Source organism: Myotis nattereri (assembly GCF_964212035.1).
Source record: "Myotis nattereri genome assembly, chromosome: 16".
Classification (NCBI taxonomy): Eukaryota; Metazoa; Chordata; class Mammalia; order Chiroptera; family Vespertilionidae; genus Myotis; species Myotis nattereri.
The window spans coordinates 32,353,575-32,569,117 of record NC_138091.1 but is presented as its reverse complement, the minus strand read 5'-3'; the positions used below and the strand labels follow the sequence as shown (position 1 = coordinate 32,569,117).

Sequence of the window (215,543 nt, the reverse complement as noted above, 5' to 3'; positions counted from 1 at the left end):
TTCAGAGCAGCTGTGTAGGATGATTCTGCCTTTGTCAAAGAATCTTTTTAGTCATTATTTTGCATTGCTTTACTTTCTTTTTCAGTTCCTCACTTCTTAAACTTCCCTAATTCTTTTTCTTACTATTAAAACACTGAGCTATGAAAAGCATATTATCAAAGGTATTTCAATTTTTGAGATATTTTTCTCATAAGAATTGTTCCCTCTCTAAGCCATAGCTCTTTGGAGAAAATGTACAATGTCCTTTTATGGATAATTATGGTAATGAAGACGTTTATAAGTTTAAAAGGAATTGTGCTTGACAGTTCTTATCATATGACCCAGCAATTCCTCTCCCAGATATTTATCCACAAGAAGTGAAAATATGTCCACCCAACATACACATACCACAAAAAAACTTGTATGTAATGTTCACAATAGTTTTAATAGCTAATTCATTAATAGCTCAAACTTGGAAATAATCCAGATGTCCATCAATAGGTGAATGGATAAATAGGTTGTGGCGAATTCATTCAATGGAATACTACTTAGCAATAAAAAAAATGAACTGTTGCCCTAGCTGGTTTGGCTCAGTGGATAGAGCATTGGCCTGCGGACTGAAGGTCCCAGGTTTGATTCCGGTCAAGGGCACATGCCCAGGTTGCGGGCTCGGTTCCCAGTTGGGAGTATGCAGGAGGCAGCCAATCAATGATTATCCCTCTCCCTTCCCCTTCCTCTCTGAAATCAGTAAAAATATATTTTAAAAAAAGAACTATGAAAGAATAAATTTCTGTTTTTTTAAGTCCCCAGGTTGTGGGCTTTTGTGCTGGCAGCCACTGGGGGGTAGGGGGGTGAAGTCACCTCCCTGCACCCCACCTCCAAAAAAAAAATAATGAACTGTTGCTCAGTGAATAGAGCATTGACCTGCATGCCGAAGGATCACAGGTCCAATTCCCAGTCAAGGGCACTTACCAGGGTTGCACATTTGATCCCCAACCCCAGTCAGGATTCATGCAGAAGGCAACCAATTGATGTGTCTCTCCCATCAATATTTCTCTCCCTCCTTCCCTTCTACTCTCTCTAAAAATCAATGGAAAAAATATCCTTGGGTGAGGATTAACAAAATAAAAAATGAACTACTGATAAACACAACAATATGGATGAATCTCAAAAACATGCTGAGTAAACACCAAAAAAACTCCAAGCACAAGAGTTCATACTATATGATTCCTTTTATATGAAATTCTTGTACTGGCAATCACTATAGTGAAAAAAGGATATATATGTTATTACTTTCAATAATAAAGATAAATGTTAAAAAACTATAGTGAAAGAAAGCAGACTAGTGGTTACCTGGGACTGAGCTGGGGTAGAGGGTTCATGGCAAAAGATTAAGAGGGAACTTTGTGGGATTATAATTATTCTGTATTTTGACTAGGTGGTTATATAGGTGTATTCGTTTGTCAAAAATTATCAAAGTGTACATTTTAGTTAAGAGTATTATATGCAAAGTATACCTCAATAAAGGTGAAAATAATTGATTACCATTACTCCTTGTCCTTTTTGCTTTCATATCCATTCCTTCTTCCTTGTTCTGTTCTGTATTTGGGGGGACTGACCCTTTCAGATTGTATTCACCATGTTCCTTGACAGCTGACTTTCAGCTGAGATTTGCCCAGTGGGAGACACTGGCAGGGAATTGGAAGTGGGGAGGAAAAAAGAAAAACCAAGATATTTCTTCCTTGTCCCCTATGTCAGTCCTCATTCCTGCTGAATTTCCTTTGTAGCTTTGCTTGCCCTGATCATGTCCACTGGGATTCTAGTTCTTGCCCTTGGCACCAGACCCTGAGCTCTAAAAATATCTTCTTCCATTAGGTTTCTAGCTTCCTAATCTTGCCTGCTATGAACTAAATATTTTTGTTTTCCAAAATGTCATATGTTGAAATACTAACCCCCAAGGTGATGGCATTAGAAGGTGGGACCTTGCCCTAACCCGTTTGGCCTGCAGACTGAAGGGTACCAGGTTCGATTCTGGTCAAGGGCATGTACCTGGGTTGCGGGCACATCACCAATAGGGGGCGTGCAAGAGGCAGCTAAATCGATGTTTCTCATCAATGTTTCTAACTCTGTATCCCTCTCCCTCTCCCTTCCTCTCTGTAAAAAATCAATAAAAAAATATATTTAAAAAAAAAAAAAAAGGTGGGACCTTTGGGAAGTGATAAGGTCATGAAGGTGAAACCCTCATGAATGGCATTTAGTACCCTTTAAAAAAGTCCAAGATGCCGAGACCGGTTTGGCTCAGTGGATAGAGCCTCAGTGGATAGAGCGTTGGCCTGCAGACTGAGGGGTCCCGGGTTCGATTCCGGTCAGGGGCGTGTACCTGGGTTGCGGGCACATCCCCAGTGGGAGGTGTGCAGGAGGCGGCTGATCGATGTTTCTCTCCCATCGATGTTTCTAACTCTCTATCTCTCTCCCTTCCTCTCTGTAAAAAATCAATAAAATATATTTAAAAAAAAAAAAAGTCCAAGAGATACTCCTCTCCCCTTCTATCATGTGAGGACATAGTAAAAAGATGGCTGTCTGTGAATCAGACACTGAATCAGCCTTGTTTTTGGACCTCCAAGCCCCCAGAACTGTGAGAAATATTTCTGTTATTTATAAGCTACTCTATTTATGGTATTTTTGTTATAGCAGCCCAAACCAACTAAAATACTGACTCACCTTCCCTTTGGCTTTTTACTAGTAGCTCCTCTATCACTTGTGTAACCAGTTCCCTGTTTCCTTAACTGTATTTTGATTGATAGAGTAACAAATGATACTTTAAAGGACTATAAAATGGATTAATACATAAAAGAACTATAAATAGATTAAGCTGACATTAAAGTAAGTTTCGGTCTTCAAAGGTACTACTGGAACATTGGGTTTACTTGAAATCAGTAGTAAATTATTTCCTAGAATTGCAACGTTATGAATAGGTTGATAGGGGCCCAAGTGGAGGGAGAAAAGGATGAATAAGTGGAATGCAGGATTTTTAGGACAGCAGAAACTATTCTGTGTGATATTATAGTGGTGGATATCATTAGATATTCGTCAAAATCCATAGGCTGGCCGAAACTGGTTTGGCTCAGTGGATAGAGCATTGGCCTGCGGACTCAAGGGTCCCGGGTTCGGTTCCGGTCAAGGGCATGTACTTGGGTTGCGGGCACATCCCCGTGGGAGATGTGCAGGAGGCAGCTGATCGATATTTCTTTCTCATCAATGTTTCTAACTATCTCTCTCCCTTCCTCTCTGTAAAAAAATATATTTTTAAAAAAAAATCCATAGGCTGTATAACACAAGGAATGAACCCTAATGTAAACTATATACTTTAATTAATAGTAATATGTCAGTATTGGCTCATCAATTGTAACAAATGACCTAATATAAGATGTTAATAATTTGGGTGGAAGAGAGCATTATATGGAAACTCTGTCCTTTCCACTCTTTTTTTTTTTTAATTGACAACTGCTTTAAAAGTAAAGTTTATTGCCTGCCCAGTGTGGCTCAATTAGTTGAGCATAGTCCCTTGCACCAAGAGGTCATTGGTTCAATTCCCAGTTAGGGCACATGCCTGGGTTGCAGGCTCATGCAGGAGGCAGTTGATTGATGACTCTCTCTTTCATCATTGATGTTTCTATCTCTTTCTCCCTGTCCCTTCCTTTCTCTGGAATCAATAAAAACATTTAAAAATAAATAAATAAAATGCTTTATTCATTAATGGTAATAATCTTTTGTTTTTAGCTAGCCTACTTCTTAGAGGAATCAAGATTATTTTCTAACATATTCAGACATGCTTCTGAAGAAAAGGGCATGGAGAAGACATACTTCTGAGAAAGCGGGCAGAGGTGGATGGAAATTTCTGATGGAGATACTTTACAAATGGCTAACACGGTATATACTTCTATAATAAAAGGTTCTTCTATAATAAATTGACTCTGTTTTTTTAAATCCACTTCAATCTTTTGCTACTAGTTTTCACTTTAAAAAAACAAAAAGTGCTTTATGATGATAAAAAATAATCATTATCACCTAATTTTTAATTGCCTTTATATATTTAATTAGAATAAATACATGCAAAAATTGAGAATGACATGATCATTTTCTACTTTATTTAGCAGACACACATTCCCCACAGTGGAGCATTCATTTAAAAATCCAGCTAATTTTTTAAATGAAAATTAAGCAAGCCACTAAATATGAAAATTCCTCACAAAGGTGTCTTCTATGCCCAGAGTACTGAACACTCTATTCTTCATTGAGTGTGGTGCTGATGGAACTGAGCCACAATGACATTTGTGACTAGAAGGGAAGATGGAAATGATTCCATTAACCTAGTGCTGTAACATATGGTAATCATAGGAGGTAGAAGAGCTGTGTTGGACAAGGTTAAAAGTAAGCCATGCGGTAGACATTACCAATTACCACACGTGGTAAGCATGCTGACACAATACTATATCTTCTCCAGAAAGGAAATAATTTGGGCATATGAAGTGTTTTTCTGCCTTATGAAAGAGTGAGCTATAAATGACATTTCTGGCACCAATATTGCCATGTTTTTTCCAGTAATTCTGCTGCAAGTTGAGGACTATTAAGATTTGATGAACCTCCATAATCCTAAAGATCAGTACAATAAACTGCAGTTATTTGCACAAAGGCAGCAAAGCAAAATATCTATGCAAAGTAAGTTTAGATCCTTCACATATATTTATTTGCACAGGTAGGATCCCTAGGCCTGGCCTGAGATCAGGGCCGATCTGCCCTGGCTGCCAGCCACCACCACCAGTCGCCCTGTGTGTGTGTGGCAACCCGCAGGGCGATCAGGCTTCGGAGCCACCCGCCGCCACCACCACGCATCCCCGGTTCCTGGTTCCCCATTAGGCGATTGGAGCCTGCCAGCCGGGGAGAGGGACTGAAAGGTTGACCGGCAGGCCCCAATTGGGGCCTGTGGGATGGGGGCAGCTCCTGCATTGAGCAACTGCCTTCTGGTGGTCAGTGCATATCATAGCCGCCCAGTTGTTCCGCCGCCCGGTCAATTTGCAGATTATACTTTTATCTGTGTGTATATATATATAGATAGATAGATAGACTAGAGGCCTGATGGCACGAAATTCATGCAAGGCGCTTGGCCCTTGCAGCCCTGGCTTCGTCCAGTAGTCGTCCGGAAGGTCATTTGGCTGTCCGGTCTAATTAGCATATTATGCTTTTATTATTATAGATACCTGGAATAGCTCTGGAAGGTTACACAAGAAACTGATAATGGCCCTAGCCCAGCCGTGGGCAAACTACGGCCCACGGGCCGGATCTGGCCCGTTTGAAATGAATAAAACTAAAAAAAAAAAAAAAGACCGTACCCTTTTATGTAATGATGTTTACTTTGAATTTATATTAGTTCACACAAACACTCCATCCATGCTTTTGTTCCAGCCCTCCGGTCCAGTTTAAGAACCCATTGTGGCCCTCAAGTCAAAAAGTTTGCCCACCCCTGGTCTAGCCGGTTTGGCTCAGTGGATATAGCGTTGGCCTGTGGACTGACGGGTCCTGGGTTTGATTCCAGTCAAGGGCACATGCCTGGGTTGTGGGATCGGTCCCCAGTAGAGGGTGTGCAGGAGGCATTTGATAGATGATTCTCTCTCAGCATTGATGTTTCTATCTCTCTCCCCCTCTCCCTTCCTCTCTGAAATCAATAAAAAAGTTTATTTTTAAAATATATATATATATATATACGTATATGTATATATATATATACATATACGTATATATATATATATATATATACATATATATATTTAAAAAGAAAGAAAGGAAGAAAGAAACTGATGATAGTTGCCTTCTAAAAATAAACTGAGTGACTAAGGAACAGGAGGAAAAAAAAGACTTTTCATTACACTTAAAATCCTGTGCAAATATCACATATTAAAAAACAAATTTTTAAAAAGGCCAAAAATACATTTTCTCTTTAAGAACTGGTATGCCTCCTTATCATTAGACCAAGTGATTTATATAAATCAATTAAGTTTTTTTCTTTGCCTTGATTCACATTACACCTCAATACAAATTCTCTCTACTTTGTTACTTTGCTTTTACCTTTTATCTGTGTTAATTTTTTAATTTTGAAAATAGTTAGAACATAATCTCTTTAAGTTCTCAACCATTTCTGAGAGAATCCAACTTTTATATTCTCATAAAATAGGCTACACATAAAATTACTATCAGAATAATATGTTTAAAAAACTCACATCTTATTACACATGAGAGTCAAATGGATAGTTGAAGCACAATAAAGGCTTATGTCAATGGTGAATTAAATCTGAAAACAGATAAAAGAATATATTACAGTAAAAAATACATGAAATTTTGTCAACATATTTTAGGTCAAAATCAGTTCTGAGGGTACAAACTGTTCTGTAAATCTTAACAGTAATAGTAAATTTAGGTACTAATGTTAACTAAAAATACATATTATGAACAGCTAGTCTCTCTTCTGTAACTAATTTTCTTAAGCAATAGAACATTTCAAAATCATGTCTCAAAACTGAAATGTAATGTATTGAAATAGAAACCCTAGTATTGATTTTAAAAATTAATAAGGGAAAGGCATGAAAAAATAAAGATGCCAAAATTGACACGGCTTATTAATGTCTCAGCTGAAATCAGAATGCAGGTGTTCTGACACTGGTCCTATGTTCTTTCTACCCCTTTATACTCTACTAGAGGCCCGGAGCATGAAATTCGTGCATGGGTGTGGTCCCTAGGCCTGACAGGTGATCGAAGCGCGAGCATCTGGTTTGGAAGAGCAGGTCCCAGCTGACCTCTGGGCCCTGGGCAGCACCTGGGCCCCCGGGTCCCCATGCGCGTCCCCTCTGCCTGAGTCACGGTGCTCAAGTACCCATGCAGAGATGCGGTAAGTGCAGCCGTGCCACACAGAAGCTGGTGGGCAGCGTGCTCTCTCCTGACCAGCCTCACAGACTGGATCCTGCGTGAACCCATGGAAAGTCCGACCCGCCTCTGCAGTACCAGCGGCTGCAGCCCAGCTCACCAGGAAGAGGCTGCACAGGGGTGAGGTGGGCTCCTTACGGGCATCCGGCACCTGAGTGCCCACTGCCAGTGCCACATTGCCAACACCCGCCATGTTCCGCGCTGCCCCCTGGTGGTCAGCACACATCATAGCAAGCGGTTGAACTCCTCGTGTCCAAGTCAAACTCCCAGTCGAACAACCACCAGAGGGACAATTTGCATATTAGGCTTTTATTATATAGGATTTTATCCCTAGTAAATAGCTGTAAATATTTTAGTGAGAACTATTATCTAGAAAAATAAGATATAGTGACTAGAAAGAAATAAAAATAGGTGATCTAAGAATGAAAATAAATCTATTATGGTTAAAATTTAAACTAGTAGCAACAGCTTGAAAATATTGCAAAGACCAATCAACTGTCCCAAACTTGATAAGCAGTAAAAGTCAGTAAGAAGTTCAGAAATGAAAAGTGTAATTCATATAAATTTATAAACCATTTAAACTCTATTAGAGCCCTAACCGGTTTGGCTCAGCAGATAGAGCGTAGGCCTGCGGACTCAGGGGTCCCAGGTTCAAGGGCATGTACCTTGGTTGCGGGCACATCCCCAGTAGGGGGCGTGCAAGAGGCAGCTGATAGATGTTCCTCTCTCATCGATGTTTCTAACTCTCTATCCCTCTCCCCTCCTCTCTGTAAAAAATCAATAAAATATATTTTAAAAATAAAAAATAAAAAAATAAACTCTATTAGAAACAACACAAATGTCCATCAACAGATGAATGAATAAATAAAATGTGGTATATACATAGAATGAGTTACTCTTCAGCCATAACAAGGACTGAAATTCTTACACATGCTGTAAAATAGATGAATCTTGAAAACATTCGGCTAAATGAAATAAGCAGCGCTAAGGATGTCCGACTGCAGTTTAGGCCTGCTCCCCACTGGCAAGTGGACATCCCCTGAGGGCTCCCGGGCTGCCAGAGGAATGTCTGACTGCCAGCTTAGGCCCGATCCCCCGGGGAGCGGGCCTAAGCCAGCAAGTAGACATCCCCCGAGGGGTCCCAGACTGCAAGAGAGCACAGGCGGGGCTGAGGGACCCCACCAAGTGCACAAATTTTTGTGCACTGGGCCTCTAGTTAAGTAATAATACCCCATTCTCCTTCCAATTCCCAGTAATCTCTAATCCACTTCTGTTTCTATGAAAATGCCTATTGTATATATTTCATATAAGTGGAATCATACAGAGAAGCATTGAACAGACTGTCAAACGACAGCAGGAAGGCTGGGGAGGGTTGGGGGGTCGGGGGGAAGTAAGAGATCAACTGAAGGACTTGTATGCATGTATATAAGCATAACCAATGGACGCAAGACACTGGGAGGGGGGTGAGGGCATGTGCCAGGTGGTAGGGGAGGCTGGGGAAAGGTCAATTGGGAAAAAAAAAAAAAGGAAACATATATACTACTATTTGTAATACTTTAACCAATTAAAAAAAAAAAGAGGAGATAAACAAGTAGAACAAATTGATGTTTTCTCTTTCTCCTCTCTTGCTCTAAGATAAATTTTTTAAAAGTTCTTAAACAATAAAAAAGATGAAGAAGCCAGAACCGGTTTGGCTCAGTGGACAGAGTGTCGGCCTGCGGACTCAAGGGTCCCGGGTTCGATTCCGGTCAAGGGCATGTACCTTGGTTGCGGGCACATCCCCAGTGGGGAGTGTGCAGGAGGCGGCTGATCGGTGTTTCTCTCTCATCGATGTTTCTAACTTTCTATCCCTCTCCCTTCCTCTCTGTAGAAAATCAATAAAAAACATATTAAAAAAAAAAAAAGATGAAGAAAAATCTCTCTCTCCATGAACCATTCACCAAGGAAAGGCCTTATAAGAACACAATGAAAAAGCAAGGAGGGAAGGGAGCTCTCACCAGAACCAGACCATGTTGGCACACTGATTTTGAACTTGTAGCTTCTAATATTGTGAGAAAATTCTGTTGTTTTAATTCTATGCTATTTTATTATTGCAACCCAAGCAGACTAAAATTTAAGTGTATATTATATTTTTAACTGGAAAAATAAATATATTTTTAGCATAGCAACCAGAAGAGTTGCAAACAAATACACTGGGCTTTGTCTATATTCAGAGTCTTATAGGTCTTTAAAGTTCTTTTTTTTTTTTTAATATATTTTTATTGATTTCAGAGAGGAAGGGAGAGGGAGATAGAAATATCAACGATGAGAGAGAATCATTGATCTGCTGCCTCCTGCATGCCCCCTACTGGAAATCGAGCCTTGACCAGGAATCGAACCATGACCTCTTGGTTCATAGGTAGATGCTCAGCCACTGAGCCACACTGGCCAGGCACTAAAGTTCTTTGCAATGCTTTATAAAGTGAAATACTATTGTATATGATGCCTGGTAACACTGCTATTCACTACTCACAACCTCCCCAACCCTAGACTTGATGATTAGAGAAAAATGAATATAAAATGATTGGTAATTTTTTATAATGACTGCACTAATTATAATAAAAATATACGCTTTAAACCTAACAAATAAGAGTTACAATCAGTTGCCTACATTCATCATTTCAAATTAGTGTTATATAATTGGAATAACCATATGCATGATTTCCCTGGGAGAATCCTAGTTTATGTCCACTGCCCTCAAATAATTGTCAATAGCACCCAGTTTCACTCTCAAAAAGTCCTGGCAAACTATGGTTATTCTAAGTATATAGTCAATTACATAGTAATCATATATTTAATATTTTATAAATTTAGTGTTCAGTTTGGGACAGGAAATACCAACTGTCACTAAAATCTGGAAAATACAGTTGTCACAGTATATAATAATAAATTATTTAAATAATTTTATTCCATGTGGAATCAAAGTAAATTTTGTGAGTGAACTGAGAATAAAAAGAATCAGATGCTAAAACATTTTTAGATGATTTTTAAACCATTCGTTCCAAATTTTTAACTTTGAATAATTTTAAAGTAGTTAAAATTATTAACTATTAATAAGTTTAAAGTAGTTAAAATTATTCAAAGGAAAATGTAAATACACCTAGAATTCAAGAATATAGAAATAATTAACTGTGAGCTTACTGACTTGACTATTCTGAAAGATGTATGTTCCAGACAATTTCTAAATGGAATAACAGTTCCAAAGTCTTTCCTTTAACATTATAAAATAAATTAAAAATAAACAAATGGCTTAGACTTTAGGATTGAGGCAACTAAAATCAGATTGGTCATCTAAAATGTGTACCCTACCCATAAAACAATATAATGATATGTTGACTCAGCATGCTGGGTTTATAATAATAAAAAAAGGTTCATTTTAAGAATTATCAAAGCTATACTTAAAGAGGAGAGCACAAAAGGAATATTTACAAAAATTTTATTTCCCTAGGATTTTCTAGACAATTAGAAAAGAAAAGAACAAAAAAAAAATACAGCCTGACTGGCTACATGAGATCAGCTTTCCACATCTGCAAAATATAATACCTATATCATTCCTACTGATGGTTACTAAAAATGAAAACAAGGCACGCTGCTTCAGAAAAACTTTCAGAGAATCATATTCATTTAAGAATATTTATATTTCGTTTGATATATTCCTGATTCATTTATGCCACAGTGTGTGTTTATATGTTAAAGAAATATGTCTGATACATATATACACCCACATACACACATACTTTGAGACTAGTCTTTGGATTCCTGTTCTTCCCCTGATTCTCGTGATCGTTTCCGGGAATTCAATGAACCTTCTGTTTGCAATGAGCATGCAGTAGCAACAACAGCATCTCTAAATCCCTGAGTCTGTAAGATGAAAAAAATATAAGTATGCTTTAAGAACATCTAAAATAATGATTGGTCTTTTAAATATTTTAAGTAATTGATAAGAGTGCTACTTTATTCTTGGGATAGAAGTTATCAACCACTGTGATTGAAGAGGATAAACCTCACGGATAGATGTCCAAGCCAGGGTTGTACTAGAGTATTTTATATCTAAAGTATTTTATATTTATTTATTTATACATACACATACACACAGAAATAACATTGCATTAGAGAAATGTTCTCTAAAAGACAACCCTAAAAAACTTTGTGGTGACACTATTGAAGAGGTGAAAGAAAGCAGCATGTAAAAATTACTTAGGTGTTTTACAAACTTATTTTCACAATACTCTAAAATAGAGTTTTCCAATTAGAGTACTTTAAATGCACCCAGGCAATGCAAAGGCTAAGTGGATAACTCAGTTTCAGAATCTCTATTTCTGTTTTTGTCCTTAAAATATGATATGCCAAGAATATTTTTGGCTCAAAACTATTGATAAATATGCATAGTTCAATAAAAACTGTGTTTTATGATGTACAATTGCAGGAAAATTAGCATTTTAAAGTAGGACATATTTGGTGACTATGACAGATCTATAATATCTATAAACCCAAATTAGAAAGGTTGGTACTTTTTCTTTTATGAAAATTTTTAACAACTTTCACTTTAAAAATATTTAATATCCTGCCCACAGGTGTGGCTCAGTGCTTGAGCACTGACCTATGAACCAGGAGGAGGTCATGGTTCAATTCCCAGTCAGGCACATGCCCAAGTTGCAGGCTCAGTCCCCAGTGGGGGGACATGCAGGAGGCAGTGGATTGGTGATTCTCTTTCATCACTGATGTTTCTATCTCTTTCTCCCTCTCCCTTCCTCTCTGAAATCAATAAAAACATATTTTTTTTTAATATATTTTATTGATTTTTTACAGAGAGGAAGGAAGAGAGATAGAGAGTTAGAAACATCGATGAGCGAGAAACACCGATCAGCTGCCTCCTGCACATCTCCCACTGGGGATGTGCCCACAACCCAGGTACATGCCCCTGACCGGAATCGAACCCGGGACCCTTCAGTCCGCAGGCCGACGCTCCATCCACTGAGCCAAACCGGTTTCGGCAATAAAAACATATTTTAAAGTATAATAATACTGACTGTGATTTGAAACGGTACTGTAGATTCCTTCTGGCTTGGTGATTTGTACAATGTTGCCAACCTGCTTAGAGGAAAAAAAAAATACACAAACACATAATCTTAATTAGTTCAGGTGACTGATTTGATCATTTAAATTTATAATTTTTTAAAATATAATTTTATTATTTTGTTCTCTAAGGATACAGAAAGGAAAGAAATATCAGAAGTACTCCCTTCAAACAATAACTATATGTATGCATGTACTAGTAATAATTATTACAGATATTAACAATTACTTATATTGTTCATATAAACAAAATTTTAAAGCAATCTAAAAGACCACTGACTGATTCAAATAAACCAGCAACTTTCACCCTAATAGGATAGCTCAAGTGGTTAGCAGGGGTCCTCAAACTTTTTAAACAGGGGGCCAGTTCACTGTCGCTCAGACAGTTGGAGGGCCAGACTATAGTTTAAAAAAAAACTATGAACAAATTCCTATGCACACTGCACATATCTTATTTTGAAGTAAAAAAACAAAACGGGAACAAATACAATATTTGTATTTGCATGTGGCCTGCGGGTCGTAGTTTGAGGACCCCTGGGTTAGAGTATCATCCCAATATGCTAAGGTTGTGGGTTCTAGCCCCCCATCAGGGCACATACAAGCAGCAACCAAAATGAATGCATAAATAAGTGGAACAACAAATCAATGTTTCTCTGTCTCCCTCCCTCTCTCTGATAAAAAGGTAATAAATCAATAAATAAAAATGAAAAAAAAAACAACACAAACCAGCAATTTTCAAAGTGTGCTGCAAAAAAATTTTAAATATGTAATACTTGACCAGCTTTGCTGCGCTGACGTCTTTCCTTTATTGTCAAATAAGAAATCACAACAACTAACACAATAGCCTTCCAGTGTGAATAAATCAAAATTATACCTATTTTTTTAGTCAGACTGGCAAAAAATGTATTTTTTGGTGTGCCGCAGAATTTTAGTACTTCGTTTGTGTGTGCCATGACCTGAAAAAGGCTGAAAATCGCCCTAACCGGTTTGGCTCAGTGGATAGAGCGTCAGCCTGCGGACTCAAGGGTCCCAGGTTCGCTTCCAGTCAAGGGCATGTCCCTTGGTTGCAGGCACATCCCCGGTGGGGAGTGTGCAGGAGGCAGCTGATCGATGTTTCTAACTCTCTATTCCTCCCTGTAAAAAAATCAATGAAATATATTTTAAAAAATAAAAAATAAAATAAATAAATAAAAAAGGCTGAAAATCACTGAAATAAACTACTTTATACATGACAAGATACTATTGATGCTTAAGAAAACATAGTGGAAGAAACATTTAATGAAAAGGAAAATTTTAATATTACATTAAGTAAAAGTTATGCTGTATGATCCTGCATTTATGAGTATGTATACACACATATATAAAAAACTAGAAGACTACAATTAAAAGTTATTAAATAAAGGTTTGTTTAAGTTTTTCAAACTTTTTGCAATAATTTTTTTTTATGTGTATTACAGAAGTATTAAGACAATTTCTTGGGATATACATAAGAAACACACACTCATATTATACTAATACTAGAGGCCCAGTGCATGAATCCGGTGGGGTCCCTTGGCCTGGCCTGCAGGGATCAGATTGAAACTGGCTCTCCGACATTCCCATAAGGGTTCCCAGATTGCAAGAGGGCAGTTCTCGGGTGACGCACCCTGGAATCAGGCTCCCTCCTCTCTGGTTTCCAGTGCGTCACCCGAGAACCGCAGCTGCCAAGTCATCGCAGCTCGGCAGCTTCTGTGTTGAGCGTCTGACCCCTGGAGGTCAGTGTGTGTCATAGCTACTGGTCAGAGCGTCTGCCCCTGGTGGTCACTGTGTGTCATAGCTACTGGCCAGACAGTCGAATGGTCGCTTAAGCTTTTATATATATATAGATAAATAAGCTAGGAAGACACATTCTTTCGAAAGGATTATATCCAGAAAAATCACTGTCATGAAAGAACAAGATCTATTTAGGTAGGATTTTATTATGTACTGTACAAAGTAAGTAACATAAAATTGAAAGCTGAAAATAGTTGAAAAATAAAATTCTAAGCTCTTTGGGATGTTCAAATACTATAACAACAAATATAAGCAAAAACTTTTAAAATTAATTTAAAACTGATATAACTTATTCATAATAGCCAAAAGGTAGAAGTAATCCAAATGTTTCACAGATGAGTGGATTTAAAAAAGGTGGTATATACATATAATGGAATATTAATCAGTCTTAGAAACATATTGACACATACTAGAGTTAACGTTGAAGACCTTGTGCTAAATGAAATAAAGCTGGTCACAATAGGACAAATTTTGTATGATTCCACTTATTTGAGGTGCCTGGAGTAGGCAAATTCATAGAGACAGGAGTAGAATAGTGGTTGCCAGAGCCTGGTGGGAAGGGAGAATGGAGAATTAGTGTTTAATGGGTACAAAGTTTCAGTATAGGAAGATGAAAAAGTTCTGGAGATGGATGCTGGTGATGATTATACAATAATGTGAATATACTTCACGCCACTGAACTGTACACTTACTGGTTAAAATGTTAAGTTTTCAGTTATGTATACTTTACACACATTTTAAAAACTGATATAACTGCACTAACTTAGAGAAAAATCATAGACTCTCAGAGTTAAAAGGATCATTTATTTACATATAACAACGTTTACTTGTTTTCAAAAAATCTGTTACTCTCTTAATTTTGAAATTGCCCCTCTAATAAGGCACAATTCAAAAGAGAGGCAATCAGAGACCATGGTCCATTAGCTTAATGTTTTAAGTTTGTACTTTCAGGATGAAAACAGCAGAATCCAAAATGTCATTTATTCTATAATTGAAACTGTATGCATAAATAAAATAACTGCTAAGTAATATGTAATATAAGAATAGCTCTGAGAAGGAAGTGAAATTATAAATTTGTACAATGCTTTTAGAGTCGCTATTCCATATTAATGCAAAATATAACAGAAAAATACAAGCATGGTATATTTCAACCCACCTTATTAAAAAATTCTCTTTTTGGCCCTAACCGGTTTGGCTCAGCGAATAGAGCATCGGCCTGCGGACTCAAGGGTCCCGGGTTCAATTCCGGTCAAGGGCATGTACCTTGGTTGCGGGCACATCCCCAGTGGGGAGTGTGCAGGAGGCAGCTGATCGATGTTTCTCTCTCATCGATGTTTCTAACTCTCTATCCCTCTCCCTTCCTCTCTGTAAAAAATCAATAAAATAGGTTTTTTTTAAAAAATTCTCTTTTTGACTCAATATAACAAAAATTAGCTAACCTTCTGAAAAATGAGTATCTAATACCATATCCAAAAAAGTACCTAGTTCATCTGATTTTTCTGAGAAAATCATTAAGAAGGAAATAAGCTTTTTAAAATACATATGTTTTTAGAGAGGAAAGGAGAAGTATAGAGAAGTAGAAACATCAATGAGAGAAACATCATTGAGCGGCTGCCTCCTGCATGCCCCCCACTAGAGATCAAGCCCGAAACCTGGGCATATGCCCTGACCAAGAATGGAACTGGTAAATTCTTGGTTCATGGGTCGATGCTCAACCACTGAGCCACACCAGTCACACTAATAAGTAAATAAGCTTTTAAGAAGCATGTATGTGTTTATTAAAAATCCTGCCAAAACCGGTTTGGCTCAGTGGATAGAGCGTCGGCCTACGGACTGAAAGGTCCCAGGTTCGATTCCAGTCAAGGGCATGTACCTGGGTTGCGGGCACATCCCCAGTAGGAGATGTGCAGGAGGCAGCTGATTGATGTTTCTCTCTCATCTATGTTTCTAACTCTCTATCTCTCTCCCTTCCTCTCTGTAAAAAAATCAGTAAAATATATTTTAAAAATCCTAAAGTTGCCTGGCTGGTGTGGCTCAGAGGTTGAGCGTTGGCCTATGAACCAGGAGGTCACAATTCAATTCTCGGTCAGAGCACATGCCTCAGTTTCAGGTTCAATCCCTAGCGGGCATGCAGGAGGCAGCCAATCAATGATTCTCATCATTGATGTTTCTATCTTTCTCCCTCTCCCTTGCTCTCCGAAATCAATAAAAATATGTTTTAATCAATAAATAAAAATAAGTAATAAAAAAAGAATCCTAAAGTCAAATGGGCCTTAGTATTCAGGTTAAAAACCTTCCTCCAATTTCTAAGTAAAATATAAAATTTTATATTTTATGTCTGCATCTCAACAGATCTTTTAAACAACAAACTAAACCAAAGAATCATTTGGCTCATGGCCCCAGCTGAGATGAAGCTTAACATATGGCTGAACTACATAGTCTGGGTCAGGAAGAAACAAGACAGAAGCACAATTTGTGCTCTAAAGCACGTATGAAACACTATGTGGGGGTGTTGCTGTATTACTCCACTCTACCACCAGATCTTCTTGGCAAAGAGTGGTATAATTTTGAACAATCTCAGTTTCATATTATCATGAATATATAAATTGAAGGAAAACATGCACAATATGCAGGATAGAGACCAAAGTAATCTTTTTAGAATGATATCCCCATTATTAAAATGTTTCAGTATTTTTATTAGAATATAATTCCATTATTAGTCAAAAGATAAAAATCAGGTGTTCCTGGTGAAGGGTGGGGACTGAGTCATAAGATGGGATACTTAAATTCAATTCTCAATATATATTTGGCTACTCAAGGTTTTTTAGTTTTCTGCTCAAACTCGAAGTGTTCATTTTCATAACTGTTTTCCTCCAGTGTGAATTCTATCCTCTCAAGGTAAACTAAAATTTAAAGCACATACAAGATGTCATGCAACTTAATGACTTAAGGATAGCTGGTGTCAAACCATGAAGAACGAAACTATTGCCCTAGCTGGTTTGGTTTAGTGGATAGTGTTGGCCTGCAGACTGAAGGGTCCCATAGTCAATTCAGGTCAGAGGCACATGCCCGAGTTTTGGGCTCGATCCCCAGTAGGGGGTGTGCAGGAGGCAGCCAATCAATGATTCTCTCTCATCATTGATGTTTCTATCTCTCTCTCTCCCTCTCCCTTCCTCTCTGAAATCAATAAAAAAAAATTTTTTTTAAATAAAACAAGACTATTTTAATTCTATTAAGTAAGGTCAACTTCTTCTAGTTATAATAAAGTATGAACGTTACTTATTATATATCCACAGAGCCTGGAAAAAACAGTTTGAAGAAAAAGAATTTTACCTGAAAAGGTGGATAAGAGCTTCAGATTTGCTGGCAATTAACACAGTACTAGAATTACATTTTAGAAACAGTAGTTATAGAAGAATGGACTCTAGGATCGTCTGCTAAAAAATATAGATACTACTATCTATTTCACAGTTATCTGGAAAATAAAATGAAATTTTATACACACAGTGCTTAGCATAATAAAGGAGAGTTAATAAATATTCAATGAATTTACTAGTCAATCTTCTGGGCCTTGGTCTTCTCACTGTTAAAAATATAGATTCTTCAGAGTTATTGAAGGAATATATAAAATATTGTACATAAAGTGCCAGTCAAATACCTAGCATAAGAAAGCACTCACTAAAATGATAAAATGGGACTTGGGAAATTTTTATAGAAAAGATTTCCCCTAAATCTATCTATCTAATGTCAGTGCTCTACATTATTCTCTAATTTCTTGGAAAGGATTAGTAAGAAGCTGAAGTCATAAAATGGTTAACTCTTAAAAATTAAGTATGATTGCCCTGGCCGGTGTGCCTCAGTTGGTTGAGCATCACCCCATGCACCAAAAGGGATTTGGTTCTGAAGAGGGTATATGTCCAGGTCATAGGTTCAATCCCTGGTCAGTGTGCGTGGGAGGAAACCAATTGATGTTTCTCTCTCTCCCTCTTCCTTCCTCTCTGAAAATCAATACAAACATTTTTTTTAAAGTAAGCATGATTTTTTTTATCTCATGGGTACCTAATCAATGCTAACTTATAGTTAGATAACGGCAAACTTCTCCTTCTGATGAATGTATAAAAACATGAAACATCTTGCACTACTCCTATTATTTTTCTTCTCTCCCCCTCCCCCTGCCCTCTCTTTCTTTTTTGTTAATCCTCACCTGAGGATATTTTTCCATTGATTTTTACAGAGAGTGGAAGGGAAGGAGAGAGAGAGAAACATCGATGTGAGACAGATATACCAATTGGTTGGTTGCCTCCTGCATGTGCCCTGAGCATGGCTGAGGATCAAGCCTGCAACCAAGGTTCATGCCCTTGACTGGAATCAAACCCAGAACCCTTCAGTCCGTGGGCTGATGCTATATCCACTGAGCCAAACTGGCTAGGGCAATTTTTCTCATTTTTTTAGATGTGTTCTACTAGTGAGTATTTAATATAATAAAAGTGGAAGATTACTATTGTACACTAGCTCAAGGGAAATTCCTAACAGTATTAGTGGATGCACTTTGCAAAACACCCCAATCTGGGAAAGTATAAGCAGTATGTTCTAAAGACTCATCTGGAGAAATTGCCAAACCTTTACAATAGTGTTTGTTACTGAGAAAAAAATTCCTGTTGTGAATTCAGTTGGAGGATGGGAGTCAATTGTACAGCACTTTGTATAATTGTGGGGGAGAAGAGTCACCTGAGATCTGAAAGTGCCATCTTTAAAAGAGATACAAACTGCATGAATTAGTTGTAAAAGATGTATGTAAGGGTGATTGGTTCTACTATGAGCTCAGAGTCAGTAAAACCTAACTTGGTGAGGCAAGAACAAAGAAATGCAGCCCTGGCTGGTGTGGCTCAATTGATTGGAGCATCATTCGGTGAATACGGGAGATAACAGATCAATGTTCCTCTCTCACTTTGGTGCCTCTCTCTCTCTCTTTCTCTCCCTCCCTCATTCTTCTCTCTCTCTCTCTCTAAAATCAATAAAAACGCCCTAGCCGGTTTGGCTCAGTGAATAGAGTGTCAGCCTGTGGACTGAAGGGTCCTGGGTTCGATTCCAGTCAAGGACACATGCCCAGGTTGTGGGCTCAATCCCTAGTGGGGGCGTGCAGGAGGCAGCCAATCAACGATTCTCTCTCATCATTGATGTTTCTATCTCTCTCCCTCTCCCTTCCTCTCTGAAATCAATAAAAATATATTTAAAAAAATAAAATCAATAAAAACATTTTTTAAAAGAACAAAGAAATGTAAATAAAGAAATAGACAATACCACTGACCAGACCCAATATGTATTTAAGTAATCCTTTTTTCTATCTTTGCCCACAAGCTGTCTCAATTTTCCCCTTTCATTAGAGCATTTCAAAACCAAGTTCTCTAGGTTATGACAATTAATCTCAAAGCAGAGAGTCTAGCATAAATCTGACATTTCTAGAAGTGCAGAATAAAAGATTCTGCAGCTTTCAATTGCCTATTTTAAAGAAAATAAAAGCTGGTTTGTTCACTTGCTCAGCAGCTTTAAAAACAAATACAAAGGTTTCATGCTGTCATAGTTTTATTTTAAAGAACAATACCAGTGAAAGTCAGGTAAGTAATTAAATAACAAAAGCAAGGTAGGAAAATACAGAAGTAAACACAATTTTATACAAGAAATATATTAAGCAATAACTAAGAAAAGCCATCCTATTTTCCACATAAATTAGTCCCAAAGCTAACATTTTGTCCCAATTGTATTCTTTCAATCCCTTCCATGAACACAGAGTCCCTACCCCCTTATGCATGGCTAATGGTACTTGATTTCTAAGACCTTTAGAAGGTAGCATTCTTTGGCCCACTATTCATTTCAGGTGCAGCCCATCATTAAAAATCCCAAAGCATTTCTTATGTAGCTAAACGTGCAGATAAAAACATGTTTCTGTTTGCTCTAGGTGATTAAGGACAAGGTAACAAAAGCTTTAGTTCATGGGGTACTGTAGATTTCATCCATTGGACTAGCTCTAAGAGACTGGTGTTTAGTATAGTTAACCAATATTTAGAATAATTAACTTGTTTCTACACTGACCTTTGCTTTTGATCCCAATGAAAGATCAGCCGTATTGTAGCAGCATGTCCCCAGCTTTCCCCTGAGGGAAGAAGAACACAATAACTGTATACTACCTAGGTTATAAGTCTCTCAGAATGCATCTGACTAAATACATTTTTACTTTGCTTGATTTAACATAATGAGAGTATACTTGATTTCAAATAAAACTGGTATGTCGATAATATCCTGAGATTCATGGATGTTTACATACCTAATAAAATATTGCAGATCAATATCTTCTATTTACTTTTAGAAAATTTTATAGTTTGAATTAACATATTTGTCAATCTTCCATATATTAAGACCAATGTATTTCTAACCACCAGAAAAAAAGCAAAAACTCTGAGATACTATTCTTAAAGATTTTAGGATAAATAAACTTAAAGCATTATATTCTAACAAGACCATGATTGAGGTTAAAAACAAAATAAATCTATTCACTGTAGTGTAATTTGTATTTGAATGGATTCACCCTTACTCCTGCCTAAGACTGTGTGCTTTCTTTTTTTTTTTTTTAAATATATTTTATTGATTTTTTACAGAGAGGAAGGGAGAGGGATAGAGAGTTAGAAACATCGACGGGAGAGAAACATCGATCAGTTGCTTCCTGCACACCCCCTACTGGGGATGTGCCTGCAACCAAGGTACATGCCCTTGACTGGAATCGAACCTGGGACCCTTGAGTCCGCAGGCCGACGCTCTATCCACTGAGCCAAACCAGTCAGGGCAGACTGTGTGCTTTCTGAAGGCAAGAATCACCATATAAATATTATATGTTCAGTACCTGACACAACAGTTTCTATATAGTAGATGCTAAATTAATGTCTGTTAACTGAAAGGATGAGTCAAGATCTAAGGGCACAGTGCTCTGTGCTAAGATTTTTCAGTGAATAAGACACATACAGTCTCTGCTGTCATGAACTTTACCGTACTCAATAAGCATCAAATTAAAGAAGTAGAGAAAATGTGTTTAACTGAAAATGTTTATCGGATTATTACTCACCCAACGCAGGTATCAGCATGGCCTGATTTTTATCAATCTTTGTTGTCATCTGATTAGTTAAAATAACCTACAAAAACAAAATGTGAGAAAATTAGATGAGTCTCCCCTAAAACTTATCAAGTAAATAGTCTTGTGATTTTATTATTCTGAATATAATCTAATTTAAAGAAATACTATTTAGGTAATGAAAACCTTTCTGATAATATTTTTAAAACTTACCCATAAAAATAAATAGTTATCTGAAAACATGTCTACTGAACATAAAACTTTTTTTTAAACAAACAAGAACAAAGAAGTTCTTTGTTGTGAAAATGGAAGAATTTATCCTATCTAATACAATGGGGCCTTGACTTACAAGTTTAATTCGTTCTGAGACCGAGCTCGTTAAAGAGCTCGTTAACTCAAATTACTCTATCAACTCAACGCAAAAAAACCGCCGAGAGACAGCTGGTATCTCAAAAAACTCATTAGTCGGGACCCTCATAAGTCAAGGCCCCACTGTAATAGACAAACATGGTAATTGACCGTACCTTCGCTATGCCTCCCATTGGCTAATCAGCATGATATGCAAATTAACTGCCAACAAAGATGGCTGCTAATTTGCATACTGCAGGCAGATCGTGCTCTGCCGCCCTGCCTGGGGCTGGTGGCAGCTCGATCCCAAGCCGCTGGCTGCCCCAGTGTAAGATCCTGGCCTGCCGTGTGCGGGGTAGGGCGGGTGGGGCGGGCAGCAGCGTAATCCTCAGCTGCCGCCCGCCCCAGCGCAGGATCCAGGCCTGCCATCTGCGACCAGGGGAAAAGGGGCAGACACTGTGGGATTGGGTGTGCCAACTGCCACCAGGGGAGCAGGCCTAAGCCAGCAGGTGGTTATCTCCCGAGGGGTCCCAGACTGTGAGAGGGCACAGGTTGGGCTGAGGGACCCCCCCACCAGTGCACAAATTTTTGTACACCGGGCTTCTAGTATATATATATATATATAAAAGCATAATATGCAATTCAATCTGACGGCAGAACAACCGGTCGTTATGACTCACACTGACCACTAGGGGGCAGATGCTCAACGAAGGAGCTGCCCCTGGTGGTCAGTGCGCTCCCACAGCAGGAGCACTGCTCAGCCAGAAGTGGGGCTCACGGCTGTCGAGTGCAGTGGTGGTGGCCCGAGTCTCTCCCGCCTCCGTGGCAGTGCTAAGGAGCGGCAAGCCAATGGTAAGGAGTGAGCAGGGGGGTGGTTAGAAGCGAGGGGTTCCAGATTGCGAGAGGGCGCAGGCCGGGCTGAGAGAACTCCCCCCTAACTCCCGCACAAATTTCATGCATCAGGCCTCTAGTAAAGATATAATAGATAATATATAATGGCCTAAAGAGAGCATGAACAAAAACTTCATAAATGCGAGAATCAGGAAAATCCAAGCTTTTAAATTTAAGTTTTGTATAAGCCAATAGGAACAACCAGTCCAACAGCAGTAATAAACTTTTGAGTACCTAATACATGCCAGAAACCATGCTAAGTGCTTTACCTTCATTATCATATCTAATCTCCACAACTACTCTATGAATGAGGTATTATTATTATTCCAATTTAACTCATAATAAATCAAAAGCTTAGAAAGATTGAGTCTGTGCTCTTTAGCACTGTGGCCTCTCTGGAATATATTTATTCAAAAGAATATAAAGTTCTTAATAACTCAATGCTTCCATTTCTAGGGAAGAAATAAATATAGAATTATGATTTATGATTTTACAGAAATAAAAAAGAAACCAAGGCAAAGAATTATGAGAAGAGACCTAAAGTCAAAGAATGTACAGTAAAAGTAGAAGAACTGCAGGAAAATAAAACACAGTAATCAGATCAAATGACCCCAAATTGTGACAATGCTAGTCTACTAATAATAGATACAGATGGCCAAAACCGGTTTGGCTCAGTGGATAGAGCGTCGGCCTGCGGACTGAAAGGTCCCGGGTTCGATTCCGGTCAAGGGCATGTGCCTTGGTTGCGGGCACATCCCCAGTGGGAGATGTGCAGGAGGCAGCTGGTCGATGTTTCTCTCTCATCGATGTTTCTAACTCTCTATCTCTCTCTCTTCCTCTCTGTGAAGAATCAATAAAATATATTTAAAAAAAAAAATAGATACAGATGTACGTTAGTCACAGATGGCACTAAAGACTAAAAATATTGCTAATTCTTTTGGATTAAATAGTGGCCTATAGAAAAAAATCCCATGTTATGAAAGTAGTAGCTTTATAGTAGAGAAAATGAACGTGTTTGAGGATGATTTAGTACAGTAAAAATCAGATTATCTGGCATATTTTTATCCAAAATTCTCCAAAAATGGTTATTTTAAATATTCTTCCAATACAGGTCTTCCCTCTAGATATAAGATTGATACTACTGCAAGCTGAAACTGATACAGAACTTCTAAAAGGACTCTTGCCTGGCCAGCATGGCTCAGTGGTTGAGCATTGACAGATGAACCGAGAGGTCATGGTTCATTTCCTGGTCAGGGCACATGCCCGGGTTGCAGGCTTGATCCCCAGTGTGGGGCATGTAAGAGCAGCTGATCAATGATTCTTTCTCATCATTGATGTTTCTATCTCTCTCTCCCTCTCCCTTCCTCTCTGAAATCAATAAAAATATATTTAAAAAATTAAAAAATAAAAGGGCTCTCTCCACATCAGCATGGCAAAGACTTAAAAGACTCAAAATTGGTAAAGATGTGGAAAAACAAGAATTCCCATTCATTGCTGAAGACAACATACTTTGGAACACGTTTTCTGAGGATAATCCTATCTAATAAAAGACAAACAGGGTAACTGACCGTACCTTCGCTACACTTCCCATTGGCTAATCAGGGCGATATGCAAATTAACTGCCAAGAAAGATGGCGGTTAATTTGCATACGTAGGCGCAATGATGGGAGGTGAAAGGGGAAGGACGGAAGAACGGTGATCGGAAACCCAGGCGGCAGGCAAGAGCTGGGTGGCAGCCGCCTTTGCCCTGCCCCCTGGCCCTGGATCAGAGAACCGGGGCCACCTTTGCCCGCCCCCCAGCCAGTGATTGTGATCAGAAAGCTGGGCCGCAGGCAAGGCAGCACCCCAGGACCCAGGAGACACCTTACCTGCGGCCATGATCTTGATTGGAAAGCCAGGCCAGAGGCAAGGCAGCCCCCTGGAACCCAGGAGCCCGCGAGGTCTGCAGGTGAAGCAGCGATCAAGCTATGAGGGGGAGGGTGGGGGGCGGAAGGAGCTACTAGAGCAGCTCTGGCCAGAGACTGAAGACTCCCGCCGGAGCAAGGAGCAAAAACTGAAGGCTCCAGCCACAGCAAAGACTGTGTCCAGAGCGAAGATGGAAGGCGGTGGCCAGAGTGAAGGTTTGGGTCCCGGGTGCCAGAGGAAAACTGGTGCCGGCAGCCAGGGGAAGGGAAAGCCTGTTGCACAAATCTTTTCGTGCAACAGGCCTCTAGTCTGTATATAAAAGCCTAAGCGACCAGCCGACCAGCCAACTAGCTGACTGGCCGACCAACAAGTAGCTATGATGCACACTGATCACCAGGGGGCAGATGCTCAACGCAGGAGCTGTCGAGCTGCATTCACTTGGGAGCTGCGGTTCTCAGGTGATGCGCTGGAACCAGACAGGAAGGAGTCCGATTCCGGAGTGTGTCACCGAGAACCACCTTCTCACAATCTGAGACCCCTCGGGATGTCGGAGAGCCAGTTTTGGCCCGATCCCCACAGGCCAGGCCGAGGGACCCCTCCAGTGCACAAATCCGTGCACCAGGCCTCTAGTTTGATAATATATAACAAAATGTTTTAAACAGATATTCCTTTGGCTTAATACTTTCAGAAATAACTGGACGAATGGACAAAGAAGTATATGTAAAGTTGTTGATTGCAGTGTTTTAAATTATGAAAAACTGGAGTCAACTTTAAAGATAATCAATAGGGAAGTGGTTAAAAAAACTTCTACAATCATACAACAAAATACTATGTAGCTAAGGTAAGATAAACTTATATAGTAACTAGAGGCCCAATGCATGACTTTGTGCACCAGTGGGGTCCCTCAGCCTGGCCTGCGAGATTGGGCTGAAACCAGCTCTCCAACATCCCCCGAGGGGTCCCAGATTGCGAGAGGGCGCAGGCCAGGCTGAAGGACCCCACCGGTGAACAACTGGGGCCAGGCAGGAATGTGGGAGGTTGGCCAGCCGAGGAGGGACCACATGGGGGCTCCAGGGCCGTCTCGCTCAGTCCTGATCAGCCAGACCCCAACAGCAAGCTAACCTACCGGTTGGAGTGTCTTCCTCCCGGTGGTCAGTGCACGTCATAGTGACTGGTTGACCAGTCGACTGTCTGCCCCCTGGTGGTCAGTGGACTTCATAGTGAGCGGTTGAGCAGCCTTAGCATATCATTAGCATATTAAACTTTGATTGGTTGAAAGGACACTAGATGACTGGACACTTAGCATATTAGGCTTTTATTATATAGGATATATATGGAAAGATATTTGCAATATATTAAGTGAACAAAATATTGCTTTGCATAATAGCATGCATAATGTGATCTTACTTTAAAACATGTTTATGTATGCATAGAATAAGTTTGGAAAAATATGTACAGCAAACTCAACAATAATCATTTCTGAGTAATAGATAATATAACTATTTACATTTTGATGATTTATAATTTTTTTACAGCAAGCATATAACTTAAAGTTGTAAAATGTATTTATTATCAAAGGTCAGACATGCCTCTATACCTGCTAAGTAAAAAAGAATTTATAACGTAATAGAGTAAAGTATGCCCTTAGCCCCCAAAAAATCTTAGCTCTAGAAATAACCACTGTTAATGTTTTAGTCCTTTCAGTATTTTTCTTCATAGACATAAATGCTCATATATAATTTTTACTTTTCTCAAAAGTGGAATCCATTAAATATATTATTATACAACTTGAATTTTTCACTTAGTCATATATATGGATATCTTGTTTCATGTGAGTTTGCAAATGCTTATATTACTTAAATACTGCATAGTTTTTCATGTTATTTACATTACTTTTAAAATATTTTTTATAATTATTTTTAATATGTCCTTTTTTATTGACCTGAGAAAGGAAGGGAGAGGGAGAGAAACAGAAACATTGATGTGAGAGGGTCACTTTGATTGGCCGCCTCCTGCATGATCAAGCCCAAAACCCACGGATGTGCCCTGACTGGAAATTGAACCAGCTGCGACCACTCGGTGTATGGGACAACACTCAACCAACTGAACCACATCAGCCAGGGTTGCATTATTTTTTTAATCAGAAAAGATAGGATATTTTTGTTAAAAACAAACAAAAACCTAAGGAACTATGGCAACTCATTAGTCTTGAGTGCCCCCTAGTGGGGGTTCTTCATGGATATTAACAGAATGCATAAAATTATGTACAAATTAATGGGAAAAAATAATTCAAAGACGGGATACTATGCTTTTCAGTTTATGGCAAAAAAATCTAATAGCTCAAAAGAAAAGATGTAAGTTTTGAAATTATTTTATCAAGGAATTCTTTATTTACTTATGATGTATTACAGGCATGTGCTAAGGACTCTGGGTAAAGATAAGAAAATCAAGTTAAGCAGTCTGACCTCCCATCTCCCTCACATATAAGTGTGTATATTCGTGTCAGTGGTGGAATAGGGTTGCGGAATGGGAAGTGCTGGCAAACGCAATAAAAAAAAGTTTTTAACTCCTTTTTATCGCTTCACTTTTGAACTTACCTTTACCTTTCTCCTCACATTTCAAATCTAAGAGTTACCTCCACCTCCAAACATCTTGGCTCTTTACAATATGTCATTTTCCTATCCCTCTGAGTCTATGATTATACATTATGTAATAATCAAAGACTCAAATTAAAAGAAAAATGGGAATGTTGGAAGAGCTTACCTAAAACACATCAAGTATATTTAGACAAAGAAAACACTGCAATTACCAAAGTCCATTTTTAAAATATGGCATCTTAATTATGCTTATTCTTTTCCAGGAAAACCAATAAGCAACACTTATGACTGGAATTAATTTTTTATAATAACCAAGCCAAAACAAAACTACATTTAAAACTATGTGTACATTAATATGTCCTTTTTTATTGACCTGAGAAATTCTATTCTGCTACTTGTAGGCATTAATATTTGATACAATCTTCTTAACTATTATAGAATTCTCTTAACTAATTATACTTACAGCTAATCTGTGATTATTTGCAAGGCTGATCATTTGCTGGGCTAGGCCATTTAGTAATCGAGTTCGAAGGGATAAGTCATCAAAGTCATGACGAAAGGGAAAAGCAATACCATCCACTATCACTAATCGAACCTAAATACAGAAGAAATAATGATATTAGGTTTGGTATTAAAAATAAAATTGAAAATAAATAAATAAATAAAATTGATATTAAAAAATCACAGCCCATTGTATAAAAAAAGACCCTTAATGCCCTAGCTGGTTTGGCTCAGTGGATAGAGCGTCGGCCTGCGGACTCAAGGGCCCCAGGTTCGATTCCAGTCAAGGGCATGTACCTTGGTTGCAGGCACATACCCAGTACAGCGTGTGCAGGAGGCAGCTGATCGATGTTTCTCTCTCATAGATGTTTCTAACTCTCTATCCCTCTCCCTTCTTCTCTGTAAAAAATCAATAAAATATATTTTTAAAAAAATAGATATACAGGATTTAATAATTTTAAAAAATTAATTAATTAATTAAAAAAAAACCTTAAAATCCAGTTTTATTCCCAACTTTACAAAGGCTTTATTTTGGATATATCTATTCATCCAATGCTTTTTATTTATTTATTTATTTATTTATTTTAATCCTCACCCGAGGATATTTTTCCATTGATTTTAGAGAGAGTGGAAGAGAGAGGGAAAAACAAAGAGAAATATCGATGTGAGAGAAACACATTGATTGGTTGCCCCCTGAACGCGCCCTGACTAGGACTAGGGCCAGGGCCAGGGCCAGGGCTGGGGAGGAGCCTGCAACAGAGGTACATGCCTTTGACCAAAATCAAACCCAGGACCCTTCAATCCACAGGCCGACCAAACCAGCTAGGACATCCAATGCTTTTTTAAAAAATGTTTGTATTGATTTCAGAAAGGAAGGAAGAGAGAGAGAGAGAAACATCAATGATGAGAGAGAATCATCAATCGGCCACCTACTGCATGCCCCCTACTGAGGAACAAGCCCTCAACCTAACCATGTGCCCTGACTGGGAATCAAATTGTGACCTCCTGGTTCAGGTTGATGTTCAACCAGAGACACCAGCTGGGCCAATTCCTTTTTTTTTTAAATCCTCACCCAAGGATATTTTTATTGATTTTAGAGAGAGGAAGGGAGAGAAGAAAGAAAAAGAGACAGAGACAGAGAGAGAGAGAGAGAGAGAGGAAACATCAATTGGTTGCCTCCTGCAGGCGCCCTGACCAGGACTGAACCCAAAACCTACATATGTGCACTGACTAGGAATTGAACCAGGAACCTCTAAAGTGTATAGGATGCCACTCCAACCAACTGGGCCACCTGGCTAGGGAAATTCATCCAATGCTTTTGTATTAATTACCAGAAGTTAAAATGTACCCTGGTTTGATAATTTATCCACTTAAAAAAGTAATTCAACAAAAAGAAAAAGGAGCACTTACAATTTTCTTATCAGTTGCCATTACACATTGTCTTTTACAGGGGTATTTTATTGACAAAAAGCCCTTTTTAAGTCTTAGTTAAACAAATTTCTCAGTTAAATACATTAGTTTTTACCTTCAGGATTCCTTCATCTCTTCAAATATTAAATTATCACACCTTCTTCAAAAACTTAATGGTATACTTTTCCCCTTTAATTTTAAATATACTATAGGGCAACTAACCACTACAGAATCTATTATAATACAGAATTCAGCATGATGCAATTTGGTCTTAAATTATAATCCCCAAGGTTTACTTACAGATGATAAACATTTTCATGACAGTTTCAGTTTGAATATAATCCAAATAATGGCACCTACAGTGAAGTTAGAGTAAACAAATGAAAAAACTATAAGAGCCCTAACAGGTTTCTAACTCTCTATCCTTCTCCTTTCCTCTCTGTGGAAAATCAATAAAATATATATTTTTTAAAAACTATAAGATATTTTTTCTATCTAATAAGGATTAGGCTAAAGAAGAGGTTTTTGTGAAGTAATGTACAAGCCATTTTTATATCTTTTACTTAGAGTATTCATTTATTCATCCAGCAAATATTTATTGACATCTACTATATGCTAGTCACTGTTACAGACACTGCAGAACAAGTTCTCTTGCAGCTTATGTACTAGTGGAGTAAGAGACAATTAACATACAAACACATACTGAATAAAACAATTTCTGATAATGATAGGAGTTATGAAGACACTAAAACTGAATAAAATGACAAAGAACGAGTAGCTGTTAAGGTAGAGGGAGGCTAACTTAAATTAAATGTGAGGGAAAGCATCATTGAGAAGTCAGGCAACAGAACTGAGTCCTGGATAAGAACCTCTTAGAGGGAAAGACAATCTATGTATAAGGAGTCAGAAGGGCAAAGGATCTAATGCACAACCAAGTTTGGCATGTTTAAGGGTCAGGAAAAAATGTAGTGAGAGGGAATGATAGTAAATTATATCAGGAAGGTACAGTGGTGAGCTAAAGCCAAATCCTATGGGCTAGTAAGCCAAACTAAATTTTCAGAAATTTTGCAAATCAGTAATTAAATACAGCCATTAAAAATAAAACTATATAAATTTTATGAATAAATAAGTCATATAAGTATTTGGATAAAATAAAATACGGCCCTAACCGGTTTGGCTCAGTGGATAGAGCCTCGGCCTGCGGACTCAAGGGTCCCAGGTTCGATTCCGGTCAAGGGCATGTACCTTGGTTGCGGACACGTCCCCAGTGGGGAGTGTGCAGGAGGCAGCTGCAGCTGATCAATGTTTCTCTCTCATCGATGTTTCTGGCTCTCTATCCCTCTCCCTTCCTCTCTGTAAAAAATCAATAAAATATATTTAAAAAATAAATAAATAAAATAAAATACGAATAATAAATACTGAAAAATCACTCCTTCCTATTTTTTTATATTTTACTATTATCTATGCTCTTTAGATCATTTGCACCTATTTTATCTTTATAGTGGAAATACTACATAGTGATGTGCTACAATACAGCGTTTCTTCTCTACTCTACATTCAGTAAGCTTGAAATCAGCCACCATGGGAGGATTTTCTACATAGAAATCAGCAAATAAATCAGCTACAGATCAGAGCTTGATTTGTCTTGCTGATTGTCTAAACTTTTAATAAAGTAATGGGGAAAATGACAAAATCATATTGATCTTAAAAATATGTTGTGTCTGTACCCTACATTGTGAACTACACAAAAATTGAGGACATATTCTTCTATTAGAAAACTAATGAATTAACTAAGTATTAATTTGATTAGCTCAAATCAACAAAAAAATATTCCACAGGAAAACTCCATATAATTATAGGTTTTGACACCAGGATATTTGCAGGGAGCCCTAAATACCAGGCATCCAAGGACTTTTCTGCTCATGCCAGAGGAGCTGGTAACCTCCAATGGACAAAAAGAATGGAAATTTGTTTTTCCTCTCCACAGTCCAGATTTTACTGAAAGTGGCTAAATTACAGAGATGTGGACCTTCTGCTAAGTGGTAACTATTCACACTGACAGCTTTCCCAAGTTTAGGATGGAAGTTCTTAGAGATGGTTTGGTGAATTTCCTTGATTTCTCAAAAGGGAGAGTATACTGAAGGTAGAAAGCCAATGAATTACAGAATGAGTAGGATAAAACAGGGCTTGTCATTAAACTCATAAAAGCTGAAAGTAAAACATTACCAAGTGGGGCCCTGGTCAGTGTGGCTCAGTTGGTTGGGCACCATCTGGTGCACCAAAAAGTTGCTGGTTCGGTTCCTGGTCGGGGAATATGCCCGCCTGGGTTGCAGGCTCGATCTCCAGTAGGGAGCGTGCAGGAGGCAGCAGATCAATGTTTTCCTCTCACATCTATCTTTCTTTCTCCCTCTCCCTTTCCTTCCCTCCCTCTCTCTAAAAATCAATTTAAAAGTCTTTTAAAAATACATATAACAGTTAATATTGCAATCCTAATACTTAGGATTTATCCCATTAACATACTCACAAATGTACCCCAAGAGATATGTGTAAGGTTATTAACATTGTTAATAATAGCACTAAAAGTCCACCAACGCCGAAGCCGGTTTGGCTCAGTGGATGGAGCATCGGCCTGCGGACTGAAGGGTCCCAGGTTCGATTCCGGTCAAGGGCATGTACCTGGGTTGCGGGCACATCCCCAGTAGGAGATGTACAGGAGGCAGCTGATCAATGTTTCTCTCTCATCGATGTTTCTGACTATCTCTCTCCCTTCCTCTCTGTAAAAAATCAATAAAATATATTAAAAAAAAAAAAAAAAAAAGTCCACCAACAAAGAATTGGTTTAATAAATTAAGGTACCTACCCCACCCCCCAACCATTTTAATTGTGTTAAAATACACATGACAGAAAAATTTACCATCTTAATCATTTTATGTGTACAGTTTAGTGATATTAAATATATTTATAATGTTTTGCATCTCTAGAACTCTTTTCATCTTCTAAAACTAAAACTCTATACCCACTAAACAATAATTCCCATTCTTCTCTTCTCCCTGGGCCCTGGCAACCACCGTTTTACTTTCTGTCTCTATGACTTTGACTACTCCTAATACCTCATAAAAGCATATATAGCTTATTACACTTAGCATAGAGTCCTCAAGATTCATCCATGTTGTAGCATGTGTCAGATTTTCTTTCCTTTTTAAGGCTGAATATATTCCATTGTATGTATGTATGTATGTAGCACATATTGCTTATCTAGTCATCCATCAATGGACACTTGTGTTACTTCCATGTTCTAGCTACTGTAAATAATCCTGCTGTGAACATAAATGTATGATGTATAAATGTCTCTTCAAGACCCTGCTTTCAATTCTTTTGGCTATATACCCAGAAGTGGAATTGCTGTATTATATGGTAGTTCTATTTTCAATTTTTTGAGGAACTCACATACTGTTTTCTACTACAATTATACCATTTTACTTTCCCACCAACAGCAAAAAAGTACCTTCTTAAAATGAAATATGCAGCTGAAAAAAGAATAAGGCCTACCTGTGTGTAATGATACAGAAAGATATGCAAACACTAAGCCAAAATGGAAGGTGCAGAACAATAATACAGAATAATCCCATGAACAAATGTTAAAAATGGGGAACTAGATATTATAAAATGTATAAAAAATTTTGAGAAGACACACAAGAAACTATTAATAGTGGTCAACTTTGGGGAGAGGTACTAGAAGCGATAGCAGAAGGGCAATGTTATTTTTCATTTTATACCACTCTATACAGTTTGTTTGATAGGAGCTATTCTACCATTACTAGAGGTGGAACCTCTTTTTATATTATTTCAATTTCTTACTTTAGGCATAATATTAATATATACATGCTAAATAAATGTAAACATAAATAAATTATAGGGCAAGGAATAAATAAATTTTCTGAATTGGCTTAACCAGACACTTCCTAAGAAATATTAGTTACATTGGTAAATTACATTTCAGTAGCTTGAGCCATACCTTTGAATGTTCTGAAAGGAATTCTGAAAGTAGATAAACTTGTGCCAGTAGCTCTGTGTAGTCATGACAACGAAAATAATAAATATGGGAAAGAATGTTTTCAAGAGTGAAATTCTCCAAAGCCTTTGGGTGCGCTGAAATAAACAACAAAACAATCTTAAAATAATTAGTTACCTGTTTTGATATATTGGTGACTAAAGAAAAACAATACCTTTGAATAACAAAATTCTTCACTGTGAACAAAACTCTCGACTTTATTTGAAAGATGACAAAATTTTAGCAAAATCACTATAAACTATCATTTCATAATTCCTGTCCTCTTCTTTCATCCTTTCCACTGTTTCCTTACATACTAGGCCAGCGATGGTGAACCTTTTGAGCTCGGTGTGTCAGCATTTTGAAAAACCCTAACTTAACTCTGGTGCCATGTCACATATAGAAATTTTTTGATATTTGCTGCCATAGTAAAACAAAGATTTATATTTTTTATATTTATTTTATATATTCATATATTTAAATGCCATTTAACAAAGAAAAATCAACCAAAAAAATGAGTTCGCGTGTCACCTCTGACACGCGTGTCATAGGTTTGCCATCACTGTACTAGGCTATCTAGAAACTGTTTCTACACATATACAACTAGTTTTTAATACCTGTCTTTTCATATTTCTAGTTATTGGCTTCCACTCAATAGAAGTAACATACTGGAATTTCTCTCTCTTGTTTTTTTTTTTTTCATAGGATTACAAACTAACAGTTAAAAGGAAAAATGTTCAAAAGAAGTATTTTCGCCGAAACCGGTTTGGCTCAGTGGATAGAGCGTCGGCCTGTGGACTGAAGGGTCCCAGGTTCGATTCCGGTCAAGGGCATGTACCTGGGTTGCGGGCACATCCCCAGTGGGAGATGTGCAGGAGGCAGCTGATTGATGTTTCTCTCTCATCGATGTTTCTAACTTTCTATCTCTCTCCCTTCCTCTCTGTGAAAAATCAATTAAAAAAAAAAAAAAGAAGTATTTTCCCCGCTTAAATGATATAGTGTAACTTGGTAATTTAAATAGAACCAATGATATAAAATGAAATTCCCTACTTAGATTGGATTTAAAAAATAAGCAGTTTGGAAACCAGAAACACCAATCAGAAAGCATATATGCACCCCTATGTTCATAGCAGCACAATTTACAGCTAAGATATGGAAACAGCCTAAGTGCCCATCAGCAGATGAGTGGATTAGAAAACTGTGGTACATCTACACAATGGAATACTATGCTGCGGTAAAAAAAAAAAAAAAAGGAACTCTTGCCTTTTGCAACAGCGTGGATGGAACTGGAGAGCATTATGCTAAGTGAAATAAGCCAGTCAATGAAGGAAAAATACCACATGATCTCACTCATTCATGGATAATAGAGACCATTATAAACTTTTGAACAATAATAGATACAGAGGCAGAGCTACCTCAAACAGATTGTCAAACTGCAGCGGGAAGGCCGGGGAGGGTTGGGGGGCAGGAGGTAGGGGGGTAAGAGATCAACTAAAGGACTTGGATGCATGCATATAAGCATAACCAGTGGACATAAGACATTGGGGGATAGGGGAGGCTAGGGGACTGTCTAGGGCGGGGGGATAAAATGGACACATATGTAATACCCTTTGTAATACTTTAAGCAATAAATTAAAAAAAAAAAAAAACCTAAAAAAAAAAAATTAAGCTGTCAGAAAGCAAAAAAAGAAAAAGAAAAAAAAGAAAACTGTGGTACAGAAGAAGAACCAAGATGGTAGCATAGGCAAACACCCGTACTTGCTGCTTCTCACAACCACATCAAAATTACAACTAAAAGACAGAACAATTATCATCCAGAACCTCAGGAAAGCTGGCTGAGTGGAAGTTCTACAACTAAAGAGGTAAAGAAGAGAGCGCATTGAGACTGGTAGGAGGTGTGGAGGCACTGAACGGGCTGGCATCCAGGTGCACTGCTTTTTTAATCGGGAGGGAGATACAAACTCCCGCTTGTTCTGAACTCCAGTTCCAGGAGAGACTCAGGGGGACCCAGACACATACAGGGAGAAACTGGACTGTCTGGCATCAGGAGAGGAATGTGAGGGAGGCTTTCTTTCAGACGGAGGTGCAGAGGTGTACGCAGTGGTCACTGTTCTTGACTGGGAGAATCTCCAGTGCAGGGCTGCCTGGCAGCCATTGCTGTTTGCTCTGTCCTGGTGATTCCCTGAGACCCGGCCCACCCAATTTACAACCCCACCCAAACTGTGTGCAGCAGCTTTTGCATATGAATGGCCTGTCCTTTCTCAGCCTAAAACCTGTCAAATAGGCAGCAGCTGGGTCAGGGAGTCCCAAAGCAATCAATCCAGCAGCAGCCTGCCTTGCTACATAGCTGGGTCTCATCTGGGCACTTCCAAACCCAATACAAAGAGGAGGAATCTGCAGATCTCTCTGTAGCTCCTGCTGGGTGACCCCAGGCAGTGGCTGACTTTGCACATCCTTGGAGATCCAAGAGCCAGTGTAACCAGTGGTTAGTGTGAGACCATACCAGATTACAACTCTTCACATCCATAAGTGACACACTCAACGGACAGACTCAGTGAGCACCAGAGCCCCACTGAAGCAAGTCCTGCCCCATAAGGGTGTCCCCTGCACAGAAGCACTTCCATTGTAGACACAGTTGGTCCTCACAGCCAATTGGCCTGGAAGTCAATTCCTCCCAGTGATACCAACAGCAATCAAGGCTTAACTACAACAAGATTGTGCACGCTGCCCACAAAGGGATGCATCAAGAGTGTCCACCTCAGGTGACTGGAGAGGCTGAGCCACCAGGCCCTATAGGACACCTACCACACAAGGCTACTCTATCAATTCAAGCAGACTAGCAGCTACCCAATACATAGAAACAAACACAGGGAAGCAGCCAAAATGCGGAAACAAAGAAAGATGTCACAAATGAAAGAAATGGATGAAAGCAAAATACTGGATATAGAGTTCAAAACCACAGTCATAAGGTTACTCAAGAATCTTCTAGGAAGAGCACGACGTGGTGGGGGCGGGTGGGGGGAGAGAACCGGACGGCCTTAGCAGCTCCGCCGTGGGCTGCGTCCCGGAGAATAATATAGAGATTCAACAGTAGACTAGAGGATCCAAAGAATCAAGTTAGCCCTACACGGTTTGGCTCAGTGGATAGAGCGTCGGACTGCGGACTGAAAGGTCCAGGTTCGATTCTGGTCAAGGGCATGTACCTTGGTTGTGGGCACATCCCCAGTAGGGAGTGTGCAAGAGGCAGCTGGTCGATGTTTCTTTCTCATCGATGTTTCTAACTCTCTATCCCTCTCCCTTCCTCTCTGTAAAAAATCAATAAAATATATATTTTTTTAAAAAGAATCAAGTCAAAGATTTGAAGTGTGAGGAAGCAAAAAACACCCAACCAGAAGAGCAAAAGGAAAAAAGAATCCAAAACTATGAAGATAGTGTAAGGAGCCTCTGGGACAATTTCAAATGTACCAACGTCCATATTATGGGGGTGCCAGAAAAAGAGAGAGAGCAAGATATTGAAAACCTATTTGAAGAAATAATGACAGAAAACTTCCCCTACCTGGTGAAAGAAATAGACTTACAAGTCCAGGAAGCACAGAGAACCCCAAACAAGAGGAATCCAAAGAGGACCACACCAAGACACATCATAATTAAAATGCCAAGGGCAAAAGACAAAGAGAGAATCTTAAAAGCATAAGAGAAAAACAGTTAGTTACCTACAAAGGAGTACCCATACGACTGTCAGCTGATTTCTCAACAGAAACTATGCAGGCCAGAAGGGAGGGGCAATATTCAAAGCGATGAATAGCAAGAACTTACAACAAAGATTACTCTACCCAGTAAAGCTGTCATTTAGAATTGAAGGTCAGATAAAGAGCTTCACAGATAAGGAAAAGCTAAAGGAGTTCATCGCCACCAAACCAGTATTAAAGGAAATGCTGAAAGGTATTCTTTAAGAAGAGGAAGAAGAAAAAGGTAAAGATAATAAATTATGAATAACAAAGTGACAACAAATACATATCTATCAACAAGTGAATCTAAAAATCAAATGAATAAAAAATCTGATGAACAGAACAAACTGGTGAATGTAATAGAATCAGGGGCAAGGAAAGGGAGCGACTGACAATTCTCGGTGGGGGAAAAGAGGATGTGGGGGGTGAAGGAAGAGATTGGACAAAGAGCGTATACCTATGGACGAGGACAGTGCGGGGACGAGGGCCTGGGGTGGGGTGGGAACCGGGTGGAGGGGAGCTATGGGGGGAAAAGAGGAACATCTGTAATAATTTGAAAAATAAAGATTTTTTTAAAAACCCCAAAAACTGTAGTACGTTTACACAATGGAATACTATGCTGCTATAAAAAAGAAGGGACTTTTACCACTTGCAACAGCATGGATGGAGCTGGAGAGCATTATGGTAAGCGAAATAAGCCAGTCGGAGAAAGATAAGTATCACATGATCTCACTCATATGTGGGATATAATGATCAACATAAACTGATGAACAAAAATAGATCCAGAGACAAGGTAGCACTAAACACACCACCCAACCTCAGAGAGAAGGCAGGGGAGGGGAGGGTTAGAGATTAACCGAAGGACTTGTATGCATGCATATTAGCATAACCAATGGACACAGACACTGGGGTGGTGGGGGCTTTCCCTTGGGAGTGGGAGTGGCTGGGGAGGAGGGTCAATCGTGGGGAAAAAAGGAGACATGTAATACTTTAAACAATAAAAAAAAGGAAAAGAAAAAATAAATAAGCAGTTTGGATTTGTACATATTTCAGAGAAAAACCACTTAAAAAGTGTTGCATTTTAAAATGTACTTACGTTTTAACATTGAAAAATAAACCCCAAGAAATTAAATTTCAGAAAACATTACCTATTACAAATACATTAAATTTTCACTTGATTTTTATTATTGTTGTTTTGTGTGATTTTTTTGTCTTCTTTTTCTTCTTCTTAAATTGATTTTTAGAGAGAGAAGAGAGAGGGGGAGTGAGAGAGAGAAAGACATCAATAGGCTGCCTCCTGCAAGTCCCCCACCAAGGATTGAGCCTGCAACCTGGGCATGTGCCCTGACAGGGAGGTGCATAAAAGAACACTCAACCAACTAGCCACTGCCGGGAGCCGGTCCATCCTTGCTGTTTCAAGGGACCTGGCATATATAGCATACTGTTCTTAATATGTTTGCTCCCCTTAGCGCTGTGTGTTTTAACCAAGGTCACCTCTCCGAGAAAGGTTGTTTCCCCAGGTAGGAATTTTTCCCTGAAGTTAGGGAGGGAATAAAACCCCTCAACTAAGTGCCAGGCGGGTAATTAATCACTTTAACTATGAACAATCATGCTTAAGCTACATAATCTTTACTCCCTGGAATGGAGATAAGAAACGCCCTAACCTTTGTAATAGAGATTGACAGGATTAAAATCAACTGGTATAAATACAGATGTAATAAGACAGCAAGACACAGAACTTAGGAGACAGAAAGAAGACAGCACCTACACAGAACCTACAGACAGAAGAACTTCGCTGGAGAGAACATGGCAAAAGATCCTGGACTGAACCTGACTACAGAAATTGGCAAGAGAACCTGACTAGAACCTGGTGACTGAACTTGGCTGGAGAACCTGGACAGAACCTGGCTGGAGAACCTAGCGAGGGAACATGGCTACAGAACCTGGCTGGAGAATCTGGAGAACCTGGCTGGAGAACCTAGCAAGAGAACATGGACACAGAACCTGGCTGGAGATCCTAGCCAGAACTTCGCTGGAGATCCAGACCAGAACTTGGCAGGAGACCCTGACAAGAGAACCCGGCTATGATGATCAACTGAACGCTGCCTCCGTGTCATTCCTTCTTCGCCGACTCCGTCCACACCTTTGGGGACCCCTGGACCCGCTGGGGTTGGACCCCGGCAAGCCACAACAGCCAGGGCCAAGTATACATTTTAAAAGTTCATTTTTAACCAAAAAAATGATACCTTAATCATATACCACTCATTAAAAACTTTATATCCCAGTTTTATACCAATAATATTTAGAATAAGATTTTAAGACACTATTACAGCCCTGGTGGGGTGACTCCATTGGTTGGAGTATCATCCCCTACACCAAAAAGTTAGACTCCGAATCAGGGAAGGTACCTAGGTGTCAGGTTCGATCCCCAGTTGGGGTGTATACAGGAGGCAGCTAATCAATGTTTCTCTCTCACATCAATGTTTCTCTCTCTTTCTCTTCATATCCTCAGATGATAATAAAACAAAACAAAACACTATTACAAATATACATTGTGTCTATGGCCATGCCACCCTGAATACACCCCTTCTTATCTGATGTCACAAATATTCATTGTGACATGGGTAGCTTTAAGGACTTTCAGCAGATATACTGGTCATTAGTTAAAGAGGACACCCAGCACTTCCATTAAAATAAAAATATACAGCCCGGCTGGCGTGGCTCAGTGGTTGAGCATCCATCTACGAACCAGGAGGTCATGGTTCGATTCCCAGTCAGGGCACATGCCAGGGTTGCAGGCTCGATTCCCAGTGTGGGGTGTGCAGGAGGCAGCTGATCAATGAATCTCTCTTATCATTGATGTTTCAAACTCTCTCTCCATCTCCCTTCATCTCTGAAATCAATAAAAATATATATATATTTTAAAATCCTGTTGATTACAAACATTTAAAGGAAATACAAGCATATATGAAAAGCATTGTTTTTTGAAACATCTAGAGAAAAAACTAAAGACTGTACATCCAAAGAATAAGATAAAACAAAGCAAATTTTTTAAAAAGTCAAACCAGAAACCATTTAATTTTATAAGAAACTGAAAGGACGTGAACTTGAATATAAATTACCTTTACATTTTTAAAAAAACTTCCTTTGCACATAATAAGTACAAAAAACTTCCAAACACTTTAGCAATACAGTTAACATAGTCATGAAGTCATTTACATACTACTCATAGCCCCATAGGTCAATCAGCTTAATGTTCCAAATACTTCCAAACATAGTTTTTGTTTTTGGAAAAAACAGTATGAAAGTCAAAACACTAAATGCACTGAATATAGTGAGTGCGTTGAGACAATACTTATAGTAAAGTTCCAACAAAATTAGTTTACCCCTGGCAGGTCAAAGTATGATTTGAAATCATACACTGAAATACATACACAAATTTTGCCTTAGAGCTCCTGCAGTGAGGGCCATAAAAGGGGAAGAACAGGCCAATTCAGATTGTGGCATTTCTAATTTTTAAGAAGGCTATGAGAATTTAACACCAGTACATTATCAAGTCATTAAGCTTCACTTTCCAAAATGGTCTCTTGCTAAGACTTCAGATGAGTACAAATGCAAATTTCTTTTACTATACAGAAAAAAGAGAATCACTTGCTAACTTACCCTCTTCCATACCTGTTCCTGCTATAAGCTGAAGGTGCTGAATGCAGGCAGTTGCAAGGTCTATCACTCTATCAACCATAAAACTTCCCTCTGTATCAATAAAAACTGCTTCGCCTTCCACTCCTCCAAAACATTCTGGTATCTGCACATCTACTGCCAACTGCATACTATAAAGAGAAAGAAGTCAAACAAATCATTATAATGATCTTCTAACATAGTGTTTTTCAAACTCCAGATCACGAAATGTTTTATAAATGCAAATATACATCCCAGACAAGAGAGATGGCTGCTTCGCCATGGCTCCAAATACAGGATGGGGCTAAAGTAGAATTACAATTGGGAGTACAAGAAAGTTTATTCTTGTATTATTATTTACTAGAGGCTGATGCATGAAATTCGTGTACTCAGGGCGGGGGAGAGGGGTCCCTCAACCCGGCCTGCACCTTCTTGCAGTCAGGAGCCCTGGGGGATGTCTGACTGACGACTTAGCGCTGCAGCAGAGGTGGGAGAGACTCCCACCACTGAGCTCACCAGCATTGAGCTTGGCTTCTGGCTGAGTGGCACTCCCCCTGTGGGAGCGCACTGACCACCAGGGGGCATTGAATGTCTGCCCCCTAGTGGTCAGTGCACATCTAGCGACCAGTCATTCTGCCGTTTGATCAATTTGCATATTAGCCTTTTATTATATACTAGGGGCCCGGTGCACGAAATTCGTGCACTGAGTGGGGGTGGGGGGGAGAGTGTCCCTCAGCCCAGCCTGCCCCCTCTCACATACTGGGAGCCCTCAGGCGTTGACCCCCATCACCCTCCGATCACCTGATCGGCCCCTTGCCCAGGCCTGACGCCTCCGCCAGAGGTGTCAGGCTTGGACAGGGGACCCCCATCTCCCTCTGATCGCTTGCTCCACCCCCCGCCCAAGCCTGACACCTCTGACCCAGGCTTCAGTCCTGGGCAAGGGGACCATCATATCCCCCCAATCCCCGGCTCCGCCCCCCGCCCAGGCCTGATGCCTCGGCCAGAGGAGTTGACCCTCATCACCCTCCGATCACCAATCACCGGATCAGCCCCTTGACCAGGCCTGAGGCCTCCGGCAGAGGTGTCAGGCCTGGGCAGGGGACCCCCAGCTCCCTGCGGTTGCAGGCTCCGCCCCTGCCCAGGCCTAACACCTCTGGCCTAGGTGTCCGGCCCAGGCAGCGGGGACCTGTAGTGGCAGCGGGGGGCGCCGCGATCATGGGCTTCGCTTTAGGCCCAGGCAAGGGACCCCTAGCTCCTGGGACTGCCAGCTTCGACCGTGCCCAGCTCCCATCGCTGGCTCCACCCCTACTTCCTGTTATCACTGGCCAGGGCAGCAAAGGCACCTGATTCTCTGATCATGGCTGGGGGGCAGGGCAAAGGCGGCCCCAGGGCCGCCTTTGCCCTGCCCCCCAGCTCTTAGCTCCCCCCTGGGTTTCAGATCACTGTCAGTGGCAGGGGGCTTCTTCCTGCTTTCCCTTTCGCCTCCCTGCATTGTGCCTACATATGCAAATTAGTTGCCATCTTGTTGGCAGTTAACTGCCAATCTTAGTTGGCAGTTAATTTGCATAAAGCCCTGATTAGCCAATGAAAATGGTATCGCCGTACGCCAATTACCATTTTTCTCTTTTATTAGTGTAGATATTATTTTCCATACAAACTATTGTAAACCTACTATTTTTATTATTAAAAGTTTTATCTTGTATTATTTATTATACTAGAGCTTATTGCACGAAAAGATTCGTGCAATAGGCCTTCCCTTCCCCTGGCTGCCAGCACAGGTTTTCCTCTGGCACCTGGGACCCAGGCCTTCGGTCCGGCTGGAGGCGCCTCCAAGCCTCTCATGGCTCCAGCAGCCGGAGCCGCCTTCAGTCCTCGCTCCGCCGCTTCACGCCTATGTATGCAAATTAACCACCATCGTTGTTGGTGGTTAATTTGCATATCTCGCTGATTAGCCAATGGGAGGCGTAGAGAAGGTAAGGTCAATTTCAATCTTTGTCTATTATTAGATAGGATTATTTTCCATAAAAACTACTGTGAGCCCCACCCTGTATATGTGAATCAATTGATTCTTGGATTAGGAAAAGGGTGTGCCCATAAAATCATGATTAAGGAATTTTAGTGGTTTTTTAGGCCTCTGGAAATGGAACCCTTTCTTACTATATATAAATCTACTTTTTTAAGTCTCAGATTTTTTTTTTAAGTAAGTTTTTATTGATTTTGAGAGAGAAGGACAGAGATAAAAACATTGATGAGAAAGGAACTTCATTGATCGGGTGCCTCCTGCATGCACCCCCACTGGGGATGGAGCCCACAACCTGGGCATATGTCCTGACCAGGAATCCAACTGGCAATTTCTTGGTTCCTAAGTCGATGCTCAACCACTGAGCCACAGCGACCAGGCTCCACTTTCAAATGTTTGATTTTCAAATATATTCTCTGGAATTAATTATGTAATAAAGTAGAAGACTGCTTTCTTATCCTAATGACAACATAACAGTGTTGTAAAAGAAACACTTTTTGTATCAAAAGAAACATATCAATTTATCAAAATGGAATGCTAAAGTAACACAAATATTAAGTTGGTTTTTGTTTGATGCATGTACGCAAACACAAAAATTTGTGAATACATACATTTCTTTTTCGGTCTGACTATAGACCCATAGCACAATACTCTATTACTTACATAAAATGTTAAGCCCACCCTTAAGAAGGGAACATTTTAGTTTACCATAACTGTGTTTTTCCAACACCTGGTGCACCACAAATTTCTGTTGTTTTGGTTAAGGGTACTCCACCCCCAAGAATATTATCGAGTGCTGAACAGAAGGTAATTATAAAGTTCTGGGTATGCTCCTGCTCAAGAAGATCCAATGCTGTACATTTCTTGCCTGACTCAGCATGTCTTGGTTTATCTGTGAGACACTCTCTTCTTATAATCTGCAGAGCTTCTAAGGCTTCCTCTTTAGATATCCCAACTTCTGAAAGTAGAGTAAGAAAAAACACACAGATTTTTGAGAGATTTGAAACAGTGTATTATGCTACTTGGTTTTCTTTATTAATTTTAATTTTTAGGTAGCAAGAGTGATGCCAAGAATAGAGAATCATAAAAATGTAACATTCTGCCCTGACTGGTTTGGTTCAGTGGATAGAGCGTCGGCCTGTGGACTGAAGGGTCCCGGGTTCAATTCCAGTCAAGGGCATGTACCTTGGTTGCGGGCACACCCCCAGTGGGGGTTGTGCAAGGAGGCAGCTGGTCGATGTTTCTCTCTCACCGATGTTTCTAACTCTCTATCTCTCTCCCTTCCTCTGTAAAAAATGAATAAAATATATTTTTATTCATTGAGCCTGCAACCCGGGCATGTGCCTTTGACTGGAATCGAACCCAGGATCTTTCCGTTCACAGGACGGTGCTCTCTCTATTCATTGAGCCAAAGCAGCTAGGGCCATTAAAAAATGTAACATTTGCCGGACTGGTTTGGCTCAGTGGATAGAGCATCGGCCTGCGGACTCAGGGGTCCCAGGTTCGATTCTGGTCAAGGGCATGTACTTTGGTTGCGGGCACGTTCCCACTGGGGGGCGTGCAGGAGGCAGCTGATTGATCTTTCTCCGTTGATGTTTCTGGCTCTCTATCCCTCTCCCTTCTTCTCTATAAAAAATCAATAAAATATATTTAAAAAATAAATAAATAAAATAAAATAAAAAATAAAAAATGTAACATTCCATGAACTATTTAACCTTTCAAGTTAATAAATGGATTGATGTTTTCTCAGTCCTCACATACTTAAAAAATTTATTACCTCAGAAACAGAATTGAGCCCTGGCTGATTTGGCTCAGTGGTGAGAACACTGGCCTAGGAACTGAAAGGATCCTGGGTTTGATTCCTGGTCAGGGCACACGCCCAGGTTGCAGGCTCCGTCCCCAGTGGGGGATGTGCAGGAGGCAGCCGATCCATGATTCTCTCTCATCATTGATGTTTCTATCTTTCTCTCCCTCTCCCTTCCTCTCTGAAATCAATTAAAAATATATATATTAAAATAAAATAACAGAATTGAAAAAACTTAAACCTCTAAAGCATTTCTAAGTATCTACAAAATTTCTCAGGACATAGAAATAAAATGTACTAGCAGTCAATCCTTTTATCTCATTTGGTCTTATGAAGCCATAATTATCTTACTCTCATAAGTATACAAATCATTTTTTCAGAAGAAAGTTAAAATGGCCTCCTTAATTGCCTAAAACAAAAATCAACTTTAACAGAAGTGCATGGCCCTAGCTGCTTTGGCTCAATGAATAGAGAGAGCACCGGCCTGTGAACAGAAAGGTCCTGGGTTCGATTCCAGTCAAAGGCACATGCCCGGGTTGCAGGCTCAGTCTCCAGTGGGGGACATGCAGGAGGCAGCCAATCAATGATTCTCTCTCATCACTGATTTTTTTTCTCTCTCTCTCTCCCTCTCCCTTCCTTTCTGAAATCAATAAAAATATATTATAAAAATAAAAGAAGTGCATGTGGCCCTGGCCGGTATGACTCAATTGCTTGAAGTGTCCTCCCGCACACTAAAAGGTGTTAGATTCAACCTCTGGTCCAAGTACGTACAAGAGGCAACTGATCAATATTTCTTTCACATCAATGTTTCTCTCTTTCTCTCCCTTCCTCTCTAAAATCAATTTTAAAAAAAAAAGAATTTGCTTTAAAAAAGATGCATGTTTTATTCATAATAAAAACTTTTCATGGGAACACTGGCATGAAAAATTCATGTATCATTCTATTTAATGAGTAACAATTTTATGCACAAATACCTTAAACAATATACTTACACTTTCCTTAACTACACAATTTCATTCCTGTCTGATAATATGGCCTAAGAAGATAAAACAGTAATTACAAAACAGGCGGCTGCCCTGGCCGATGTGGCTCAGACGGCCAGCCGTCATTCCCTGCAAGGAAGGTTAGTGCCTAACTTGTGGGCTCAATCCCTGGTAGAGGGTGTGCAGGAGACAGCAGATCGATGTTTCTCTCTCATCAATGTTTTTCTCTCCCTTCCTCTCTAAAATCAATAAAAACATATTTATAAAACAAACAAACAAACAAGCGGAGGGGAGAAATAATTGTGAGGACATCACTTAAGAGTTTGATATATCAGTGCTTGATTTGGTAAGGATATAAAATATACATTTGGTGCTAACGAAACACAACAATGATAAGGCAAGGAAAATCCTATCCAATTTAAGAGCTTGGACTCTGGAGTCAAATTACTTGGGTCTGTGAAGCCTGGCCGCACCACTATGTAGTCGCCGTGTTTGGGCAAGTTACCTTTTTGCATCTCAGATTTTTTTTCTTCTACAAAATGGGTATGAGACAATACATGTAAAAAGCTTGGTAGAAAACCAGGCCATCCAAAATGCTCAGTAATTGTTAGCTTTTTAAAAAAAAATACATTTTTATTGATTTGAGAGAGGAAAGGAGAGGCAGAGTCAGAAACATCAATGATGAGAGGGGATCATCGATCGGCCGCCTCCTGCATGCCCCACCCTGGGGATCAAGCCCTCAACCCAGGCATGTGCCCTAGACCGCAGTCGAACCCAGAACCCTTCAGCCCACAGGCTGATGCTCTATTCATTGAGCCAAACCAGCCAAGGCAATCATTAGCTTTTTATCGTTCATATTCTCTCCTTCCCTTTTTGTAAAACCAACTTGTTGAAAGAAAAAGAGCCCATCAAACTTTGGGGGACACCACGCGAGGTGTAAGATTTAAAACGAATAATTAACACTGGGTCTACATTTATTTAGTTAGTTAGTTAGTTATTCTTGAGTGACTAGTTGAAACCTCCTCATTTTATATTGTTGAGGGCAATGACTTAAAACTCGGCTCTATCTTGATATTATAGTTCTGGGCATACCATCGAGCCATGTGCTCAGCCAGTCTGACGCAGACAGCTTTGTTTTTGTTTGCCTCAGGATGCGGTGGTCCCCACCGAGCATTATCTATGTTCTGGAAGGTGAGGCTTAGGGTTTCCTCAGGGAGTTACAAAAAGAAGCACCGTCTTTCTACCCCGTTTCTCACTCTTAGTATCTCTAGCGTCCCATCACGAATCCTTCATTTTTCAAATTTAATCCCTGTCCCTGGGGTTTGGGAACAGCGGGAATTAAACGGCCTATATGAGCTCCAATCCTGGCTCTGCAACTTCCTAGCCCAGTCGTTACGAAAAGTGACTTAACCTCCCCAAGCATCGGTTCCTTCGTCTGCATATCGGGCATGGCCCATGCAAAGGAGGGCTCTTTGGGGTATAAACGACGTAATCCTCAGAGCACTGGGCAGGGACTGGCAGAGAAGGCAATAAGTAAATGTTGCCGAGACCACAGTTCTAACCGTCCGAACCAGGTTTAAGTATAATTAAGGAGGCTTTTCACGTTGTAAACGCAGCCGTGGGCGGCAGCCCAATGTGCGGAGACTGCGGGCGAGTGAACAGAGATGGAGGCGGCACAGATCGCGGCCAATGCACCACAGCTGAACGTCGGGAGTCGTTACCTTTGCTGAGCTCGGAGGGTTTCACCTCTAGGAGCTCCTCAGCAGTTTGGAAACCTGCAGACACCATTTTCACGCGCACCGCTGGGGACAGGGGGAAACTAACTAAATCCCGCTGCATTTCAAAGCCGGACGCCTACGCGCATAGGCGCTCAGACCCGCCGAATTCCAGACGCCGAATTCCGCACGCCCGCGCCCGGCCGCGCCGCGCCGCGTGACGTCAGGCGTAAAGCGGAAGGGGCGGGGCCCTCGGCCTGGCTGCGCGCGGCCTGGGGCTCTGCGACTCTGTGAAGGCATATACTCAATTTCCCCAAGAACGCACCTTTCTGTCGTGAATCTGTCAAAGCCCAATATGGTTTCCCCATTAAAAATACACCCTAACAGCCTTAATCGGTTTGGCTGAGTGGGTAGAGCCTCGGCCTGCGGACTGAAGGGTCCCGGGTTCAATTCTGGGCAAAGGCATGGACCTTCGTTGCCGGTTCGGTCCCCAGTAGGGGGTCATGTAGGAGGCAGCTGATGGATGTTTCTCTCTCATCCATGTTTTTAACTCTTTACCCCTCTCCCTCTCTAAAGAATCTGAATAAATATATATATATTTAAATACATCCTAATAGTAAAAAGATAGGTGGAGACCACAGGATGGAGAGCCAGGCCCAGTGGGCCCTACACACCACATTTCCTCCCTTGTGCCCACGGGTGAAATCTCAGGGTGGTTCTTCAGAATGATCACCCCAGTGGGAGTAACGGGCACACACACTGGGCGGTTACCGGTTGGGGATATGGAACGGACAGATAAGGATTAATCTGGGTCCCCGTTATAGGGTGCCAGCCTATAACGTTATAGGCTTTCTCACTTGCTGTCTCCCTCGCTCGTCCCCCTTGCCTTTTCCGCCCTCGCCATCGAGAGGGACTGTGGACTAGCCCGCCACCTGCCTTTCCCGCCTTCGCCATCGCGAGGGATTATGGGCCAGCCCGCCTCCTCCAGAGACCGCGCTGCGTCCAGTCCACCCCCCCTGCCCCCACAAGGCTTTCTGCGAGACCAGTTCGGAGCATGCTGAATTCCGAGTCCGTTAGTCCGTAACGTCCTGCTGGCTTAAGAAGTAGCTGGAAAAGTAAGCGGGTAATATCCCCAGAGTGGGCTGGCGTGGGCTCCCCTTTCTAAGATGCAGTCGTTGGGGTACGCAAGAGCTCCTGTTCGGGAGCAGAGCTGGTAAAAGACAAAGTCCGTGGCTTCCTGAGTCTGTCCTTGCCTAGGTGAGCGATGATTTCTTTCGGGCCAACCTATGTGGGCCACTTGAGCAAATCCTTCACGTTTCGAATGCTCACTACCGGTCCGCTGGAAAAAAAAAAACAAAAACAAAAAAAAAACCCCGAAAACACGGTAGCTCATAGCACCGTTTTTCTTGAAGCCAAAATTAAAGCCTCGTACCCTTTTTATGCTACCACGAGCTACTTGCAGATTGCGAGCCCCCCTTGGGGTGGGGGTGAATTCGAGAAGTGTTTGTCCCCTAGTTGGTAGGACAGAGAAGTCGGGCAGGACTGACAAAAATGTGGTTTGTTTGCCGGTCAGTACGTTGCTTAACCTCCAGTCTGACCCACAGCAGGGCACACCGTGGGCATTTCATACAGTTGTTCAGAGGGAGGATTTGTGCTTATGCTTGTAAAGCAACTGGGGTCTTGGGATGGTGTCAACATAGTTAAGGATAGTTCTTGAGTTAGTTTGGTCAAATTCAGTGGGATTGGCAGTGTTTAGAATTTTGTCTCATTGGCATTGGAGAGTTAAGAAACTAGTTAACTCTATCTGTAGCTATACAATTATGTGTTGCTTATATCTTATTCTGACCCTTGAGTTGCCTGCAATTATTGTTTGTACCATCATTCTTAAGTTTTTTAAAAAGCCTGTATAATCAGGCTTTCAAACTAGGATCCAAGTTTATGAGGCCAGGCCCCAGGAACTAACAGAACTATAGGATTTATACCTAAGGTGCATCTTCCTTCCTGTAGTATCAGGTTTTCTCAAATATTTTTCTTTAATATATTTTTATTGATTTCAGAGAGGAAGGGAGAGGGAAAGAGAGAGACATCAACGATGATAGAGAATCGTTGTTCGGCTGCCTCCTGCATGTCCCCTACTCGGGATCTAGCCCATAACCTGGGCATGTGCCTTTGACCGGAATCGAACCTGGGACCTTTCAGTCCACAGGCCGACGCTCTATCCCCTGAGCCAAACCAGCTAGGGTTTTTTTTTTGTTTTTTTTTTAGAGAGAGAGAGAAGAGTTGAGTAATTTAATTGGTAAACCATTTTCTATTGAATAAGTATTAATATATTGTAGAGTGAACTGCAAACATAAAAATACATTTTAAGATAAAGACTTTGAAGAAAGATCCTGTTTAAACTGGACACTTCAGTAGTCTCCCAACACCTCCTAGGTATATGGTTTTATTTTTCTTTGCAATGGGGGTTACTTGTTGAAAAAGTTTGAGAGGCACGATGATGGATATAAGCTTTGGAGTCATACAAATTTGGTTTTTATCACATCTCCGGAAATTACCAACTGTGAGACTTTCAGCAAGTTTACTCAGGTTTCTTACCTGCAAGTAGAAGGTTACTATTTCATGGGGTTGTTGGAAAGATTAAATGAATACATATTAAGTATTTGGCACAGAAAAGGTATATAATAAATCTTAGTTTCTCCGTTTAAAAATGTTCTAATATGTGTATTCAGTTGAATGAAACCTAGCTCATCAAAGTGCTAATGCTGTGAGACTTTTTTTAAAACTGCCTACAGCCCTAACCGGTTTGGCTCAGTGGATAGAGCATCAGCCTGCGGGCTCAAGGGTCCCAGGTTCCATTCCGGTCAAGGGCATGTACCTTGGTTGCGGGCACATCCCCAGTAGGGGGGTGTGCAGGAGGCAGCTGATTGATGTTTCTCTCTCATCAGTGTTTCTAATTCTCTATCCCTCTCCCTTCCTCTCTGTAAAAAATCAATAAAATATATTTTAAAAAATTAAAATTAAAAAGAAAATTAAAAAGTGCCTACAGCTCTAGCTGGTGTGGCTCAGTTGGAACCCTGTGTACCAAAAGGGTTCCTAGTTCAATTCCTGGTCAGGGCACCTGCCCAGGTTGCAGGCTCAGTCCTCCTTGGGGGGTGGAGGGTTTGTGTGCAGGAATCAGCTGGTCGATTTTTTTTCTCTCTCTAATCAGTATTTCTCTTTCTCTCTCCCTCTGAAAAATCAATAAAAACATTTTAAAAATAAAATAATCTCAGGGGGAAGGCAGGGGAGGGTGGGTGGGTGGGAAGTAATCAACCAAAGACCTTGTATGCATATATGCATAACCCATGGATCCAGACAGTGGGGTGGTGAGGGCCTGGGGTAAGGGTGGGGTGAGCTGGAGGGGGTTGATGGGGGGGGGGGAGGGGACATAGACAATACTTTCAACAATAAAGATTTTTTAAAAAAGAAAGAAAAAAATAAAAAGTGCCTACAATTGTAAAGTGCCAAAGAAAAGTTGTTTTACATATGTGATGTGATTTGATTTGAAAAAACTCTGGCCTTGGCCGGTGTGGCTCAGCTGGGCATAGTCTGGTGCACTGGAAGGTTGCTCGTTCGTTTCCTGGTCAGGACCCATGCCTGAGTTGAGGGCTTGATCTCCTGGGTTGGGGTGTGCAGGAGGCAGCTGATTCATGTTTCGCTCTCACATTCATCGATGCTTCTCTTTATCTTTCCCTCTCCCTTCGTGTCTCTCTCTCATAAAATTGATAACATATATTTTATAAAAAATTCTGAATCGCTGAAACCGGTTTGGCTCAGTGGATAGAGCGTCGGCCTGCGGACTGAAAGGTCCCAGGTTCGATTCCGGTCAAGGGCATGTACCTGGGTTGCGGGCATATCCCCAGTAGGAGATGTGCAGGAGGCAGCTGATCGATGTTTCTCTCTCATCGATGTTTCTAACTCTCTATCTCTCTCCCTTCCTCTCTGTAAAAAATTAATAAAATATATTTTAAAAACAAACAAACAAAAAAAAAACTCTGAATCTCTTTTTCCCCCTGCCTTCATCTCTCTCTCTCATAAAATTGATAAAATATATTTTTTTAAAAACTCTTTATCAAGCACAGCGGCATGGCTCAGTGGTTGAGCTTTAACCTATGATCCAGGAGGTCATGGTTCGATTCCTGGTCAGGGCACATATAGGATGCAACTGATGGATGTTTCTCTCTCCCTAAAATCAATAAACACATCCTCGGGTGAGGATAAAAAAAAATTTACAATGATAAGTGGAAAAAAAAAACATTAAAATTCTCCACTCAAACAAGGTATACAAGGATTTTTTGTTATTCTTTTTGTTATTGTTAAACAGTGAGAGTAAAATAACTTTTCTGGAATATAAAAATAAGAGCTGACCCCAGCTGGTGGGGCTCAGTGGTTGAGCATCAACCTATGAGCCAGGTCCTAGTCACAGTTCCATTCCTGATTAGGGCACATGCCTGATTTCAGGCTTGATCCCCAGTGAGGGGCATGTAGGAGTTATTAGCCCATCGATGATTCTCATTGTTAATGTTTTTATCTCTCTCTTCCTCTCTGAAATCAATAAAATATTTTTTTTAATATATATTTTATTGATTTTTTACAGAGAGGAAGGGAGAGAGATAGAGAGTTAGAAACATCGATGAGAGAGAAACATCGATCAGCTGCCTCTTGCACATCTCCTACTGGGGATGTGCCCGCAACCCAGGTACATGCCCTTGGCTGGAATCGAACCTGGGACCTCTCAGTCCGCAGGCCGACGCTCTGTCCATTGAGCCAAACCGGTTTCGGCAATAAAATATTTTTTTAAAAAATCTTTGGAAAATAGAGTGATTCTGGTGTGAATCTTCTAGAGACAAAGAACAGGTAAACTTGGAAACTCCAATTCTAATTTACAATGAAGCAGGAAGGAGAGGGTTGAGAAGGCTGATTTTATATATATCTATATCTATAGCTATAGCTATATCTACATCTACATCTGCCTCTATATATCTATATCTATATCTATATCTATATCTATATCTATATCTATATCTATATCTATATCTATACCATTGCCTAAGATAGGATATCCTCTTTTCGAGTTGTATTATGATTTTAAGAGGGCGCAGGAGTTTCTTGTAGGATGGATTCTCTGGTAGTCTTGTTCTGGATTTCATAGGCACTTGTGAAAAACCAAAAGGTTGACCCTTGCAGTGCTGAGATTGTAAAGGTTTAAGGATGTGTCAAAACACCACTTATTCTTGCTCCGGTGGGAGACACTCTTATCATGAAGGTGGATTTCCAACTGTGAGGGCCATGATCACACTCCCACTGGGGGGAGCTCTTTGACTGTTTCAAGTGTGTGAGTGTAGGAGGGGTTGTCGTGTGAGCTTTTCCCTAGTTTTCTCGGTTTAAAATTAGAATTAGTGTTTGTGCAACTGGTCTTTCAAGTAAGGGTGATCGTTTGCCACATATGTGAAAGAGCATGTTTTGTACATGTCCTTGGAACTTCGAACTGACTGCCTATTTTTAGCAATACTTGTTCTGGATTTTTAAATGTAGTTTTGCAAAATTTCATCTTTTCTTTCAAATTTCATCTTTTTAGACTTGCTTTTTCAGTTAAGTACAGAACACCTTGATAATCTGCACCAGGCACCACGGTGATGTCATTAGCTCCAAGCCCTTGAAGGAAAGAACAAATTCATATCGTTTATCTTTAAATCTGCCGAGTGTCTTTACCTTTGTTTTATTTGAACAGGACCACCGACTATACTAGGAAAAGGACTCGGTGAGATCATCAAAGGGGGTGTGGAATATGTAAATAAGCGCAGTGACTGCTGGTCATGCTTACAACAGACATATATTTCCTAAGATCTTGAAGTATCCAGATATACAAATTATTGCTGGATGGTAACTGTAGTTTGAAAACTCTACTGCAGAACTAAGAGGGTCAGTAGGATGCATGATAAAAGTGATCCTATCTTGAAAGTGATTTGAATCTGAGGAGTAAGTGCCAGGCAACACTGCCAACTCATACTTACCTGGCAGGGGAGATACCATGATCACGAAGGTGGTTTTCCCAGGGCGAGGCTTATCCATTGCACTCCGGATGTGCTGACCCCTGCGATTTCCCCAAATGTGGGAAACTCGACTGCATAATTTGTGGTAGTGGGGGACTGCGTTCGCGCTCTCCCCTGAATCAACAAGGTTCAGAAAAAAAGATCTTGAGGTTTGTCCTTTTGCCTTGAAGCATTTTATCATTGCAAAAAGTTGCTATAGAAATAAGATAGCTTTATAAGTAGTTATGGAGATCAGAAGTGAAGTTACAGGATTACCTTCCTTTTATATAAATCTTTGTTCTATTGTTTCCTTTTTTCTCTCTCTTAATCTTTGTTGAAAGTATTGCATAGAATAGATCCTCCTTTTTCCCCCATCAACCTCTTCCAGCCTGCTCCCTTTACCCCACCTCATCATCCCATTGTCTGTCCATGGGTTATGCATATATGCATACAAGTTCTTTGATCTCTTCCCACCTACCCTCCCCTGCCTTCCCTGTGAGGTTCAACAGTCTCTTTGTTGAAAGTATTACATATGTCCCCCTTTTTTCCCCCATTCACCCCCTCCAGCCCGCTACTGCCCCCTGCCCCAGGTCTACCTTTCTTATAGAGGAGAATTTGCCCCCTTACCTGTTCTGCTGTTTCAAGAGTCTTAAGTCCTGACCCACAACTCAATGAGATTGGTTGCTTAGAGTGTTGTCCTGATATGCTATGAACACATCAATAACTGGAACAGCACATTTATGTTTCTCATTGATGTTTCTCAACTCAAAAATTTTTAAAATAGGCTACATTTATATATTCTTTGTTTGTTGTCCCTTTCTCCACTTTCATAGCCAGCAATTTAGCAACTTCTCTAGGCTGTTATCATTCTGTCCTGTCCTTACATCTGTTTGTCTGGCCTGCCTGCTTCCCTCTTCCATTCTATTAGGACCCTGTGGTTACATTAGGTCCACCTGGATAATTCAAAGTACTCTTCCTTCTCAAATCTTTAATCGCATCTGCAAAATCTCTTTTGCCACAAAGTACGGCAATAATAGTGATTAGGACTTAGATATTTCTGGTGGGCTATTACTCAGCCTACCTCATCAACAAAACCCAAAGGCAGGTTTGTCTGGAGCGACAGAGTTATGACACTGAAAGGTGCTAGGACTATGTAAATAAGCGCAGTGTCTTGTTCACATTGTACATACGTTTGTGATTTTTGCAAATATTACAGTATCCAAAATGTTATTGTCTGGCTTTTACTGAGATTTGGAGAAGTCTTTATTTTGTAAGTGATGGTATAGGAATAGCATGAAGAGTGTGACTGTATGTGTTTAGTTTTGGAATCTCCAGCAACTCATACTTACCTGGCAGGGGAGATACCATGGTCATGAAGGTGGTTTTCCCGCGGTGAGGCTCACTCATTGTATTCCAGGTGTGCTGACCTCTGTGATTTCTTCAAATGTGAAAAATTCACCTGCATAATTTGTGGTAGCGTGGGGCTGCGTTTCTGCTTTCCCCTGTTTTCTATGTTCAACAGTAGTGTATTCTGGTGTGAGCAAGGGTTACTGCATGCATGTTGATTCACATATACCAAATTGTCTAGCAGAGTAGGGTGTAATTATTCTGTTGACCAGTCACTGCGTGACACTGGCCAGGCTGCATTTTTTTTTTAATTTTTTTTTTTTATTGGTTTTGAAAGAGAGAAAAAGGGAAGGAGGAAGAGAGAACATCTGTGGTTCCATTCATTGGTTAATTCTTGTTAAGTGCCCTAACTGGGGATTGAACCCACAACCTTAGTGTATGGGGACTATGCTCTAACCAACTAATTGGCAAGGCTCATGTACAAGTTTTTGTGTGGACAAACGTTTTCCTATTTCTTGGGTATGTGGCTAGCAGTGGAATTGCTGGGTCAGAGTAACTCTATGTTTAACTTTTTGAGAAACTGCCTGTTCTCCAAGTGGTTGCACCATTTTACATTCCTACCGTAGTATATAAGGGTTCCAGTTTTTTCACATCCTCCCACCATTTGTATTATCTGTCATTTTAATTCTAGCCATCCCACTGGGTGTGAAGTAGTATCTCGTGGTGGTTTTGATTTGCCTTTCCCTCATGAGTAATGTTGCTAACCATCTTTTCATGTGCTCATTGGCTATTTGTGTATTTTCTTTGAAGAAAAATCTACTTGGGTCTTTTGCCCATTTTTAAATATCAAATTGGGTTGTCATTTTATTGAGGTGTAATCATTCTTTATATATTCTAGATGCAAATTCCTTATTAGAGATATCTATATATACGACTTACAAATATTTTCTCTCATTCTGTGGGTTGTCAGTGTCCTTTGAAGAACAAACGTTTGTAATTTTGGTTAAGTCTTTTATCTAGGTTTTCCTTTGTCACTTGTGTTTTTGATGTCAGATATTAGAAACCATTTCCTGTGTTAACTGATTTGGCTCAGTGAATAGAGCACTGATCTGAAGACTGAAGCATCCCGGGTTTGATTCAGGTCAAGGGCATGTACCTTGGTTGCAGTTGGATCCTCAGTAGGGGGCGTGCAAGAGGCAGCTGATCAATGTTTCTCTCTCATTGATGCTTCTGACTATACCTCTCTTCCTCTCTGTAAAATCAATAAAAATATAGTACAAAAAGAAGCCATTTCCTAACCTAAAGTCATGAAAATGTATTACTGTATTTTATATATATATATATATATATATACACACATATATATATATATATATATTTCAGAGACGAGAGAGGGTGAGAGATAGAAACATCAATGATGAGAGAATCATTGATTGGCTGCCTCCTGCACGCTCCACAATGCGACCTGGGCATATGTCTGACTGGGAAACCTGTGACCTCCTGGTTCATAGGTTGACGCTCAACCACTGAGCCATGCTGGCCAGGCTATGCTGCTATTTCTAAACATCCAAAAACAGATATTTTGGGAAGTGGTGAATGCATGGGAATGGAGGGGAAAGAATATGCAAAATATGGTGATTACTATGGAGTTTAAATGGGAAAATTCCAGGTCATACAACTGTGACTGTGAAGAGATCACAAAATAGCTTTCTGGCCCTGGCTGGTGTTCCTCAGTGGAACACCACTGAGCATAGGCCCTTGCACCAAAGAAGGGTCAAGGGTTCAATTCCCGGTCAAGGGCATGTACGTGGATTGCAGGTTCAATCTCTGGCCCCTGTAGGGGCGCATGTGGGAGGCAACCAATCGATGTGTCTCTCCTACACCAATGTTTCTTTCTCTCTCCTGTTTCCCTCCCTCCCTCTCTTGTTCTCTTTCACTCCCTCTAAAAGAAATCAGTGGAAAATATCCTCCAGTAAGGATTAGCAACAAAAAATAGCTTCCTGAGTTTGCAGCTCATTCAATGACCCTTCCAAAGACTAGTTTATTGTAGCAGACGCTGGTATTTGGACTTGCTTTTGGTTATGGTCTATTGAAAGTCTAGTCCAGAAGATGCTCTGCCATTCCCACTCCCAGCAGTGTTTAGTTACAGTAAGTCTGAAATTCCTTTGGAGTCTACTGTTGGCTGTTTATATTAAAGGGATGGCAAGCCGTTTAGTGAACCAGCAGCCGAGATTGGGAGCATGCTGTTTGAATATTATTTATAGATCTCTGCTGGGGCTGAGACAAAGGTGTGAGATTAACATTCGAAGTGAGCTATAGAAAGGCCTAGTTGAATTCATACCAAAGTTGGCATCAGAAAAGTGGGTGCATATTTATTTATTTATTTATTTATCTACTGATTGATTGATTGATTTTTGAAGAAGGAAGCATGCCAGTTGAGAAAAACACTAGCCAAGGACTGGCCTTTGAAGGATTGCCCCAATTAGAGCAAGAGAGGAGAAGGAAGCCCTTGAAAGAAGCTGGGGAAAGAGCAGAGGTGAGCATGTAGTTGGGTGCTCCAAGAAAAGGCCACTGCTGATGGTGCTGAGGGCTTGCAGAGTATGTGCACTTTCATGATCGTCAGTCACTTGTGACCTTTGGAAAAACCCAGTAATTTTTCTGCATTTGGTAGAGCAGGGAGAAATGGAAAGCATAATATGTGAACTCTGAATTTCAGTCCAGATCTTGGATTCCAAAACTCTCTCTTTGCGATACACCCATTAGCAGGCGGCCACGGCATTCTCGACTGGATGCCCTGCTCCCCCCTTCTTAGGCGGAAGCAGGACGGGGCTGGCGTGGACAGTTGGTCTCCAGGGACCCGTGAAGCCGGCTCGCGACCACAACGGCTTCGTGTCCGTTTGCTCAAGGGACTCCACCCGGGGAGATCCGAAGACCTCCGGCTACAGCGAAAGTTGGGAGAGGGGAGACTTGGGTCGGGAAAATAGCCTGGTAGACGCCACTTAAATCGGGCGATTGGGAGAAGGAACCCATCTTCCAGTCCTTCGCGATAGTGCGCAGCTGCCGATCCCGCCCCTCGAGGTGCGCGTGACGTAACGCCGGGAGGCGGAGTATGTAGATTTCATATTTAGGGCTATTGGGAACCGTGTTCCCTTGGAAGATAGGCATTATGTTCCGCTGTTACCAATACTAAGATATAGTACGAAAATATGAGTTTATAGTCGCTATGTGTAGATGAAGGCCGATTAGAGTGGTTGCAGGAGTGACCCGAAGCGTTCAGTGGTGTACGCGGCAGCAGGAAGTGCCGGGGACAAACCCAACTCATACTTACCTGGCAGGGGAGATACCATGATCACGAAGGTGGTTTTCCCAGGGCGAGGCTTATCCATTGCACTCCGGATGTGCTGACCCCTGCGATTTCCCCAAATGTGGGAAACTCGACTGCATAATTTGTGGTAGTGGGGGACTGCGTTCGCGCTCTCCCCTGGTTTTGTGTGTGAACGATAGACGTGTATTGGGGGTTTTCCTTTAGTTTCTCTGTAGGCTGCAGCGAGTTCTTTTGTGACATTCTTTCCTATGGCTTATGACTTACAGCTTAAGTAGACAAGGTTAAGAAACAGCCTTGGCTGGTTTGGCTCAGTGGATAGAGCATCGGCCTGCGGACTCAAGGGTCCCAGGTTCGATTCCGGTCAAGGCCATGTACCTTGGTTGCGGGCAACATCCCCAGTAGGGGGTGTGCAGGAAGCAGCTGATCGAGGTTTCTGTCTCTCTCTCATCGATGTTTCTAACTCTCTAACCCTCTCCCTTCCTCTCAGTAAAAAAATCAATAAAATATATTAAAAAAAAAAAAGAAACAAAAGGTTAACTGTCCTTATTAACTGGTTCTGGTTAGTGGCTGGAAGACACCCTAAAGAGCAGTGTTAGTTGGAATACAACCTGAATTGGCAGGGTAGCAGTGATCTGAAAGATCTGTAGGTGTGCCAGTGTTATCCTTACCCAGGTGTGCAGGAGCTCTTCAAATAATTCTTGTGCTGAGGGGCTGTGTTGTTATTCTATATTGGCTTATTTGTGGTCTTTGACTTGGTCACTGTAGTTGGTTGGTTTATTCTGGGGCACAAGCAACTACAGTAATAATTACTGATAATGTCTTCATTCCTGGAGGGTAAATTAAAACAATGACAACTAAAAGATGGTAAAAATCAGTTTGAACCTATGTCTATCTGATTCTAAACCCCCTACCTTCACACTTTAAATACTATGCAAAATAGCCTTCGGATTTGGTCCCCTCATTCTGAAGAAAAATATAGTCTGATATTATTGAGAGTCTGTAAATCTGTAACCTGTATCTCACAATCAGTAACATCATTTTAATGTACTTTTTTCTAGTAATTTTCCTTAAGGATACATATTTTTACAAAATTGCAGTCATCGTATACGTATCATTTCATCTCCTTTTTTCCTGTTAACCTTATAAAAAAAATTTTCATGTTGTTTTTTATATTACTATTATCTTGGGTAAATAATCCACTTCTCTGTTACTTTGATGTCTAGAGTTTGAGAGTGATTTTAGTTTGTTTTTTGGGTTTTTTTGCAATTATAGGTAAATCTGTGATTGATACCCTTGTGTGTAGGACATTGTCTTCTCTAGAATTACTTCCTTTAGGCCAATTAAAAGAAATTTCTAAGTCAAACGGTGTGAACATATTTTGGCACTAGATGTATATAATTATGGTTACATTTTTTAATTTTATTATAACTAATAAAGTCATGTTACAGAATATTTATGAGGGGGGAAACAGTCCATAGTTCTTATTGACATTAACAAAATTATGTTAGTTTGCATTTTGGTATATTTCCTTTAAGTTTCTCAAACTTTGCCTTTTTAGAAACAGTTTAAATCAGAGTAATACCATTATAATCAATAGTATACATTCAATTTCATATGCTGCTCTTTTTTGCATACAATACTATACAATTTAGTCTTTCCTGGCATTCTTTTTCTTTATTTTTTTGAATATGTTGTTTTTTTGGGTTTTTTTGCTTTTTATTGATTTTTTACAGAGAGGAAGGGAGAGGGATAGAGAGTTAGAAACATCGATGAGAGAGAAACATCGATCAGCTGCCTCCTGCACATCTCCTCCTGGGGATGTGCCCGCAACCCAGGCACATGCCCTTGACCGGAATCGAACCCGGGACCCTTCAGTCCGCAGGCCGATGCTCTATCCACTGAGCCAAACCGGTTTCGGCTGAATATGTTTTTATTGATTTTAGAAAGAGAGGAGGGAGAGAGAGAAACATCTGCCTTGGTTGCCTCCTGCAGGCCCCTTCCTGGGGATCCAACCCGCAACCTGAGCATGTGCTCTGACACGAAATCCAACCAGCGACCTTTTAGTGCACAGAATGATGCCCAACCGGTTGAGCCACACTGGCCAGGGCTTCCCTCTCATTCTTAACTTGAAATTCTTTTTATAATTAAGTATGGACTATGAAATTAAAAAAAGAATCTAGACTTTGAAAGATTAAAGGAATCAGGGTAAGTAGTTTCTTAAAAATTTTAAAATATTTATATGTCACCTCTACTCACCCCAGTAATTTAAGGCACTTAAGATGCCTGACATCTATAATAATAAAAGCGTAATATGCTAATTAGACCAGACAGCCGAACAACCTTTCGGACACAGCCAGGACTGCTGGGGCAAAGACAAGCCGTTGTGGCTGCAACGGCCGAGCCACTTGCATGAATTTTGTGCATCGGGCCCCTAGTATTAAAATAATAGGGGAAACAACTAGAAGTCACCCTAAAAATCATTAATTATAATTTTTATTTTTTTATTCATTGATATGTGAGAGAAACATCAACTTGCTCCTCCATCCATGCGTGCACTCATTGCCTGCCCCTGTATGCATCTCAGCAAGGGATTGAACCCACAGCCCTGGCCCATTGGGATTTCACTCCAACCAACTGAGCTATCCAGCCGGGACCATTTTTTATTTTTTTTTATTTTTTATTTTTTTGATAATAAAATAACATGTATTTAATTTTGCTCATTTATAAATACAACTGCAGAAGCCATAATAAAGTAGCCAGATGTTTATCTCTATCTATGGAATCACATCAGGTATAAAAGACTCAAATATAGATGTATGCAAGTCAGTTACACTACTATATTGGTGACAAACAAAATATGCAGCATTTCCATTAGCGATGTGATTTTCTGAATTTGGAATGTCTCAGACTATGGTTTACAAGAAATTAAAGTGTAATTTCTATTGATTTATACAGTCTTTTAATATAAAAATGTCATGGGTAGTAAACCTGAGGGGGGAAAATCTTTTGTACATATAATGGAGTTAAACTTTATATTCAGATAATTTTAAACAAGTACTTCCCTGAAATGAATACCCTGGGAATGTTGAAACTTCTCCTGACTCAGGACAACTACTGTTTTTGTTTGTGGTGCCGGGGTCCCACCCCAGCAGGTCCAGGGGTCCCCAAAGGTGTGGACGGAGTCGGCGAAGAAGGAATGACACGGAGGCAGCGTTCAGTTGATCAGCAGCCTAGCCAGGATCTCTAGCCAAGTTCTGTTCAGGATCTCCAGCGAAGTTCTGGTTCGGATCTCCAGCCAGGTTCTGTGTCTATGTTCTCTTCCCAGGTTCTCCAGGTTCTCCAGCCAGGTTCTATAGCCATGTTCCCTCGCTAGGTTCTCCAGCCAGGTTCAGTCACCAGGTTCTAGTCAGGTTCTCTTGCCAATTTCTGTAGTCAGGTTCAGTCCAGGATCTTTTGCCATGTTCTCTCGCTAGGTTCTGTCTCTAGGTTCTGTGGCCAGTTTCTGTCCAGGATCTTTTGCCATGTTCTCTCCAGCGAAGTTCTTCTGTCTCTAGAGAACGTTCTGTGTAGGTTCTGTGCCTAGGTTCTGTCTCTCTTCTGTCTCCTAAGTTCTGTCTCGGGACCATTTTTTAATTAATTAATTTTTGTTATTGTTGTTAATTCTCACCCAAGGATATTTTTCCATTGATTTTTAGGGAGAGCGGGAGAGAGAGGGAAAGACAGAAAAACATGAATGTAAGAGAAATACATCCATGGATTGCCTCCTGCACGAGCCCCGACCAAGGCTGGGGTCGGGGAGGAGCCTGCAACCGAGGTATGTGCCCTTGACTGGAATCCAACCAAAATAGAGCAGACGTATCTGCTTCAAGTATCAGAGTGACATAAGTGACGAGAGGCGGGGATATGTAGATGAGCAGCGCGCTGACTGCTGGTACGAGTGTATTAACGGGACGAAATTTCCTCTGGGTACCCAAAAGAATGTATCTTAGTCTCTGTCATATAAATAACACTGCAATTTAGAACAGAAGGGCAAAAGGACTCTCAACATAATTTACCATGACTTTAAAGTGTGTTGAAGATGATGGTGACGTGCCAGGCAAAGTGAATAACTCATACTTACCTGGCAGGGGAGATACCATGATCACGAAGGTGGTTTTCCCAGGGCGAGGCTTATCCATTGCACTCCGGATGTGCTGACCCCTGCGATTTCCCCAAATGTGGGAAACTCGACTGCATAATTTGTGGTAGTGGGGGACTGCGTTCGCGCTCTCCCCTGATAACTTGGTTTTGTAAGGATAGAGTTTTGTATTTAAAGTACTCTTGAGAATAGCTTTTTTTTTGTTTTGGCCAAATTGGGTGCATGCAGACAGTTATGTGGCTCTCTAAAGGCTCCTCTTTTGTTCGTGGGTGTAACTTGTGGTATTTTGGTTCACTACTCTTAGGTTTTTGTTATAATAGGAACCTTTTCTTACTGATTTGAGAGAGGAAACCATGGATCCAGTTTGTTGGTTTCTGCATGTGTCGCAAAGGAAGATTTCCAACCGAGTTACCTTGCCAGGCCCCTAGTTAAGTTTTCACTCTAGTTGTGGAATAACGGTTATATAGAAGGGACACTATTGAGTCTAAAGTAGTGAAATGTATTTGTAGCTGAAACGCCCAGTGAAAACTGCCAGGTGTTGGTGAAGATCTAGAAAAAATTGGAATTCCTCTGCACTGCTGGTGGGAATACAAAAATGGAATGACCACATAGAATATGTATGGCAGTGCCTCTAAAAAATTAAATATGCAGTTTCCATATGATCCATCATGGATATAGACACAAAATAATTGAAAACGGATCTGAAGAGGTATTTGTACATCCCTGTTCCTAGCTAGCAGCATTATTCACAATAGCCAAAGATGGAATCACCACAACTGTCCATCAGTGGAGGCATAGATAAACAATATGGGGGTGTGTATGTGTGTCCATACACACATGTAATGGAATATTATTCAGCCTTAAAAAGGACATTCTGACATGCTACAACATGAATGAACTTTGAGGGTGTAGTGAAGTCATCCAGTCACAAAAGGACAAATGCTGTATGTTCCCATGTTTCCACTTATGTGAGGTACCAGGAAGAGTCAACTTTATAAAGACAGAAAGTAGAATGGTGGTTGCCCAGGGCTGGGAGGAGAAAATGGGGAGTTAGTGTTTCATGGGTATGGAATTCCAGTTTGGGAAAATGAAAAAAAGTGTTAGAGGTCGATGGTTGCACAACAGCGTTTATATACTCAATGCCAGTGAACTGAACACTGAAAAATGTTTAATATGGTACATTTTATGTTGTATATGTTTTATCTCAATAAAATAAGCAATAAAAGATTAAGCAGCAGTGTCACATGCAGGTGAACATTCCAGTATGACAGAGCCTGAAAATACAAATTGGGTTTGTCCAGTTGTAAGAAGATAGTGGGGACTTCTTTCAGCAACCCAATGTCAGGAGTATGGGGAAGAACAAACACCACATTAACAGGCCCTCAGTGCCGGTGGCAACCCAGCTGAATGGAGTGGAGGAGATAGTTACCGTAGACTGCCCTTTCAAGAAGACATATAGCCCTGACCGGTTTGGCTCAGTGGATGGAGCGTCGGCCTGCGGACTCGGGGGTCCCAGGTTCGATTCCGGTCAGGGGCATGTGCCTTGGTTGCGGGCACATCCCCAGTGGGGGTGTGTGCAGGAGGCAGCTGATCGATGTTTCTCTTTCATCGATGTTTCTAACTCTCTATCCCTATCCCTTCCTCTCTGTAGAGGATCAATAAAATATATTAAAAAAAAAAAAAGACATATGACATAACATGCTATTTTTAGTGTATTCGTTTGCTAGAGCTGCCATAAAAAACTACAGAATGGGGTGGTTGAAACTACAGAAATTAGCTTTCTTACAGCTCTGGAGTCTGGAAGTCCAATCAAGGTGCCAGCAGGTTGGGTTCTTCGGGGATTCTCTCCTTTGCTTGCAGATGGCTGCCCCCTTTCTGCCTTTTTCACATGGTGGTTCCTTTGCACTCGACCCTCAAGATGAAGTCTCTTCCTCTTCTTGTAAGGACACCAGCCATGTTGGATTATGACCCCATTCTAACAGCTTCATTTTTACTTAATCACCTCTTTAAAGACCGTATCTGCAAATACAGTCACACTCTGAGAACACCCAAAATATTAGCATTTTCCACATTTTCCAGTGGATAAATTAATAAGAGTTACTTCACAGTAACCTAAAGCCTCCTGGCTAGTGAAGACCTACCAAATGTGTCAGCCTTCACGGCTTCTCCTTTTCCTTCACCTCATATCACACCCTCTGTGTGTCTCCCTTGTGATGGCAGCAGTCCACTTTCAGATGTCTTACATAGCAACTGTCACACTGGAGACACATGATAGGTGTCGCACAAACACATGATTGCATGATGGTCAGGTGTGGCTACCACATGTAGAAAGTTAAAATTTCTCAGCATGGTTCATAGCATATACAGTAACCAGTAACCACACAGTTTACTTGGTGCCAGCCAGACACAGCTCTAAGCTCTTTTACACACATTAGCTCATTTAAACATCTTGGCAACCCTCAGACTATTATTATCTCCATTTAGAGAGGAAAACTTGAGGACTATCAAGGTTAAATAATTTTTTCAAGGGCACATAGTTAGGGAGCAACAGAGCTTCAGAGTCTGAACTGTGTACCCAACCCACTATACTGTCTAAATATTTACATAATGACTGCATTTGTGTACTAATTAATCTTTCAGAGTTAATACTCTCCTAGTTATCATGATACAACAAACACGTTTATGTGTGTGTGTGTGTGTGTGTGTGTGTGTGTGTGTTTATTGATTTCAGAGAGAGTAAGGAAGAGGGAGAGATGGAATCATCAATGATGAGAGAGAATCATTGATCTGCTGCCTCCTGCACCCTCTCCTCCCTACTGGGAATTGAGCTTGCTACTCAGGCAAGTGCCCTGACCGGAAATTGAACAATAGTTCATAGGTTGGTGCTCAACCCTGAGCACACCGGCCAGACACTAAGATGTTTACTTCTAATTTTGCTTCCTAGTAGTCACTACTATTTCAGTCCTGAGAATTAGTAACAAATATATTCAGTTCTTTAATTTCAACAGTAACATTGAGAATAAAGGTTAATCTTGTAGAATTTCAGTAATCGTTTCCCTAATCCTGTTCATTATAAATGAAAATGGAAAAAAGTTACAGAAATGTGTGTAAAATTTTTTAAAATTAAAAAAAATGCTGAAAGAATCCAAGTTGCTTGCTTGCATTTCCGATCCAGTTGGAATAAGCATGTTCCTTTCTTTTGAAACAGGATGTCTCGGGCAGTTCAGCTTCCAGTTCCCTGTCCCGTTCGGCTTGGTTCCTTAAAAGGTGACTCCTTGGAAGCTCAGCTTCATGAATATGTTAGAGAAGGGAGTTACCTAAAAGTGAAGAAGATTCTTAAGAAAGGTAGGCACTGTGTTGAAATGGCAGATGCAACTGGGTCCACATTTCTGATAGCATTGGAAGGAAAAACAGGTCATTCCTAAAAACTGAATTCTTGGGGAAATCAGAAGTTAAATCAGATGAGATGTTCCCTACCAATGCAGTCATATTGTTTAATAGAGGTCTTATGCTAGGGAACTATTGATCCTGGCTTTTTAGCTATCCTTCTCTGTATCATATTTTTAGTGGTTACTCTAGTGAGTATCATAATGTATCTTTAATTTTTCACAGTCTACTTAATATTGTACCACTTCACAGAATACAAATTTCAACCATACGGGCTCAGTTCTCCCCTTCCCCCGTCCTTTATTATAAAGATTCCATACGTGTTATATTTGTATGAATTTTGAACCCCATAATATAAGTTTATAATTTTCGATTTGAAAAATCATATATACTTTAAAGAAGTTAAGTGGTTTGATTATGGAGGTCTAGGGTTGATTTTCTTTATATTTTTCCTACGTGGGTTTCTTACCTTGAATATGCAAATTAATCTTTTACAAATTTGGGAACCTTTCTGTCATTATTTCTTCAGACACTCTTTCTGTTCCATTCTCTCCCCACCTTCTGGAAATCCACTTATATTTATGTCAGACTTTTGGGTATTGTCCCACAGTCCTCAAAGCTCTGTTAAGAATTTTCTTCTATTGTCAATTTGATGACTCTTCCTCTGTCGTATCTAATCTGCTCTTAACCTTACCCAGGTTCAGTAATTTGCTAGAGTGACTCACAGAATTCAAGGAGACATTTTACTTACCATTACTGGTTTATTATAAAGGATACAAAGCTCCATGTCCTATTCGGATACACCACCACCTCAGTGCTTCATGTGTTCACCAGTCTGGAAGCCCTCTGAGCCTCATTGCTTAGGGGCTTTTATGGAGGTTGCATTGCCTAAGCAGGGTTGATTAAATCACTGGCCATTGGTGATTCCACTCAATCTCCAGTCCCTCTTTCCTGCCAAAGGTGGGGGCGGGGTTTGAGGTGAGGGGCAGTGTGGAGCAGAAAGCTCTAACCCTCTAACCCTGGCATGGTCTTGGTTTTTCTGTTGACCAGCCCCTCTCCTGAAGCTGTCCAGTAACCCTCCTGTTTCTTTCAAGGCAAAGGAAACCTGATCTCCCCAAGCTGGTGTACTTCTGTAGCAGGCAGTTCACCCTGACCAATAGCAAGAGCAGCATTTCCTTAACCTGTAGTGAGATGGCCTGACCCCCTGGACCCAGGTGGTGCCTGGTGGGGTGGGTAGGATAATAGCATCTCGCTCTGGGTGGGAGTAAGTCGCCTGCAACATGTGATTGGCTGCTAGTAGAAAGCTCTATGCTAATAAGCCCTATGTTAATATTGTTGTTTTGAAGTGTTTCTGGTGAATTTACAAGTGAAAATGATGTTTTAAACTTTTCCATTTCCATTTTTATAAAATATTAAATAGCACAACAAAAACCCCACAAAATTCAAACAAGTATATCTAAAGACCTAATCAGCTTTATTAAGTGATCCATGAATTAAGCATCAGCCCATTCTCTGAGGGGTACAAAATAGAAAGTTTTTATAGGAAGTAGGGTGGGTCAAAGGAGTTATTAGTGAAAGAAAAGAAAGGTTAATTTTGGGTTGGGATGTACTTTCTTAGGAGAAAGAGAAAGGGAAGGTTTTTTAAAATTAAGTAGCTGGCCTCTTCTTTTTTTAAAAGAATGTTTTTTATTTGTTTCAGAGAGGAAGGGAGAGGGAGAAATAGAAACATCAGTGATGAGAGAGAACCGTGGATTGGTTGCCTCTCCCAGGCCCCCAGCTGGGGATGGAGCGGGAAACCCCAGTGGTGAACTCGTGGTTCGTAGGTCCACGTCCAACCGCTGAGCCACACTGGCCGGGATCGGGTTTTCCCTTTTTCTTTTTCTTTAAACAGACATACTGTCCTGCTTGTTTAAACACAATTTGCAATTCCTATGTACCTAATGATCACTTGATTTGGAAAACATTTATATGTCTGGCGCTTGGATCACAGGACAAAATAAAAAAATAGGAAGTGCTTTGCAAATGTCAGAGTTCTGCTTTGGGTCATCGCTTTTATCTTCCGCTTTTATGTTTTTCTTGTGAAAGGTCTCCGCTTCCACGCAGAGGTCTAAACTGAGGCTTGTCCCCCGACGCGCCCGCGCACTCGGGTGTAGTCAGCGTTTACGTGGTAAACGGCGCTGCGGGACCGCGGAGGAAGCGGGGCGGGTTGGTAATTACTGGCGTGTGATTGGCTGTTTAGCAATTGCATGTTAATTACAGTGAACTGTAATTAACTGTTTTCGGAAACGCTAGGATTTAAAACGCTTTGTCGAGCTTTCTGAATGAAAAGTTTTTGAGAGAATACATGGCAGTATATATATGGGTAAAATAGCACCACGTTAGAAAAACTCGCCATCACTGTAATATGTGTGGCTTTCGTTCACTGCGGAAACGCCCGCAGTGCTGGGTTAAGACTATACTTTCAGGGATCATTTCTATAGTTCGTTACTAGAGAAGTTTCTCTGATCGTGTAGAGCACCCGAAACCACGAGGAGGAGGCGCAGCGTTCTCTCCTGAGCGTGAAGCCGGCTCTTGGTGTTGCTTCCGCAACTGCCACTTGCCATTGATGATCGTTCTTGTCTTCCTTTGGGAGGGCAAGAGGGAGAGGACGCAGTCTGAGTGGTTTCTTTAAGGTACAAATAAAGCTTTAATTGGTCTTCAACGGGCGTTGAGCGTGTAGGTAGTTATGTAGGTTTGTTTAACTTCTGGGTCAGGCCCGGCTAGGAATCTAAGGTCTAGTTCCAAGACAAAGGGTGGTCTCTGGAAAAGCTATAGCTGATGACAAAAGACTGGCTCTGAGTAATAGATTCGGTATAGAAGAGGTAAACATGGTTGGAGATGAAGGAGTAGTTACTTATTTCAATAATCCCCAAATCCAAGCTTCCCTTTCTGCTAACACCTTTACAATTACTGGTCATGCAGAAGCCAAACCATTCACAGGAAAGGTTCCTGAAATATCATGTCAGCTTGGTGCTGACAGCTTAACAAGCTTTCAGAAGTTAGCAGAACAAGTCCCTGGGCGAGTGTTGGATAGCAAAGCCCCCAAACCAGAAGACATTGAAGAGGAAGATGATGATGATGTTCCACTTCTTGTAGAAAATTTTGATGAGGCATCAAACAATGAAGCTAACTAAAATCTTTTCTGGTTTTTGGAAGCTGGCATGGACTAGACTTAACAAATCACCTATGTGGCTCCAAAGTTTTACCGACGCAAAAAACATCAACTGTTACTAGTTCAGTAATACAAATATTTTGTATATTAACAATGCTGTTTGTTCAGCATTTCCATCATTTGATTTTGCACTTCCTCCTAGTATCTTTTCTTTTGGTCAGAATATTGGTGCACTTTGAGGGTGTTTTGATTTTTTGATTCTTGGGTTTTTTTTTGTTTTTGTTTTTTAATATATTTTATTGATTTTTTACAGAGAAGAGGGGAGAGAGATAGAGAGTTAGAAACATCGATGAGAGAGAAACATCGATCAGCTGCCTCCTGCACATCTCCTACTGGGGATATGCCCGCAACCCAGGTACATGCCCTTGACCGGAATCGAACCTGGGACCCTTGAGTCCGCAGGCCGACGCTCTATCCGCTGAGCCAAACCGGTTAGGGCGATTTTTTGCCCCTTAATATGAATTTTCCTAGTTTTATCTCAGAAAATGTCCTGTTCTTTACATTGATCCTGGTATTTGCTTTGCAGGAATTTACGTTGATGCAGTTAACTCCTTGGGCCAGACACCGCTTTTCCTGGCATCATTATTAGGCCTTACAAAACTAGTGGATATTCTGGTGGATTATGGATCAGATCCAAATCAGTAAGTAGATCATTTTCTATTATCTAGAAAATAAATAGTAGTGTATGCTTTTAAGATGAGTTAGGCATTTGGAAACTAATCTGACAAGATAGTAAAATAACTTTTACTAACTTATGTCAATGACATACAGTTGTATGTGTATGTTGACACATACCTTCAATGTTAATAAACGCAGTTTTACTTGGCCTTATGAAATAAGTGAAACTTATTAGTCATTCATTCATTTATTAACTAGTTAGTCATTAACAGCATGCTTTTCATATTTTACCCCAGGTTATAATTTGTAGGATTTATTTAAGCGGTTTTTACCAATTAATATACTTGGCATCACTTTATCAGGATGATTTTTGCCTGGTTCCTGTAGTTGTGGTTTAAAAGAATCTGCGATTAATAGTTGGCCTAAATTTTAATATGGAACAGCAACACAATGTAATGAATCAGCCTTACAGTGAACATCCCTTTTCTTTACTTAACACTTTTGATTTTCGCAGAGCCGTTCCAGACACTAAGCTCTCTAGATCTTTACAACTACCTCCTCGACAGAGATGAGACAGCATGTATTTTTACAGTTCACACTGGGTAGAAACAAACAGGTTTTGAATGCTTACGTGATTCCATCTGATTTTCATAGTTCTGCCAGAATGTGAACCAATCATAAAAGTCATATAGTAGTTTGCCCATATTACATAAAGAGGTTCTGTTCAAGGCATTTAACAAGCCATATTGATGTCAGAAAGTTTTACTTTTCTGCTGTTGTTCTCTTTTCTGTTATAAGATTGCTTACTTAGTGGGAGAAAACTTTGGAAAAAGAAAAAAAAACCCTCAAAAAACAATCAGTATGAGAATTCTGTAACCAAGAGATAATACAAAGAAAATTTTTGCTTTGTTTCCATCCAGAATTTCTCTAGACTAACATAAACCACTCTCCTGTCTCTAGTGTATTGTTTAATTTCAAAGGTCAGAAATAAAGGACTCACTCACCTGATGTTTGCAGAAAACAGCTCTCTAGGGAGGCCATCTGGGACTCCCTGCAGTTCCACAACCCAAAATGCAACATTTTCCAGGCATTTGCATTCACATCTGTTTTGTAGAGGTTTATTGCTCTTTTCTTCTTTTTTAAAATTGATCATTGATTTTAGAGAGAGAGGAAGGGGCGAGGGAGAGAAACATCGGTTTATTGTTCCACCTACTTATGCCTTCACTGGTTGATTCTTGTATGTGCCCTGACTGGGGAGATCGAACCTGCAACCTTTGCATATCAGGATGATGCTCTAACCAACTCAGCTATCCAGCCAGGGTACTGGATTCTTTAAAGATTAAATCATTCAACTCTAGTTTTCCAGCCCTGACCCGGTGGGTCAGTTGGTTGGAGCAGCATCCCAATGTGCCAGGATTGCAGATCCTATATCAGTCAGGACACACATACAAGAATCAACCAATGAATATGTAAATAAGTGGAACAACAAATCCATGGCGCTCCGCGCTCTCTCTCTCTCTCTCTCTCTCTCTCTCTCTCGCTCTCTCTCTTTCTCTCTTTAAATTAAATAAATAAAAAAAGAAGAAGAAAAACCTTTAATATTCCAGATTAGGGAACTGATACCCAGAAATTTTAAGTGAAAGGTTTATTTTGGTATAAAAAACATTATTCCTTTCTTTTTTAGCATTCATGAGAAATGAAAAATAATGTCCTCTCTCTTCCCTCATCCCTCCTTACTGTTTATGGGAAGAATGATTAGAAGATTGTAAAACATTATACAAATGTGTTTTTAGAGCAGAGAGAATATTACAGTTTTCAAAGTACAAGCAGTGTACTACACTGCTTGTCAAATCCAGCAGTAGAAGCTGGCTCAACATGAGCCATCCCAGTGGTTCCTAGATGCCTGGGGACAGGCCAGCATGTTGGTGTCACCTGGGGAACTTGTAAAAAATATACATTCCTGCCCAGCCAGTGTGGCTCTGTAGTTGAGTATCAACCTATGAACCAGGAGGTCATGGTTCGATTCCCGGTCAGGGCACATGCCCGGGTTGCGGGCTCGATCCCCAGTGGGGGGCGTGCAGGAGGCAGCCGATCAGTTTTGATGTCAATGTTTCTTTCTCCTGCTCCCTTCCTCTCTCTCTAAAATCAATAAAAACAAAAAAAAGTTATTTTAAAAAGTAGGTTTACATTTGTGAGTACGTGAAATAGTTTATTCTTATATTATTGTTCATTAATTGTTGTTTTATTTTCCATAGGAACAACTGCAAAGCTACTTTTGCCATATCCTGTATGTTCTCAAATGGAAATTTCTTCAACATATATATTAAGTGCAGAACAGTTTAAAAAAAACCAGTTTTTTAAAAAAAACAGTTTTTTAAAAAAATATACTTTGACTTTTCACAGAGAGGAAGGGAGAGGGACAGAGAGCTAGAAACATCCATGAGAGAAACATCGATCAGCTGCCTCCTGCACACCCCCCACTGGGGATGTGCCCACAACCAAGGCACATGCCCTTGACCGGAATCGAACCCGGGACCCCTCAGTCCACAGGCCAATGCTCTAGCCACTGAGCCAAACCGGTCAGGCCATATATAACACATTCTTATTCCTACCAGTATATGCACAGGAAATTTCTGGGAGGATACGCTTACATAGTAATTGCCTCTGAGCAAGAGATCTGTGGGGTCTGGAGTTGGAAGAATGTTCTTATTCTTCTTATCTCTTCTTCCTCCTTACTTGACTTCTCTTTCCCCACTTGTGTTTTTCTTTAAAAAAAAAAAAGTTTTTATTGATTTCAGAGAGGAAGGGAGAGATAGAAACATCAATGATGAGAAGAATCATCAACCGGCTGCCTCCTGCACGCCCCCTACTGGGGGTCAAGCCTGCAGCTCGGGCATGCGCCCTGACCGGGACTCGAACCACAACCTTCTGGTTCATGGGTCAGCTGTTTTTGTTTTCAGGTAAGGAGAGAAAGCTCTCCAGGTGATTCTGTCCTGCAGCCAAGTTAGGAATCACAGCTACAGGTCACATCTCACTATATCTTGGACACAATAAGGGCCAAGATAGTTTATTGGCTTTGGTTAAATTTTTCTGACTTCTAGATCCTTCTTGCCCAGATTGCTCATGCCAAGGCCTGTGGGCCTCTACCATAGGACTTGGGAGCTAGAGACATTCCCACACGAGAGAGACAGTCTCTGGTTAGGCTGTACTTCACCAGCCTGACCCCAGGACTCAGCAAACATGAATTGTTTTCAGGGCAGCCAGTGTCAGGGGTTAGAGGGGGAAAGAAGACCAATTTGGAACCACACCCGTACCGGGCTGTGGCCCTCAGTTCTGCCCTTTTGGTTCCTCGCTTATTCTTGGGAAGTGACAGTGCCTTGAAGGGTAGAGGTGAGGATGGAGAAAGGGTGTGGTGTAAAGCTCATTTTGGTACAGACCGGACACCTTCCAAATGGCATGACTGTAATCCTCATCGCCAAAGGTGTCCTCTGTAGAAAGGAAGCCTCCTGTCACCCACTGAATTCCCCCTGCTCTGTGGAAGGGAGGGGTGTTGCCATGGACACTCCTTGTATCCCCCTCCAGCCGCTGCTTTGATGGGAGCACCCCTGTGCACGCAGCAGCGTTTTCAGGCAATCAGTGGATCCTCAGCAAAGTGTTGGATGCAGGGGGTGACCTTCGACTCCACGACGAGAAGGGTCAAAGCCCACAGGCCTGGGCCCTGACAGCCGGGAAGGAGTGCAGCACTGTGGTAAGGCTGGGCCCCCTCTGCAGCCACCCTCAAGGCCGAGCATTGGGCTGGGAGCCAGGAGCCCAGGGCTAGAGGCTGGCCCTGGGACAGCGCCAGAAGGGGAGGGGGGAGGTGGACAGAGTGTTCTCCCCTCACTGCCCTTCCTCTGGTTCTCCAGCTCATTAGCTGTTGGACCTTGGACAAATCATTTCACGCTTCCTGCCTAGTTTATCTGTTGAAGGGGGAGGCACTTGGAGGAAATTATTGCCAACATCTCCCTGAAAACATTTCATACCTTTGGAAAATCACCAGTGGTTCTCAACCTTCTGGCCCTTTAAATACAGTTCCTCATGTTGTGACCCAACCATAAAATTATTTTCGTTGCTACTTCATAACTGTAATGTTGCTACTGTTATGAATCGTCATGTAAATATCTGATCTGCAGGATGGTCTTAGGTGCCCCCTATGAACGGGTCATTCGACCGCCAAAGGGGTCGAGACCCACAGCTTGAGAACCACTGACTTAGACCCTCTCTTACCTGTTGGGGGGCTCCCGGCTCTTAGACCATGCACCTCAGACCACCTCACAATTCCTCTGAAGGGCGGGAGCCCCTTGCTGTGCGGCACTGAGCCCCTCTGTGGTGTTGCAGATGGTGGAGTTCATGCATCGCTGCGCCTCGCACATGCAGGCCATCCTCCAGGACTTCTCCTGTGACCTCCTGAAGAAGGTTGACTCCACTGAGCGGCTCATCTGCAGCCTGCCCCGGTTCGGGGGCCTCATGCCGGGGTGAGTGCTGCCTCGGGCCGAGTGGGATATCCGGCCTCGCCCCAGCCCCTCACAAGCCCCCGGAGTGTGGGCCACATAAGTCCCTCCAGCCTCTGGCTCACCCCCAGGGATGAGCTCAGAAGGCGCTGTGGCCACTGGAGAAGGATGGCCATTCCCCGGCCAGGAATGTCCAGGGCAATGAGTTCTGGGCTCCAGCGAAGATGCCCTGTGCTCAGCAGAGAAGGAACTCTTCAGGTCTGGGCAGCTTAGCAGAAAGCCTTTCTCAGAACCTCTGGATGGAGTTGTTGTTTTGATATCTTGAACTATGGAAAGCATATTTCTTTTTTTTTTTTTTAAATATATTTTATTGATTTTTTACAGAGAGGAAGGGAGAGAGACAGAGAGCTAGAAACATCGATGAGAAAGAAACATCGATCAGCTGCCTCCTGCACATCTCCCACTGGGGATGTGCCCGCAACCCAGGTACATGCCCTTGACCGGAATCGAACCTGGGACCTTTCAGTCCGCAGGCCGATGCTCTATCCACTGAGCCAAACCGGTTTCGGCAGCATATTTCTTTATTACTAAGGTTGCAAATGACCACAGATACTTAATTTACAGTTCCTCAGGCTGTAACTTACAGTTCCTCAGGCTGTAACTTACAGTTCCTCAGGCTGTAAGTTACAGTTCCTCACGATGTAACTTACAGTTCCTCAGGCTGTAACTTACAGTTCCTCACGATGTAACTTACAGTTCCTCAGGCTGTAACTTACAGTTCCTCAGGCTGTAACTTACAGTTCCTCAGGCTGTAAATTACAGTTCCTCAGGCTGTAAATTACAGTTCCTCAGGATGTAACTTACAGTTCCTCAGGCTGTAAATTACAGTTCCTCAGGCTGTAAATTACAGTTCCTCAGGCTGTAAGTTACAGTTCCTCAGGCTGTAGTTTACAGTTCCTCAGGCTGTAACTTACAGTTCCTCAGGCTGTAACTTACAGTTCCTCAGGCTGTAATTTACAGTTCCTCAGGCTGTAACTTACAGTTCCTCAGGATGTAACTTACAGTTCCTCAGGATGTAACTTACAGTTCCTCAGGCTGTAAGTTACAGTTCCTCAGGCTGTAGTTTACAGTTCCTCAGGCTGTAACTTACAGTTCCTCAGGATGTAACTTACAGTTCCTCAGGCTGTAACTTACAGTTCCTCAGGCTGTAACTTACAGTTCCTCAGGCTGTAACTTAACAGTTCCTCAGGCTGTAACTTACAGTTCCTCAGGCTGTTTTGAGCTGGCGTGAGAGACTTGCTGCTAACTTGGGGTGGGCAGCTGCAGGAGACGGCCGCAGGCTCAGTTATTTTAAATTCTCGGGACTTTATTGCCTTAGGGTTTGTAGTCAGAGAACCCTTTTCATTTTGGTTTTCTCTGATGGCTGTCTTTGTCATCGGGGTGGCTAGCTTCCTCACACTCTGGAGGGCTCCCCCATCCTGTCCTTCTGTGCACTTGGAGTCCTGGTTCTCCTCTGATGACCAGGACGCTGCTGGCTTCTCGGGCGAGATGAGTCAGAGATGCCCTTGAGCAGTGATGCCGAACTGCTCCCCCGGCTGCTTCTCTTGCCGGTCTCGGTTCTTCACCCAGAATCCAGAATGACCTGTTAAAAATGGAAGTTGGGTTGTGCCCCTCAGTTTGTACAAAAAACCTTCTTAGGGTCTTTCCCATGACGGTCAGGATGAATGCCCACATTCCTCATCTGGCCTCTGTGCCCCCGCCTGTTCCAATGCTCACACTTCCTGGCCAGCCTGGAGGGTCTTGGCAGACCACCTAGGGCCCAGGCGTAGTCCCTGCTGCTGCTCTGTGACCCCAAGCTCCACCTTCCCCCTCTGTAACATGAGAAAGGTGGACAAGAGAAGCTTTATGATTCTTTCCAACTTTGACCATCCGTACTCGTTATTGCTGCATAATGAATCAACCCCACCCCCCAACTTAGCAGTTTCAAACAGTAGTGATCATTTGTATCTCCCATAGTTTCTGTTGGTCGGTGATCAGGGAATGGCTTAGCTGGGTGGTTGTAGTTTAGGGTTTCTCCAAAAGTTTCAGTAGAGATGTCTGCTGGGGCTGTCATGACTGGGGCTGCAGGATCCAGCTCCAAGGCAGCAGGATCCAGCTCCAAGACGGCACGGCACACTCACCTGGCTGGGTGTCAGGCTTCCTTATTGGTGCCTCATCCAGAGCAAGTGGCCTACGAGAGATCAGGGCAGGAGCGCTGGTGGATTTAGCCTTGGGAATCTCACCAGTCATTTCTGCAACATGCTATTGGGTTCCAGGCCAGCTCTGTCTGTCCTGGGAGGGGCTGCACAAGGGCCTGATTTCTAGGAGGTGAGACTCACAGGTGCCCTCTGAGAGGTGGCTCGTATCCCCTGCAGTTCCATGATCACAAGTTAAGTAGTAAAGTCAAAAGCCACCACGCATTCTGAAAACTTGGTTCATCGTTGTTCCTCTGGATCTGGGTGATTAATCCTTATTTATCTTCTCCTTTAAATATTTCTAGAAGCCCGAATGGCCCTTCTAAACGACCGCGTAAAACTGGAGTCATTTCTGCCCCAAACATCCACAGCTTTGGCTTTGGGAAGGTAAGAGGTTGCCTCTGACGGCCAGTGTTTGCAGGACTAACTGGAGAGTCACTTGGCCCTCCTTCTGGACCTATGTCTGGCGGCTTTGTCCAGCTCCTCTGTCTCATCGTCTCCAAAGTGGGTTTTCTTTTTCTTCTTTACCACTTTTGCAGGACAAGTGCCTTTTCCTGTTGCTTTCCTTATTGAAAAAAAAAAGGTGGAAACTCTACAGAGATTCCTTGAGCTAGATTTCAGGAGTTTAGAAAATGATCCTTTACATTCCCAGTAAAGGCACCAAACATGGTCTCCCGTAGAGAGGCTTCGCCGACCCCGTGAGCCTTATTTGTGGTTTGAGTGTTGTTGGCATGCCTTTAAGGAACTGACATTTTATTTTATTTTTTTATTTATTTTATTTTTAAGGAATTGCCATTTTAAACAGAAATGTTTTGAGTATCTTTTGGATCATTGGTTCTGCCCATGGGAGAAAGAGAGTTAGGAAAGGTTGCTGGGTGATTGGGTAATGTTTGCTGACACTCACCGCAGTCCTGAGTCTGTTAGTTGTGCCAAGGTAGCCTGGGGTGGATGTGGGGGGAGAGGAATGGTGACTGCACACAGGCCTGGTTCTGTGGGGGACCCTGCTCAACGCTTCAGGCAAGTGTCTGAGCTCTTTCCATGAGCCTCAGTTTCCCCACTAGTAGAAGGGGAAGGATATTCGAACTTTGCAGGGCAAAGCTGTGTTTTGCTTTTAGTTTTGTCTTTCAGCGAGGACACGGGTGACCTATTTAGGAACTCTTCCGATCATTGGAGAAAAGGAAATAATTCAAGCTGATGATGAGCCTGCCTTCTCCTTCTGCAGTGGCCCCTACATGGTCATGACCAAGTAAGCAGAGTGGCCGGTGGGAGTTGTGAGCGAGTCCCATGGGGAGCATGGGCTTTGTGCGACTTCCTGATGTGAGGAGGGTTCTAGCCTAACACTGAAGGACATAGGTCTGAATCAGGGGTTCTCAGCCTGGGCACCACTGACATACTCGTATTTGGCCGGATAGCCTTTGCTGATGGTGGCTGTCCTGTGCATTGTATGATATTCAGGAGCCACCCTGGTCTGTACTCTAGAGGCCAGTGGCAGCCCTCTTTGCCACCCCCTCGAGTTGTGATTGTAACAATCATTGTCTACAGACATTGCCAAATGGCCCTGGTTGAGAACAACTGCTCTGAAAGACGACTCACGGCCGTGTTTGAACCTCTCTGCTTTCTAGAGAGTTAGAGGCAGCGTAGAGGAACGGTCTGGCCCCTGATACAGGCCAGAGGGTATTGAGGTGCCCATAGAAGCCGGAACAGGTATTAACTACAGCCCTCACCAACCAAATGCAGCGAAGGTGGCAGTGACAGAGTTTGGCTGTGACAGAAGTCCCCGGGAGACTGGCCAAGGTCTCTTGGCCGCCTTCAACCTGGACACTTTCCTGCGTGGAAGAAACCCCTTTCTAAAAAGGCTCTCTGCCCCTGCAGACATGCTTCTTCCTGCCCAGGCCACTGGCCGTCATCAGGTCCCTTCCTCCTCTCTCTCTCCATTGCTGTGGCCTCTGCCCAGGTCATCACTGTCCCTCACCTAGACTGGCCTCCTAACTGGCTTCCCCTTCTCCAGACCACCCCTGCCTGCCATTTTCCACACGGCTGGTACCATTGTCTTTCTAAAATAAGGGAGTTACTCCCTCAAATCTCTCAACGACTTCCTGCCCCCTGTCCTAAGTTCCTCAAGGTGCTTTAGGACCTGGGAGTCTGCGGGGGGGGGGGGGGGGGGTGGTGGTGGTGGTGGTGGTGGTGGAGGAAAGACTGGACAGGGGCTTCGTAGGTTCTGTGTGAACTCTGCCTGGTCTCTGGCTGGGGAACTGCTCACTGGAGAACTGGCTACTCACCGCCTTCTGCTCCAACTCTCTCCTGCCCTTGCAGCCTGGTGTGGAAGGGGAGCAGGGTCACAGTGAAGGAGCTGCACCTCCCCACCCACCCGCACTGCAGCAAGCTGCGGCTGGCCGACTTGCTCATTGCTGAGCAGGAGCACAGCAGGTGAGCAGGAAGCCCAAGGGCGGCACAGGCCCAGGCTCTTTACAGACGCAGGTTCAGGGCTGTGCAGGACTCCCTGGGATGTGGAGACCACTCCCCTCAGCCTCAGCATTTCCTGACTGTTGGTTGATTTGACATCCAAGAGCTGCCAAGAAAAAAAAAAAAAAAAGGAATTAACGTAAAGCCCGAGGAGTGGTGGAGGTGGTGGTGAGGGGGTCGGTTCTGTCAGTTGACTGACTCCTTGTAACCGGTCTCTCTGATGGTCCAGCCTCCACGCCCACTGGCTCTCCTGCTGCAGCCCCCGAGGCCTGGCCCATTTTCAGCCCTGGACCCATCAGGACATGTGCTGTCCTGATTTCATAGAACTGGGTGTGCGTGAGATCCACCTGTCTGAGGAACTAACTGTGTGTCTGCTATTGAGGCCCACCTATGGGTCTAGCACCTTATGTGGCCCCAGGGTAAGTCCTTCGGCTCTTGCTGAGGCAGGAGCTCGATTTGTGGTTCGCACCAGGGCTGTGGAGGCCATGGAATGGACCTGGCTCGTCGAGCTCTTTCCAGGCAAGGTCAAACCCCTGCCGCAAGTGTGTCAAGGCTGGAAGGCTCAGGCACAGCATGGACTTGGGCATCTCCCTGATCTTGGTCTCCTCATCTCTAAAGGAGACAGGTCTTGCAGGTGGTTGTTAGGATGGAGATGATGTATGATAACTGCTCAGCAGCTCTTAGTGACATTGTCATTGGTGACTCTCAGTCCTAAGGAGCTGATCAGTGAGAGGCCACAGATTCCAACAGACAACCCCACCCACCCCATCCTGTTTTCTTAGAAAAACATTGTGTGGAAAATGGTATTTGTTTAGAATGTATTCAGGGGGCCCTGAAGAAAGGAAAGCGCCCTTTTTTGCATGTCCTTCTTCCCTCTGCCTCATCTGAAGCATCTTTTGCAGCAAATTGCGGCACCGCCACCTGCTGCAGCTGATGGCTGTGTGCCTGTCCCAGGACCTGGAGAAGACCCGCCTGGTTTACGAGCGCATCACCGTCGGCACACTGTTTAGTGTCCTCCATGAACGGGTGAGCGGCTGTCTCCATGGGCTTTTCCCTGGCTGCCCGCCCACTTCTCCCTGCTCTCTTCCCCTGCCTGAGCCGGAGAGCTCCCATTTGTGCAGCTGTGCACGCATGGAAGATAAATCTTAAAAAACCACAGCAGTAAGACATTTATTTCTTTGTAATTTGTTTTCATTCTGGAAGATAAATCTTAATTCCCTACTTCGTGTTGGCTCTGTGATGCACCATTTCAGGCTAAGTGCATTGGACCTACTGCGACTTTACTATTGTTAGTCCTCCTTCTGGGTCTAAGCGCTTAGCAGACCCAGGAGACACAGACACATTTCTAGCTAATTACTCAAATAGCCGCTGGTCTTACTTTCCTGTATTTCCACTTGTGCCCTGCAGGACCTTGGCTAGAGAGAAAGGCCTGTTTATATACAGGCCTTCATCAATCCCTTCTCACTGTTTTGATTTCCTGGGAGCAGGTGCATCTTCCCCGGCCCACAGATTTCCTGACAAGTATGCTTTGGGCTGAGATGTGGCTTCAGAGAGGTCCTAGAGCAGCCGTGGGCAAACTACGGCCCGCGGGCCGGATCCGGCCCGTTTGAAATGAATAAAACTAAAAAAAAAAAGACCGTACCCTTTTATGTAATGATGTTTACTTTGAATTTATATTAGTTCACACAAACACTCCATCCATGCTTTTGTTCCGGCCCTCCGGTCCAGTTTAAGAACCCATTGTGGCCCTCGAGTCAAAAAGTTTGCCCACCCCTGTCCTAGAGATTCATTTCCCCTCCTCCATGACTTTGCCCTAAAGACCCTGGGCAGGAATGAGCAGAGACCCTCCGGGAAGGGCCCTTCCCCAAAGCCATCCCTCCTGCCCGAGGACCTCCTGTCAGCGTCCTGGTTTCCCTTTCCTCTCCTTGGGTGCGGGCATTAACTGGAAATGCCACCTCTTCGGGAGAGACCTGGTATGACTTTAATCATCTGCATGCAGTGGTGGAAGAGATTTTCTGTGCTCTTAGGAGGAACATTCTCGGCATCTGACTGGAGTAGGGGCTGGATGGGTCCTTTAAGGTTCCAGGTTCTCCCAGCAGCACAGGTTTGGGCGCGGGCTGAGGGGCAGGGCAGGTTCATTGCAGTGGTGGGGAGCCCACCCTGGATGCCCTTGCCAGGCTTTGAGAACTTTCTCCTCGTTTTTCATGGAGTGAAGCAGCTGAGCTGAGGGAAAGGAGCCCAGGTTTGGTGCCAGGGGTCCTGGGTCAGTGGGTCCTCAGGCCAGTCACTGAGCCCCACCAAGCTTTAGGTTCTCCACCTGTAACATGGGAGCGCTGAGTAGTTGTGGCGACCAATTGAAAAGACTTTGGAAGCTAAAAAGCAAAGGGGGCCCAGTCCCTGTGTTCCTGCCAGCTTATCTCCTGCTTGCAGCGCGCCGAGTTCCCCCTGCTGCACATGGAGGAGATCGTGCACCTGCTGCTCCAGGTCTCCGAGGCCCTGCGATACCTGCATTCCTGGGGGTTTATCCACCGCGCCCTCAGCTCCTATGCCGTCCACATCGTCTCCACGGGGGAAGCGAGGCTGACCAACCTGGAGTACATGCTGGAAAGGTAGGTGAACCTGGATCATGACTTCCAATGCAGGCGGGGCTTCTCCTCATTGGTGGGCTGAACTGTCCATCAGTGGGGCAAGAGGTTTCCCACATGCTCTGTCTGCCAAGGTTAGAGGGGCTTTGGGACAGTTACTTGTGCTCAGGACATTCTCATTTTAATAACCATTTAACAAGCAGGAGCACCGATGAGCTAGCGTGTGTAAACGCTCTAACTGTCCACTAGAGAATTTTCAGTGGCTGAAGACAGCCAAGGTGTGTTTCTTACTCACAATGCAGTTTAGTGTGTGTGTGGGAGGGGGACACTCACGGTGTTCCGTGCTCCTCCAATCCGTGGCCCTGCCATCACCCAGGCCTCAGTCCCCCACCGTGTCTTCTGCAGCACTGGTCAATGAGCAAGAAAGAGCATGGAGGGCACACAGTGGGCTTTAGTGCAGCGGTCATCAACCTTTTGGACCTCATGGACCACTGGTGGTCTGCAGACCACCGGTTGGCAACCACTGCTTTAGTGGGTATGTCACTGCTTCCTGCTTGCAGTGGCCAGAGTCCAGTCACCTTCTCAGTTGAAGGGAGGCTGGGAAACGGGCCATAGGTGTGCATTCTGGAAGGAGAGGAAGGCGATGGGTGCTCAGCCTTACAGTCCTGGTCCAGAGGGGCACTAGGGTGTTCCCTGCCCTCAAGGGTCTCAGTGCAGTGAGGAAGGCAGTGACAGAAATAACACCCTCATTGTCCTGGCTGGTTTGACTCAGTGGATAGAGCATCGGCCCAAGGACTGAAGGGTCCCGGGTTTGATTCCGGTCAAGGGCATGTACCTCCCTGGCCCTGGTCGGCACATGCAGGGCAACCAATCGATGTCTCCTGTGTCTCTGTCACATTGATGTTTCCCTTTTCTCTGTCTCTCTTCCTCCCTGCCACTCTCTGTAAAAAAAATCAATGGAAAAGTGTCCTCAGCTGAGGATTAACGAGAAAAGAGAAGAAGATCCCTCGCTCCTGCGTGTGCAGGGGCCATGATGGGACAAGAGAGAGGCAGGGACGGTTAGGGGACTGGAGCAGTTTTCCACGTGGGAGCCGGTGGAGGCCGGAGCGCCATCTCCAGTTGAGCTGCTCAGCTTCAGATCTGGTCTAAGCTCAATCCCAGTGAAAACTTTTCCTTTTTTAAAACCATTACCTACACGATTAGGTCTAGGCACTTTGCAGGGTGTGGAAGCCTTCCAGGGTGGGGCTCTGCCCACATGGCCAACCTCATCGCTTCCCACTCCCTGCCTGGCCCTCGGAAGCCACTTTCAGCCTGCTATTTCACAGTGTTTATCTTTTTTTTTTTTTTTTAAAAATGTATTTCTTTATTGATTTAAGAGAGGAAGGGAGTGGGAGGAAGAGATAAAAACATCAATGATGAGAGATAATCATTGATTGGCTGCCTTCTGCACGGCCCCTACTGGGGATCAAGCCTGCAATCTGGGCATGTGCCCTTGGCTGGAATTGAACCTGGTACCTTTCAGTCCACAGGCGGACGCTCTATCCACTGAGCCAAACCAGCTAGGGCAGTGTTTATCTTTTTAAACTCACTCCAGACACAGTCTCCCACCACATCCCACGAGGCCTAGACTGAAGCCCTGTCCCCACAGCACTTGGCCTATTTCACTTCTCCGCAGCCAAGTGAGTCTGCCCCACCAGAGGGCAGGCTCTGAGAGGGCGGGACCATGGCCTGTTCATATTCAGCACCCAGCACGGGGCGGGGCCGCCACCCAGTAAGTACTTAGTACGTGTTTATTAAGGGAATGGATGAGTGTAGGTGAAGGGAAAACTGGAAATGGGCTAGGATAGGGCTGATCACTTTGGCTGTGTGTTCAGGAGCGGTGGAAGCGGAAGGGTTTGGACACATTTGCTATTGATGGCAGAGGCTTCTCAGGGGGGCTGTGACATGATCCAAGCTGTTTGCCGGTGATGGAGCGCCATCTGCTGTTGAGCTCTCCACGGAGACGCGAATCCCAGCGTGAAAGGCAGCTTTGGAGAGGCCCAGCCTGCCTGTCCTTGTGTAGATGAGGAGGCAGAGGCCCAGAGCGGTGAAGAGATGGTGTGTTGTCCAGCTGTGGCTGTAGGCGGGTGGGTCGGAGGGAGACTAACTAGAAGCCATAGGGCAGGGCCTGGTGGTGACCGAGGAGCCGAAATAGAAGGGAAATGTGAGAGGCACTGAGGAGCTGGGTCGAGGGAGGGTCTGGAAGGCAACTGGGTAGGAAGGTATGAGTCTCTTTTGGGCTAATTCAGTGGTTCTCAACCTGTGGGTTGCGACCCCTTTGGGGGGTCGAACAACCCTTTCACAGAGGTCACCTAAGGCCATCGGAAAACACATACATAATTACCTATTGCTTTTGTGATTAATCACTATGCTTTAATGATGTTCAATTTGTAACAATGAAATTGGGGGTCACCACAACATGAGGAACTGCATTAGGAAGGTTGAGAACCACTGGGCTAATTGATCTCAAAATGGAACTTCAGACAGAAATGTCGGTCAGCAAGTAGTTGCGTCCATAGCAGTGTACCCTTCTTTGACAGCTGATGACACCAGTTGACTCTACAAGAATCCAAAATAGCTTCTAGTCCCACACTTATTTTTTTTATTATTATTATTATTAGTTAAGGTATTACAAATGTGTCCTCATCCCCCCACACTTATTTTTGGAGACACTCTATTTGAGCAGGTCAGTTTGTTGAATGTCATTGTCAAGGGTACCCTCCATCTTGGTGTAAAAATGATAACAGCAGTTTCTCCTGTTCTTTGACTCCTTCCTAATGGACTCTTGAGAGCTGAACTTGACCTTGCCAGTGGTATCAAATAGCCGCAGCCAGATGTACTTTTAATGTCAGGGCTGAAGCCCAGAAAAATAACTGTCCTAGAATGACAGCCAGAAAAGAAACCCTCCCTCAACTAGCTTTAACAGAGAAGGAAGAGGGATTGTAAGAGAGGAAGGCGAGTGGAAGGAAGTAAAGGAGAAAGAATATAAATCCTGGTTGTAAGTGACTTGTCCCCTGCGAGAGCCTTAGACAAGCTTGAGAGGTCGGACCAGCTAGGTGACTGTTTCCTGCAGATAAAGAGCCACGTGTGCCATCCTCAGGATCGATCTCTGACCATAGGACACACCATTGCTTTTCCCGTGACTCTAATACAATATTGGCATGTGTACCCACGCTGTTCGCTCTATACAGGCCACATCTAACTTACTAGCGATGCCACTAAAAGTCAGTATCGGCATTTGTAACTTTGTGGCTTCCTGAACTCACTGCTATCTATCAAAAGCTCTGCTAGAAAGAATATTATTTAGGGAAGTTTGTCCCAAGCCTGAGAAACACATCCCATCCTCTATAATCTATTCTTTGCCAGACCAGCAAAGAACTGCTGGTCACTTGCTTTTAAAAAACTTAATTTTTAATTATCAACCAGCCGTCATCAAGTCTTTACCAAATGCCTACTGCAATATTAATATTAATTTCTAACTTCCATAGTGTTTTATGGCTCACAGAGTGTTTCCCCACATGATCTCATTTGATGCTCATGATAGCTGGGTGTAGAACTCAGCGCTGACCTCACTCTGAAGACTCTCGTTGGCTCAGAATACATTTAGGACGCTCTGTTTTAGTTTTTGAGAAGTCTGATTGGGAAGTTGAGTTTGCTGTTTTAAAATAAATTTTATTTATTGATTTTAGAAAGAGAGAGAGAAAAATGGATTTGTTGCTGCACTTATTTATGCTTTATTGGTTGATTCTTTTTTTATTTTTTATTTTTATTTTTTTATTTTATTGCTTAAAGTATTACAAAGGGTATTACATATGTGTTCATTTTTCCCCCCCGCCCTAGACAGTCCCCTAGCTTCCCCTATCCCCCAGTGTCTTATGTCCATTCTTTTTTTTTTTAATATGTTTTATTGATTTTCTACAGAGAGGAAGGGAGAGGGATAGAGGGTTAGAAACATCGATGAGAGAGAAACATCGATCAGCTGCCTCCTGCACACTCCCCACTGGGGATGTGCCCGCAACCAAGGTACATGCCCTTGACCAGAATCAAACCTGGGACCCTTGAGTCCGCAGGCCGACGCTCTATCCACTGAGCCAAACCGGTTCTGGCATACTGGTTGATTCTTGTGTGTGCCCTGATGGGGATTGAACTCGAAACCTTGGTATATGGGGACGATGCTCTAACCAACTGAGCTACCCGGGCCAGGGGGAAATGAGTTATTTAAGCAAATCTGTGAACCTTTAGTGCTGAACTGGGAGGGCTCATTCCCAAGAGAGCAGAGTTCAGAAAAGGAGCAACCAGAAGGAGCTGGAGGGGGCCCAGACGGCTTAGATAAAGCAGCTTGGGCTTCAGGAGGGTCTTGACAGAGTCTTACTCAAAAGTAAGTGCTGAGGCCCTGGTGTAAGTTGAGATACAGCGATATAAAAGACAGATAAGGTGCCTGCCTGCCCTCGCGGAGTTGACTCTGGTGGAGGGAAGACAGATAATAAACAATAAATAAATGAGTGAGAAATTAAGATAATAACTGCTCTGAAACCAATAAAGCAGGACTACTTTAAATTAGGTAGTCAGGAAGGCCTCTCTGAAGAGGTGATTTTCAAGCTAATACCTGGGTTACAAGAAGCAGCAGTCACTTTGGCGTCTGTGGGCAGAACATACTGGGCAGAAGAAGCCACCAGTGCAAAGACCAGAAGTGGTGATGTGCTTGGCATGTTGGAGAAACTGAAAGAGGGTTCCTGAGACATGAGGGGAGTAAGTGAGCAGGAGAGAGCAGCCAGGTGTGGTGGGAGGATGGGCAGGCCCACAGGGTAGGAATGGTGAAGAATTGCAGGTGTTGGATTAGCAGGCAGCTAGGTTAGCTCAGAGTCTAGCTGAGCTTCCAGAAGCGCAGGAGGTTGCTGGTCTTCAGAGGCTCATGTTTTTAAAAATGTACTGTGTGATGATTGCAATGATCCTTTAAGACATGAGCCCTTCCTTGTGTTTCCTTCTGCAGCCAGGACAGAGATGTACACAGGGACCTGACTCGAGTCCCCCTCCCGGCCCAGCTGTACAAGTGGGCTGCCCCAGAAGTTATTTTGCAGAAGGAAATCACAGTGAAGTCAGACATCTACAGCTTTTCTGTGATCATACAGGAGATTTTAACAGGTAGATCAAAGAGGACATTGACTTGACCAAAGTCCCTATTCTTAGGTTGGATTCTCTCTCTCTCCCCACCTCAAGAGTTACCTAGTTTGATGAAAATGCAGGATATGGAAAAAAGATTTCTTCAAGAAAACTTCTTTCTGCTTATGGAAGATATAAAATAACCTCAGAGTAATCTTCCTCTTTTAACCTGTTTGTTAAGACTCAGCAAAGCCTCTCTATCAGCTTGTCGGTGGTAATGCATTTAATCCAAGCGAAGTTTTTAAACTGAATATAGGAGCCCCTGAAGAATTTGAAAATGGGTGAGGAAGACTGAGCCCTGAGAAGTAAACTGTGAAGTTAAACACACCCAGGTTCCTTGTATATATAATCAGTGTCACTTAAAGACATGATCAGTACCTGCAGACAGAGGGAATCCTTTGGGAGAGGGACACACCCACACACACACCCATAAAACCCCAGTTAGCAGTGTTTACAGTCCCAGAGGCAAAATCACACCTTCCGTGAGAGGAATTGAATGCGTTGGTGACCCAGCCTGACTGCACGAAATAGTCCTGTGGTCCCCAGGTCTGCCAGTGGGAAACCCATGTGTACATGACTCTGTAACTACTTTTTCCTGCTTCTCCAGCAGGGATTCCCCTGGTAAATGGGGAAAGTGGTCTCTCATTTGTGATTGGACTCTCAGGTAGTTTTTCTACAGAAACTAATGTTTAAAGGGGGTGAGTGTCTTGACCAAGGACACCCCATTTCACCTGATTTCTTAATGTTACTCCTTCTGACTCTTTCCTTAACAGATAACATACCCTGGGATGGCTTAGATGGCTCAGTTATTAAAAGAGCCATAGTCGTGGGAAATTATTTGGAAGCTGACTTCAGGCTTCCCAAACCTTACTATGATATTGTTAAGTCAGGCATCCAGGTCAGACAGAAAGACCGAACTATGAACCTTCAAGATATCCAGTACATCCTGAAGAATGACCTGAAGGTAAGCCCTGAGGCTGTTAGGAGTGTGTTTCTGCTTGCTCATCTCAGGAGAGTAGGGAGTTAGAAACCAAGAAGAAGCTAGAGGCCGAGTGGTAAGAATTTTTGGAAATCCTCATTTTATTACACCTATTCTGTGTGCGGGCAGCAAGGAATTGATGGAGGGAAGCTGGGGAGGGTCCATACGTAGTTGGGCACAGCGTGAGATTCAGTGAATGGCAGCTGTTGTTACTTTTATAATAATAACAGTGGCCCTGGCCGGTTCTGCTCACTAGTTAGAGCATTGGCATGCAGACTAAAAGGTCTCAGATTCGATTCCTGGTCAAGGGCACGTACCTCAGTTGCAGGTTTAATCCCTGGCCATGGTAGGGGCACATGCAGGAGGCAACCAATTGATGTGTCTCTCACATCGATGTTTCTCTATGCCCCCCCCCCCTCCCTTCCACTCTCTAAAAGTCAATGAATTTTTAGAGGATTAAAAAAATAGAATAATAATAACAATGAATTAGCTAATTGGGAATATAGTCAGTCTACTCAACAGGAGTAAGAGAGAGTTTATTTGATACCTAGATCTGTTTCAGGAACACCAGTGACATTCAGATGATTGCAGATGTCCTTGATAATTTTTCCCTTGTCACAGGAATTGATTGGAGCCCAGAGAACTCAGCCAACTGAGAGCCCCAGGGTGCAGAGATATGAACACCATCCTGATGTCGGTGTCTACCTAGGACTGACTTCAGAACATCTGAAAGAGAACCCTGACTTGGAAATAAAAGAGCTGAAGGAAGCGGGTATGGCCTTACCCCGCAGGTTTGGCATGAATGTGTTCTGAGAGTCACAGGTTGCAACTAATCAATTCCTCCAAACTGTACATGTCACTCACACTGGGAAAAGATGGGTGCCTTAGGAGAGAAAAAATCAAGATCCTTGAAATTATTAAGTTAAAAAGTTTGAGCTCCATATACACCTTGGTTGGATCCAGAACTAAGCAGTAGCAACCAGTTAATTTCTAGCATGATTATCCTTAGGAATTTATCTAATTGCTTCACAAATAAAAATGATGATTTCTTAATTTAAAACTATTATCTGCTCCTTATAAAAAATGGAGATAGTACAAAGAATAAAATTACTTAGCATTTTAATTCTGCCACTTAGAAATAATTTGTTAATATTTTGGTGTTTCTTCTAATGTTTTGCTTTTAAGTTCATTTCTAAACCTTGAATTCAGAGCTGGAAAGCGCCTTGCAGTCATCCTTAATGCGCTCACATTCCAAATGAGAAAAATGAGAAAAGCAAGGGTCAGAGAGGTCGTGGCTCGCTCCAGATTCCAGAGCTGGAACCCAAGCCACGTGACCACTCTCTCTGACTCTTTCTGGACAGGGACAGAGGCCTCCAGAGTGGTTCTCCAAGCTCTCACTGTTTTGGCTCCTCTGTCCTGTTCTCTGCGAGCTGTACACCATCAACCAGGGGTGATGGCTGGTCAGTCTTGGCGTTACTTATTGAGGTCTTATTGTTCCCATGATACAGTGGAGTCTTAGGCAGTGTCTACTTTTATCAAATGCTCACCGAGAGCATAACTTTAACTGACATGAATATTTGAACTCTTATGTGTGTAAAGAAGTCTGTGAGTTTAGTCCTTAAGAGTCAGGGGCCTGTAATTTGCATGTCCTGACAGGTATGCATGTTTTTAGAAATATGTTTTTATTGATGAGAGAGAGAGAAAGAAACATCAATGGGAGCGAAACATCGATTGGCTACCTCCTGCACACCCCCTACTGGAGATCAAACCCAAAATCCAGGCATGTGCCCTGACATGGAATGGAACCATCAACCTCTTAGTGCATAAGATGATGCTCCATCAATCCACTGAGCCGCACCGGCCGGGCATGCATGTTTTCTTTTTAAACTGAATGATACATTCTGTAGGAATAGAAGGAATGCAACAAGGTTAGAATTTTATAATATACATTAGACTTTTATGTAAGAGGTGCTCCATTTTATTCCAAAGAAATTTCCTCCATTTCCCTGTCTTTGCTATATTCTTCAAAGCAATAAATAGTAATTACTACTTTTGTAGATAAGTTGCTCATTTGTGTTAAGCAGTAATTATAACTTTATATTTTAAGTCCTTATCATCTGCAGAAACTCCTTTCTTTTCACTGTACAGTCTCACAGTAAAATATATTGTACTCAAATTCAAAGAGCCAGAGGCCCAAGGATGTTTAAGTACTGATTTAGTAATAGTGTCTACTGGAACCAACCTTCTGTTTATTTACATGATTAAACTGCTGCAGTAATAGAAATGAAAGCTACGTTAATGAAAAAGGAACTCAGGAATGAGGTCATTAAATATAACTAAGTACATTTTAAATATAAATAACATGTATTTCCTGATTAGTACCAAGTAAATATCTAAACTATCTATCTTGAATTCTGATCTTAAAAGAAGGTCAGAGATAATTAGGAAGAAGTGCTTCAGATTATCAGGTTCATTTTGAAAACAATGAGTTCCTCTGAGAGTATCACCTTAGTCTTTTTATCAGAGATTTCTGCTGGCCCTTTTGTTGCTAATCCCTTTGTGTCTGCACCCTTATAATCTACTTTGCTTTTGTTTTTATCAAAGGATTCTTGTATAACTGTTTCAGGCCACATATGACTAACAAAGGGGCATTCAAGAGGGTATATATGTGGCTCTGGGAACTTTCTGGACTCAAGAGCAAAACTGGAATGACAATCCCAGGTGTGAGCTCCTGAACCACAACCACGGAGCCTAAGTGGAAGTGTCCAGTTATGCATGTTTTAAAAAAATATATATTTTTATTGATTTCCGATAGGGAGAGGGAGAGAGAGAGAAACATCAATGATGAAAGAGGAATCAATCATCAATCAGCTGCCCCTCCAGTGGGGATCAAGCTCTCAACCTGAGCATGTGCCCTGACTGGGAATTGAACCATGACCTCCTGGTTCATAGGATGATGCCCAACCACTGAACCACACCGGCCAGGCAGTTATGCATGTTTTGAGCACACTGCACCTTAAGCTTAGAACATTTCCCCCAGGGTTTGGTCCCTCCCAGATTTTCTACCTCAGCCCATGTCAAAATGGGAACTTTCTCTTAGTTAGAAACACCCTTTGCCCCGCTGTGAGTGTGTCTGGTAGTCTTCCACACCTGGGAAGGGAGTGGGAAAACAGAAAGCTGCTTTCTGCTTTCTCATGTCACTCGAGCACCACCAAGGTGCTTAGCTGCTGCATGTGATCACTCAACCGTTTGCATGTTACTGCTCGTTTCAACAGGCAGTCAGCTTCATTCACCAAGGAATCCCAGCGAGAAGGCCACACCAGATCCTCAGGTCCCAGATCCCATTCTGATGGCCAAGGAGGCTCAGAGGCAAGATGCTGCTCCTCCTGCTTGCTTTGTGGCCGGGGAGTCCAGGAGCCCCAGCTCAGGGCCGTCAAGCCTTTGCAGCTTCGAAATGAACGAAATCTACTCCCGCTGCCTGGACACGGAAGGTGACAAAGAGAAAGAGCCCCCAGGAGTTGGTTTATCTCTGGAGGGGGCCAGCCCAAACCAGGGAGGTGAGCTGGCGTCCCTGGAAGAGGAGCTGGAAAAGATGGAGAGAGAGGCATGCTGCTTTTGTGAAAAGAGTGAGAGCTCTTCGGAAGCGGACACAGAGGTCTCCTTTGAGGACTGGGACCAGCAAAATGGTTCACTTAGTTCCCCCAGCCCACCTAAGCCAGCCAGAGAAGCCAAGTGCAAGGTGAGCAAGTGGTCCAAGACCGACATGTACATCAGTAAGTGTATGCTAGATGTAAAGATCGCACAGGCAATGGCGAACCAGAATAATGAGAAAATCAAGCAGAAATTCAGCGAGTATGAGAGGAGGCTGAAGGAGCAGGAGGAGTGCCTGTCTCTGTGGGCTTCTTCAAGAATGTTTCCTAACCTCTCTCACTTGCCTGCGGCGGTGGGCCCCCCATCTTCCGTTTATATTCCTCCTGTCTTGCCGAGGGGCCAGAGGCCAGATGCGGGTGGCAACTGCCCGACCCTGGCAAGGTCTCCAAGAACAGTGAGAGACTTTCAAGGGGAACGTTTTGGCAAAAGGCCCAGGGGAAGAAGTGGCTGTGACTGGAAACCTTTTACTGCTTTCATTCAAGTCTCTGAAGAAAGCACCGGGGATTCGTCAGAAAAAAGCCACCAGGTAAAGCTAAGAAGTGGGAGGTAGGGCCTCTGAGCAGGACCTGGAGCCGGGTCCAACACTGCCCCTGGCCCATATGCCAGGGTGGACATGCACACCGCCAATTCATAGGGAGGTCCTCAGCTGTGGGGGCTCCTCTTAGCTTTGGGAAATAAGGCCTCCAGGATGGAATGCCAAGGTACTTACTCATCACCTTCCGTTCCAGACCCAACACAAAGCTCATGTCCTTTTCTGTTGAACCACATGAAATTGCTGTTTTATAGATCGAAATAATAAAGGATTGACCATTTTACATGATTCAACTTACTAATTATGGTATCTTGGGCAAGTATTAATCCCCATTCGAAATGGCTTAATCATTCAGTCCCTGCCCCAAAGCCTGCTGCCTTAATATAATAGAGGGGAGAGTTGTTGGATCTTTAATTTTAGTCTGTTTTTCTGCTCATTCTTCATTTGTGCCCTGTCTGGGTTGGGTTGCTGAGGGCCAAGATTTCTATGTAAAGAGATGTGAAGAGATGACGTACTACATGTGAAACACGCAAAGGGAAATTATCTTGGTAGATCTGGTTATTTCTACACATTTAGCAAGATTAGTTTTAAAAACAGAATGGAGAATAAAGAGGAGGATTCCTTCATCAAAACACTGACACATGTTTACTTCTTTTCCATCTGCTGACTCTTTGTGGCCCTGGAAAACAGAGCCCAGGCGAACAATTCCAGCCCGCCCAAGGAGCCAGAGACAGTTCGGAAGGAAACAGAAACCAAAATACTTGCAGGTGGGTTAACGTGCTATTGTCCTTTGTATCCCCAAGCCTTCAGACTCCCCTGTGACTCTGAGGTCACTTAATGATCTTCATACTCTAGCGACAAAGTCTGGGAGTGACGAAGGTTAGTGACACAGAAACAGATCTGGCAGGTTCCCTCTGTTCACTGAGCAAAAAGAGCAGTGTAATGGGAACTTGTAGGAGACAGCAAAGGTAAAGCACCTGGCAGGGGAATCAGACAGAGCTCATCCGCTGGCAAAAGCAAAGCACCTCGCCTTTCCAAAGCTGCCCTGATGCCTTTTCTTATAAGAAATGGCAGGCCTTCCCTTTGCCAGTGCTCCAGAAATCAAACTGTTCGGTTCAAAATGAGTGTGACTGACAGGAGGGCAGAAAGAGGGCGTCGAACACTCTCACTGTTACCCTGCAACCTCTGATTTCCAGCCGGATCAGTTAAATGAAGTCGAGTCAGCACAGATCACTGGAAGAAGAGCATATGTGTACCCTGGGTGTTTAAGAACTTAGGCAAAGCTAATTTATTTTGCATCAGGGGAATTATTATTTTTTTTAATCACATACTGTTTTTGTGATTAATCACTATGCTTTAATTATGTTCAATTTGTAACAATGAAAATACATCCTGCATATCAGATATTTACATTATGATTCGTAACAGTAGCAAAATTACAGTTATGAAGTAGCAACGAAAATAATTTTATGGTTGGGGAGGGGAATTATTAAAGGAGCATTAGATGGTTTTCAAGATAGACTAGTATGTCAATTTTAGTTTTCCTTTTCTGTGGTTAAATGACAGCATTTATCTACAGCTTTGAATTAGTACTGGAAGAAAGATCTTTTATTCTCTCCCTCAGTGGTGACTGAGATGAATGACAGGAGTCTGCTGCTCCTTTCATGTTGGTAAAAATGTACAGTACGGGAACATCAAAGAAAACCAGACATTTTAATTTAGTATATTTTATCTTTAGGAAGGGAAGAATTATTATTATTTGTTAATCCTCACCTGAGGATATTTTTCCATTGATTTTGAGAGAGAGTGGAAGGGAGGGGGAGAGACAGAAACATCGATGTGAGATAGACACATCTTTTGGTTGCCTCCTGCACACGCCCACAGCTGGGGCTCGAGCCTGCAACTAAGGTATGTGTCCTTGACCGGAATAAAACCCGAGACCCTTCAGTCCATGGGGTGATGCTCTAACCACTGAGCAAAATCAGCTGAGGCAAAGAAGGGAATTATTGAAAAACCACCTCCCTGACATCAGAAGGTTTAGCACTCATGTCATTGATAGAGGCAGATGGGGTTCCAGTATAGCCATTAGATAACAAAGCTAAACTAGGGTTGTGGCCTTCCCGGCTCAGCTCCACCCTCTTTCTCCAAAAGAACAAAAAACAGACCAAAGCTTAACATTTTGCTACCAGTCCACCTAGTCTTTTTTGTATACTTTTAAAAAACAAAAATTATATACATACATATATATTTTCTTTTTCTTTTTTTACATTTTATTGATTTTTTTACAGAGAGGAAGGAGAGGAATAGAGAGTTAGAAACATCGATGAGAGAGAAACATCGATCAGCTGCCTCCTGCACACCCTCTACTGGGGATGGGCCCACAACCCAGGTACATGCCCTTGACCGGAATTGAACCCAGGACCCTTCAGTCCGCAGGCCGACGCTCTATCCACTGAGCCACACCGGTTAGAGCACCAAATTGCTCTTTAAAGAAGCTGATCAGCTCTGACCTTTCCAATGCCAACAGTCTCTCTGCTTCCTGGTGCAGTGGGAGAAGAGGGCATTCTGGATAGCGGGATTCATATGCATGCAGAGATCACATACATTTTTTAGAGTTAGTGTAATGAACAATAAAAAAATACACTATCAGAGGATATTGAGAGGAAAAGAGACTCCCTTGTTTGCTTGGCCCAAAGTTTGTGAAAGTCAGCCAGCCAGTGGCAGGTCAGGGTCTAGAACTCAATGAAACTAGGCTTACGATCTCAGAATGTCTTTAAGATCCCTGGTGCCTTAAGTCTATCTTTACAAAGGTTATTGTGCTCTCACTGATATGTAGGTGGGGCTGTTACCAGAGAATTCTGATCGAAGGGCAGGAGCAGTTACTGAGCCATAACCGTGTTCTGTGGCACTGAGTGGAAGAGAAGGGTCTGCAACAGCCTAAGGACCAGGATTCTGTCTGGTGAAACTGTATTTTAATTGGTTTTTTCTACAATATCCAAGAGCACTTTTATCTTGAAATCTGAATTTGGAAATTAAAAAGAACCAGACCATCTGACCCAGTCCTTTCATTTCTTAGCCAGGGACAGCCTAGAGAGTCCAGTGCCCAAGCCAAAGTGGCACAGCTGAATAGTTCACTCTTCACCATGTCAGACCACCCAAAGGGACCACCAGTGGCAGCCACCCCTGTTCAGGGTCCTGCCAGGTAAGGAGTCTTGCTAGCTTAATGTTGAGGAGTCTGTCGCCCTCTGGTGGCAAGAAGGAGTCATTGCGGCCCCAGGAATGGTTCAGTCCTTTGGGTGTGCTGGTGGGCTAAGGTCGTTGGTGTCAAGAACTTGAGCAAACTGATGTGTTTGTGTCCACCCTGCTCCCCCCCCCCCTTCAAAAAACCTATACAATTTAGGATCAACATGGAATCCGTGTCTTCTGAAATATATAATACAAAGTCAAGAAATCATGAAGATGTTGGAAAGGTACACTTAAAATGGAAAAGTGAGTATAAAGTCATGGGTTCTGTTGGACAAAATGAAATTTAAAGTATATTTTAACCTGGTTGGTATCTCTTAAGTACACAGCCTATACTGCACTGTCCTCCCACATTCTTTTCTCCATAAGATTGTTCCATTTTATTTATTTATTTATTATTATTATTTTTTTAATATATTTTATTGATTTTTTACAGAGAGGAAGGGAGAGAGATAGAGAGTTAGAAACATCGATGAGAGAGAAACATCGATCAGCTGCCTCCTGCACATCTCCCACTGGGGATATGCCCGCAACCCAGGTACATGCCCTTGACCGGAATCGAACCTGGGACCTCTCAGTCCGCAGGCCGACGCTCTATCCACTGAGCCAAACCGGTTTCGGCGATTGTTCCATTTTAAAAGCAAAGCCTTTCTGATTACTAACTGCAGAAGAGAAGTGCTTTTTATTCACTTCTAGGCCACATAAGAAATGTTTCTATTATATTCGGATGTAAATTACATAAGTGTAGTAAACATATACAATATGGGTATTTGAGATGCACCATTATTAGCTTAGAAACCCTGCAGTGTCACTTTCACATATCCTGTGGGCATTATCCTTTTGTGTCAGTTTTATCTTGTAAGCTTAAAAGGATATGATGTCCATGCCTTTTAAAAAATATTTTTAGCCCTGACCAGTTTGGCTCAGTGGATAGAGCGTCGGCCTGCGGACTCAAGGTTCCCAGGTTCGATTCCGGTCAAGGGCATGTACCTTGGTTGTGGGCACATACTCAGTAGGGAGTGTGCAGGAGGCAGCTGGTCGATGTTTCTCTCTCATCGATGTTTCTAACTCTCTATCCCTCTCCCTTCTTCTCTGTAAACAGTCAATAAATACATTAAAAAAAATTTTTTTGAAAAATATTTTTATTGATATCAGAGAGGAAGGGAGAGGGAGAAAGAGATAGAAACATCAATGATGAGAGAGAGTCATTGATCAGCTGCCTCTTGCACCCCACCCCCACCCCCCCACCACTGGAGATTGAGCCCGAAACCCAGGCATGTGCCCTTGACCAGAATTGAACCTAGGACCCTTCGGTCTGCAGGCTGATGCTCTTACCAATGAGTCAAACCAGCTAGGCACGATGTTTATGCTTTTTTTTTTTTTTTTTAAACACTAATGCTAAGTACATTAGCAAAAGTATAGAACATTTGGAATGAAAACACACACATATATGCCCACCTCCAAAATATGAACTCATCATGGCCTAGAAAGCCTAGACAAACTCAAACAGAATCCTGTGGAATCTCTACAGACGGGGGGCTTTAGGTGTCACTTCCTTGTGACATCTTCAGAGCAAGAAGGTCCATCTGCCTAGAATTCAGTAACAAGGGCTGTAACTAACAGATTCTTTTGCCCTGTCTTCACTCTGTCATCAATTCTCTCCCCTCTTCAAGCAAAACAGGGTAAGCTACAGGTGATGGAATTCTAAAAAGGCATATTTTTGTGACAATACGAGCTATAAAAGTATTATATAGCTCTTTAAGAATCAAAAGCTTTTGTGTCCAATATCCATGGTGCTGTTTTAAATAACGACTTTCTTTTGTATCCAGTGGAGGTTAAAAAAATGGCGGAGAAAGCAGCTGCTGGGCAGCTGGCTGTACCTCCTTGGCATCCTCAGAGTAGCTCGACTTTAGAGAATGAGGCTGAGGCTGAGAACGAGCCTGATCCCTTGCTGCAGCCTCCCATTAGGGACCCTGAGAATGGGACTTGGCGGCGCGTTGTAGAGTATTCCAGGGAAAATGCGCCAGGAGGGAATGGCAGGCGTGACAAAACAGACAGTGGTGACCATGAGGACGACCAGCGTGGCAGACAGCCTGGAAGCTTCCCCAGTAAGTTCAGTTGGAGGAATTGGGGTGGGCGAACTCTATCACATAATCAGCTCTCAAAGCCAAGAGAACCTCCTGGAATGTTTCCTTTGCTTGGTCCTCTCCTTCCCAACTGCCTGGGAACCCTGCGTTCGAGGGGAAAGCAACATGCCCTTTTGATCCCACTGTTCCTCCCACAGGTAAAGAAATCGGGAGATTCTTGAGTTTTTCTACTGTTTTCTACCCATTTTTTCAAATCCAGTAAAATAATCCCCATGCACTGAACCTGGGGCTGGGTGTAACCTAGCAAGGAATTGAACCTTTCCTACCTGAGGGCAGTGGTGGACAGCCCTTCCTACTGTCCATTTCTTTGCATTGCACTTTAAGCTGGAAAATTCCACTGGCTCTCAGAGAGTCTATGCCAGAGGAACTTTTGGCTCTCATCACTTTATAGATTTCTTTTTTATTTATTTATTTATTTATTTAATTTTTTTTTAAATATATTTTATTGATTTTTCACAGAGAAGAAGGGAGAGAGATAGAGAGTTAGAAACATCGATGAGAGAGAAACATCGATCAGCTGCCTCCTGCACATCTCCTACTGGGGATGTGCACGCAACCCAAGTACATGCCCTTGACCGGAATCGAACCCGGGATCTCTCAGTCCACAGGCCGACGCTCTATCCACTGAGCCAAACCGGTCTCGGCTCTTTATAGATTTCTACGTTAAAACTGCAGGCTGTGTATTTCCACTTGGTAATTTGCTTGCAATCAAGGCATAGGATGTTATTTCACAGTTGTTTACAAGTCAAAGAAAGGAACATGTAAAATGATCATCTATTTTAGGAATAAAATCTATTGGCTTACGGGTTTTTTATTGTTTTGTTTTGGGTTTTTTGGTACTTTTTAGTGTTTGTCAAGCCCCAGTTTTGACTGGGTGGATGATTCAGGAATGCATGTTGGGGCCAGGCTATGCTAACAGACTCCACTCTCTAGACCAGAGGTAGGGAATGTCTGGTCCATGGGCCATATAAGGTTCATGAAATCATTTGGTCTGCCTCCTCCCAAGGCATTAGAGGGTGAGTTAATTAAATGTTTAACCAAATATAGCAGGTTAATTTTTTTAAAAAAATATATTTTATTGATTTTTTTTACAGAGAGGAAGGGAGAGAGATAGTCAGAAACATCGATGAGAGAGAAACATCGACCAGCCGCCTCCTGCACATCCCCCACCGGGGATGTGCCCGCAACCCAGGTACATGCCCTTGACCGGAATCGAACCTGGGACCTTTCAGTCCGCAGGCCGACGCTCTATCCACTGAGCCAAACCGGTTTTGGCAGCAGGTTAATTTTTAAGTTGATAATTTTGTATGCCCACGAATGATGTTATAAATATCCAAATGGCCCTTGGCAGAAACAAGGTTCCGCACCCCAGCTCTAGACTGAACCTGACCACGCCACATGGGATGTGGCCATGCTGAGCAGAATATGCATGCATCACTTCTCTCACGCTGCCCTTTGCCCTTTCGTGCCATCTGAATACCTCAGAATGACTGTGGCCTTGGTTGTGTCATAATCATTAGGTATCAGTCACCTGTCCCCCAGAAAAAGTGAGGAGCCCGAGCATAGTGAAGTCTTTCAAGCACGTTCTGAAGCGCCTGTGGTCATTGAGAAATCTTGCAACGTAAGTAATATGTTCCAGAGAGCCAGGTTGAATCCAAGGACCTAATAAAGTAGAAATGAGGTGTTGCTACGTATTATGACATGGAAATAGTATCTGTAGTAGTACTTTCTTGTTGGAGTATGTGCCCTCATGTCTCTGACGTGAATGAAGTCTTTACCTCCCTGCCCTTTACTTTTTGAGTCAGTTCAACTCAAAGCATTGTGTCTCTTGGAGCTTGGGGGGAACACAGACAAGCGTCGGGTTCAGCGCTGGCTCTAGAGCTTCCCATCTAGTTGGGTGGACAGGACCAACTTGGAAACACAGCGTGGGTTAGATACCAAAGCTGCTGGCCCAGCAGGTGACTGAGGCCAGATTGGAGAAGGACAAGCAAGAACAGGATTATGATGAGAGCACCTTCACCTGGATGTCCTCTAAGACCCAGATTCCGCTCTCAACTCAGTGGAAGGAATATGTTCATGCCTGACAACTGCGCCCCAGCAGGACCTGTGGGGTTCAGTCATTTCCTGGCATTTGCATTGAGGTTACAGCTTTGCTTCAGGGGTTTAATACATCCTTGAAGCCTGCAATTGGGCCACAGTCCAGCCAGACTAAGAAACCAAATTTTTTTAATCATTTTTGACATGGGGCCAGAATCACTTAAAGAATATAAATAGCAATTGAGAATGAAACATTATAAAAATACAATTGTGATAACATTTTAGGTCTCTCAGAGAACTTACTACAGTATTTTAACACTGCACATAAACCACTCACAGGATAATTTATCCCTTCTATCACATGGCGGCCAGAAGGACATGCTGTATTAAGCAGACTGGCTTGGCTAGAGAAGCAGGCCTGTCAGGGAAGTGGGGAAGGGATGGGGGGCCGGGCTTGCCTGAGAAGTTTCAATTCGATATGAGGGATAGGAGAGCAGCGACTAAGTGCCCAGGAAGAGGAAACATGTGGCAAAAGCATTGTCCAAGGAAATAAACCACAAAACCTCTGCAAAGGAATGATTGAAGGTGAGGAAAGGAGCCAGTTGCCTGCCATGTGAGGATCAGGGCCTGAACGTAGAGAAATGAGCAGAAAGGGAAGGGGTGGAGCAGAGATGCTGAAGAAATAACTGTTATGTTAAAATGTTTAATTTTGGGGCTTGGCCCGTGTGGCTCAGTGGTTGAACATTGACCCATGAACCAAGAAGTCCTGGTTCTAATCTCTAAAAATTAATGAAAAAAATATCCTTGGGAGAGGATTAACAAAAAATAATTTAAATTTTTTTTTTTTTTTTTGCTTTCACTATTGAGGTTGCATTGCTATTTTAAAAATCATGATCCTCCCCTTGCCTTTAAACTGTAACAACACCCGAGGGACTCCCCGGTTCCGAGCAGTCTCAGCCTTCTCATCTGGAGGATTATGCCAGCATATGGACTGCGGCTATGAGCGAGGATCAGGGCACTTAAATTCAGTCCTCAGCTTGAGGTGTCCAGGGCCTTTCTTCTTAGAATTTTGGAGCAGAAAGGTTGCCCAGCCCTTTTCCCCTTCATTGTGCAGGTGAGGACGCTGAGACTGAGGATGAGGATGGTCCTTCTGTTCACAGCTTGCGGTGGGGAAGGAGGGCAGAGGCAGGAGGGCAAGCAGGCAGGAAGGGCCAGCTCAGAGAGGGTCACCCTAACTGCCGGGTAATGTTAGATGCCCTGTTATTCACACTGCATCCCACTGTAGGACATTGCCTTTAAGTTGGTGTTCTTTACCATGAGCACCAACTTAAAAGCAATGTCCTACATTACCAATAGGATCAGTCCTGGCCATCAGTTGGTTCACCGGAGTCTTCGGAGGTCATAAGAAATGAATTTTTAACACCAGACAATGAGTATCCTTACTCCCCAACGGCTCAAGAAAACTTAGTTCGAGAGGTAAGAATTTACAGTTCAGAGTAAGGCACATTTCAGCTTTCTCCATCGCCTTATTCCTTTAAAAAAATTTTTTTTAAGTTGATTTCAGAGAGGAAGGGAGAGGGGGAGAGAGAGAGTAACATCAATGATGAGAGAAGATCATTGATTGGCTACCTCCTGCACGCCCCCTACTGGGGATTGAGCCCATAACCCAGGCATGTGCCCTTGACTGGGAATCGAACTGTGATCTCTGGGTTCATAGGTCGAGGCTCAACCACTAAGCCATGCCAGTGGGGTGCCTTATTCCTTTTAAATTATTTCTATTGGGGAAAAATAGATTACATATAAAAGTATATAATGTCAACTTAATCAGTATTTTCATGCACTTTGAAAAAAATCTGAAAAATAAGACTTTTGAGAATGGAAGGTCAAATGTATTTTCTCCCAAATGCATGGTCCCTGCATTTATTTATATAGCACCATGTACTTTTTTCAAAGCACTTTATCTTATCTAATTCACATATCCTTTCTGGGGACAGGAAAAGGATCTGCTATTATTTTTCTGTAAAGAAGAACTGGTGATCGGAGATGTGGGGAATTAGCCCTGGCCTACCGGGCTTGGTGGTGGGAGAGCCAGAATTAGAGCAAGGTCCCTCAGCGAATGTGAATCTGTCCAGCACACTGGGTTTTCTCGGGAATATAGCTTTAGCAAGAACCTATTTGTACAGAGTATTTTCTTTTATAAAATGAAACTCACTGGATTTACTTATACAATTTCTACCTCAGCTCCTCACTAATCTGCCACCCTTGTTAGATCTTTTACCAGTATGGAAGGTGGGGTAGAGGAAAGAGAAGATCGTCCATGTCAGTCACAGCATTTGACTGATAAGAATTCAGTGATGCATCAAAAAGCATTACTTCCACTTGTCTGCACTTCTGAAAACTCAGAGCAGTTTCCATTATTAATCCTTTCAACATTCTTGATTTTACTGTGAGCATACTGGGACAGTATGAAAATCTTTTTAAAAAAATATATTTTTATTGATTTCAGAGAGGAAGGGAGAGAGAGAGAGAGAGAAACATCGATTGAGGACAGAGAGGAGAACCAAGATGGCGGCATAGGTTAACGCCGGAGTTTGCTGCTTTGAACAACTACTTCAAAAGTGAAACTAAAAGACAGAAGGGACATCACCCAGAACCACAGGAACGCTGGCTGAGTGGAAGTCCTACAACTAGGAGGAAAGAGAAACGCATACGGACACTCAGAGGAGGCGCAGTGCTGAAGTCAAATTCTGAAGTGCGGAGTGCGCGGAGCGGGCTGGCGGCGGAGGGCGCGGTTGGCGTTTTCAATCGGGAGGGAGTCGCAGACTCTGAGCTCCAGATACAGGCGAGTCTTTAGGGACCCAGACTCAAACGGGAGAAGCGGGACTGTCTGGCTTCGGTCAGAGCGAGTGCAGCTTTCTCTCTGAGCTTTGCAGCGGGTGCTGGGACTCAGAGAGGCAGAGCCCCTGGGGACAGGACTGAGAGCTGCCATAACTGCTCTCTCCGGCCCACCCTATTGATCCTGTGCGACCCGCCCCGCCCAAGCCCTGTACAGAGGAATTTGCCGGATAGCCTCAGGCAAAGGCTAGATTAGCACCTCCCTAGAGGACAGAAGTTCTCTCACTGCAGACACAGCTGATTCTCATAGCCACTTGGCCTGGAGGTCAAACCCTCCCTGGAATTAGCTACAACAATCAAGATTTAACTATAAGACTGTGCACAAAGACCACTAGGGGGTGCACCAAGGAAGCATAACAAAATGCGGAGACAAAGAAACAGGACAAAATTGTCAATGGAAGATATAGAGTTCAGAACCACACTTTTAAGGTCTCTCAAGAACTGTTTAGAAGCCGCCGATAAACTTAATGAGATCTACAAGAAAACTAATGAGACCCTCGATGTTATATTGGGGAACCAACTAGAAATTAAGCATACACGGACTGAAATAACGAATATTATACAGACTCCCGACAGCAGACCAGAGGAGCGCAAGAATCAAGTCAATGATTTGAAATGCGAGGAAGCAAAAAACACCCAACCGGAAAAGCAAAATGAAAAAAGAATCCAAAAATGCGAGGATAGTGTAAGGAGCCTCTGGGACAGCTTCAAGCGTACCAACATCAGAATTATAGGGGTGCCAGAAGATGAGAGAGACCAAGATATTGAAAACCTATTTGAAGAAATAATGACAGAAAACTTCCCCCACCTCGTGAAAGAAATGGACTTACAGGTCCAAGAAGCGCAGAGAACCCCAAACAAAAGGAATCCAAAGAGGACCACACCAAGACACATCATAATTAAAATGCCAAGAGCAAAAGACAAAGAGAGAATCTTAAAAGCAGCAAGAAAAAGAAAGTCAGTTCCCTATAAGGGAATACCCATACGACTGGCAGCTGATTTCTCAACAGAAACTTTGCAGGCCAGAAGGGAGTGGCAAGAAATATTCAAAGTGATGAATACCAAGAACCTACAACCAAGATTACTTTATCCAGCAAAGCTATCATTCAGAATTGAAGGTCAGATAAAGAGCTTCACAGATAAGGAAAAGCTAAAGGAGTTCATCACCACCAAGCCAGGATTATATGAAATGCTGAAAGGTATCCTTTAAGAAGAGGAAGAGGAAGAAAAAGGTAAAGATACAAATTATGAACAACAAATATGCATCTATCAACAAGTGAAACTAAGAATCAAGTGAATAAATAATCCGATGAACAGAATGAACTGGTGATTATAATAGAATCAGGGACATAGAAAGGGAATGGACTGACTATTCTTGGGGGGGAAAGGTGTGTGGGAGATGCAGGAAGAGACTGGACAAAAATCGTGCACCTATGGATGAGGACAGTGGGTGGGGAGTGAGGGCGGAGGGTGGGGCAGGAACTGGGAGGAGGGGAGTTATGGGGGGGGGAAAAAAAAAAAGAAAGAAACATCAATGATGGCCGAACCGGTTTGGCTCAGTGGATAGAGCATCGGCCTGAGGACTGAAGGGTCCCGGGTTCGATTCCGGTCAAGGGCATGTATCTTGGTTGCGGGCACATCCCCACTGGGGGGTGTGCAGGAGGCAGCTGATTGATCTCTCTCATCAATGTTTCTGACTCTCTATCCCTCTCCCTTCTTCACTGTAAAAACTCAATAAAATATATTAAAAAAAAAAAAGAAACATCAGTGATGAAAGAGAATCATTGATTGGCTGCTTCCTGCATGCCCCCCACTGGGGATCGAGCCCACAACCCGGGCATGTGCCCTTGACCAGAATCGAACCCGGGACCCTTCAGTCCATAGGCTGATGCTCTATCCACTGAGCCAAACCAGCTGGGGCTGAAAATCTTTAATAAAAAGATAGAATACATATGTATATATACAGAGTATATACATATATAAAAAGTATAACATAGAAAAAGTACACCAATCTCAAGTGTTCAGCTCGTGAACTTTCACAAAGTGAATACATACATGTAACCAGCACCCAGATCAAGAAACAGAACATTATTGGTTCCGGAAAAGACCCACTTTGTGCCTCCTCCCCATCACTGCCTCCCTTCAAAGGAACCAGTGTTCTGCCTTCTTATCCCATGGAATAGCTTTGCAGTCTGGGCCATTTTTTCAGCTCTTTAGCTCTTCTGATAAAGCTCCCAGGAATCAGAACATCTTTGTTGGAAAGTTGGGGTGAGGAGTGTATAATGATGAAGGGAAAGTCACGTTACAATGGAAGGTGGGGGGAGGCCTTGTTGAGGAGGAACATAGTGTCTGCAAAGCAGGCTTATTCTTTTTCTATAAAATATGCAGGAATCTTACAAAGATTTTCCATGTTTAAGGACACCTGGAAATTCTCAACCTTTTGATGATATGTCTGCCTCCACTGAGCCTCCTTTCTTTCTTTTGTAGACCTCAGGTCCCATAGAAGAGGACTTCGAAGGAATGCAAGAGGCATTTGCTCAATGTCAAGTCTCTGGTAATAGCCATTAGGGCAGATTCCTTTGAGAATCACTTGCCTTCACTTTGTGTCGAAACACGGATGTTTGGAGTAGGAGCGGTCCTTAGAGATGACGTCTCCAGGCCTTTCATTTTACAGATTAGAAAACCTAGGCTCAGTGAATTCCCTTCATTAGAATGAATCTCTTGCCCCTCACCTGCCTCAAGCCATCCACATGTTACTATACCTCCCCTGGAGTCCTTATGGCATGTGTTGAAGTTGTTGTTTCTTTTTTCCCTCTAGTCTTTCACTAGATTTAAGGCTTCTTCATGGCACATACTAGGTGATCAGTTATCTTTGCTGAGCTGACCTGAAGGATTTGCCCAGCCCACAGAGCTAGTTATTGACACAACCAGAACTAGAACTTGGTTGCTATGTCTTTCTCCACTCTGAAAGGCAGCGTTTCACCGTCATTTTCCTTTGCTTGCTTTGCATCTTAGCAAAGAGTTAATAACAGCCAGTAGTGCAGAGTCAGCAGCATAACATCCTCCCCTTGGGAGGGCTTCGGTTCTATCTAGCTTAGCGACTGCTTCCTGTGACATGGCAAGTTAACCTTGGATCACAAGACAAGATATAAGTGAATCCCTGATTCTGATACAGACATTTGAAAATTGTATACTTTTGCTCTCTTAAGGTATGTCACCATATGTTTTAAAACCAGAGTTATCCACCTACCAAGCCATGTAGCTGTCCACAGTCATGTCTCAACACTCTGCCTCCAGCCAGGCAGGGCGGGCTTGGGCTGTGAACTCCTCTTCCTCCTGCTGCACACTCCAGCTTCCATCTCTAACCTGATCCAGGCTCTGATCAAAGCTGGAAGCATTTTAAGAAGCTGTAAGCTAACAGAATTCAGGGGTGGGGATGTCCAGAACGTGGGCCGTATAAAGCCCTGGAAATCATTTGGTCTGGCCTGCCAGGGCAACTGCAGGTGGACTAGAAATTCAATAAATCTAGGAGCTTTTTTCATAGCAACATAAATTTATATTACGTGAATGATGTTATAAATATCCAAATAGCCCTTGGCGGAAAAAAGGTTCCCCACCCTGTTTTAGATGAACAGTTATAGTCTCAGGATAATAAGTATTAAAAGTTCACAGGCCTAGGTCTTGGGCCACCCACTTCTTTTTGAGGAGCCTCTATCCATGATCACTTTCTGGGTGAGCCTGGCCGGCACACGGCCACTTCGCTTATGTTTGGAAGAGGGTCGAGTGGAATAGAGAAGTTTGGGGCAGACAGGTCAGAAAACCTGGGCTAGTTCCATCCAGACATCTGCAGTCCACGAAGAAGCCTCTGATGTCTACTGTTTCATTCTTTCGGCCTCTCTTCCCACTTTTCTGCTAGGGCTCTGATACATACGCTCTCCACACCAGGCGATGAAACAAGGGTCACAATTGGACACATGCTGGCTTCTAAGACCACTTCTGCCACTGATGCTCTTTCTGTATCACCTTGGGCAAGTCACTTCACCGAGGTTGCACTGTCCCTTTGTATAAAGTAAAGGAGATGGTCAGACTCAAATCTCTAAATTCCCCTCCTTCTCTGAATTGTGCTTATTAGGAATTCATTTATGCTTTCTAGTATTTGAAAGAGGGCCACAGGAAGAACCCCCGTGTGCCTTCACTGATAGGGTTTCAGAGCTCCTTGGTACCTGCTTACGATGGCGTTGTTCTCTGGGCCTCCCCATTGCCCACCAGACTACCTGGACCTAAGGGATGGGAGGGGGGTCATGAGCATTTGCCAGTAGGGCCGGCTGATCTGCCCCTTCTCTGTAAGCCACAGCAGTACAGTGGTGGGAAGGAAAATGGACACTGGCCCTGTCTGCCCAGAGGTCTGCACAGTATCTCTGAGCATCCAGGAGGACAGAAGACAGTTGAATTAGCTCCTTAGTACTCGAGACCCCAGCCCTACTCCTTAAGTGGTTTTTGATGGCCGAGAGGCACAGTTAGCACTCTGGGAAAGCTCAGTTAATGGTTTTTCCTATTTGGGCTCTTTAGTGAACAAACAGTTCTTGGTTTCAACGCCCCCTGGTGTCTGTTGACAGGAACCAGATCAATTTGCCTTCCTCAAAAGACAAAACAACATTTGTCTCCAAAAATAACTGTGAGGTTATGACTGGAAGGCCAGTAGATGGCTTGCTTGTGTTCTGAGTGTCAGAGTTCTCCCCTCTGAGCAAGAAAAACAAACTTTTGGAACAAAAACCCCTTCTGCGGCACTCAATCCAAACCCAATTAGGAAGCACTTCTGTTTATCAGAGTATTTCTCATCTGAACAAGACCAAGGGAAAGTGAAGGGAATGAAAAGAACAATCTGGGTTGGCAAAAATCAAGTAAAAAATACATTCGCTGTATTCTTTCAGGTGAAAGAAAGGTCCAAAGGAGACAAAGCTTTGGAAAGGATGCTGAGGTTTTGACCAGGTCTCAATTCCAACCTATACAAAGGTATGTGCTATTATTTTCTTCACAGTCTCAGACTCATAGAAGTAAAGTTAATTGGTGATAACACCCCGTATTTATATATTCTCATCTTCAAATGTACTAGCCCTGTGTTCTAAAAATTAGCTCTGGCGAATGAGCTTTGTTAGGACTTGTTCAGAATGTGAGTGGTCATGAAAGGCAGTCATTATCTGGATTCAGATCCTGGCTGCTTTTTGTCCGTTTGACCTTGGTCAGGTTTCTCAAGCCCTCTCTTCTATTTCCCTGTTTGTAAAACAGAAATAAGAATCTTTACTGAGAATGTTGACATAGGGACTAAAAGTAATAATATAACTCCTGGGCATTTATTCCAGAGAAATGAAGACTTAAGCTCACAAAAATACACACATGAAAATTATAGCTACTTTTTTTGTTGCCAAAAACTGGAAACCCAGATTTTATCTAACAAGGGGACGATTTAACAGGCTGTGATACATCCATACTATGGAATTCTCTTCAGCAATAAGAAAGAATGAACAGTGCCCTGGCTGGTGTGGCTCAGTTGGTTGGGTGTCATCCTGTGCACTGAAAGGTTGCCGGTTCAATTCCCAGTCAAGCCACATGCCTGGGCTGAGGACTCAATCCCCGGTAAGGGGGCATGTAGGCAGCAGCTGATCAATGTTCTGCTCTCACATCAATACTTCTCTCTCTTAAAAAAAAACAAAAAACATTTATTATTTTTAAATATTTTGTTTCTTGTATATGCCCTGACTGGGGATCAAACCTACAACCTGGGTGTAGCGGGACAGTGCTCTAGCTAACTGAGCTACGCGGCCAGGAAAAACAATGAACTATTGATACATGTGACAACTTGGATAAATCTCCAGAGAATTCTGCTGAGTGGAAAAATCAATCCCCAAAAGTTATTTAAATGATTTCACTTATATAACATTTTTGAAATGATAAAATTATAGAAATAAAGAACAAATGAATTGTTTCCAGGAGTTAGGGAGGAGGTAGGTAGTGGGAGGGAAGTAGGCATGGCTATAAAAGGGCAACATTGGTGGTGAAAATGCCTGTTTTGATTGTATCGGTGTCCATTTCTTGGTTGTGATATTGTTCTGTAGATTTGCAAGATGTTTCCATTGAGGGAAACTGGGTAAAGTGTATTTCTTAAAACTGCATGTGAATATAGTTATCTCAAAAGAAAGTTTAATTAAAAAATGAATAGATGTAAAGGGTCTAATACAATAATATTCACTTTACTTTTCCCCTCTCTGAGCCTTAGTTTCCTTATCTGTAATAATTGTAGCTAGTATTTCCTAAGCAGCCCCCATGTGCAGGTACTCTGTTTTGTCAAATTTAATTCATAGAACAACCCTCTGAGGTACACACTATTATCTCCATGTTGCCAGTAAGGAAAGCAAAGTTCAGAGAGTTTAAGTATTTTTTCTAAGGTTGAACAGTTGGTGAGTGGCTATTTCAGTCAAGAGAAGCTAGATTTATGCTACATAACAATCCCCAGGTTTTAGTGGCTTAAAACAATGCAAGTTTATCATTTGCTCATACTCGTTGTCCATCCTGGGATAGCCAGGAGTGTGCTGTGCTGTGTTCCCTTCTATCAGAGATGCAAGCTGAGAATAGGGTCCATCCTGTGCATCCTTAATTGATGAGGAGGCAAAGAGGGGACAGTGAATTGTGTAGTGTCCTTTTTTTTTTCATTAGTTAAGGTATTACAAATGTGTCCTCATCCCCCCCATTAACCCCCAACACCCCCCCCCCACCCCGCACACTCATGCTCCCATTCCCCTGTTGTCCATGTCCATTGGTTTGGCTTATATACATGTATACAAGTCCTTCGGTTGATCTCTTCCCCTTACCCCTGCCCTCCCCTACTTTCCTTCTGGGGATTGATCGCCTGATCGCCGTTTCTCAGTCTTTGGATCTGTCCCTTTTCATCAGTCTATGTTGTTCTCTATAATCCACAAATGAGTGAGATCATGTGGTATTTATCTTTCTCTGACTGGCTTATTTCACTTAGCATAATGCTCTCCAGTTCCATCCATGCTGTTGCAAATGGCAAGAGTTCCTTTTTTTTTTTTTTTTTACCACAGCATAGTATTCCATCGTGTAGATGTACCACAGTTTTCTAATTCACTCATCTGCTGATGGGCACTTAGGCTGTTTCCAAATCTTAGCTATGGTGAATTGTGCTGCTATGAACATAGCGGTGCATATATCCTTTCTGATTGGCGTTTCTGGTTTCTTGGGATATATTCCTAGTAGTGGGATCACTGGGTCAAATGGGAGTTCCATTTTTAGTTTTTTGAGGTAGCTCCATACTGTTCTCCACAGTGGCTGCACCAGTCTGCATTCCCACCAGCAGTGCAGAAGGGTTCCTTTTTCTCCACATCCTCTCAAACACTTGTTGTTTGTTGATTTGTTGATGATAGCCATTCTGACAGGTGTGAGATGATACTGCATTGTCATTTTGATTTGCATCTCTCGTATAATTAGTGACTTTGAGCATGTTTTCATATGTCTTTCGGCCTTCTGTATGTCCTCTTTTGAAAAGTGTCTATCTAGGTCTGTTGCCCATTTTTTTATTGGATTGTTTATCTTCCTTTTGTTAAGTTTCATGAGATTCCTGTAAATGTTGGAAATTAAACCCTTATCGGTGGTATCATTGGAAAATATGTTCTCCCATGTAGTGGGTCTTCTTGTTGTTTTGTTGATGGTTTCCTTTGCTGTGTAAAAGCTTTTTATTTTGATGTAGTCCCATTTGTTTATTTTCTCTTTAGTTTCCATTGCCCTAGGAGCATTATCAGAGAAGAAATTCCTTCGGCATATGTTTGCAATTTCGCTGCCTGTGGATTCCTCTAGTATTTTTACGGTTTCCCGTCTTACGTTTAAGTCTTTTATCCATTTTGAGTTTATTTTTGTGTATGGTGTGAGTTGGTGGTCTAGTTTCATCTTTTTGCATGTATCTGTCCAATTTTCCCAACACCATTTATTGAAGAGACTGTCTTGACTCCATTGTATGCTCTTGCCTCCTTTGTCGAATATTAATTGGGCATAGTGGTTTGGGTCGATTTCTGGGGTCATGTGTAGTGTCCTTTAAAGTTTCTTCCCAAGAGTTACACACATCATTTTCACTTATATTTCACTGGTTAAAACAGGTCATGTGGCCATTTATGCAAATTAGGAGGGCCAAAAGTGCTGGCCTACTGTGTGCTTGGAAGGAGAACAAATATTTTAGTGAACAGAATTAATAAAGACACAACTCAAAGTCTATGCTCTTTCCTTTGTACCATTGGCCCCACAGGATTGTTGCAAAGATGAAAAATGTGAAAACATGGAAGGATTTAGTTGGGTCCTGGCTTGTAGTTTGTGTTCAACAAGTATTGAAATTGAATCCTAAATACTGGTTCAAGTAGAAACAGGTCCAATTTGTCTTCAGTATTCTTTTCTGGCCACTCCTTGCCTGGAAGCTATCTCACATGGTCAGGCCCCATGACTGTGCCCCTTGCTCCAGCCTCCATCTCCAGCAAAGTTCCTGCACTCCATTGGTTTCCTCTGGAACTTGCTCACTGTCCTATAACATCAGCAGCTGATTTCAGATGGGCTGACCCTTAGAGAATATTTATTCAGTCTCTAAGAGGAAACCGAGGCACAGAGCAGGGCCCAGACTGGCCTGAGAACATGTGGCTAGTTGGTAGCAGAGCCAGGACCAGAGCCCACACTTCCCACTTCTGAGCCTAGTGCCCTTCTTGCTGCTTCTCACACTGGTTCCTTGTACCAGCTTAGTGTACTCAGCTGACAGGCCATTCATATAACTTCTCACTTTCTCTCTTACAGTCCTGAAGGTGAACAAGAGGAGACGTTAAAGGAGTCACCCAAGGAACTGAGAGAGAAAGACATGTATGGCCACCAAAGGGCTGCCTAAGGATACTATGTAAAGTTTTGGTTTTAGGGAAATAGTATTTCCTTGTTTGTAAGAATCTACATTCTTCTCATTTTTTTGTGAACCTGTTTCTTCTTTCACCAAGAAGATGTGATCTAAATTACTAGCATCTTGCAATCAAGGAAATACAGTGATAATAACAACTATGTGTTTCTACTTGAGGTATAAACCTATTTATATAAATGGATTAATTCTGGTTCCCACGCAAATATACTTTCATCTATTGACATAGTTTACTTTTAGTTGCTGAGATATATTTAAAGTTAGTATCTCTTTGTAAGATACTCTCCAATATCCTCTTTAAGATATATATAAGATATTCAAAGATATTCTCTAATTCTGGCCTGTTGCCAAATAAAGATTTTTGTCAGGAGCATCTTTATTTTTTTTAAATATACTTTGTTGATTTTTTACAGAGAGGAAGGGAGAGGGATAGAGAGTTAGAAACATCGATGAGAGAGAAACACCGATCAGCTGCCTCCTGCACACCCCCCACTGGGAATGTGCCCGCAACCAAGGTACATGCCCTTGACTGGAATCGAACCTGCGACCCTTGAGTCTGCAGGCCGATGCTCTATCCACTGAGCCAACCTAGTCAGGGCAAGAGCATCCTTAAATAGTTAACTACCACGTGTCCAAAATGGAAACCATCCCCACATGCCACAATATTTTGAATTTAACTGAAAAGATCAGTTTGCAATGAATACTATAAAAATAAGTATATTACAGTTTGGGTGTTCTTTAATATTTTCAGCTGAAAGTTCTCACGAAAAATGATTTTAAAGTTGGTCAGGGCTGCCACTTAGGGAAAACATTTTTTTTTATAGACACGCTTGGCGTGTGGGGAAGGTCTGCCATGTGCATCTACAGATGCTTATGGCGTACAATGGGTTAAAAAGTACCTCTCAGGAATATGTTGTTAGATTTTTCCAAACATCTCCCGATTATTGTGTGCTTTTAATTTTTTAGATCATTGACAGACATTCAAGACCTGTCTAGTATCTCCTATGAACAAGATGCTTCTTTTAAGGAAGTCTCATGCAAAACACCCAGAGTAAACCATGCGCCTCCTAGTGTTAGCACTCCACTCAGCCCAGGTAATCTCTTGAAGGGAGGAGAAGCTTTTGGGGGAGGGAGTGACAGCCCCGGCGCCATTGGCTCTGGAAGCCAGGCCTTGGGAGCAGATCTGGAAGGTGCTTTCTCGCAGCGCAGAGGTATTCTTTAGGGCCAGAGTTGAAGGGACAACCCCATGGGAGGCTGGGGAAGGGTGGTGCTGGTGGTCATTAAGCAGCTGTAGGAGGTGTTTTTACTGTAGTGGGAGAGACATGCGAATGCAGAGACTGCTCTGTACCCTGAGCACTATTGAATTTAGTACAAATACATTGCATTCTCTGGAGTTTGTAACTTCACACAGTCCCTTGTGCTTAAACATGTATAGTTCTGAGCCCTGCAGCTGTCTATAGCCAGCACCAACATCCTCCTGTCCTAGTTCTCCCTCTATTTTGGTGACTAAGTTTGGAGACTGTTTGTTTGTTTGTTTGTTTGTTTATATTTTTTGTTGATAATCCTCACCCAAGGATATTTTTTCCATTGATTTTGTTTTTAGTGAGAATGGATGGGAAGGAGGGAGAGAGAGAGTCAGAAAGAGAGAGAGAGAGATTTGGTTGCCTCCCGCACACACCTGATCCTGGCCAGGAACAAACCTGCCCAAGTGCCCTTGACAGGAATCGAGCCCATGATCCTTCAGTGCGAGGGCTGATGCTCTCCCACTGAGCTACACCAGCCAGGGCAAGACTGTCATTTTTTTATACTTGGAGGAGCTGCGTCTCAGATCAGTGATTACTTCGGTTACTAACATTTTGGAGATTGCCTGGTATAGGTATATGGTTGTGTGAGGTTTTCTGTTTTTTTTAAATAATATAAAGGATTCAGACACTAACTACCCTCTTTTCTACAACAGAGTCAATTTCTTCATCTGATAGTCACTATAAAGACTGCCTTGAAAGCTTCACGTTTCAGGATAAAACAGAGTCTACCTCGTGCTGGAGCTATCACGAACCCACTGTGTCTGATACATTTACAACTGTCCAGGAGAAAGTAAAGAGCCTAGAGTCCCTTTTTGCTTCCTCTGAAACTCTTCCTTCAAGACTGACTGATCACGTAAGTATGCCAGGTCTGCATTCCTATGGAGTCAGCCCAATGGTCCAGAGTGCCATGATTTCTCCAAATCCATGTTACAAAGAGAGCAAGAAGCCTGCGGGATCCTTTCCAGCTTCCCTGGGGCTCTCTCTGAGACTGTCTTGTAAGGTAGACCCTGGGTTTTGTGCCTCCCTCCCCCAACCCTCTGCCGCCTTAGAGGTAATGTTTGGCAATTTCTCTAGGAGCCAAACTCTGCCGTAGTTTATGATGCCGCCTTCACCTGCATTATTTTTCTCTCTAATCATATCCTACCTACTTGAGGAGGTTTGAGTTCTTCTTCCTTCTTGAAGCCTCCTCTGTTTAGTTCCCTAAGAGTTGTGATTGATATTCAGTCTTCTCTGAACTCCTGAACGCATAGTCTGTAGTGAAAACACTCAGTTGTTATGCCACCTTCTTCTCTCCTCCCTCATATTTTGCATGTGTAGTCTTTTCAAGAAAACGACAAGTTTCTTCCTTGGTGCTGTGCATTGAGAACCTGTCGCTCTATCCCTTTGCAATGTAACTTTGCCGGTTCTGCCACCTCCAGGCCTCCGACATGTGAATGAAACCCTCTTGAGTTCTCCAAACCATTATCACCCCAACTGGCGGCATATGGAGCAGTACCTGCTGAGCGCTGCCTCCCAGAATCAAGTAATAAAATAGCTATGTTTATTCACTAAAAAACAAAACAAAACAAAAAGAACCTGTTGACTCGCCATGCTATAGTAGATTGATTATTGGCTTTGGCCCTCGGTGAGAAACCAACTATTACCTTCTTTGGGCATTTGATTCACAAAAGGTCTCAGTCTGAAGTAGGGCAATAAAGAATTTTATGCTTTCATTCATCAAACTGTTCATTGGGCAGGTTCTAAATGCCAGACACCTTGCCCAGCCCTCTTCAAGGCATCCAAATGTGAATATAAAAGGCCTAGTCCCTGCCCTGAAGGAGCTCACCACCTAGTGAGAAAGACTGTAATACAGAGGGAGTGCTGAGTGCTGAGTGCTGCATAGGCAAGAGGGGTAAGAAGGCTTCATGGAGGAGGTGGCATTTGAATGAATTTGACTCAATCAACAAGCACCTGGTTTCTTCCACCAATGATACACAGCCTTAATGTTGGAAATGGTTGAGCTATATGGGCCTTTTTTAGCTCAATATATGTGTTAATTACCTTATTTATGTCTTACTTATAGAAAAGATCATCTACATTTACTGGGACTGGTTCCTCCATAAGTGCTAAGGTGTCTGACAAATCATCCCATGCCATCCAGAGAAGGAGCCTGCCAAGAGGTACCTTGTTTAATATCAAAACACAAGTTTATAATAGAAAGGCAATTTAAGGGAGCCATAGTCTCATCTTTGATGCTACATTTGATTTTAACAAAAATATTATTTCCCCCAATTATAAAAGTAAAACATACTCATTATAGAAAACGTGGAGAATAAAGAAGAGCTTAAAAAAGAAACACATTGAATTCTACCACCAGCACTATTTTGGTACATATCTTTTCTATATTTTTAGAAATATACAAAAAAAACCCCACATTTTTTTAGCATAGTTGAGATTATATATTACATCAGTTCTAGCCAGCTTTTTTTCTTTGATGATATATTTTTGAGGATTTCTCCTCTTCAGTAAAAATTATTTGTAAATATGTTTAATGGCTGCATAGTAGTCCATTCTACATATGCTGCATAACTATGTCCTTATGTTGAAGGACTGTGCAAAAATCTGTATCTGCACCTTGGCTCCTTTCCTTAGGAAAGCTTAGAGGATAGTTCCAGTGTGTTAACAGGCGTGTTGCCTTTGCCACATTAATGTTATTTTAAAACATGGAACACTCCACAAATTTGTGTGTCATCCTTTTGCAGGGGCCATGCTAATCTTTTCTATATCGTTCCAGTTTTATTATTATTACTAGTGGCCCTGCGCACAAATCTGTGCATGAGTAGCTCGCTGCCCCACCCACTGCCGCTCGTAGCTCTCCGCTGCATGGAGCTGGCTGCCCCATCCTCATGTAGCTCCCCCCCCCCCCCCCTTCATAGCTCGCTGCCCCACCCTCCCGCTGATCGGTCTTTATGCATCACAGCGTAATGACCATTTGCATATTACCTCTTCATTATATAGGATTTTTATTATTATTTTTAATCCTCACCTGAGGATATTTTTTCCATTGATTTTTAGACAGAGTGGAAGGGAAAGGGAGAGACAGAGAGAAAGACCAATGTGAGAAAGACACATTGATTGGTTGCCACTGGCATGCCCAGGAGCCTGCAACTGAGGTACGTGCCCTTGACCGAAATCAAACCTGGGACTGTTCAGTCCACAGGATGACGCTCTATCCACTGAGCTAAACTGGCTAGGGGCTTATTGTTATTATTTTTAATTTTTATTGATTCCAGAGAGGAAGCAAGAGGGAGAAAGATAGAAACATCAATGATGAGTGAGAATCATTGATTGGCTGCCTCTTGCACACCCCACACTGGGGATCGAGTTTGATGCCCTGACCTCCTGGTTCATAGGTCGATGCTCAACTGAGCCACACTGGCCAGACTGTATCGTTCCAATTTTAGTATACGTGCTGCCAAAGCGAGCACTGCCACATTAATTTTAATGTCTTGCATCTTTGGTACAACTCTTAGAATCTCCCTCTGGGGGATAAGGATTTTGTGGATTATGCTGAGAGGGTGTGGTTGATGTTATAATTGAGCACTTAGGGGAAGGCCCAAAGTATGATTGCTTCTATGTGCCCTGGCCTCATAATCTATAGAGAAATCTGTCTACTTTGTGTTTTGTTCCTTTCGACTGGTCCAGAGCCTCTCTCTATATCCCTTTATCAGCCCTGTTCCAGACTGTGCTCCCAGCCTCTCAGGAAGAATTTGTACTTCACCTACCCCAAATATCCTTGGGGAATGAGGGGCACAGATTAAGCAGTACTGGGGTAGGGGTAACATAGGAAAGGATTTTGAGTAAAAGGGGGAGTAAAGCCATTCACATGTTTGGAGGTGTCAACTAGGCCTGTTATTGTAAGAGGCCTTTTCTCCGCCTTAGTTTGTTGTTTCACGTTGGGAAGTCCTAAATCAAATCCATGTGGGAGCCTAGAAAACCCACTTTGGGTCCAGGAGAGTGTTAAGTCATTTCCTCTTTTATCTTTTTAAAGAACTAATAGAAGCCATCTCGCAGCATCACATTGACAAGCTACCACCTCCATCTCAGGAGCTACTTGATGAACTTGGTAAGGGATGCTCAATACAGAATGTCAGTGGCCCTGTTAGCTGTGGTCACTGACCGCAATATGGTTTCTTGCCTTGGGAGTGAGCACTAGTGCAGAAGGCCCTATGAATGTACAGAATTCAGGAAGGGGCAGTTTTTAAATCAGTGGACCTCGGATTACTGCCGAAGCCTGGCCAGGATAACTGGCCTGTGTCATCATTTTGTTTCTTACAGGGTGCCTGGTAATGATTCTACCAGTAAGAGAAAATAACAACGTTCATGTGGTTTATTATGATGAACTTCTGTTATTAAAGGAATTGTTATCTCCTTTTCTAACCAACCCAGACATATCTTGGAGGCCTGATGTCTGGTTACTGAATCCAAGACACCCTGTTCTTTTAGTTCAGCCATTAGCAGGAGGTATTGAAGGTATTGCATTGTGGATGAATCACTTTCCTGAGGGCAGAGAAGTCAGTGGCACAAGACCTAATGTGACCAGAATTTTCCATTTCAGGAAGAGACTGAGCAATACCAGTTCAGTTATAATTGTAGCTGATTGGCTGGCCTTTCCCAGCTGAGTAGGTGCTGGACGTAAATGCTATAGAGACATTTGGGGCAGGTGGTTTGCTTCCCCAGAAAAGACCCGGCTGCTCTTTTCTTGACAGCCTGGCCCTCCAGCCTCACCCTCAGAGGACACATCTTGTGAGACCTCTGATGATTCAATTCTTAGGATGGGGCCTCTAGAAATTTTCCTGAGGGGCACCTCTTGGTTTTCAGGGTCTCAGAGGTTTTGTGTGTCTGCATACAGGAAGAGGAAGGTGAATGAGGACTTACCTGGTCTGACTCAACCGAAAGCTACCGTCTATGTTGTCACAAGCCCCAGCCCTATTGGCCTGATGAACTTGGGTGGAGTCAGTCAGAGCTGCCAGAACCTGCCTTAAGGTCTTCTTCTGTAGTCATAGGCTCTTCTTGCCTATTACACCCCTCCCCTGATGCCACAGGGTCATACAGGTCACAGGATCTTGGGGCCGTTTTCTCAGGGCACCACCCCCATGGTCTGCTCTGGAACTCCCTAGGGAGTCCTTGCAAAGTCCTCTCCTCCAGTTGCCCTTTTTAAAAAAAAAAAAAAAAAATATATATATATATATATATATATATATATATATATATATATATATATATTGATTTCAGAGACGAAGGGAGAGGGAGAAAGATAGAAACATCAATGATTAGAGAGAATCATTTATCAGTTGCCTCCTGCACGCCCCACACTGGGGATTGAGCCCGCAACCCGGGTATGTGCCCTAACCAGGAATTGAACTGTGAACTCCTGGTTCATAGGTCAGTGCTCAACCACTGAGCCATGCCAGCCTGGCCAGTTGGCTCTTCCTTTTTTTTTCTTTTTTGATCTTTTTGTTAATCCTCACCCTGGGATATTTTTTTATTGATCTTATAGAGAGAGTGGAAGAGAGAGGGAAAGACAGAAACATCAATATGAGGGAAACCCATTGATTGGTTGCCTCCTGCACGAGCCCCAACCAGGGCCTGGGCCAGTGAGGATCCTGCAACCAATGTATGTGCCCTTGACCGGAATTGAATCCGGGACCCTTTGCTCTGCAGGCCGACGCTCTATCCACTGAGCCAAACCAGCCAAGGCATGCTCTTCTTAATACAATAGAACTGCTGCTTGTGAGTAGATAGAGGTCACCACACACCCTACAGGGTGTCATCTGTGCCTTGGTCCTGGCATAAGCAGTACTTGTAGGCTCCTTTGAGGTTTGACTTGAGTGAAACTTTCCTCTGGGTTCTGCTGTCTTCTCTCTTCAGTCACCACGCGGAGTCCCCCATTTCAGCAGGTGTCACCAGGTCTCTTCCCGGGCCCCAGCCTCATGGCACTGCTGAGTCCCAGGGCATTGTGTGCGGCCCTCCCTCCTGTTGCTCACAGGACTGATCTGGGCCAGGTTTCTAGGTGATGCCTGTACTTGGAGATGGGTCAGTAATTTTCCAGAAAGAAAAAGGGCAGAGGGCATCTGGGTAGTTTTGCCTAATAATGGGTGCTCTCAGCTGGTTATATACATCATCACTCTGTTGTTCCCCCTCAGGAGTGACCAGAAGCTGATGCCTGTGCTTTTGGAGCACCCACATCCAAAGCCCTGGGCTTCTGGCAAGGGCGTAAAGGGGAGGTGCTTTAGAATCCTAGGGGATCCTTAAGATCAACAAAGGACTACTTTAATAAGGATAAAATGAACTTTTTATTTCAAATAATATTGAATGATCTTGTGAGGCCCCATGATGCCCAGGAGCTACCAGGTAGGGCCTGTAACTGACCTAGAGGAAGGGTGAGACCTGTTTCTGCACACAGCAGGGCCGTGTGGTGAGCGAGCCCTGGGCTCCTGTCCGTGCTGCCTCCCAGCTGTCACTGCTCTGCTCTGGGAGCACTTGGAGGAGACCAAACACCTAACAGATGCAAGACAGTGTGCTGAGCTTAGCAGATGCTTGTCTTGGTCTAGTGAGCAATTCTTTAGGAACTGGAAATTATATTCTTTGCTTTCTGTCTTTCCCATTAACTAGGTAAAAATATAGTCCAATAGGGATGGGGGAAATTATGGATTGCTCTGATTCTGTTACAAACTGTTTGAGAGATTAGAAAATGGAGATTAAGAGCATAAACCTTAGAGCTAGACTGCCTGGGTTTAAATTCCATTTCCTCCTCTTACTCTCTGTGATTCTAGATAAATTCCTCCTTAACCCTTTTTTACTTCCATTTCCACATCTGTTAAACAGGAATAACAATGTGATCAATCTCATAGGGTTGGTGTGAGAATTAACTGCAAACATTGATCTTGACTTAATGATAGTTAAGGCTCTAGAAATCTTTCATCATCGGTTTTATTTTTATTGTTGTGTGGGATTGAAAGTCCTCATGCAGTGGTTTCCAGGCACCAGAATCACCTGGTTAAAGTACAGATTGCTGGACCCCACCCCAAGTTTTTGATTCAGTGGGTCTGGAATGAGGCCCAGAATTTGCATATGTAATGAGTTCTCAGGTTTACTGTGGCTGGTCTAAGGACCACGCTTTGAAAACCACTGCCCTAGAGAATGGTGTGACATGCAGAGGAAGAAATAAGTTGCCTTCTGCTTTTGTATTGGACAGAGCACTTGAAGAGGCAGCAGGCCTCGTCCGCCGTGTTGGGTGAGGACCCAGCAAATCCTCTGGGCGTTACTGCAAAAGGTAAGCCAGCCACCCAGATGTTTCTCGTCGGGTTCTTGCTGTGGTGCTGCCCTTGGCGGTACAGTGGTACATTTGGGAAAGTGGACCTTGAGGTTAGGCATAACCACCTTGATTCTGACTCCACTGCTTTTGTATGGCAAACTGTTTAATGTCTCTGAACCTGTCATCCTCACCTGTAAAATGGGGATGATCATGCCTACTCCATGATGTACATAATAGTTTCATACACAGTGCCTGGTACATTGTAAGACACTGAACAAATGTTAGTTCCCTTCCCTTCATAGGACAGCTGGCAAGATGGAACAAGATGGCATGTGTAAAATGCCTGGCATACATTAAAGGGCACTAGCCTTCCCCACCCAAATATTTTCCCTGGGGCTCCAACCTAGAAACATCTCGCAAATGAGAGCAGGGTGGCCCTCAAGAAAATCTGTGTGATTTGTTTTCAGGGTCTCTTCCTTCCTCTTTTATGTTCCCTTTCTTTCCTCTGCTTCCTCTGTCTCTCTTGAGCCCTGGCACAGGCAGGGTTTCCTGTAGCTTCACCTGGCACTGAAGAGCTCCCAGGCCCCCTGCGGCAGCTGCTGCGGAGACAGGCACCCTGTGGGCTGCCACCTGGCACCTGCTCTCCTGGCAAAGAAGGAGCTAGTGCTTTGCAGAGGACAGGGGCCACTGATTAGCCCTAAGTTTATAAAGCACTCCATTTAAGGCAGTCTTTTTGAATTATTGTTTTTTTGTTGTTCAAATAAAGTGACGTTTTTCAACTGATTTTAGACCAAAGTCATTTAGAAGAACAAGAAACTAGCAGTACAAAAGAAGATGGCAGTGTGCTTTGGACCCAGGAAACTCAGGGTCTAGAAGAGGACACAGAAAGGTAACATAAAAAGCTGGACTTTTGAAAGGATTTAAAATACTGTATTCGTTTTTGTTCTGCTATTGACAATTAAGAAGAAAGGGGGAAATACTCTTTTTTCATACTATCCCAATAGCCCCTATTCCTAAAATGTAAAAAAAATTTAAATTGTCATAGAATACACATAACATAACATGTTTAAGTTCACTAGTGTTAATTATATTCACATTGTTGTGCAACGAATCTCCAGAACTTTTCCATGTTGCAAAATTGAAACTCTGTACCCATTAAACAACTCCTCATATCCCCCTCCCCTCAGTCCCTAGCAACCACCATTCCACTTTCTGTTTCTATGACTTCGAGGACTTTTGATGCCCTTATATAAGTGAAATGATACAGTGCTTGTCTTTTTGTAACTAACTTATTTCACTTAGCATAATGTTCTCAAGATCCATTCATGTCGCATGTGTCAGAATTTTCTTACGTTTTAAGGCTTAATTCCATTGTACTAGTATGTTTATGTGTATGTGTATTGGATTTTGTTTATTCTTTCATTTGTTAGTGGACACGGGTTGCTTCCACCTTTTGACTATTGTGAATAATGCTGCTATGAACATAGGTAGACAAATATCTCTTCAAGGCACCCTGCTTTCAATTCTTTTGGACATATTCTGACGTGGGGTTGCTTGATCGTATGGTAAACCTATTTTTAATTTTTTGAGGAAATACCAGACTGTCTTCCACAGCAGCTGCACCATTTTACACCCCCACTGACAGTGCACAAGGGTTTCAGTTTCTTCACATTCTTGCCAATACTTACTATTTTCTGGGGGTTTTTGTTTGTTTTCTTTTTATAGTAGCCATCCTAAAGGATATGAGGTGATATCTCATTGTGGTTTTGATTTGCATTTTCCTTATCATTAGTGATGTTGAGTATTTTTTCAAATGTGTTTGATGTCCATTTGTATATGTTCTTTGAAGAAATATCTATTTGACTCCTTTGCCCATTTTTTAATAGTTTTTTTTCTTGTCAAGTTTTTTGTGTTTTTGTTTGTTTTTTACTTCATTTTGCAAGGCAAACACAGGTTTCAGCTTCTTTCAAGACATTTTACTTAAAGCATTGGAAGAGAATTTAGATCTTTCTAGCCAACTACGAGGAAATGGGGCAGTCACCTAGACAATGCGGTGTAGAAAACACTAGGTTGCCTGAAGAAACCCGATTCTCGCCCTGATTCAGAGCTCTCCTCTAACTTGTGTTGTAAGGCAAACCACTGCCGTTCATCTCCTTTGCCTCCTGACTTCTCTTGCCTTGTCCTGCCATTCAGGGCAAGATGAGTAAGACACTCGTTGGGCACAAAATTGAGGAGTGCTATTTTAATGCAATATTTTAAAAAATAGACATTAATACAAAAAAGAATCCATGTTGAATAAAATATCTGAATTTTAAGGAAAGACAGGATCTGACTCTGCCTTTGCACCACTTGCTTCATCCTAATCCTGGTCCCGTGAGTCCTTAAGGTGGCCCGGTGGAGTTCTGTCCGCTGCAATGATAGAAAACCCCACTGTTGTGCTTAAGTGAGTTTGTCTCACATGACAAGAGGCCCACAGGTTGGTAGGGCATCAAAGGATGGTTCTTTTGATCTTCCTGGCGTGCCATCTGTAGCAACAGCATAGCATGCTGGCCTTTATTTTCAGGCTAGTCACCTCCTGGTTGCATGACCCCTGTCCACAGACCAGGCAGGGATGAGAGAGTGGGGCAAAGGAATATTCTAGCTGACTTGGTCTCTTTTTATTTGGGAAGCAAAATCTTTCCCAGAAGCCCTTCCCAGCAGATGCCCACCATATATCATTGGCCAAATGGGATGCGTGACCATCTTCAGTTACAAGGGAGAATGGAATTTGAGCCTTAACTTTTTAGCTGCTGTAGAAGAAGAAGGCAAGGGAGAAGAGTGATACAGCTTTTCGATAGTGAATCCTGTTTTTGTCACATTCTTCAAGGGTAAAATCATTCTCTATAAGGAAGGAAAAGAGGGGGACCTGGAAGGGAAGGTCTGTGAAGTGGAGGAGGAGACAAGAGCCCCTGGGACCTTTGAGGAAGTGGGGAAAGGTTTTTGGGAGAGACAGAGAAGAAAAAGGGGAAAAGGGGAGGGAGATAAATATATTTTTTTAAGTTTTAGAAACATTTTGATCATAATGTATGATGTAACTCTAGTCCTTCCATCTCCCCAAAACATCCCCAGTAATATCCATGTCATTATTCAAGGCAAAAGAAGAGTAGTTCAAGAAGGCAGAGTTACATTTGATTAGATAAAGTCACATGATCAAAAGCTAGCTACTGTTACTGTTGTCTCTTCGTTTTCCAGAAGGGCTGGCTGTGCTGGACACAGAGAGATGCCCACAGATGCTCCGTCATCTCGGTCCTCGGCACCAAGCCAGCGTGGAAGCTATTTTTCAGATGGGTGGGACTTTGCAGGCCTTCTGAAAACACACTCTGCATCACTTAGTCCCAGAGGCAGTTCTTAATTTAAAAAACTTGTAGAAATGAAGGTACAGTTCTAGCCTGAGGTGGAAATTGACTTAATGATCAAGAAATGAGCGGGGGTGGGGGGAGGCAATGAGGGGATAAGGACACATATATAATACCTTAATCAATCAATAAATAAAAAAAGAATTGAGACAGTCTGGCATCAGACTTTGGAAGGTATTGATCTCCTGGGGGCTGAAGCTTTTTGTCAAGAGGCTTAAAGGAGGATTTTGTGCACATTTAAATCGGGTCTAGGTGATCTCTGCAACTCCACGGACAATCTCAGTGAGCTCTCAGTTTCTTTCTTTTTTTAAAAAAAGAATATATTTTATTGATTTTTTACAGAGAGGAAGGGAGAAGCATAGAGAGTTAGAAACATCGATGAGAGAGAAACATCAATCAGCTGCCTCCTGCACATCTCCCACTGGGGATGTGCCCGCAACCCAGGTACATGCCCTTGACTGGAATTGAACCTGGGACCTTTCAGTCCGCAGGCCGACGCTCTATCCACTGAGCCAAACCGGTTACGGCTAGCTCTCATTTTCTTGTATGTGTAATGAAAGCACAAGTTTGAAGGTCCTTTCACACTGTAAAGTGCTATGGCTCCTTCTGGAGGAGACAGGAAATGACTGTTGTCTCAATTCTCTTCACTTGCCCTTGGACAGAGCTCACTCTTCTCTCGATGAGGACCTGGAAAGATGGCTACAGCCACCTGAGGACATCACAGTGCTACAGGATCTCCCCAAGGGCTCTGCAAGGTCATTTACTGTTCTCCATCAGGGGATCGTTTTCTCTTTCTCTGGAAGGGGGACTAGATTTTAGTTTTTAAAAAAACATCTTGCCTTTTTGAGGAATGAATGTCTGGTGATGGCATTACATTGCTGTAGGTAAGCCAGCCCTGACTCCTGTCTGCCCATCTTCCTCCAAACACCCATAGTACTCGAGATATTGATTAACAGATGGATATCAGTACAGAGAGAGGCCTCTACGATTGCTATATCTTGGCCCTGTCACCTTCAACATTTTCATCAGTTGTTTGAATTAAATAAAAAAGGCATGCTTATCAGACTTTTAGATAATACAAGTCTAAAATGAATACAAATGTGATAGGTGATAGACTATGGATTCAAAATGGTCTTGACAGGTGGAAATGTTCGATTTCTCTAAAGATGAAGCTGAGCATTTGCATCCAAAAGTATAGAATGTGAGAGATCTGACCTAATGTGGAATTTTTTTTGGAAGATCCTACTCACTGTAATCTCATTGAAAGCAGGAAGTGTGTCATTTATTTATCTACAGAGAGAGAGAGAGGGAGAGGGAGAGAGGGGGAAGGGGGGAAAGAAAGAGAGAGTGAGTCTTATTTTTACATGCCCAGCATTTAGCAGGCATTTTGAGATAGTAAGAATTCAAGAAATTCTTATTGAAGAAGGCATGGGCAGCAACTCCATGAGGCCTCAGTTTGATGCAGTTGCTAAAAAGGTCAGTGAAAAACAAAAATAAAAAGGTCAGTACAGAATTCATGATGAGTAGACAGAAATGTATTGACCAGAACACAGTAATGCCTCACACTGGCATGACACAGAGTAGGGCTCCTTTCTGGGCATCACATTTTAAAAGGGACACTCACAAAGAGAAGGAGACGGCCATTGAACAGTCGGTTCTGGAAACCCTGTCATATGAGAACAGCTGGAGGAGCTGGTGAGGCCGGCCTGAGAAGAGCAGATGGAGCGGAGAATTTGATAGCTCCCCTCAAATACCTGAAATATCGCAAAGTAGAGAGTCAGCTTACTTGCTTCTGCCCCAAAGGACAGAGCTAGTGACTAGAAACTGCAGTGTAAGGGGGTTTTATTCAGTAAAGCACAAACCTCCTCAAAGCCATAGCTATTTGGCAGAGAAAACAGATGCCTTCACACTTACTTCAACAACAGCTCCTTCCCTTCAAGCACAGGCTGACTGTTAGTTTAGTTTCAGAGGCATTTGGACAGAGGTAGAAGCTAACCTGAAGGCCTGCTATGGACTCTAGAGCCTATGATTCTGTTCGTGATGAGAGGTTAGGAGGAAAAGGTCCTTCTCACCCTACCAGGCTTTATTTTCCTCTCTCATTTACATATTTGTTTTGAATATCCACCAAATGAAAACAGAAGCGAAATGTCTGAACAGTGCCAGTTTGGTTCAGCGAGCATCTGTGGTGACCAACCTCGATCCTAGCGCTGTGCCTCGGGGCTGGGTGCAGAGGGATGTCTCTGCCCTTAAGAGCTTATAGTTGAATGGGAGAGGTGTTTTTTGCTTACTAGTTTGATAAATGTGGTCTTAAATTGTTCGATACTTTAATTAGATATTTCAATTCAGAGAGTTTCAGGAAATGAAGGTGAGGTAATGAAGTGCTGGTTGTAAAAGGACACCAGTTGCAACATAAGTGAAAGGATTTTTTTCTTCGGGACAATGCAGCCTAGTGATTGAGAGCAGAGTCTGAGGCAGACCAGCCCCAGGGCTTACTAGGCATGTAGTTTAACTTTTGTGCCTCAGTTTCCTTGTCACTTAATGAGGCACATATAGTTGTGATGAGAATTGAGTTAATATATATTATAGCCCTTGAACCGATGTCTGGCCTATAGGGTACACTCCATTAGTGCTAGCTATTATTATGTTTCCTTTGGAGTATAGTCCTGTTCCCTTGGCTATTGTGTGTATGTTTTGATACGGAAAATCATTGTTATTGAAGGGAGGCAAATACCAAGGATCAAGAAGTTGGTGAAAAGAAGAGGAAAGTGGAAGAAGGCATGAAGCTAGAGGGGACATCAGAGAGCTTTCTAGGGGCTTCTAAAGAAGGTATGTATGAATGAATAATCACTTACAGTGTAGCTGGGAATCCTTGGGCTTTGATGCATATCAGAGTTACTTAGAAATGTTTTCCAGATGCTATACATAATTCTCATACACATTTCCCCTGTAGTTCAGCCCAGGATTTCTGTTCATTGCTAATCATGTCTTCATCACAAAACAGTAACAACATCCAATTTCATTTCTAAAGCAAGCCTTCGGCCAGTCTCATCATCCTTATCTTGCACATTGTCTGGAAAGATGTTTTGCTTCTAACTGTCTAGTACCTTCAAAAGAGTTCTAAATTTAACTCACACACAGGCTGCAGAATCCAATAAGAAATCATAAATTGTGTCATTTAAATGGAGTCTACAAGTAATGTGAAAGGTATAAATTAACCTTAATATCAAAACAATTTGATAGAGCTTTAAAATGCCATTCACAAATGATGCCTGCCTATATTTAAGTTCCTTCTACTCAGGAAGTTAGAGACATTAACTCTTTCAGATCAGGTACCCCTTTCATCCTTCTCCAGTCCATTTGCATTCCCCTGCTCTCCCTGCCCTGCTATGTGCTCCAGGATGCTGACCCTGCACCTCCTGGGATTCCTGGCCAGCTGTCTTCCCGTTGGCCAGTGGGAGGCACCAGCATATCAGAGGGCAGGAGAGCAGTTGGGGTATTACTTCCCCTGCCTGTCTAATTCAGCACCTCATCTCTGCCTAGAGGTGGTGTCCCTCCACAAACACAGCCCATTCTTTCCAGTTCCAGCTCTCACTGGGTTCCAGTAACCATCCTGCCCTACCTCCACCCTCCAGTTCTTTCAGATTAGCGATAATGGCTTCCCACTGCTGCAAGTCACTGGATGCCTTCCATCCCTTTTTTGCTCCCTCAACTCTGACTACATCTCTCTAAGTAATCACTTCATTGAAGGTCCTGGGATTGCATTCTGTTGTTTTCAGGACCCTAACTGGGACAGAGCCCAGCGTGTGTGAGCATTGAGCTAGTGTTCAGTTCACTGAGAGTATAATACAGAGGCTTTATGATTAGCATCATAGTGTCCATAGCTATGACAGGGAACTGCAAAGTGTTAGAAGAGAAAACCAATGAACTGTTTTTAGAAAGAATCTAGGTAAAACAGTTCACCTTAAGCTAGAGAGAGTACTAATGTGACTTCAGAATACTAGTACCCTTTGACCTAGCAAGTAATCAGGTTGTTTTTTCTTCCTCCTATATTTCATCAAGAGGAACTGAAATCTTGTTTTGGGAAGCGACTGAGTTGGTCAGAACCATCCAGGTAATGAGATACCAGCTGTTTGTAGGTCAGAGTTCATTATTTCTAAACAACATGGGCAGACTTTAAACATTTATCAGCATCTTAATAAACATTAGTGACAGAGACTTGAATTCAAAGTTGTTCAATTTTTAAAACATTAATGTTTATACTTAAAACATAAGGTAAAACGAACACTAACTTTGGTGAAGTAATCGGTAGAATTAACAGAACAGTTTTAGATGGAGGGAGTCCAGACGATGCTGCTATCAATTGCTTTGCAGTCATTTTGCATTTGCGTGATACCCTAGTTGAGCATATCTCCTTTGATTATAAAAATTATGTTATTAACCAGTGTTACTCCAGTAAATTAAAAAATATATTTTTAGTGATTTCAGAGTGGAAGGGAGAGGGAGAGAGAGAGCATCATCAATGATAAGATAGAATCACTGATTGGCTGCTTCCCACACCCCCTCCTCCCATCGGGGATCAAGCTGGGAATCAAACTGTGGCTTCCTGGTTCATAGTTCGACACTCAACCACTGAGACATGCTGGCCAGGTCAATAAATTTAATACAAATTTTTTTTAAACTAAAAGAAATAAAAATTCCTTTCCCTTAAATTCAGTTGAATAGAAAGAGTCTGTTTTTTGTGTCTTTTAAAAATGTACACATCAACTCAAAACTCCCTTCTTTGTTTTTAAAAAAAACACACACAGGATAATCGTACTGGATCAGAGTGACTTGTCAGACTGACCGGAACTGGATCATAGAGGGACTCCTGGTCCAAGTTTGAGCACCTGCTTGTGAGCTCTCTTCTCCCTGGTCTGCTTCAGTCACCATTAGAGTAATGGATCCCTAATTCACTCTTTGTTCAGCTGACACAATAGACATGAAGACTTTGGTCCTGTCTGTTTATAGCACATGTAACCATTTGTTTTTGTTTCTGTTTTTCAGAGGTATATTTTGAGCTTTTATGTCAGCACAGCAGTTGTAATCATTTGTTTTCAGTTAGCTATCTGAAAAGTGAAAGGTGGTGTTGACTGTAAAAATCTCTCATTGTGTTCAGAATGGCTTTGGTTTTATTGACATAGATTTTTGAAAACTTGTACTTCTGTTAGGTAATAAAATGTTTACTTTTAATAGCAGTTAGCTTTTAGCTGTGTAAGATGTGTTTATTTTAATTATTGGGAGAGAAAGCACCACAGCAGACAGGAAGAAGAAAAATTATCTATTTTCAGATTATATGAGCTTATATGTAGAAAACCCTAAGTATTCCACAAAAAAACCTGTTAGACTAAATGAGTTCAGCAAAGTAGCAGGATACAAAGGCAATACACAAAAATCAGTTGCATTTTCATGAATAATGAACAGTCTGAAAGGAAAGTACAAAAACATTTACAAAGCATCCAAAAATAATAAAATACTTATTAATTTAACCAAAAAGATGAAACATTTATACTATGAAAACTACAAAATATTGCTGGAAGAAATTAAAGGTATAAATGAAAACAAATCCCATATTTATATAATGGAAGACTTGATATATATTTTTTTAATTAAATCTTTATTGTTCAGATTATTACATTTGTTCCTCTTTTTTTGCCCCCATAACTCCCCTCCTCCCAGTTCCTGCCCCACCCACCGCCCTCACTCCCCACCCACTGTCCTCATCCATAGGTGCACGATTTTTGTCCAGTCTCTTCCTGCATCTCCCACACCCCTTTCCCCCCCAAGAATAGTCAGTCCATTCCCTTTCTATGTCCCTGATTCTATTATAATCACCAGTTCATTCTGTTCATCAGATTATTTATTCACTTGATTCTTAGATTCACTTGTTGATAGATGCATATTTGTTGTTCATAATTTGTATCTTTACCTTTTTCTTCCTCTTCCTCTTCTTAAAGGATACCTTTCAGCATTTCATATAATCCTGGCTTGGTGGTGATGAACTCCTTTAGCTTTTCCTTATCTGTGAAGCTCTTTATCTGACCTTCAATTCTGAATGATAGCTTTGCTGGATAAAGTAATCTTGGTTGTAGGTTCTTGGTATTCATCACTTTGAATATTTCTTGCCACTCCCTTCTGGCCTGCAAAGTTTCTGTTGAGAAATCAGCTGCCAGTCGTATGGGTATTCCCTTGTAGGTAACTGAGTTTCTTTCTCTTGCTGTTTTTAAGATTCTCTCTTTATCTTTTGCTCTTGGCATTTTAATTATGATGTGTCTTGGTGTGGTCCTCTTTGGATTCCTTTTGTTTGGGGTTCTCCGCGCTTCTTGGACCTGTAAGTCCATTTCTTTCACGAGGTGGGGGAAGTTTTCTGTCATTATTTCTTCAAATAGGTTTTCAATATCTTGCTCTCTCTCATCTTCTGGCACCCCTATAATTCTGATGTTGGTACGCTTGAAGCTGTCCCAGAGGCTCCTTACACTATCCTCGCATTTTTGGATTCTTTTTTCATTTTGCTTTTCCGGTTGGGTGTTTTTTGCTTCCTCGCATTTCAAATCATTGACTTGATTCTTGCGCTCCTCTGGTCTGCTGTCGGGAGTCTGTATAATATTCGTTATTTCAGTCCGTGTATGCTTAATTTCTAGTTGGTTCCCCAATATAACATCGAGGGTCTCATTAGTTTTCTTGTAGATCTCATTAAGTTTATCGGCGGCTTCTAAACAGTTCTTGAGAGACCTTAAAAGTGTGATTCTGAACTCTATATCTTCCATTGACAATTTTGTCCTGTTTCTTTGTCTCCGCATTTTGTTATGCTTCCTTGGTGCACCCCCTAGTGGTCTTTGTGTGCAGTCTTGTAGTTAATACCAGGGAGGGTTTGACCTCCAGGCCAAGTGGCTATGAGAATCAGCTGTGTCTGCAGTGAGAGAACTTCTGTCCTCTAGGGAGGTGCTAATCTAGCCTTTGCCTGAGGCTATCCGGCAAATGCCTCTATGCAGGGCTTGGGCGGGGCAGGTCGCACAGGATCAACAGGGTGGGCCGGAGAGAGCAGTTCTGGCGGCTCTCAGTCCTGTCCCCAGGGGCTCTGCCTCTCTGAGTCCCAGCACCCGCTGCAAACCTCGGAGAGAAAGCTACACTCACTCTGACCGAAGCCAGACAGTCCCGCTTCTCCCGTTTGAGTCTGGGTCCCTAAAGACTTGCCCGTATCTGGAGCTCAGAGTCTGCGACTCCCTCCCGATTGAAAACGCCAACCGCGCCCTCCACCACCAGCCCGCTCCGCGTGCGCACACTCCGCACCTCAGAATTTGACTTCAGCACTGCGCCTCCTCTGAGTGTCCATATGCGTTTCTCTTTCCTCCTAGTTGTAGGACTTCCACTCAGCCAGCGTTCCTGTGGTTCTGGGTGATGTCCGTTCCGTTTTTTAGTTTCACTTTTGAAGTAGTTGTTCAAGGCAGCAAACTCCGGCATTAACCTATGCCGCCATCTTGGTTCTCCTCAAGACTTGATATTTTTAAAATGTCAGTACTACAGATCTACAGATATTGATCTACAGATTCAATATCAAAATCCCAATCCTAAAATTCCTATGAAAGTTTAGTGGACCCTGGATAGCCAAAATAATCTTGCAAAGGAAGAACAAAACTGGAGGACTCAGACTTCCTGGTAGCAAAACTATAGTAATAAAAACAATACGATATTGGCATAAAAACAGATCTGTAGATCAACACAATAGAAGAGAATCCAGAAATAACCCTTTCACATGTGGCCAAGTGATTTTTGACAAGGGTACCAAGACCTTGGGGAAAGGACCATATTTTAAACAATTGGTGCTGGGAAAACTGGGTGTCCACATGCAAAGAATGAAATTGGACCCTTATCTAACACCACGTACAAAAATGAACTCAAAATGGAATAAGGACCTACATGTAAGACCAAAAACAATAAAACTCTTAAATAAAACAGGATGAAAACTTTATGGCATTGATTTGGCAATGATTTCTTGGATATGACACCAAAGGCACAGGCAACAAAAGAAAAAGTAGACATGTTGCACTTCATGAAAATTTAAAATTTCACTATCCACAGAGTAAAAAGGCAACCCATAGAATGGGAGAAAATATCTGCAAATCAACCAATGAACCAAGAGGTTGCTGGTTCAATTCCTGTTTAGAACACATGCCCGGATCGTGGGCTCCATCCCCAGTAGGGGGCATGCAGGAGGCAGCTGACCAATGATGTTTCTATCTACTCTCTCTCCTTTCCTCTCTAAAAATCAATAAAAGCATATTTTAAAAAATATTTGAAAACCACATATCTGATGAGGGATTAATCAGAAAACAGAACTCCTAAAACTCAACAAATACACATTATAGTGTCATGGTTAAAGGTTATATATTAGTAAACCATCTTATTTAAAGTAGAATCTCATAGGAAAGATTTATTCAAGTAAGCCAGTCTCAATTTTATGATAAGCTAGCAAATAACTATCCTATATAATAAAGTGGTAATGTGCAAATTAACCCTCACGCCCTCACAAAGATGGCTGCCTACGACCAGGCTGGCAAGGGGATTAGTGAGGGATGACCAAATGACTAAACAAGCAGGCTGTGTGGGGTGACCAGGCTGACAGGGGGTTAGTGAGGGATGACCAAACAACTGAACAGCAGGCTGCATGGGGCAACTAGCCTGGCAGTGGGGGAAGTTTGGGGGTGACCAGGCCAGCAGGGGTGGCAGATGGGGGCAATTAGGCTGGCGGGGGGGGGGGGGCGTGAGGGGCAACTAGGCCAGTGGGGGGACAGTTGAGGGAGACCAGGCCGGCAGGGGGCAGTTAGGTGTGACCAGGCTGGCAGAGGGGGGCAGTTGGGGGTGACTGGGGAGGCAGTTAAGGGCGATCAGGCCGACACGCAGAGGCAGTGAGGGGCGATCAGGCTGGCATGCAGAGGCAGTGAGGGGCCATCAAGCCGGCAGGAGTCGGGGCAGTTAGGGGAGACCAGGCAGACAGGTGAGCGATTAGGAGCCAGTGGTCCAGGATTGTGAAAGGGATGTCCGGCTGCCGGTATAGGCCCGATCCCAGAGACCATGAGGGGTTCTGGATTGGAGAGGGTGCAGGCTGGGTTGAGGGGACCCCTTCCTCGTGCATGAGTTTCATGCACCAGGCCTCTAGTAAATGAATAAGAACAATCTTTACTTCAACCTGGTTTACCTGTAGTATCTTCAAAATATCTGACTTATAAAGGTTCTCCTACTTTTATCCTTTTTTATTTTATTTTATTTTTATTTTTATTTATTTTTTTAAAATATATTTGTATTGATTTTTTACAGAGAGGAAGGGAGAGAGACAGAGAGTCAGAAACATCGATGAGAGAGAAACATCCATCAGCTGCCTCTTGCACATCTCCCACTGGGGATGCGCCTGCAACCCAAGTACATGCCCCTGACCGGAATCGATCCCAGGACCCTTCAGTCCGCAGGCCGATGCTCTATCCACTGAGCCAAACCGGCTTCGGCATATCCTTTTCTATTTTAAAAAAAATTTATATATATATATATATATGGACTAGCCTAGTGTTTTACATTCTAAGGTTTTGTATCAGTAGCTCAAAGTTTCTCAATTTATTGAGATCCCCACTACCTAAAAATGTGTGGTTTTTGTTGCATCTTTGTCTCTAGGCTGAATTTAAAGATCCAGAAACAATGAATCTGACCATATCAGAACTGTGATGACCCTTCAGAGTCAATAGGGAAGTAGATGCTGGATATGGTAGGGTCTGTGTCAGAAAGAGAGAGAGAGACAGACAAAGACACAAAGAGAAACTTGTGAAAGGGAAAGATGAGTCTTGCTTATCCAAAATGGATATTCAAGTTGGAAAGTCACTCTTCAAATAAAGAAAGAACCAGAGGTCCAGCTGATCAGTATCGCTAAGAGAAGGATCGTGAGAAAGGGCACTAGCATTGTGCAATGCCCACCTACCAGTCAGTGGTTTCTAGATGAAGAAACCAAGGCTCAGGCAAGCCAAGTAACTTGTGCACAAGTAGCCACTTATGACTGAAACCAATAAATAACTCCAAATCCCTTCTGCAAATCCTACCCTTCCTCCTGAGCCAAGAATGTGAGAATTTATGACCTTGAATTTTTACCCCTGGGCCAACCAAACCACCCACAAAACCTGAAAAAGGTTGTATGTACTCTATATTTTTTACTTGTATACAGTGTAGTTCCAAACCAAACTGGGACAAATTTGGACCTTGCACCTACTTAAGACTGGGGCTAACACAGCATGATTGATTGAATAGCCTTGCCTTGGATGAGTCTCTGGGAATTTATGGAATCTCAGGAGAGGAGGGAGGACATGGAGCTTTCCTATACACCAGGAAATCCTGATTTTGCTAAGAATTTAGTCAAAGCCTTGCTGATGTCAACTCCAAAGACATCGAGTTTCCTTGCAGTCACTGCTTGAGATTCGCTGAAGAATTGTGGCTGTTTGCCAGGATGTTTAATAGGAAGCTCCTTCCTTTGTGACATCACCAGGCAGGTAGCTAAGGGGACTGTTTGAGACACTCTTAGAACAACAGCCACTTTTGTGGGAGTGCAAGAACAGCTTTTAAAACTGAGGGTACATATTCAGGCTTCATTAGGATCCTGAATCCAAGCCAGCCGGTAAAATATGGGTTCTACCCAGAGGGGCACCACCTATCAAATGGTCAAGACAAATAAAACTGGGACTAAGGTAATAGTTTCAACACAGAAAGGGGCTGAGATAACCAGCACAACCCCTCATCAGGGACGTGGGTCCATTGCTGCCTCAACCCATCGAAGTGCTGTAATCACCATGAGCCCTCCTATCCATCGAAGATCAGAACCCGGGCATACCATCATTCCCAGAGACGATCATCGCTTTAGCCTCCCAGGAAGCAGCTTCACTGGAGCACCCATCTCTAGAGGAACTGAGAGTCGATCAAAATCTGACGCATATCACCATTCCTCTCTTCACCGAAAGATCCAGCAAACTCAGCCATCATCTTCCTATGCTGTTCATGTGCACCGGGCCAGTAGTCCTCACAAAGAGGAATCCCCACGAAAAAGGGCTGAGAGCAAGGGAGGGCAGGACTTGAGTCGTTACTCGACCACAAATGTCAAATCCTCTCGCCGGTTGAGTTTTGTAGACCAGAAGGATAATATACAAATCTTACCAGAAGACCCACCCTCCAAGGTCCAGAACCCACAAGGGGTCAGAGTTCCCCGTAGGCCTTTGGTTTGCCCAAAGGATGAAGCAGTCCAAACTGAGCCCACCAGAAAGAGTATAACTATTACTGCGAACAGATCTCCAAGGAAAGCCTCCAGCCCGGAACGCAGCTCTAGCCGCCCTTCTGCAGACCCTCGGATAGCTCCGAGAAGGACCCCGGACCAAGAGTCTGAGACGAATCATTACAGCCGCACCTATGCAGACCCTCGGACAGCTCAGAGAAGGACCTCTGACCAGGAGGCTGAGACGAATCATTACAGCCGCACCTATGCAGACCCTCGGACAGCTCAGAGAAGGATCCCTGACCAAGAGTCTGAGATGAATTATTACAGCCGCACCTATGCAGACCCTCGGACAGCTCAGAGAAGGACCTCTGACCAGGAGGCTGAGACGAATCATTACAGCCGCACCTATGCAGACCCTCGGACAGCTCAGAGAAGGACCCCGGACCAAGAGTCTGAAACGTATTATTACACCCACACTTACACAGACCCTCAGACAGCTCAGAGAAGGATCCCAGACCAAGAGTCTGAGACGAATTATTACAGCCGCACCTATGCAGACCCTCGGACAGCTCAGAGAAGGATCCCTGACCAGGAGGCTGAGACGAATTATTACAGCCGCACCTATGCAGACCCTCGGACAGCTCAGAGAAGGATCCCTGACCAGGAGTCTGAAACGAATTATTACAGCCGCACCTATGCAGACCCTCGGACAGCTCAGAGAAGGACCCTGGACCAAGAGTCTGAGACGAATCATTACAGCTGCACCTATGCAGACCCTCGGACAGCTCAGAGAAGGATCCCTGACCAAGATTATGAAACGGGTCACTACAACTCAATTTATATAGAACCCAAGCCCTTGCACAGGAACAAGAACGTGGAACCATCCCTCAGACTCTCTATCCTTAAAGATTTGGATGGTGGACACCGAGTTTCTATGCGTGAACCTATCCATAAGCAGTCTGTCCACACTGAAACGAAGCCCTCCCCAAAAGTCTTGATGTCATCAGAAGTGGAGGCCAACATGAAGTCCCCAGTGCGAGGAGATAACGAGGTCAGCCGCAGAGTCACCATATACTCAGGAGTACAGCCAGCCCACCATGTGACACCTCGGAGAGTGTCTGAGAGCCCCCACAAATCTCCTGAGCCTGTCAGTAAGCAGCGTACCCCAAAACCCTCAGAAAATGTCTACATGTCCCCAGCACCCTCCCCAAGTCACTCTGCTCATGCAAAAATGGAACTGACCCCTCGGCCCCTGCCCCCTCGCTCCTTACCTAAGTATGGGCCTGACTGCTCATGGTGGCCCTTACTCAATCCCGACATTGAAATGCCTCAAAGCCGGCCAACAACACCTGATTTGGAGCCTAAATCCCCGCTTCCTGCAGACTATTCATTGTCCTTTTTTGAAATGGACTCAAGCCCTTTCTGTGACGATCTGCTGCTCCAGCGAGAGAAGGCAAGTCCATCACCACCACCAGCACCAGCAACATCACCACCACCACCACCACCACTACAATCAGCAACGGAGCCTCCAAGCTGGGCACCATTGAGGGAAGTGCCACAGGCTCCCAAGCACACCTCCAAACAACCCATTCAAAGGTTTAGTGCTTTCTTCTTGGGTATGTGAAGAAGCAGACTGCCCAGGTGCAACCCCGATTTAGTGAGGTGGGACATGGCAGGGAAGGCCCCCTCTTCATTCTGGGCCTTAGAGCTACTCTCCTGCCAGTGCCAAAGCTAGACCCATCCTTGAGCCCATTGCTCCATTCCTTCCCCGCCAGCTTCTCTGAGCTCCAAGCTAATGACATCGATGACGATGCTTGGGCCGGCGTCAGGCATTGACTCTTCCAGGCAACGCGCTTAACCTTTCAATGGAAGGTAGTAGAGAGTGGTTCGCAGGGTGGGGAAGCTGCTTCCTGAGAGTGGACATGAAGTACTGAGTTGGGGTGAGGGCTGGTAAGAGCTAGTAAAGAGAATAAGGCCCTCTAGTAAATATCCTGGAAACAAAGGTGAGGCACAGATGAGCCTTCCAAGAGGGGCAAGGCATTAACAGTGGCACAGAGGCTGGGAGAAAAGGGAGAGGGAGAGTGGGAGTGTGACATTTAGTCCTAGACAGGAGGAGCTTCTTGGAGAGCTCCTTCTTCTTGGTGGAGAAATGTGGAGCTAGAAAGGGAGATGTGAAGTAGCGAGGGGCAGGGAGTGTGCATCCCACAGAGAGAGAGAGACAGAGACAGACAGAGAGACAGAGAGAGAGAGAAAACATACCAATCTCTGTTACTTTCAGATGTCTCTGAGGAAATGTTCAATCGTGTCATCTGGTGGCTAAAAGGTCTGTGCTTTTCCCTCCCATGGTTCATTGTGGGGGTTTGGGGGGCAGGAGGACAGGTCGGAGGGTAGCCTTGATGTATGTACAGAGCTAGGTCTGTTAGGACACGGTGCATGCTGGGGCTTTGACTTGAAGGAACAGAGGAACTTCTTATCTTGCCACCATTAGTTATTCCTTTGGGACTTGGAACCTTTTTCATGATCAAGAGTTTCCTTATAATGGGAAGTAGTCACTGGAGAATAGTAGGCATGGAGATGTAAGCCCATGGCCTGTCAGCATAGCTGATGTTACCTATCATGCGATAAAGAAACAAACTCCCCCCAAAAAAAACAACTTGCCTGCTTCACAGTCTAACTCAGGGCTGACCCCACACTGATTCAGGTTGGGGGTCTCCTCATGTGTGTCTCTGGTTCCTCAGAACCCTATTCACACCCCTATTCCAGGGCCTGGGAGGTCCTTATTGGCTGCTGCCCAGAAGGATCTCCAGGGATGTCTGGGTTTCGCCTTGAGGGGTCAGTGGGTCCTACAGCCAACTTTAAAGTCCTAAGAGAAGTGCCTTTAGGGCCTGTGACCCTCCTGACTCCCCTTGTATCTTGACTTCTGTGGTGGGAGGGAACGTAAGGACCAGCCCTTAAACGTGAATCTTAGTGGCAAGGAGTTTCTGCTACAAGGATTGTGGTCCAAAATATGCTCCAGCCCCATGAGCATGAGGGAGGCCAGGGCTCTGAATCAGGAAGTTCCTAGGGAAGAGAGAGCCCTGGGAATGCAGTGTGATACCAACCAGCATGAGCCCTCAGCAGAGAAGGGCAGCCCTGCCTCACAGCAAAGCTCCGTGAAGTAAAGGTTTAGTAGAGTATGGATTCTGGAGTCATATTATTGGGTTTGAGCCCCGTGCCCACTATTTTCTTTTTTTAATCTTGATTGTTGAAAGTATTATATATGTCCCCTTTCCCCCCATTAACCTCTCCCCCTCCCTCCCAACAACTATTTTCTAACTACGACATTGGGTAAGTATTTGACCTCTCTAATCATTCCTCTTCCCCATCTGTTAATGGGAACAATGGCTTCCTTTTAGAGTTCTTATGAAGACTGACCAAGCTATGACATGTAAAACACTTAGTGTGGTATGGTGCCTGGCAATGGTGAGCACTCAGCAAATGCTAGCTGTTGTCATTTGGGCCACTTGCACTAGGAAGGGACTTGGGCCAGGCAATGACCGAGTCCTCTGCACATCTTCAGTAAAATTCTCTTTTTCCCTTCCTGTTGGCACTCTCTGATTTCCATTTGCTGCCCACTGGGAATGCCTGGCCTCTACATCTTCATTATGACAGATGAGGAGGTAAGAATGCCCCTAGGACGTTACTTTTGGTAACTTCCTGTGCTCTCCCTACCCAAGTCCCTGTCTTACCCTCTAATGAAAGCTGCTCCCTGTTGTTGGTCAGGTGTTTGCTGCACCAGGCCACCTGGCAGAGCAGGCAAGTGGGGGCTGAAATCTAGCCTGCATTCCACTTGCCAAGTTGTGCTCCTCCAGGGCTGCATCTCCCCAGAGGGGAATTTACAGCCCTGGAGAGAAAGGGTAGAAACCTGCTGGCAAGGGATGGATCCTGCCAAGCGTCCTGTGGGAAGGCTGTCTGGGAAGCCATAGGTTGAATTGGTCCCTACTTGGCTCTCCCCTCTCCAGCCTAGGGCACTCCAGAAAGGGGACGCTTTTCTGGGTTACACACTGGTTGAGTCCTCACCTTGGAGAGCCACAAGGTGAACTCTGCTCTCAGCAGCCCTGTGTCCTGAATTTGGCAGTGTCCTGATTTCATAGTGCATTGCTCCCCTAAGTACTTTAGTTCTTCTTGGCCCATGTTTGATAAGATAGTCCAAGCTCTTCTTACCTCCATTCTCCCTCATCTCTCTCTCTTCCCCAAAGCCTAGCATGGCCTCCAATGGGTCTCATCTACGGGCTAGCCCAGGATGGACACTTGACTACTACATATGAAGAACAAGTTGGGGGAGGGGCAGGACAGCCTGAGCTCAGATAACGGAACAGCTGCAGCGGAGGTGCCAGAAATGTGGCTGCCACCCCCTCTGCCATGGCTTCTTATCCAGTCCTGCTCCCTGAGCTCAGCTGTGGGTGGGAGCAGCTACTTTTAGAGATTATTTCAATGCAAGACAGTAAATCCTTCTCTTCCTCCCTTTCTCTCTCCCTTCCTTCCACAAACAATTTTTATTCAGATGCCTAGCACTCTTCTAGGCACTATTGGGGGAAGCGTTGAAGCCCCATAGCACACACATTCTTTGGCCTTGAAAAACTTGCCATCTGGATGGGGAGATAAGAGGTGGACAGGAAACAACAATATGAAATAGTCTGCACTCAAATGTCCAAGTCAATGCAACAGACTTAATAGAGGCTCTTGGATGGTCTTGGGAGAGAGGGAGTGAGCCGGGAATTGGACGGGGTCAGGTTTCCCCCCTCCTTCCCAAAGTCAGGAGGGGCGGTATCTCGACAGCTAACCCCTTGCTCACCCCTTGATGCAGATCTATACCTTTGGGAAGGGGTATTTCCTCTATTTCAGGATATGATGTTTTTGATTGAGCAAGTTCCTCCCTATTCTGCCCCATCTTGTTTTAGTTTAGGAAGTCAAATGCCTTGGCAGCAGGACAGCTCCTTCCCAAAATAGCTCTTATCCTGTCTGGATAATTGCAGCTCTCCAGCCCTGTGCAGTAGCAGAGCTGCTCCCCAGAAGCTGGGAAGAGAAGACGCGCAGGCAGCTAGGCCTGCCAGTCTTCCTGGCTCTCTGGGAGTGGAGTGGCATGGAGGTGGGCCAGGTACTGTGCCCACAAAGTGAGAGAGCTAGGTCTTCCCCAGCCTGCTTCTGAAGCTGCAGGGCCACAGGTGGTCCTGTCGGATGGAGACTCTGTGGTGCTGGTGTCCAAGGCTCTGTTTACTCTGATCTGGGAATGGTTGACGGTAGAGTCTGGTCCAGATTCCATTCCCAGCCAGGAATTCTCTCATGGCCCAGCCACAGCGCCTGGCCTGGCTCGTGGACTGCAGCATGTCTATTTCCGAGCTTTACAGGGTCTGCAGCTGGGAATGGAGCACGATTCAGCCCATCTCTCTGTGTCAGTTTCCTTCCAAACTCCTCAAGACCCTCCTGTCTAAGGGGTGGGGTGGACAGATGTTTCTCATCCCTGGATTGGGACATTAGGGGCTAGAATCTTCCCAGAGGTGATTATGCTGGACTGAGGGACACATTCCTGATAGTTTTTGTTTTTTAAGTATATTTTTATTGGTTTCAGAGAGGAAGGAAGAGGGAGAGAGAGAGGTAGAGACATCAATGATGAGAGAGAATCATTGATTGGTTGCCTCCTGCACACCCCCTACTGGGGATCAAGCCCAAAACCCAGACATGTGCCCTTGACTGGGATAGAACCTGAGACCCTTCAATCCGCAGGCTGTCGCTCTATCCACTAAGTCAAACCAGCTAGGGCCTGATGGTTTTTTTGTTTGTTAGTTGTTGTTTTTCATAGCAGAACTAGCCAAAGCTCAATAGGGAGGTCCTTAGGGTGCCCTATGGGGTCAATAGGAGCTGTCTTCTCACACAGCCCTGGGGAATTCTATGGAATAAAATAGTTCTTGATGGGATGGGGCTACCCTGGCCCCAAGAGCCTGTGTCCTCAAGCCACATAACCTACTTGCCCTTGGATGTGACTTCCCAGCTGTCAGTGGACAAGGTGTTTTACTCCCTGCTATATCTATCAATTATGCAAGAAACCAACTCTGGAAAATAGGCCAGAAACTAGAGGAGGCCATCTCAGTGATACCTAAGGCAGACTTCAGTATCTTCAGGGTGACATGTCACTTAGCCCCTGGGAGATGGGACAGCCAGGTTCCTGTTGGCTCCTGAGCCACAGGGATGATTTGCTCATGTAGATTTCCTAGACAAAATTCCAGAGCCCAGGAGGAACACAGGGAGGCTCTGCATTCATGGGGATGTTAACAGAATCCTAGGGTATGAGCTGTCAGAAAGGAACCCTGGAGCCCTAGCTGGTTTGGCTCAGTGGAGAGAGTGTCGGCGGGCTCGATCCCCAGTTGGTGTGCAGGAGGCAGCCAATTGATGATTCTCTCTTATCATTGATGTTCCTATCTCTGTCCCTCTTCCTTCCTCTCTGAAATCAATAAACATTTTTTTTTTAAAAAAAGAAAGGAAACCTGGAACCATCTCTCCCACTTTTCTCATTTTCTCTTGCTTTGTACAGAGACTGGTAGTTGAGAGGAAAGGGAATTGTTAAAAGAATGAAGCAGAGCTGCTGGAAATGGGACAGGGCACCTCAGGAGGCATTTCATAGCAGCTTGACCCTCACCGCACAGCTGCTTTTCCTGTCAGATGGTACCTCGTTCAAGTCCAGAGCAGGATAGAAGGCTGATGATCTCTAGCCCAGACTTGCTATTTTGAGGACAGGCTAAGTTGACCAACTCATCAGGGTTTACCCAGGACTTTCCTAATTCCAGCATGGAGAGTGCTGCATCCTGAGAACTACCTCAGCCCTGGGCAAACGGGGGCAACTGATCACCCCAGGACAGGCTGGGATGCACCTGGAAGTTCAGGGCAGAGGGATACCGTCCTGCCGGTCGCCTGAGACCTGGGCAGATTTCGACCTATAAATGGGGGCGGGAAAATGCTATGCCTCCTTCTCAGGCTTGATGGCAGAACTGAGGCCAGAATCCCCTAGTTTTCTGTTCTGCCCAGTATAGTCCCACATAGGGAAGAAGCTGCCACATCCACAGTGGGCTTTCTGTTGTATTTCCAGAAGCTACTCGCTTCTCTGCCTGTAACCCATCTCCTATACTATGTCTTTCTGTCGGAGAAGTCTCATAATGTTTTTTTTCTTTTTCAAGTAAGAGAAAAAACGGGAGGTGGGGTGCTGGCTAGATTAGGGAGCTTGGTTTCCGAGGGCAGAGTGCACACGTGGGTGAGGAAGCCAATCTATAACCCAGAAGCCACCCTGACAGCTGCTCAGCCAAAGGAAGGTTGTCCTGAGTGACAGAAATGACCATGTCCCTTCGCCCTTCTCTGCTCAGCTGCCTTTGGCCCAGCTGCCATGAAGGCAGAGGCACAAGACAGCTGCACCTTGGGGGCTGAATGGAGGCCTGGAGGAGGGGGACAGGATTTGAGGCAGTTCCTGAGAGAAGTCAGGCTCTGACACTGTAGGTGGGAAGACTGGGCCAGCCAAGGTCATTTCCTTGGCACGCCCACCACAGGCAAAGTCACTGGGCTCCCGGAGTCCCCACAGCGGCTGTTTTTGGGAATTCTGCTCAGTGAGTCTGAAACTCAGACCTGTTTTCTAAAGATGGAGCTAGCTAAAGAGGCGGCTAGCTGGAGAAGCTGACCCCACAGTTGGTGGCAGCATGGTCATTCCCATGTCACTTCAGTCTAAGGATCTCCTCCCATCACTCTACATATACCTGCATATGTCCACTCCTTGGGAGGAAAGGCACTTGCAATGTCGCAGTTGACAGTTGCTGCTTCGGTACCAATAATTTTCTCGTTAGCTGAGATAATAGCTACCACTCGTTTTAGTGATTATTCCATCCTGAATGGGTTACCTTTGTGAACCTTCATAGCACCCCTATGAGGTGAACTTTTCCCCCCTCTTTTGTGAAGAAACAGAGGCTCAGAGCTGGCTCATCAAAGCTGGGAGCACTTTAGGGAGCATCCTGCCTCAGGGATTCAGATAGGGTGGAGAAACCCTCCTTCTGTAGCCATATCAATATTTCAGCAGCACCTTTAGAGATCAAGAATGGTGAAGGGAACAATTTTAGTGGGGCTAACATCTATGTCTTCCCATGTGAACTCGGAGGCTGGGGGCGTGAGCTGGTGAGCAGCCAGAATGAAGGGCAGGTTATGGGGTCAAAAAAGTCTGATTTTGTCTGTGCTCCAAAATCAGAGTGGAAAACTAATTAATGAATTATTTCAGTCAGTGCATATTGATCAGACATCTCCTGGGGGCAGAAGCCTGGTCACTCACCCAGGCAGATATCAGAAGTAAAAAGAAGTTAAAATAGAGGACATATTCCCTGTCCTTGAGGGACTTGTGGTTAATTTGGGAGAGAAAAGTATACAGATGGGTCACTTGAAAGGGTGTGAACATCAAAGAACAAAACAAAGTCCAGCGAAATCAGTGAGCAATTTCTGGCACGGAGGCACTTGGAGGGTAAAGGTAAGGGGGAGGGCAAGTTTCAGCTCAGTATAATGACCTTGGCAGCTCACTGCCCAAATATGGAAAGGCAGTTGTCAGAATGAGTGAGTTTTTGGCCACAGGAAGAATTCAAGTGGAGGGTGGGAGGTCAGGGGGTCCTTGAAGGGAGTCTTACTCCAGTGGGTAGTGGCATTGGGAGTGATGTAAGTCCCTTCCACCCCTGAGCTCCTGTGCCCTGCCCTGCCATAGAGAGGATGTTGGAAGGGCCCACTGGCTGGCTTATAGCATCCTGCCAGCTAGCTCTAGAACTACAACCATTCAGCAGGTGCCAGGAAACAGTGCTCACTGGCCTTGTCGCCCACATCTCACACCTGCCCTAGGATCATGGGACAGGAGAAGCAGTAGGGGGACAAGTAGGACTTAGTATTTTGGTTTCTTGCCTTTGCACAGACCTTGCTGGACAGACTGGCTAAGGTTTCATTGAAAGACACCACCCAATGATAGCCTTTTGACCCCACTAGGGCTCTCTGACTATGTCATCAGTGACTCATCACCTCTGGGGGAAGGGAAGTACAATTAGTTCCTATTCCACGTCAGAGAAACGTGGTCTTCGCTAGTCAGGCAGATCTGGAATCCTGATTTCCAGTGGCATTCACCCTTTATTCTTGGCTTTGAACCTGGGCCCTAGCTTGGCCCAAGTGTAGCATTCTTGTTTAGCTCTGTGGTCCATAACCTTCGCTGATGGGTGAGCAGGCAAGGTCCAGTGGAGGGGGCCAGAAGGTTTTCCATATAGACCGTGTCTGTCTGACCTGAGCAGAGGGAACCCAGGACAGCAGGCTGGAGCTGTGGTTGTTGGTCTGCGTTTCCCAGAAGAGTCACCCTCTGTGCCAAACTAAGTGTCCCCACCCCAGCAGTGCCTGAGAAATCGTGCTCTTGGTGAGGATTGCGCCTGGTGGGATGTTGGATTTCAAGGAGAACCAGAGCTCCAAGAGCCAAGGGGCACGGAGGCAAGGTTGGCTGGGCCACCTGGTGATTGAAGGTGGGGAAGAGTGGTCAGTGGTCAGTGACTCACACAAGAGCAGCTATATCTTAGTTCTGCTTCTGATCAGGTGTCAGACTGTACCTGTACCAACAGAGATGGAGTTGGGGGGAGTCCGGTCCTCTCTTTCATTAGGGGGAACAAAGGCCCACGGAAGAGTAGGGACTTTCAGGCAGTGCAGTAATCATCAAAGCTGGCATGGGGACTTATGCCCAGACCAAGTTCTCTCAGATCCCTGAATGCTGCCGGATTAGCATGTGGGTTCCATGTACACATGGAACAGCTCAAAGTCTGTCTTCAACTTTAATTTTACCCAACATGCCTCAGGTCGGGCCTGTGGTACAGTGATGACAGACAGACTGACCATCAAGACCCCAAGAACCTTGGCTTAGAGATGAGTTCCATGGTCCCTGGTGTCTCTTAGGGCCTCACTTCCCTCAAAGCAAGATGGCTCCCACGTGCCTCAGGACATGCAGGGCTCTGTGGGGCGTGGGCAGCAGGTGCCAGCATGGAGCTGGGATTCCAGCCCTAGCTGAGGATGAGCTCGCAGAGCAGCCTTCTGAGGTGTGTCTGTGTTCACACTTGGGCTGAAGCTGGGCTGGGGGTAGGAGGAATGTTATGATTGTAGAAAAAAAAGGCTTTGTGATGGGGCCTTTCTCCCCTGGGCCCAGCACCCCCAGCGCAGGCCACGCAGACTGCTGGTGGCACACCCCAGAGGCATCCTTCTGAGTGCCTGCATGAGGACCAGTGGCCTCCAGCTGGTTCCCAATAGTGGGGCTTTGTGTAGCCCAAGTTTGACATCCGGGTCTGACGGCAGCAACTGCTGCTTCTGCAGACTTCCAACAGCCTTTGGTTTCTTTCTTTATGTCTTTGTTTTCCTGAGTACAGCTTCAGATCTCCCCATCTACCCCGGGGCAGGAGACTTTCTCATTGTCTCACTGGAGCCAAGCTGCTGACTCTTAGCCTAGTTTACTCCCCTCATTTTCGGGTGTGGAAATTGAGGCCCAGAGAGGTGAAACAGGGTCACCCAGCTGGAAAGGTTCCTCTGCATGAACTGATTTCTTTAAGCATCAACCACCCTTTCCATCCTGCCGCCCACTCATGCCACGTACCCGATACCATCTCCAACAGCAGCCCTATTTTCTGAGCCTGACCTTACCTGCCTATCCAGGCTCCCCTCTCTCCTCTGATGAGTTTTAACTGAGCCCAGCCATGCCACAGATGATACTGAAATAAGGCAGGCAGGCCTCTGGCGCTCGTACCAACAGAGAGGGCCATGCCTATGGGCTTCCGTTTTGTCCCAAGTGGATTCAGGCCAGCCAGCCTGCTGTCGGGCAGGGCTCTGGGGAGTCAGGGACAGGCATGCTTCTGGAAACTTCCACCCAAGCTTGACCAGCTCAGACCTGTATTAGCTCAGGAAATACCCACCAACTCGCCACCCCCTAAGCATCTTCTTTCCTCTGACTGCCGCTGACCCTCTGAACCTCTAATGCCTCTAAGGCTCCTAGGGCATCTGTCCCCAAGCTCCTCACCTGCTTGCCCAGCCTGCCTGGGGCGGGGGCGGGGGGCTTTCCTGGGGCTCCCTGCTTTCCTCAGTCCCCGGGCAAGCCCCAAAGACCACTCCGCCTCTCCCTCCCTCCCTCCAGCTGATGATCCCTGGATAATTTATGCAGCAAATCCTCTTTAATCTTTAATCTAGGGCCCTGCACAAAGGGAATTTCCCATCTCTTCTTCACAGCTTGGGTGGAGGTGGAGCACGTCTGCCATTCCCCCCGTAGGAGATGTGAGGGGGTGTGGATAAGCAGTAACTTGGACATAAGTCAGATTCACATCCTGAAAACCTTGAGGACTGGGAGGAGGCGGGGATTAGTGGTTTCTCTCCAACTCGTGGGGCAAACCCCCCCTCTCCTTCCCAAGGCGTCTCCGGGGGATGCCAGGTGGGCCCTTTTTTTTCTTTGGGGTCTGGCTCAAGCGCCGATGGTGATGCGCTGCCCCAAGAGGCCACTCTTTAGGGGCTGAGTAAGGCAGCGCCAGGTGACAGTGCCGCACTGTCCTGAGCGCCTCTCCGCACCCGGCGCCTCTGGTGGTCGCGGGCTGCAAGGCTCGCCCCGAGGCTGGCAGCCGCCTGTCCCGCGTGCGCCCTCACTCCCCTACCCATCCGCGGAGGTGCAGACCCCGCCCGGGGCTGACTCGCCCCGCCCCCGCCCCGAGCCCCGCCCCCGGCCGGTCCACACTCGGGGCGGAGGGCGGGGGCCGGCGGTGCGGCGAGGTCGGCACGCAGCTCCGGCCGCGGGTCCCTCCGGCGCTGTCCAAGCTGAGCCGGCCCTGCCCGGGCTGCAGCCATGGTAAGGCTGGGGGCCGGGGGGAAGGGTGGGGTCGGGGCGCGGGGCCAGACCGGGGTGCGCAGGGCCTGCCACTCCCGGGCGGCTCGCGGGGACCCGCGGCGCCGCAGCCCTGATGTGCCGGGCGGGAGGCGCCGTCGCCGGCCGTGGGCATAGGCAGGCACTGCCCTGTCGCCGTTCCCAAGTTTGTATTCCTGATCTGAGCAGCTAGCAGCGGACCCCGACCCCCGGGGTACTGCCCGTGTTCTTGGACGAAGGGGTGGGTCCGTGGTGGGGTTTGGGGCGCGCCGGCTGATAAGCGCATGCTTTGCCGGGGAGGGCGCGTCAGCGATGAGCCGAGGTGAGCGTCCCCGCCCTTGCTGGGGTCAGCTATTACCTGGGTGACCCTCCTCACCCGGCTTTCCTAGGCTCGGGGCCAGCACCAACTTCCTTTGGAAAACACACAGAGGAGGCCCACAAACAGTTCCTGCCTCTTCAAGAGGGATGAGGAGCCTCTTGGGCCCTCCTTCCACGGCCTGGCAAGGGCGGCATTTGAGCCCTCTGCCCCACAGGGCCCTCCGCCCAGACTCCTACTCGGTGGGATCAGCTGTACCCTTTACTTCTGAGAGAGAAACCCAGGGAAAGCTTCCTCCTGCAGCATCCTGCACCCTCCCTCCCCCTTCCAAACCAGGTCCCTCTGCAGTGGTGGGGGGTGGGAGGAACTCATTCCTGCCACCTGCCTGTAGTGGGAGGAGAAACAGTAGCCCCAGCCAGCCTCCCTGGAGGCCCCCAGGTGGGAAGTTTGGATGTTTGGCCCGCTCTTCTCCTGCCACTGTTGCCAGAGCCTGCCACAAGCACCCTATGCCAGGTGTCAGGGCCTCAGGCCCGGTGCCAGCTTCTCCTTGCAGTCTGGAAGCTCCCCCCCCCCCCCCCCTTCTGCCTTGGGAGGCACAGGCTGTTTACAGCGGGAGGAGATCTGTGAGCAGCGTGTGGGGCAGGATGTTGGCTGTGGGCAGCCTCCAGAAGGGAGCTTCCTGGGCCCCAGGGAATCAGAAGTTTCTGGGTCTGGAAAGGCCACCCTTTTGGGCTCTTGTCTCTCAAGCTGTGTCCAGGCTGAGGCCCAAGTCTTGGCCAGGAAGTCTTGGTGACCCTGTGACTTCCCCCACAGGGGGGTTCCTGGGAGAGGCCAAGTGGTGTCTGTCTTTATCCCTGCCTCCATCCTTCTCCCCACATGGGGACGGACAGACGGATTGTTCCGGAGGTGGAAGCCTGGGGGAGCACTGATTGTCCCCAGTGCCAAGTGCAGCAGAAGCCAAGAGGGGCTTTTTCCGCCACACACTAAGTTCAGTTCAGCTGAGGTCTTGGTGCTTTCAACTTGGCCGAGGCCACCCTGTTCCTCCCTAATTAAAGACACCCCCCCTCACAGTCCTCAGCCTCACGCCCCTGACCTCAAGCCAGCCCAGTCCTCAGACTGACCGGTTCATGTCCAACCAGCCTCCTCTGTGAGGGTCTCCTTTTGAAAGGAGATCAGTGGGGGAGAACTCACCAGCCCAGGAGCCCCAGCGGGGTTTAATTTGCATGCGAAAAGGACAGGCCACCGTTAATAACCATCCTGAGATTTCTGATGCACCTTCTCTCCTCAGGCTCAAAGCAGTCTGAGGTATCTCACCCGGGAGTGCTTTCTCTCCCTAGCCTTCCTGGGAGTCAAGGAAGGGCCATAGTGAATGGGATATTAAGGCCCTGAAATTAAATCACTGTTCAAAATCACAAAGGGTGTTTCTGGCCAAACCGGAAACACTGGGCTCCTACTCCTAGTCAAGTGCTCCGTCTGCACACTCCCAGCCAGGCCCCTCAATTTGTCTCCCACCTGATTGTCAACTTTAAAACCACTGGGATGCCAGCCTGAACTCATGCCCCTCAGAGACCGAGTGCTAGCAGCTGCCCCACTGCCTCTCTGCCAGTGATGGAGGGACACATGTCCCCAAGGGCATCTTTAGGTGGGAGGAGCCCTTCTGGGGCTCTCTGCAGGGGAATCTAGGTACAGATTTCTGAAGATAGTGGGGTTCTCTGCTGGATCCACTTCCATGAGAACCTATGGCCAGGGGATTATAGGACATCCCACCCTACTTCAGCACTGCTTAAAGTTAGGATGAGAGAGAGAGATTGGATTCTGGGAGTGGGGTCTCCTGGAGAGCAGCCCCATGTACATCTGGGCCAGGTCACCTTGGGGATAGCTCACGACCCTCTGAACAGGTCTCGGTGCCCTTGGAGGTTAACAGGGGAGGTCAAGTAGATCAAGAACCTGTGCTGCAGACAGACTTGGGAGGCTGGTGCTGTGCCCACCAGGGTAGGCAGCCGGCAGGCATCCTGGGGCAGCCAATCAGAGGAGGAGGGAACTGCAGAGAAACCCAGTGATCCTGCTGCAGCTGAGCTGTCCTTGGAGGGTGGGAGCCAAGGGAAGGGGAGGACGAGGGGGTGGGGAAGGACATTCCACAGGCTTTTTTGGCCCCTGACAGAGACAGGGGAGTTACATAGAAAGGGAAAGGAGCAAACCAGGGCACAGGATTACAACAAGAAGCATCAAGACCAGGCTGTGTCTGTGTGTGAGGAACTTTGCCTGAGGGATACAATTAGACCTAGAGCTTGCCGACAGGGAGTCCGAAGCCTGGGACATGGACCGTTCAATGGGATGTCAAGGCAGCTCTGTCCCTGAGGACAGGACTGAAGCTGGGGTAAGGTGCTGTTCTGGGAGATGGGTGGACCTGACCCGTCTTCCCCTTGCCTTGTCTGGGACTGGGGCTCCAAGTCAGAAAATGACATTTGGTCATTGGCAGAGCTGGGGGTGGGGAAGGACAGACAGGAGGGGAGGACCCTGGTGTCCTGACTCCTTGTCTGGAGCCCCTGTGGGCCCCTCCATGCTGACGAGCAGCCAGGCGTGGCAGGGAGAATGGTGCTGGCTCCCTGCAGGCCCTGCTGGGAGAGAGTGGGGTGGAGGGGGCATCTCCATGGGTGCCTCCCCTCTCTTCCCTGCTCAGCACCCTGTGGAGATAGTCCGGGGAGCACAGTCCTCTCTCCCCCTTCATCTGATGCCCAGACCAACTGCTGGGCCACTGCGAGGTTGTACAAGGGGCAGGATTTCCTGGAATTCCCCAGACTTTTTAGCTGTCAGCAAACAAGACCTGCTTCTCCTCCCCCCTGCCTCTAGCCCCAGCCCTTCTCTATTGCCATATAACTCATCATCCATCCAAGCTGGGAGACTTTTGAGAGTGGAAAGGGGCACAATTCATCACTGGACAACAAACGTAAACTGGACCCTATAAATAATAGGGGCGAGAAAAGCCTATAAGGTCAGGCTTTGCCTCAGGACAGCCTCTTCTGGTCAGTAAGCCCCCACATGCTGGATCCAGTTTCAGGCTAAAGGGCCTCTTTTCCTCCCCGATCCGGGCGAGCCCAGGAGACTATGGCTACAGGCAGGTGTGGGGACTTTGGAGGCATCAGCCTGGAAGTCGCTCTGAGGGGACTTTTCACTCTAGCCTCCCTATTTCAACCCCTTCCCCCTGGCACAAACCTAGCAGTGTGTGAGTCTGCCCCCTCAGTTTTTCCCTTTGTAAAATGGGGACCTGCAGGGAGACTGTGGCCATCTTACCTCCTCCAACCCTGGCTGGGATGCCACAGTGGTCCAGGGTAGCCCCCACTGGCATGGCCATCCCTTTGTCCTTGAGTCAGCCTCTGAAGCCGGCCCTTGTCCATTGTCTTGGGGTGGCACGTGGCTATTGTAAGGCAGAGCTGAGCCCAGCACTGCCAGGCACCCCACAAAGGGCGCTGTCCCCCAAAGGAGAGAGGAAGCTTTCGGTTCTAGAGCTGAGGTTGAGAGGGAGGGGAGCGGCCTCTCTTCTAAGCTGGAACTGGTCTCTACAGAGGAACCAGCCATTCTCTGCCCACCATCCCTGTGGTTCCCAGTTCAGGCCAGATCCCCTCCGGCATTGGTGGGTAAAGCCCAGCTCCAGGCAGAGGGGACAAAGGGCAACTGAGGGGTGCTTCCCCCTAGATGTCCCTCACATTTGCAATCTGAGTGTCCTCCCATCCTACATCACCTGGCCCCTCCTAGACTCCCTCCACCCATACACAGCATCCACTGGCAGGTTTATCCTTCTCCCCTGGGGCCCAGGCCCAGGCTCTGGTGTGGTTCATTGTCTGGAATAAGAGGGAGTCAGGTCAGCTGTACTGAGCTCTGGGCAGTGAGCCCTGGGAGTGAGCACTCCCAACGGAGTCTGCTTGTCAGTCCCAGAGCTCCCTGACCTGCAGTGGCAGGAGGCATGGAGCTCCCTGCTGGTTCTTGCGGCATGGCTGGCAGCTCCCTTCTCTCCTCCCTCCTGCCCTCTTGCCCCTGCCCCTCTGACTCTAGGCGCTCTCCTGGAATCCTGTGCCACATTCTCCTCTCAGCTCTGATGCCTCTACCTGCTCCCCTTAGTCAGTCTGACTTTCTGGCCTTTGGGGGAATCCCTGACCCTGGGCTTGGCCAGACCCCCGGGAAGGGCAGCCTCAGCCAGCACCTGGTTGAGCGGGGGCTCAGGACTGGAGCTACTCAGCTCGCAAGAGCCCTTGCTAGGCTTCAGGGCTGCCGGGAGTTGCTCCTGGACCCTAGGGCCTCTCCTGGCATCTCAGACCTGTGTGTGTGAACAGGTGAGGGAGGGAGGGAGGATGAATACTTCTGGCTTGGCTGCTGCTTTGCCTTTTAACCACAAGCACTTTCCTCTCTTCCTCTTGCCTTCTCCTGTCTTCCTCCTTCATTCTTCCCTTCCTGCCTCCTGCCCGCCTACCCCACCCCACCCCACCCCACCCCAAACCCCCAGATCAAGCGCTTCCTGGAGGAAACGGATGATATAAGTCTGAACAAGTTCGTGAGGGATTTCCCAGGAAATGAGAGCTGCCACCAACCAGAGGCCAAGACCTGGGTGTCCAGGCCCCAAGTTCCGGAGCCAAGGCCCCAGGCTCCAGACCTCTACCAAGATGACCTGGATTTCAGAACCCCCCTGTGGCCCCAACCCTCTGACAGCCAGCAGTACTTCCCTGCCTCAGCCCCTCTCAGCCCCTCAGCCTCAGCCCGGCCCCGCAGCCCGTGGGGCAAGCTTGATCCCTATGACTCCTCTGAGGTAGAGCCACCAGTCCTGTCCTTACTTTTCAGTGGGCTGGTGCAGGAAGACCCAGGGAGGGAGCAGAGAGAACCCGGTGTGAGCGCGTGCATATGCACGTGTGTGCACGCGTGTGGGTGCACACTAGTTCATGCATGTTGAGCTAGGGCTTCTCTCTGTCCTGTGTGGCCCCAGCTCTGTGAGTTGGCCCCACTATGCATTGAAAACTGGCAGGATCAGCAGGATCAGCAGCCCAGCTGGTAGGGTCTGGCCCTGCTCCTCTAAGGCTGGGCAAAGACTGAGGAGGGAGGGAGAAGGCCCGTGTTAGGTCCTGGGGCCCCTGCTGCCTCTCGCTCTCCCTGATACACTCCATCTCCCCGACACTAGGATGACAAGGAGTATGTGGGCTTTGCGACCCTCCCCAATCAAGTTCACCGCAAGTCCGTGAAGAAAGGCTTTGACTTTACCCTCATGGTGGCAGGTAGAGTGGGGGCCGGGTGGGGCTGGGCTGGGGTTTTTCAGGTGGGGGTGGTATGTATGTGGTAGCGAAGGGGAAAGCAGCAAGTGGCTATCCCTTTTTGCAAAATAGCTAGGAGCCATGGGTGCCCGAAATTGTGCTCGGGGTAAAGTGGTGCAAAGAACACTTCACCAACAGGTTTCTTTTGTTTGCCTTTTTCTGGGGGACCTTGGGCCGTCTCTGACCCTCTCCGGGCCTCATTCAAATGAGAAGGCTGGACAAGCTGTTCTGTTTCCTTTCAGCTCTAAAATGCCATGGTTTGGTTCATCTCATCCCAATTAACTAAGCAGCAGCTCCCCTCACACCTCGATCTAGTGGGGTTGCCTCTTGGCTACAGATCTCATCTTCTGACTTGGTACTTCTGTCCTCTCTCCCCCATCAGGAGAATCTGGCCTGGGGAAATCCACTCTTGTCAATAGCCTCTTCCTCACTGATCTCCACAGGGACCGGAAACTCCTCAGTGCTGAAGGTAAGGAAGCGAGGGAGCATGACCAGTAGGCAGGCCTGACTTAGGAAAACAAACTCATTCCAGAGTCTGGGGGATGGGGCCTTCCCCGGCACACAGGAAACCACGGCTTCTAGACTGACAGCGTCTCTCTACAGGCCTATCTAGCCTGGCAGCCCACCAGCCAGCTCCCTAAAGACTTGGGTGCCGAGGCAGGGCAGGGACCAGAATCCTGCCCTTTGAGTGAGTCTCTGACCCCCCAAAGGATTCCAGGAATCCAAGAAAAGAGCAGAGAGCAGCAAGAGGCTGGGGCCTGAGCCAACAGCCACCGGCATTTCCTGTGTTGGGAAATGTGCTCCTTGCTGGTTCCCAGAGAACAGGCCCCCGGCAGCCTCGGGGTTGGAAGGGGGGCAGTGTGGATGAGGCAGTCTGGGCAGCCGAGCTAGTTGGGGTGGGCAGTTTATCCTGATGGGGCAGGTCCTTGCCTGGCCTCAGTTTCCCTCTTCTCCAGAGCGGATCATGCAAACTGTGGAGATCACTAAGCATGCAGTGGACATAGAAGAGAAGGGCGTGAAGCTGCGGCTCACCATTGTGGACACACCAGGCTTCGGGGATGCAGTCAACAACACAGAGTGGTATGTCTGACCAAGCACAACCCCAGCTGCCTCCCCACCTACCACCTGTTCCATACACACCCCCAGGTGCACACGTATTCAAAATTGTCAGGCGGAAGAGGGTTGTGACCTTGAGCATGCCACGGCTCCTTTCTGGAAGCTGTCTGTGTAAAGCGAGAGGGAAAGGATTGGAATAGATGATCTCTAATGTTCCTTCTGACTCAGTGAGGACACAAGATAAGAAAGAAGAGCCTCAAACAAGCAAACACACGTGAAAACATGTAGAACAGGGCCCGGCATATAGCAAGTGCTCAATAAACATCACCCTACCTTCTTCCTCTCCTTTTACAGCATCACTTTAGGTGCCGCAAACAAAGAGTTATTAAAGGGGTGAGAGTGGAATGGAGGGGGGAGTAAATGGAAGGGGAGAAAGAAGAGACAGAGGAGGAAAGTGGAACTTCGTTTCAACTCCAGGCACACTCTAGGCTACCGGCGAAAAGACAGGGTGGCTTTGCCATACCATCTCCCACCCCCATCATCCCTGCTTTTTGTTTTTGTGTGTGTGTGTGTGTTTGTGTTTTTTGTTTGTTTGTTTTTTTTTGCTTTTTTCAGCAACTGGAGGGATAATGGTCAGATCTGAGTGAGTAGATGAGGAGGAGAATGAGTGATAAAGACAGGAGAAAGGGTGGTGCCTTTGATGAAGAAGTTAGGCAGGCCGAAACCGGTTTGGCTCAGTGGATAGAGCGTCGGCCTGCGGACTGAAAGGTCCCAGGTTCGATTCCGGTCAAGGGCATGTACCTGGGTTGTGGGCACATCCCCAGTAGGAGATGTGCAGGAGGCAGCTGATCGATATTTCTCTCTCATCGATGTTTCTAACTCTCTATCTCTCTCCCTTCCTCTCTGTAGAAAATCAATAAAATATATTAAAAAAAAAAAAAAGAAGTTAGGCAGGGTAGTGCTAAGACCTCTAGATGGAGAGTTCAAGTCTTGCAAAGTCTTGAGCAAATAACTGCATCCATACTTCTTCCATTGAAAAACACTGGCCTTTACCCCTCACCCAGTTGATCTGAAAATCATCTAGGACAGTGATGGTGAACCTATGACACGCGTATCAGAGGTGACACGCGAACTCATTTTTTTGGTTGATTTTTCTTTGTTAAATGGCATTTAAATATATAAAATAAATATCAAAAATATACATCTTTGTTTTACTATGGTGGCAAATATCAAAAAATTTCTATATGTGACACGGCACCAGAGTTAAGTTAGGGTTTTTCAAAATGCTGACACGCCGAGCTCAAAAGGTTCGCCATCACTGGCCTAGAATGATGCATGTAAATGTACATTGGAACCTGTAAAGGCCTGTTTACATTATACTCATGAATTTTAAGATGATAATTGCAGGACCAGTGCAAAATTAAAATGTGGGGCCCCTTGTTCGAAATTATTAAGAACTTCTAGATGGCCACAGAGAATCAAACCAGTGCACCCCCGCCCCTGTGTGACTACACAGGTTGCACGCCCATGCAGCTGACCCTGGATAATCACCTCACAGGCTAATCAGACCCTTACAGACCTTTCTGTGCTCTGAACCTTCACTACATTCTTCATCATCACAGCATGGACTTTGGCTCAGCACACTGGTTCATCGTCAGTTTCACAGTCTAAGCCTTGAGGGAAGGGCCGTTTCTTACATTCTTCCGGCATCACTGTGCTAGTGCATGTTTTGTGGTCTCCACAAATATTCCTGATGGATTGAGGTGGCCTCCATGTCAACATCACTCTTCCTGCTCTAGGAATACGTCTCAGCAAACTGGGCTTGCCCTGCAACTCTAGCTCCAACCAATACCTGGTTCCTACTGTACCATCCCCTCCTCTTATTGTCCATAATAATAATATTGTATTTGTCTGGCATCTCACAGCTGACTGTGCTCCGTGCTCCTCCACATATACTCATTTAGTCAACCAGCAAGAATTTATTGAGCATATACTAGGTGTCCAGCCTGTGTTCGACGTTTTAAGGGATGCAGAACAAGTATGAATGATCGTTGTCCCCGAAATGCTTGTAGTCTAGAGGCAGTGGGGAGTGGGGAGCAGTAGTTCTCTAATATGTGCATCAGTTGGGTAACAAATTAGTAAATGGGTCAGGCAATGTAGTGATAAACACACTGAGCTGAAAATCAGAAAGCCAGGGACCCCGTTGGGTAGAGAATTTCCCAACAAAGATGATCAGGATCAAATCTCTTAGCTGCTCTGGATTTAGTTCCTTCATGTATAAAATGACAGTGATGATGCTCAGAATGTCCTCTAATCAGGTCATTTATCAGTGAGGATTCAATGAGATAAAAGACGAGGAAAGTACTGGAAAATTGAGGTTCTTGAATCTATATCTATAGATATATAAATTTGTATGTGCCCCCATTCTCTTTACCACAGAGTGAGATTATATAATCTCTCTATAATATATATTTTCAAGAACCTCAGTTTTTCTACCTATCTATCTATCTATTTACCTACCTACCTACCTACCTACCTATCATCTGTCTCACTGTGGGGTGAAGAGAAGGGGAGAGTGTGCGTTAGTGTAATCAAAGGAGACTTGGTGGAAAAGATGGTTCTTGGATATGGCCTTGAAGGATGCAGTAGGTTTGAAGAGGTGGAGGAGAGGCTGGACCATGCACCTGACTTAGGGCTGCCTTGGTTTCCCCCAGTTGCTTTGCCACCTGGGCTCTTTTCCTCCCATCAAATTAGTATTTATTGAACTCTGCCTCTGTGCTTAGCCTGTTTTCTGTCAGGACATGGGATGCACCCCTGTCCCACCAGGGACCTCTCTGAAGTAGTGAAGCAAGCCAGGGAATAATCAAGTCTTGAAAACACTGCTCAGGGTGGGGGCTACTCTGCAGCTCCAGAGCTCACTCGGCAGCCCCCACTCCCACAGTTTCTCTGCTTGTCTGTCCCTGCTCCAGCTGGAAGCCTGTGGCAGAATACATCGACCAGCAGTTTGAGCAGTATTTCCGAGATGAGAGTGGCCTGAACCGCAAGAACATCCAAGACAACAGGGTGCACTGCTGCCTGTACTTCATCTCACCCTTCGGCCACGGGTATGGTCCGAGCCTGAGGCTCCTGACAACACCGGGTGCTGCCAAGGGAACAGGCCAAGAGCATCAGGGGCAGGGCTGCCACAAGCAGGTGGTCACAGATTCCTGTTCCCCAGGCTCCGGCCATTGGATGTTGAATTCATGAGGGCCCTGCATCAGCGGGTCAACATCGTGCCTATCTTGGCTAAGGCGGACACACTGACACCTCCTGAAGTGGAGCACAAGAAACGCAAAGTGAGGGGAGCTGGTGCAGGGAGGGGAGCAGGTGGGCTTCTGGGAAGGATGGGGTCCCCAGAACTGTGGGCCCCTCATGTGTTTGCCAGATCCGGGAGGAGATAGAGCACTTTGGAATCAAGATCTACCAGTTCCCAGACTGTGACTCTGATGAGGATGAGGACTTCAAATTACAGGACCAAGCCCTAAAGGTGTGGCCACCCCAGGGCATCCCTTTCCCATCTTGTTTCTTCTGGGCAGAACAAAGAAGTAGAATTTTACATAAGGGTGGGTTGTTTGGGGTGGGAGGACCCTGGTTTCCTAGAGAGGAACAGAAATGATGAAGACATAGGTGGAAAGGAACAGGTGAGAATGGGGGCAGGGGGGTGTTGACAGACACCCCAAACTTCTTCCAGGAAAGCATCCCATTTGCTGTAATTGGCAGCAACACCGTGGTAGAGGCCAGAGGGCGACGAGTCAGGGGCCGTCTCTACCCTTGGGGCATCGTGGAAGGTAAAGCACTGAGCTTGTGACCAGGGAACCTCCTTGCCCTCAGTGACTCTCCCCTACCCATGCCCCTGGCTGACCCCTAGCCTTGCTATGCAGTGGAAAACCCAGGGCACTGCGACTTTGTGAAGCTGAGGACAATGCTGGTGCGTACTCACATGCAGGACTTGAAGGATGTGACACGGGAGACACATTATGAGAACTACCGGGCACAGTGTATCCAGAGCATGACCCGCCTGGTGGTGAAAGAGCGGAATCGCAAGTATGGTCAAAAGCCAGGGCAGAGCTGGCAGGGGGGAATCCCAAGCACAACTCTGGGTGAGACTGAGCCCTTCCTCATCTACAACACCTCAATCCAAGCAGGTGTTGGGGTCCCCTTAGCCTGACCAAGCCCCCTTTCCCTTTCCCTTAGCAAATTGACTCGAGAGAGTGGTACCGACTTCCCCATCCCTGCTGTCCCACCAGGGACAGATCCAGAAACTGAAAGGCTGATACGAGAGAAAGATGAGGAGGTGAGAGCGGTATGGGGTTGACAGCCTGGGAGGTCCCCTGCTTGATCATAAACCTTAGTGTCTCTTGGTTTGGGAATAGGAAGATCCCTGGCTCTGGTGCATATCTGTGTCTTGCATTGGTGGATTAGTGGTTCTACCCAGGGTCTCTGGCACACCCCAAGCTACCCCTGGCTCAAGGGATCAGAGCGTAGGAACACTTCCCCAACATGATAGGACTCTCTAAAAGTACCCATTTTGATGCCATGTGCCTGTTCCAGCTGCGGCGGATGCAGGAGATGCTGCACAAAATCCAAAGACAGATGAAGGAGACCCACTAGCTGACTGTCAGCCCTGGATATTTAAATCTTCTCCTCTTCGTTTTGCCCATGCCAGCCCCTTCCAGCACCAGCTCTGCTCAGGCCCCTGCAGCTACTGCCACTTCGCCTTACATCCCTGCTGCCTCCCAGAGACTCAGAGGAAATAAAGTTTAACAAATATATAGTGGCTCCCGGTGTCACTGTCTGTATCTCTCCCACCTCCCGGAGATCAAGAAGATCCTAGGACCCAGTTTTGACAGGCTTCTGGAGGAGGGTGCTGGATTATGGCGTCTAGTAGGGAAGCGGGGAGGAGGGGAAATTTCCTCCCCCATGACAGGCTTCAGTCCCTGCCTAGAATAGTCTGGCCCCTCTTTTTTACTCACCAATCTCTCTCCTGCCTCTCCTATCTGGGCCTGGGCCCCTCCATTTCCCCCACATAGTACATTCAGTTCTATGGAGTTTTGGATCTGATATCTGCCTTTGGGAAAACATGGATTTGACTTCATGCAGCCTCCTGCCTTCCTGTTTCCCCTGATTTGGGGAAAGGGATACACAGAATTAAGCTCTGTACGCTAGGAAGCGGTGACAGAGCCCTGAGCACACGTGGAAACCGCCGTGATCACCAAACACTACCGCAAACGCTGGGAGTGAACCAAGAAGCCACTGCCCTGGAAGAGCTCAGCATTTAACTAATGCTCATTAGGCATCTCCTAGGATGCAGACCCTGTTCCAGACCCAGCCCAGGTTCCTGGTCTCACGGAGTTTACTAACTGCAGGAGACGTTCCCGCGTTCTATAAGCAGACACGTGAAGACATTTTGGCTGCGGGAGCTGGCATTAAAGCACTGGGGCCCACTCCAAACTCAAGCCATCTGTTGAGACTCTGAATCAACAACTGCTCTCCATTTCTGTCAGGGTTCGTGGTACCCGCGGCCACGACGCCCCCCAGCGGCCACCCTCCGCCCCGCGGTCCGGCTTGGCTCCCCAGGAGAGGAAGGGCGGGGCGAAGAGCCGGGTCCTCGGGACAGTCCCATTCACCACTCCCAGCACAGACTACTAGGCGGCGGCCGCTAGCTAATGGCAGTCTCAGGTCCGGATTCCCTCTCTCAGACGTGAGGCCTTTACTCAGGAGTGACGGAGGAGCCATGCAGGTCATGAAGGACGGCAGGGCCCGTTCGCCGATGAAAAGTGAGGGTCAAAACGCGGAAGAGGGAAAACCCCGCCGCAGGCGGAGGAGAGAGAGAGACGGAGCCTCAGGCCCAAGCCCTCCTCCTCCTCTTAGCCTGCGGGGCCTCTCCTCCCTTTCCGCTTTGGGACGGGATGGCCGCCGCGAAACCAAGACGGGAAATGGATAGACTGAGGGGGGACGGGAGACCTTTCTGACAAATATTCCCAAGGAGAGGTCGTCACCGGAAGTGACTGTAAAGGCCTATGACCCTACAAGGCCCCGCCTTCAATTGCGCTACCAGTAGGCGACGGGCCTCTCCTACTTCCGGCCCCTGGAGCCTTAGCCAGCAGCCCCGCTTTTATTGCTTTCCCATTGGCTGCCGCAGGGACGCGCTGTGATTTCCCATTGGTCGCATCTCTTCTCCAGTCCCGCGCCTCATCCCTCCAGGTACAGTCTTGTCTTCGGGCACCCGATAGGGTAAGGTTGGGAGGGCGTCTGCCCAACTTGACCAATGAGCGGCGTGAAGGGTGAGGGCGGTGGCTGCGTGGTGAAGACAGGGCGGGACTTGGGGTGGCGATTGGCCAGGGCGGGCACAGACGACGGATACGATTGGTTGGGGAGAGGGGCACCGTGGTGGGGTTGTAGCTGCGCGGCCTCAGCAGCTGCGGGAGACGGAAGTGGTGAGAGCGCGGCCTCGGAGGGTCGGGCGGACGCCGCCTGGGTGAGTCACCGTGCCCCGTGCACTGCCAGTCTGGGAACCTCAAAGACCGCGTCTTACCCGGCTCCGCCCCGACCCCACCGGCTTTCGTGAGCCCCGCCCTCTGTCATTCGGGGCTCCGCCTCCGGGCCTTTAGGCTCCGCCCCTAGAACCTGGGCACCTGGGCTCCCCTGCCACCCTGGCCCGCCTCTCCCCCACACCCCCAGGGCTAGATCCCTTAGGTCTAGGAACCCTGGGCCTCCCAGACTTGGTCCATGTTTCTCCCTCCGTTTCCCTGAGGCTGCGTGCCAGTGGGCGGTGAGGCAGCACCTTTGGCGTGCCGCTTGCTGGCTGTCCCATGAGGAAGCGTGGGCTGTGATCAGGGTGGTGGGCAGGAATACAGATGGAGGCTTTTATCCTGCTCCCTGGGAAGAAGCGGGTACTACGAGACTGCCCGAGCTCAGAGAGCAGGCATGAAAGAAAGTGTCAGTGAAACCGGGCCTTGCGCCCTCCGTGGGCCATGATGGCCCATCCTGAAATTTGTTGCTTGTGCCCATTTGACAGGTACTGTCTCCGAGGCCTGATTCTGTCCTTATTGTGGGCCTCCTCTCTCTAACCCACTTAGTGTCAAGTAGCTCGGCAGGACCTGTGCAGCCCCGCTGCCTTCTGATCACAGGTTGTGTTCTCCTCCCTCTGCCCTCTGCCTTGGACTCTGCCCCCAGTAGACAGGTCAGGTGGGTACTACTCCCAGTCTCAGAGGCCAGCAGAGCATTCCCGTGGATTCATGTCCCCACCAGGGCCAGGAGTGAGTCCTGGTTGAGCAGCCTCTGTCTCGTCAGAGGTGGCAGTTCTTTTGCTCTCCCGCAAAGAACGGGGTTGGAGTGTTTTGCACTTCTTCTGGGCTTGGAAATCAGGACTCTTGAATTCTGCTGAATAATCTTGGATGATACTTACTCTTGCTCCAGAACTTCGTGGCTGACTTCATACCCTGCAGAATCACTTGTTGCTTTCTCCCCGTGTACCTGCCATTGCCTCTGTCTGGCATGGTGACTTGTAGAGAGGCCGGACTCTCGGTGAGGAATGAGAATAAGGATTGTAGAGAAGTTCAGGAGTAGATGTATATATATAGCATTTGTTGATTCCATGGTAATGTTAATGGTGTTCTTTACTCTTATGTCTCCTTACAGTGAAAAGCAGGCAGCCAGGACCCTCACCACGGTAGGATGGTGAGTACTCTCTTCTCCCACAGAATTTGTGTGTTCTGTCATCCTTGTGTCTTTCTCCGTGAAGCTGCCCACCCCTCCTGGACCTTTAGCTCCAGGCTACTCTGTTCAGGCCCTAAACAGGTTCATCTGCTCAGGAGATAAATTAAGTTTCTTTAGATTGTAAAACATCAGCCGGTATATGGCACTGGGACAGGGAGCCTTTAGAAATCGTTTTCTGCATATGTTATGCCTTCACCACGCTACCACTGGCTCTCTTAGCCTTTCACAATGGCCTTTCTCTGGGATCCCTGGTAGAAGCTCTCTGTTCTGGTCTGAAAAGCCAGGCCTCCTTTATCTCAAGATCCTGTACTTCCTAGTGGGGCCCTTGAATATTGTGGGTGCTATATCAGGAGTGGCCTCCCCAAAACTGTGGGGCTTCTCCAGCTCCAAGGTGCTGCTGTCCATTAAGCTCCTGCAGGCAACAGGTGACTGGATATATGGCAGGATAGCACCCTCAGGGTACCCAGAATATCGCTGGGAGTGGTTATAATGTTCCCTTATGTTTTCTATTAACTGTAACTGCATACTTTCTTCTAAGCCTGAAGTCTCACAGTAAAACAAGATAAGGCTTACTTCTTGGGGAGTTGAAAGGTTTTAGTGAGATAAAATGTAGATGCTTAATAAAATGTCAGGTTTTCTCCCATTTCTCCCATTCCCTTCCTCCAAAACCCAAATCTAAATCCAAACTAAAACCTTGGAAGTTACCAGGCACAAGAAGTGTGGGGTTCCAGCCAGCTCCTTCTTTGACCCTTGGGGACATTTTGAGCCTCTTATCACTGCTCCTTGCTCCGTGGCCCTCTACCCAACTCCCACCAGGCCCATACCCATGGGTTTCAAGTTTTGTTTTTGCAGTCCACAGTTCTAGCCTTTCTCTGTCTCAACCTGAGAAATCCTTTCTCTTCCAAGAAAGACTTTCTTACCCAGAAGTCTGAGAATGAGAGACAGGGCAGAGATGGAGCGGAATGAGTAGGATTGGGCAGAGGCCTTGGAATAAAACACAGAATTTCTCTTTCTGGAGTGTGGAATGACCAACCTAGCACTAGCCCAGTGTCCATTTTAATGGGCAAAAAAGGGAGTGGGATTTAGTGAGGTCGGGGGATGGGAGGACCCTGACGGACAGGGGTCCGATGGGTGGTGGTTTTGGAGGGAAATGACGCAGCCTTGAAACTGGAAAGAACATGAGGTGGATGTAGGTGAACTCCATCGTGGGAATTCACAGGCATTGAGGGAACTCAGCGGTGGGGTGGTGGGGGGAGGGGGCACAGGGCCGGATTTGTAACAAGAGGGATGTGGGGTGGCTCACCTAGGAAGATGGGAAATGAAAAGATGTAGGCGTCTCGCCTTCCCCTTTCCCGCGGTCTGTGGACAGCCCCGCAACCCAGCCTCCCGAAAGCCCCTAGACATCCCGGAGGACTCCCTCCCACGCCGAGGGGCTGCGGGGAGGGAGGAGTCTGTGCATCTGGGTGGGGCCGAGGACCCGGCCCGCCCCCGCCTTCCTCCGCGCGGTTTCGGGCGCTTCCCTCTCTTGGCTCCCCTCCCTTTCGCGCGCGTGTCGGAGGGCGGAGCTGGGCTCGCTCCATTGTGGAGAGGAGGGAAGAGGCGCGCGGGAGTCCCGCCGAGGCCCCGCCGCCAGCGCGCTTGCCTCCTGGCCTCCGCGGCTGCACCTGGCAGGCCCCACAGCCGGGATGCGGCGAGCGCCCGGGACTGGCGGGCAGCGCAGCGGCTCCGGGGACATGTGCGCTGGCCCAGACCTCCCGCGACCATGAGCCTGACCGCCCGCGTCTCCTGCTCTATGCTTAGCTGCTTTGTAAGTGCCGGCCCGCCTGCGTGGGCCCGGGGCCCCAGCGCTTGCTGCACCCGCAGCCCCGCCCAGGGCCAGCCCTCGAGATTCTGAATTTCAGCCCATCCCCCTTCTCAAGGATTCTGGCAGGAGAAGGGGGGTATTCTTTTTCTTTCTTGGATTTGCTTTGATCTTCGGGTGTTGGGGGTTGTCGAAGCCCGGGGATGGAAATTCTGTGATTCGTGCTGGTCCCGCAGCCACTGCCCTTGACTGCAGATCTCCAGGCCCCGCCCTGCAGGGGTACATCCCTTTCCCTCCGCCTCTCCATCTTGGTCCCACCCGCTGCATTCTTGCTAGGGGCTGTGGGATGTGGCTAGTAGTCTGCCTGGGATTTTAGGGGGCTGGTTGGGGGACACAGGATGTCTGAGCTGTCTCCCTAGCTCCAGTCCCCTCCCCCTTACACCACTCCTTCCCTCACCTAACACGCCAGTCTTTTCTCCTTGACTGTCCCCCAGACAGCCTCTGTTCTCCATCTTCCCTGACTCTGCAGGCCTCCGTACCTCTGCATCATTTCCAGCCCTCCCCTCCTCCCCTCTGGCTAATGCTCCTTCCCAGCTTCCCCATCTGTCCTCTCAGATGTTCCCACCCTCACCTCCTCACCCGCTGTGGGTGTCTGCCAGGCCTCTCTACCCTGGTTGTCCTTGGGTCTCCCTGTGTCTTCTAGGTGTGTGGATCCCCTCTTTCCCCTCCCTGGTGGTTGGGAGAGGAGTGACTTCTGCTTGCTGTGGGTATCCTCAGGAATTCCCCTCTGATCAGCAGGCAGGGCAGGTGGCTTGGTGGGTGTTGGGGGCTGCTTAGCAGTGTGGGCCTAACTGGAAGATAAGCTCAGCTCCAAACATGTCCTCCTTTTGAAAGCACCATGACGGCCCTCTAGAGGCACAGCACTGAATCCCCCGGCCCACTCCTCTTTGTCTCCTTCGCCCACCAGGTTGAAGCCTCAGTGGCTTAGATGCCTGCCTTCCCTCTTGTCTCTAACCAGCTGCCACACCTGGTTCCTTTTCCTCAGGGCAGCACTTTCCATTCCCACTTCTGTCTTACCTGTACGTTAGTCTTTCTTTTTCTTAGGTTTCTCTCCTCCACGGGGGAAATTTTGGTTCTATAGGAGATCCCCCCTTTGAGGAGTATAGATTCCTAGTTTCTCTTTGGACCTTACTCTTCCCTGAGGCTTACTAGGCTTGAGTACCCCCTTCACCCTACCCCTCTCACCAAGCCAGGCCTCCTTTCCATCCTCTGGTGACCAGGACCTTTATCAGTGTCCATGAGCTATAAGTGGGTTTACTGAGGGGAAGGAAGTAGAACGAGGCCTGAGGGGTCACCAGTGGAGCTGGTGACTTAGGACTGAGGCCTTCCCCACAGGGTGAGGAGGGGCCCCCCAGCCTGGAGTACATCCAAGCCAAGGATCTGTTCCCCCCCAAGGAACTAGTGAAAGAGGAGGAGAATCTGCAGGTAAGGAGGAGTTGGGGGCCCAGGGTGGGTGGAGCTCCCTGCCTGGTTAAAAAATACCCTCCCTCCCCCCAAGTATCTCTAAGGGATCTAGTACCAGAGTTCTGGCTTCCTGCTCCCCAGTGTCTGAAGGTAAGGCAGTCTGTGGAGTCTGTCTGCATTGCATTGTGGAGCCTTTGGCCCCAGGGAATGCAAGGCAGCTTTCCTGTATAGCTGTTGCCTGGTACTGTTACTATGGAGAGGACTCTTCTGTCCTGCCTTGGCCCAGCTTTTCTAGAGGGATTCCCACAGGTCAGGGGCTGGAGAGGGGAATGGAAGAGTGACTCAGATCTGGACTGAAGGATGCTCTGCCCCTTGCCAGGTGCCCTTCACAGTGCTGCAGGGTGAGGGAGTGGAGTTCCTGGGCCGGGCAGCTGATGCCCTCATTGCCATCTCCAACTACCGGCTGCATATCAAGTTCAAGGATTCTGTCATCAACGTGAGTACCTGTCTTGTTCTCCCACAACCAAGCCAGAATCCCTGTGAGGTGCAATGTGGAATTGCCCCAATGCTGTACTTGATCACGTCTCCAAGAAGTTGGGGTTCCCTTCTTTTTCCCACTAACTTTTTGTTTTCCTGCCTCATTCTTCCAGCTATAGGTCTTCTGTCTCAGTTATTCTCTCTTCCTCTCTTCTCTCTTCCCCTTATTCTGTTGCTGGATTTCTAAGGGGCATAGTGGAATTGTTGGAAGTTTGCCAACTTGCCAGCTATATGTCCTTGGTCAAGTCACCCATCCGAGGCCCAGTTGCCTTCTTAATAATATGAGGTGAAAAGACTTGCCTTGCAGGGTTCTTGTGATTATTAACTGGGGTCACATATGTAGAGGACCCAGCACAATTAGCAGGCACTTAATAGGCACTCAGTAAATGTCGGTTTCCTTTCTTCTGTTAATGTATCAACATCTGGGCTGGGGTGGGGGTGAAGAGTGCTGTGGACAGTGGGGGTCTGAGCTTTCAGTTTGCCCTTCCTCTCTAAAGGTCCCCCTCCGGATGATTGACAGTGTGGAGAGCCGTGATATGTTCCAGTTGCACATTGCCTGCAAGGACTCCAAAGTGGTGAGGTGAGAACAACGGGGCCTCACTCAGGTCCTCTCACCCTAATCTTGCCCTAACCTTTCTGCTGCAGGCTTCCTGTGGAGCAAGAAAGGAAAGGTAGTGCCTCACTTTTGCAATTTGAAAAAAAAAAGGTGAAAACCTTATTTGGGTTGGGTGGTCAATTTTCTGACCCACAGTATCTTGACCTGAAGAAATGGGGATAATACTTAGCTCATGGGGTTGTCATAAGGATTATATGAGGTAATATGTAAGAAAGCACATAGAATGATAACCTTTATTGTTGGTTCATTTGTTTGTTCAGACTGTTCTAAGCACTGGAGATACTACAGGGAATAAGTAGACAAAACTTTCTGCCCTCATGGGGCTTATATATATTATAGTGGGGAGATACTAGCAGTGTATCTTCCAGTTAGGCCCACACTGCTAAGTGTAAAGGTAAAAAATATAGCAGGGAAAGAGGATATGGAGTGCTATGTGGGTGAAGATTGTAGCTTTAGACAAAGTGCTTTGGGAGGCTGCAATGAAAAGGTGACATTTGAGTCAAGACCTGAAGAAAATGACCATGTGGATATTTTGGGGAAGAGTGTGCCAAACAGAGGTAATTGAGTGCAGAAGCCCTGGGGTGAGTTTGTACCTGGCATGTTGAAAGAATGATGAGGAGGTTAGCTTGGCTGGAATGGAGTGCATGTGGGTGAGGGTACTGGGATAGAAGACTTGAGAGGTCAGGGGGGTGCCAGGCTGTCATATGACTGCCTTTTACTTTGAGGGAAATGAAAAACCACTAGAGGGTTCTGAGCAAAGGAGTGATGTGATCTGATTAATGTTTTATAGAATCATGCTGGCTGCTATATTGAGAATAGTTGGAAGGGGACAGGGGCAAAAGCAAGGGCAAAAGCTGAAAAACTAGTTAAGCTATTGCAGTTACCCTGGTGAGAGATCATGCTGGCCTGTGTAGGGCGGTAGCTGTACTTTTCTCAAAACTGAGAAGCGGTCAGATTTTTTAAGGCAGAGATGACAGGACTTGCTTACAGATTGGATATGTGAAAAAGGAGTCTGGGATGACTCCAAGGATTATTAAAAGAATGCCTAGTTTAGAGCCTGCCATGTGCTCAGTCTATAGGGATTCAGGAGGAGAATCCACATTGCCCTTCCCTTCAAGGAGGTTAAAGTCTAGTTCTGAAGGAAGATTTGACATGTGGCAGTATGCTGTGGAAAAACTTGCTGTTTCATACTCCTAGCACATTAAGAATAAGAAAGGAAGAATCTGTGGAATGGAGTAGGCTGGGAAGGCTTCAAGGAAGAGTCAGGACTGGAACTATCTTCAAAGTATCAGTAGGATGTGGCTAGGCTGAGGGAAGACATTATCAAGCAGAAATGAAAAAAAACCAAGGAGACAGGAATAGTATGAGCAAGACTTTCTGCCTGAAGCAGAAGGTTAGTGTTAAGGAGTCATGAGGGAGAACACAAAGAGTAGCAATTTTCAGGGCCATGTGAGAGCCTTCAGATTTGAAATGAGCAATGTTGGGGCCCTACTAGAGGAGACAGATGTGTCTCAAGGACAAGAGTTCTTGGGAAAAGAATTGTCACAAAGACAACTTCTCTTGGGTGTTGGTTAGTGTCCTTGCTCCTCCCCAGGGTCTCTGTTACCGCCTGCTTTGCAGCCTCTTCTCCCCACAGCTTTCCTTGGCTGTTTTGGACCCTTTTGGCCCCATTGCACACGTGCCTCTTGCCTCACTCTGTGGATTCTTGCCTGGCAGGTGCCACTTCTCCACTTTCAAGCAGTGCCAAGAGTGGCTGTCACGGCTAAGCCGGGCCACAGCGAGACCTGCCAAGCCTGAGGACCTCTTTGCCTTTGCCTACCACGCCTGGTGCCTGGGGCTGACTGAGGAGGATCAGCATACCCACTTGTGTCAGCCAGGTCAGGCCAGGCTATTTTCTTTGTGGGGTTTCTTATCTCTTGGTTCTCATCCCTCCCCCATCGCTGGACATGGTGCTCTTGGATGCTGACAGACGTGGGGGCTGTATTGCAGGAGAACACATACGATGTCGGCAGGAGGCCGAGCTGGTGAGGATGGGCTTTGACCTGCAGAATGTCTGGAGAGTCTCTCACATCAACAGCAACTACAAGTGAGAGGGCAGGGGATGGGGGACCAAACACCTTTCCAGACCCAGGCCCCTAGCACATATGATGAAGCATGGTGGGCATAGCTTCCCTGGCTCTGTGGGGAGAAGGGCTCCCCGTCCCTTTTCCTACAAAGCCAGCCCTGGGGGTTATTACCTGTCTTAGATCAAGCTTGGTGACCCCATCTGGTCTCTCCTCAGATTGTGCCCAAGTTATCCCCAGAAGCTGCTGGTTCCTGTGTGGATCACAGATAAGGAGCTGGAGAATGTAGCTTCCTTCCGCTCGTGGAAGCGGATCCCCGTGGTTGTGTACAGGTGAGGCAATGGGGGCTGCAAATAGGACGTTTTTTATGCAATAAGGAAGGAATCAAAAGTGGCAGTTTGCAGCAGCGTGGCTGACTGAGAATTGACACCCTGCAAGGAAGGGGCTATGAACTAATTTAAAACAAAAACTGTCTCAGTTTCTTCTCCTAAGGCTGAGGCTTTTGGAGAATTTATTCAATTTCATTTTTTTTGAGGATATGGGTATGTATGTATAAAATACTGCATTAGAACAGGGGTTGGCAAAATGGCCTGTGAACCAAATCCAGCTTGAAGCCTGTTTCATGTGCAGCCTGTGAGCTATGAATTGTTTTTACATTTTTAAATGATTATTAAAAACAAAAACAGCCCTAGCTGGTTTGGCTCAGTGGATACAGTCAGCCTGCGGACTGAAGGGTCCCAGGTTTGAGTCTGGTCAAAGTAGGGGATGTGCAGGAGGCAGCCAATCAATGATTCTCTCTCATCATTGATGTTTCTATCTCTCTTTCCCTCTCCCTCCTCTCTGAAATCAATAAAGATATATTTAAGAAAACAAAAAGAAGAATTTGTGACAGAGACGGGCTGTGATCTGCAAAGCTGAAAATTTATTGTCTGGTTCTTTACCGAAAAAGTTTGCCGACCCCTGACTAGAGCATTGTAGCTAAATGGAGTGAGACGACAGGTGTTGAGGTGTGGAGTTGTTCATGCTCTGGGCTCAGGCTTGTTCTCCTGCTGGGTGTCTGTACCTGGAGCAGGTGCTGTGCAGGTTTGATGAGTCAAGGTCACCCCGGGAATGTAGAGCCCATTTGAAAAATGTATGTGATAGTGCTTTGTAAACTATAAAGCCCTCTAGGGGCTTTTGGTTGCTATTTTCATGGCCTGTATGAACTAGTAGCTTCTGCTGGCTTTGGAGATCTTGGTCTGTCCCCCGGAGTCTCAGGGGGCTATGAATGCCAAGGGCATGATGGTTTTTTTCTGCTCTGTCAGACACCTACGCAATGGGGCTGCCATCGCCCGCTGCAGCCAGCCGGAGATCAGCTGGTGGGGCTGGCGCAATGCTGACGATGAGTACCTGGTCACATCCATCGCTAAAGCCTGTGCCCTCGATCCAGGGACAAGAGCCACTGGGGGCTCCCTCGGCACTGGGAATAGTGATGCCAGCGAGGCATGTGACACTGACTTCGGTAAGGTGTGGGTGGTGCTGGCCCTCTGGAGAGCAGGCCCCCACTTTGGCCTCATTGGCTTCCAGGGAGTCCTCAGGGAGAAGATGGGAAGAAGATGATAATATGCAGGGTGCCTGGTCCCTGCCTTTTGAGAGGCTGTAGGGTGAGAGAGGTTCCAAGTTGTATATTCTTTTGAAAGGGTGTACCCCAGTGTAGGGTGAGGCTGGGTGGCTGGCTGACTCAGGGTCTTCCCTGATGTGTTTTTAGATTCCTCCTTGACTGCATGCTCTGGAGTGGAGAGCACAGCGGCTCCCCAGAAGCTACTGATTCTGGATGCTCGGTCCTACACTGCGGCAGTGGCTAACCGGGCTAAGGGTGGAGGTTGCGAATGCGAAGGTATTGCTGTTCTCCCAATGTCTGCAGCCAGCCTGTGCTCAGGGTGGTCTTGGTGAGGAGCGGGCAGGGGCCCACTGTGTAAAAGATGCCAAACCTGGCTTGGAATCAGGACTCTGCCACTTATTAGCTGTAACTACGCTTCAGTTCCTTAATCTAAGTTTTATTTTCTTCTCTGTAAAATGAGGATGATGCATACCTTGCAGAGTTGTTGGATGATTAGAGGTTACATCTATAAAATTGCTGGCACAGAGCAACTACTATTATTGAGAATTTACTCTACATTGTCATTACTAGTAATACTATGGCTATCATTTGTCATTAATATTATTACTACTATTAGTCTTTTGCATCTGAGTATTCAGAGATAAGAGGGTGATTGAGGTTTCCAGAGTATATTTAGTTCCCATCCTGGAGTGTTCGCCCTGCTACGGAAGCTTTGCTCACTGGACTGCCCTTGTCCTGCATGCTGTTTCCAGGACATGCCATTATGCTCCACTCTCCTCTTTCATGCCTGCAGAGTACTATCCCAACTGTGAGGTCGTGTTCATGGGAATGGCCAACATCCATGCCATCCGGAACAGCTTCCAGTACCTCCGCGCTGTGTGTAGCCAGATGCCAGACCCCAGCAAGTAGGTGTTCCCTGCTTTGATTCCATCCTTCCTCTTATCTCATCCCCTACCCAGTACTTCTTGTTATTGGAAGATTAGATGGGATATGGGGAGTGTGCAGGTGCAGGAGACCTGAGGGCCTGGGTGCAGTGAGCCACTTCCAAGAATACTTCTAGTTCTCAGCCAACACTCTGGCACGGCCATAGGACACTGGGTTCCTTTTGTTTGAGTCAGTTGTCTATTTAAAGAACACAGAGAACTGGGGACAGAAAGTGGCTAAATGTGCATGTGATGCTGCCTAGTTCTACTGTTGATCCTCAGAGTCTCTTGTTCGCCTCAGGTCCTGTCTTCCCTACCTTCCTGCTTGATAACCCTTGGAAGAGGGTCATCAGCTGGGCTCTTGCTTCAGCCCTCACTGGGGACTTTGTTAGGTGTGGCTGGCCATGGTGGTGGAAAGACTGTTGTAGCCTCAGTGCTGTTAGTGACAGACTTGATTTCTGCTCTTGTGTAGCTGGTTGTCAGCACTGGAGAGCACCAAATGGCTGCAGCACTTGTCGGTGATGCTAAAGGCAGCTGTGCTTGTGGCTAATACAGTAGACCGGGAAGGCCGGCCTGTGCTGGTGCACTGCTCAGATGGCTGGGATCGGACGCCACAGATCGTAGCCCTGGCCAAAATACTACTGGACCCATATTACAGGACATTGGAGGTATTGAGAGGGGTTGGGTGGGAAAGGACAGAGGGGAAGGGGGAGGGGGGATGGGGAGGTGTTTGGCCCTCTGCATCTATCGAGGATTTTTAGTAGAGGTCATTGGAGCTTTGAGTCCTCTTCTAGGTTCATCCCTGTTCTCTAAAGCTGCCAGCTTCTTGCTTTGGGCAGCCCCTTGGAAGCATCACACTAGCCTTTTCACAGAGGCCCTGTGCTTGAACTCCGTCTTCTTTGCAGGGCTTCCAAGTCTTAGTAGAGTCTGACTGGCTGGATTTTGGACACAAGTTTGGAGATCGCTGCGGCCACCAGGAGAATGCAGAGGACCAAAATGAACAGTGTCCTGTGTTCCTCCAGTGGCTTGATTCTGTTCATCAGCTGCTCAAGCAGTTCCCTTGCCTGTTTGAGTTTAACGAAGCATTCCTGGTAAGATCTAAAGCCTGTGACGAGGGTGGGGGTGGCAGCTGAGGCCCCCAGGTGCAAGCTGTCTTGGCGCCCTAGGTCAAACTGGTGCAGCACACATACTCCTGCCTCTACGGCACGTTCCTGGCCAACAACCCCTGTGAACGAGAAAAGCGTAACATCTACAAGCGAACCTGCTCTGTGTGGGCCCTCCTGCGAGCCGGCAATAAGAACTTTCATAACTTTCTCTACACACCTGGCTCAGACATGGTAAGCCTGAACCCTCGTCCTGTAGGTGCTGCTTTGAGACCTATAGGGAGAATAGGCTGAGTCAGTGGGGAGGATGTCAGGCCCTGGAACATCTCACAAAGCACTAGCGTGGGCCTTCTTCCCTAGGTCCTGCATCCCGTGTGTCACGTCCGGGCCCTGCACCTCTGGACAGCTGTTTACTTGCCAGCATCATCTCCATGCACACTCGGGGAGGAGAACATGGATCTTTACCTTTCCCCAGTGGCTCAGAGCCAGGAGTTCTCTGGTCGCTCTCTGGACAGGTAAGATTGCCCTTCTTACTCTCTCTCCTCTTTACTAGAAGGCAATAATTGCTTTGTGTCTTGCCTAAATGTTGTTCTTTCTCTTTTTTTAAATTATAGTTTACGTTCAATATTATTTTGTATTAGTCTTTTTTTTTTTATTTGTTTGCTTGTTTTGTTAATCCTCACCTGAGGATCTTTTTCTATTGATTTTTAGGGAGAGTGGAAGAGAGAGGGAAAGACAGAGAGAAACATTGATGTGAGAGAAACACATCAATTGGTTGCCTCCTGCACGAGCCCTGACCAGGGCCCGGGCCGAGGAACCTGCAACCACGGTATGTGCCCTTGACTGGAATTGAACCCGGGACACATTGGTCCACAGGCTGATGCTCTATCCACTGAGCCAAACCGGCTAGGGCAGTGGTCAGCAAACTCATTAGTCAACAGAGCCAAATATCAACAGTACAACGATTGCAGTTTCTTTTGAGAGCCACATTTTTTAAACTTAAACTATATAGGTAGGTACATTGTTATTAACTTAACTAGGGTACTCCTAAGGCTTAGGAAGAGCCACACTCAAGGGGCCAAAGAGCCACATGTGGCTTGCGAGCCGCAGTTAGCCGACCATGGGGGCTAGGGTTATATTCGTCTTTTTTAAAAAAATGAGATCTCTAAAAGCAACTTCCTGAGTTGGGTGAAGGAGAAACTTGGCCAGAACTTGTGTCTAGCCTGGAGCACACTGTGTGCATTTTCGAGGTCCTCGCTTAAGGTAAGACTGGTTGTCTTCTTTCCTGGAACTCCTATCACCTTGTGTGACATACCCAAGCAGGGAGGAGAACAAGACAGGAAGGTCTGTTTTGGTAGGTTTGTGGGAACGGTCTTCAGTTCACTCATAGAAGGTGAGGGGAGCTTGTTATCTTAGTAATACCCTTTGTTGTGTCCGACATTAGCTTTCAGAAGCATCTGACTCTCAGGGAACAGGCTCCCCGAAGGGGGATGGATGGCCTTCACATTACTTTCTCAGAACAAGGCCAGAATTAAAAGGGAGACATAAAAGTTAAAATTACCTTTTTGTTGAATATTTTGGGGGAAGTAGAATGGAGGTTGGTTAACTTATGAGTGATATATATGCCTTATTTAAAGGAAAAAGTCAAATAATACAAAAGTAGAAAGTGAACGTCCTCTCGTTCGGATCCTTGTCCCCACAGGTGTCCACGGCTGACACTTCAGTGCATGTCTTTCCAACTGTTTACACAGATAGGTCCACACTCACACTGTCATATAGAAACATTTTTTTAAAATACAAAAATAGTCTTAGCGGGTTTGGCTCAGTGGATAGAGCATCAGCCTGCGTACTGAAGTGTCCCGGGTTCGATTCTGGTCAAGGGCACATGCCTGGGTTGTGGGCTCAATCCCCAGTGGGGTGCATGCAGGAGGCAGCCGATTGATAATTATCTCTCATTGATGTTTCTATCTCTCTCCCTCTCTAAAATTAATAAAAATATTTAAAAAGATAAGTAAATACAAAAACAGAATCGTATTTTGCATGCTGTTCTGCAAATTGTTTTTCCCACTCTGTGCTAGACTACCACCCCATGATAATATAAAACTGCTTTATTGTTTTGAGTGGCTGCATAATAGTTTAAGGCTAGAGTATATTACAGTTTATATAACCAGTTTTCTATTGGTTATTTTGGTAATTTCCATTTTTTGTCATTATAGGGAATGTTTTAGTTAACATCCTTATATGTATATCTTTTTAAAAAAATTGTGGTAAAATACACAATATTTAACATTAAACCCTTTTTAAATTTTTTTGGTATGTATTTATTTCAAAAGAGAAAGGGAGAGGGAGAGAATGCTGAGAATCATTGATCGACTGCCTCCTGCACGCCCCCTACTGGCGATCGAACCTGCAACCCAGGCATGTGCCCTGACTGGGAATCAAATCATGACCTCCTGGTTTATAGGTCGATACTCAATCACTGAGCCACACTGACTGGGCCAGAACTATTTTTAAGTGTACAGTTAGTAGTGTTACCTTATATGTATACCTTTGTATTTGTGCCAGTATTTCTGCCAGGTAAATTCCTGGAAATGAAAATGATGGGTTCACAGGAATGTACATTTCAAATTTTGATCTTTGTATACTGGCAGAAAGTTTTAAAATTAAAATATAACTTACATAAGTGGCTGAATATTATAAAGGAAAACAAAAAGGCCAACCTCCTAAATTACTGGTTTTAGAAATTTTGGAGCTGAGTCCATCAGGAGCCCATGGGTATGTTTCAGGAATTATGTGATTTTTCTCTTTCCCCAAACTATGTAGAATGTAGGTATCGGTTTATAAGTTTACTTTTCTAGAGAGAGGGGCCATAACTTTTTATCAAATTCTCAATAAGTTCTGTGACCTATTGAATAATTATTGCCTTAAAATCAACACAATTTTTTGCATCAATAAATGTTGTTTTAATACCTACAAGTTGCCTGGTACTATACTAGGTTTTATGGGCTATACCAAAGAAATAGAAACCATTAACCCTATTTAAGATATTTTAAAAAGCTGTAAGATAAGACATAAGACAATTGGAGAATGACTCTATAAGTCAGCATCTAAGCAAATAAAAATGTATAAGTCAAAGCTGTTAGAGAAATGAGAAGTAAGAAAAATGTCATTTGGTGACTATGTACTCAGAGAACTCATGGAAGACTAGGCAAGAACCATGGCTCTTTTGTACTGTAATATCTGGCTCAGGGCCTGGCACATAATAGGTGCTCTAGTAAATGCTTAAATGAACAAACAAATGAATGGAGTAAAGGGAGTTGTGAGCTTGGTAGCAAGGTTAGTGGAGAGGGTCCAAAGGAATTGGATACATGAGAGAGTTTTATAAAAAAAGAAGCAGCTCTCTGGAGCTGGCAGGGGTTGGGAAGGGGCTATTTTGAGGAATAAAAATAAATATACGATAGTTAATTGAGGGCTTTGAACATTACACTGAGGAGTTTATTTTGATTCCCTTGTCAATAGTAAATCACTGTAGGAAGTCATTGTGACCTGTTGACACTGGGATTTTGGGAGAACTAGTCACTGAGCCTGGCAGTTGGAGGCCCAGAGACCAGCTAGCACTGTTGTAATTTAGATGTAAGAGGAAGAATCCAGGGAAAAGATAAGAATTAAATTAAAAGACACTGTAGAGAAGTCATTAGCAGGCTATGGAGTTGCTAAGTCCCTGAGTTTAGAAACCAGGAGGATATCAGTACCACCTATAGACATTGTAAAGTTGAGGAGTCTATTCTGGGAGGAAGAGGAGATATAGGCAGGTTGGGATTGAAATATTAGTTGACAGTAAAGCGGTGCTGTAGGAATTCAAGGTAGAGAGTTGGATTTTTGAAGAATAAGTGGTATAAAGGTTTTAAAGGAAATAGTTTCTCTAAAAGCTGACCTGATGTACCTTTGGTTCTACCATTTCCTAGATCAAAAATGTCTTGGCCTCTTTCCTCTTCTTCCATTAAAGTCCAGCACATTCTTCTGTCCCCAGCTGAAATCATACCCTCTGTGTGTAGCCTTCCCTAACCACCTTAGCTGGATATGAGTTCTCTCATTGTTCCAAACTTCTCAGGCATTATTGTCTCTACCAGCATTATTTTATTAAGCCTTTGGTGCACATAGGAATTAAGCTGTTGATATTGTTGAATCTGGGTAAAATACGTGGGAGTTACTTATATTCTTTTGTCTACTTTACTTCTGTTGCATATTTGAAAGTTTCCATTAAGAAAAACCAAACACTTAAAAGAGTTGCCAAGTTGGGATTCAAGCCCTGCTATGGGACTTGGAGACTGTAATCATAACCATTGCTATCACCTTGCTGGAATTTCATGGCACAGAAAAAATCAAAATTGATTACAAAAGTAAAATCAAACACAAACATACCTTTAAAACATATTAAGTTTCAAAAACCAAACACTTAGAAAACTCGAGCTATATTGTAATTCTGCCTTCAGGAGATTTTTCTATATGGGCTGGTCAGAGGTATCTGAAAATCGGAGCCCAGTGATGTCTCCGCTGTTCCCTGGCAAATTGTTCTGAAGTTTTAGTTGCTCTAAGGACTTTTGAACTGTCTTAAAAATCAGGGAGCTCATTCTTGAAAATGTTACACATCTGGCATGCACAAATGCCTTGTAACTTTCTGAATGCTGTGTACTAGGAAAAGTTTCCATTGTGACTTGGGACTCAGGAGAACACTGTTGCTTAATTGTTGTAAAAAGTTGTGTTGGTTACTACTGTGAAAGTGGGAAAATATATATATATATATATATATATATATATATATATGAATGAATGCCCAGGGACTGCTAAGGCAGAATGACCGGTCACTATGATGCGCACTGACCACCAGGAGGCAGGCGTTTAATGCAGGAGCTGCCCCCTGGTGGTCAGTGTGCTCCCACAGTGGGAGTGTCACTCAGCCAGAAGCCGGGCTCACTGAGCCGAGGTCACGGCTGGCGAGCGCAGCAGCGGTGTTGGGAGCCAAGTGGTAAGGAGCCAGCAGGTGGGCAGTAAGGAGTGAGCAGGTGGGTGGTAAAGAGCGGTGAGCCAGGCGGTATGGAGTGAGCAGGGGGGTGGTTAGGAGTGAGCAGGCGGGCAGTTAAGAGTGAGGGGTCCCAGATTGTGAGAGGGCGCAGGCCAGGCTGAGGGACACTGCCTCCCCCGCCCCCTGTGCACGAATTTCGTCCACCGGGCCTCTAGTTTATAAAAAAAAAAAAAAGTTGTAAAAATGAGTTGTAAGTGTAGTCTTAATCATTTGTGGTTGGTTGCCTATATTTTGAATCAGCACCTCTATAAGTTATAATTATCATTTTATAGAGGAGGAAACCAAGTGTCTGAGGGGTTAAATACCTTACTTATATAGCTACTAAGTGTCAGAACCAGTATTGTCTAGCTCCAAAACCCATCTTTCTGTCTTACCATATGTGATAGAGGCAGTTGGACATTAGGTTTGGGCTCAGGTGTAGTCCTGGCTGGAATAGTAGCTTTAGAAGGCATCAGCCTAGAAGGCTAAGTTAAAACCATGGGAGTGGTTGAGATTGCCCAGGGAGATTGTGTAGGGTGAGGACTGATGAAAGCTTGGGACAGGGTTCTTGAGGACAGGGTTCTTGTACTTTTTTGCAGAGTACACTTTTTGTAGTGAACATTGTTTATCTGTAATGTTAAATGCCATTATTTCTTGTGAACTCTGGCTTTGATGTTGCTTTGATGATCTGATTCTGTATATTGGAGGTGGCTCCCATTTCATGACCTGGTGGCACTGTGTTGTCATTCCAGATTACCTAAAACCAGATCTATGGATGATCTTCTTTCTGCCTGTGACACAAGCAGCCCTCTGACACGCACATCCAGTGACCCCAACCTGAATAACCATTGTCAGGAGACCAGAGCAGGCCTGGAGCCCTGGCATAGCAATCCCGAGGGATCAGAGACAGCCTTCGTGGAATCTGGGGTAGGAGGTCCTCAGCAGACTGTAGGAGAAATGGGTCTTCCCTCACCTCTGCCCAGCAGCCAGAAAGACTACTTGAGCAATAAACCTTTCAAGAGTCACAAAAGCTGTTCTCCAAGTTACAAACTGCTCAGTGCCACAGCGCCCCAGGAAATGAAGAGCAACTCCTCTGATCCTGAGATTAAAGTCCTGGAAGAGACCAAGGCATCACCTCCAGACCCTCCTGCCCAGGAGGTGCTGTGTAGGACTTTAGATGGCACAGAGGAGCCACCTGAACATTTCCCTGAAAAAGAAGCTGTTAGTGCACTCTCTAAAGTAATTTCCAACAAGTGTGATAGAATTTGTGATTTTCCTGAGTCTTCCCAGGACTCCCTTACAGGTGCCCCCCAACAGGCCCAGCTAGGCTCTGTGCTAGGTGTACCCTCCAGATCTGCTCCAGATCACAGTCTGGGCACCCTTTGCAACCCACCGAGTGCTACCTGCCAAACTCCTCCGGACCCAAGCACTGACTTTCTCAACCAAGATCCCCCAGAGTCTGTGGCAAGTATCTCCCACCAGGAACATCCCAGTTCTGTGCCAGATCTGATTGATGGGGAGGAAGACACTGACAAAAAAGGGAATAATAGGAATGGGCAGTTATTGGAAAATCCTCGCTTTGGGAAAGTGCCATTGGATTTGGCCCGAAAGCCAATTTCTCAGAGCCAGATCAGTGAGTTCTCCTTTTTAGGGTCCAACTGGGACAGTTTCCAAGGGATGGTGACTTCATTCCCAAGTGGGGAGACCACTCCTCGGCGACTGCTTTCCTATGGCTGTTGTAGCAAGAGGTCGAGCAGTAAGCAGATGCGGCCAATAGCGCCCTGCTTTGGGGGCCAGTGGGTTCAGAGAGAAGGGGTGAAGTCACCGCTCTGTTCTAGTCATTCCAATGGACACTGTACTGGTCCAGGAGGAAAAAACCGGATATGGTTGTCCGGTCACCCAAAGCAGGTCTCCAGCACAAAGCCTGTTCCACTGAGCTGCCCTTCTCCAGTGCCTCCTCTCTATCTGGATGATGATGGACTCCCCTTTCCCACGGATGTGATCCAGCATAGACTACGGCAAATTGAAGCAGGGTACAAGCAAGAGGTGGAGCAGCTACGTCGACAGGTGCGGGAACTGCAAATGAGACTGGATATCCGTCACTGCTGTGCCCCTCCAGCAGAACCTCCCATGGATTATGAGGATGATTTTGTAAGTATTCACCTGCTGCCACCCATCCATTCATTTATTCTGTCCATTAGCCTTCCATTCAACATTCATTCATGGGTACTTGCTGTGTGCCACTGTGTAAGGTGGTTGGGCTATAAGATGAAAGACATAGAACCTTCTCTCAAGGAACTCAAGAGTCTATTGGAAGAGACAAACAATTAGAATTATTATTTCTTAATACTATTTGAGGGAAGCATCAGGTGTTGGGGCCTGGGGTAGAGTGAAAGGTCAGGGAAGGCATTCCTGAGAAGATAATGCTTAGCTGGAAAATGTGGCATATGTAGCTTGGTAGACAGTGAAAAGGAAATAACCATTTGTAGAAGCATGGAGGCAATAGGTATTCCAATAGTATGGCTTGAACAAATGGTGTGTGTGTGTGTGTGTGTGTGTGTGTGTGTGTGTGTGTACATGTATACATGTATACTTGTGCTAGAATGGCAAGGGAGGCAGTTGGGTAGTGCGGTGGGAGGTGATATTGGGGAAGTAGACAGGGATCGGAAAGGTCAGTTTGAGTTCCCTTATTTTTTGGATTTTACCTTCAAGGTAATAATATTTTTGACCAGTGAGTAATGTGATCAGATTTGTATTTTAAGACTACTACTCTAGGGGAGGGTGGTGGTAAGGGGGAGAGATCAACCAAAGGACTTGTAGGCATGCATATAAGCCTAACCAATGGACACAGACAACAGGGGTGAGGGCATGAGTGGGGGTGTGTGTGGGGGGGCAATGGGGTGATAAGGACACATACTTAATAGCTTAATTAATAAAGAAAAAAAGAAAAAATTATTACAGAAAAAGACAAAAAAAAAAAAAGAATACTACTCTAGCAATAGTGTATCAAATGGAGGAGGCAATTGAAACTCAGTTTGGGAGGCTGGTTAGGATGTTTCAGAATAATCCAGGTGAGAAATGAGGGCCATTTAGGTTTTGCTGTGTTGGGGGAGGCCTCAGATTCTGGCACTACAGTCCCTGGGGAGCTTCTAGGAGTCAGCTTCTTGCCCATAATATCTTGTCATCTACACAGGCACTTTCTCCTGTTAAGACATTCCCTCTTCATTGCTACCTACTTGTTGGGATGGGATGGGCAGGGCCAACAACTTCTTACCATTCAGGGTGATGATTTAGAACAGGAGTCAGCAAACTTTTTGGTCAAGGGCCAGATAGCAAATGCTTTAGGCTTTGTGGGACACATAGTCTCCTTTGCAGCTACTTGGCAGAAGCAGCCGAAGACACACATGTAATGCACTTAGAACAGCATGTGATGCATAATAATACATACTAGAGATGATGAAGATGATGTTGATGTCTTCGCTTTTTCTTCAGACATGTTTGAAGGAGTCGGATGGAAGTGATACAGAAGATTTTGGCTCTGATCACAGTGAAGACTGCCTTTCAGAAGCAAGCTGGGAACCTGTTGATAAGAAAGAGACTGAGGTATGTCCTTGCAAATATGGGTCCTTATGCAAGCCAATGTGTTTTCACATTTCTCAGAGATGAGTGAAGTGCTTAGACTGAGTGTCTTCTTTTTAGGTGAATAGTGGCCAACTATAAAGACAGGCCTTGTCCTTTCCTCCTGGGACACTCTCCTTGTTGCAATGTTGTTGTTCTGCTTTGTTGACAAGGACCTGGAATTTTTTCTTGTTCCTTCTGTTAGGTGACTCGCTGGGTTCCAGACCATATGGCATCACATTGCTATAACTGTGACTGTGAATTCTGGTTGGCCAAACGAAGACACCATTGCAGGTAAGGTGTTTTATATGATTTGATATGGCTCGAAAAAGTGAGGTACACATATATGAATGAAATTGAATTAATCTGAAAATGGAGACATCTTTATAGGAACTATTTTTGCTTGTTTCCGATGTTTCTCTTTATTTACTCATGTAATGCCTTTTAGAGTATCATTCATTCTCAATGTATTGGCATTTATTTTATTTAAAAAATGTTTCAATTACAGTTTGCATTCAGTATTATTTTGTATTAGTTTCAGATGTTCAGCATAGTGGCATTTCTGATGAACTCTTTCCTCCTTGTGCTTTGGCAGAAATTGTGGGAATGTATTTTGTGCCGGTTGCTGCCACCTGAAGTTGCCCATTCCTGATCAGCAACTCTATGACCCAGTTCTCGTCTGTAACTCATGTTACGAACATATCCAAGTATCTCGTGCCAGGGAACTTATGAGCCAACATCTGAAGAAACCCATTGCTACAGCTTCCAGTTGAATGCCAGAGATGACCTATCCAATTATAGCAGGTTGGAAGGGAGAATCTGCTTCTGGTATAGTTTTGAAGGTTCCTTGGTGTGGCTCATGAAATCACAGAGTTCAAAGATACCATCTTGAGAAATCCTTGGTATCATGAGACTGGAGCAGAGGAATTCCAATTTGACAGGAGGTCCTCTACTACGGGTGAGACCCTCACCGTGGGGTAATGGTCCTGACCCAGACCCAGAGTCTGGAATCTTAACGTTGAGTTGGTGACTCCAGCTTCTTTCTCCTGGGAGTCACAAGATAATGATTTCATTGATACTGCCTGGTAATGTGTGCCCCAAACAGCAATAGAAAGGCATATGTATAACCAAACTCCAAGTGATAACCAGATCCATCTCTCCTCCACCTTGAAATAAAGCAGATTATAGTATATAAAATAGGAATTCCTATCCTATTTGAAATGAACTATATCCTGTACCTCTGTGCTCTGTGTCTGTGCATGAAGGCTCAGTCTTTAGAGGCACTTCCTCTAGTTGCATTAGTTCTGTCTTTCTGTGGAGTTTGGTTTTAAGACTGGTTCAGCAAGTGGAGGTTTTGCTGTATTTTTCACTTGGCTCATCGGCCAGCATTAGTGAATATTCAGTTTAGGGGGACAGTTCTAGGGAGCGAGACATTTTTGGGAGCAGAAAAAACTCTGCTGATGTTCAGTCCTGGCAAAAGTCAGTTATTTTGAGCTATAAAGGCAGTCATCTGTGTCATTCAGTGATGGCTCTTGAGGTATGCACTGTGAAGAATGAGAAGGGAAACGCATAAATTATCCTTGTGAAATATTTGCTGATTGTGCCCTGCCCTTTGCGCCTGACTCTTCCTAGTTGTCCTGGTGCTAACACAGGAGCTACACCTTGATCCTCTCCTGGCATGAAAATAAAACCATGGTGTTTTTTTTGTTGTTGTTGTTGCTCCATTGCCCACTTTCCTCATGTTGTCTTTCCCTTGGCTGCTGCCTCCTCTGGGTCACACTGCTTCTTATCCTGAACACTTGACACCTTGAGGGTAGAATTTAGTGTTTGGTTTTTACCTCCTAGAATATGCTGTTTGGTATGTGAGGGTTTCAGTACAAATGCTGCTGTTTATTTCTGTGCACTTAACAATGGAACCCAAACAGAAGAGAATAAAGCCTTGATACCAAAATTGGGAGAGAAAATGTGTCCATTTGGACCAAACCTTGTTTTATTTTTTTTTCATTTTTTTTCATATTAATATGTACCAGTGGCACTTAACCAAAAGATACAGTGATATAGCCATGTACTGTGGGTGAGACAGATACAGTTTTCTTAACGTATAACAAAATCACTAGAATTTCCTTTATACATTTTTCTTAATTTGTTGGTGTATAAAAGGTAAATTACACTTAGGCTTATCCTGTTTTAAAACTACTATGGTAGCTGTCTGCTACTTTCATGTTGCTTCCTAGAAAAAAAAATTTTATTTGAAAAATAATTGAACAAGAATCGTATTTGTCCTGACCTTTTCTTCAATCCTACAGAGAAGCATCTGTGCTTTTATACTTGCCATGGATGTAACCTAAAAAGTTTTGGCGTATTTAGGTCAACCTAGCAGAACTCTTTTTGATTTAAATGAAGTTGAATAATGGAGATTTTGTGTCTGGGAAATCCCTGAGATCATTGAAAAAGTAACAAACTATCCCTTGTCTCTGACACATAAAATTCTTCTAAGCATTTTCGCAATCATTAAAACTTACTGCCAGTTGTGAGTGGCTTTTTAATTAACTTGATTTCCATTGCACATGGGGAGTAAAATTAGTGACCTTTGCGGGGACTGTATCTGTCTCTCCTGTTTGGCTATTTGGAGGGACTATCCCGTCAGTGAACATACTGCATGGCCTTGGAGAGGGACTGGGCTCTCAGCTCAGATGTGTGCATCACATCCTCCTTTCAGAGCTCTTGTGGGTGTAAGTGACATGACGTGGCCAAAAATCCAAACTGTGCAGTTGCGTTGTGACAAACATGCAATGTGCTGTAAAAACTCAATACAATTTAAATAAAATCTCTATATTAGTGCTGCTTTGTTGGATCTTTTTATTCATTTTAACTTCTAAGAAAACCTAACGCATACTCTTTTTCTTTGATCATGAGAAAGGACTAAAACGTTACACCCTGTCCAACATTTTCCACTTTTTTATGGACTTTTTATCAGTTACATTCTTACTTTTCGACCCAGGGAGTTAGTTACCTGATGGATACAGTAGAATTCTATCCCATCTCATGAGGTTCACTTCTCCGAGGTCTAGGATGTCACCCGCTGGTTGGTGGGGCGCACAGGATTGCTGTGCGGATATTCCCCGCCGCCTCAGTTCCCCTCCCACCGTGAGGAGACTCCTGAGCGCAGTCTTGGCTTCCAAGGGTGCACTGAAAAGTACATAAGATGCTTCTAAACGGCGCCTTTGTTTCCTCAGGATGCCAGCCCACCGTCGCCATTTTCAGTTGTGGAGAGCTGAGCCATTCCACTGCCATAGTCCTGAGGTGACAGAATTGGGCCCTTTGTTCTCGGGAACGGTGGCCTCCCTGTGGCCCAGCGCACACTGGCCGCATCCCACCTCCCCTCACGCACGCCGGCCCGGCGGTGAGGACGCGAACCCTGGTGTTCCACGCGGGTCACTGGGCTCGTTTCCTCGCGGGCTTCACCCTACCTGGTGGGCAGCCACCCCAGCTCGAGGGAATGTGACTTCCTCCCGTCGTGTCCCACGCGTGGGCACGTGGCTGGGCGACGCGCTTCCCGCGGGTCGGCGGTGCCCGCCGAGGGGGCACCTCTTCCGGGCGCGCGGTGGGAACTCGAGGCCCCATTGGCCGCGCTGGACGGCGCCACGGGGCTCGGACGCCAACGGTCCGGGTCTGTGAAGGCCGAGCGCCGGCAGGAGGGGGCAGGGCGAAGCGAAGGCCGGGGGGGATCGAGAACGGGATAGCAGAGCCAGGCTCGGCGGGGCGAGGCCCAGGGCCCGGGCGGGGGCGATGGAGGAGGCGCTACTCTCCACCCCCATCAACCCCAACAACTTCCCCGCCAAACTGTGGCGGTTGGTGAACAGCCCTCGCTACCGCTCGATTCGCTGGGACGGCCGCGGCGAGGGGCTGCTCATCGACCAGCCGCTCTTCGAGGCCGAACTGCTCAGCCCGCCCGGGGCGGGAGCTGGAGGCGGCGGGAGCTCCGGGGGCGGCGGCGTCGGCGGCGTCGGGGGCGCGGCGGCCGAGCCGGAGCTCTTCAAAACCACCAACTTCACCAGCTTCATCCGCCAGCTTAACCTCTACGGCTTCCGCAAGGTGGTGCTGGGCGGGCCGGGCGCGGCGGGGCCCGGGCCGGGGCCGGGGGGCGGCGGGCCGGCGGGCGACGGGCCGCTCCACCACTTCCACAGCCCGCACTTCCGCCGCGACCAGCCCCAGCTGCTCGTGCACCTCAAGCGGCTCACCAGCGCCAACAAGGCCAAGCTGGCGGCCGGCCTGAAGGTGCCCTGCCGCCCGCCCAACCGCTTCCAGAGACTCCTCATCACGTCGGCCTCCGCCTCGGCCTCGGCCGCCGCCGCCTCCTCCGTCTCGGCCTCCGCCTCGGCCTCCACCTCCACCTCCCCGCTGCAGCACCAGGAGCCGCCGCCGCCCGCGGGGCCCCGGCCGGATCCGCACGGTGAGTCCCGCCCGCCGCCGTCCGGCCTCTTGTGCCCTCGCCCACCGCGGGGCACATGGGCTCAGGGAGCCGCCGCCCCTCCGAGACCCGGCGGCACGTCCTCATCTTGGACGGATCCCGCGGGCTTCCCCAGAAACAGGTCCCATCGCCATGGTTCTCACTCCCGACAGCACCCTCTTTCTACCAGCACCTCCTCTGGGAAGAGCCCACAGGCGTTTAGCCCCGTCCGGGCCCCCTGGCAGCCACAGGCACCTCCGCTTCAGGCGCTCCTCTCCCTGCACCCTGATCGCCGTCCTTCCGGAGCCATTGGCCTCCGTGCGGCCCGTGAGCAGCGGGAATGGGTAGCGCCGGGCCGGGAAGAAACGCAGGGCCGCCTTTGCCCCAGTGGGAAGCAGGACGGGGACACTGGACGGGGTGAGCGTGTGTGACGAAGATGAAGGTAGGAAGGAACAGGGTCACAGCCGATTAGACCGCTTGTCCCAGCCAAGGGGAAGGGAACAAGGTCCCCAGAGTGGAAGTTTGTCATTGAAGAGACAGCGCCATCTTCCACCCATTGACACACACAGCTAAGAGATGTTGGGAGACATGTTCTGACAATAATCATATGTTAGGCCCCACCTAGTGTGTAGAACGATAAGGCATTGTTTATATACCTTAAGGGCAAAAAGATGTTTCCTTATTCAACCTGGTGTTATTCCTATGTAGGAGGAGTTGGCTGAACACTCTTTGGTTGTAGCTGCCCAGAGCGGATGCTTATTTTAAGAGGCCATGGTAGGACACACAGAAGGCGAAAGTGATTTTCTGTACAGTTGTCAAGTTTTAATGACAAAGAATGTTAGAAAGCTCACATTCTGACCTTTAAATTGTTCACGATTGGATATAATCTTTCATTATTTGAAAAAAAATTGTGTTTATAAGTCTGTATTTACTAAAAGTTCAGAAATCCTCTCTGATGCAAAATTATTTTATAAACTTGATTTCTGACGCTCTTCCTCTTGTTCCAGGAAGAGCGGCAATATTAGAGAGCAATAGAAACATTGTCAGCATGTTAACATACAATTTTCCTGGGTTACTTTTCAGTTTTGGAAAACTTAAAAAATATACAAACAAAAGAACACTGTGTTCAACTTAATGTAAGCCAGGAGTTATGAATGAGGCGGCACTTTGTTCGTTTGGAATTTAGAAGATAAGGGATTAGGTTGTGTCTGTGGAGTTTAGAAGATAAGGAATTAGGTTAGAGTTCTAGCAACAAGTTGGAGAAATAGCAGTGGAATAGGAATGTTCCAAAGGAATTCTGAAGGAATATTAAGCTACTTCCATATGATGGCCATTGCTTTTGATGGGGAATCCAATGGGGAAAGGCAGTGGAGACAGTACCATGGCAGACATTTGGCAGAATTTCTGCCATCTATACTTGTTTTCAGGTTGTGTATCTGAGAGAGAGAGGGAAAAAAAATATATGTTCTTGAGAGCAATAGGATAACCACTTTATTTTTTTAATTGATTTCAGAGAGGAAGGGAGAGGGAGAGAGAGATAGAAACATCAATGATGAGAGAGAATCATTGATTGGCTGCCTCCTGCACGCCCGCCACCTGGGCATGTGCCCTGGACTACAATGGAACCAAGGACCCTTCAGTCCACAGACCAACGTTCTATCCACTGAGCCAAATTGGCTAGGCAGGATAACCACTTTAAACAAGCATACATACATACATATGTACATAAACCTAAGAACCAATTCTTGCTTACTTTTTTCTCTTCTCTGATTTTCTTTTCCCCTCCCGTATCCTAAACCCAATTGTAGTCTAAGGACAGAATCCATTTTAATTAAAGAAACACAGGGGCTATCTAGGATCTGATTTTCTTCACTTCTATTTCAGTTGGCTAGCATTTTAAAGATTATTTGTTGAAAAACTTATAATTCATACTTTTTCAGGATAGATAATACATCAATCCATATATACCTAGGTTATTGTAGTTTTCATGAATTTCCTGGGTTTTTTTTTGTTTTTTTTTTACCATTTTACCTGTTCATATGTGCAGGTGGTATGTCACATGTGGATTGCCTACACCATAGGCTTGGTTCACTAGGGAATTGTGTTACTAGTTTGGGTGGAATGTAATTCTAAATTCAAGAATACTGGCCCAATTTTGTTTTGCTTTAATTCCATGTTATAAGTCCTTGGCTCTTCTATTTTTCCTAGCCCAACCTGTATTCTGCCTGAATTGTCTTGGTTAAATGCCTGATTACACTGCTACTTCTTAGTTTCCATTTGGTTTTTTGTGTTCTGCAATTTAGGGTTTGAAAGCTTTTCTTTCACAGTACAATCCCCTGTTTTAGGATCTAGTTCTCTTATCTAGATCCTTGAGCCAGCTTCCTTTATACTTTTTGAGAATGTACTTGATAAGAAATGTGAGGATCACATGTTTTTCCTTTTTTCATTTGCCCACTTTTATTATTTTGTTTTTAGTGGCAATTTTTAAATATTTGTTAAAACTTTCTAAACTAAGTCACATAAAGTTGAGTGGTAGATAATCTGTCTTTGCCTGGGGCTACCAAGCTCTCAAGAGGCAGGTTTTGGACAAGAGACAAATTTTTCCTGGGGATTGATTAATTTAGATTCATTTATACAGAAGGAATAGAATTTCTAAGAACAGAAATTCATCCTGCCTTACATTTCTATAATTCTGGATTTAAACTTTGCCAAATATATCAAATTAAGGTATTCTGAAGACATAGGTATGATCTGTAAAGTTGGAGTACAACCCTCTGAGATATCCCTTAACAGAAGAATAAATAAGAGCTGAACATGTTTTAGATTTTTATTTCAAAAAACAAATTTGAAGGAATGTCCTTTGAATCCTAACAGTGTCCTTATGTTAGCATCTAAAATAAGTAGATATTTGGCCATCACTCAGACTTTACCTTGCTAGGAGTAGAATTTATATTTTAATTCATACCTAAACCAGAAATTGAGAAATCAAGATAGAGAATTCTTTAATTAGCTGCTTATATTATTGAGAGTCTAAAAATTCATCAACAGCTTAACCCTGAAGAGGGTACAAAAAGGATTAGTGAGCTATTGCATATTGTGCAATATGTTGTTTTAGCACTGTTAGCAGTGGAAAAACAGCACCAGGTGCTAGCCCCAGGAGTAGTTAGGAGCACTCTCTAATGCTTTATTCTTTAGAGGAAATAAACACCATAGAAATAAAATGAATAGTGTGTAACATGTAGAATAAGTTTACAGGTTAAGTATTTGAGTGCCATTTTTCACTAGGTAGTTTAACAGATGAGTATGATATAAATTAGACTTCCCCTCTGTTTTATGGAATTTTTTTTTTTTTTTTGGGTAAACCCTCACTTGAGGATATTTTTTCCATTGCTTTTCAGAGAAAGTGGAAGGGAGGAAAGAAAGGAGGGGGGAAGAAAGAGAGAAAAACATCTATGTGAAAGCGATGCATCAACTGGTTGCCTCTCATATGCGCCCCCATCGGGCGTGGGGAGCAACCGTGAAACCCAGGTACATGCCCTTAACAGAGACTCAAACCAGAGACTCTCCGGTGCAAGGAGGGATGCTCTAACTACTGAGAAACACTGGCCAGGGCTGGATTTTTCAAAAATAAAATCAATTGAATGGCATTTGTGAACCACTTAATACATAAAGCCCTCCATAGGAATAATAATAATATTCCTAATAGGCTAGCTTTGTTTATGTTCAAGAACCTCAGTCTATAAAATAAGTTCAGCTTGTGACATATATTTTTTTTCTCATTACATAGTATTGCCCTTTTTCTTACTCATATCCGCTTTTTAATTCCTTCCTACCTTGCAAGATAAGAGAAAGCAAATAATCAGAATTTCTGGGTCTGCATATGTGGATTTTTAACAAACTCTAGGTGACTCAAATGTAAATCAGTTTTTGAGAGCCACTGATATCTAGGAAGGGACACTACTAGAGATACTTTGAAGAAAAAAAGACCATGGAAATTATTGATTGATTTAAGGAATGAAAAAGAGAACTGAAAGTTTTCAAGCCTGACTTTTCGGCAAAGATGATCATTTTTAAAGTATTTGTTTTGAAATTGATTTTAGAGAGAGAAACATCGATGTGAGAAACATCAATTGGCTGCCTCCTGCGCACAGCCTGACTGAGATTGAGCCCAAATCCTGGGTACGTGCCGGGACCAGGAATTGAACCAGTGACCTTTTGGTGCACAGGGTGATTGATGCTCAACCAACTGAGCCACACCGGACAGGGTGAAGATTATAATAATAAAAAAAAAAAATTGAAAGGAGGCAAAGAAGATTAAATTTATTTTGGTTTGTATTATACTTCTTATTTGTTCCACACTTATTTCTTTTATGTATATGGTTGAGCGCTTATTTTTGTGCCTATTATTAAGGTTCCTAAATGATTTTAAAGACAGAATGGGATTTCTAAAACTTCTAGGAAGTAACTTACAGATTGGAAAAATCTGGGTCAATCAATTGAGGTAAAAGGTAAGATGACTGAATAATTTATAAAAGGCTTTTTAACATTGAATATTGATTTACACTTGATTTAATTTTAAAAGTTTGGTCACTTTGTCTCTTATGACATATTGAAAACCAAACAAAAGTTTGATTATTTTTTCAGCATTTTATGTGTAACCTCATATTCTGGATTCTGAGCTTGTTTTTACAATACTTAATTTCTGTTGTGTTAAAGATGACTGAAAACTCAACATTTCACAGGTGAAGAGTAGTATGTATTTTTTGACTTTTGGTTTACTATGTCCAGGGTGTAATTTAAAATTAGTAAATGTGCTTTTCCTCTTTTATGCAGGACCAGTGGCTGTAGGACAGTTCCATCGGTCATTCCGGCGTGATAGTCTGTCTCCTTATTCCTACGTATCAACTTCATCCCACAACCACAGTACCTTTCCTCTGAAAGGTTTAGATCGGACCCCGATTCCTCCTAGAACATGGCAGAACTCCCTTGGAATGCACCCAGGACAAGTAGAAACGTCTCCCACTTTTTCAGATAAAGGGGTTCCATTTCCTGTCCTGCAGAGGTTTCCAACTGAAGTTACCTATACTCTGCAGCCCAGCGCCACATCCGTACATGTTCAACAAGGCCCTCAAACAATGGTCAACTCCTCCCAAAAATATAGTAACTACACACCCTCAGCACAGTACTCCCAAGCCTACTATCCAACAGGTATGAGAAATTCAAATTCAATGGCTTCTCTTAAGGCACTACTTTGTAAGGAGCATTTATATGTTTAAATGCATTTCTGCATGCTTAAACAAAAGTACTAGGAATATGCTCCTAAGAAATGTCAAAGATTTCTCATCAAGACATATTTTTAAACAATATATAAAATTTCATGTGTTCTTAAATTCCATTCTTTCATAAAGGTGTATATTTTTAGTGAAATGTTTGTATCCTCAAACTGTTGTAGTAATGAAATTTAAGATTAAGTACACTGAACCTTACTATAACTCTGTCCTTGGTGCAGAATTATTTTCTCTTTTTAAAAATATATACATACTATATGTTTTACATATTTTTAATTTTATAGGTGAGATTACCTCATAATGAAGTCAATTTTAGTATCTTAGTAATGAAGTTTATTTAATAAAAGAGCATACTTTCCATCTCTTAAAACTAAATTACATTCTCTTAGTAAAAATGTGATGGTGTGGTTTGACAGTACAGTCCCAGCCAATTAAGAACTGGGGAATGGCAGAGAGGAGGACCTGACAATGACAACTGACTTAGAACTCAACCAAAGGTTTTGAAGACATACAGGTAGATCTCAAACCGCTAATTGGGAATCCTTATGATAGTGACCATCAGTTTAGCTTGGGGAGTGTGTCTTTTTTGGAGGGGGAAAGACATTTTTGCAGAGTAATAGCCTTACCATTTTACTCAAATGTATAGTGTATTTTGCAGAAGCAGCATAGCTGTAGTGTGTGTTTCATCATGTAGTGTGCTTTACATAGTGATGAAATGGGGCAATAGAAACAAGACAAGGGTCAAGACTTTCAGAAAAGACCAGAGAGAAGAAGGGGGCATTTTTTTGCCCTATGAGTTAAGATTCTAGGCAAATTAATTGACTCAAGATATATAGATCTGGAAGCAATCTCTAGAAGTATTTGTTAGACTATTTTTCTCAGGCAGAATGACATCAAAAGCTAAAATAAATGGAAGGAATGTAAATTAGATAAGGGAATTACTAGACAAGGCCTAGTATTTTTCCAGATTGTCAGCTACTTCTTTGAAGAACAAAAATATCTGTGTGATCTTTAAAAACAGAAGATGACAAATTTTATGTTGTAAGTTATATATCTTATGCATAGCAACAAATAGGGCCAGGTTTTTATTAGTGAGTTTAATCCAATATTTTAATAAACACATTAGGCATGACTGTCTATATTACAATTTTGGTTACATTCCCTGTATTCCCATAGAATATATACATAGAGATAGTCTGTGACTTCCATACACTTGCTTTATTTTCTGTAGCCCATAAACTAGACAGTAACCCTACCTCCTCTCCTTTTACCAAGAAATGTTTCTCTTTCCTTTCCTAAGCCCCTTCAAACCCTCCTCATTAAACTTACTAGAGACTCAAAAGCTTATGAAGAGTGGAAAATTGGAAAGACTGCAGCAGGGAGATGTAGAAATGTGTTTGGCCTTCCAATTTGGAATTTTGGAGGCATTTTCTATGGACATATTAGATATTAGCTTCTATATTGCTATTACTATATTCCTACACTTAAGGTACAGGTGGTTACAGTCTGGCTGAAAAGTCAAACTAGCCTGTATAATGTTTCTATGGGAAAATGTATTCCAAATTCCAATTTGGAAACTCCTAGTTCTAAATTTTTTGAGAACCAGTTATATATTACTTATCAGAAAACACTATAAATAGTTAATATTATTATCATTCATTATAGAAATATTATTTTTAAAATTATGATTTAGGACATGTTATTTTAAAATATTTTAAAAAATATTTTTTTATTGATTTCAGAGGAAGGGAGGGGGAGAGAGAAACATCAGTGATAAGAGAGAATTATTGATCATCTGTCTCCTGCAGGCTAAAAATATTTTATGTTAGCTTGGATATAAATTTATAAATTGAAAATTATCTCCAAGAGTTCAAGGCAAGGACTAGGAAAGAAACATTAAAATAACAAGTAAGGCCCAGCCAGCATGGCTAAGTGGTTGAGCATCGACCTATAAACCAGGAGGTCATGGTTCAATTCTTGGTCAGGGCACATGCCCGGGTTGTGGGCTAGATCCTTGGTGTGTGACATGCAGAAGGCAGCCTATGAATGATTCTCTCTCATCACTTATGTTTCTGTCTTTCTCTCCCTCTCCCTTCCTCTCTGAAATCAATAAAAATATATTTAAAAATAAATAAATAAAGTAAAATAACTAAGTGCTGATATTTTGATGTGTATGGTGCTTATGAAATAGAATCTTGTTATCTGAATTTTTGTTTTGTCTTCTTTAAGAGCAATAATTGAAATGACTATAAAGTTTCTGAGGTTATGAGAATAAGAGACCTCATGATGACTTCTAATATATGAGTAGTTCTATGCTATAATGTAGGCAAAACTGCTTTGAACATTCTGAAATACGTTATAAATAAAAAGTTGTACTGTTAAATATAAAAGACCTTCTATGGAAAAGAAAATGCCATAAAAATACTGTGAAAATAATTCTTTCAAACTTTAGGGTAAGGAAGCAAAAAGTAGTAAGCAATTTAACCAATAATTTAGTAAATACGTATTTATGAAGAGCATTCCAAATAACTTTCCCAAAGTTACATAGAATATTATTCTCAGAGGCAGGATAATAATCACTCCAAAATCCAGCTCTGTAAGTCCTAATAAAGTAACTAATTTTGGAATAATGGTCATACTTTTGAATCCTTTCGAAGAGAGCTATATGACTTGGGGAGGTTTTAATTAAATTTTAGTAAAAAACAACAACATCCAACTTCATTTAAAAATTACTTATATTGAAAATAAACTTGGGTCTGGTCTTTCTGTAGCATAACCAGTAAATTTTGAATTTTGTTATATTTCATAAATTAATTTCTTTAGTAAAGCCAAATATTGAGACTAAAAAATTGCCATCAGACTGACTCATAAAATGACTCATCTGAATCTTCCTTACATTTTTCATTCCTCTCTTGAAGCGTCTGTTTTCTCTGCCCAGCTCATTTACATTTTTTTCCTTCTTGTCACTCCTTCAAAGACAAAAAGTAGATTCATTATCAATTGACTCTTTTTACTTTTGTCTTATTCTTGAATTCAATTTTTTCCCTATGATGTTATTTTCATAGTGGGAGTGAAAATTTTTACCTTTATTATTTTTTGAAGAAATTTACCTTTAGGTAATTTTTAGTAATCTGGTTTATTTTTAGTTATTAGAATTGTTTTAAAAATGTAATCACCTCATATTTATATCTGAGATAGACTCTTGTTTCATTATTTTAGCTTTTCATCCTATATGCAACTTAATGCCTTAATACTGCCTTCAGGATGACACTGGAAGTATTTTTATAGAGAAGAATGTGTTTTAGGACATAGTGATAAATTCATAACACACACTAGATTAATTTTTCATGTATTAAGGACACAGTTACATTTCTGTAGCTAGGTTTTCATATTCAATACGCTTACTGATATGTACCTGGCTTTGTTTTGTTTTGTTAACTATACAAAGTAGGACTGCATGGGTAAGGAAATAGCCACTGAGGAATCTTTTTGGATTATCTATTCCTTTTTTTCATGAGGTAACTTTCTACTTTTCATTTGTTACTGGACACCTTAAAGGACATTCACTATAATGCTGTTTTCTTAGATACCAAATCAGTTATCAGCTACATATATTTTCTCTGTTGTATATTCTATTTTATTTCTCCAAGAAATTTATTTTAAAGTACACGTTTAACAACTATTTAAAATGTATAACCAATGGAGTCAGATATAGCAATATCAGAAAAATAAAGCCAATAATTTTTCATTGCTTTATTTTTTTTCTTTATTGGGATGACACTGGTTCACAAAACCATACAGGTTTTAAGTGTACAACTCAACAAAACGTCTGTGCTCTGCTGGTGTGCCCTTCGCCTAAAGAAGTCTCTGTCTATCCCCATTTTCTTCCCCTTTGCCCACCTCCACTAGCCTCCGCATCCCTTTTCCCCTCTGGCTAATACCACACTGTTGTTTGTGTATATATAATGTGTTTTGGGTTTTTTTCTTAATCCCTTCACATCATTGATATGTTTTTAATGAAACACTAATGTTGCCCTGATGGGTGTAAAACTGAACCTCTAACTCTTTTCCTGCCGCTAGGGGGCTAGGTTTTCCCTAGCTGTTAAAACATTAGAAAAAAGTCTTGATTTTTTTCAGAGTTTTGGCAAACCATGCAGACCCCTCCTCGGTGTTTAACTTATTTCTCAGGATATTAATGCCTTTAAATATTCTGGGAAACCAAATTCAGATACATAACATTTTAATTGTAAATTTTAAAAACCTTCAAGGATAAAGCAGGTCACAACAGCCTGAATTTTATGTGACCTTCTTAGCAATATCTATATCTAAACTAGAGTTCTATCCATTATGTCAAGTTTTTCTTTACATGTGCAAAATTTGATGTCTTAAATTGCACATTGATATAAGAAAATATTTATTTCTAGTGTACCTTATGAACTTATAATATTTTAAATATCAGTAGTCAATAATGGAGAAATAGGAAAACATTTCAATGCATTTTTATAATCCTTAGGCTGATTTACTTTCAAAGATTACAGAATGAGATTTTTTAGTAATTTTAAAAAATATATATATCAATGAGAGAGAATCATTGATCGGCTGCCTCCTGCATGCCCCCTACTGGGGATCAAGCCTGCAACCCAGGCATGTGCTCTGACCAGGAATTGAACTGTGAGCATCTGCTCACAGATCGATGCCCAACCACTGAGCAACACTGGCCAGGCTATTTAGTAATAGTATTAGAGCACTGGAAATATGAAAAATTTGTATAAAAAGAGAGTTGCACCTTGTAATAAAGACACTTTAAAAATGTTCAACTAGAATTCTAGTACATTTCAGGAAGAAGGAAGATTAGGGCAGTATTGTGGGTTATTAAAACATATTTTGGATTTTGATCAGTGCATCTATCATTACCCACTTTGTGACTTTTGGCAAATTATTTCATGTCTCTGAGCTTTAGTTTCCTTATTTTTATAAATTAGTGGTAATATCTCATTCAATCGTTGTTTGAATTAAATGAGCTAATATATGTAAAGCACTAGTACAGTGCCTGCAACACGGTAGGTGCTCAGTAAATATCATCCTCTGTTTAATCCAAAGGTATGATATAATAACTGATTTTTATTCATTTTGGAGAGTCTCTCTCTGGAAAAGAGAAGACTCAACCTATTTTTAAGACTGCATCTGTGAGTATAACTATCCCAGTATAAAGAGTTCAATCTTTTCATGGTAACCTGCTATAAAGAGAAACTTTGGAAAAAAATTTTTTTTTCAGTAAAATAATAGCAGTGTTAGCTATTTATTGATTGATTGCTTACTGTATGCCAGTATTATTCTAAGTTCTTTATGCATATTAACTCATTCATTCCTCACAACAAACATGTTAGGTGGGACCTATTATCATCCCTATTCTAATGGGATGCAGAAACTGAAGCCAAAGAGATTAACCTGCTCAAGTTTATGCAGCTATTAAATTTTTGGATCTCGCCCTGGACGGTGTTGCTCAATTGGTTGACCATCGTCCCATCTACCAACAGGTCATCAGTTTGATTCCTGGTCAAGGCACATACCTGGGTTGTGGGCTCAGTCCCCACTAGGGGGTGTGCAGAAGGCAGCTAATCAATGTTTCTCTCTCACATTGATGTTTCTCTCTCTTCCTCTCCCTTCCTCTCTCTGAAATTAATAAAAGTACATTTTAAAAAAATACTATTTTTAAAAAAGATAACTTTAGCCTTAGTTGGTTTGACTCAGTGGACATCAGCCTGCAGACTGAGGGGTCCTGGGTTCCATTCCTATCAAGGGCACATGATCGGGTTGTGGGCTTGATCCCCAATAGGGGATGTGCAGGAGGTAGCCGATCAGTGATTGTCATCATTGATGTTTCTATCTTTCTCTCTCTCTCCCTCTCCCTCTCTGAAATAAATAAAAATATACAGTGGGGCCTTGACTTAGGAGTTTAATTCGTTCTGAGACTGAGCTCGTTAAGGAGCTTGTTAACTCAAATTACTCTGTAAACTCAATGCTGGTATCTCAAAAAACTTGTTAGTTGGGACACTCGTAAGTCAAAGCCCCACTGTATATTTTAAAAATAAATAAATAAAAATAAGGGGATTGATTATTTAAAAAAAACCCATATTTTAAATTTTGGATCTGGGGTCCAAAGCTAGGCAGTCTGATGCTAGGATCTGAATTCCTAACCACTTGTCATGGTTAAAACATTTTTTTTTCATAGATTTCACTGGATGCATTGTATAATGGTAGAACTGTTTGGAGAGTATTTCATACTTATTTTATCCTTAAAAACACCTCCTCCTCCAAGTGTGTGCTACTATTAAAATGATTGAAATAATTATTTTGGAATTCCAAATATGTTCTGATATTTTCAACAAAAAGAAATTACATTTACTAACAGTTAATGTTTGGTTAGAAAGATACAAAAATGTTTAGGTGCTAAGAAATCATTTCTAAAATTAGACATGACACTATTAAGTGACTTTTAAAGTTAATTTTGTATCATGTTTTCAACAAACAATAGCACCTAACTGACTAAATATATTTTATTGCACCCACAAAGGAAAGTACTCTTTTCCAAGATAAAAGAGGGGAGAACCTTGAATGCTATAGAGCAGTGGTTCTCAACCTTCTGGCCCTTTAAATACAGTTCCTCATGTGGTGACCCAACCATAAAATTATTTTCGTTGCTACTTCATAACTGTAATGTTGCTACTGTTATGAATCATAATGTAAATATCTGATATGCAGGATGGTCTTAGGCGACCCCTGTGAAAGGGTCGTTCGACCGCCAAAGGGGTCGCGACCCACAGGTTGAGAACCGCTGCTATAGGGGTTTATTTTGGTTGATGGACTTTGTATTTTGAATTCGTTGCAGCTGTATTACAGTGCTGCTCTCCTTCTACCCACATGGACGCGCTCAGCAGTTGTGTCACTCCCACTGCCTCTACCTATGCACACTGCAACTACTTCCAGGTAAGATCTTGGAACGATGGACACACTCTGTGTATCAGATGCAATAGTATTAACCGTACAGAATTTCAAAGTGTAATTTTATCTTAATGAGTAACCACAGGTAAGCTGTGGATTATGGCCTCAGTTTTCGCAATTTTAAAAATAGAGAGTTGGCATAAATGATGTCTGAGGATTCTTCTAGGCCTGCACTCTCCAATATAGTAGGCACTAGTCACGTGGTTATTAAAATTAAAATTAAATAAAATTTATTCCTCAGTCATACTAACCACATTTCAAGTGCTCTGTAGTCTCTTAGGCTATTTGGAACATTTATTCTTGGTGCTCCCATGGCAAAATGAATACCAGGTAACTCTTAAAATATATGTCACCAAATGACAGATTGTTTCGAGGTGGTGTACTTTTTTTTTTTTAATTTCTTTATTGGTTAAGGTATTACAAATGTGTCCTCATTTCCCATTAACCCCCCCCCCCCCCCCCCCGCACACTCATGCTCTCATCCCCCTGTTGTCCATGTCCATTGGTTTGGCTTATTTGCATGCATACAAGTCCTTTGGTTGATCTCTTCCCCTTACCCCCTCCCTCCCCTACTTTCCCTCTGGGGATTGATAGTCTGATCGTTGTTTCTCTGTCTTTGGATCTGTCCCTGTTCATCAGTCTATGTTGTTCTCTATAATCCACAAATGAGTGAGATCATGTGGTATTTATCTTTCTCTGACTGGCTTATTTCACTTAGGATAATGCTCTCCAGTTCCATCCATGCTGTTGCAAATGGCAATAATTCCTTCTTTTTTACCACGTAGTATTCCATTGTGTTGATGTACCACAGTTTTTTAATCCACTCATCTGCTGATGGACACTTAGGCTGTTTCCAAATCAAAAAATGTGCAACGGATCTAAATAGACACTTTTCAAAAGAGGACATACAGAATGCCAAAAGACATATGAAAACATGCTCAAAGTCACTAATTATACGAGAGACGCAAATCAAAACGGCAATGCGGTATCATCTCACACCTGTCAGAATGGCTATCATCAACAAATCAACAAAACAACAAGTGTTCGAGAGGATGTGGAGAAAAAGGAATCCTTCTGCACTGCTGGTGGGAATGCGGACTGGTGCAGCCACTGTGGAGAACCGTATGGAGTTTCCTCAAAAAACTAAAAATGGAACTCCCATTTGACCCAGTGATTCCACTTCTTGGAATATATCCCAAGAAGCCAGAAACACCAATCAGAAAGGATATATGCACCCCTATGTTCGTAGCAGCACAATTCACCATAGCTAAGATTTGGAAACAGCCTAAGTGTCCATCAGCAGATGAGTGGTAATTACTTTTTTTTTAAGGAGAAAAGAAAAATGATATTAAAAATGAGAAATTTAAGTGGTGGTCCTTCAGCCTCCAAGTTGTAAACCATTACAATATACTGACCATTCGTGTACTCTCACCAATACCTACAGTCCAACTTATGCACTTATTTCCAAAATGACATCTGAAATCCTTTCCCTTTCTTTCCCTTTAAAAATTTTGTTTACTTCAATTAATTTCTCATTATTTATTAAGAAACAGTTGTTTTAGATTGCTATTTCTAGATAAGATTAAATTCTGTGCTTTGTATTTTATGCTATAATTGCTTAAAGATTGGAATTATGTGTTTGCCTTTGATATTATGTAGCCAAAATAGCTTCCATTCTTAAGAGAGTATCTTACTAGTGGCATTCCAAAAGAACATTCCTTTTTTTTTTTTTTTTGAAAAAGTCTACATGGGTGTCAAATTATAGTTAGATTGTTGTTTGGAGAGTATAGAAGTGGATCAGGGGGCTTAGTTGGACATTTAAAAAAATAGTCCCCTTTTTTGTTTTTTAATATATTTTTATTGATTTCAGAAAGGAAGGGGGGAGAGAAAGAGAGAGAGAGTGCATGCGCAACATCAATGATGACAGAGAATCATTAATTGGCTATCTCCTGCACACCACTGGGGATCGAGCCCACAACCTGGGCATGGGCCCTGACTGGGAATTGAACCATGACCTCCTGCTTCATAGGTCAGCACTCAACCACTGAGCCACATGGGCCAGGTTTAGTTGAACATTTTTAATGGCAGATATCATCAATCATGATAGTCCAATCTATTTATCTTTACTAGAAGGACATATCTGTCACACAAAATGGATGCTCTTATTTGTGGATCCAGAACCCTCTCCCTGAATCATACTGGTGATATTCTAACAATGTTCATATCTTGATTATGTTTGTCTTAAATAATTTAAGACATCTTTAAAGACTTTTTCTTACTACAGGACAATGCATGTTTATTATAGGAAAATAAAGATAAGTAGACATAAAATTAAACAATTAAATTTACATTATTTGGCATTAGTGTTCTTTAAATTATTGACAGTCTTTTTAGTGTATTTGGCAACATGGACACACTACATGTTTTATTTAATCATAACTCTTCTGTATTTTAGGTTTATAATCTGAGATAATCAACAAACTTTTATTGAATGCCTGTTCTGTGCAAAGCTCTACATTTGGCAACATCAATTCATTACATTTTATTTAATCATTACTTTTCAGTATTTCATATCATAGCTTGAGTTCATTTATCACCAAACATGTAATTGAATGCCTACTCTGTGCAAAATACAATGTATAAGAGAATACATCTTAAAGATCAATCTAGAAGTGACAGCTATTTTTAAATCTATTGTTTTATTATTAAAAATAATCTCAGGAACCAAAGGCCAGTCGATATTCCATCCATTTTTTTCTCAGATCATTTGGAACAGTACCTCCCCCTGAATCTATAGAAGCCTTGGTGGACTTGTGAGCATCTTGTGTTTGAAATTTCCTTACTACATTCCTATAGTATTATATGATAGATACAAATATATAATAGATACAAGTGATGTTTTTGTCTGCCAACCTATATGGAAGAACTTGATATATAGACATTTTATCAGCAAATTAAGTTTTGGGGTACTATAGCCTTTTGATTTTGTATATTTTAGCCCTGAAAATGATTGATCCATTCCAGTATTAAACTTAGTATAGTGGTTGACACATAATAGTTGCTAAGTAAATGTTGAAAATAGAATTGAGGCTATCACTGCTGAAAAGTTGATTAGTGTTCAAGTTTTTTTTAAAATAAGCTTTAAGTTTAATCTATTTATGTTTAGCATTCATCAGTCTATATGCTGTTTCTTTCCTCCTTAACCTCATATTTGAATTTTCTATCCAAACAGTCCTATTTTCTCTTTTCCCAGAATCCTCCAATGCCATCCTCCTATCCAGTTGAGTTTCTGCCTTCTAATTGGCCTTGTGGTACTACTGATGAAAATAAAAAGACAGAAGTAAACCTAGAGGCTGTTTTTCGGATCTTAGATGAATTGCATTCCTCCCCTAAATTGGAGATGGTAAAGGTGGAGCCTGTTGAGAATCAGTGCCCAACATCTCAGTCTAACAGAGGCCAACATATCCTAGCTAATTCAAGCAATAACAATCCATCTTCCACAAGTCAGGCTAGCCAGCTGGAGCCACTTACTCCTGTAGGTTCAGATATTACATCTTTTGTGGTCGGAACAGAACAAGCAATTACCTGCTCTCTACCACAGTCACCTGAGTACATGTATACCATCCACACAGCTCAGCCTGTTGAAAATACTACAATGCAGGAATCTGCAGCCATCCAACAAGCTCATGTCAAACTGAAGGAGCATCTAAGTCATAATCCATCTCCACCTTCAGTAGTATTTGTGCAGGAAGGGCTACCGTTCAGCCCACACCAGGTAAGGGGAAAAGAAGAAGTGCTAATAAAGCTTAAGTACCCAGTTTTCTTGCTGTTCTAGTGGAGAGTTTGTTCAGATTTTATTTGGGTTGTGCTTTCTAGAAGGATCCTGACCCAGTGGTTCTGCACAAAAGATTCAGAAAGAAGTAACCTTAACTCGCAGGCCTCTTCTCACGATGTTGTGGTCTGAAGTCAACCTCTAGACAGCCAGTCTGACTGAGCACTGTGGTTTAAGACTTATTTACATGTTAAAAGCATTCCTTGAGTTTTGCTTCCTATCTTGATTTGGATGGACTAGGTATGCTTGGCTGATTAAATTCCACTACTCAGAAGGGATGGTTTATCTGACAGATAATATCAGGACTTCCTAGCCATTTGTAGCATGGAAATAAAGAGATGGTTGGAAATCTTTTTATACTTTCTTACAGCATTACTGAATTCTAATTGACTTGTGAGTACTCTGTTTGAACTTCCTTACTAATATCGGCATTCCTAAAGCAGAACTCTGACTCTAGTTTGACAGATATATTCTCAAGGTAGAGGCTAATTCTTTATTGCTGCTAGTTTTTGACCAGAAAATGAGTAAACTTCAATTCTAAATAAAAGTACATATATTTAAAATCCGTTTTTAGAATTAACTTAATAAGCTTTATTGCATTATATAGTTCTATTTTAAAATAAATTCATAAAGAAATAGAGTTTTAAAAAAAACCCACAAAATAGAGTATTTCAGAATTCGGTCCCCTTGACAAAGGGATTTGACATTCCAACGAAAACTTAGGAGCTCCAAGAAAGAAACTCATATCTCATAAGCAGGACAGATCTAGATTTTATAGGGACTAAGAGCCTGTTTAAGACAAAGAATACAGAATTAGGAGAATAAAGTGTCCTCACTGATAATCCAACAGGGTTATGCCTATGGCCACTGCAGTATAACCAACCGAGGGGCAACCTGATGAAAAGGGATGCTAGACTGGAAAAAGATAACTTTAACCAATTGTAAATTTTTGTGTGTGTGAATTTTACCAAAAAAAAAAAATTTAATAAGTTTCGTATAAGTAAATGTTTTGGTTCCACATACATTTTAACAGTCTGTGTATAGGGAAATATACATTTTACTACTGAATATTCAGATTAAATCAACAAAATCAAAGGTAATATCATTCATAAGGATGTTTACAAGTACATTTGTTGGGTCATGTTTCTATAATAGAACTCCTCTGATAATTTGATAGAAATTCAGAATAATGAGTGGGCTTAATATTTTAGGTGGATGCCAGTATAAAATGCCAGACCAATCCACCTGAGAATATCTTGCCTTCAGAACAGATGGGATTCCTTATTTCAGAGATGGGGCCTGCTAGCAAGCCTAGTAAAGACGCAGATTTATCCACTCCAGTCAGATACAGGGAGCGAAGAAGCAGCTCACAGCAAGGAAAGTCCCCTGGTAAGGATTATTGTGCTCTAGAATGTTAGAAGTAGAACCATGGTGTAGAATTAATATATGAACAACAATTTTTCTGGATCTTTATTTATTAATTGTATTTTACTTATCACATTGCTACTTTACATAGCTGTAATTTTAACTATTTTTCTTAATTATCCTTGTAAAGTATGTAAAAGTTTTTTTTTAGAATATTTCATGTAAGAATTTGAGCTTTCAAAAAGATAGTACATATTAAGTAAAAGCAAAGGAATTTGGGTTATTTAACTTGGAGAAGGCAAGGATGAAAGGTGATTTCATAATTGCTTCTGATTCCATAGACTTTGTAATTATAGTTGTACTTGTTCTCTTATTAACAGGCTTAAATATGGCAGGAAAGTGTTTAAATTATGGCAGGAAAAAATTAGATGAACATTAAAAACATTATCCTGAGCATATTATAAAGATAGTATAAAGTATGGCTCTATCAGTGGGATTGCTTCTCCTGCAGTTTGTAGGAGCCCAGAATTAATTATTGTTTTAGGCAGAAAAGTTGTGAAATATTGGCAATATTATGACATCTGATTACATTTTCATTTTAATAGGGTCAGGGAACTGCCAAACTGTTGTTGTTTTTTGTAACAGCTGACCCATTTTACATTCCCAACAACAATATACAAGCTTCCCATTGTTCCACATCCTCTCTAACACTTGTTATTTTCCACTTTTTTATTATTATTGTAGCCATCCTGGTGGGTATGAAGTGCTTTCTCACTGTGGTCTTGATTGTATTTCCTAATGGCTAACCATATTGAGCATCTTCTCATGTGCTTGTTGACCATTTGGAGAAAAGATAATTTTTTGACAACTATTATACCAATATTTTATTTGATGAAATCTTCTCCTGTTTTGGTTAAATTTCTCTTAAGTATAGCAGTTGGTAAACTATGCCCCATAGACCAAGTCTATCATCTGCCTGTTTTTATTGGCCTGCATGATAAGCATGGTTTTTACCTTTTAAATGGTTGGGGGGAAATCAAAAGAAGAATATTTTACGACACACACACGATACGGAATTCAAATTTCAGTGTTCATAAATAAAGTTTAATTGGAACACACAGCCGCAGGCATTCATTTGCATATTATCTATGGCTGTTTTTACACCACAGTAGCAGAGTTGAGCAGTTGCAATAGAGGCCAGCCATATGGCCCACAAAGCCTAAAATATTTAATATCTAGCTCATTACAGAAAAAGTTTGCTTGTCTGTATCTTGTTCTGTTCAGGCTGCTATAACAAAAATACCATAGAGTAGGTGACTTATAAACAACAGAAATTTATTTCTCACAGTTCTGGAGGCTGGGAAGTCTAAGATTAAGGCACCAACAGATTCATTGTCTGGCGAGGGCCCTGTTCGTGGTTCATAGATGGCCACCCTCTTACTGTGTCCGTTCATGGCAGAAGGGACAAGGGAGCTCTCTGGGATTTTTTTTATAAGGGTACTAATCTCATTTATAAGGGCTCCACCCTCATGCCCTAATTACTTCCCAAAGGAACCATCTTCTAACACCATCACATTGGGGGTTATGTTTCAATGTATAAATTGGGCATTCAGTTTATTGCACCTTGTATTAGAAAGTCTTTGTGCTTAGCTTCTGATCTTTTCATAGCCCTGATCATTGATGACCAGAGAAGCCCTTAAGAGAGTAAGAAGGTACTTGTGGAAAGGGTTCACAATGGACTAGTATTCAGTTTAGTTCTTGTAGATGCCCAAATGTTTTTTATTGCCATAGCTGGTTTGGCTCAGTGGATAGAGTGTCAGGCTGTCTGAAGGGTCCCAAGTTTGATTCTGGTCAAAGGCTCATACCTCAGTTGTAGGCTCGATCCCCAGCCCTGGTCGGGTGTGTGCAAGAGGCAACCAATCCCTGTGTCTCTCTCACCTCCATGTTTCTCTCTGTCTCTCCCCCTCCCTTTCACTCTCTCTAAAAAACAAACAAACAAACAAACAAACAAAAACAATGGAGAAAACATCCTCAGGTGAGGATTAACTGAAAAACCAAAACCACAAATGTTTTTTATTTTGATAGATACTGAACTCCAAAGATAAATGATTAAATGATAGGAACCAAATATAAAATTTCAACTGTCACTATCATTAAGAGTAATGATAGTAGTGGAGCTTCAATAAGGTTCCAGCTCTCACCCTGGCTGGGTAACTCAGTTGATTAGAATGTAGTCCCTATATCAGCGATGGTGAACCTATGACATGAGTGTCAGAGGTGACACGCGAACTCATTTTTTTGGTTGGTTTTTCTTTGTTAAATGGCATTTAAATATATGAAATAAATATCAAAAATATAAGTCTTTGTTTTACTATGGTTGCAAATATCAAAAAATTTCTCTATGTGACACGGCACCAGAGTTAAGTTAGGGTTTTTCAAAATGCTGACACGCCGAGCTCAAAAGGTTCACCATCACTGCCCTATATGCCAAGGTTGCAGGTTCAACCAATGAATGCATAAAGAAGTGGAACAACAAATCAACGTTTCTCCCTTCCTTGCTCTCTAAAATAAAAATAAACAAACAAACAAATAAAGGTTCCAGCTCTCATAATACATTATATTTTTAAGAAACCACCTTCAAGACTTCTTTGGCTCCATATTCTGCTACTCCTTCTACCATTAAATGTGGGAATGTCATCATGTTGCTCAGTATCCTGTTGAACAGGAGCATTCTATATTCCAGAACTTATCAGAGCCCTACTATAACTGACCTATTTTGAAAATCTGCTCTGTTTAGGGTAGGGGCATCTCCTCATACTTCAAGATTTCTTTGAATCTTTTTTTAATAAGTGACTTCAATTAGATTTGTATCCACATGTTGATCTCAATAGATATACATTTTGTTAGAAGGAGGTTGTTAATCAGGCATTGCCGTGCTTTTGAGCACAGTTAGACTTAAGGAAATAACTTACGGATTAAAAATACCAAGAGTTAAATCAAAATAGACTCAATCATGTACTTCCAATTTCTATAATGATATTACCCTAAACTGAATATACCCAAATAGTAATCTTATTGTGGAAGCTACACTGTCCTACATTCTGATGGGATATTTATAGTTAAGGGAAACTGAATGTTTAAGAGTTCAGTTCATTCCTGAAGAAAGGAATTTTGTGCCTGTTGGATTATGGGTGAAATTTCATTAAAGTAATAGCCCCAAGACCCTGGAGAGTGCTTGCAATAAGAATTAACATTCCCAGCCCTAACTGGTTTGGCTCAATGGCTAGAGCGTCAGCCTGCAGACTGAAAGGTCCCAGGTTCGATTCCGGTCAAGGGCATGTACCTTGGTTGCGGGGACATCCCCAGTAGGGGGTGTACAGGAGGCAGCTGATCGATGTTTCTCTCTCATCAATGTTTCTAACTCTCTATCCCTCTCCCTTCTTCTCTCTGTAAAAAATCAATAAAATATATTTTTTTAAAAAAGAATTAACATTCCCAAATAAATACAGTGCCCTTGTCCCTCAAGGCCTTTCAGCTCTCAAACCAACGAAGGTGCTGTGATTCCCAAATACTTACCTTCTCTGATGAGTATGCAAGGTTCTCTTCTGAATGAAGTCATATAAACCTCTATTAGCACCAGGCTGGTGTATGTCTTTTTGTATTTTTATTGGTCTATAGATTCTAACTCCTTTGCTAATTAAGGAAACTCACTTTAATAAAATTATTGTTTAGATGCTTGTTATTAGAAGCTGTGTGCCAAATGCTACTTTAAAGCCAAGCATTAAGATTAAGAGGGTTTGTTGCTCACACTAATTTACATAAGTCACTTCAAGGCTCTTATAGAGCTTTATATCTACTGTTATTTTAAACATGCCTATCTGTGATATGCTCTTGTCCATAATTTGAACCTATCAATATAATAGAGTCTTAAGTAGTTAAATAAATGACATTTGTTCACTGAAAAAAAGAATAGAGTTTATTGCTTTTGTCCTTCAGCCTCCCACTGCATAGTTGCTTTAATAGTATTTACCTTTGTCATGATCAAGAATTACTGCTCTGCTTTCAAAGTTGGGTTACAATGGGGTCTATTCATATTCCAAAATCTTATGTTAGTATTTTCCATTACGATATGGCCCGTCCTTTTTGTCTGATATGGAGCTGAGGTGTTCAGAGAATGATCATAAGTAGGTGTTTCTCTTTCTACATCTTTTGGTCAGCTTTCAAAAGATGTCACTCTGGCTAGTTGGAGCACCATTCTGTCCACTGAAGGGTCGTGGGTTTGAGTCCTAGTCGAGACACATACCCAAGGTTGAGGGTTTGATCCCCGTGCAGGGCGCATATATGAGGCAATTGATCAATGTTTATCTCTCACATTGATGTTTCTCTCTTCCTTACTCTCTCTCAAAATCAATGAAAGCATGACCTCGGGTGAGGATTTAAAAAAAAATCCTGATACCTAGGTTGCACTTTATACCAACTAAATCAGAATGTATGGGGTAGGAGCCATGAGCATCAGTATTGTTTTTAAGGATTTCAATGTGCAGCAAGGTTTAGAAACCACTGACTTTACTTGTTAGCCATATAGCTTAATGGTTCTTTCCCTGAGTATCTATTTACTCCTCCGTATTAATTAGATGACCTTATAGTAGTGAATTTTAGTTACTTGAAAAAAAGATGTGATATATATGTGTATTAGTACCATTATCATTATTTAGACTGTAAAGAAGCCATTTTGTGGTAAGATATACATAATATACAATTTACCATTTTAACCATTTTTATGTGTACATTTCAGTTGCATTAAGTACTTTCACATTGTTGTACTACCATTAGCATCTCCAGATCTTTTTTTCATCTTTTCAAACTGAAACTCTGGATCCATTGCACAATAACTCCCTTCTCTGCAGCTCCTGGCAACCACCATTCTACTTTCTGTCTCTATAAATTCGACTACTCCTGGTACTTCATATAAGTGTAATCACATAGTATTTGACCTTCTGTGACTGACTTATTTCAATTAGTGTAATGTCTTCAAGGTTCATTCATGTTGTAGTATGTGTTAGAATTCTCTTTCTATTTGAACCTGAATAATATTCCATTGCATGTATGTGCTACGTGCAATACATGCAGTGAATTATTATTATTTACCCATTCATTTGTTGATGGGCAGTTGGATTGCTTCCCCCTTTTGTCTATTGTGAATCATGCTGCCATGATCATGGATGTGCAAGAAGCCAATTTACCATTAAACTGATGGTCTATTCTTCCTCTGTAAGATACTCATCTGGATGAATTGCTTGCTCTTTATGGATCGATTATAGGTGGACTTCACTAGATGAGTGAGTGCCTGCCCCTAGTGACTGGTTTTTTTTTTACAAAATATGGCAAAAATGATGTACTATTTCAGATGCTTTCTAGATTTTTGGAGGTGGTAGTAGAATTATTTTATTGAATCCACTCTCTCACTCAGGCTGTGGATTAATCCCACAGAGGCTGTGTTCTACAAACATAGTCACAAAAGTCTCTGTTTGTCCAGAATGAAATAAAGGATTTGTGCTGTATAGTTTTAGTTTAACTCTAAAATGTCACTAGGGCAAAATTGTAAGCTTCAAGACCAACCTAAAAAGGCTTCCTAGCCATGTTATGAGTTTATAAGTTTGAATCTAGAAGTCTCATTAGCATCCTTTTATTTCTGTCTGTTACTCACATAAGCCATTTAGTCTACGTCTATACATGGTCTTAGCTTTTTGTGTTACACAACCTCTTACCTGAGCTGAAAGCTTAGTTTTTTACCTTTTTTCAGTTCTTATTTATTTGTAATTATTATTTTTTAGTTGATTTCAGAGAGGAAGGGAAAGAGAGAGAGAGAGATTAGAACATCAATGATGAGAGAGAATCATTGATCAGTTGCCTCCTGCACATCCCCCACTGGGGACTGAGCCCACAAATCAGGCATGTGCCCTTGACCAGAATTGAACCCAGGACCCATTAATCTGTAGGCCATTGCTCTATCCCCTGAGCCAAACCGGCTAGGGCACTTCTTTTCATTCTTAATGAACCAACTATTCTTTGCCTCCTGACCTCTGTCAGGAGGGTATGCTTTTTTTTTACAGACAAGTTCAGATAGATGTTTTTATAAGAGATCAGCTATGTTAGTCAATAAGTGAAAAATTGATGGGGCATGTAACTTGGAAAAGTAGTGATTACCTATTTTAATATTGTATTTCTGAAAGTATTACTTTTTCATATTCCCACAACCCACCCACCTATTCTTATAGCATCAAAAAAATGAATTTTTATGTCTATTTTTCTTTTCTTTTTTTTATATATTTTATTGATTTTTTTTACAGAGAGGAAGGGAGAGAGATAGAGAGTTAGAAACGTCGATGAGAGAGAAACATCAATCAGCTGCCTCCTGCACATCTCCCACTGGGGACGTGCCCGCAACCCAGGTACATGCCCTTGACCGGAATCGAACCTGGGACCCTTCAGTCTACAAGCCGACGCTCTATCCACTGAGCCAAACCGGTTTTGGCCATGTCTATTTTTCAATTGATCCCTTTGACACTTAACTTTTCACTTAGAATTAAAGGCATTTTAAATGAAAAAAGGCTTGGCCACATCACTAAAGGGATAGAAATTTTAAACTTTGTTGGTCTTGTTGGGTTAACAAATGGGCTGCATCTGTGTGCTTTAGAGGTACAGGGATGCCCTTACATGGAGAATCTGATAAGATAATGATTTAAGACACATAAGCAACTTGTTCTTCTTGTCTGAAGACTTGTCTATTGAACCCTACAGTCTGAGAGGCTAAGAGTAAGTAAACAAACCTTTCTTTCTAGATCTTCATCTGCTGGTGGATGTGGCCTGCAAGCAAGAGCACTTTCCAAAGGAGGAAGAATTGAAAGAATGAGGCATGGATGACACGTGACATTGTGCACTAGCTGTAGCTGGAAGCAGACTAGCCTTGCACATGACACACTGTTGGGATTTTTTCAGTTCTGTTAAGGAAAAATATATTTTTGTTTTGTTAATTGAGAATTTGGTTAATTGGAAATTTGGTATTTATTACAACTGTTCAGTTCAGATTATTTACCTTGACAAACTACTAAACATCTAGCAGCCATTTTTTTGTTTGTTTTTTTGCTGCTCGGATCCCTTTCAAATGAAAAGTCCTGGCCTTCTGTTACAATCAAGAAGCATCTAAAAACTGCTGCATCTATGGTACTGGAGGATAATGTGTGTGTGGATGTGTGCTGGTTTGTTATCTTGCCCCTCTCAAATTATGGTCAGCACAACTCCAGTGGGGACTTCATTCTATCTGTTTCAAGTCACAGTGTGATTCTTTTAGAGACGTTTGTGTGAGACACAAAGGCATGTAAGGTCACCAAGACCGCAGGTCTAAATGGTTCAGGAATTCCAGGGAAGAAACTCTGGGAAAGAGCTGATTTTCTAAGTGATTAACTAGGAAATGATCTTAACTTTCTAACCCAGCATTCTGTTTCAAGAGCAAGGCATCGGACTTGGACCATCCATCACACTTAACAGCTTCTAATTATTTTATATTTATGGGAGCATTCTTCTATTTTCATATCTTTCTTTAATTTTAAATGGTACATTATTATAAATGATAAGGTTTTGTTAATATATCACTTATTTAAATGTCTCCTAAAGAAAAATATTCAACTGGTTTAATATATTTATAAATGCTGGTAGATTTTTAACGTTTTAAAGCTTTATATTTTTATTAATATTTCAAGATAGAAGGATAAAGGATGCATGTGTAATATTTTTACTTTGAGGGGGAAATGTGCAATGTGCGCACAAAAACATTAAGAGATTTAACACAGTGCTTTCTTATTTTAGATTTTTTTACATCCTGTAAGTATAAATTATCACCTATATAAGATATTGTGTGCAAATTTTGGGAGAAACTGATTAGAAGTCAGTTAATAGAAGCTTTACCGCTGATATTTTTAATAGTTTATGTTTGTTTTAAGCTTCTGAGAGAATTTTGGATAGTGGGATATATTATAACATTTTTATCTTGTCCCCTCTGTAGGATTCTAGATTCAAGTAGGATTGTGGGACTGGTTTTTAATAGACTAGGTATCTTGGTTGTCCACTTTCTGTGTTTAATCCCACAATTGTTCATCCAAGGACAGCAGGAAAATTTGACTTAACGTCTTTGAAATTCACTAGAACTTTCTTACTGAATTCTGCTTACTTTTCCTAATAAGCACTGCAGAAACAAAAGGAAAGGCTAGGAATATGAAAGTAATTAAAAAGAAAATGCACTTGGTGATATGATAAGAGTACTGTGTTAACATTGTGGGTATAACAATTCATTAAATTGCATTGTGCCTTCCCAATGATGTCAAAACCTAGAAGTGTTACAGAGATAGTAGATTTTTGTTTGTGTTTTTTAGAGGATGAGCTCTGTATGGTGACTCAGTTTGATATGAAAGTAGGTTCTGAAAAGTAATCTATTTGGTCCATCTGATTCTATAAGTTGATATCTATGTAATGGGCATTTATTCAACTTTATTAGCAAGGTTTAAAAGATGAACAGATTATCAGACTCCTACATCTTTTGGCCAGACTCTGTCTTTTGGCAGAGTATGTGAAGAGGAGACCCAATTTCTAAATGAAGGAAGTTTGCTTTTTCTCTGTCATGTTGAAAAGCCAATATACCGTGGTGATATTTCTTCCCTTAAATATGCCTTTCTTACCTTTGTATATGTTGAAGGAAATAATATCTTTTGAGGAACATGTGTCAAGTAGGAACCTTGGCATGGATTTGGTTTCAGTGGTTTTAAGGCTTAATAAAATGAAATGTTTTTATCAGCTTTCCAAACTTTTTTCTGTATATGAATACAAAGACCAAGGAGCTAGATCTCCCACTGTTCTCATATGCCTGCTGCCTATCAACTAAAGCTATCGTCACTGACTTCGGTAAAATGGAAAAAGATAAAATAAAATCTTTGTGTGAATTAGGCAGTAGGGTCTGGCACATACTAAAAAGGTTCCTGACTAGCACCTCAGTGTTTCAGCACCTTCAGCATGATAAATTTCAATCAGTCAACAATAAAGTGAGCGTTTCAACTTGACTTGTGTCTTGATTGTTTTTACAATTGGTGATTATTAGAAACCTCAGTCATTATGATTTTTAATCATAATAATAAAGTTCAAAAGAGAATGTACTCTTTTTTAAAGAATCTGACTTTTTCAGAAAATGTGTACTGGCTTTCTAATTTTTAAATTTGCACTTGAATAGAGATTTTTAAAATTCCATTAAGAATAAGGACAATTCTTTTTTTAAAAAATATTTTTTATTGATTTCAGAGAGGAAGGGAGAGAAAGAGATAGAAACATCAATGATGATGAGAGAATCATTGATTGGCTGCCTCCTGCATGCCCCCCACTAGGGATGGAGCCTGAAACCTGGGCATGTGCCCTGACTGCGAATTAAACTGTGACCTCCTGGTTCATAGGTTGACGCTCAACCACTGAGACATGCCAGCCAGGCAAGGATAAGGACAATTCTTGGCCATGTTTTTAGAAATCTAGTTTTTTGGAAGAGGATGTATGGTCTTCAGTAACTGTAACCCATCCAAATGTGAAAGTAGATCCCGAGGGATGACTTGTGAGACTGGGTGGTAGATGTCAGGGAGGTGGGCGGTTCACCACCACAGTGATGGCATCTCTGTGAAGGTGGTGGTATGTCAACCCCTGAGAGATAACTCCAAAACTTTAAAGCCAAAGAATAATTAACATTGCTTGTCAATTTGGGTGACATAAATACAGTATATCAGTGAACTAAATCACATAGAGCTGTTTGGTTTGATCCGGAGTATCTCAGCGTACCCAGGCTCATGATACATATTATCATCATTCCAAGATCTTGGAGTTTCCTTAAAAGAGGGCAACCACATTTATATTTTTTTCTTCTTTCAACTAAGTGTATGTCTGAACTCTTAGGCTTGATTTTCTTAATTCCTTTGTAAGATTCAAGTAGGAATAAGTTAGGCAAAGCCCATTAGTAGCTTCCTTTTTGTTTAGTTAACTTTCAATATCATTTGGCATATGTCATATATAGTAATGTTTAATTTGCATTATTTATGCTTTACTATTACATGGCATACATAAAATAAAAATATTAAACCATAACAGACTTTATTTTGTATTTTTAAAGTTTTCATGTATCATACACAAAAGCAAAAAAGTTTATCTTTAAAAATATCAAGTATCACATCCATAGTCTAGTCCAGTGGTCGGCAAACTATGGTTCACAAGCCACATGCAGCTCTTTGGCCCCTTGAGTGTGGCTCTTCCACAAAATACCACGTGCGGGCGCACATGTACAGTGAGATTGAAACTTCGTGGCCCATGCGCAGAAGTCGGTATTTTGTGGAAGAGCCACACTCAAGGGGCCAAAGAGCCACATGTGGCTCGCGAGCCGCAGTTTGCCGACCACTGGTCTAGTCCTAATTATAATTACTTCTTAAAGCAACATTTGTCTTTTTTTACAAATACAGCAGCAGGTGGTAAGACCTAAAGTCTCAAACACATTGCTTACAGTTCATAATACAAACAAATGTATATGTCTCAAATCATATTTTAGGCAGTTTAACTTAAAATGCATAGACAATTACATACATTAAATTTATTTTTAAGTCATTGAAGAAAATAACACCAAGAAAAAAAATACAGAAAATCTTTATAGAGCACAAATAAATCAAGTTTACTTAATGGCAGCAAATCAGTATCTGCTAATCAATGACAGACAGTGAAAGTGCCTTCATCCAGGGGAAAGTAAAGAGGAAAAACATCCTATTACTTTGCATGCTTGAAAAATTATACTGATAAGACTATAATCTTGGGAAACATTAACTTCTTACTTTAAAAGAATAAAAGAAGGTATAGCATACTTTGCTCTTTAAAATGCCCAAAGGCTGGTCTATAATCACCAGTAGGAATATCAAAATATGTTGACGTAGGTTAAACTAATAATGGGCACACTAATGAATTCTGTAATGCCACCCATAGACTGGGACCCCCTCAAGGACAGGCATTCTCTTTCATCTCTGTATCTCTGCATCTGGCAAAGCATTTGGATCACAGACATTTAAGTGCCTGTTTCTCAGATATAGAGAAGATTGCCAGAAGATTGCATGGCATTTCTTTAATACTGATTATTTTATTGGTAGTTTTTATTTTACTTGGCAGAATTCTGAAAATAAGCAATGTCTTCATACTAAATATTGCTCTATTAGGATTAAACGAGTCTTCCTTGAAACACCCACCACTTTCTATGCATAGGGCAGTGTGATTTGTGTGAATTTAACCTGCTTTTCAAAAACGTTAATAAAGGAGCTGGAGGAGAGGACCATGGGAGAGCTCAAGGAGATTAAACAGCAAGGGCCAGGTTGGCTTGAGCTCTCCAAGATGACAGAGTAGCCAGACTATGATCTGGAGACCTTTGTGAACAAGGCGGAGCCTGCCCTGGCCCAGCAAGCCAAGCACTTCTCAGCTCTGCAGCTGGAAGAGCAGGCCAGTAAACAAATAGGCAGCAAGAAATGGCCCCAGTGATGACTGCAAATACAGATGTTTGGTTTAAAAAAAAGTCTTGAGGGAAGGCAGGGGAGGGTGAGTGGGTGGGAAGAGATAAACCAATGAACTTGTATGCATATATGCATAACCCGTGGACACGGGCAATAGGGTGGTGAAGGCCTGATGTAGGGGTCAGGGGAGGGCTAGGAGAGGTCAATGGGGAAGAAGGAGGGCATATATAATACTTTCAACAAAGATTTTTTTTAAAGTAAAGTAAAAGACCAATAAAAATATTTTAAAAAATTTTAAAGTCTTGTCTGCTGCTGCATAATCAATATATAGCTTTAAACAAAACAGGGCTGAGGAATCAGAGCTGCAAGCAGCCATCCTCAAGCATGAAAAAGTGTCAGGCCAAATCCAGTAAAAACAAGCCAAGATACTAAATTTAAGGTGTCTTGGATTCTTGAGAACTGAATGTGTGAATATAAGATCTATAGTTTAATTTTTTGTTGTCATTTTTTAGGTTCAACATTTCAAAGTCTAACATTCAAATTCCAGAAACACTATTCTTAAACACATCTCAACTATCTCCATCAAATTTACTTTAAAATTCTTGTTCTTAAAAGTCCAAATGCCAGTGTATTCCATACTTCACATTCCCTTAAGATTAACAAGTAGTCGTCCATAATCTTAGCCTAGCATGACTTACTTTTTAAAGCAAATTATTCCCTTGTAAAGAGAAAGTAAATTTTAGATGCTTCCCCCACTGAAACTTCTGATTTTATTTAAACTCCATCCTGTACCTAAAAATACTTTTTGCCCAGAGTACCCTCAAGAATTGAGACACCTCTCCCTGGATTTGAGAAAGGATGCTCTAAAGAATTACAAATATAAAAGCAAATTCTGTTCTCTTTGATTTTCATTAAAACATTTTTTTTAAATCCCCAAATATCAGTTGGAAAGTCCTTAGAAAGCAAAGGTTAAAATAGCAGTACTGTCTAGGGGAGTATGGGTCACTAGCAAAGTTAATATACATATTGGGAATAGTAACTCCAAATCTTGTGTTCATGCCCTTCAAATCCTTTACCAAAAGATTTTCTCCAATAACAAATGGGCTCCTCAATTACAGACTCCCAAACTTGCTACCTCTTCTTCTTTTAGTCAAACATCCTTTTTAGTGTTACATTAATTATTGCATCTAAGGACAGAGTAGTCAACTTAATCTACTGCAGGACAACCAAAATAAGCATAAGGAGAGATATCTTTGCTGCCATCTTACTTTTCCTCATTTTATGCCTCCAGTTAGCTGACATGATACTGACTGATTATTTAAGATATGACACTTTCTAAGGCTACCTGCCTTGTGAATTGGAGGTTACCTTGACAACAGGCTCCCAAAGTGTTGTACAGGTGTATGTAGCTGCCATCTGGCCTTGCAAAGAAGTGAAAGATAAAAAGACCATTGGTGCCACTATGTAAGAAATGTCTAACAACATTCACCAGCCTGAAAATATCTAAACAAATTAGTTTCAATTCTGGAAGCTTGAATCTATCTTCTACTTTAAAGGGAGATTTAAACACTGAGATGTTCCTCCCAAAGGTGACCCATCTTGTTTTGGTAAAAGGAGGTAGCTATCAAACCATTAAATTGGCAGCATTGGGCCCCTAACAGACTTTTAAAAATTTCTCTCTAGAAGAATTAGATCTATTTCTATTCTTTAGAAAGGAGCTATAGAGGTCTCTACTTGCATTATGTTCTTAATGTCCAACCAATGAAGAAAAAGTGCTAAGCTAAGAATTTACATTAGAATTTATCTCTCTGCTTTAGGTTAGCTTTGTTAGGCCTAAAATGTCAAAACTATCCCCATAAACCTTTAAAAAAAATTTTTTTATTGATTTTTAGAGAGAGAGGAAAGGAGAGGAATAGAGAGATAGAAACATCAATGAGAGAGGAACATTATTAATTGGCTACCTCTCCCATGCCCCACACTGGGCATTGAGCCCACAACTCAGGCATGTGCCCTGATTGGGAATCGAATCGTGACCTCCTGGTTCACAGGTTGACGCTCAATCACTGAGCCACACCAGCTGGGCTCCCCAAAAACCTTCCTTAGGGAAAAAATGCTCAAGGTGAATAGGCCACTCATAATTTTTTATTTTCAGAGGCATTATGTCATTTAATCTTTATGATAAGCCTACAATGCAATTATCCATATTTTACAAATGATCAATTTGTATAATTCATTGGCACAATTTAAAAAAATCTTTTAAGATTGATGTTATGTGCTTCTTACCACAATTTAAAGAAGCACATAGCATAAGAACCTGTTTTAAGTGTACAGTAGTGTTAACCACATTCACATCGTACATTTGTACAATTTGGAAAGATTACTGGCAGTAGGTCAGAAAATGTCTAGCCACAGTTAAAAATAATCTGGTAGATTTGAAGACTCGAATTTTAGAAACATATTAGAAATGCATTATTTCTAATGACAAGGTTCCTGGAAAGGTATTAGTTCATGAATGTGATAATTAGCTGAAAATTAGTTTTCTTTTTTTTAGGCATATATATTTTACCCCTTTGCTTGTACTCATGACATAGACTTACTTGCAGCCTTACATTGAGGGCATAGATCTGGTCCACAGTATTATTGCACCTCCCAAAGATGTGAGAAAATGACAGATTCCAGACCTCTGACATCAACCTGATCTAAAAGTTCCATTGAGGCACGGGTTAGAAACGAGCTATTAAATTTAAATTAGTAAGAGCTGAAGAAAAACTATGCATAAAATAGAGTCCTTGCCAGGGTAGTAGACATAAGAGCAATAAGTCAGTAAGCATTAAAGCACAGGTTCACTTTATTCTGGCTTTGTGCCATTTATAGACACTAAAGCCCAGAAAGAGCAGAGATCTCTTAGAACTTATGTTTGCAAAACCCTTAGTTCATTTATTATTAGTATGAAATGTATTTTTATTGATTTCAGAGAGGAAGGGAGAAGGAGAAATAGAAACATCAATGATGAGAATCATTGACCAGCTGCCTCCTGCACGCCCCCTACTGGGGATCGAGCCCCGCAACCCAGGCATGTGCCCTTAACCGGAATCGAACCCGGGACCCTTTAGTCGGCAGGCAGATGCTCTATCCATTGAGCAAAAACGGCTAGGGCTGTGTCTATTCTTTTTATGTTCTGCTGTTCTTTCTTTTTTTCTATTTCTTTCTCTTTTTTTCCTCATACCATCATGCTCTCTTAGGTGCAGAATCTGCTTAGGTATCTGTTTGAGTGGCCGTGATTTAAATGTGGTAGCTGGTTTACCCAGAGAAAGGAATTGAGGATTGAACTGGATGCAGTTTGGCTGCGGTTCAATAGAGGGAGCAGAGGAGCTGAGAGAAAAAGCCAAAGAACGTGTCTGGTTCAGTGTGCGCGCCCAAGCCCGGGCCCTAGCCAGCCGGAGGAGGAGGGGCTGGACGAGGGGTGGTTGCCTCTGGCTGCTCCACCCTCACTTTGTGTCAGCAGGTAGAGA

The 215,543-nt window shown here is 43.6% G+C and overlaps 5 protein-coding genes across 14 annotated transcripts; 4 read left to right on the top strand and 1 right to left on the bottom strand.

The window, feature by feature from the left end:
• Positions 1-10,737: 10,737 nt before the first annotated feature.
• RAD51C (RAD51 paralog C) lies at positions 10,738-46,833 on the bottom strand (the record flags this gene model as incomplete). 2 transcript variants are annotated; one of them, XM_081109991.1, is made up of 9 exons in its annotated part: positions 46,639-46,833; positions 42,839-43,088; positions 40,096-40,262; positions 32,669-32,802; positions 27,206-27,337; positions 20,996-21,062; positions 19,966-20,032; positions 12,024-12,084; positions 10,738-10,854 (listed from the first exon to the last, which is right to left on the bottom strand). In XM_081109991.1, the coding sequence occupies exons 1-9, from the start codon at positions 46,754-46,756 to the stop codon at positions 10,738-10,740; spliced, it is 1,113 nt and encodes a 370-aa protein (XP_080966117.1). In that variant the 5' UTR covers positions 46,757-46,833. The 2 variants fall into 2 exon arrangements, with proteins under 2 accessions (XP_080966117.1, XP_080966116.1); XM_081109990.1 differs by lacking the exons at positions 10,738-10,854; positions 12,024-12,084 and adding an exon at positions 14,015-14,430 and having other exon boundaries at positions 19,972-20,032.
• Positions 46,834-64,722: 17,889 nt separating this feature from the next.
• TEX14 (testis expressed 14, intercellular bridge forming factor) lies at positions 64,723-127,367 on the top strand (the record flags this gene model as incomplete). Its single annotated transcript, XM_081110694.1, has 32 exons — positions 64,723-64,858; positions 68,638-68,752; positions 72,312-72,477; positions 73,107-73,243; positions 75,759-75,840; positions 76,569-76,699; positions 77,767-77,880; positions 78,819-78,942; positions 80,347-80,525; positions 85,531-85,682; positions 86,474-86,664; positions 87,301-87,451; positions 89,955-90,856; positions 91,553-91,629; positions 93,939-94,064; positions 94,263-94,351; positions 95,935-96,213; positions 97,773-97,873; positions 99,646-99,765; positions 103,672-103,738; positions 106,116-106,197; positions 110,029-110,091; positions 111,104-111,231; positions 112,095-112,294; positions 113,504-113,600; positions 115,472-115,546; positions 118,679-118,756; positions 119,528-119,627; positions 122,796-122,888; positions 124,853-124,959; positions 126,193-126,244; positions 126,939-127,367. 32 exons carry the CDS (start codon positions 64,723-64,725, stop codon positions 126,973-126,975), a joined length of 4,551 nt encoding a protein of 1,516 aa, XP_080966820.1. The 3' UTR covers positions 126,976-127,367.
• Positions 127,368-145,048: 17,681 nt separating this feature from the next.
• Positions 145,049-156,803, top strand: SEPTIN4 (septin 4). 8 transcript variants are annotated; one of them, XM_081109479.1, is made up of 12 exons: positions 145,175-145,304; positions 150,134-150,433; positions 150,800-150,893; positions 151,312-151,398; positions 151,886-152,009; positions 154,955-155,089; positions 155,203-155,320; positions 155,410-155,511; positions 155,716-155,812; positions 155,906-156,068; positions 156,272-156,318; positions 156,576-156,801. In XM_081109479.1, the coding sequence occupies exons 1-11, from the start codon at positions 145,302-145,304 to the stop codon at positions 156,288-156,290; spliced, it is 1,242 nt and encodes a 413-aa protein (XP_080965605.1). In that variant the 5' UTR covers positions 145,175-145,301; the 3' UTR covers positions 156,291-156,318; positions 156,576-156,801. The 8 variants fall into 8 exon arrangements, with proteins under 8 accessions (XP_080965607.1, XP_080965605.1, XP_080965604.1 ...); XM_081109478.1 differs by having other exon boundaries at positions 156,219-156,318; XM_081109483.1 differs by having other exon boundaries at positions 145,204-145,304; positions 150,134-150,177; positions 156,219-156,318.
• A 1,489-nt stretch (positions 156,804-158,292) lies between these two features.
• MTMR4 (myotubularin related protein 4) lies at positions 158,293-181,368 on the top strand (the record flags this gene model as incomplete). Of its 2 annotated transcripts, none has more annotated exons than XM_081109476.1 (18): positions 158,293-158,502; positions 162,940-163,029; positions 163,388-163,504; positions 164,043-164,125; positions 165,878-166,038; positions 166,151-166,247; positions 166,443-166,556; positions 167,529-167,725; positions 167,972-168,100; positions 168,618-168,729; positions 169,220-169,415; positions 169,653-169,838; positions 169,914-170,084; positions 170,211-170,365; positions 175,665-177,063; positions 178,405-178,515; positions 178,736-178,824; positions 179,126-181,368. In XM_081109476.1, 18 exons carry the CDS (start codon positions 158,293-158,295, stop codon positions 179,301-179,303), a joined length of 3,795 nt encoding a protein of 1,264 aa, XP_080965602.1. In that variant the 3' UTR covers positions 179,304-181,368. The 2 variants fall into 2 exon arrangements, with proteins under 2 accessions (XP_080965602.1, XP_080965601.1); XM_081109475.1 differs by lacking the exon at positions 158,293-158,502 and adding an exon at positions 161,422-161,550.
• Positions 181,369-182,319: 951 nt separating this feature from the next.
• On the top strand, positions 182,320-207,380 carry HSF5 (heat shock transcription factor 5; the record flags this gene model as incomplete). Its single annotated transcript, XM_081109474.1, has 6 exons — positions 182,320-182,983; positions 187,814-188,188; positions 195,158-195,255; positions 198,524-199,045; positions 200,314-200,491; positions 207,310-207,380. 6 exons carry the CDS (start codon positions 182,320-182,322, stop codon positions 207,378-207,380), a joined length of 1,908 nt encoding a protein of 635 aa, XP_080965600.1.
• Between the last annotated feature and the right edge of the window lie 8,163 nt (positions 207,381-215,543).

Excerpts from the sequence above, each read along its gene's own strand:
- SEPTIN4 (XM_081109485.1), top strand. The coding sequence starts at position 147,953 with ATGGACCGTTCAATGGGATGTCAAGGCAGCTCTGTCCCTGAGGACAGG. Across the intron at positions 148,013-150,133 it reads AGGACAGGACTGAAGCTGGG|ATCAAGCGCTTCCTGGAGGA; the intron begins GTAAGGTGCTGT and ends CCAAACCCCCAG. Across the intron at positions 156,069-156,218 it reads GTGAAAGAGCGGAATCGCAA|CAAATTGACTCGAGAGAGTG; the intron begins GTATGGTCAAAA and ends CCTTTCCCTTAG.